Source organism: Castor canadensis, chromosome 12, assembly GCF_047511655.1.
Source record: "Castor canadensis chromosome 12, mCasCan1.hap1v2, whole genome shotgun sequence".
Lineage (NCBI taxonomy): Eukaryota > Metazoa > Chordata > Mammalia > Rodentia > Castoridae > Castor > Castor canadensis.
This window is the reverse complement of record NC_133397.1, coordinates 122,517,717-122,806,074: the sequence shown is the minus strand read 5'-3', so window position 1 is coordinate 122,806,074 and position 288,358 is coordinate 122,517,717. Positions and strand designations below refer to the sequence as shown.

At 38.9% G+C, this 288,358-nt stretch overlaps 3 protein-coding genes across 11 annotated transcripts; 1 reads left to right on the top strand and 2 right to left on the bottom strand.

The window, feature by feature from the left end:
• Window positions 1-78,110: 78,110 nt before the first annotated feature.
• Extl2 (exostosin like glycosyltransferase 2) lies at window positions 78,111-96,232 on the bottom strand. 6 transcript variants are annotated; one of them, XM_074050890.1, is made up of 7 exons: window positions 96,090-96,232; window positions 95,242-95,355; window positions 93,922-93,996; window positions 84,424-84,479; window positions 81,742-82,169; window positions 81,049-81,119; window positions 78,111-80,066 (listed from the first exon to the last, which is right to left on the bottom strand). In XM_074050890.1, the coding sequence occupies exons 5-7, from the start codon at window positions 82,133-82,135 to the stop codon at window positions 79,581-79,583; spliced, it is 951 nt and encodes a 316-aa protein (XP_073906991.1). In that variant the 5' UTR covers window positions 82,136-82,169; window positions 84,424-84,479; window positions 93,922-93,996; window positions 95,242-95,355; window positions 96,090-96,232; the 3' UTR covers window positions 78,111-79,580. The 6 variants fall into 6 exon arrangements, with proteins under 6 accessions (XP_073906991.1, XP_020037630.1, XP_073906990.1 ...); XM_020182041.2 differs by lacking the exon at window positions 84,424-84,479; XM_074050889.1 differs by lacking the exon at window positions 84,424-84,479 and having other exon boundaries at window positions 81,049-81,116.
• Window positions 96,233-96,523: 291 nt separating this feature from the next.
• On the top strand, window positions 96,524-164,862 carry Slc30a7 (solute carrier family 30 member 7). 3 transcript variants are annotated; one of them, XM_020182037.2, is made up of 11 exons: window positions 96,524-96,648; window positions 97,646-97,747; window positions 111,791-111,904; window positions 116,089-116,176; window positions 116,793-116,919; window positions 118,446-118,589; window positions 121,920-121,970; window positions 125,019-125,154; window positions 146,454-146,544; window positions 151,584-151,733; window positions 158,802-164,862. In XM_020182037.2, exons 1-11 carry the CDS (start codon window positions 96,623-96,625, stop codon window positions 158,847-158,849), a joined length of 1,077 nt encoding a protein of 358 aa, XP_020037626.1. In that variant the 5' UTR covers window positions 96,524-96,622; the 3' UTR covers window positions 158,850-164,862. The 3 variants fall into 3 exon arrangements, 2 of the variants coding, with proteins under 2 accessions (XP_020037626.1, XP_020037624.1); XM_020182035.2 differs by lacking the exon at window positions 96,524-96,648 and adding an exon at window positions 97,171-97,445; XR_002213518.2 differs by lacking the exons at window positions 96,524-96,648; window positions 146,454-146,544 and adding an exon at window positions 97,171-97,445.
• Window positions 164,863-171,093: 6,231 nt separating this feature from the next.
• On the bottom strand, window positions 171,094-204,349 carry Dph5 (diphthamide biosynthesis 5). 2 transcript variants are annotated; one of them, XM_074050892.1, is made up of 7 exons: window positions 204,206-204,349; window positions 193,221-193,345; window positions 186,996-187,104; window positions 179,952-180,072; window positions 174,729-174,768; window positions 173,116-173,219; window positions 171,094-171,759 (listed from the first exon to the last, which is right to left on the bottom strand). In XM_074050892.1, exons 1-7 carry the CDS (start codon window positions 204,347-204,349, stop codon window positions 171,554-171,556), a joined length of 849 nt encoding a protein of 282 aa, XP_073906993.1. In that variant the 3' UTR covers window positions 171,094-171,553. The 2 variants fall into 2 exon arrangements, with proteins under 2 accessions (XP_073906993.1, XP_020037620.2); XM_020182031.2 differs by having other exon boundaries at window positions 204,215-204,349.
• Window positions 204,350-288,358: the final 84,009 nt, after the last annotated feature.

Here is a 288,358-nt window from a genome sequence, read left to right as displayed (position 1 = left end):
ATTTGTGGTTTTCTTTACAGAAATTCTTAGAAATTCAGCTAATATTTCTTCCTATGTTTCGTCTGTCCTGTACAATCACCTCCATCCCTCTGGGTCTCCTGTTATACATACATTCTACTGCATGTTACTTCCAACAAACCACTTAGTATTTTCCCTTTTTATTTAAATTCTCTTTTCTTTGTGTGCTCCAGCTTGTATGATTTTTATTGTCCTGTCTTTAAATTCAGTGGTCCTGTCTTCTGTTTTTATCAATTTGTTGTTAATACCATCCAACATTTCTGATATTTGATGTTCTATCTTGCATTTCTAGGATTTCTCTTGTGTTCTTTTTTAAAACAGTCTCTAAATACTTTTTGAAATTCTCCATTCCTTCATTCACTATATACATCTTTTTGTATAGACTAACAGATTATCATGGTTAATTTAAACAGCTTTTTTTAAAACTAATTGCAATGTCTGGTTATTACTATTGAATTATTTCTCTCTCTTCTATTTGCATGTTTATTCATTTTTATTGGGTTTTGGATACTGTGACTAATACAGTGTAAAGACTCTGGCTTCTGTAGTCTTCCTCTGAAGGTAACTCACAGTTACCTTAGCTTATGGAAGAATGTATAATTTGGAGGGGGTGGGGCCTGTTTCTGTTTTTCCTTTAGTCTTAGAGTGAATCCATTTGTTCTAGGATGAAGTTGCTCTTAAGGCATATCCCTTATAGAGTTTCATTGGGGAGCTCAGAATAGTTGCCAAGTCCTAATTTGGTGGAACTTGAACTCCAAATGCTGTACAGAGGAACAATAATGAAAAGCTCCGTTCCACTCTTAGCCTTCATGCCAATACTGAAGTATTGATTATGCACATGCAGTCAGAATTTAGCCAATGGCTTGAGTTGATTGATTAGCAGATGTTAAGGCTACATCCTTTGTATGATAGACACTCTTTTGTCCAGAGTTCCCTGTCTGGTCTGGCAGTACCAAATTCCTACTCTGACTCCTCAAATTAATACAATTGCTTGCATAATTTCTAGCCACCCCAGACTTTATGGATTGGGCAATGGCTCCAAGAAGAAAGCTGTATAAATGTGTACATCACCCAGCATGATTCCTTTTTTAAGGGTCAAATATTCAACTTCTGTCTGCATTTGGTTGCTCTGCAATACCTTCATTCAGTTTTGTTTAATATTTTGTCTACAATGTAGTTTTCACCTGTAAAAAAGTGACCCGATCTAAACTCCTCTGACATTAGCAGAACCAGAATCCCATTTGGAGAGTTGATGTTTTATTCAAATTACTATTTTATTTAGGCTTCATTAACATTGCAAGGGAGTTCCACGTGAAAATTCTATATATGCATTTAGTGTACTTTGAGCAAGTTCATTTCCTCTGTTATCTTCCCTTAAGTCCTCTTCTTCTTTTTAAACACAATGTTTGGTGGGTTTCTTCATGCTATCTCCAAAAAATATGCAGATAACATACCATGGTCCTCTTCACTCTCTGGTACCCTTGAAGAGTTTATGTTCTTCTTGAGTGTTTTATGTTTATGTAGTGGAGGGCCTTAAACAGAAGCAGGTGAGAATATCAGATGAGGGTGTTTCTGAAGTGTGTCTCTGCTGGTTAATAATTCAGGCTCTAAAGGAAGACAATTTGGACTCTTGGTTTTTCCCTTTAGATAGAGAATCTTTATTCTCTATGTGTCATCACCACAACCATCAGCATACACACATGTCCTAGTATTTCAACATTAAATACTAAAAAGCAACATCAAAAACCATATGTATTTTTAAATTACCCTAATGACACTTTCATAGACAGTTATGGCTCCATTTCTCTGCTCTGCTTCATAGCAAAACTACCCCAGGAAGAACTGTCTATTTTGAAATCTCTAGCTTCTCATCTCCCAGATTGAGAAAGAAAATCTACTGCAGTTAGACTTTGCCCCACCACAAGCTGACTTGCTCTCTTTTTGGATGACAGGATCTCCAAATTTCTAAGTACAATGGTTAATTCTCACTTTGCTGGGCCTTTCACTACTCACCTTCCCATAGACGCACTATCTTCAGTTAGATTTCCAGATACTACACTCCTCTGGTTTTCCTCCTGCCTCACTAGAGACTCCCTCTCCATACCTTTGATGGCTCTTCATCATCTATAAAGTCTCTAATTATGGGAATGGCCCAGCATTCAGCCACCAGCTGCCATCTTCTCTAGATACATTTATTACCTAAGCTAAGCAATTCGCTCAATTAGCTGCATGGCTTTACACCCCATCTGTATTATGATGACTTCCAAATTTTCTGGCCACTTTCCCACCTCCCTCTTTCCCTTTTACCCCAAAACCTGTGCCTCTCTCATTGTCCACATCCAGATACACTGCACTGCAAACCTAGGAAGTCATCATTGACTTTCTCCATATCTCAAATGACAAAGCCAGTTCATTCGCACACCCCATTGGCTCTATTCTCAACACAGACCCCAAGTCCCATCACTCTTACCACGTCCATCTCTGTTCCAAGCCACCATCATCTCACTTGAACTACTGCAATAATACCTTTTTAGTGTCACTGTTTCCACCCTTGTTCCTGTAAAATATTTCCTCCGTTTAGTACCACAAGTCAGTGTAAGTCAGATCAGAAAAGTCCTAGTCTCAAAGTTTTCCAGTGGCATCCCAGGGCATTTGGGATGAACCCAAACCAGGCCTTTAGGGCTCCAAATGGCCTTGCTCACTGTCTTTCAGCCTTTCGTACTGTGCCTCAAATGTGCTATGCTTGTTTGCACCTTGGGTCTTTGTCCCTCAACCCTCAATGCTTTGTGTTCTCACTTTCTTATGAACTCTGTTTAAATGGACCTCCCCGAGAGGCCTTTCCAGTCACTCTGTGTAGGTCCTCACACAATGGTGTGTTGTTACTCTAGCCCTGCATCCTGCTCTATTTTTCTTCATAGCACTTATTACTCCCTGAAATTACATTAGGAATTTCTTGTTTGTCTATGTGCTCCTCCTCCCCTTGATAACAGGTGTGTTTTGTTATGTTACTGTTCTATTTCCAGGTCCTGGAATAAATACTCAATAAAGATTTGTTGATTATGTGAGTATATTTCAGTGTAGTTTTCCCATGGCTTGGTTTAATTACCTGATAATCAATTAAAATGACAAAATAGAGTGTAAAAGAGCCTTGAAATGTCTCCATTTTCTTTTTGGTTTTGGTGGTACTGGGGTTTGAGCTCAGGGGCTCCTGCTGGCTTGGCCGGTGCTCTACCATTTGAACCACACCCTCAGTGCTCCTTAGTTCCATGTTTGCCAAATGGAATTGTGCTGTGGTTTATACTCTTATCTACTAACCAGTGCTGGAAAACACCTTGAAGAAAGAATCCACTCAGCTAAGGAATGAATTTGTGAATTCTTTTTGTTTTCTGTAGAGAATGCCAATGTCAAGTGCAGCCTCCAGGAACTTATAATTTGGCTCTTTGCCCCTCAGATGAAGTCTATAGGAAATTCTTTGCTTCTTGGTTCACATTGCACTTCTCATTTGCAGAAAAGCTGAGTTCGCACGGAGCCTGTCCACTAAGCATGGTAGGCTAGCTGCCAGATCAATGGATTTATTAGAGCACATCTAAATTTGATTAAATAAGACTTACAAATTTAATGTCAAAGCTTCACAAGGAATCTCTAATAAACTTGTTTAAATCTTGTTAAATCACATATGGCCCTTCCGTAGGGAACGTGCTTTCTCTCATTTGAATAGTTTTGCATTTATTGTTTAAAAACCCCCTGAAGATGTGAACTGACATTTTTCCATATACTTGTTAGTATACAAAACAATGTAAATTAATATTAGGAAGGTAAATCCTAGATTTTCTTTTTATCATAGTATGACACTGTTTTAAATGTAAGTGCCCAAGTCGTTGTAAGTCTGGGAGTCATGAAGTTTTTTCTGAGTGAATTATAAGGAATCGATGGATACTCTTTTTCTTTCTTCTTTCTTTGTTTTGGAGGTACTAGGATTTGAACTCAGGGCACTTGCCTGATAGGCAAATGCTCCATCGTTTGGGTCACATCCCCAGCCTTTTTCACTTTATTTATTAGATAGCATCTCACTGTTTGTCAGGGTCAGCCTCAGACCACAATCCTCCTGTTGCCTCCCTCCTCATAGCTGGTGTTATAGACGTGAACCACCACACCTGGCTTATTTGCTGATTATTTGCTAATTAACTTTTTGCCCAGGCTGTCCTCAAACTGCAATTCTCCCAATCTCTGTCTTCTAAGTAGTTGGGATTATAGTCACCTTGAAAATTTTGAGGCATTTAGGACTATATTTCCATTTTTCCTAAATAGGTTGCATGTACCGTGTCTGAGAAATGGCATTTTATTTTGAATGTGTATGTGTGCCCATGTGGCTCTTTGCCTTTTTGACCAAATATTTTCAGTGTGAAAACTTCCTATCTGAATCTGTAATCAACTGCTCTAAATCTGATTCATTATCTGATCCCTTATTTGTGGCGATTCATAAGAAAAACAGAAGTCTCTGACTTGCATTGGTGAGGAAGAGGACCACCCACCCCCAGCCCATCTGGCTTGTTATTTAGGATTTTCTATGTCAACAAATGATTGTTTTATTAAGGCTTCAAAGGAAGTGACTATTTTAAAGTCAATTAAACCACTGCATATTTCCAGAAAAGAAAAAAAAATGAGTTTCATAGTGAAGGAGAAGAAGATATTTTAAGAGAGGTAAGATGTTTTTAAGAGAGGTAAGATATGTGTTAGATGTTGTGGCATATGGCTGTAATTCCAGCTCTTGGGAAGTTGAGACAGGAGGGTCATGAGTTCGGGGCCAGCCTAAACAAACAAATGCTAAGGTAAACAATGGAACTAAGGGGTCACATTAGCATATGGCATTCTACGTTCCTGTTAACACCACCACTTCAGTGAAGTCTGCCACCTTTGTCACAGTACTGTGGAGGACAAAGTGATGGATTCATCCATGTTAGCCCCTCTGCCGCTCTGGAGTCCCAGGGGGTCAGCAGTCCTCATGTGCATATGGGCAAAGGAGCACTGGCATTAGATCACTGCAGACCCACTAGCTACGTCTCTAAGAAAGCCTCCTCTTCCCCTCCTGGTGCTCAGTTATCCTTTAGCGGTGAGAATCTGCTGAGATGTGTGGGGCTTGCACGCTGCTGTTTATGTAGAAAAAGCCTTTCCCTGTGCACAGATCTGTTGACAAACTGGCAGTAGCAGCAAGGAGCAGGCTGTGATGGGCAGGAGATGTCACCCTCGTGCTTCCACTGTGTGTGTGTGTGTGTGTGTGTGTGTGTGTGTGTGTGTATATGTCCTCTGTATCCCTCAGAGGTTTTTACAATAAACATACAGAAATGTGGCAGTCTTGAGGTGTGTTGTAAATTAGAACATTTCTCTTAGATTCTTGCCTTGTAGTGTTTGCTTCCCATACACAAAAGTTTTTATTTGGCATTTTCATTTTTCTTTGTTATTTCCCACATCATGATGAAGCTTTTCTTACAGACTAGTCATATTTTTAATGCATATTTAAGGTTGTATGGTCTGCTGTGTGCCCTATGGAGAGTAAACAATGCAAAAAATGAGCGAGATAAGCCAAGCTCAAAATGCCAAACATTGCATGTTCTTGCTCATTGTGGAACTTAGATCTAAAATGATGATGGTGATGATGACGATGATGACAATTATGATAGTGGGACATGAATGAAAAGGTGGGCTGTTTGGGGGATCAATGGGAAGGGGAGAGAGGGAAAAGAAGGGATACTGGGTGTGAAGAGAATCGAAGTATGAGAGCTATCATCTATCTATCATCGATCATCTGTCATCTATTGATCATCCATCAATCATCTATCATCTATCATCTGTATACCACCTATCATCGATCTATCATCTATCAATCATCTATCTATAATCTAGCTATCTATCATCTATCTAATCTATCTAACCATCCATCTGTCTATCTCTATCACCTAATGAAGTCCACCAAGCACTGTTTGAAAAGGAGGAGAGGAGACGGGGAGGAATAGAAATGTATTGGAGGGGCTAAATTTGCTCAAAGTCCACTGCACACATGTACGGAGTTATCAGAATGAAACCACCTTTTATTATTAATGTATGCTATTTCAAAAGGAAATAAAATAAAATAAAATGCAGTAAAATATAATCTGGGGTCTGTCAAGCAATATATTTGAAAGCCAAAGTAGCAACACAGGATAACATGAGACAGATTTTTAAGAGGTTTATCATTAATGGAGTTTGCTTGTACTCCTGTCACCATATGGTCTCAAAGGGCTGTGGGGCCAGGGCCCTCTGAAGAAAGATAGTATTTAGTGAGCAGTAGCAGGAAATTCTTTGTCACATACATCAGGGTCTCTGTTGGGAAAAGTTATCTAACTTGCCAACACCCAAACTACTGGCAACAAGTCCTGGAGTCTCCCACCAACTCACGCCGTATGTTATCTGGAGCAGGAATCAAAGGAAGAGAGGCAGCTTAGACATGAGAAAGACAGCCCTGTCCCAGCTGCACCTTGTGCAGAGCGACCTCCTGTTAGTAACCACACGACTCTTTGCAAAATTTACCAGGCTTCCCAGATCTGTGGCCAAACGATTTCCTGCTACTGTTATGATCTTTCCTTTCCTGCTTCTCTTGCCTTCTGTCTCTTTTTCCTGTAGCTTCCTTGCCACTTTTCTGTTTTTGTTGTTGTTTTAAATTTGGGATTCTTTTTTCTTTTCCTTCCTCCTCCTCCAGCCCCCACACTCCCAAGCTGCTACAAATATTGCTCTTCTTCCCTTTCTGATTTTTCTCTCCTTGTTTTTATTCTGGATTTTACTCCCTGAGTTTTATATAAAGTACCTCCTCTAATATTCAAATTTAGTGTTTGTATTGTTGAGCTACTCCTTGGTTATTGCTGGACTGTAGTTTTGGCTATTTCGGGCATCTTTCAACATCAAATGAAAGTACTTCTAACCATCTGTTCACTATAAAGCCATCTCAGGAGCTGCTCTCATAAGAAAAGCAGAAATTTCTTCTATTCATTATCTGAAAGACCAGATGTTTATGTAGAATTTCTGTGAAAACCTCTGTTTTTGAGAAACAGGCTTAATCATCCTATGGGAACTGACAGCCCTACCAAAGGGTGAGTTTTATTCTGCTTAATAATATGCAAAGTAGAATCATGCTTGATGTTTCTACAATAGACCCAGTTGCTGCCTCAATGCTCATATCAAGACTTTATAAACTAATCAAAATAGTCATTGATCAAAAAAGTAAAGTATAGGTTGGCAGAGGGGCTCAAGGGGTAGAACGCTTGCCTAGCGAGAGTGAGGCCCTGAGTTCAACCCTAGTACTACCAACACAAAAGCAAAAACAAACCAGGAGTTTCAAAAAAGTAAGATTTTGAATGATTTCATCATATGACCAGTTTCCCATGCAAGCTACCCCAGTTTGCATATATACATACACCCAAGTCAAGTCATTTTTTTCCTCTTTGTCTTAGGCACTTCCACAGGTTGTTTCTACTGGATTTCTGCTCATTGACACATGTGTCCCTTTTACCCTAAAGATAGCCATGACAGGCTTTGTAAAGAAGGAGTTTCTTAAGACACAAATTTGTATTTTATCCCTGAAAAACAAATAAAACTATGCCTTCTGTTCCTCTCTTTAAAACCTACCTTGGTTATTAGAATTAATGTAACTATTGGAAGTGGTTAGGAGTTTGGAGACTTAAAAAATGTAGCCACTATTGGTTTCTTATGAACACATGAGAATTGCTGGGTGCAAGGTGACTTGAATACGAGGCTTGTTAAAGATGGAAAATTATTTGGGGCATATTTATACACTGTGGAAGTTAGTTTTACTAGACTTTTTTTAGACATTGTCATTTTGATTATTTTGCAATGATTTATAATACCTATATAAAAAAATCTATATTTGTACCTTGTAAAGAGAAGATCCTATAGAATGTCACTCAAACCCATGCAGTGGCAGGGTTTGTTATTTCACCCTTATTTTCCTCTTTTACTTCCCTCCATCCACTCTGATAACAAGCTCTACACTTCTTAGCAATCTCTTTCCTACTTCCTAAAGCAAATCTCAAACCAAACATCTCAGATCTAAATCAAGCCCACATGTTGGCTCATGTGCACATTTAAAAAATGTGAGCCAATATTTAATAACTTGACACATTTCACATACAAATCTGAATTTCTGACTTCTCTTGACCACACCGGGCTGCCATTTTCACTTGACCACAATCAGCTCAGTAGACAGTGCAGCCTTACATGAGAATCTCACTCTCTGCTTCTCAAACTCCCACTGCCATCTTCTCCTTCACTCACTGTGACTCAACCCAGCTGGTCGACCTTACTCAATCCCTGCCCTAAACCCATCAAAAAGCTATGCTAACTGCCTGAGAGGAGAGAGCTGGACTGGTAGAGTATATGCCTAACAAGCTCAAGGAACTGAGTTCAAACCCTAGTCCACCAGAAAAAGAAGAAGGAGGAAGAGCACCAATTAGGTATCAGGTACACTTTTTGGTGCTAGAGGTAAGAATGAATAAGGCAGAAATTTTCCTGCTTCGTGGAGTTTATAGTCTAATAGAAAGTGGCAAAAAAAATCCCTAAATGTACAAACAATTTCAAGTAGTACTAGCTATATGAAATGCTATTTTCTGTTCAATAATTTTATGAAATACTTAGTTTATGACAGAAACAATGCAGGGAAATGGGGAGGGTGCCGGGATGGGGGTTATTAATGAAGATGAGGTCATAGGTTAAGGGGTGGCACCTAAGTGATGATAAACTAGCAAATTAATATGGCGTCTGAGGTAGCACCAGCTTTGGGAGGAGCTTGGAAAAGAATATTCTACGCAGAAGAAACAGCAAGTACAAGAACTTGACTTCAGCCTGAGTTTGACTTCTTCCAGGAATTGAGGGCTGGAGAGAGTGGGACTTAGAAAGCAAGAAGAGATATATGGGAGAAAAGTTGTGGGGTGATGGGCACCAGATCCTGTAAAACTTTGGAGTCCACAGCAGGGAGTTTGGATCTGATTCTGATGGCATCAGGAAACCACTGGAGACCATGAAGTGAGTGAGGAGCCTAATATTTTCTCTTAAGGAAGAATGTTTTACAGTTTAGTGCTGTTACTGATTTTTAGGCTTTTCAAAATATGGGGAAAATATACGAAACCCATGCAAAGAGTTTAGTATACACATGAAAACGAAGATGGTGTATCCACCACGTAGCCAACCCCCGGACTCCTGCGACCTGTTGTTCCTTCCAGAGTCCAGCCTCTTCCCTCCCCCAGAGCCATCACCATGTGGATATTCATTGTATTCAGTTTTTTTAAAATTTCTTTACAGCTTTACCTCTTGACAATGCATTCCTGTCCAACATAGTTTAGCATTGTCTATTATTAAATTAAATTTTATGTAAATATTATTTGAGGTCTGCTTTGAGACCATCAATAGACATTTCCTCACAGAATTTTTCTTTCTTAATACAGAATTTAAGAAATAGCTTTAAGGAAAACATCTCTTTCACTCACAACAATCAAATAAGGTCATGACCTAATGTAATACATTTATTTCAAAAACTGACAGCCAAGAGAAAAATAAAATTCTTGAACAAAACACAAAAGTCCAGCAAATCTCAGTTTCTGACTTTATTCCCCCCCCCAAAAGACTTTCAGTAAATAGAAAAAGTTCTCAGAATACTTATTAATACTTCTAAATATTTAAAGATACAAACTGAGTGAGCATCTCACATTTTCCTCTTTTGATTGAGAAATGCTAGAAATTGCTGTTGGAGATAAATAGGTGAATTGGAAAATGAGGCAGCTGCCTTAGTCCATTTGGGTTTCTATAACAAAATCCCATAAACTATAAATACAATAGGAATTCATATATCATAGTTCTGGAGGCAGGAAAGTTAAGGTAAGTCATTGGCAGACACAGTGTCTGGGGAGGTCACTTTCTGGTTCATAAATGGAGTCTTCTTCCTGTGCCCTCATGTGGTGGAAGGGGTGAGGTGTCATGCCTTATAAAGCACTAATTTCACTCATGAGGGTGCTGCCATCTTGATCTAAATCACCTCCCAAAGGTCTTACCGCCTAAGACCATCACCTGCGGGTTAGGATTTTAATTTGAGGGGACCAAATTTAAAAAATTAAAAAATCTCTCTCTGAGAGATACAAGCAAAGTAGAAAGGGTGAGGGCTGGACTTGAGGGTGAGCTGGTGGAAATCTGGCATAAATGGAACAAGGAAAAGAGTGGAGTCAAATATGATTTCCAAGTCTGGGTTCATGACTGTGAGGAAGGGTCATTTTCTGAGCTGGAGAATGTCAAAGAAATGGTAGTGTAGGGAACTAAACACAGAAGCCTGATTTTGAATAAGTGACCTTTGAGATGTCCGTTAAATATTTGCATGAGGCCTTTGGGATGCTCAATCATAGCAGAAGATTCCCTTTCGCCAGTGTATCAGTTACCTGTCGTGTTTCTGTGAGAAGATACCTGACATAAACAACTTAAGGGAGGAATGATTTATTTTGACTCATGGTTTCAGAGAATTCAGTCCATGGTTGACTGGCCTGAAGTGCTTAGGCAAAACATCATGGTGGCCAGAGTGTGTGTTACAGGTGCTGGAAGGAAGCAAAGTGAGAGGAAGGGATGGGGGCCAGGCACATCCTTCAAAGGAAGGCCCCCAGAGGCCTAATTCCTTCAATGAGGCCTCATCTCCTAAAGTTTCCACACTTCCCAAACAGCACCACCAGCTGGGAACCAAGTATTCAACCCATGAACTTGTGGGGGACATTTCCTATCAGGCCATAATGGCCAGAGAGAAAGGAAAGAGAAAGGGGAGGATGAGAAGACAAAGAGAGGGAAACAAAAGAGGGAGAGGGGAGAGTCCCAGTGAGAAACCTTTGTTTGTCTCAGGACAAAATGACCCAAGTCCTGATGGCTTGCAGTGACGGGGAAGGTGGCAAACTCTCCTGGAATAAAACAGGTACATATTTATCTTGACAAAATACTCTTATTTTCAGGAAGTGAGGAATGGGATTAGGACAGATCTGAAGGGACTGTACTATAAAAGATGGCAAATTCTCAGCAGTCACTTGAGAGGACAAATGACCTACTACCAGAAGGCTCCTCCTCCCACCCACACTGTAGATGATGGAAGTCCACAGAGTGAGGCTATGGGGTTTAGAGGGAAAGGAGAGCAGGGACTGAGTGAAGTTGTGTGCCACCGCAACTGTACAGAGATTCAGAGACAGAAATTCACTTATATTAGAATTCATCTCCTTTTACCACAAAATAATTAGTGACATAAAAATCCCCTCACAGTGCAGATTAACTTATTTAGTTTAGTTTGACTCATTGGTGGATTTGTTTGGGTAGGACTGTGGTTTGAAATCAGGGCTTCATGCGTGTAATTTAGGGTGTGCATAGTCAGTTCCCTACCACTTGCACTACACTTCCCATTGGTGGAGTTATAACAAGATGGTCTGGAGGGGTTTAGGTTCTGTAAGTATGATCACCTTTGGAATCTCCCCATGGGAGGAAATCCAGGAAAAAACAAGCTTCATTTGTTGTCCAGTCTGAGTCAATGATCCAAACATACACATAGGCACAAGCATGTCCCCGAGACACAAATTTTCTTATTTTGGTGGTAATAGGGATTGAACTCAGGGCCGCACATTTGCTAAGCAGCCAACTGGAGCCACACTGCCAGCCCTTTTGACTTTAGTTTTCAGGTCAGGTCTTGTGCTTTTATGCCCTGACCAATCTCAGACCATGAACCTTCTACCTGTGCACTCACATAGCTGGAATTACAGTGTAAGCCACCATGCCCAGCCTACACAGTTATTCTTCCAAACAACTGTATATGTTAATAAAGTAACACTTTCCCTACAGCCAACAGGATCTGTGCAGACCCCTGCCTCAAAAGGAGAACCTCGTTCAGGAGTAGCAAAGGTGTTTGTTGTGTATCCTTCTGGTCACTTTGTTTATCCTGTGATCTCTAGGGTATGCTCAGGGATAACTTGAAAAATAAGTGGGTACCCATTCCAAATCCATCCACCTATCAAACATCATGCCAAAATTCTGAAATTACCTGTTTTGACTACTTTAGGTCAAATAACATTTCTAAAAAGGGCATAGTCACAGTTTTCTGAAACATGGAGACAGAGAGCAAATGCATTTATGGTTTCTGTACATACAACACCTTCAGAAGTAGGTTAGGGAAGAATTCTGTTCTCAGTTACATGTGTTTCTGTATGTCTTACTAGCTCTCAAAGGGTTCCATGTCAAAGTAACAAGTCACACACAATTTTGTGTTCAATCTCCTCATTTTAAAGTTATGGAATTCCAGAAAAACAAAAATCACAAAATCTCACAAACTAGTTTCCCTGGATCAATAACGTTGACATTCTGACTCTCAATCTTCTAGTCTATTTTTGAAGTAAAAGCCATTTTCAGCAATCATAGCTTTGGTAATCCAAATTATATAGCAAGATCTAATATGCATTTTCATTAGACAACAAAATACATATTTCATCTTTTTCACTATGTAAGGGAGCTCTTAAAAGTGCCAAATCTTGTCTTCCAATTTTAACAGGTATCTCAAGATGCCACAGTGCATCCCAGTGTGAGGCATGTTTTTATAGGTGGAACTGATGAAATGACCTCTGTGGTGTGCCTAAACTGTGAGGTAGGAAGAATGAGTGACAAATCCAAAGTAAACCAAAATAAATAGCTGCTAGGATTGTGATAGTTCTTTGCTCCCAGATATTCTGGTCATGTCTGCAAAAGAATATAATCAGCTGTCTGATTTGAAGGTTTCATTAGCTGAGGAAAGGCAAACTGTTGATTCTGAACTGGCTACAGCAGAATGAGTCAGTCCATATGCTCTCTGTCACTGGGATAGGAGCCAATAAACACACTTGTCTGCAAGGGGAAAACTCACAGATGACTGGGAATGACTACGAACAGTGTGGCAACAGTGGGGGACATTGACATTGGTAAAACTGCACCTGAGCAGCTCAGAGAGGCATCTGCCAGACACACTTTAAATGGGGCCTTTAGCATTTGCACACCTGTGTTTATTACAGCACTATTCACAATAGCCAAGCTATGGAAACAGCCAAGATGCCCCACTACTGACGAATGGATAAAGAGAACGTGGTATTTATACAGAATGGGATTTTACTCAGCCACACAGAAGAATGAAATTTTGTCACTTGCAGGTAAATGGATGGAACTGGAGATCATCTTAAGTGAAATTAGTCAGGCTCAGAAAGTCAAAGGCCGCATGTTTCCTCTCATATGTGGAATACAGACCTAATATAAATAAAAGCAATATTATGAAAAACAGGTCACACTACGGAGAGAGGGAGGGTAAAAGAAGGAATTTAAGAAGGTGAATATGGTTGATGTACTTCCTATACAAGAATGAACATAGAAGTTTTAAACCTGTTGAAATCACCACAGCAAGGGAATTAAGGTACAAAGGAGGAAAATAAAGGGATGAATCAATTTGGGTTATAATATAGATACACATGGAAATGTCACAATGAAAATCCCTATATATCTATCTTAAACAAAAATGTCTTTTTTTTTTTTTACAAAATCAGAGAACAGGAGGACAGAACAAGTTCTGTCTGGGAGGTGGGTACTAGTGGGAGGGGAGGAGGTGGAGAAAGGGTGAAGGAAGGTGAATATGGTAAAACTATTATGCACACAGATATGTAAATGAAAAAAATGAGACCTGTTGGAACTGTTCCAGGAATGGGGGGAGGGCAGGATAAAGAATGATGGAGGGGGTGAATTTAACTATGACATATTTGATATATTGTAAATCTTTTGTAAATGCCACAATGTACCTCCACCCAGCACAACAATAAAAAAAATTTCACTCTTATAAAAAAAATAGGGCATTTATGGATCAGAAAAGGAAGACTAATGGAAGAAAAATTTTAAGGAATGTGTCCAAATAAGTTGTGCATGTTCTTCTCATTCTTACCATTTATTTCTGGTCTTGGGTAGAGACAGATGTGTGTGTGTGTGTGTGTGTGTGTGTGTGTGTTTGATGAATAGCCATGCACCAAGGAAGAAAAGTGTTGTTAATCTGTGGTTCTGCAGCTGATCCATCACAGACCCACACGGGGACTTTGCCATCTGTCTTTATCTGCTCTGCATCAGGATTCCTCACATGGTGCAGCAGGCCTTCTCACAGGGTTGTGGGTGACAGGAAGACAAACAGCAGTGGCAGCTCTTAGAGCTTGCATTCCTAAGTCATCAGTGCCAGCACAGAGCTCCTTCTACAATTGTTCTGGAGACAAGAGGGAGATGACAGAATGCTTAAAATAGCAGAGCTGCTTACCTAACTATTTGTGTTAAAATCCTGGAGAACCGCCTGTCTTGTTTAGTGGAACACTTGTGAGAATTCAGTGCTCAGAGGCACAAAATTATTTTGATAGGAACTCTGTGTCTGTGATTGAGTTATCATTGGAGACTGGCGATTTATATGTTTATAAACTAAGGGGGAAAGTTTCTCCTTTTATTCATCAAGCATTTTTGAGCACTTGCAGTATGCTGAGTTCTGTGCAAGTTACAGGAAACACAAACATGTAAAGATATTCTAGGTCCTGCTCCCAATTTAGTAGAAAAGACAAAATGCACAGATAAGCTATAGCATAATGTTGTAAATAGAAGAAAGTGCTTTCCTGGTCTCTCGGGCTGTCTGATGAACTTTGCCTGGGCTGCTGGCAATGGTGCTGTGGAAGAGCTAACGTTGGAGCTGGTTTTGAAGATGTTTTCTACGTGGGAAAATCAAGGGGGAGGAGGAGGTGGATAGGCTTATAGGACTGTGAACATGCACTTATCTCCAAACCCATCCAGTGTGTGCATTAAACAAAGAAAACTCTTGGTGTACGTGTGGGGGTCCTAGTGATTGAACCCAAGTGCGTGCATGCTAGACTAGCCCTCTACACTGAGCTACATCCCCAGCACACAAGATATTTTATATGCCAAGCAAAAATAGAAATAAAGAGATTTTTTTTTTTTTTTGCTACTAAGGATTAAACCCAGGGCCTCATGCTTGAGTTACATCCCCAGCCCTTTCATTTTTATTTTGTTCTTGAGAAGGATTCTCGCCAATTTTGCCTGGGCTGGCCTCAAATTTGCAATCCTCCTGCCTCTGTCCCCTGGGTAGCCAGGATTACACTTGTGGGCTACCACAGCCACCACAGCCAGCTATACAGTGATTTTTTTTTTTTTTTTTTTTTTTTTTAGTCAAAGAGAAGGAATCTCAGCCATATTCCAAACCATGCAGACCTAAAAGACGATGAGATAGAGTGGGAAGGAAAAGGTATTTTGTGACTAGCCTTCCACACAGAAATGGGAGAAGGAAAGCATCCAGAAATAGAATGTCAGGAAAGGAGGTTCAAGAAGAAAGCTGTAGCTAGAGTGCAAGGCATCTTCTATGCCAGGCTGTGACTCTGGGTTACTCTCCCCTGTGGGTAGCAGGAGTCCAGCAAACATTTATGGAGAAGAAAGAAATGTGATTATAGATTCACGGTTTAGGGTTTAATTTCAGACTGTAATGAAAACTAATGGATTGAGTGGGGAGATACTGCTGACAGGAGATAATGAAGGCTGAAATTTAGCACAGATCAATAACATTGGCATTCTGACTCTCAGAGGAACAGTTTTTCACAAGAGGAAGTTACTGGCTATGTTTACTTATCTTTGCCAGAGTTCTTCTCAGTTTTATATCAGGAAATGTCTGTGCTGTTTAGTCATCTTCCCAGTAGACATTAAATTCCTGGTGATTATAATCCCTGCATGGCACATACCACACCACCAAGCAATTACAGACTTCAAATTAGACCTAGATATGAATCCTGGATCTGACAATAGTGGATGCCTTCAGAAAACTTATTTAAACTCTGAGTCTCAGCTTTTCTGGGCTTGCTGTAAGCAGTGAATAAGTCAATGTATACAAAGGCCCAATCGGAATGTCTTCCAGATGAACCAATAAATAACCAACATCAGCAGCTCATGGAGATCGCAGTGCCTGCCCCACAAAGTTATCAATCCAGGGAAACTAGATTGTGAGATTTTGTGGTTTTTGTTTTTCTGGAATTCCATAGCTTTAAAATGAGGAGATCAAACACAAAATAGTGTGTGACTTGTTACTTTGACATGGAACCCTTTGAGAGCTAGTAAGACATACAGAAACACATGTAACTGAGAACAGAATTCTTCCCTAACCTACTTCTGAAAGTGTTGTATGTACAGAACCCATAAATGCATTTGCTCTCTCTCTCCATGTTTCAGAAAACTGTGACTATGCCCTTTTTAGAAATGTTATTTGACCTAAAGTAGTCAAAACAGGTAATTTCAGAATTTTGGCATGATGTTTGATAGGTGGATGGATTTGGAATGGGCACCCACTTATTTTACAGGTTTTCTCTGAGCGTAGCCTAGAGATCACAGGATAAACAAAGTGACCAGAAGGATATACAACAAACACCTTTGCTGCTCCTGAACGAGGCTCTCCTTTTGGAGGCCTCCAACTGTTTGGAAGAATAACTTGAGCCACACCTCCAGCCCTTTTGACTTTAGTTTTCAGGTCGGATCTTACACTTTTTTGCCCTGACCAGTGTCAGACCATGATCCTCCAGCACCTGTGCTGGAATTACAAGTGTGAGCCAGCCCACACAATTAGAAATACAAGTGGATTTTGTCACCCACAAACTTGAGCTTTTGTATATTAAGGTGACTCACACAATTGTCTTTACCATTGTACTGAGTGTGATGTGTTGAATTAAATTTGAAAACTGCGGAGAGTTCACTTCAAAGTATTGCCATAATGTAGCCACATTATTTTTAGGCCTTTCTATGTTATCTCGTGTGTAGAGCCTCACTGGGAAGCTATCTGAGAAGCTGTTAGTAGTGAAGCACTTAGTGCTGAAGTATGCCATGACTAAAGGAATCTTAGTGGGAATTTGAGCCAAGTGAAGATTGTGACTCATAGGCAAGAAGTCCGACTACGTCTAGGGTCAGCTTTGCTCCGCTCTGTGGTATTTTCCTTCTCCTGTTACACCCAACTTTACCTGTCCAAGAGTGTAGATGTTGGCCAAGGTGGGTTAGAAGCTCAGCTTAAAAGCAGCAAAAGTCTATCCCTTGTTCATGTTTCATACCCGTTTTGTGGCAGTAGGGCCAGTTTATCCAAGTCAGTCAAGGACCCAGGTTCATGGGTGAGCTGTTTTCTTAACCTCATTAGTTACCATGCAACGAGAAAGAAATATCAAGGAAGGTATGGGTAGGTGGGGATTGGAAGAGTCTTACAATGATAATTTAGTGTTTTAGCCCCAAAGGGACACATATTTTACTTGTAACTCATTGGGCAGAACAGGTCACATTGTCCCCTTCCTAACAAAAAGGGGACATAGAAATTGAAGCCTTCCGTGTGCCTACAATGGGGCAGTAACAGAAATGTTTGGTAAATAGCAGTAATGACTGCCACTGACATTGAACCTGAGATAAGGCTGATTGTCTCAGAATGATGAGCTTAAGTTTGACCACTTATGACAATCTGTCTCTTCAACCAGCTTGCCTGATTCTATGTGCTTCATACAAGGATTAAGAAACTGGACGTTGGATGTGAGATAGAGAGAAATGAGGCCCACCTGCGATGACCACACAGCAATTCTTAGCCACTCCACACTAGTGGAAACACATTGTAGAGAGCCAAAAGCATCTGGGAAAGCAACTCTGAAGACAAGCCTGGATATGAATGTTATCTGCAGCAGATTCACTGGTTAGGATCAATTTCTTAAAGTATACACACACACACACACTTACACTAAATATTTCTATTACCACCAAAACCTACTTATCAGGAGTTTCCATATTTTTTCATATTCCTAAATCCTAAACTTATGAAACTAAGACTGTTCTTAGTAGTTTCTCATAGAAGAGCCCTGCACCCACAGTAAAACAAACAGAACACCTGCTGGTACCAGAAATAGGTGAGAATGAGCAGTGCCATACAGGCACTGTGGTATTGCAGATAGGAAGAATGGTTTTTGTAATGCATTGACCAACTACTGGGAAGTGGGGGAATGCTGAGGTTAGATCTTTGGTGTTTTCAGCTCACTGTAGAGACAGTTCCCCATTTCTCTCTCATTGCAGACTAGACACAGAGTATGTGCTTTTGAAATAAGTGCTAGCTATGTTTGTTGAGATTTCTTAGATTCTGGTGGAACAGCATTTCATAGAGAGGATTGATGACTCTAGAGTCACAGTGACCTGCAGTGAATGCCAGAGACTGATTTCCTAAATCTCAGTTCAGTACCAAGGAGGAGGGGCCAACTGACTGCCATGTGTGAAAGCTACCCTTTCACTTACCCATTTTATAGGTTTATACTTACAGATTTTTTTTCCTGAGAAGCACTTTAAACCTTGGATATCATAAAGACCAAATTGCTATGGGTGAAACTTACTTGACTTGTGATAAAATGTTAATTCCTGTGTAAATTAATCTCATCCTTGTAAAAAGGCCTGAATACAAGGATATGCAGCATATGCAGTCCTTGGAAACTAGTATCTTTCCTGAACTGAAAGTACATATATGACAGGTTCAAGGTCCATAAAGTTCAAGTGAACAGGAGAAAGCATATAAAAATAGACCACACAAGAAGATAAAGTGAAAGAAGAGAAATAGAAGGAAGGAAATAGCTCAAAAAAGTAACTACCATTGTGATAGTGACAGCAACTGAATAGAAAAACAAGAAAAATTGACCTATTTAGGTAAAACTGAAGTCATATGCAGTTGTCATAAAGAAGGAACTCTAAGGATCCCGATAGGTTTGGGGTGAGTCAACAGTTGATATTTACTAAACCAACTTTTAAAGAATGAACTGGAATAAATTCTTTAATAATATAGCTTACATAGAAAATGGAGATAAAAACTATATCTTTAGCTAATTTGGTTGGAAGACATTCTGTTTTCAACATGTTGAAAATTGGTTAAGCAAAAAATGAAGATCTGTTAATGTTCATCAGTCAATACCAGTAAACTGAAAAATAAATTTTAAATATGTTTCCATTATGAAGAAAATTTAGAACACAAGAAGAAGTATTTAGACAAATTTTTAGGCTGATTGCAGAGAAAAGTAATTTTGGTTTTTACATCTTTTAGCCATTCCATTAAAATGAGCAACAAAATTCAGATGAAGAAATTAGTACTTTCTGATCTCTACTTGGTTTTCTATTTTGATAGTGCTTTCATTTTATATCATCTTATTAGTTCTTCATAGCACATGTTTCTATGGATGAGATGCAAAAATTGAGTTTTGTTGGGTAGAAGAAAAAAGATAATGATCACTGAACCAAGATTTTGCCATAACTCATGTCCTGCAGTTTCAAAATACTTTTATAGGATTATACTATTCACCTTTGAAACCTACCAGCTGTACTGTGCATGACACCTAGGTTATCAGAGAGGTTTTAAGGGAGAGCACTACAACTCCCAACTTATACTTCTCTCACATCTGATTGGATGCCACCCTACATTCTCTCTCCTACACTCAGAACCCCACCCTTCCCTGGTGTCATTCTATTCAAATGAAGAGTTACCTGAAAGTCTGCCAAGTCATAGTTTATATTCAACAGTGTGAATAAATGTTCATTTTTACAATCACATGCTGCCTTAGTGTGTAGGAGTGAAGTCTGGTGGGCTAGGTCTTGGCTTTTCTAACACTGGTGTGAGATCATTCTGATGCAGCCCTAAATCCTTATCCAGCTCACTGAGTGTCAGCAGTTTTGATCCAAAATTGGTGGCAAAGTTTGTGACACAGATAAATATAGAGCAGGGAGAAGCAAGCCCAGGTTTTAAGGAGACCAAGCATGGTGACTCACATCTGTAATCCTAACTACTCTGGAGATGGAGGATTGTGGATTAAAGCCAGCCTGCACAAAAAGATCATGAGACTCCATTTCAACCAATTAAAAAAAAATCTGGGCATGGTGGTGATGGTGGTGAGTGCTGTCATCCCAGCTCCACGAGAAGCATACATAGGAGGTTGTAGTCTAGGCCTGCCTGGGCATAAACTTGAAAGATCCTATTTTAAAAATAACAAAAGCAAAAAGGACTAGGGGTTGGGTCAAGTGGTAGAGTGCCTGCCTGGCAAGCAAACCCTGAGTTCAAATCCTAATACAGCTGAGAGAGAGAGAGAGAAAGAGAGAGAGAGAGATAAAGAGAGAGAAAGAGAGGAAGAGAGAGAAGCTTAACCCACCAGCACTGCTCCAAGAACACTCTGCTTTTCACCAACAGGAGTGAAGGAGGCACAGAGAACGACAACATACGCCATCAATATTTTTAGATAGTGGTCTGTTTTAGAAACAGAGACATAAATACTAATAAAGGCAGAACAGCTCCTCACCGATCCTATCATCCACATTCTAAGTTAATGAAGTCGTTTACAAAGTTCTCTCTACCAGTCCATAAACTCTGTATCACCAACACAGCCTTATTTTGCACTCCATTCTTCTCTCCTATCTTTCCTTATCTCTTCTCAGCTCTCACTTTCTTTTCTCTGTCCTCTTTCACTCCTTGTTGTGCTCTCCTCCCTCTTCCTCTTTCTCTGAAATGCAAGCTTTTCTCTGTTCAATTTTGACAATCTTACACAGTTTTTACAGGTATGACAAAGCAAACTGTCTGTGAGCCTCACTCAAGTTCCAGCCTCTTTGTGCTGTCCTAGGATGTGGGCTTTTCTTGGCACAGGGGCTGGACCCAGATGTCATCCTCTGTCACAGACCTGTCTCCATCATTTCTGAAGTTTTGCTCCTCAGCTTCTTCAAGCACAACACATACCCTGTCCATGCTTTTGAGATATAGGGGGTGCTTACCAAATCAACAGGATGCATTGGTGATGTGTGCTGGTTCACCTTGATGATCAACTTCATTGGATTGAGAGATGCCTGGGTGATTGATAAAGCATTTCTGGTGCATCTATGAGGGTGTTTCCAGAGACAATCCGGGAAACACCTGCCCCATCCAATAGACTGGGGGGTGGGGTTGTCCAGATGGAATAAAAGGTAAAAGAAAGAGGAAGCAGCCATCATGTGCAAGCTCTACTTTTCTTAAGTGAGTGCATCTATTTCTGGTGCCATTGCCTGTGGATATCAGATGGCAGCTACTTCAGACTTTCAACCCAGACACACATTAGTGACTCTCCAGGGAGATTCCAGTTCTTCAACCTCAGACTGGGACTGCATCATTGGTCTCCTCCCAATGTCCCCTGTGACTTTGAGCCTTGGACTGGGCAGCTACAGGGTTCTGTGACTCTCCAGTGTGCCGATGGACATTGTTAAACTATCCAGTCTCTAATTATGGAAGCCAATCTGATATAGATAGATAGATAAATCTATCTATCTATCTATACTATTGATTCTGTTTTCTGGAGGACCCTGATGAAGACAAAAGATTTATACTCTGCTTAAAAGAATATGCCCTAAATTCTTTCTGCTCTCCCTGCCTTTTCTTCTCCCCTTACTTTCTCTCTGCCTATGATGAGGTCACTTTCTATCAGTTCTCCAAACACATTTGGAATCACTCTGCTCACTTACAGGTTAAACACTGGTTTTTAGTCTTGGTTCAGTCATCCCTGTGTGCTCTTTTAAATCTGTTAGGATGGGGATTAAATGGATTAGTATGTGTAAGCCTGTAAACCACTTAAAACATCTGGCACCCAATAAGCATCTTCTTTGTATATATTCAGAAATGAACGAACTTTAACACCACCACAGAAGCCTATGCCCAGGTAGGGAAGAATTGTGGAAATGTAACTCCACGTAATCTGGACCCAATGGGCAAATCTCCAAGACACAAAGAGAACAGGTACAGCCTCATGTATGTGTGAGGACCCAAGGTTCCAGAGCCAGGGTTAGGGCTGAGGAGTGAATTAGACCTCTCTGTTACAGAACATATGACAAAGGGCATTGAAAGGTAGTGTGGGGAAAATCCAGAATCTGAAACTAAACAGCAAATCTACGTAAAGAATCATTCTGAAAAGAACTGGGGAGAGAAAATTAATCACAAGCAAAAAAAAGATGAAGGTTGGCAAGAAACCAGAGCTTAGAGGACCCTTAGAGGTGTTGCAAGAGATTTCAGCTTCACTCATCGATGAGGAGGTGATTGGCCAGGACCCTAAGTGAGTTCAGACAGAATTGGAGCTCTTCACAGCACTCCAGCTCTAATTCTACTGTGAATGAGCCACAGAACCATAGGCAACACAAGTAACCATTTTATGACTCATTTCCATTTTTGACATGACTTCCAAATGCAACAAAATTAATTCACTCAACAAACATGCATGGAGTGAGTCAAGCACTGAGGCGGCCATTTGAACCACTGCCTCCCCAGAGCTATCGTCCAGTGGGGAAGTCTGTGCTTCACACTAAAGCACAACGGTGCCTCTGATGGGGGAGCACCCTAGCCCAAGGTCAGGGAACGCTCCTGAAGAAATGACATTTAATTGAAGGATACAGAACAGTAAAATGTCTCTAGGTAGAAAGAGCAGCAAATAAAAAAGGCTGCTTGAGTATCAATTTTTTCAGAATTTTAATACATGTCGGCAAAGTATTTTCCAAGCTGTTGATACCCATTCACACTTCCACCTCAAATACTTGAAGAGCACTTACATCAATTCTAACCGAGGAATGATAATTTTGCAAACATAATAGACAAGGGAAAGCTATCCCCATACTTTATGAGCTATTTCTTTAATATCTAGGGTAGTCAAATGGTCAAAATCTTTTTTGACCATTTATATTTATTTTAGTGTAAATCACTTACTTTTATGATCATTTCCTCTGGTGAAATTACCTTTGATTTTCATTTATGCACTCTGAATTTATGCCTCAAAGTGAATGCATCCACACCAGAGTGATCACTTAAGTGGTTAATTTAATGACAATACATTTGATTAAAAAGGATTGAGAGCGTTTTTATCGGGACTTACATACAAAGTAGTTCATGAGTCATATAAGAAAAGAGGAAACTCTTCCTATAAAGCATTATTGTTACCACTAAAAATGTTATTTGTATTTAAAAAATAAAACACTATTCTCACTTAAAAAAAAAAGTCTGCTTGGGATATTCTAAGAACTGAAAGGAAGCCAGCAAAGAGGGAGGCGAGGGGAGGATGAACAACATGGGAAAGAAGTGAAGCAGGAAAGTAGTGGTGTCCCTGAAGCGCCCTTGGCCCTGCAAGCCATGCAGGAATAGAAATACTTTGTCACACAGTGCATGCTCCGCTTAAACGCAGCTTCTAGAGACGTCTCCTGACCTCCCTTTCCAGACCACTGCCCCTAGTAAAACCCTGGAAACACCAGAACTGGTGGGTCTCTGAAGAGTCTATTTCATGAGCAGCCAGGAAAGGGTTTTAAGCAGTGCTGCAATCAGGTTTTTCACTTCAATATCATGGTAGCTGCCCTGGAGAGGATATATGGGAGGGGACATTAGACCAGTAGGCAGTATGGCAGGTCATAGATGATAGTGGTGTAGACAAGATTGCTGGCTAGAAGCTGGAGAGAAGGAGACCCTTAACTGTAGTCAGGAGGTAAAAGGATAACAAATAGGACATTGAAGATGGATGATATGGATGATTGCTATTGTTTTGAAGCTCCCACAAAATAAAGACTCATGAAATTACTCTTTTATATTCATATTAATTCATTCAATGATCATTTTTTGAGTGCTCAATGTGTCTAAGATGTGCTTCAAATTGTTAAACTTAAAAGTAGTAACCACTGACCATTGAGTTCAACCTCAGAAACGTAGGTCACCAGCAAGTAACATTAAGGGGGTCCCATAATTTGGGGTTGGAAGGAGAAGAAAACACAAAAGCATTTTCCACCTACTTTCATATTTGACTAGGAGTTAGAATGGTAAGTAGAGACAAATGGCCTGTCCCAGATGGTTCTCGCTACAGAAATATCCTAAAAATAAAACATGTCTTCCTAAAATAAAATTTTTCAAAAAGGTCACTTTGGTCTCATTAATATCCAGATCTCATCCAAATGAGTTAGTCATATTGATGACTGATTTCATTTTGGAACCATGTCGGTTTTAGTGAGTATGACTCAGCAGCATTTTAACCAAAAATTAATTTTTTTATTTTATCGTTTTTACATTTACCCACATGTGTATACATTATTTGAGCCACCTCCCTCAGCCCCTGCTTCTGGGCAGAACCTGTTCCACCCTCTGTTCTCTGATTTTGTTGAAGAGAAAACATAAAACATAATAAGAAAGACATAGCATTTTTGCTAATTTGAGGTAAAGATAGCTAGCAGAGAGATTCCTAGCATTGAAAATTAATTTTTAACAGGGAATATTAAAATAAATGTCTCCAATATCTGACGATCAAAATGGAAATTTAAATTTCCAAGTATAGACCTAAAGTAATGACTTGGTCATGGATCAGTTCCTAAATGAGACTGTGATCATCTTCCATTTGATCCTAACTTCATTCCAAGTGCCTGATTGGTCTCAGCAAGAAATGGGGCTCCGTCCTTAGCAGGCTGGACATTTGACAGCAGCAGTGAGATCAGCTGAGGTGAATGGGAGCCCATATAATCTCCACCCAGGCTTTATTGCTGGTGACATGACCATTCCATTCATGTGCCCACCATGTTAGCACAGGAGAGGCTGATAACAAAACTGGATGATGTGATGGCCAAGTCATTTTGTCTTCTTGTTTGTTGAGTGCCTCTTCCATAAGAGATGGTATCAATCAGATGTTAATATGTGACACAGAAATCTTTACACTTCCTACCCACTCTTTTATGTCATTCATAAAGACATAAAGACTTCTTCAGATTTTCCTGTCCATGATCCTCAAGTATTTCTCTCTCCAGTCCCCTAAGTATCCACCATTCATGTCAACTCTACATATATTTCATTTCGGACACATCTCCTTCTACACAAAGAAGAATGTGGTCCACAGTGCTCTGCTTATTGGAAGGATGCCCCTTACTGTGAATTTTTTTTTATTCATATGTGCACACAATGTTTGGGTCATTTCTGCCCCCTCCCTTACCCCACCCTTCCTCCCACTCCCCCCAACCCCTCGCTACCTGGCAAAAACTATTCTGCCCTTATCTCTAGTTTTGTTGAAGAGAGAGTGTAAGCAATAATAGGAAGGAACAAGGGTTTTTGCTGGTTGAAATAAGGATAGCTCTACAGGGCATTGACTCACATTGATTTCCTGTGCATGTGTGTTACCTTCTAGGCTAATTCTTCTTGATCTAACCTTTTCTCTAGTTCCTGGTCCCCTTTTTCTATTGGCCTCAGTTGCTTTAAAGTATCTGCTTTAGCTTCTCTGCATTGAGGGCAACAAATGCTAGCTAGTTTTTTGGGTGTCTTACCTATCCTCACCCCTCCCTTGTGTGCTCTCGCTTTTATCATGTGCTCAAAATCCAATCCCATTGTTGTGTTTGCCCTTGATCTAATGTCCACATATGAGGGAGAACATACGATTTTTGGTTTTTTGGGCCAGGCTAACCTCACTCAGAATGATGTTCTCCAATTCCCTCCATTTACCAGCGAATGATAACATTTTGTGCTTCTTCATGGCTGCATAAAATTCCATTGTGTATAGATACCACATTTTCTTAATCCATTCGTCAGTGGTGGGACATCTTGGCTGTTTCCATAACTTGGCTATTGTGAATAGTGCCGCAATAAACGTGGGTGTGCAGGTGCCTCTGGAGTAACCTGTGTCACAGTCTTTTGGGTATATCCCCAAGAGTGGTATTGCTGGATCAAATGGTAGATCAATGTATAGCTCTTTAAGTAGCCTCCAAATTTTTTTCCAGAGTGGTTGTACTAGTTTACATTCCCACCAACAGTGTAAGAGGGTTCCTTTTCCCCGCATCCTCGCCAACACCTGTTGTGAGTGGTGTTGCTAATGATGGCTATTCTAACAGGGGTGAGGTGGAATCTTAGTGTGGTTTTAATTTGCATTTCCTATATGGCTAGAGATGGTGAGCATTTTTTCATGTGTTTTTTGTCCATTTGAATTTCTTCCTTTGAGAAAGTTCTGTTTAGTTCACTTGCCCATTTCTTTATTGCTTCATTAATTTTGGGAGAATATATTTTTTTGAGTTCCCTATGTATTCTGGTTATCAGTCCTATGTCTGATATTTTCTCCCACTCTGTGGGTGTTCTCTTCAGTTTAGAGACCATTTCTTTTGTTGAGCAGAAGCCTTTTAGTTTTATGAAGTCCCATTTATCTATGCTATCTCTTAGTTGCTGTGCTGTTGGGGTTCCATTGAGAAAGTTGTTGCCTATATCTATTAATTCCAGAGTATTTCCCACTCTTTCCTGTATCAACTTTAGAGTTTGGGGTCTGATATTAAGATCCTTGATCCATTTTGAGTTAATATTGGTATGGGGTGATATACATGGATCTAGTTTCAGTTTTTTGCAGACTGCTGACCAGTTTTCCCAGCAGTTTTTGTTGAAGAGGCTGCTATTTCTCCATCATATATTTTTAGCTCCTTTGTCAAAGACAAGTTGGTTATAGTTGTGTGGCTTCATATCTGGGTCCTCTATTCTGTTCCACTGGTCTTCATGTCTGTTTTTGTGCCAGTACCATGCTGTTTTTATTGCTATTGCTTTGTAATATAGTTTGAAGTCAGGTATTGTGATACCTCCTGCATTGTTCTTTTGACTGAGTATTGTCTTGGCTATTCGTGGCCTCTTGTGTTTCCATATAAATTTCACAGTAGATTTTTCAATTTCTTTAATGAATGTCATTGGGATTTTGATGGGAATTGCATTAAACATGTAGATTACTTTTGGGAGTATAGACATTTTTACTATGTTGATTCTACCAATCCATGAGCATGGGAGATCTCTCCACTTTCTGTAGTCTTCCTCAATCTCTTTCTTCAGAAGTGTATAGTTTTCCTTGTAGAGGTCTTTCACATCCTTTGTTAAGTTTACACCTAGGTATTTCATTTTTTTTGAGGCTATTGTAAATGGAATTGTTTTCATATATTCTTTCTCAGTTTGTTCATTATTAGTGTATAGAAATGCTAATGATTTTTCTATGTTGATTTTATATCCTGTTACCTTGCTATAGCTATTGATGATGTCTAGAAGCTTCTGAGTAGAGTTTTTTGGGTCTTTAAGGTATAGGATCATGTCGTCTGCAAATAGGGATATTTTGACAGTTTCTTTACCTATTTGTATTCCTTTTATTCCTTCTTCTTGTCTAATTGCTCTGGCTAGGAATTCCAGTACTATGTTGAATAGGAGTGGAGATAGTGGGCATCCTTGTCTGGTTCCTGATTTTAGAGGGAATGGTTTCCGTTTTTCTCCATTAAGTATAATGCTGGCTGTAGGTTTGTCATATATAGCTTTTATAATGTAGAGGTACTTTCCTTCTATTCCTAGTTCTCTTAGAGCTTTTATCATGAAATGGTGTTGGATCTTATCAAAGGCTTTTTCTGCATCTATTGAGATAATCAAGTGGTTTTTGTCTTTGCTTCTGTTAATGTGGTTTATTACGTTTATTGATTTTCATATGTTGAACCACCCCTGCATCCCGGGATGAAGCCTACTTGGTCATGGTGAATAATCTTTTTGATGTGTTGTTGAATTTGGTTTGCCATTATTTTGTTGAGGATTTTTGCGTCAATGTTCATTAAGGAGATTGGCCTATAGTTCTCCTTTTTGGAGGTGTCTTTGCCTGGTTTTGGGATAAGTGTAATACTGGCTTCATAAAATGTGTTAAGCAGTTTTCCTTCCCTTTGTAGTTCATGGAACAGTTTAAGGAGGGTTGGTATCAGTTCTTCTTTAAAGGTCTGATAGAATTCAGCAGAGAATCCATCAGGTCCTGGACTTTTCTTTTTTGGGGAGACTCTTGATTGCTGCTTCAATTTCATTTTGTGTTATAGATCTATTCAGGTGATTAATTTCCTCTTGGTTCAGTTTTGGGTAATCATAAATATCTAGAAATCTGTCCATTTCTTTAAGATTTTCGAATTTATTTGAATGTAGGTTCTCAAAGTAGTCTCTGATGATTTCCTGGACTTCCATGGTGTTGTTATCTCCTCTTTTGCATTCCTAATTTTACTAATTTGGGTTTTTTTCTCTCTGCATTTTAGTCAGGTTTGCCAGGGGTCTATTGATCTTGTTTATTTTTTCAAAGAACCAACTTTTTGTTTCATTAATTCTTTGTATGGTTTTTTTGGTTTCTATTTCATTGATTTTAGCTCTTATTTTTATTATTTCTCTCCTTCTATTTGTTTTGGGAGTTGCTTGTTCTTGTTTTTCTAGGAGTTTGAGATGTATCATTAGGTCATCGATTTGGGATCTTTCAGTCTTTTTAATATATGCACTCATGGCTATAAACTTTCCTCTCAGGACTGCCTTTGCTGTGTCCCATAGGTTCCAGTAGGTTGTGTTTTCATTTTCATTGACTTCAAGGAACTTTTTAATTTCCTGTTTTATTTCATCAATGACTCATTGTTCATTCATTAAGTAATGAGTTATTTAGTTTCCAGCTGTTTGCATTTTTTTGTCTTCATTTTTGTTGTTGAATTGTAATTTTATTGCATTGTGATCTGATAGAATGCATGGCATAATTTCTATTTTCTTATATTTGCTGAGGCTTGCTTTGTGCCCTAGGATATGATCTATTTTGGAGAAGGTTCCGTGGGCTGCTGAGAAGAATGTATATTGTGTAGAAGTTGGATGAAATGTTCTGTAGACATCAACTAGGTCCATTTGATCTATTGTATATTTTAGATCTAGGATTTCTTTACTGATTTTTTGTTTGGATGACCTATCTATTGATGATAATGGGGTGTTAAAGTCTCCACTGTATTGGAGTTAATATATGCTTTTAGGTCCTTCACAGTATGTTTGATAAAATTGGTTTGTTGACATTGGGTGCATATAGGTTGATAATTGTTATTTCCTTTTGGTCTATTTCCCCTTTTGTTACTATGGAATGTCCTTCTTTATCTCGTTTGATCAATGTAGGTTTGAAGTCTACTTTGTCAGAGATAATTATTGCTACTCCTGCCTGTTTTCAGGGGCCATTGGCTTGGTAAATCTTCTTCTGGCCTTTCATCCTAAGCCTATGCTTATTTCTGTCAGTGAGATGGGTCTCCTGTAAGCAACAAATTGTTGGATCTTCCTTTTAATCCAGTTCATCAAATGGTGCCTTTTGATGGGGGAATTAAGTCCATTAACATTGTGTTAGTACTGATAGGTATGTGGTAATTCCTGTCATTTAGTTGTCTTAGTTGTTTGAAGGTTTGATTTTGTGTGCCTAAGTTGAGGTTATTGTCTACTTTCTTGCTTTTTCTTTTCCTATAGTTTGGTGCTGCCTGTCCTTTCATGGTTATATTGGGTTTTACTTTCTGTGTGCAGAATCCCTTGAAGAATTTTTTGCAGTGGTGGCTTTGTGGTCACATATTGTTCTAGTTTCTGCTTATCATGGAAGACTTTTATCGCTCCATCTATTTTGAATGATGGTTTTGCTGGGTAGAATATCCTAGGGTTGAAGTTATTTTCATTCATTGCCCAGAAGACCTTACCCCAAGCTCTTCTTGTTTTTAATGTTTCTGTTGAGACGTCTGCTGTGATTTTGATGGGTTTACCTTTGTATGTTATTTGTTTTTTCTCTCTTACAGCCTTCAATATTCTTTCTTGGGTCTCTGTACTTGTTTTAATGATAATATGCCATGGGGTAGTTCTATTTTGGTCAGGTCTGTTTGGTGTTCTGGAGGACTCTTGAACCTGTATGTGCATAGATTTCTCTAGATTTGAGAAATTTTCTGTAATTATTTTTTTGAATTTTATTACACATTCCCTTTGCTTGCACCTCTTCTCCTTCTTCGATGCCCATGATTCTCAAGTTGGCCTTTTTATGGAGTCAGTGAGTTCTTGCATTTTCTTTTCACAGGTCTTGAGTTGTTTAATTAATAGTTCTTTGGTTTTTCCTTTAATTACCATTTCATCTTCAAATTCTGAGATTCTGTCTTCTGCCTGTTCTATTCTGCTGGATTGGCCTTCCATTTTGTTTGCATTTCTGTTTCATTCTTTTTTCCGAGGTTTTCCATATTCTGGGTGGTTTCCTCTTTAATATTGTCTATTTTCATCCTGAGTTCATTTATCTTTTTATTAATTGTGTTCTTTGTTTCACTTTGGTGTTTATACAGTGCTTCTATAGTTTCTTTTATTTGTTCTTGTGCTTTCTCAAATTCTCTATTTTTGTTGTCTTGGAGTTTCTTGAGTGTCTCCTGTACATTTTGGTTGACCCTATCCAGTATCATCTCTATAAAATTCTCATTGAGTACCTGTAGTAAGTCTTCTTTTAAATTATTCTTGTGGGCTTCATTGGGTTCTTTGGCATAATTTATCTTCATTTTGTTGGAGTCTGGATCTGAGTATCTGTTTTCTTCATTTCCCTCTGGTTCTTGTACTAATTTATTGCTGAGGGGAAACTGGTTTCCCTCTTTTTTCCATCTTCCCATCATTGCCCTTGGTGTTGTTATTGTCCCTGTACTGTGTGCAATTAAGTATTTTGTAGCTTGTAATAATAACAATGGTGATTCTAGAATGGAAGGGTGAGAGGAGAGGGAAAGCAAAGAAAATAAAGAAAAAGAGAAAAACAAACAAACAAGTAAAAAACAAACAAACAACAACAACAAAAAACCAGTGTCAAAGAAATAAACTGGGAGATAGTGTACTAATCAACAGTAAGCTAAACAGGCATTAGAGAGACAGAGAGAGGATAAAAAAAAATCCCCAAGTTCAAATGCAATAAAGGTTCAGTCTTAATAATTTTGGTGTTAGTCCCTCAACTTCCAATCCTGGAGATGGTGTCTCAGAAGTAGTTCTGTCGTTGTCTCATCAGAGGGAAAAAAAAACAAGAAACAAAACAACAAAACAGAACAAAATATCCCAAGTTCAAATGCAATACAGTTTCAGTAAGTCTCTCAGCATGGATTTGTAGTTCAGTCATTTTCTCATCATAGGAAGAGAAAAAGAAAAAAGAAAAAAAAAAGAATCTGGAGACAGCTTTGTGAATGTCTATCTGAGGCTGCGGCTCACCTGCCCGCTGCTGTCAGCCAGCTGTTGTTGGAGGCTTTATTTATGCAGATCTCAGGAGTGAGCTTAACACTCACCTGGCCCCTCACACTTTGTTTACTTAGAGTTCTCCTGGGCACCACCGCCACTGTTACAAGCTTTCCCCTCTCCATGCACACTGGGGGAGGTGTTGCTGCACTCGCCTTCTCCGGCCGGCTTATTTATTTACAGTTCACGTGGGAAGTGGGTCTTCCCCCTCTCCCGTGGAGTTTTCCTCCCACCGCAGCTTTTACAAGCTTTCCTGCTCCTGGTTGCTGGACGTGTGCCACTGCTCCTGCCTTCTCCAGCCGGCTTGTTTATTTACAGCTCCATGGGGGATTGCTCCTCCCCCACCTTTGGCACTCAGGGCGCCCCGCCCTCTTTGCTACATGTCTTTTTTTTGTTGTTGCCGTTTATTATTCAGTTTGGTTTTTTTCTCTTTTTTCCCTGGGTGGGGGTCAGTCTGTCCAGGGGGCTATGTTGATCTGGCCCAGGGTTGTTTGTGGGAGTACCACATGCCTCTCAGCTCACCTGGTGGTCTGTGTCTCTCAAGCTGGTAGGAGCTGGTGTCTGGTGGTGTGGGAGCCCTCCTGGTTTCTCCGTCTAACGTGGAATGGGAATGCTATGCATGGGCTGGGGGTGTGAAGGAGTTGGAGTTTTGCCTCTTCTTGGTGGTTTTTCCTGTAAGGTGTATCTCCAGCATCTTTCCAAGATTTTACTTTAGGAAGCATGTTTTCTGCTTCCTCCTTCTAGTCGCCATCTTGGAATTTCTCCCTCACTGTGAATTTTAGGGCCACTCTCCAATGAGATCAAAGTGTAGCAACAGCCTTTTGGGGGGCTTGCACCCATGCATTGAGCCAACCTATCTATAAACCAAGCTTGTCTTTTGTCTTTTCCACCATCTTGTCATAAAAGAGCCCTTGTCTTTGTGGCTATCAGGATGTGCTAAGGATGAGAGCCTGTGTAACAGTATTAGATAAATGGTCCTGAGACGTGTTTGTGTAGCACCTGCATCCTCTAACCCATCCTCAGGTTTGCTTCCAGATGTTCTATTTCAATCTTAGAATTGGGCCCACCTAGTCTTATGAATTGGTGGGTCTTACAGAACTCAACTTATGCTTCAAAAAAACTCCTGCCACATGGTGACTTGTTGCCTCACTATAAGAACCCCTGTTTCTACCAGCATACTTGGTAGCATGCCAGGAGCTATCTTTCAAATGGTGTACAATTCTCCCCTGCTAATGGCATGGACTTGCTTTAGATCAGAAGTGGAAAGCTTTTTTATTGGATGGGTAAATCACAGTCTTCATATCTTCCATTTTCTGGGAGCTGTCCTCTTTACAGTTTATAGTATTTCAAAGCTCATATATTTCCAGTTAACATTGAATTTAAGATTCAGTACAAAGTCATTCTACATAGCTGCTTAATATATTCTTCTCTTCCCTGGTGTCCCCTTTCAGATTCCATCCCTACCACCACTGCTATCACCATCTACACACAATAGTTACACATATTGAATGTGGGAAGGGATCTGAATTTATGGTTTTATCCTGATTTATGCTTCATCCCTTGGAAATTGGTTTGTCATTTTTGTATTTAACATAGCAATTGCCATGACAATCCGATGTTACTGGTTAAATGGTGTTCTTTTCTGTCCATGTGTTAAAATATGATGGTTGCTATAACAACAGAATATGGAATAGAAATCATGGCTTCTGAACAGATCATTGACACTTAAGAAAAGGACTTATGGGGCCATCTTTCAGAAGAGTGGTCAATGTTTGAATCATTGGGCATTTGTAGGAATATAGGCTATGACTCTATAGCAGAAGATGTGGGGACTAGTCAGTATATCACTAGGGGTTGAGTCCCTAGTGAATTTATTCTAGTCTTATAATTCCAGAGTTATTTTATGCAATTTGATGGAATCTCAGTGACTAAGCTCTGAGTGACCTTTGTTCAGGTATGGTAGTCAGGAGCTCCCTAGCACTCTTTGGGGATTCTAATAGGATGGAATGAGAAGGCAGATTTAATGTAAGTAGGTGCCCAGAAAAGATGATTCTTCTAGCAAAAAGACATAGAAAAGTGTTTTAAAATCATGGCATAAAAGGAGTCTCTTGTTCTATGATGGTTCCAAAATTCTATTCTGTGCCAATATCCCATGCATGTGTTGGAGTATCTGGTACACAGTATTTACGTGTTTGAAGAAAATCTTCCAGGAAGTAAGTTTTCCCTCAAGGAAATAAATGAGTAGTTGACACAAGAATGCTATCATAATCACAATTTAAAAGGCAGGTCTCTTAGATTCAAGAGGTTAATGTCACTTGACATTGATCATTTCTCCTTTTCTCTTCAATTACTGGCAATAGTTCACTAGATATTATATATTGTGTTAGGTAACTAAATACTTTATTTTCATCAGTAATATCATTAGTTCTAAAATAAATTTATTAGGTGATCAAATTTCTATAGGAAATATTCTAGGGACATTTGAAAAAAAGCTGCCATTGAAGCCCAGCATTATGGCACATGTCTGTAATTCCAGCACTTGGGTGGCTGAGCAGGAGTTCAAGGCCAGCCTGGACTACATCATGAGACCTAGTTTCAAAGAAAAATCTATTATTGACTTTGCATGGAAACCATGACATCTTTATATTCTTTCTTCAACAATGTCTGAAGCACACACAATTTTTTAAGAAGCACAAAATAAAAAAATGCTGAATGACTATAAGTTAGTAAGATTTGATATTATATTGAGATCACTGCTAAAGTTATTGTAGCATCTAACAGCTCTCATTGATGACTGCAGAAGACCAACCTTGTAGACCATTGGTAGATATGAGATAAATTTATTAATAACAAAGAAAAGTTCTTGCATTTTTATATCATATTCTAAGATAAAAATGAAGATAATTGTCTAATACATAGCTGAATACATATCAGATATGATGTCTTTTAGTAAATTAATTTAGCAAGTAATTAGCAATGTTTCAAAGTTTCTTATCTCTTACTTTTTTCTTAGAACTTTCAACATTGGGAACTGTTTCTGTGGAGTCTCTGGAGACCTGTCCAGCAAGGGAATGCCATGTATTTAGACAACACTGGAGTGTTAGGCGGGGAATGGAATAGTGAGATATATGTTTGTGAAGTGATTTCAGAGAATGGATGTGAAGAAGGTGAGGCCAGACACAAAGCAACCATGTAAGAGTTTATTTGGGATGAAAGATGCCCAGGACAAAAGATGTGAATTCTTGGGCTGGAGAAATGACTTACATGGTAGAGTGCCTGCCTAGCTAGTGTGAGACCTTGAGTTCAAACCCCAGTACTTCCAAAAAAAAAAAAAAGGAAAGAAAAGAAATTTTATCGTGAGCAAGGAAGCTTCTCAACAGCAGCTCTGTGGCAGTTTAGGGGCAGTAGTGACATTCTTGGTTGACAGAGGCAGGCCTGTGCACTGTAGGATGTTTAACTTCCATATGCCGCGCTTCCCAGATGTGGAGAGAGAAAGTGTCCCCTGACATCACTAAATGTCCTCAGGGACAAACTCGTTTCTGATTAAGAGCCACTAACCTGGAGAATGAACAATTTTATTGTTCTTTACAAAGGTCTGGTTTGGGTTTTTCTTTCCTACAGCTACTCCTTTTAAACTTCTGTTATCTTTATTTTTTCCCTTTCTTCATTTTGACTCAATGTACTTTTTTGTAACAGCAAAAAATGTGGAAACTTACAATTAATTTTATATCTTTCTAATGTAAGGATTCGATGATACAAAAATTTCCACTAGGCACTAATTTAGCAGTACTCCACAGATTTTGTTTTCATTTGGTTGAAAATATTTTCTGATTTTTCTCATAACTTCTTCTTTGGCCCAAGGGTTATTTAATTTCTAAACATTTGAATATACTATTTATGGGTTCAATCCCCTTAAACTTGAGGTTTCTCTTGTTATCCTGAAATGGTTTATCTTGTTGAATGTTCCCTGTTAACTTGTTCTCTGCTTTGCAGTGAAGCATTCTAAAAAGGTGACTTAGATCAAGTTGGCCAATATTTTTATTCCAGTCTTTTAAATCCTTACTGACTTCCTGTCTGCACGTTTATGAGCTACTAAGAGAAGCATACTGGAATCTGTAACTATAATTGTGGGTTTCTCTATTACTTTGACTCTAAAAATAAACTCTGTTATTAGGTGCATCTCAGGTAATATTTTTATAGTTTCTTAAAGATTTGACTTTATGAGGTAGTCCTTTCACCTTTGGTAATACTCCTGTCTTGATGTCCACTTTGAAATCCCAGAGTCACTACAGGATTCTTATTAGGGTTAGCAATATCATTTTCACATTATTTTAATTTTAATCCATACATAGTTCTGTATTTAAACCGTATTTTTTTTTTTTTTTTTTTTGTGGCAGCACTGGGGCTTGAACTCAGGGTCATACGCTTGCTAGGCAGGCACACTTACTGCTTGAGCCAATCCACCAGGCCAATTTCTCATCCAATCTAATAATTTCTTCCATTTAGTTTGGGGCCTTGAAACCATTTATATCTAAGCAATTATCTATCATCTCTATTAGTGCTGTCTGCTTCTTGTTCTTTCTTCCCACCTGATGTTTTGATTGAGTATCTTTTATGATTCCATTTTGACTACATATTAATTTATCATCTCTACTTCCTCATGTTTTTAGCAATTTCTCAGTGGTTTACAATATGTATCTTTAACTTACACATTCTATGTTCATATATAGTCTCAGAAACAGCAGTCCAGCTCCCTTCTCCCATGTTTTGTAATATTGCTATCATATAGTTTGTTTCTAGATACGCTATAAGCCTCCCAGAAAAGTTATTAGTGCTGCTTCTTTAAGCACTTACCTTACAACAAGATTAAAAATGAGAAAAATATAAGTCCAGCACCAGTGGCTCACACCTGTAATCCTAGCTACTTGGGAGACTGAGACCAGGAGGATGGCAGTTGGAGGCCAACCTGAGCAAATAGTACTAAAGACACCATCTCCAAAATAACCAGAGCAAATGGACTGAAGATATGGCTCCAGCAGTAGAGTGTTTCCTTTGCAGACTTGAAGCCCAAGTCCCACCAAACAAAAAAATGTCTTTGATATTTACCCATCTACTTATCATCTCTGGCATGTATTATTGCTTTATGTAGATCCAAATTTACATTTGGTATCATATTCCTACTGCCTGGAGAACTTCTTTAAATCTATGTGTGTGTATCTTTATATTCAAATGGATTTCTTGTAACCAACATATGGTTGGTTTTGGATCCTTTTGACATCTGTCTTTTCATTGATATATTTAGTCAATTGATGTTTAAAGACAGCTCATGACTCTTAGCTCTCAATTACTCTTTTCTTACTTGTTTAGTGGCTATCCTGGACTTTGTAACATGTGTATCTATAATTAATCTATGTTTAGTTTCAAATAACACTGCACTTCTTCAGGGGTAGTCTGAATATCTTATAATAACAAAATAATGCTAATTTCTCTCCTGTCCCTGTGTCATTACTGTTATTAATTTCAATTATACATGCATACGTACACAAAATATGTTGTATATAAGCAAACAACTGAAAATGTACTATTACTACATCAAACTGTTATGTCAGATCAATTTAAAATGAGAAAATGTTTTTATTTTACTTTTACTTCTTTTTCTGGTTCTCTTTATTTACACAGATCCACATTTCTGGCTGACTTACATAATTTGCCTTTTCTCTGAAGAATTCCTTTTAAGTATGCTTGTAAGTCAGTCTGTTGACCACAAATTTCTTTAGCTTTGTATCTGAGAAAGTCTTTTTTAGTGAAATTTCTCTTTCATTTTTGAAGGATAATTTCACAAGATTATCTTTCTAGGATGGTGGGTTTCTCTCTGTGTCTCTCTCTCTCCCTCCCTCCTTCCCTTTACTTTAAAAATTTCACTCTACTCTTCTTCCTTGCTTGATTTCTGAAGGAGACTTGAGATTTTAATTCTTATTTTTAATTCTCACCAGGTATGATTTTGTTCCCTCTGCTTTCTTTCATTTTTTTATATTTGATTTTCTGCAGTTGCAATATGACATACCTCAATCTAGTCTTTTTCTTGGCATTTGTCCTGTTTCATGTTCTCTGAGTTTCCTGGATCTGTGGTTTTGTCTAACATTCATTTAAGGATATTCTCAGTCATTGAGATATTTCTTCTCTTCTTTTCTCTCTTCATTCTCCTTTGGTAATCCCATTATTCACAAGTAACATCTTTTGTTATGCCTTGGTTCTTGGATATTCTGTTCCATTTTTTATTGTCTTTTTTTTTTCTCTTTGCTTTTCCATTTTGGAAGTTTTTATGGTCATATTTTCAAGCTCAGAGATTCTTTTCTCTGCAGTGTGTGGTCTCCTGTTACAGTGTTTTGATCCCTATCATTTCTTCTTTGTTATTTCTTAGAATTTCTCTCTGCTTACCTTATCATCAGTTCATCTATGCTGTCTACTTTATCCATTATCCTTGGTGTCTTAATCATAGGAGTGTTGAATTCCCACTCTGCTAATTACAACATCATTACTGTATATGAGTCTGGTTCTCATGCTTATTCTGTCTTCAGGATCTGCTTTTTCCTTTTAGTATGCCTTGTAATTTTTTCTTGAAAACCCATATGATGCTCTGGATAAAAGGAACTGTGATAAATAGGTCTTTAGTAAGGTAAGATGGAAGAGAAACTTGCTACAATCCTATGATTAGGCCTCACTCTTTTGTTAAGCCTATGCCTGAGAACTGTAAACTATGAACTGTGAACTTCTTTTGCCTCAGGTGGGATGGGATGGTTAAGTGGATTGGAGTTAGGTACTTCCCTTTCTCATGTGGAAGGCTGGGTGAGGCTGGAGTTGAATATTTCCCTTCCCTCATATCAGATGAGCTCTGAAAAAGACCCAATAGTTAGGCACTCACACAATAGTTACCTTAAGGGCATGACTTAGGAACAGAATGTCCTGGCATATTTCAAATGGTTACATTCCCCTCTCCCTGTCAGAAGCATGAGGGGGGCGGGGTAGTGGTTCCTCAAATATTCATCATAAGAAACTGGTTGAACTCCTTAAGACAAAACTCATGAAAAGTGTGGAGACCTACTCGTGTAGTCACAAGTCCTCCTGAAGTTTTTAACTCTCAGACTTGTCCCCACTGAGCCTCTGGCAATTTATCAATTAGAATTCAGGTTTTCTTACCCCTGCACTACTTTCCACAGCAGTTTCTGTTCATGTGAGTTGTGGTTCACTGTATTTGTCTGTCTTTCTAATTTTGGGGGCAGTAGTTTTTCCCTATGACTTCTCTTCTCTGATGGATCTAAGAAGACAGCTAGATTTTTTAGTTTGTTCAGCTTTTAATTTGTTGTTAGGGTGAGGTGGTGATTCTAAGCAACTTACATACCAGACTGGAAACCCAAGTCTCTCTTTGTGTACTATTATTTTAAAATTTTTTACCAAGTCTATTATTTTGGTAATTACTGTTGCACTGTATTATACCAAAAGCCATAATTCCTGACAGTGGAGTAGATTAGATTGAGAGAATAAAGTCTTACATTTACAGAGCAGCAGAGACCAGAGGTAGAGAGAAGGGGTCTGGGCCCAAGTATTCCTTGAAATGTTTAGTAGTTTGATTATGTGAGCTTCTCCATTTTGGGGGGAGGGAGGGTTAAGCTTTTTTTTTTTTTAGAAAATGGTTTTATTATATTTTTGAATTAGCATGCATTAACAGTATGAGGGGGTTACATTATGGTAATTCCATGTATGTGCAGTGTATTTTGAACAAGGTCATGATCTCCATTGTATTTCCATTCATCCCTTTCTCAAGCAGTGCTTGGTGGGTTTCGTTATGATGTCCTCGCACATATATATGTATCATATTTTGATCCTCTTCACCCCTCGGTATCCTTTCCTTTCCCCCTCTCCCTCACTGAGTCTCCCCACACCATCCACCCCCACACCATCCACCCTTCATAATTATGGCAAGGTATTATCATCACTATCTCAGTCAGCATGATGATCTCCAGTTCCATCCATTTTCTCACATGACATAATTTTATTTTTCTTTATGGCTGTGTATGTGTGTATGTGTGTATATATATACGTGTGTATATATGTTTATGTGAATACATGTATATGTGTACATAAATATATATATAATATTTTCTGTATCTTGGCTGACTCCACAGTTTAACTCTTGTGAATAGATCTGTAATAAAACATGGGTCTGCAGTTATCTGTCTAGTATGTTGATTTACATTCTTTTGGGTAGAGGCCCAAAGTTGGAATGATGAGGTTATAAGGTAAGCTTATTTTTAATTGTCTGAGGAACCTCCATACTGATTTCCACAGTACTTGCACTAGTCTACATTCCCACCAACAGTGTGTGAGGGTTCCTTTTTTTGCATCTTCACCAGCATTTATTGTTGTTTGTTTTCTTAATGGTTGTGGTTAAGCCACTTTCAACCAATAAGTTCTAATAAATTAATATGGTCTCTATGCTAAATAAGCTGATTCTCTAAAGTAAATAATAAAAAAAGTTAAAAATGGAGACAAAGGTAACTGAAAATGGTTTAGTTCAAATACTTGTTAACTGACTTTTTAAGTCTATGTATACCTCTCATTAAAACAATAAGACAATTTTTGCAATGTGTCTGTAATTATTCCCTTCCAGATACCCTAAAGTAAACCCTATCAGACTAGTTCATAGTTCTAAAATGTGCCATAAACATTAGCCATCAAAGCCAGGCACCAGTGGCTCATGCTGAAATCCTAGCTACTTGGGAGGCTAAGATCGTGTGGCTCATGGTTGTAGAGACCCCATCTCAAAGTAACCAGAGCAAAATGGACTTGAGGTGTGGCTCAAATGGTAGAGTGCTGCTTTGTAATCACAAAGCCCTGAGTTCAAATCCTAGTCCTGCAAAAAAAAAAAGAAAACAAAAGTTAATCATTGGTGTTAACATGGGGCTACTGAAATATAGGCAGGCAGTAGTAGTCAAACATTTTCTGACACTGAGACAACACATGAAGAGTAACTAAATTTTAAAATATATCAAGCTGTTTTTTTGGCAGTACTGGGATTTGAACTCAGGGTCTTGGCTTGCCAGGTGCTCTACCATTTGGGCCATGCTTCCAGCCCTTTTTACTTTAGTTATTTCTCCAATTGGGTCTTAGTTTTATGCCTGGGCTATCCGGGACCTCTATCCTCCTATTTATGCTTCCTGAATAGCTGGGATGATAGGTGCATGCCAGCGACAGCACCGTTTTTTGTTGGTTAATCGGTTCTCACTACTTTTTGCCCTGGCTGGCCTGGCATCTGATCTTCACCCACCTAAGAAACTAGGACTACAGGTGTGAACCACTGTGCTTGACTCAAGCTGTTTCTTGAGGCAAAGTCACTGCAAATTGTGATGACTAAAGAATTGTGGACACTCTGTAGGAGACATCTAAGTATTTTCATGGTCTATAATGATTACATATATTGTTTATTGTTGCTTTGGATGATATCTAAGCTCACATCAAAATTTATTACTTTCAATATTCTTGATACAGGTAAGCACTTTTTAAATATCTATGAATAAGACACAAATAATACTGTATTCCCAAGGCTTTGGACTCACAGTCATCAGTCTTTCCCTCACCCTTCATCCTCCTAGCTGATACAGAATTAGTATATATGGAGTCTTTAGCATCAGACAGGTATATCCACCTGCTTAAGTCTCAACTCAACCATTTACTGGCTGTGTGACCTTGTACAACGTAAATGGCTACAATACACCTTGGTTTTATTATGGGTGAGCAATAATGTGGAAGAATAATTGGACCTTCCTAAGACATCGTCATGGAGATTAAGTGAGTTACTGCAAATCACACGCCTGTGGTGAAGGGAATCCCCACAGTTGTGAGCCTTTACATTACGTGGATGATGGCATCCAGCCCCTGATGATTGGGGCTGGTGCCTCTGTACAATGCTTTAGTGATAAAACATCTCTCTGCGTCTGTTTGGTCTTGAGCCCTGATTTCTGGAAAAGAGAAATGTAGGTCCATTCATATTACCAGATTCTTAAAAAAAAAAATTTTTTTTTTTTTAGTGCAGCGCATTCAGTAGGATTGGATTGGCCAATAGAGTCACAGATGGATGCCTGAACCTTGACCCAAAGTTAAAAAGGAAAATGATGTTTAGAGATAAGGGCAAAATAGTTTCTGTCTGGTAGCAAGGGGGTGGGGGAAAGGGGGGAGAAATGACCCAAACATTGTAAGCACATATGAATAAAAGAAAAAAAAATTTAAAAAAAACAAATAAAATTATTTGACATAATACCTTCAAAAACAGAAAAAGAAAAGAAAAAAAAAGAAAACAATGAAGACCTTGTCTTCTACCTTTCCACTGACTCAGGAGAGATGTCCAAAAATAGAGGATGCTAACCTCACTGAGCAAAGGAGATGAGCTTAGGAGACTCCCAGCGCTTGGGAGACTGAGGCAGGAGGATTGCAAGATTGAGGTCGGCCTGAGCTACACGACAAGACCTTCTGTCTCATCCCTCCATAAGTACAGTGATCTGAGTACATGCTAAACTTCAATGGACCAGCTAACCGGTCCCCTGGTCAACCAAACCAATATGTGTAAGTCCAGAAAAAGAAGGTGAAAGCAGGATTTCTAGAGACAGTATCAGCAGAAAAGGAAGAAAAGTCACAACAGTTATTATTCAGGATATGAAGACCTTAATACTAGCGACCTTTTGTACATAAGAGGCAAGCCAAGATTCGATATTTATTTGCTACTTAAGAATTTGGTTTTTCTTTTTGGTGGTGTTGGGGTTTGAGCTCAGGGCCTCACGCTTGCTAGGCAGGTGCTGTACCACTTGAGTCACCAGTCTAGGAATTCTTATAAGAACAGATAGAAGCAATGTATCAAGTACTTACAGAGTGTAACTGTAAAGAAAGCCTTAAAAAAAAGAGTCAGTATTAGTTACTGCCAAGAAAGAGGAGTTTTGAGGAGATGCTCTTTCATATGGATCTGTAGATTCACAATGAGCCTTTGGCAAACGTCATGAGTCTCTCTCTCCTGAAACTGCACACACAGCACACATTACTTCGATTTCCCCCTCAGTGGTTATCTAGAACCCTCAAGACTCTCCTTCTGCTCGTGGACTTGGATTTGAATGTTGGACTCCGAAACCTTCAGGACACAAAGTAATTTAAACTTATTGATTGTCCTCTGTAAGCTCACTGTTTCTCATATAAACATTCTTTAGTTGTTTTCACCTCAAATCTCATGTATGCTAAAGAGATAAGTTTTTCACTGTTTCCCTTGTTGTAATAACAAATCAATGAAAGAATATAAGAACAACCTTCTTTTCCCTATCCTACTGTGGCTGTGTTTCTACTGGTAAATCAGCTAGCAGTATTAATAGCTCAACACACTCACTGTCAGCATTAGCTTTTATCTTAAAACTAATTACCACATTACAAAGGAATAAATGAATATAAGAACAAAGAGAGTAGACGTGCGGAAAGCCATCACACCACGCACAAGAAAGGGGCACGATAAATGAGCAGAGAGACTTGCAGAGGAGAGAGAAATTTAACAATAAGAGGTGGAAAATGTTTTTATCATGTTCGTTAAGTAAGGTAAGAGGCTTAACACTAACTTGTTATGATTTCTCACTAGAAATGTGAGTCATTGTCACTCACATTCTGCATTTGTGCAGACGCTAACTGAACTGACTAAAGTACGACAATAATGCTAACCATGGATATTGGTTATAGCATGACGGACTCAAGAGTTAGGGCTTTCGTCTTGTTGCATTTGTTTGTTTGGCCAGGCCGGTTAGTTATTCAAAGAAATGTACACTCGTTCAGGACTGATAGAAGTAGTTTATGGATGGGGCATCATGGCACCTGGGAAGATTTTTTTACATATAGTCCCCTCCCCCGTTAAACTAGTCTTTGTCAGTGGCCCAGACTGAGAAATTGACAATTTCTCAGGCAATTCTAAGGAACAGCTAGAGTCGAGACCCTGTTGTATACTCTCCATATTGATTTAGAGTTTAAATGCAGTCATTTTGATGGCTTCTCTGACTGGAGTTAGTTGTTTGCCCTTAAGGAAACTAGTGAAAGCTAAATCTAATTCCCCTTGATTTCAAAATAATTTGAAGGTAGAAGTACTCTCTGCTTATAATTTAGCAAACTGGATCGTGTAGGGAGCATATGAAGAAGTCAGTATATTTTCAGATAAAAAATTTCATCTATTTGAGACAGATCTGGAATTTGGCTTTGCATAGGTAAGGTAACCTGAATTGCCTGATATTCCAACAACTCTGTTGGCTTTCTGTAGCACAGTTCATCCTTCTCTTCCCTGGTTCCATTCTATTTACCTTCACCTTAATAAAATCTGACCAGACTGTGTGTTGTCCTGTCATTTTTCATGATGCAAATGCCCATTTAGGTTAAAAAATTATCCTTAATCTCCATTTATTATTTAGTATATGTTTTCTCTAAGTTGCTTTTCTCCTTGTTAGCTTTTCATCTGCCTTCCTTCTCAACTTATGTCAAATGATATTGAGTGCTTAAAAAAATTTCTGCCTCAAAAATATAACAGGAGTCAGAGTTAAACATCTTGTCTTACATATTCAATGTCTATTTAATACGATTATTAGAGACATTATTTTTGCTTGATTTGCGAAGACCAAAAAAAGTCTATTCCTTAGAAATGGCTGACGACTTGCTCAAATGAAAAATAAAGTTGTAAATTACAAATAAACCATCATTTATTTTCCAGAGCAGTGTTCATTATATTAAACAATAGCTTGTAACTTGTGATATGACATTGATAATAGGTACAATTGAAGTATATCTGTCACTAATGAAGGAGGTTGAAAGAACATCAGACTGGGAGTTAGGTGATTTGATTTCAAATTTCAGTTTGTTACTTGCTAGTTGTGTGACATTGGGTGAACTCTTAACCTTTCTGGTGCAATCATTTGCAGGGTTTGGGAGTGGGTTGTTTATTTGTGGCACTGGGAATTGAAACCCAGACCCTCAGGCATGTTAGCAAGTGCTCTACACTGAGCTGTACCCCTACCCCTAACCCTAGGTTCAATCGTGTGAAAGGGTGAATGGAAATAGCCATACAGTTGAAGGCATAAGATCTGAGCTCAAACTGTATGTCTTCTTGCAGGTTTGCAATTTTGATCAAGTTACTTAACCTCTCTGAGCCTGTTAGGCATGATAGCAATCCCAACTGAATGAATTGTAAAACTATCTACATGAAATAATGAACAAAAAAGTAAGACAATTAGGGGTTATTGTCATAAGGAGTAAGTGTACTATGTATATAATAGATTGCATTTCCGGTCATTCATTCTTGGTATGCAGAAATGAATGAAAAGAAATTAAGAGTGTATTTCTCCAGCTTTCCTCCTTACCACTTGCTTCTTCCAGCATCCACACTTTGGGGACAGGGATAGTGATGCTTACCCAGCATGCCATCTGCTCTGTTCCATTCCCTAACCCAGTCATAGTTCAAGACCAGGAGATTTCTGATCATTGAGTTGTAAGCAGAAGCAAGATGCTTCTAGGACAACCTAGTTTTTCCTAACACACCTACCTCCTTGCCTGAAAACTTTCTAGAAGGAATGGGGAATTTCTAGAAGTGCTAATAAGTATATCTAACCACTCACTTCCATTTCCCCACTAGCTCCTTCTCTCAAGGTGCCAAACTATTGGTTGTATTGTGATAAACTCTCTCGCCCCCATTTTGTGTCACACTGAATTAGAGGATTATAAAAGTGATGTTGCTGTGACCAATATGCAACTGAGTTTTTGTGAAAATGGTCTTTTCATATGTGCTTTTCTCTCCCCAAGTTAGGGTCCATGTGCACAGGATAAGTCCAAGTAACACAGTATTATGGAGGGCTGAGAAACCTTGGCTCCGCTCCTCACTCCTGATGACTAAGTCTTTGATACTGGGTATGCACATGATTCCTCTCTGAGCACCTTCATGGAAATAGATTTGCCAAATCCACTCAGACTGCCTACATGGCTTAAGTGGATGTACTTAGCCTCGCTCTGAGCGAGTCCACTCGTGCATGCAGAAAAAGCACCCAGTGGAGCACTAGGAAACAGGAGATCTGTAAATGGGGTCACTGATGGTGGGGACTGTCACCAGCAGCTCACATGGAATTTCCTTTTTCTGTGTTCAAACTTTCTTTTCCTCTGCTTCACTCCTGCTCTATTTTTTGTTTTGATTCATTATTGCAGGAGAGTTTCATTGGCTTTCATCTTTATGAGAAGTAGTGCAGAACTTCCTGGACACTGGGTTGGATTTATTTTTACATCTGATAGAAATAAGGTCAGAGAAGACAGTCTCAGCATGTCTTCCAGCACCACTCACCCATTAGGATCTTATGCTTTGTTCTTCTATAATAGCAATAAGCACAATTGTTAATGAATTTTCGTTCAGTTTTCATCAGATTTAAATCTGTAGACTTTTTGAGTTTTGTGAATCATGGGAATTTCCCAAGGAAAATGGGGACTTTTGATGCCACAAGAATTTTATAAAGGGTTTTGATCTCTGTTTCAAGGTTCTCTTCATGCTGAGTATGTGTTTCCAACTTTTATTTGCTTGATGTTTTGCTATTAAAAGTGAATTGTCTCATTTCCTTTACATAATACTAATGGGATTTTCTTCTGTCATTTTTAAGTGACAAAAATCTAAAGAAAACAGGCCCAAGCACAAGCAGCATTTGGGTGTTACTTGTTCCTTTGTTAAAGAATAAACAATCCCATTCATAAAGTGATATTGAATCAAACTATTAATACCAAAGGAATTTGAAACTCATGAACAATAATAATTAACATGTTATTTTTCCTGGTATTTTCTAGGCTTCTTTACTGAGTGGGGAACTTTATTGGAAGATGAAAGCCTAAATAATAGAATTTTTGAATTAAAAGAAAATTTATTTAACCAAAACATTTAATTTCTTTTGCAGTGCTGGGGATCAAACCAAGGGTCTTGTGCATACTGGGTAAACTATACCCTCACCCTAACCAAACACTTTATCATACGTACATATTACCATGCCAAGGCCTGGGTTTACATTATTTACCTACAGACACTATCTTAGGAAATTTGGAATGCTGTAACAAAAATGTCATAGACAGGGTAGCTTAAACAAGAAGAATTTCTCATGGAGTCTAAGATTCAGATGTCACCAGATTTATATCCAGTGAGGGCTTGCTTCTGCCACCTTCTTTAAAAGAAAAAACAAAAACCAAACTTTATTTTGTGACACGGAAGACACTCTGACTATACTACATGGTGTCTAAGACTGTAAGTAAAAACACCTAGAAGTGCACACGAGGCACATGAATTAAGAGTGGCCGCAAAATGACAAACAGTGATAGAAGGCTTGGGAAGGGTTTTCCTGGGTTCATAATAGTCTTTTCTATGTTTGTACATAGTTGGAAATGGGCCATCACAAAAGACAGAATATGTCAGTTTCTCAGTAACTTCATATGTTTGAGTATGAAGGGACAAAGAGGAGGAAACTTTTGGTTTTAGTGTGTGACTGCATAGCAAACATAAAAATAGACTTTAAGTCAGTTATACCTCAAAATGTTTTAAAAAGAGAATATAAAAACTTCTGGCTTCCTAGTCATTTCACATTTTATTATTGTTTGTGCTTTTGATCTTGTTTGCGGCTACTGTATCAGTAGTCATGGAAACAGAATTTGTTAGCATGCTACTGGAAGCTCTTCCTGAGACAAACTAGAGGGAACCAATCCTTCCTATAGACACTTGGCGGTGGGTACACCTAGCAAGCACTGTTGAGAATATCAATTTCACACTCATTCTGAGGTAGATACTCCTTGATGATTTTCCTTCAAATAACTTGAGCTGTTAAGAACAGCCACTCATCCACTTGTGTGGCAGTCGCCAGATCCCTTCCCATGCCTGGCCACCTCAAGTAGGGAACTGCTGGCCAAGAGGTCCTCTGGCAAACAACTGAACTTCCTCCAAGATGGCCAGCCTGTTTTAAAACCTCCAATACCACTGAGAAACACTGCACCCCAGCCACAAGGATCACAATGACACAAGCCAGGACTCCTGCTCCAGAAGCCTTGCTCCAGTTATAACCACTCCAAGTAACCCTTGGTGGCCTCACATCACTCTAAAATAAACCTGGTGAACCTGGATGGCCCTTCTCACTTAGGTTAAGGGTGGGACACTTACCCTAGCAGCTCAGCAGAAAACTGTGATTGGCACAATGTCAAGCCTGTTATTGATCCTTACAGAAGGCCTGTGATTGGTGGATCTGGAAGATGTGCTGTGATTGGTGGATCTGGAAGATGTGCTGTGATTGGTGCATATTATAATGCTGCATTTGCATGCCACACCCATTTTTCTGGCAATATAACCAGACTATTTTGAGTCAGCTGGAAGACACCCTCATATGCTGCCCCCTGGTGTTGCAATATTAGGCCTAATAAAAGGCTTCTTCCAAACAGTCTTGCCTTTCTATTTATTTATTTTTTAATTGTCAGGTCATTGTTGTACTGAGGGTACATTGTGACATTTACAAAAGACCTTACACTACATCATAGTTAAATTCACCCCCTCCATCGTTCTCCTTTATCCTCCCTGCCCCCCCCTTCCTGGAATAGTTTCAACAGGTCTCATTTTTCCATTTTCATACATGAGTACGTAATATTTCCACCATATTTACCCTACTGTACACTTTCCTTATATTCTTCCCCATTTCATTGGTACCAACCTCCAGACAGGACCTGTCTTACCTTCTTGTCCTCCATTTTTGAAAAAAGACATTTTGTTCCAAATGGTCTTTTCTTGCCTCTTGCATTTTTTGTCATGGAACTACCATCTTCTTAGTGCGTCCTCACATGACAGACACCTCTGGGGTTTCTTTCATAATGGCATAATTCCAAACCACGAGGCCTCTACCCTCTTAGCCTAATTACCTCCCAAAGGCCCCACTCACTAATACTGTCGCTTCAGGTTTAGGATTTCAACAAATGAATCTTGGGTTGGGAGGGTACAAACATTCCATTTGTAGCAAACAAAAAGCTTGTTAATGAAAGATCTGATTCATGGTAGTTTTTATGAGTTCCTATGAAAATAGCTGTTTACAATAAGCATTAATTTATGTCAGAAATATTTATATTTCAGCACAATGAAAGTAAGAATTTTGCTAACATTGCACAATACTGTGAATATGTGCTCCACTTGTTCTACTTTTTGTCACTATTTTGCAGCAGCTGCAGAAATCTCCTGGTAAGGAAAGAAAAGAGAAGCTAAGTGACTTAAGTATTAAAATATGAATTCATGAGAGAAGTACTGTTAAACTTCATCATCCCCCCCAATACACCATATTTTTAGAGACTCCCAAAAGTGCCATATTGTTAATTTTCTGGACTTGTTTCACATTGCCCTAAGAACATTTAAATTTCAACCTCATCTCATGATGCACTTTTTTACAGCCATGAAATCATTGGCCTCCTTGCCAAATATGGACATTCGACTGAAACCTGAAGTAACTCAAGATTAAAATAAGCAACAAACTTCCATAATACAAAGGAAACGTTACAATGACTGTAGCAAATGTGATGACATTTGTCTGAAGACACCATTCTGCAGGGAGAACTGGGAATCTTCCCTTGAATAAGGCACTTCCCTAGCATACTGTAAATATTTATTTTCAAAACACTGTATCAGACACTTACTGGGTACCATTTCAACTCCCTCAGCCTCGCCTCTTCCTTGAGTTACCTTTCTATCTAACATCTGCTTTGGTCAGTTTTGCTCAGGGGCCCCCTGACAGTCTTATCCTCTGTGCTTCTCACTCCCTTCCCTCGCCTGGAAATTCTCTGATACCTTCAGGTATGGGACCTATGGAAACCTGCTCAATACTTGTGTCTATCAGGGTTCAATCAGAAAGGCAGAACCATTGGAAATTCTGATTTTTATATTTTGTTGCAAGAATTTGACCTTATGTAATTGATGCTCATCAGATTGCCAGTGTACAGTGGTTAGTATTGTTTCATTACCAGTTTTTTCCTTATCAGTTCAACAAAGGCAAAGTCTTGATCATGCTTTGGATGTATTCATTAAGGTATCTCCACCATCAAGAAAAGTATCGGGTAAATAAGTATCTGTTAACTAAATACATTAAACTATTTGAGTTGAGAAACTCATTTAAAGATCACAAATTAAGTTTAAAATAAACAGTAACTTAAATGAGTATTAATAGGTTTTCTCTAATGTTAAAAACTGGAGCCACTCTCTTCAGAAACATTCTGAAAAAAGGCAATGAGATTTCCTGTATTGGTCAGTAGACGTTTGGCTTTTCCTAATAAAGAAATGAAAAATCAACAGAAAATAAATAGCATGAGATTTTTAAGGCTGATTTTCAATATGGACATGTGGCAGAATAGTGCAGAAGAAAAAAGCAGCAGTACTGTACAAAGGAAGGTTCACTGGCTATGAATGAGAGCACTCCAAGTTGAAGACAGCTCAAACAAGACATCAGCCTCACACCCTCTTCTTCTGGAAAGGGAAACCAAATGCTAACCATGGTCAGAAGGAAGTTGGAAACTGTGACGTCATTGATAAACTACTTGAATCGCTCTGATTTCTTCCCAGAACAAAGACTTAATCACAGAGGCACAGGCTGCTCTGCACAATTTTCCAGGCCCTGTGGTATTTTTAGCTCTTAAGAGGAATATGGCAAAAAGATAAGTTCTCAGATGAGGTCAGACCTAGTTATTCCAGTCCCTTCCATCTACCTGATGCCTTCTCCCCTCTGGATGATCATGCTTGTGTAATACATCATGTATTTGAAGTAACTTATCCTTGAACTCATGTAGCTTAGAAATACCAGTTTTCTGTTCTTTAGGTGTATGCATAACTGCTAGTTGAAAATATCCTAGATAATGAAGAAGGACGAGAAGGAGATGAAAATTTACATTTACTGAGCTCTTACTAGGTGTCAGGAACTGTGCTAAACATTCTTTATATGAATGACATTACCTATGAAGTGAGTATGTTATTATACTCAGCTTACAGATGAATAGATAAAAGTTTGAAGCTATTGGAGTAAGTCCTACCCTAATCATAATGGGACAGAGATTCAAACACAAGCAGTCTGATTTCAATGTCTTTTCTCCTCAATGTTTATTATGGTTTGAATCTGTAATATCCCAAAGGCTCGTGTGTTGAAGGCTTTGTCCCCAGTGCAGCAATGTGGGGGACATGATCGAAGGCTCTGACCTCAGGTATGGATTAATCCATTGATGTGTTCAGAATTGGATGGGCATCGGGAGGTGATAAAAACTTTGGAGGTGGGACCTAGTTGAAGGGCGTGGGTCCTGGATCTTTCCTCTCTCCCTCTTTGCTTCCTGACTGCCATGAGGTAAGCAGCTTTTCCCTGTCTACTCCCTCTACTAAGAGGATCTGCCTCCCCTCAGGCCCAGAAACAATGGAGCCAAGTGATCAAGGACTGAAACCTCTGAAACTGTGAGCCAAACGGATCTTTTTAAAGTAGTTTATCTCAGGTATTTCATCACAGTTTCGGAAAGCTGACTAACATCACCTTTATTAATATTGAGAGTTTAGAAAATAAAATACGACCTATCCTAACAAACACCCATATGCCAAGCCACCCAAAATGAACAGGTGTTAGTTCACCATGTTTGGGAACTTTAGGCCTGTTTTATCAAATTGTTTTTGTGTTCCCTGGTCTCTCTCCTTCCTTTCTGGGTATCCAATTGTGTGTATGTTATGCCATTCACTATTATCCTACAATTCCACAAACTTTGTCCACTTTCTAAAATGATTTTTATATAATTTCAGATTTATTTATTCAGTTTTTGAGACATGGCCTGGAACTTGCTATGTAGCCCTAGCTGGTGTCATACTCATGATCTTCCAACTTCAAATTCCCAAGTGCTGGGATTATAGCCATGTGCCCGAACATCCAGGAAATTCTCATGGTTTTTATTGACCAACTGTTCTTAACCCCATAATCCTTTTCCTACCCTGACCAACCTGCTGTTAAACATGTCCAGGAAAAATTTTATTTCAAATATTACACTTTCAATTTTAAGAACTCAGGGGTCTCTTTGTGCTCTCGAGTCCACTGTGATTAGTCTAACTAACATCCTTTTTAATGTAATCAGTAGTTAACATGGAGGTCAATTGTGCTGCATTTTGAGATATTTTTGGTTCACTTTTTGGAGTCAGTTTGGCAGGGCATGGGAATGCAATTAGCACAAGAATGAAAAAAGACATTTCTGTCCCCTCAACCCTCCCTGCATTCTCAAGAAAAATTCACAGTGGGGTTAGAGATTTGTTTAGCAATTTGTTTAGCATTTGGGGCTCTTCCAAATAAATGCCTTTCTGTTTCATTCATGTCATTCAAGGCTAAGGCTTACTTGACTTGTCCTTAGTCATGCTGAGTCTGTGAATCTAGGTTGGATTAGCTTTCCTTTGTTCACCTCAGGAGGGAAGCAGCCACAGGTCCCTCAGTAAACTCAAAGAGCTCTTTTCCCTCTAGGATTTTGCTCTTGAAGGCTTCCTTGTGTAGCCTCAGGGGAAAAATAAGATTTTTATTTTGCTTGTGTTTTTTTCCTTCTTGCTACTATAGGAGCAAAGTTCTTTCACTTCCAACTATGTCCTCATGGAAGTGGACACCTCCTCAGAAAGTTTCCTAACACCATTCTCCCAGAAGCTACTATATACTCTAAGGTGAAATGTGAGATTAAACCTATTTGTCATCTCAGATTCCTGTCTGAGAATTGTGACTACAGAGCATTTCAGAGGCACTCTCATCTGAAAACTGCTCAAGTAAAATTTTCAGCTTATGAAATACTTATGTAATATCTGATTATTTATTTCTGTGTACCCAAAATATTTTAAAAACAATATGACATTAACATAATAATAATACCTACCATTTATTGAACTTGGGAATCAGGCATTATACCAGTTTCTTTATATATTTGTAATGTATTTAGTCCTTATAATAATAATCTTATTATAGTCATATTTTACAAATGAGAAAATGATTTAGTAGATTGTAATTACCTTCCTTAAGTTCACACACAGCTCCAAATTTTACTCTAGTCCAGTTAGAACCATGAAGTTGTTCTAACTCCTGAAACTCTGCAGAAGACACAATGGTGTTTTCCCAGGTTGCTTCTCCAGGGTCTACACAGCTATCCTGCATTGAGACAATGTGTGACACTCACAACTCAATCTCTTTCTCTCTCTCTCTCTACCTCGCCTCTCCAGGAGTAGTCAACAGCCTATGACAACCATCTTGTCTTGATTCACTACCTCTCAGAAGGGATGTCGTAGTTCCATAGCTTCTCAAAAGATCAACTGAGGACTAAGTTGCAACCATTCCTGGTCAGTTTCTTTTTGTCAAGTTCTGACCCTTCTCTTCCTTCTGGTACAACTCCCAAGAACTCTGCTCAATAAACTCTCTGCACAGCATCTTTTATGGACCAGATGTGTCTCCCAAAATTCTTATGGTGAAGCGCTATCCACCAGGGTGACAGTACATGGGGAATGACCTTTGATAGGAGTGGTGACCTTATAAGAAGAGACACCAGATGGCTTGGGTTCTCTCTCTCTCTCTCTCTCCTCACCGTGGGAAGATACAGTAAGAAGAAGGTGAAGCCCTCATCAGAACCTGACCATGCTGGTAACTTGATCTCAGAGTGTCAACCTCCAAAACTATAAGAAAGTAAATTTCTGTTGTTTAAGCCCCTTGATCCATGGGATTTTATTTTGGTAGCCTGAGCTGACTGATACAGTATCTGGAAACAGATGCCGTATCTGTTTCCAGATAACCTAGTCTCAAATATATCCAGCTGATGTTATAAATCTATTTTTTCTAAATAGAATTATCTGTTGAATATAGTAAAAGCTATAATATGATTATGACTTATGTGAAATAAGCCAGCAATTTAAGGGAATAATACAAGTCTTTCTTAGCTGATTCAAATTCCATGGGTTAACTAAACCCCTAGCCCCATGCCCTGACCTCTTACTCTTTTTTCACTTTTAAATTTATCCTTTCATTTAAAAAAATGATTCATGACATATTTCATTTCACATGTACAAAAGAAATTATTCAACTTGTAAAGTAAAATAAAAAAGCAAACACACATTAACTCATTACCCAGGCTGGAAACCTTAAAGTCAATATTGACACTACCTGTTTCTTCCAGCTCTCTCGCCCTGTCTCCTCCTACAGTTGTCCACTATCTTGAGACTTGTATTACTTATAGGCTTTGTTTGCTTTCACCCCAAAACCAACAACATATTTTTTGGTTTTGAAACTTCTGTAATGGTATATCATGCAACACGAGTGGGTGTTGGCTTTTCTCCACTCTCATGAGGATTCCAAGCAAGAACTTCTGCCTGTTCTGTTCACTGATATATCTGAAGGGTCTGTAACATGACACTCGTGTTGACTGAATGAATGAAAGTTTAAGTCTTCTAAATAGTTTCACCCTTCTCTTCATGTGTGAAGCTTGGCAGTTTGGCCTCTTTGTCTTGATCAAACAGCGTGATTGCCTGGTGCTATTTTGGTAGCTTACTATCTTATTTAAAATAACTATTTCTCTCTTCCATGGATGAACCATGCAGTTCTAAATAAACCCATTCTAGTAATATATACTTTCTTCCTGCTTATCTCACTGTTTGATTGTAATGTGCCCAAGCCAGAAATCATTGCTCAGAGTAATGCCTTTTGCCGCATCATAGAGGCACAAGGATCAGACAAAAGTGGAGATTTCCTCTTTCTGCAGCTACATCTCAGTTTGTCCCATGTAAAGAGTACTTGTTTAACCAACAGCTCAGTCAGTCATCAATCTGACCAAGTATTAGAATTACTGTTTTCCTGTACATGAAATTCCTATATGCATTTTTTTTCAGTCAAGATCTTGCTCTGTAGCCCAGGCTAGCCTCCGGCTCTTGATCCTTATGTCTTAGCCTACCAATTTCTAGAATTATAGGCATGTTCCACCACACCAGTCTTTATTCATTTTTAATATAACTTCCACCACATCATTTTCTTGAGTCAGATGTTTTAATTACCCTGAGAATGTCTTAAGAGATTAGGTTTATTTATTTTTGTCCATAATGAGGTTCAAATTTAGGGCTTCGCACATGCTAGGCAGGTCCTCTATCACTTGAGCTACACCTCTAGCCCTTTTTGCTCTGATTTTGGATATAGGGTCTTGTTTTTTTTTTTTTTCCCCCAGACTGGCCTGGACTACAATCCTCCTATTTTATGTTTTCTGTCATAGCTGGGATGACAGGCATGTGCTGCCACACCGATAGATAGATAGATGATAGATAGATAGATACATAGATATAGATGATAGATTGATCTACTCTCTTGTTGTCATAGAATCTATTTAATAAAACTTCTAAGATATGAGATGTTTATTAATATTTGCTAAGGTAGTTAATCTTACAGACATTACACACAATGCAGTTTTTTGCTTGTTTTTGGCAGTACTGGGGTTTGAACTCAGGACCTCATGCTTGCTAGGCACTCTGCCAGCCAATGTAAAGCTTTTAATGAGAGAATTGTGCAATGCAGAAGAGGAGGCTGATTGGTTTTGACAACAGTTCTGTAACCGATAGGAAGCCATCTTTGGTGTTTCTCTAATGTTACTTTGGACTTCTATCCATTGACAACACATTCCTGCATTTTCTGCTGTGCAAATCTGGAAATTTTGAGAAATTTCCGAGAAAGCTAAATGCTATATAAAGGAAAAGAAAACTGAAACCAAGGACAACAGGATGTGGGAAAAGAACCTGACACAATGCAACCATGCCACTTTCTGAAGGATAACAGGTTTGAAAGCTGTAACAATGACAGCTCTTAGAGACAGACATGCATATTGTTCGTCTCTGGGGTTGCCTTTCCCTGGTCTATAATCAATGAACACACATCTATTGAATATATAACATTTACTTAGCACTGCTTGTGGTGGTAGGATATCCTACAGAATAAGCTACACAGCCTCTGCCCTTCACAAGCCACACTGAGTAGGAGGAACAAAATCAACACACTTAAACCACAAGGCGAGGCAAAAGGGTACATAATGGCTGTAAGTACTAAATTATAAGGTACAGGTTATCAGTGCTATTATAAATTTGATTGGGAAAGAATATATGGAGACGGGGGTGGGGTCCCAGGGTTTTAATAATATTCTGTTTCCTATTTGAGTGGGATACATGGGTGTTTTTTTCACCCAGTGGTTGAACTGTATACACTAAGTTTTATTCACTTTTGTTTATAATTCAAAATCAAAATCTTAAAGGAAAGAAAGAGTAAATGAATAGCACCTAGAACAATTTGGAGAATAACTTGTGGAAGAAATAGAACTTTAGGTGGGCTTTAGAATTGGTACAGAGAAGAGAGCTATTCAGTGAAAATGCAAATGTAGCAGAGTTGTGAGTAAGTGGGGTGCAAGTAGTTTGCAAGGAGGGTGGGGTTTCTTTTAGAGTTTTTTGGGGGGATAAGGACATACAAGAACTAAATAAAGCTGAACTTTTTGAGAGTGGGGGACTTAGGAGGTTGAAGGACTTGAGATGAGGCAGAGGAGGTTTGGACTGAGGAACTAGGACATCCACACATGAGGAGTTTACATTTGCTTACAGATTGTTGACAGTGGAGTTTAAGGAAAATTAGTATGGTGCTAGTATGTCCTGTGGATGAAAATGGGATGGAAGCTGGTGTGAAAAGAAGCAGAAATTGAATCCCATGGAAAGGGCCTCCTGTCAGTATTACTTCGGAAGAAGAAATGGATGTGAGAGCCGAGATACAGTGGCTCACGCCTCTAATCCTAGCTACTTGGGAGGCTGAGATGGGGAGGATCGAGGTTCAAGACCAGTCTGGGCAAAATAGTTCTTGAGACCTCATCTCAACCATTAGCTGGGCAATAGCTAAAACAGGAGGATTATGGTCCAAGCCAGCCTGAGCAAAAAACTAGGTCCTATCCTATCTCCAAAATAAAACAAAAAGGACTGGAGGCATGGCTCAAGGTGCAAAGCTCTGCGTGAAAATCCAAGTACTCCCAAAAAGAAGAAGAGGAAGAGGAAGAGGAGGAAGAGGAGGAGGAGGAGGGAGGAGGGAGGAAGAGGAGTTAAAATCCGAGTACCACCAAAGAAGAAGAAGAGGAAGAGGAAGACGAAGAGGAAGAGGAGAGAGGAGGAGGAAGAGAGGGAGGAGGAGGAGGGAAGAGAAGGAGGGAAGGAGAAGGGGGAGGGAGGAGGGAAGAAAGGAGGAGGAGGAGGAGGGAGGGAGGGGAAGGCAAAAGGGGAAGGGGAGGAGGAAGAGAAAGAGGAGATGCCCTCTGCTAGGTAGGTGCCAAGATGGGGAGAAGGGCAGGACTGATGAACTCTGTAATTTGCAATGCCTGGGAGAATAATGGTGCTGGCAATAGAGCATTTGGCACAAGTAGTTGGTTTAGAAGAGAAGGTAGTTTTGGTCTTTCAATGTAGAATTGAAGCAGCAATGACAATCTGGCAGTAGCAATTTGTGAACAAAGCAAAGGCACATAGATCATTCTGATGAGCATTTTCAAGTGTGAGTCATCACAACCTGAAATGAATCCCTGAACCACGACATTCGTCACATATCAGAAAGTACCCAAGTAATAATAATAACTCTCATGCGGAATATAAAACTGAAAATCCAGGCTCTTCCCCTCCTTGAGAGCAGTCATCAAACCTGTCAGTATTCTTGTCCCTTTTCTTCCATTTCTGACCAGTCTATAAATATCTGGGTTAAAAAATAACACCAGATTATTTGGGGGGACAAAAACTGACATTCTGACTGATGGTGACATCTATGCAAGACAAGCCATCCTTATCACATTTTCAATCATTTGTATTTAAAAAAAATAAATAACTAGAGAGTTATGTTGTAGAAATGGAAGTTGACAAAAGTCCAAAGGGCACAGAGAATCAATGAGGCAGATTTTGATTCAATAAAAAAAAGCACTTTCTAAAAATGTGAACTATCCATAAATGGAAAAAGCTAAGTATATTCCCTGTTCTGGAAATATTTTAGCAAAAGCCGAGTCTCTCTAGAGATTCTATATATAGAATTCTTACTTTGAGTTGGTGATTGGATCAAAAGATCTCCATAACACTTTTTCTATTAATTCTCTTCCTTTCATGTATCAGGGGTATGTTATGAAAGGTTAGAATTATATCAATGAATTTGTTCATTTATTCCTATAAGTAGGCTTTTTGCTTTCTTATCTGTATTTTAGTTTTTCCTGTGAGTCAGGCCATGGTCTGGGCCTTGATGATGCAATAGTGAATAGACTCTGACCCTGTCCACAATAACCTTGCAGTCTAATAAGGAATGCCGTGAGCAGAGTGCTAAATGCTGTCATACTGAGAACTTGGGAGCTTATAGCTCACTCTTGAAGGGTCAAAGAAGACATTTGAGAGTAGATAACATGTAATCCAAAACATTGACCATTGCACCAAATCAGATTGCTGAAGACAAAAAAGGACACAGAAATTCTGTAGTAAAGTCTGTTTTCAGAAAATAAACTACAGCCTCAGGAATACATTTTGAATTTCCAAAAACCGAAGTTCATTTGAGACTGAAATATTTTCTTAAAAATTCTTATTATATAGGTTGATGTTTTGAAGTATTAACTACTTTCTTTTCATATTACTTTGACTTTTATCTCTTCTACCCAGGCCACTAGGTTGGATAGTTCTGTTCACCCACACAGAATAGAGGAGGAAGAAAAGACAGGGAGAGAGTCAGAGCACAACCAGAAAGCAATAGCATCAAATTCTTGACTTTATTTTTTTACAATAAATGCCAAGTTATACAATACACAAATTAAATCAATTATTTGCTGGTGCATTTTTTTTTCCTCCCAGAATGAGATAGTTTAATTTTTGTTTTTCTGGGCTAAGGGAAGAAAAGTGAAGATAGGAAACAAGATAGTTAAGACAGTGCTGAAAATCTCTAGAAATGGTCCCCAGACCCTACTTCCTTACACTTCTCTCTCAGTAATTAGTTGCAAATGTTTCTTCCCTTTGGAGTTCTACTAATGAGAGAGCAAGGCAATCCTTACATAGAGTTGGGATTTTGAGAGTGAATTGAAATTATCCTGTTGTAAATTGTACTTATGAATGCAGATGTAGCTATCCTAAAAATCAGTAAATCAAAATTCACAATGTATGAAATGATTATGGTACATCATGATCAGGTTGAATTATTTCAAGAAAGGAAGGCTGCCACACCTTTAAAAGATTCCAGAATGTCATTCATCAGAAATAAAGATTAACTGGGAGCATAGCTCAAGTGATAGAGCACTTGGCCAGCAAGCAGGGGCCCTGGGTTCAATCTCCAGCACTGAAAGAAAAAAAAAAAAAAAGAAAGAAAGAAAAGATTAATGGAGGTATGATAGTGTATAACTTCCTCCTTAGAAATTTGATATTGCCTCAAGTAACATTTGGTGAGGAGAGAAAATAATGAATTATTTGAATTTAAGACCAAAATTCCTACATTTGCCTTAAGTTGTATCTAGAGAACAAGTTTTGTTTAAAAATAATTTGAAATCCATCAACCTTTGCTTTAAGGGTGAGTTTTTGTAAATGATCATTGAGAAGCATATAAACCAATGTCTAGCAAATGAAAAGGTATAAAGGTTAACTTAACTTCTAGTGAGTGAAGACAGAGCTAGATAAACAAACAGGTGAAATAGATGGTACTTCAGGTAACAATGAACTAAGCAGAAATGTAATGTAGTGACCAAGGGTGGCCTCACTGATGAGGCAACATGGCTGCCAGCTGGGCAATGAATTATCTGTGGGGAGAAGAGACTCCCTAGCACAGGGAAAAGCCAGGGCTGGGATTTGGAGGCACCTGGCATGCTCAAAGACCATCCCCAGAGCCAGGGTGCCTGACAAAGGTGAGGCACAGAGTAGTAGGTGAGGAGGGAAGGTGAAAGCAGATAATTTAGGGACCTGCAGGTTAACCTAAGGACTTCTGCTCTTACTTTGAATGAGCCAAAAAGCCCTTGAAGTGCTGTGAAAAGAACATGATCTGTCCGTTTTAACTTCTTAAAAGCTTCCTCTGCTGAGGTTATGGAAGGGCAAGCCTGCTACATTTAGTAAGCAATTACTAGGTGTTAAGCTACTTTGGATATATTAATTTACATACTTTTCAACTGTTATATCAGAGAGGTAACAATAATAATAAAAGCAACATTTGGAGTAAGTTACATTTATTGACGAGTTGCAATGAATCCGGCACTGTTTTATGCATTTAATCAAATGATCCTCCAAATCAAAACTAATGAGATAGACAAGTGGAAGAGTACCTCCTCAACATGTGTGATGCCCTGCGTTCAATCCCTAGTACTGAAAAATAAAAAGGGTTTAATTATTGGTAGTAGGTGAAAAAGGCTATGACTGACAGTTGTTTAAAAGAACTCAATAGAGCATTTTGCTTTGGTTGTTCTAAGTAGGACCTGTCTTATTTTGCATTTAATCTGTAATTCTGCAGTTGGGTTTGGGTCTGTATGTTGCCAAGAATGTACAGTGAGTTGAACGTGCAGTAGGCAGCAAATTCCAAAGGGAAAACTTGCATGCCCTTTGGAATGATGTCATTAAGTCTTGGCTAATCTCCTTCCTGACTCCCACTGCTCCATTTCAACTCTTGGTGGGGTAAATGGAATGGTTCCTTGGCAGAAGTAATCTTAGTCTCTTTTGAGAACACAAAACTGTTCCACTGGGGGATTGGATACTGATGGTTAATTATTCTGCTTGTCCCATCTCCATTCACCTTCCCTTAACCCACCAAGGAAAACAGGTAAAACTGGATTTAGGTAAGCCTCCCTGACAAGACTGCAAGAGAAAAGTCACAGAGAAATCAATTGCATGCATTCTGAATGGGCCTCAGGTGGTTTTCAGTAACACTTTTGAGGATATCAGCCTGAAGAGGATGCAAAATTCCAGTTAAGAATGGAACCTCTGTTCTAATGACTGATCCCCAACACTCATTTTGGAAAGCATTACCAATATCTACCTCATTGCTCAGGCCAAGGCTGTGGGAACTCACATGCAACCTGCCAACTGGCTACCTCCAGATACAACTTAAGTCTAACTGCATCTCACCACTTCCGTTATCACCATCATTTCTCCGTAGATCACTAGATGTCAACACTCCCACTTCTCCAGCTGAGAAAGCCAAAAATCTCTCCAGATATTGACAAATATCCCCTGGGAGGTTAGGGGGTGCAAATCCCCTCCCCCCTGCCTAGATTATTGTCAGCAGTCTCTTTACTGGTCTTCGAGCTCCCTCTTGCCCTTCTAAGTTCTACACCCCACAAAGCAGCTGAAGTGATCTTACTAAGGACATAGTGATCATATCTTGTCCCTGAATTAAAACATTGCATTGGCTTCCTGTGCATTGAGTGTGGCATCGTGGTGACATTGTTTCCCTCTTCTCTTACCTCCTCAGTCTCTGCTCTACAGTCACTCTGGCATTCTTGCTGTCCCTCACGCTGGTTAAGTTCATTCCTATCTCAGGATCTCCACCCTTGACGTTCCCTCTGCCAAAATCCTTTCCCACAGACCATGCATGTGGTACCACATCATTCAGGCTACGTTCCAAATGTTTTCTTAAACTTTTCCTGCACTCCCTGGCCAAAGAAGTCCCCAGGGGCTGTCACCATAATCTTACCCAATTGTCTTATCAGCACCAGAAATTATATTATTCATTCCTACCTATTTATTGTCTCCCTGATAAAATGTCAAGTCCAGGAGATGGGGGAGGGGGGTTAACTGGTTTTGTTCACCACTTTGTCCTTAGAGTGCTTGGTCAATGTAGACATACAGAAAATATGAACAAACGTTTAGCTAATGAGTTGGCTGATTAAACACCTGTGTGATTCAGACATTGGGTTTTGGGCTGTGACTAGAAAAATGAATAATAAGATATGGCTGCTGTACCAGGGGGCGTGGACAGGGAGATTTCAGAGAAGTTTTTTTTTTTTAAAGGTAATTACAATAGAAAAGGGCAAATGGTGAACCAGAGGGAAGCAGGACTAGCATCTGAGTCACTTCACAGATCCAGGGCAGCCGGAGAAGACATCCTAGAGAGGGTGACATGAGTTAGTTAGTGAGGTGAGTGGGCATTATAGATGAGTCATGTGGTCCTTTCCCCCAAATTCATATGTTGAAGCTCCTACCATTAACACCTCACAATGTGCTCGTATTTCAGCACAGAGCTTTAATGAGGCAACTGGCTTAAAATAAGGCCTTTGAGTAGGGCTGTAATAAAATCTGACTAGCTTCATTGTAAGAAGAGAAACTTTGCAGACACAGAGAAACACCAGAGATACACGCGCACAAAGGAAGGACCACATGAGACACAGCAAGATGGTGGCCATTGATAACCCAAGGAAAGCAGACTGGAACAGATACTTCTTCATGGCCTGTAGGAGAAGCCAACCTTGCTGACATTTTGATCTCTGTCTTCTCTTCTTTGGAATTATGAAAAAATAGATTTCTGTTCTTTAAGCTACCCAGTCTGTGGCACTTTCTTACAGCAGCTGGAGTAAGCCATGCTTAGGGTCGGTAAGGGAGGTGCAAGGTAGGATACACAGCTCCTGAGTGTGGAGTGAATGCTGGGTGGGAACAAAAGAGAAGGCTGGGGAGGTGATCAGGGACCAGCTCATGAAGGCTAGCTTAGGGATTTGAGTGCAATGATGCAGGTGTTCTGGAACCCTGAAAAATATCACAGGTAGAGTAAGGTGATCAGGTTTGTCCCTGAGAGTTTTAGGGGTATCACGATGGATAGATTTTAGGTCAGGAATGCCACAGATCACGAGGGCCTCAAAAGAGACAGAGCAAGACCCTGGCTTGCCATTTAAATGCCCTGTGACCTTGGATGAGTTCCCGCCCTTCTTTGGCTTCAGTTTCCTCACTTGTAATGATAGGCACAATAATTCTTATCGCATGGGATAATATGAAGATTGAATAAGACAGCATGTGTAAATTACTGGGCATTGACACATTGCAAGCAATGAATGATTGGTAGCTATTAAAATGTCTAAAATAGTAACAGTAGAGCTTGAGACATAAGGCACAACCTTGATAGATCTTAAAGATAAGTATCTTGAAAAGTTAGCAATTAACTTTAGTTTGGGGATAAGGAAGAAGTACTTTAAGAAAAACTAGCTTCCAGACTCCAGACAGGGGCAGCTTTTGGACTGCAGTGTCATTTACCAGGAAAGGGAGCATAAGAAAAGAAGCAGGGAGGGGAAGAGGGTGAGTTTAGTGTTAAAGATGTTGAGTTTCAGCAAGCCTTGATACACTTCAGAAGAGCTGTGTCACAATTGTTGAATATGGGGATCCAGATTCCAGAAAGAAGCTTGGATTAGAGATATAGACTAGATTGGTAAGACTTTTCAGAATAAGTGTGTGGCAAGAACAGGGAAGCAGAACACAGGTAGAACCACCCAGGACACATTCACAGGCAGAAGAAGAGATAGGATAGGAGATGGAAAAGGAAACCTCCAAAGAAGTAAGAGGAAAAGAAAGAATTAAAAAAGGAGGAAAGAAGTTTTAAAAAGAGAATGATTAACAGTGAAAAAGCTGAAGAGAAATCAGACAATGTTAGGACCAAGGCATACCCACTGGAATGTGTTGCCTAGACATCAGGCATGGCCTGGGAAAGGGTGACATCACAGAGTGACAGGAATACATCCCCTATGCAATGGGGCAAAGAGAGGTGAGGAAGTGGATACTGTGAGCTTTTTGAAGAAGAGCCAGTGGGGGAGGATTCTACCTGCAGAAAAAGTCCTGCTGCTTCCTTATCCTTTCTAGCTCCTTGTGTCCACCATCTTATCTTCCCTCCATCCCAAGGGCGAATAACCTAGGGTCTCCAGTGTTCATAAATGGAAATTAAGGAGTCTATTTAAAGAAGAGAAAGAATTGCAACTTTCATTTCTCTAAACTGAAATCTAGCATTTTTACCAATTGTCAATTTAGTCAAAAGTGACAGAAGATTAGCAGTGACTCTGGCTGTCAAAAATATTTTTTCATATCATTTTACAGTTGTCTCAGATTTCTCAAAATATCATTTATACACATCACTTTTATGGAATTATAGTAGTTATTTTAAGCCTGTTGCTAGATCTTATAAATAAATTGTTTAAAACACTTTGATAACTGCATTTAAATGTAATTAGTTTTTTTCTAATCCTATGTATTTTATGTTTTTAAAAAAACTTTATTCAGAAAAATCCACAGACATCCCCAGCGGCCAAATCTCCAGATTTGTCTTTGTCATGAAAGGGTGATGACTTCCTGCTAGCTCATTAAGGAAACCATGTATCTATTTCATTATTTCAGAATTTTTGGTTTCCATGTACTGCTGCCCTCACTTTTTTTGATGTCATAATTGGCTCAAATGTACCTCCACAGAAAATATCCACATGCCTCCATTTTTCTGACACCTTTTACTTTTCACCTGGTTCATAAAGACACCACTTGTTTTAAGATATAAGATTAATCCAACTATTAATTAATTTGTTCACCATCAAAAACATCATTAGTACAAGGTATTAATTATGCTATGTGTTGGGTATGCAGTTACTGGTAGCTTCCAGGAATTTATAATACAAGGGGATGGTCAAGGAGAAGAGAGACTTGTACAAAAGTTACTGGACAATGTGGAAGTTGTTTTGTTTAGAACACGGTTTATGGTTCAACAGGAGGTAACATTGAGAATGAAGATAACACTTAGTAAAGTTATGACTGAGTTCGCCATGATTGGGTATGTGATGTTCATAAAATGCCTCAAAAAATCTATGAAATGTTAAACAGCAGGAGTAAAGATTTTCCTGATCGGTAGGTAGACTTAACATAAATAATTAGAGCTGAGAAAAAGTGGAGGAACAGTTGGGGTAATTAGAACATTTTTCTTCCTCTCAGATTTGTACAGAGAAACAAAGGTGGCAACCACTGCAGACGGAAGCATTTTGATATGGAGAATTGCCAATCTTTTCATAACTGAGTATACGGCACCTACTGGCCAAATTGTATAACCTTCCTCTCCACAGGAATGGAGTGTGAGCATCGTTCTTTTAACCCTACCTCCCTACCGAAGGAATTACATGTAAGAGACAAGTTTTTCTTTCCTGAGCAGCAAGGGAGAGATTTTTTTTGGAATGGTGAACACGGTCCTTACTTTGCTTTGTTTTAGAGCATCAAAGTTCAAGACATTTAAAGAATTTGAATATTTAGTGCAATGTCTTTAACACCGACAGTTGGAGAGAAGTAACACTTCACTCCAGGTCACCCAACAATGGGTTGACCAGCTGATGCTAGGGCACTGGGTTCTTTTGTGCCCTCTCGCAGTCGGCAAGGATCCCGGGCAGTTAACTTCCCTCCCTTGCTGCTTGACTCAGCTATTCCGAAAGGTTTATTACTGGTGAAGTCACAAATATTTTGCATGTGTCTAAGGTCTTTCTTTTAAAAAAAAATGTCTGGTTTATCAAAGTAAACTTCATGTAAGGTAAAAATAAAATACTTAAAGTAAAATTTACATGAAGTAAAAATTACATAATCTTGGGCCACAGTTTTTTATACAGTAACATTCAATAATTATACATGTACAGCTCTATGAAGCTGTGTATGTGTGTGGTACTGGGGTTTGAACTCAGGGCCTCATGCTTCCTAGGCAGGTGCTCTACCACTTGAGCCACTCTCCCAGCCTTTTTTGTGCTGATTATTTTAGGGGTAGGGTCTTGGTTCATGCCCAGGCTGGGACACTTCTATTTGTGCTTCTCCACCCAGCTGGAATGACAGGCGAGGGTCACTGTGCTCAGCCATTGGTTGAGATGGGGTCACATGAACTTTTTGCTGGGGCTGGCCTCCAATGGCGATCTTCCGCTCTCTGCCTCTGGAGCAGCTAGTGTTATAGGCATGAACCGCCATATCTGGCCAACTCTATGAGTTTTGATAAATGTGCACAGTCACATAACCACTACCACAATCAGACCTAGACTATTTCTATCATCCCCCTAAGGGATTCTCTCATACCACTTTGTAGTCAATCCACTCTTCTGCCCTTAGGCCCTGGAATCCACTGATCTGGTTTCTGTCCCTATAGTGTTGCATTTTCCAGAATGTGATATACATGGAATCACTTGGTATATAGCCTTCTGTGTCCATCTATTTTTCATTTACCTTAATACTTCTGAGATTCGACCATGCTGTGCAAGCGTCAGTACGTTGTTTTTGTTCATGGTGAGTAGGATTTATTCTATAAGTTAATCACAATATATTTATCCTTTAACTAGCAGATGGAAATTTGGGCCATTTGTAGAGCTCTCTCTATATATAGATAGAAAAAATATATATGTATGTATAATATATTCATATATATATATATATATATCCAGGTATATATATATATACAAGTTGGTGGCATCTGTATAAACATGTGTGTATGTACACTTATACAATATATATGTAAACATACAAATCAATGACAAGTTGATACATGTACACATACCGTATATATACGTAAGTGTACATATGTGTATATATAAACATACTTTTTAAGGAGGAACATAATAAACAGAGAGGCATGTCAATACATGTGAACAGTGTGTAATGATCAGATCAGGGTAATTGTCATGCCTATCACCTCAGACATTTATCATTTCTTTGTGTTGGGAACATTCGAAATCTTCTCATGGGCCATTTTGAAATATTCAATGACTTGTTCTCAACCACAGTTATCCTACTGTGTCACAGAACACCTCTGGTATCCTACTCTGTCCAACTGCACACCTGTACCAGTTAGCCACCCTCTCTCCAACCCTCCCTTCTCTGTAACTTTCTTAGCCTCTGGTAACCACTCTCTGTGAGACCAACTTTTAGCTTACACATAAAAGTGAGAACATAAGCTATTTGTCTTTCTGTGCCTGATTTATTTCATTTAACATGTCTTCCAGTTCCATCCATGTGACTACAAATAACTGGATTTCACTCTTCTTATGACTCAATAATATTCCATGGCATACACAACCCACGTTTTATTTATTCATTCATCTGTTTATGGACACTTAGAGGATTCCATGTATTGCTGTTCTTGGCAAAATAGTGCCACCATTAACAAGGGAAGGGAAATGTCTCAACACACCGATTTCATTTCCTTTGGATATGTACCCAGTGGTGGTTTAGCTCGATCAAGTGGTAGTTCCAGCTCGGGAGATTTTTGCAAAATGGCTATATTAATTTACATTCCCACTGACAGTATATGAAGCTCCACTTTCTCCACATTCTCACTAATAGTTGCTATTTTTTGTCTTTTTATAATATCCATCATCTAATTATTCTGAGAGCGAGATAATATCTCATTTTGGTTTTGATTTGCATTTCTCTGATCATTAGTGATATTCAGTCTTTTTATACACTTGTTAGTCACTTATATAACTTCTCTTGAAGAATGTCTATTTAGATCATTTGCCCATTTTTAAGATGGATTATTTAGTTTTTATCTGAGTTTCTTATATATTCTGAATAGTATTCTCATCTTAGAACAATAATTTACAAATACTCTCTTCCACTCTGTTGTCTTTTCACTCCATTGATTGCTTTCTTTGTTATGCAGAAGCTTTTCAGTTTAGTAAAATCCCATTTGACAATTTTTGGTTTTGCTACCTGTGCTTTGGGATCATAAAAATATTTATTTGGGTCTCTTTCTTGTTTTCTTAGTCTAGGGAAAAGTGTGTCAATTTTTTATTGATATTTATGTATTTTAGTCTCACTGTCATTTATTTCTACTCTGATCTTGTCTTTCATTTTACTGTTTTTGGATTTGATTTTCTAGTTATTTGAGTTGCATTGCTAGGTTGTTCATCTGAACTCTTTCTACTTTTTTATGTAGGTGTTTAGTGCTATACACTGCTTTAGCTATATCTGATAGGTTTTGGTATGATACATTTCCATTTTCACTTGCTTCAAGAAAAATCTTAATTTCCCTGATTTCTTCTTTGACCTGTTGATTGTTTGTTAGTCCCATGTATTTGTACAATTTTCTCAGTTCCTCTTGCTGTTGGTTTCTAATTGTGTCTTATTTGTCAGAGAAGATACTGATATGACTTCAATTTTTATAAAACTTTATTGTGACTTGTTTTGTGGCCTAACCTATGAGCTATCTTTGAAATGTGCTGATAAAAAGAACACATATTCTACCACCATTGGGTGAAATGTCCTGTAATTTGTGTTAAGTCCATTTAATCTATTATATAATATAACTCAGATTTTTCTTTGTTGATTTATTGTCTGAATGATCTAACCATTGATCAAGTGGGGTGTTGAAGTTCTCAACTTCTTTGTACTATTATTATCATTATTATATGAGTCTATCCCTTTACATCTAATAGTATTTGCTCTGTATATTTGGGTGGTCTTGCATTGGGTATTTATGTAATTATAATTGACATATCCTCTTGCATAACTGATCCTTCTACATCATATAATGACTTTGTTATCTCTTTTTATAGCCTTTGGCTTAAAGTCTTTAAAATTTTATCTGTTGGAAGGATAGCTACTCTTGCTTGCTTTTGGTTTCTGTTTGCATTATCTTTTCTATCTCTTCACTATCAATCTGTATGTGTTTTTCTAGTTGAGGTAAGATACTTTTAGGAAGCATATGGATGGGAATTAGTTTTATTTGGGGAATTTAGTTCATGTACATTCAAGTTTATTGAATAGGTAACCGACTGCTCTCATTTGTTCATTGGTTTCTGGTTGTTTTGTATATTTTGTTCCTTTCTTCTTCTTGTGTTAGTTGTTGTAGTTTGGTAGTTTTCTGTAGTGATAAGTATTTCCTTTGTGCATCTCCTCCACCAGTGAGTATTACACTTTCACATGTTTTGGTTATGATCACCATTTTGCTTGTGGATGTAAGACTCACCTCAACATTTCTCATAAGGCTAGTCTAGTGGTAATGCATTCCCTCAGTTTTTGGAAAAGATTTTATACTTCTTCATTTCTGAAAGATAGCTTTCTTTGGCATTGAATTTTTGGCTATCAGGGTTCTTTCCTTCTAGGACTTTGAATAAACTATCACACACTGTCTCCTAGCTTGAAAAGTCTCTGCTGAGAAATCTATTGTTAGCCTAATAAGGGTTCCCTTGTATGTGGCCTGATGTTCTTCCCTTGCTGCTTATAAAATTCCACTTTGTCTTTGACTTATAACAGATTACCATGTGCTTTGGAGAGGGCCTTTTGTGGTTAATTCTAACTGGGTTTCTATGAGCTTCGCTGATCCTGATGTCTATATCAAGATCATGACTTGGGAAGTTTTGAGCTATTATTCTGTTAAATATGCTTTTCTGTTCTCTTCTTGGTCTCTTTTCCCTTCAAAATGCCCATAATGCAGATATTTGTTTACTTAGTATTGTGTCATAGGTTCCATAGACATTCTTTGAAGTTTTAACTTAAAAGATCTTTGCTCAACTATAGCAACAGAATCAGCATGGCACCTCACACACACAGACATGTGGGCCAGTGGGTTAGAACAGAACAGAATACAACGGGAACTGGAATGGAATGGAAGAAAGATCAGATGTAAACCCACACAGCTACAGCCATCTGAGTTTCAACGAAGTGGCAAAAACATACATTGGAAAAAAAGAACAACCTGTTCAATAAACAGTGCTAAGAAAACTGGACGGCCACGTTCAGAAAACTGAAACCCTGATCCGTTTCTCTCACCCTGAACATAAATGAATTCAAAATGGTCAAAGATCACAGTGTAAGAGCTGAAACTTTGAAGGTACAATAGGAAAGCATAGGAAAAACACAGGACCATATAGGCATAGGTAACAACTTCTGAGTAGACTAATTGCTCAGGAAATAAGAGTAAAAATAGACAAATGTGCTTGTGTAAAAAAGCTTTTCCCTGGTGAATGAAACATTACTAGAATCAAAAATCAACCCCCAGAATTGGGGGAAATCTTTGTGAGTTATTCATTGGATAAAAGTTTACTATCTAGAATATAAAGCGTTCCAAAAATTAAGCACCAAAAGAACTAACAATCCACTTAAAAATGGGCAAATGAATTGATAAGACAGTTCTCAAAAGTACAAATGGCCAATAAATACATGAAGAAATGTTCAATGTTCTTAACCAGAAGGAATTGAAAATTAAAATGACACCATAATTAGAAAGGCAACTATCAAGGAAACAAACCACAAATTCTGGTGAGGATTTGGTGGTGGGAACCCTGGGCACTGTTCATGGGAATGTGAATTAGTGCAGCCACTATGAAGATCAGTAAGGAGGTTCCTCATGAAACTAAAAACAGAACTACGTATGACCCTGGCTCTACCACTTCTGGGCGTACATCTAAAGGAATGTAAGTTCACATACAACAGAGATAACCATGTTTATAGCAGCACTATTCACAATAGACAAACTATAGAATCAGTCTATGTGCTCCTCAACCTATGAGTGGATAAAGAATATTGGGCATGTATGCATAATGGAGCATTTCTCAGCCATAAAGATGAAGAAAATCATGCTGTTTGCAGGAAAATGAATGGAACTGCAGATCACCATGATAAGCAAAATAAGCCAGACTGAGAAAGACAAATATTGTATGTTCTCTATGAGAAATAGACCTAAAAAGAAAATAAATGGCATGAGTATAAAATAGGATCTGTTTGGGAAGGGGGAACCGAGGGAAGATGGAGAGTGAAAGGAGAGAGTGACAAGGGAGTGAATACAGTTGAATTAATTTTTTATGCATGTGTGAAAACAAAACAATGTAATGTGTTAAGATTGTTTAAAAAGAGAGGAGAGGATAAGAAAGTAATAGAGGGAGTGATTTTGATCAAAACACGTTATATACATGTATGGAAATATCACAAGGAAATAAATCCCTTCATATACCCCCCACCCAAAGATCAGTGTTGAAGAAAAGGAATTATTCTGCTTCATATAGTTTGTTGTGGTTCTCAATTATGTCTTTTTTTTCATTCATTGAACATTCAGCTGGAAGATTTCTGTTGGAATGTATTTTATTATACCTATCTCTGAGGGGTTCCTAATTCAGATCGTGAGTTGTTTTGCTGATTTCACTGTAGTACTTGCATCTTGCTTAGCTTCCTTGGGATCAATGTTTTAGACTTCTTGTCATGCATTTTATATATTTCCTTTCCAGATTCGGTAACTGGAGAATTATCACGTTCTCTCTTGGGGGGTATCATGTTTCTTTGCTTTGTCTGTCCCAACATTGATATCTGTGCATTAAGTTGCCTTTTCTAATTTTATGGAGGTTTTGTTTTGTTTTCTATAAAGAAAATTTTTTTCCTGTGGATAGGTGCTAGAGTGTCAGTCACATATGCTGTGTTAGCAATTGTTTTGAGTGAACTCAGTAGTGTGTCTTTATGCATTTTTTTTCTGCTGTGATTCTCACCAGTGGGTGTGACCGTGGCATAGTTTTTCTGGGGGCAAAGGTAGCACCTTGAACCATTTTCAGGTTCTTGGGGTTATTTTGGACAGGCAGCTGTGCTGGGGGTGGGGAAGGGCTGCCAGCTGGCTGGCTTTGGGTCAGGCTATGGTGTCATGTACCAGCAACAGTTGGCTGTGTGCAGGCTTACGAGGATAGAGAACACCACCTGACTGTTCATCATGGCTACCACAACCAGCTGAATGTGCCGGTGCCTGGCTTGCTGTCAGGCTGGGAATAGGCACACAGTCAACCTTTATGCCCCAGTGTCTGTTCCCCGAGGGAAGGGGCACTGCATGGGATTGGAAATCAGGATGTCAAACTTTCTGTTGAGCCCACATTCACATCATCTGGGGGTGTGGTGGTGAAATGCTGGTGAAGTCTCAAGAATGGAGAAAATGCCATGGTGTAGCCCCCACGGCAAGATGCACTCTACTAATGGGTCCACTTTTAAGATGATGCCAAGCTAAAGCTACTTAGGTCCTATAGGGTAGGGATACATATCACTCCATGGTAAGTCACAGAACTCAGGGCAGCTCTCCACACTGTGTGGGGTCTGTGAGGGCTGCAGGAGTCTCCTGTAAGTCATCTGCAGTGGCCATGAGGACCACTGAGTCATCTGCTCACACTTTCACTGTTAGGAGAAGTCTGCTTGGCTTTGAACCAATCTGAGTGGAGCAAAGGCAAGGTGTCTCTCACCTGTCTGTGGTGCCATCTTGGTTTTCATGCTCCATGAGGACTGTGGCACTCCATGCTACTCTGCAGCAGACTTTCAGAGTCACTCCAGCTGGAATATGCTCATTCTTTGTCATGCACCCTTTAGGTGGGGAGATGAGTGACAGGCGGCTCTGGTCTGTCTTGCTGATTTTTTTGTTTTCAGCTCTTGGTAATTATGAATAAAGCTTTGAAAACCTTTGTTTACAGGTCATTGTGTGGATATATATTTTCCTATCTTCTTGGTAAATATTTAGGCAGGGAAATGCTATTCTATGGTAAATGTGTGTTTAACTTTATGAGACAATTCATGCTTTTCAAAAGTAATTTATACATCTTCCTTTACCTTATCTTTCAGTTTTCTCCTGGTTGTGTTCCCTATCATAACGCTTTTACAAAACGTTTGTAGCTTCAACTCCAAGTACAGTAGATAAACAGGGAGACATCTCTTCAATAGAGTGCTATGGAGTAGCATTTTAAAAGAAATGGGGGGTATTGCAACAAGGGAGGAGTTCAGCAGCCTGTCACTTTGGCTTGCTATGGAGCCTTTATCTGGTAAACAAATTACCTCTGTGGACACCATCTATTGTGTCCTCAACCGTGGATGACACAGTGTCTCCAGTGCAGGGCTGTAATGACAATTGTGTGAACAGATGTAAACTGAGTGCTCAGTACTTAATAAGTGCTGCTACCACACAATGAGTGTTTTAGTATTACATCAATGAGTTCCTTTTGCATCCAGTGTCTAAGATGTGTGTTTTAAAATTAATGTGTTATTCTAATACTTTAGTGCACATCAGAATTTTATATTTAATTAAGATCATATCTTTTATATGTTTCTGGGAAATTCTACTGTCACATGAATTACAGTCATAACACGTGTTATAATAAAATATGATTTATCAAGGACAGGACTCATTTCAACTTAGTCACTTTTGGAAGATTGATAGTCTTTGAGAGCTCCGCTTTAGGAAGACATTCTTAATCAAAACTATTGACAGAAAGTTTTTAGTTTTGCTATTTTAAGACTATTTTGTGTGGTAATAGGATTTGAACTCAGGGCTTTGCTCTTGCTAGGCAGGCAATCTTCAGCTCGAGTCACATACCTCCAGTCCTTTTTTGCTCTGGTTGTTTTGAAGATAGGGTTTTGCTTTTTGCCCAGGCACACTTAGACCTTGAATTCCTCTTCTACATTTCCCTCCATCGCTAAAATGACAGGCACACACACACTGCCATGTCCAGCTACTGACTGAGATAGGGTCTTGCAACTTTTTGCCTCAAGTCACAATCCTTCTGATTTCAGCCTCCCAAGCAGCTAGGATTACAGGTGTGAGCCAGTGGTGCCTGACTGACAGGTTTTTAACTTTGCTATTTTAAGACTATTTTTACTCAGTTTATTGTCATTTAAACTGACAAAAATTTGAGTCAATTAGGCTGCACTGACACCTGCTGGTAAGAAAGTAAATCCATAAAGATTGCATTTTGTAAGTATTAAGTGGAATGCTTTAGTTATAAAAACTTGCATTGTTATTCTGGATTTACCAAATCAGTGCCTATAAATGGTCACTTCTGATTCATAGTTTGATTTGATTCAAGTGGCTCGTTACCCTGTGCAACTCTCTTTGGGCTCTCCACAATGGCCAGTGGCAACTGCTAAACAAACTATATTAAGGAATAAAATATCTTTTAAATAATACCTCTGCCACTCCATCATCCTCATGTCTTTTGGTCCTAAAACACTACAATAACAGGGCTAGGGCATGGTTCATGGTTCCTGACTGGCAACATGAGGCCCTGAGTTCAAATTCTAGCACTGCTAAAAATAAATAAATAAAACACTACAACATACAGCCATGTTTATTGAGTGAGAACTCATGTGGAGAGAGTCCTTCTGTGGAGACAGGCTTAGGTGGCAGTGGAGACTGGTAGCTCCAGCAGAGATCCACTCAAGATCAGCATTTTTTTCTTGCTAGGAAGTACAACGTGGCTACTTTAAATCCTACTAATTCAACACTCTAATTTAGGGTCATGGAATTTTACAAATGGAAAGAAATTCACCATTTCATTTGTCCCATTTTTGTTGATGTGGAAATTGAGACCTAGATAAATTTAAGTAACTTTACTATCTAGTTGATACTACAAAATATTCTGATTCTCCTGTTTCAGGATTCTTTCCTATGTATGTTGTCTTTGTTAGCTGTATGTTGCTTGTATTTCTTATTTTTATCAAAAAATACATACATAAATACGGTGAAGAGCTCATACTTTGCTTATTTCAAACGAACTACCCAGCTTTCTATAACAAGAGCCATGCTATTCAAATACGCAGTGTGTTATGTAATACTGTTCTCTGGTGTCTCAGAAATATACATTTATTCATACGTCCTTCCCAGAAAACCAAGCTGCACAGTCTGTTTCTTCAGATATGAAAATAGAAGCATTAGGATATGTGGATCAGAGGAAGAAAATCAGTCAGATGACCCGTCACTGGGAAAATTTCTGGCTTTTTGATCAGGGTGGGTCACAGAATCATGGACCACATGTCTTATTGGGAATATAAACAAATTTCCCCTTGTAATTTTTGGTCCCACTGGGCATTATTGCACAGGCAAAGCTTTAGAAATGCAACTTGAATTGTTAGAAAGTGTGCTGTGTAGATACATTAATAGCCAAGCATGCCTACTAACACCAGGCATGCTTTTTTCTCAGCTTGGGCACTGTTGACATTTTGTGGTGAGGACTGTAGGGTGTTTGGTGGCATCTCACCAGCCTGTCTTCAGCTGTAACAACCAAAACCATGTCCACACATTGACAGCTGTTCCCTGAGGAGCAAAAGCAGCCCAGGCTGAGAACTATTGCTTACTTAAAAATACTCCAAATTTAATTCTTTTAAAAACAAAAGAAATACTGAAATATAAAGAGACTCAAGAGTCAGATGCAGATTAGATAAATTTAATGGATAGTATCTAATATCCAAGGGTTATAATTAAATACATCCCTTCTGTGCTAAAGCTATGGGTTTATTAAATGTTTCTTAGCATTTGCAAAATATCTGTTCTCATTTCTTTTTATGTTCTAAGGTACAGTTTTGATATAGCTACACTTTACGACCAAGTTTTTGTTTTTTAACTCTTAGCTAAGCTATTCTTTCTTTACCTATGATGGCTTTAAAAAATTTTTTTTTGTTTTCCTGACACTACAAAGTTCTTTCCTATACATCGTGTCCTTTGGAAACAAAAGCAACCTGTAAGGTTTCAGGGCAGGTGTTTCCATCCTCATTCTGCAGATAAGAAAATTAAGTGGAGCCAGGATTCTGGGAAAGTGTATTTTTGAAAATATTTGCATTTTATATTGAGGAAGCCTTCCTGAAAGGAGAAAGGGAGGAGGGGAGGGAGGGGGAGAATGGGGAGAGATAAAAGAGGGGCTGAGAAAACAAAGTTGGGAGGACCCTAATAGGACAAGAACTGGCATCGAATAGAGAATGATTGAATCATAACATTTAGATCATTGTTGCAGCCTTTGGGATTCTGCCCCTCCAAATTCCTCACTGGTTCACAACATCACTCTCCATTTCCTCACCCCTCCCCACCTCCACCCCTCCTCCCATTCCCAAGTGCACTTACTAATGCATGCACACTTACAGATTCCCCCCCACATCCACTCCTGACCTTGGGGTCAGAGCCTTAGGCCTTTTAAAAATATTCCTTTAAAATTTTTATTATTGTATTATTGTTGTACTGGGGGTACATTGTGACATCTACAAAAGTGCTTTCAATATATTTTGGTTAAATTCACCTCCTCCATTATTCTCCTTTATCCTCCTTCTCCCCCTTTCTTAGAATAGTTTCAACAGGTCTCATTTTTCCATTTTCATACCTGAGCATGCAATATTTCCACCATATTCACCCTCTTACACCCTTTCCTGATATCCTTAGATCTTTCTTAGGGAAACAAATGTGAGCTTATTTGTTATTGCCAAAGGATTTATTGCTGGGACAAGGTAAGGGTCAGCAATTCATTGTCTACACTGGAAATCTTAAGAGTTTCTAGAAGCACTTCAAAAGCTTCCTTGAATCTTTCATTTGACCATTGCTTGCCTGCATTTTCAGCTTCTCAATACTGACTGCTATGAACGAAAAACCCCTAGAATCCTGCAGCATTCAAGTATTTTGTACAGAGAATAAATAAACGACAGAAAAAAGTGGAATGTCTATGGTTGGGAAGACTGATGGGAAACAGGTGCTCTTAGATTAATAGTGTTGCTATGGCAACACTTCTGGAAGCACTTACCAGGATCAAAACCCCTAAAAATATGAATACCACTAGCTAGATCCAGGTGTTTAACATTGTTGGACTTGATTTTTAAAAAAAATAACTAAAAATATGCTCAAAGATATGTGCTTGAAGCAAGGATGCTTATCTAAATATTGTGTAAGAAATTATCAGCTGAGCACCTGTGGCTCACACTGTAATCCTAGCTACTTGGGGGAGGCTGAGACTGGTTGAATCAAGACTGGCAGAATGGTTCAAGGCCAGCCCAGGCAAATAGTTTGAGAGAGCACCATCTCCAAAATGACCAGAGCAAAATGGACTGGAGGTGCGGTTCAAGCAGTAGCGTGAAGGGGGTGCTATGTCTCGTGCTCCCTCCCTTGCTGGAGCGAGGTTTTCTCTCTTACTCCTTGGTGATTGCTGGACCTAACTGGGCTTAACTGGGGGTGGCTGGAGATTCAGAAAAGACATAGGATAGACAGACATAAATTTGGGGTCAGGTGTATTGTACGCTTGACTGGAGATGTACAACCCTCATTGCTTCTCTTCTCTATCTTGATTCTTTAAGGCCTTACTCCTTGTAGTTCTTTAAAACCTTGCTTAAAACTTCTTTCCTTAGGCTTGCACTGTCCCATGTTTGTTCTTAGCTTATCCTTAGCTTAATGGATCTTAAAGTCCTTTGCCCCCAGGCTTGCACTGCCTCATCTCTCTTTAGCCTCATTGCTCAAACTTGCAAACAGCCGTGCCTACAACCAGCATATGCACAACTCTTAAAGTCTCTGTCCTTAGATTTGCACTGTCCCATGTTCTCTTTGGCTTTTCTTTAGCTTTAGCTTTCCTATGTATGAAGCTCTTTCTCACCTTTGCTTTCTGAAGCCTATGTTAAAGTTCTCAGTGCTGACTTTCTATCAACCCCTCTTTAGCATTTTCCCTTCAACAATTCTTTTCCCTTCCAACAGCTTCCCACACGAAAAAGCCCAAGGTAAAAGCTTCTTCCCAATATTCAAAGGCAAAAAGCCCCTCAAAGCAAAGGGCCAAGGAAAAAAGTCCAAAATCCCAAAAGCCCAAAGTAAAGCCTGAAAAGGCAAAAGCCAAAAGCCCCTCTTCCTCCTCCAGGGGTCTTTTATAGCAGCAAACAGGGTGGAGCCCTGGGAAGGGGCGTGACATTGCAACAGGAGAAACCTGCGTTCCTGCTTCTCTGAACACAATTTAGGAGACATAGCTGTTCTGCCTTTCCCTGTTTGGTGGCCCGCGGCTGTGCATATCTCGGCCTACAGGTAAAAGCAATTAACTGCATCTCGCCTTGCTTGTGTGCAGGCTTTAATCTGCTCCCCACAGTAGAGCACCTGCTTTGCAAGCATGAAGCCCTGAGTTCAAACCCCAGTCCTACCAGAAAAGAAAAAGAAATTATCATTAAGATGGTGATATAATTGATTACATAAATCATAGTTTACTCATACAGTAAATCATGCTATTAAAATATATGCCTAGAAAAGTCTGTGGGAATACGTACCAAAAGGTCACTGTTAATTGGGAGGTGGGCTTTTAATTTATTCCTTGTATCATTCTGAAGATGCCAAAATTGCTAGAATGAGTATGTGCAGCTTGAATGAGAAGAATAGAGGCATTTGGAATGAAGAAAATAATGAAAACAAGAAAACATTCCTATGGTTCCTTGCCTATTGTTAGAGAAAATTCCTGAATTTCCTTTACTTATTTACAGCCCCACCTGTAATCACCATTATTTTACAATTCTCAAGATTATGCAATTTTGAGACTATACAGGCATTTTGTGAGAGAAAAGTTCACATTTTGCAGATGAGGAAACTGAGACTCTGAATGGCAGCTAAGTAAATGTGCTGTCGAGCGAGATTGGAGCCCAAGTACCACTCCACAGCAAAGCCTGCACTCTTCTCCCGGAGCTCCCTCGCCTCATTTGCAGTTTAACCTTGCAAATTTCTTGCCTGGATTTTGCGGAGCAAGAATAAGAGGTGTTTGGTGGAAGACAATGTTAGTATGAGTCTAGCCATGCTGCTTACAAGTCTTTGTGTAATATGTATTGAACTGTGCTTTGGTTTCATATTTGTCTATGATATTTGAAAACGTGACATAACTAACGTCATGCTTAAGACAAGTTTAAAAACACAAAATGTGAAATGAAATATGGAAATATTTTCCCAATGGGGAAGTTTTTCATGGAGAATGTAGTCAGTATTTCTACTTCATTCTCAGCCAAATGTTAGAGTATGTAGAAATTTGTGAAAACACTCACCACAAAAAAAACCTGAGTCCTGGGAATTTAATGTAGTGGAAGAGAGCACTTGCCCAGCAAACGTAAGGCCCTTCATTCAGTCCCCAGCACCAAAAAACCCGTGAGTCTGTTAACATAGAACACCTAGATGGTTAAAGTTTATTTTATTTATCTGATAGTGGAATACCAAAATGCAAAAAAACAAAAACAAAAACACGCACAAAAAAACCTACCAAGTTTGGAGAAAGCAGAAAATAGACATTATTGAAGCTCAAAGTCCTTTTTTAGTCTGATTACATTAAAACACATATACACTCCAATGTAAAGAAACAACACTTAACTGAACTAAGTGCACAATGACCTCATTCTTGGAATTTTAACCATGACTATTTCTACAATTCTCACAGTTTTGCAATTTTGAGAATGCACAGGCATTATTTAAAAAGGAGAAGAAGAAAAAAGAGAGGCCTAATTAAGTGTTCGTTGCCAGGAGGAACAAGAACTAAACGCAGACACTGGGCAGAACGTAGACACTTGTTCTCATGATAAAGTGGGCAGTCACAACCTTGAACCGATGTGGACTTCCTCTGATACCACTCAGTTCTGATTTTCTCCAGTTGAAATTTCAATCATGATGAAAAGTTCCTTGGTTCTTTTTTGAAAAAGAGAAGCAGCCAAGTTCTGAATGCAAGCATTGGTGTGTAATCCACACAGCTGTTCAGTGTCCATGAGATTACCTGTGCTAAACGATAAAGATCTTTTGATACGCAGGGTTTTAACTTCTGCTAGTTTCTACATAGTCATTCTTTAAGATCTTATTTCACTTATGTTTCTTAAACGCTCACTTTATGCAAATACAAGAATTAATGTGCATCCTAAGGTGAGACTCAGTGATGAAATGGTGTACACATTTACTCCTTGTCACGGGAAAGTTACACATAAGAAACACAGGCTGCATTTTTTGTTGACCCATGCAGAAAATGCTCATAAAAATCAAGCAAACAACGAGACATCATTCAGCCACGAAAATTTACCCTCCAGTCATAACAGGCTTACCAACAAAAATATAAGCGCTGACAGCTGCATCAAAACTGTTGGGCAGCGTTAATTCTGGTTAGAAGGGCCGTGAGCAAAGCATTACAGTCATGAGTTTTCCTGGTTTTCACAGGGGATTGAGACTATTCCCTCCTTGAATGGCTTTTCCCTACACCACAAGCTTTCACTGAACAATCAACAGGAAACTGAAAAAGCTGAGAAATGCCTTTCTTGAGTTTCTGATCCTGGAAACAGCTTGCTATACATAGGTCCTTAAGGCAAATGCCAGGAATCAAAGAAATTGTAGAAGAGGCTCAGAATGTAAACACAAAAACTGCTGACCAAGGAGTCGTCCCCTTGGAAGGAAACTCTTCACAAGAAGGCATCTTTGCAAGACCAGCATCTGGGATTTTGAAGTGAATGTGAACTTGATATTCCAGAAGTGCTGCATATATTTATTTTTTCTATCATAGGAACTTCTGGAATAGATAACAGTTCATGACGCTGTTTAAAAACAAAAACAGATAGCATGGAGAAGCACGCAAACACTTAGCAAGTTTTAGGTTTGTGTCTGCTTTACTGTCACATTTTACTTTTGTGGTTGGCATAGGGGAAACCGAACTGGGAGATCATAATGTTGGAGTATTTTAAGGGCATGCCATCATAGATATTAACAAGCTTATTCAGACAGTAAGACCTCTGGAGAAAGTGCTCAGCTCGGTGCCACATCCCAGAGTAGCCGTTGGTTTCTTTTTCCAAACTCAGAACGTTTACAGGTTTCACAAATATCCCCGAAGCCTTTCCAGTGTGCTTGGTGACAATGAAATTCATGGCGATATCGTCACAGTTTTGCGTTTCATCGATCAAAGCGTGGACGGCGGCGGGCTGTCTTTGGAAGAGTTCAAGGTATCTGCTGTTGAAGAACGAGGCTCCGGTCAGTATCATCGAGTACTGGTCACCATTTCCAAAGCCCGGAGTCTGCAGCTCAAAACCTCCGTAATTATAGATGCCCGAAGAAGTAGAGACATGCTTTCTAGGAACAAATCCCACAATCTGGTCAGGGAATTGCTGCAAAGAGGGAAAAAGAACAATGAGGTGAGGCAGCTTCTCAGAGAACATAGTGAGAAAGTCCACTTATGACAGGGAGAATAAAACTGATCTGTCAACTTTATTACCTTATTACCTTAATTTCATCTAACTCTGGCCAGCTTCCCCAATCTTAGGTCACAATACATGTGTACCTGGAAATGTCACAAGGAAACGCCCTATGTAGGTAGCTACCTTAAACAAACAGCAGTGTCTTTTTTTTTTTCAAAAATGGAGAATGGGAAGGTAAAACAGGTCCTGTCCTAGGGGCTGGTTCCAGTGGGAGGAGAGAAGTTACAAGGAAAGGGTGTAGGAGGGCGAATGTGGTAGAAATATAATGCACTCATGTATGAAAACGGAAAAATGACACCTGTTGAAACCATTCCAAGATGGGAGGAGGGAGGATAAAGGAGGATGATGGAGGGCTGAATTCAACTATGATATATTGTAAGAACTTTTGTACATGTCACAGTGTATCCCCAAAACAACAATAATAAAAAATAAATGTTTCCCCAAAACTTTACAGGTCAGATTCTTTACAGGTCAAATCTCTCTGGAAAAAATAAAACAAAACTCTAGCGTCACAAATATTCTAACATTATCTGATCTCAACAAATCCAGTCACCATAAGGTTGTATACAACACTGTCGCAGGGACACATTTCTCACTTGGGACTGTGTCCCGTGGAAAATAGCTCCACATTTCATCTTTGCTGTGCCAATCATGTCTTCATTGGAGCTGTGGAAGGCAATCCCAGTCCTTCTTCCCAGTTCACCAAAATATCCAGCCAACTTTCACGCTGGCTTAATTAAGCTCAGGAAATCTCGATTAAGCCTTTGGTGATTTCATCTATGTTCTAGAAAAATGTTGCCTACACTGTTTTGAGAAAGTTCTGCATTAAAGACCATGTTGCCCTGGGTAAGCACTAGGTAAAATCTTATACAGACGTTTTCATAAACATTACCTGCCAAATTGAGAATGCAAAAACAAGGTCCTGGGCGCTAATGAGTGTGTCATCGTCTACCATTAACACTGCTGAAATGAAATGAAAAACAGTTTTATATTGAGCAGTTTGGAAATGAAAACAAAAGCAGATACAGCTGGGTGTGTACAGATCATTTCAATAAAGTATTTTCTGACTCAGTAAGTAAGAACTGCATTCTGACAGAGATTTGACTAGTAGAAAAAGTCTTTCTGCATTTTAACTGATCTTATAATTGCCCGAGGGGAAAATAATGATGTAATTATCATACATCATCCCAGAAACTAATGAATCTATAAATAAATAAAGCCAAGGTTCTTTCAGGCAAATTATAACCCCATGAAACTTATAAATGCAAGGAAGAGGGTGACAAAAATCTTATGAAGCTACACGTCATTTTACGACTTTTCCTGTACTGCAATCAATTATATGTATTATATCATATAGCCTTCTTTTTTTTAAAAAAAATATTGCTGTTTTGTTGTTGTTCCAAGATGTGATTTCCTCCTTAGGAAACTGCTTCTTGAAATCTTGGAAATTGTTCTTTAAGCTTTTCAAAGTGCTTTCTTATGATTCATTCCCCCATTTCTCTCCAGGCAGTTAAGACAAACAGAAAGCCAGAAATCCACCCACCCTCCCCAGCCCTTGCAGACTCAGAACTCAGCTCCAGCTCACCACTGGTTTCCAGTTCAGGGAAGACCTGGAGGCGATTTCTCATTCTGTTTGCTGTTTGCGGTTTAAAGATCACAGGAACAGGGTGCGGTCCTAGAGAATTCCATAACTCATCTGGTCCCTTCTCTCCGACATTGTTCCACACCACGATCACCTTGTGCAGCTGTGGGACTGCCTGGTAATGATTCAAAAGTCTTAATAAGAGATCCGTTCTGTTGTACGTCTGCATGATGAGAGTAAAAGAATCCAGGGAGGTTTTGCCCTGGGATTTGCTCTCCCTACGCAAAGCCAGCATCTTGTCTTCTTTGGCGTTGGGAAGTAAGTTGGTCAATGCCCCTGCCACCAGTAGTAACACGAGGATGACCACCAAGGAGAAACGGAGCACTGGAATCCCCATCACTCTCCCAGGAAGTTTGCAGATGTGGCAACACCTGGAGTAGACACAGGAGTAAAACACAGAGTGTTAGCATTCTTGCCAGCCCCTGTGGCTTTCGGCTTCTCGCGTGCTCAAGCCTAGTGTAGCTGGTTCAAGTTGAGTGCTCCCTCTCTCTTTGATAAGGTGACTTGTCCTGAGAGATAAAAAGCATGGTCTAATATTCCTTTCCTTTGGCCCTGTATATTTTGTAGTAGTTAGAAGATCTTACATACAGAAATAAAAGGATTAGGTTTTTAAAAATTTTTTCTTATTCTGTCTTAACGATCAGAGATTATTTTAAAAATGGGATTATATTCCCTTTAGTGATACATTTATGGTAAACTTATATTTTGGTAGCGTAATACCTGAGTCAGATGAAAACAGGAGCAGCAGCACAAATCGTGAAGGTGCATTTAGCACTCCTCAGGCCCCAACTATGTGCTTCACCTGCTGTGCTTTGTATTTATCAACAAAATAAGCATATGAGGAGCGCTTACCTTCTGGCAGGCCATGTGCAAAGTCCTGTGGCTACAGCATTGAGTAACAGTGTATCTGCTATTGGTAGCAGAAGTGACAGCAGAGAGGCACCCAAGAAACACATTCAAAACGTAATTTAGGATGGGGATGATGCAGGGAAAGTGTGTATAGGTAAAATGAGGAGGATGGATTTTACTGTTGTGAGATGGAAAACCATGGAGATTGACAGGATCTAATTTATCTTTTATTATTACTGTTATTATCATTATTAAATAGTTTACATGCTTACTGAGATTAACTAACTTTCCCAAAATTATTCAGCAGTTTGAGTAACAGAGCTAGGATTATGTCAGGGTACCCTGCCCCGGCCCCAGGCTGACCATCACTATTGGCCTGTCCTGCACTGCCTGGACTCCCGGCCAGGGCTCTGGAGCTTCCGCTCCTCCCACTACAGATGCATTCTATCTTCCTCCCTATACCTAAAGAATCTTCCAGCTGGGCATGGTAGGGCAGACCTGTATCCCAGCACTCAGGAGGCTGAGGCGTTCTTCAACCTCACAATCTTCTACTGTGTTCGAGGCCAGCCTGGGCTACACAGCCAGCCCCCATCTGAAAAGACTGAAAAACAATCTTCCAGAGATAGTCTTAGAGTAGTAATGAATGAATAACTGGTAAATGTGGACTAGCTATGCATTGGTCAAACATTTTTGTACAATCAAATGTCTCATATATGTAAGAAAAGGCTAAATCTCACAGGTAGTTTTTTGTTTTATTTAGTGGTACTGAAATCTGAACTCAGGGCTTCACACCTGTTAGGCAAGCACTTTACTACTGAGTCACACCCCCGGCACTTTTGGCTTTAGTTTGTTTTTCAAATAGGGTTTCACTTTCACTGGGACCACAGGGCTAAGGATCACGAGCCTCCCTCCTATGCTTCCCAAGTAGCTGGGATTACAGACAAGTACCACCACAACTGGCTTATTTATGAGATGGGGTCTTGCTAACTTTTTGCCTGGGCTGGCCTTGAACCACAATCCTCCTGTCTCCGCCTCCTCAGTAGCTGGGATTATAGGTGTGAGCCACCACAGCTGGTCAATCACAGACAGTTTTACAGAGACCTACAACTGACTTCCTGGCTTCTATACCACTTCAGCTCCATATTTGCTGCCTCCTATGATTATACTTTAATCGTAATAAGTTTCAATTATTTCTGTTTTTTATTCTTTTGCTATTTCTGCTTCTGGCTCCAGACTACTTCTCCAGAAGCCCCATAAGACTTTCAGGTGTGTCATGATTTTGCGTTCTGGCAACTGAGTCTTCATATCCATTTTATCAATGCAGGGATTCAGTGTGACATGACTACAGCCATATCTCTGCCCTCTTAAGTCCTAACCACCATGGTTTCCCCTGAGTAGCCCTCGCTAGGTTTCTCTGCATAGTTTCCCAGTGTATCACGAACAGACAAAACCATCAAAGTCATCAGATTCTGGCTCCAAGGATTTGCCTGACTCTTTGGTATTATCTTAAGATAAACCAAGGTACACTACGGTTAGGATGAAGTCACTGTTGTCATAACCCAAATTTTGGGGATCCAACTAGTCTTGCTGCCACTTTGGACCACACTTCCATCAGTAAGTCCCCCAATAAATTTCACTCTGTGTGATCTTGGATCTATCTGCAGCTCTTTCTTTGGTCGCACAGCACTGGGAGGCCCATGGATCTATCCTACTACTCTAGAGAAGTACGAAACCCAGAAGTGAGGAAAAGGAATTGTTCAAAGAAATTTTACTTACAGAAAGACTAGAACCCCAACTCAACCCGGAGCTTCTAATCAAGATTTAAAAGATACCTTTAAGAAAACAAAATAGATTTCTTAGAATCAGCAAGAATGTGTTATATGAGATATGATGCTTGATGACCTGGAACCTAGCCTATGCCTGCCCAAGCAATTTCTCTTCTTAGACTGCACCGTAAACAGATAACTCTCATTTTCTTCTTCATGTGATCAGTGGTGAGGAAGCTAGACTTCCGACCACTACCCCATGGAAGCACTATGTTAACTTCTCAAAGCCACGGTCACTGCTCTTCTCCTATAGCACTGACTCCATACATCTGTTTCTGGATCTTTCCGCCTTCTTGGAAAACTGCACCATGTGGTATACATACCACCAATTTCTAAGCTCTTGATTTCACATCTTGTGGTTGAAGTCAGACAATTGCAGCTAGACCATCACCCCATGGGAAATCCTAAGACTGGGCTAAATCTTCCTCATGGAGCTTTATATTCCAAAGTAAATCTCACTTCACTTTCCAAGCTTTTGTTTTTCATTGAGGAGACTTGACAGAAGTCCGATTAAAGTAGCCATCAACCATATATACCCATGAGCCTGCTTTATGTCAAGGTGTGTTTTAACCATAGAACGTTTTCTCTCTCCATAGTTCCAGGGCACAGAGAGACTGTAGAGATCTCAGAATTTTTCTTTGCAGTTGATGAGAATGCAGAATTCCAGGAACAAGGCCATAAGCTCCATGATGTCATGGTGTGTTCAGTCCCATGCAAACACAGGAAGGGCTTATTTCATTTTAGTTTTTGGTTTTCTGAGACAAGGGGTCTCCCTCCAACTCACTAGGTAGCCCAGGCTGGCTGTGAACTCACGATCCTCCTGCCTCCACCTCCTGAGTGCTGGGATTACAGTAAGTCCTACCCCATCTGGCCTTGGGAAGAGTTTATTCACAAGGACAAGTCCAGCAGCTCTTACTTTTCAACAGTCCGGGTTTGAAAAGCAAAGTTACCTTTACAGTAAGCTTTTAGAGGCACTTTCAAGGCTATTTTCTCTTAGACTTCTCCTGCAGTTTGTTCTATTAAGAAAAGCAATTTTGTGCTTCCTCTTCTATCATGGTCTCACTCTAAGACATGAATAAAATGAATTATTTTTTAAGTAACCTCAGCTTTACTATGATTATTTTTCAAGGACAGTAATTTAAGTCTTCAGAGTACATTTCATTTCATCATGTACCCTCTTACTAAAACAACGTGTACTGCTAACGTACTCAGCCAAAGGCGAACCACATGAATTAATAATACTGATTCAAAGGCCTTGAAAATCCTTTTAATACCAAATCAAAAGCGGTCTCATAAAATATATTTTCGGTTCTGCATTTTGTTTGTCAGTTACAAACCCTCAGAATAAAGAGCCATCTTGATAAATGCATTTAAGTATACCAGGATTAAGATGTTTATATGCACTTTACAGTTTGCCAAGTAGGAATACTGTAACTCTAAAACCCGTGTAACACGTTACTGCATTTCAACAGCATATACATAGTAATATGGTATTGCCAATTCTTATTACATAACACATCTCTAAAGCAGACCTGATGACTTACTGCTTGGCAATTCGGTGCAAAAAACTCAAGGAGACCAGTTACTATAGCTTACTGTAAATGTACAATGTCACAGAGACTCATGCACAACTGTTCTCGTTTATCCCTACTTTTAAGTATTCACTGTATCCATTTTAGAAATTTTCTCTTTCAAATACCTCCTAATCCCCTACTTTACCTGTTCCAAAAAGGTTTTAGGAGATGTGAATAACTGATGTCTTTAGGATTATATTGTAAACATTTCATCTGGTATTTATTAAGTAATGCAGCCCAATAAAATTATGGAACTGTTTAGCTTGCGTGGAAAAGCAGAGAGGAAGGAGTTGTAGACTCTAGTGCAAGTGGCACACTACTTTGAGAATAGCTGAAGTCTAGAATCCTACTGTTCTAGATCCACCAGAAACATCCGTAACACTGTTTGGAGAGTAATGCTGGCTTTAGGACTGCATGGATTTCACAGCATATAGCTTCCTTTTGTTCTTTTTTAGAGAAAGTGTCACTTAATTCCCAGCTTTGAGCTTTGAAAAAACACATCTGCGAGACCTGTCTTACTTGAAAGGACCAAGAAGTAAATGCAGGCACCTCTCAGTTCTCTTGCCCTCAAATTCCCAAATTTCTTTTAGTTTGGCTACATCCTTTTTAAAATTATGTCTCTATATACTTACTGACACCCTGTCTTATTCCAAAGAGGACCAGATAGCTCTTAGCCTATGTTCTTTCTGCCCTTCGCTCATCCCTAGGAGTAGGGTAGATTAACACGGCTCTGGTAAGTCATTGAAACAAAGACCCTTCCCATTCTCATCATCTGAGAAGTCAAAGCCTACATTAACTCACAGAGAGCACTCCCTTTTAGTTATTTTGATACACTGGATTAAAGCATCTTTCACCCTAGAGGTTTACAACTAGGGATGATTGTGCTCTCTTGGTGACATTTGGCAGACTGGGGACATTTTTGGTTGTCACAACTGGAGGGAGATGCCAATGCTATCTCATGGGTAGATGTCAGGGACATTGCTAAACACCCTACAATGCACAGGGTAGCTTCCCATAGCAAACAATGATCTGGTTAAAACCAGACCCATTAGCAGTCACTTGCCATTTTCAATAAGCCCAAACCCAACCTTCTCCCCAGCCCCAGGAGACCACTAACTTACATTCTGTCTTTGATGGATTTGCTTATTCTATACATTTGCTATGAATGGAACCAAATGATATATGGCCTTTGTATCTGGCTTCTTTCACTTAGCATTGTTTTCAGGCTCATACCTTTACACATACCTCCTTTTTTATTGCCAAATAATATTTCATTGGATGGATATATCATATTGTGTTTATCTGCACATCTTTGCCAGGGGCGGGGGCAGTGTCTTGTATGTCGTAGGGTGTGCCCAGGTGGAGAAACCATGCATTACAAATAAGTTGCCTAATAAGACACACTTGAACATGGCAGGGAGGACAACCAGAAAGGTAGCCTGTGCAAACCCCAGTGCTATTTGTTATACTTAAACAGTAAGGGACAAAGCCATGGCAGTAGCAGTGCCCCAATATTTATATGAGAGCTGGATCAGAACTCAGAGCCTGTCTAAGTCAACTTCCTCTGCTCACAGATAAAGGACTTAGGGTGCAGAGACCAGGAACTTGCTTAAGGCCATGCAGCTGGATTTGGCTACCCAGCAACAGAGCCAAGGCAAAACCTTCCTGATGGCAACAGTCCATGACTCTTTCCATCATAATATAGCAAATTCTGAAAGGATGTGTGAAAAACATTAGCATATACGGCTGTCACTGAGGTACCTGAAAGACAATATAAAAGTTAGTACTTGGCATGCAGGAATTTTTTTTATAGCTTTAATGAGATTTCACATACTATAAATTCACCCATTCAAAGAATACAGCCCAAGCCAGGCGTCGGTGGCTCATGCCTGTAATCCCAGCTACCCAGGAAGTAGAGATCAGGAGAACTGCAGTTCAAAGCCAGCCATGGGCAAATAGTTCATGAGACCCTATCCTGAAAAAACCCTTCACAAAAAAGTGCTGGTGGAGTGACTCAAGGTGTAGGTTTAAACACCAGCACTGCCAAAAAAACAAAAAAGAAAGAAAGAATACAGTTTAACACTTTATAATGTCCTCATAGAGTTTTGCAAACATCACTACAATTTTCTTTTCTAATCTTTGTTGAAGCAAGGATCTTGCTATGTAGCCCAGGCTGGCCTCAAACTCACAATTCCTCCTGCCTCAACCTCTTGAGTGCTGGGATCACAGGAATGCACCACCACATCTCCCCATTTTAAAATATTTTCAACATCCCCAAAAGAAATCCAGACCCACCAGCCTTTACTTTCCATTTTCATTAACCCCAAATCCAAACTTCTCCCAGCCCCAGAAACCACTAATTTACTTTCAGTCTCAATGGATTTGCCTATTCTAGACATATGATATGAATAGAATTATACAATATATGGCTTTTTTACCTGGCTCCTTTCACTTAGCACAAAGTATTTCCAAGGTTCATACATATTGTATCTGTAGGGACCTCTTTCTTTTTTGTTGCCAAGTAACATTCACTGGATGGGTGTATTACTGGAGTTTGAACTCAGAGCCTTATGCTTGCTGGCAGGTGCTCTATACTTGAGTCATGGCCCTAGCTGGATATATCAGTTTTGGTGATCTGTTCAACAGATGTTGGACATTTGGATTGTTTCCACATTTTGGTTAGTGCGGCTATGAACATCTGTGTGCAAATTTTTATGTGAACATATCTTATCATTTCTCTTGGGTATAGGCCTAGGAAGAGAGTCCTTGGGTCATTCTGTCAGGAATATTTAAATAGCTCTGAACTTAACTGATTTTGGGAAGAGCATTATTTGAAATTATGAATTTTCTTAAGTGTGGCCATAAGATAGAGTAAGAAAGTAAATAATACACAATCTATGAAGCAGCAGTCATACATTCTCTCACATATGCCTTCAAGTAAACCAGGCCAGTTGAATTTTCAAAGACCTGCTAATTCAGTTACTTACTACATCACCTATCAAAGTTCCCTAGAAGGAACTCTTTTGAAGAATTCTTTTCTCAGGGCTGGTTCCTTAGACTGGAAGAGCAACAATTACCCAGAAAGAAGAAGCTCTAAGCACATACACCAGAGCAGAGCATGAACAAAAATTACTCATGTCCTCTGGCTCATAAGGTAGAAAGCAATGAGCATCACATGAGATCTGTCATTTTCATCTTGATGTCACAGATGGTGGAAGGATGAAAACTACGCTGCCATTTCGTTATGAGATTTGCCTGTTGCTGCAGATTGTTTCTCCCTAAGATCATCCTCCAGGATATGTACTTAACTAAAAACTGATGTTAATAGAATATGGAGTCACAAAAGGGCCTTTGTCTGCTAAGAGAGAGAAACCATCCCAAGGTGGGGTGGGCACTGTGGCTCACTCCTGGAATCCTAGCTACTTGGGAGGAAGAAATAGGGAGGGTCACAGTTTGAGGTGAACCTGGGCAAACAGTTCATGAGACTCTATCTCAATCAATTCCTGGGCATGTGGTGTGCACCTGTCATGCCAGCAAGGGTGAGAAGCGTAAAATAGGAGAATTGCAGTCCAGGAAAATGAGGGACCTTATCTCCAAAATAACCAGAGCAAAAAAGGCTGGGGGCATGGCTCAAGTGGTAGAGTGCCTGCCTAGCAAGCCTGAAGCCCTGAGTTCAAACCCCAGCACTACCTGTAGATATACACATCTGTCTGTCTATTTATCTATTTATCTATCTCATTCCAAGGTAAAATATAGAGGTCATTTACAACCTGGGTTTTCCTTCTATGGACATGCAAGATGACAGTTGGAAGAGAGAGCTGTGCAACCAATGAGCACTTTCTGTTGGGTTTACTGCATACAGGTAACAGAAACTGCTCAAACTGAGACCAAGGAACTCGTGCCTACATACAGCTTTCTCATCTGTGACTTCCTGTGTTGGCACGTGCTATTTACCTACAAAGCCCTTCCATTCATTCATCAGACAAGTCTCTGAAATAAATATCACCTGTTCTGGGAGATTTTTCTCTTATGGCTTCCCATCTTTGTGATCTTGTGAACTTTGAACACAGTGCTACCAGACCTTGTTTCTAGGTATGACAACTGTGCCTCTAGCTTGTTTCAGTGTGAATGTATCTGGAGGTGGTTTCTGCCAGTCTTTGCAGTCCAGAACAGTGTCTGGCCCATTTTTTTTTGTTAGTGCTCATAATTCTTGGTAGTTGAACAGAGTTGGGAACTTTTGCTGAAATTGTTCTAAACTTCACAATGGATATCTAAAATTGAACAGAATTCACTTAAATTCAATGCAAATGAATGCAACCAAGACAAGACAATCATAAGAGACCTGGGTCTTCACACATCTGGTGACTAGGAGAGCCAGTCATGAAATGACCTCAAGCCTGCACCTCATAGATCACCTGTCTTCTTCACTACTGTGGCCAAGCTACTTGGTAAATAAAAGATGTCTCAGATCTCTGATTTCTTCCACATCTTTCTAATGATACTTTGAAGTATCTTTGAACATCCCTGTTTCTATGGAAGCTCTTGGTGAATGAACCTATTTCCCTTGGGGAGAAATCACCATTTGTTAGACAATATCATCCTTGTGAATTTCCCAAGGAGGCTCAGAAATAACCAGAAACTATATTACCTAGTCAGGAAGGCAGCATATGAGTTTTAAAAAGCCAAAAGTCTTAATGTAGTGGACAAATAAGAATTTATTTTGGGTTCTGAAAGTGGGAAAAACTACAGAGGGTGGGGGAGGGGGCAGGAGGGAGAAATGACGCATTAAATTTTTAAAAATTTAAATTAAAAAAAAAAAACCTAGAGACTGCAGAATGACTGGCTAAGCCAGTTCACCGTGGGCCACAGTGAGCCATTCTGTTAAGTAGCATACACTAGAGTTTACTTCACTGTACATTAAAGAATGCCAGAAATAAAAGGTAGGTTTTTTCCAGGTGCTATACACTACTTTGGAAATCGTTTTTAACTTAAGGATTCTACCCATATTCAGGAAATTCGTTAGCTGAATTCTTCATTCTGATATCTTAGAAATACCACATAGCTCTTCTGATCTACGAACCCTGTCCTCTCTTCCTAAACGACTTCCTCTCACTTTTTTCCCTGAAGATTCCATGCACTCTTACAAGACTCTTCCCAATTCCTGTTACCTTTTTTCACATGTCTAAATATATCAAAATAACTTAGTGTTAATGATACATATAGTAAGAAAGACAGGAAGAGGAACAGACTTGTAACAATAAAAGGGCCCAGGTAGTGAGCTTGCTGTGTTTATGACCAATTGATTATATGGCGATCATATCATCATATAACCACAATGTATGATCGAGATGGGGATCAACTGTGTTATGTACTATTAGGGCTCAAGTGATTCATCTTTTCTACTGCCAGTATAACTCTGTGTGTGTGAGTGTGTGTGTGTGTGTGTGTGTGTGTGTGTGTGTGTGTTAGATACACAGATGGATGGATGGATGGATGGATAGATGGGTGATCACTGATGGCTATTTTAAGCCCTGTCATTTAGAAGGCCTAGTCCTGCCTTTACCATATTTTTGAAACTATAGTTCTGAAATAGAATTTCTAAAACATATTAAGAAACAGATACATTTACCACAGCACCACACTTGAACCCATAGGTGCTGCTGTAACAGACCTTTTCTCACATCAAGCAGCAAGAAAAGCTTTTCTGTACTAATTACAATACCTATCAAGTCCTCCTGCTGGCAGCCAGGGTGAGGGAGCCATTTCTTGATGGCTAAATCAGGTTAGAACAAACAAGGGCAGCATCAAAACAGGGCTATCGGTCACTACTGCTGGTGTCCCCATTTCCCCTCCTGACCCACCCTTTCTATCTGCATCATCCAGCATGTTCAGTTTTTCCTCTTCCCTTTCCCGCTCAAAGCTTCATATCCTTTCTCAATACTGCTTCAGGCAGCCACTGTCAATTAACTAGTTTGCTTTATTATCCTGAGTTAAGGGGAAATAACATAAATATTAGGTATAAAGTGTTTTGAAAGCACACCCAGCCATTTGTCACTGAGGCAGACAATAAAGTTCTCTCCACTTTCGAAGTGCATAGGTGTGAATTATGGGAGATGAAAGTTCTTTCTACTCTTACACCTTTCTATTGCAATTGTCTAGCTGTATTACTGGTGATGATGACGCTGGGATGCGATCAATCCACTGGACATATACTAGAGAGGAGTTAAGAGTGGCTTTATTCCTAAGAGGAACATTGAAGACTTGTAAGGATACAAGGAGTCAATGCAGCCTAAGAAGAAAGCTAGAAATAGAAAAGCATTTTTAGCTCAGTACAGTGCAATGCAAAATTAGTTCCAGAAATGGGTCAAAAGGAAACCAAGTACATCTGCAAATGTATTCTTTTCACCATTCTAGAATACTGGAGCTTTTCATTTGAACCTCTATCTGTTTTAGTCACAGGAAAATGAAGGAGAGCAGGGCAGGATGGGAGGTGGACAGGATTGTTAAGTAACAGATCCTTGGATTGTTGTCTGGAACCCTTTCCCTTTTAGCCAATACTGGTTTTCAGAACCTTCCAAAATCACTTCTCTAAGAGAAACAGCTCTCATACATATGGATTAGGACTTAGAAGTATTTTGAGATATCAAACCAATACATGTAAGCATTACATACACAATCAGGGGAAGTTTAAAATATTCATAGTGGTCCATCAGTCAACAAAGCACTCACAGTACTTACCACGTGTCCAGCATTGTCAGCTACAAACAGCAGGCAGACACAGCACTTATTCCCCAAACCCTGAGCTCAGCAAGAGTAATGAAAGTTGTCAGACCTCTTCCTCCTGTCACATTCTATAATCAAACTGGCAATGTTTCAAGTTTTTATAAAGAAGGAAAAAACATTTCCACTCTGTTTTTGTTGATGGGGCAGCTAAGATAGAATATTACAAGAATTTTCTGAGCCACAGACAGACAGACTGTTGGGTCAGAACCAAACTCCTGACTCTCACACTTGAGCCACTTTGAGTGATCTTTGTCTTCTTCCTGGTCTCTATTTTCAGCTTTATTCTAGTCTACAAGAATATTTCAGATTTATCAGTGTTGAGGTTGGGGATACAGAGCTCAGAGACAGCGTGCCTGCTTACCATATGTGAGGCCATAGGTTTAATCCCAGCACACACAGAAAAAAGGGTATAAGTACTGACTTTTTTATTTTATAATCTGGACTATTACTTCAATGGACTCATCCTAAAAGAGGCTTTTTAGCATTTTTAATAAGCCCTGGCTCAAGTACTTTTGTTTTCATGGAAACATAAACACCTCTACAGAAAATATTTTTCCCAGATAAAAAGACTGGTACTTTACCCATGTTCATGGCAGTATTATTTGCAATAGCTAAAAGGCAGAAGCCACCCAAATGTCCACAGAAGAATGGGTAATCCATTCAGAAAATGAGGTGTATATGTATAATGGACTACTACTCAGCCTTCAAAAGGAAGGGAATTCTGATGCAGACTGCAATCGTCATGAACCCTGAAGACACTATTTTAAGTGGAACAAGCCCAGTAACCCAAAGGAAAAATACTGCATGGTCCCATTTATATGAGATAGCTAGGATATTCAAATTCATAGAAACAGAAAGTCAATTTGTGGTTGCCAGGGCTTGGGGGGGAGGAGGAAATGCCTGTTGTTGTTTGGTGGGCATATATAAGCTTTACTTTTGCAAGATGGAGAAATTCTAAAGATTAGTTACACAGCAATGTAAAAATATTTAACATGGTTGAACTGCACATTTAAAATGGTTAAGATGATCAAATTTATATAATATCTATTTTACCACATTTTTTAAAAAGTCCCCCCAAATCTGCTACTTACCTCATTGTGCTATTAATTTTTTTTTTAAACTTTCCTTATAGCTTCAGTGCTTGATAGGAATGGGCTGTCTTGGCACTATTGAAGAAAATCAAAGAATTTTCTGTGATGTTTTTGTCAATCAGCAGGAAATTAGAACATGCTATCATTGGCATTTTCCATAGGCTTTGAATTATTTAAAAATTATAATTAGCTACTCTAATTATAAAAATTCTCTAAAAATTACTCCTAGGCAATGGGGTATATAACGGCTTTGTGCAACTGCCGTATTTTTGTTTGTAATCTTTTTTTGAGGGTCCGGAAGCAGAATGGACTGATGTCATTCCAACTATCTACTGCTTACCCAGTAGCACATTTGAAACCAGAGCACATGTGCCACAGTGTAGAGCCTCTGAACATGCAAGCAATTTGCATCAGCATTCAATTTCTGGATGTCCATATATCTGTAGTGTTACCCACTACCACGGTCCTTTAGTCACCATTGGAAGCATCTAAAATACCAAGTAGGGCTGCAGATGAATGGCAGGGTAGGCTGCTGAGGACAGATGGCATCGGCCCATTCTTGCTGGCTGGTGCTAAAAGGGAGCTGGAGACCAGCCTGGGGATGAGTTTCTGCCCCTTCATCCTCTCTGCGTTCATTCCTCAGTCCTTAATCACATGTCTGAACAGCTGTTTTTTTTTTTTTAACCCATGAGTAGTTAACCGAATGCAATTGATAATATAAAAATATTTAAAAGTCCACAGTAAAAATACATTAATTTGAAAATGTTCATTACTGTAGTTTGAAATCTTACAAGCCCATTTAACCTTGTAACATAAGAAGGAACTAGGAATTCTGACTGAGATTTCCAAGATTCTTCATTTGATTGGAAACTTGCAAGATAAGGAGCAAGAACTGCTTTTGATTTTTCCAAAATCACGTTCTTTTCATGATAAAAATGATCGGAAAGGATGGATTAGTGTATACAGAAAGACTCATTGAGTGACAGGTGCCCCTTCACTGCTCCAGACCACCTCTTGTGCAAACTTAAACATCACACGGTTCTGAAATACTGGACTGATCTGGCTGTCACTGTCTCCTACTCTTCACGTCATCTTCTCTGCATAAGATTCTTCCAGGGGAAGAACTTTGGCTTATCTGGCCTAACAGCCCCAGTGCCCAGCACAAAGCATGGCACATACTCATTTAAAATGACTTTGAAAGAATAAAAAGAATCCAGCTTTGACATGACAACATATCTAGGCTAACAGGTATGGGACAAGTATTATTTAAAGATAAAGAAGTGAGGCACAGAGGAAATTTTTCTACTCGTAGAACTTTACCTGATTTAAGCAGTGTCCATCTACACGTCAGCGTGCAAATAATAACGTTGTTAGTATTGAATTTGGTCACAATGCTCTCCAGGACTTAAAGATGCAATGTAGCACTGCCGATCTCTGAAAGGAGAAGGTCCTTCTGGAAATACCGATCTTATATCTTTGGGGGTGGGGTGTGCTGGGGAAAATTGGGAGTCTCTGGAAATTGATCGAATTGATATTAACTTTGGTTCGTATTTCAAACTATTCTATGAAGGGCAATGTAGATTTCTCTATAAACAGCTAAGCAATCTCAAATTTGTAGCAGAACAGAATACAAAAACAGACTCAAATTGCACCTGATTTTGATGAGCTGAGAGCATGCTGGAAATCAACTGCTAAAATTTCATTATTTCTATATACCCCCACCAACATCATATTGAAACAAGACAGTTCAGGGAGAAAAATTCAATAGCAATGGAAGTAGTCACCATGAAACTACCTAGTTTGCATCCAATCAAGGGTTCCCCAGCAATGCAGTAAAACTCAAAGTCTATTGCCAATACAAAAGCCTCCTAAAAAAAGTAAATGCTACACATTGAACATATTTCTGTTTAAATTAAGATCATGAAATATACGTTAAGAAAGGCAGACAAAAATGCTCTTCCCAGAACCTGTTTTGTAGCACCTTAGCTGTTTTTAACACAGCAGTTTAAAACATCATATTATGCAGAATAACTACATTAGATTTTCAAAAAGCCAACCACCAAATGACTACGCAAAGTTCGAAGGCCGAGAGCAGAACACATGGATCTGTCCTCACGGCAACGAGAACATTTTAATAATAACGCGAAAGCATTTTGCAGCCTCCTCACCTCGCGTGCAGAAGACTGCGGGGGGCCGGCCGATTTATTTGCTTGCAGCTTGGTTAGCAGAAAACCCAAGGGATGTCTCGCTCGCTCTTTCTTTTAATTTTTATTTATTTATTTTCCCCCTTCATCCAAGCAGCGTGCTTCCACCCAGCCTCTCTCGCTGGATCGACAACCTGGGACACGCTCCGCCCGCAAAGTGAGCGCCTGGAGCAGGGGACAGTCCCGAGTGGCCGGGCCACCCCTCCCGGTCGGTGACGCTCCGCTTCCTGTCGGACTAAAAGGCATTCCCGAGAAGCTCGGTTTTGTAGTTTCCAGCCCACCTCCGACAGCCAGCCCCTCTCCCCGTCCGTAACAACGCTTGATCACGCACGTGACCGCGGCCCGCACGTGTCTGACCCTGGCAGTGAGGTCCTGAGGTCAGCGGCCAAGGCTGCGCCGGGATGACCTGGAAGCGAAAGGGACGTGCACCAGTTTCAGCGTTTAGGGCTTTCTAGAGATTGCAATTGTCGTGAAAGCAATGCCGGAGCCAAATCTCAATGCGACAACCTCGTTGGATGTCTTTGTAAGGGACTTCCTTGAAATACCTTTAAGTCTTTCTTTAGGTTCAATGATCGCCTCCCGCCAAACCACACCTGCGCTTCCCACGCATGGCCGGCCTTACACGTGGCCGCCTGCATTCCTGCAAAGCGATCCACTGCGTGGGGAGATAGTGTCCCGAGGGGGTTAATGGAAAGGGGGCGGGGCTGGGCTCCGGCGCATCCGGGAACACGGGTGATGGGCGGCCCGGTGGGTGTGAGCAGGCTCGGAGCCTCCCGGCCCCCGGTCTGCCTGACTCAGCTGCTACTTCTTTTATTTATTTATTTATTTATTTATTTTATTTATATGTGCATACAAGGTTTGGGCCATTTCTACCCCCTTCTCCCCGCCCCCTCCCTCTCTCCCTCCGTACCCCCTAACTGCTACTTCTTTCCGCTAGCTCAGCCACAGGCCCTACCCGGCCCGCCGCAAGCCCCGCCCACAGCAAGCCCCGTCCACACTCGCTGAGGCCCCGCCCGCGGCCCCGCCTCCTCCTTTCCCGTCCCAGGACGCGTTGCGCGGCCCGGGCCGGAAGTCGGCGAGTTCCCGGGTGTGCGCGTCTCTGTCTGTCTGTCTCGCGGCGCCGCGCGGCTGCGGCCAAGCTCCGGGGGTTCCCGTCTGAGGCGTCACCGCTGTCACTGCCGCCACCCCACCGAGCTAGTGCTAGAGGGGACTAGGCCCGGCCCTCCGCCGGGCGGAGAAGATGTTGCCCCTGTCCATCAAGGATGACGAATACAAACCCCCCAAGTTCAATCTGTTCGGCAAGATCTCGGGCTGGTTTAGGTGCGGGATGCAGGCTTGCTGGGAGGGGGTGTCGGGCACAAGGAGAGGAAGAAAGTCCAGATTTAAAGCTGGCCCGAGGGCAGGAAGGGAGCGCCAGCCCCCACCCCCGGGCCGCGTGTGGACAAAGGGGGGGGGACCCAGCCTCCGGGGTCCCGGCACCCCCTTGAGTCCCGCGTCTCCCCCGCTTGTGTCCTGCCCAGGTCCATCCTGTCCGACAAGACGTCCCGGAACCTGTTTTTCTTCCTGTGCCTGAACCTCTCTTTCGCTTTTGTGGAACTCCTCTACGGCATCTGGAGCAACTGGTAAGTAAAGGGGAAAAGGGTTGGGGCGGAAGCCGGGGCGGGGGACACGGCTGTTTGCCGAGTGCCACGTCGCTCCTCACCCCAGGCTCAGGTCCTACCTGTGGCACCACCTCTGTCTGCCCTGGGCAGGTAGAGTTGCATTTCTGACGATCCAAGGCCTCTCCCGTCAGTGGCCTTCCCGTCCCTCCAGCCCATCAGACAAGACTGACAAGCCCTCTCCTCACCTGGGCAGCTGCAGAGCCCCCCTCAGACTCTGCACGCCTTAGCTTTGCCCCCTTGTCGCTGGGGGAATCCTCAGAATCTTCTGTTCCCTGCCTCTTTGTGGGAGTGGCATTAGGATTTCACCTTTGAAGTTCTGAGAGGCAGTGTCTTAGATGTTCTGTTCAGTTTGTCATTAGGTCTCTGAGTGACCTTTGGAGAAGCCTATGAAGGGACATCGTGGGGGAAATGTTTGTCGTTTTCTTTTTAATTTAATGCTGAAGCTTTCATAATTGTCTCTCGTCTCAATGGCAGTAGAAAAATGCCATACAGTTTTCTAAAACTACCTTTGAGGTTGATGGTTTTTGATATCACCTTTGGTTTCTTTGTTGTTGTTGGTTTTTTTTTTGAAACTGCTTTGGGAAAAAGAGTAAATCCAATGTGACTACAGAAATGAAATTAACTTTTTCAGGTATTTGCTGTTTAACTACTTAAAGTCTTGTGAAATTTTTCTGCTAACAATAGCACTTGTACTAACTCCATTTTCCATCTTATACCCATTAAAAATGGTAGAAGAATGAAAGGGTTGGGCACTGCGGCTCATGTCTGTAATTTCAGCTGCTTGGAAGGCAGAATCAGGAAGATGAAAGTTTGAGACCAGCCTGGGCAAAATGTTAGCAAGCCCTCAGTCTCAGCCAACAATTAAGGTGTGGTGTGCATCTGTAATCCCAGGTACTAAGAGGATCTCAGTCTGAGTCTGGTGAAATTTAAACCCTATGAAGCAAAAAAAGACTGGGGGTGTGGCTCATGTAGTAGAGCATATGAAGCTCTGAGTTCAATCTCAGTACTGCAAACAAAGAAACAAATTTACCAAGCATGAGGCCCTGAATTCAAACCCTAGTACGGTCTCCTCCCCAGTTACCTGATGAAAGGACTGGAGATAGAGCTCTGTGGTAGAGCACTTACACAGGAGGCCTTGGGTTCCTCATCACAAAAAACTAAACAAAAAAACAAAAACCAGTGTAGTGAAAGAGAACGCTCAGAATTTTACATAAAACTTTAGGGTGAAATAGACCTCAGACACCAGATTAAAAGCCTGTGCTATTTATGGTTTTTTTTTTTTTTGTATTAATTAAATAGATTCAGTCTCTGTCCTTTCAGATCCATTTGCAGAAGAAAATAGTGTTTGATCTTTATTTCTATTGAGATTGAACAATGACATTAGATACTGTAATGTAATGACATTAGATACATCTGTACTCTTAAAATGAAAAAGTGGTTTTCAACTGAATTGTCAATTGAGTTGTATCAAAATTATTCAGTAATCAGCAAGCTATTAAAGGTTATTGGTTTTGTCATCATTTAGGTATAAAAGGTATATTGACACAATTAAATCTCAACATATTGCATAACCATTTGGAAATCTGTGGGAATTGTGAGTGTGTGTGTGTGTGACTGGTACCCAATCATACATTGAGGTTTTTTTTTAATCACATGAAATTAACACCCTTCAATGTACTGTAGCTGTTAAAAGTACTGTAGTTTTAACTTGTATTTGAATAATTGTCCTTTAATTATTAACATACAGTATTTATAATTTATTTTACATTTTCTTTGTTTAAAATTATGCCATGATTTTAACATATGAGCTAATTGTATCTTGGCTGTATTGTGGCTCATATATTCACATCTTGCTTCAGTTACTTTATATTGCAATACATGATATTTCACTATGCCCCTTTTATTATCATCAACTTATTGTTGAAGGGCTTCATATAAAGTATCTCAACTACCTCTAGGTTTTGGAGAGTTAAGTGTATAGTAACTCTTTTGATCTATGCAGATCAACTAAGGAAAGTACTTCACCCCTTACTTTCTGTGTTATCTGTCAGTGTACATAATTATATAAGGAAAACAGCAGCAGTAGGTGACTTGTTCTTCTGCCCTTAGGTGACGTGTTCTTCTATACCCTTCCGGCTTATTCTTTCATTGTGTTGTTATGTCTTCCAGATTTGAAATGTACCTCTGCTGTCTGTCATACTATGATCATTTAGCAAGTATTTTTCTTCTTGTGCCTGTGTATGTTAACTTCCATATACACAGTTACTTATTCCCCAGTATTTATTTTATCAGTGGATGTGAGGTTCAAATCAGTTCCCATTGATATTTGGATAGATTTAGAAATTACTCTGGTCTTTCAGTAATGTGGTGTTTTATACTATATGGACACCAGAATTTTTTGTCAATTTTAACAATTCAATAATGTCTTTGTATGGTTGGATTATCTCTGTGTTTATAGGTTCAGTTAGCTTTTAAGTTCCTTGAGTAAATTTCTCAGCAAAACCCACTTTGACTTAGTCATTTCTGTGTTCAGCCTCATTGTATAAGGATAAGTTTTGAGTTGTTAAGAACATGAACTATCAAAAATGTTTTCCTCATAGATTAAAATGTTCTTCACAAATAAGTTTCATAAAAACAATTGCTGTAGTTGCAAAAAATACTAAATCGTTGTGGGTCTTGTTTGGGGTCTTCATGTTAGAGAAGAGCTTAATTATAGTTGATTTACATTTTTGATGGTAAGAAGATGTCTTCAGCAGAGGAATAGATAAGCTCTTTGTGTACTTTTCCCCATTAAATACCCACTTCCTTTCACCTTTTAGCTAGAATGTAAACTGTGTTAAAGCATGGCTCTTTTCCTGTCTTCTTCAGACACCTTAATATATATTACATAATACATATTTGCTGAATGAAAAAATGAGGGAAAATTGACTGTGTAGAATTAATTTATCCATACTAGACATGCTAACTACCTGTTAGAGGAAAGCAAAAAACAAAACGCAAAACATGAAGCTCCTTCCTTCATTCTTAGATGTTAGTAGGAACGTTATATGTGTTTTTTTGTTCTTGAGTGCTTTTACTTCTAGTATTTTATTATCATCAACTTATTTATTGTTGAGCAACTGTAATCTCAAGGTAATGAAAGAATGGTTTTGTACCATCAAGGCTTGTTTTCAAGTTATAGAAGAATTCCAAATAGTTTTTGCTTCAACAAGATAATACTTTATTTCTAATATGGCTAGTAGAGTTCCAGCTGATCCTTGCATCAGAATGTCTGAGTGTAGAGAAACAGGGCATAAAGTGTGCTCATTGTCCTTTAAGGAGGTTTATCTAGATGCAAACATATAACGCTTTCATTACAGCTTCATCACATGTTGCAAATGTGGTCTATTCTGTCAACCATGTAGTCTGCTCATAATCAAAGATTCTTTACTAAGGAAGAAAGGGAATATGCAGGCACCCTAGGTTCAGAAAATGGAGCTGGAGAAAGAGACAACTAATCTATAACATCTTCTACCCAAAGTAGCAGCAGGGCCTGCAGCACCTGTTATCTGTTTTTTTTTTTTCTCTTTCCCCACCATGCTTTAGTTTTTCTCTAGGATCTCAGTATATTTTGGTTTATTTGTTTTTATGTTCTTCTGTTGTATTTTTACTTCACCACCTATTTAAAAATTTAATTTTAGTTGTATTATTTACCAAAACTATTGGAACCATTTTTCCCTTAGACACAGAAGAAACTTGGGTAACTTTCAAGGTTAATGTCTTTGTATTAATAAAGTAAATATTTGTTCAAGAAATAGGACAATAACAGACTTTTATTTGGTTCTACTTTTATGTAATATGTCTTTGCAGAAGTTTGTAAAATGATTCCTTGGTAAACCAAGTTGATTCCATCATCACATATTTTTCTATTAAGTAAAAGTTTTTATATATCTTAGTATTTTATCAACTTTTCCCCTCTGAAAAGGCAGCATTACTTACCAGTAATGGTGGTGTCTTTTGCTTTCCTTTAGTTTTATTTTTTACCTTAAAAATTTACATTAACTATTCCATTTTGCTAAGCTTTTTAAATTAGGGTTTATAAAATGGAGTTGTGAGTTATTTCACTGCAGCTAACTTTATTAATGTTAGGATTCTAAGGATTTTTTAATTTCTTAATAATAATTTTATAGTTAAAATTTCCTCCTTTTTCTACCTTATGGAAACCAGCTTGGTAAGGGTTTATGAATTATCATGGCCTCTTATTTTCAATTGTGAAAAACAATATGAACATACTATTAGTTTGGTTACTACTTAGGTACCAGTAGACCTTTTAAAAGACTTCTGATCATGGAAAATTTTAAGCATATATAAAAATAGAGAGTTTAATGGACTTCATGTATCCGTCACCCAGCTTTAACCTTTATCAACACATAGCCTATTTCATTCCATTGATTATTCCTTTCCCACCATTGGAGTGGTTTAGGCAGATGCAAGATAGAATTTTTTTTTCCCCATAACTACTTTGAAATGGTTCTCTAAAAGCTAAGAGCCACTCCTTTTATTTTTTTATTTGTATTTTTTATTGTGCTGGGTGAGAGTACATTCTGGGATTTAAAAAGTTCTTATAATATATCAAATATATCATAATTGAAGTCACCCTCCATCATTCTTCTCTATCCCTCCCTCCCCCCATTCCTGGAATAGTTTCAGTAGGTATCACTTTGTGTTTTATACATGTGTACACAGTATTTGGATTATATTCACCGTCCTACACCCTTTCCCCACCTCCTCCCCCTCCACTTGTACCCCCCTCACAGGACCTGTTCCACCCTCCTGTTCTGTGATTTTGTAAAAGAAAAATAAAATGACATTTTTTGTTTGTTTAAGATAGCTATACATAGTTTCCTTGTCCTTTTAAACATAGCCCTAAAACCATTATCATCCATAAACACAAATGATTAGTTAGTCTCAGCTGTCCAGTTGAGAAGTGTTCTTACGTCCCTCATCGTCCTATAAATTCTTTTTACATTTGGTTTTATAGATCCGAATCCAAACAAGATTCACACATAGTGTTTGTTTGGTTATCTTAATTCCTAATAATTTATATATTCTCTTTCTCCCTTTCTTTGTTTTTACCTCCTGGAGACCTTAAGTAAAATCCTTTTTGTTTTGTTTGGTGACAGGGTCACTATATAGTTAAGATAGATCTTGAACTCACTATATCAGTCCAGGCTAGTCTTGAACTTGATCCTCCTGCTCAGTCTTCCAAGTGTTGGATTACAGGTGTGTGAAACCACATGCCTACCATTAAATAACATCCTTTTCAAAAGCTTCTTTTGCCATATATTCTGTTCACATTTGTTTTGTTTTGCTTTAATGTGCAGATTTTTCCTTTATTCCACAAGAAGTTTCCCTTATTAAAGTATGATTAGAAGGTAGTCATTTAAAAAAAGTTCTGAAATACATTTTAAAAGAAACTAGTGCTTTAAAGAGGACCCCAAAACAAGTAGGCTGATTGTAGCAGCTAGTTTTCTCTATGTGATTTGCCAAAGTTACATTTGGTATGGAAACTGTATAATCTGAGATGTTCTCTGTGTTACTTTTACTTTTTAAGGAAGTTTATGTCTTGCAGTCCAAATGAGAATTCACAATCAGGGTCATTTGCTAACATAAAGATGAGAGATAAACCACATTCCTCAGAGCAGTGCTTTTACATACAACGGGTGAGCAGAGAACTAACAGTAAACTGGTTTTCTATCAGTTTGTTTGCATTTTTGTAGCTAAGTAATTTTAAAATCATGGTATCAGGCTTAAGGGGAAAGATCCCATTGCATTACTTTCAGAGAACATGGTGTCTTCCTTTCCAGAAGAGGGAGTAGTTTTTCAGGTAGGATTATATTTTATTAAATACTAAAAATAATATTTTAATGAAAATTCAAAATTTCATTTTGATGAGTGTTACAGTTGCCATGGTGGATCTAGATCTCTTCAGAAGGGAACTTGATTGGTGTAGTATACAAAAGGGATTTTATTTTTGTTTTCCCTGACGGCAGTGTTTTATGTCCATTGAATGTATGTTGAAAAAAGTAGTTTGCTAGGGTTACTGCAGCACAACTCCTCAGACGAGGTTGCTTAAAGAACAGAAATTTATTGCCTCACAGTTCTGGTTGCTGGAGATCTGAGCTCTAGGTGCTGGCAGGTGAGTTCACTTGAGGGATCTGAGGAAGAATCTGTTCCTTGACCCTTCCGTGGCTTCAGTGGTTTGCTGGTAATTTTGACATTCCTAGTTAGCCCTCTCTGACTCCCCTTCACATGATACCCTCCTGTGTATGTGTCTTCTCCTAAATCTTTTTTTTTTTTTTTTTAAATAAGGACATCAGTTAGATTAGGATCCACTTTATGACCTAATCTTAACCAGTTATATCCATAGTGAACCTGTTTCTAAGTAAGGTCACATTCTGAGGTGCTGAGGGTCAGGCTTTAACATGAACTTTGTGAGAGGGGTGGACACAATTCAATCCACTAAATATATATACAGACGATAAATATATATATACTTATTTAGACAGTATCCTTTCTAAAGGAGATTTATGATCATTTAAAAAATAAAAGTTATTTACAGAATAAAACACATCACTAAGAAATAAAAACATTAAGCCAGGTGTGCTAATGTGTGCCTGTAATCCCAGCTATTGGGGGCAGAGGCAGAGGGATCTCGAACAAGGCCAGCTCAGACAAAAAAACATAGTGAGACTCTGTCCTAAAAACAAAATAAAAAACAAAAGGGTTGGTGATGGAGCTCAAGTGGTGAGTGCTTGCCTAGCATTGGCAAGTCCCTGGTGAACCCAAGGCCTTTTGCTGTCCTTAGTACAGCAAAAAAGAAAAATGAATGAAAAAACACATTAAAAACCAGACATAGAAAGAAAAATGAAATTATTAAACATGTAGACTAATGTTTCTGAAATTGACTTTTATTAGATCTTCATCAGGCAGCAGAAAACAATCATAAGCAATGTCTTCACTAATGGTTTTATAACACAGTATAGAGAAATTCTCCAAGTGGATCTTTCAGACTTCAAAATATAATAAAGTTAAATCATTGTTCGCAGTGTTAGACACTTCTAAGTATGTAGTTTTGGTGATAAAACCATCCAAGAATAAAACTTACAAAATCAAACCTGATAGAACTGCATGAATGACTTGCCCTTACCTTGTCCTCAGGCTTCAGCATTTTCATTTTCATTCTGCTTTGTAGCAGGTATCAGATGAGATGGCCAAAGTACTATCCACATTTAATCTTTCCAGTGCAGTTGTATTTGAGTTCAGTATATAAAGTTCGTTGTAAAACTTAAGACATTTTCCAGCATCCTTTGTAATGATTTGGGAAAGACATTTATTTATTTGTTGGAGGGACTGGGGTTGAACTCAGTCTTCACACTTGCTAGTCAGAGGCTCTACTGCTTGAGTCACAGTGTCAGCCCTTTATGGTTTCATTATTTTTTGGTGGGACTGGGGCTTGAACTCAGGGCTTCACTTGCAAAGCAGGTGTTCTGTGGCTGAGCCATACCTCCAGTCCATTTTGCCTTTGTTATTTTTTTGGGGGCTAGGGGGGGTCTTTAAACTATTTGCCTAGGCTGGCCTTGAACTGTGATCTTGCCAATTTTAGCCTTGCAAGTAGCTAGGGTCACAGGTGTGAGCTACCGGTGCCCAGCTTGCTTTTATTATTTTTGACATAGGGTCTTGCTTCATGTCCGGGCCACAGGTGAGCCTCCTATTTATGCATTCCTTGTAGTTGGGACGATAGGTGGGTGCCACTGTGCCGGTCTGTTAGTAGAGATGGAGTCTTGTGAATTTTTTGCTTGGCTGGTCTGAAACCTCAAACTTCAATCTCTGCCACCTAAGTAGCTAGGATTAGTGATAGAATTGAGCCTCATGCTTGGCCTGGGAGAGACTTTTAAATTATTATGCTTTTTCTTGTGGGTTAATGATATGTTTGGCATCAAGTTTTCAATTCTGTAATTTTAGTAACTATAGTATTTGAAGAAATTTAAAAAGTTCTACTTGTATGAAGAATGTTTCTGACTTTTAGTTTGTAGCACTTTCAATTGATGAAAGATCTAGCGTGAAGTCAAACTTTAAGAACTGTAGGCTGTGCTTGGGAACGCCAGATACTATAAGGTACTAGTAATAGTAATCAACATAGAAATTTATTAATAACAGGAATAATAGAGATATTTGATGTGGATTTAATATGGCTAGTACTGTGATAAATGTTTCATGTATTTAACTAAATTAATTGTAGCAGTTATGACACTGTGTTATGACACTGTGTTACTGTTTATCCTGTTTGAGTGATGGCTTCACTGGAACATAAAGAAGTTAAGCGAATTGACAGTTAGAGAACTATTGAATGTGGACGAGCTTGACTTGTAAAGGCTGAGGTGACACATGATTGCTTTTAGAATATTGTTAGGTCTGGGAATGTGGCTCAAGTGGCTGAGCGTCTGTCTGCCCAGCAAGTGTATGCCCCTAGGAAGTGCAAACCTGAGCACTGCCAAAAAATCAATATTTTTATCTGCTTCTCTTCAAGTTCACTGATTCCTTTCTCAGCTGTATCTAATGAGTCAGGTGGGAGAATTCTTCATTACTGATTCCTTGTTTTTGTTTCTAATATTTCCATTTGATCTTTTATTTATCCCATTTTTCTCCTAAAATTCCCTATTAGTTCTTGCATTTTGACTACCTTTTCCATAAGATTCTTTAGCTTATCGGTCACATTTATGAGAGTTCCAGTGTATGGGCCAGTGTCTTGGGCAGGTATTGTCGATTGCTTTCTCCACAGTGAGTTCTTTTTGTCTTGAAATTTCGCATCAGTGCTGAGCATTGTGAGCAAAGAGTGGTAGATACTGTGACTAGACATAGGGATGCCCACAGGAATGTCCTGTTAGGTCAGATCTGTGTTCTCAGTGGTCCTTGTACCCTGTACCCCAGAATCTCTCTCCATGCTCCTGCCCCTCCCCAAGCTGTTCACTGCTGTTGCTTGTTAGGCTAGGTTTGTGTGAGAACAGAGGGATACTTGTCACCTTGACCCAACCTGAGTCTTAGGCAGACTCCGTAACTCTGGACCTCAGGGTATACTGTCAACATTTTCACTCCTCCTCCCTAGATAGCCAAACTCTGCCCTGAATATGTGCATGGTCTTAGGTGGGAACAAGGCTCCTTCTGCTTCTGCAGTGGTAGTACAACATCTGCCTTGTGTTATTGCAATTGTTTGTTATGGCTTGTTTCAGTGTATATAATATGAATCTTTAAATGACCACAAATGTCACTTCATGTCTCTTGTAAGAATCTTATAATAACGTGTGGCAATTTCCTTCTTCTGTTCTGTGTATTATTTTCATATGTTTCACTTTTGACATAATGATTGTTATAAACTCCATAATAATGATGTTTCTATGTTTGCTTTATACAAAACTTACATAAACAGCAGATAGTAAATATTTTAGGCTTTAAGGGAAATGGGATGTCACAACTCCTCTACTGTTGTAGGACAGAAGCAGCTGTAGATAATACATAAACTAATAAACAGAAGTGTTTATAGTTTCTAATTAAACTTTTCTTACAAAAGGTAGATAGTGACCTGGATTTGGCCTATCGGCCATCGCTTACAAATTCCTGCTTTAAACAATTATTTAAAAAATAAACAAATTAATAAAATCTTATTGAGATTTAATTAAGATACCATATAAGTTAACCACTTTTAAAAGTGTATAATTCAGTGGCTTTTAACAGTTGTAAAACCATCATAATAATCAATTTTAGGACATTTTGTTAACACCAAAGGAAATCTTATATCCCTGGATGTTGCCCTTTGATTTCCTCATCAGATCCCTCGTCCTTGACTTGCCCCAATTTTAGGCAACCAGTCTACTTTCTAACTATGTATTTGCATATTCCAGATATTTCATATAAATGGAATCATACAGTATATGGTCCTTTTAGACTGGTTTCTTTCATGTAGCCCAATGTTGTCACAGTTCATCGTGTTGTACATACACTATTACTTAATTTTATCATCAAATAGCATTCCTGTAGTGTATGAGGCTTCCAGTTTCTCTACATCCTTTTGAAACTTGTTATCTGTCTTTTTTTTTTTTTATTATTTTACCCATCCTGGTAGGTGTGAAATTATTTTTCACTGTGGTTTTGATTTGTATTTCCTCTCCAATTAGTGATGTTGAATATTTTTTCACGTGCTTACTGGCCATTTGCATGTCTTCTTTGAGAGATGTCTATTTAGAACTTCTGTCCATTTTCAGTATTGGGTGGTTCATCTTCTGTTGAGTTTTAGCAGTTGTTCATATGTTCTACATACAAGCCCCTTGTCAGATGTAGGATTGTCAAATACCTTCTCCCATTTTGTGCATTATCTTTTTACTTAATGGTAGTGTCTTTGAAGCATGTAAATTTTTAAATTTTGATGATATCTATTCTGTGTTCTCCTTTTTCTTCCTTTGTTACTCCTAAGAAACCAACGTCTACTTGGACTTTGTACATATTTGCTCCTATGTTTTCGTCTAAGGGTTTTATGCTTTAGCTCTTATGTTATGGTCTTTGGTCCATTTGGAGTTAATTTTATATATAATACGGTGTAAGGATCCAGAATTGTTTTTTCAGATGTAGAAATTCAGTTGTACAAGCACTATTTTTTTGTGTGTGTGTATGTGGTACTGGGTTTGAACTCAGGGCCTTGTACTTGCTAGGCAGGTGCTCTACCACTTGAGTCACTCAGCCAGCCCACTCCCAGCACTATTTTGCTACAACAGTGTTTGTTTAACACTGTTGTTTCTACCATGTATGTGAGGGTTTGTTTCTGGATCCTAAACTTTATTCCTTTGGTCTATATATGTTTACCCTTATGCTGGTGCCACACTGTTTTGATTACTGTTGCTCTACAGGTTTTAAAATTGGGAAATATGAGTCCTCCAGTGTGGTTCTTTCAGATTTTAAGATCAGCTTGTCAGTTTCTCCAAAGAAGTTAACTGGAATTTTGGTAGAGAACAGTTTGAATCTAGAGATCATTTAAGAAAGTATTGCCATCTTAAAAACAGTGTCTTCTGAGGTTAGGGATGTAGCTCAACAGCAGAGCACATGCTTAGTGTGCACGAGGCCCTTGGTTCAATCCCAAGCGCTCAAAAAAAAAAGAAAAGAAATCTCTTCTGATGCATAAACTTGCAAGTCAAGTCTTCCCATTTGCTTGGGTCATTTTTAATTTCTTCAACAATATTTTATAGTTTTCAGAGCATAAGTTTTGTACTTTTAAATTAAATTTATTCCTAAGAATTTTAATTTTTCTTTACCATCATTTTTTATCCTTCACTGTTATATAGGAGTACAGTTCATGTTGCTATGTTGATTTTTGTATCCTGTAACATTACTGAATGGATTGACTTTAACAGTTTGTTAGTGTTCTCCCTAAGATTTTCTATATATGATCATGTCATCTGCGAACAGATGATTTTACTTCTTCCCTACCAGTCTGGGTGCTGTTGATTTCAGTTCCTGCCCTGGTTAGGCTCTCCCGTAAAATGGTGAGTGAAAGTGGTGAGAAGTGACACTGTTTTCTTGTTCCTGATCTTCAGGGAAAACAGTCTCTCAGCATGAGTGCAGAGGATGTTAGCTAAGGACCATTTTGTAGGTGTTGTATAGCACGGAAGTTCTTTCTATTCCAAATTTGTTGAGTGTTTTTATCTTGAAGGCGTGTTGGATTTTGTTAGATGCTTTTGAAATGATCATCTCGTATTTGTCCTTTATTCTGTTGTTGTGGTGTATTACACTGACTGATTTTCACGTATTAAACCATCTTTACATTGTTGGGTTAAATCTCACTTGTTCAAGATGTACAGTCTTTTCTTATGTATTACTGGGTTTGATTTGCTGGTGTTTTGCCGAAGATGTTCGCATGCACGTTTACAAGAGATATTGGTCCATGGTTTCTCTTGTGATGTTCCATCTGGTTTTGATACTAGGGTAGTTCTGGTCCTGTTCTTGGGAAACATTGTATCACCTGTTTTCAGAAGAGTTTATAAAAATTGGTATTCATTGTTCTTTTCAGTGTTTGATAGAATTTGTTAGTGAAGCCAAAATTAGACATTTTTTTGTGGGAAGTTTTTTCCTTTTTACTTCTTGGTGGTAATGGGAGTTGAACTTGGGGCCTCACACTTGTTTAGGCAGGTGCTGTACTGCTTGAGCCACTCTGTGAGCCCTGTGGGAATCCGTTTTAAAATTACTGATTTCATCGTTTTCCTTGTCATAGGCCTATTCAGATTGTTATTGTGATGTTCCTTAAGAATCTGTGATTTTCTTTCTTACATAAATTTGGATGATTCTTGAATGTTTTCCCTTTAAATACTTTTTCTGCCTCATTCTCTCTTCTCTACTCACTAGACTCCAAATGCATGTTTTTTAGTTTGATACTGTGACAGGTTTTGACCTGTTCTGGTCTTTATTTGTTTGCTTCCACTTCTTTTCCTCTTCCTTGTTGTGTTTCACTTTGCATAATTTCTTTTGACCTAAGTGATTCATTCTATGTCCAGTCTGCTCAGAAGCTATGTATGTTTTATTTCACCTTCTATATTGTAATTTTTTTTTAAAAAATGATCATTTTCACTTGATTTTTTCCTTTTATTGTTTTTACATTTACTTACATGTATATACATCGTTTGAGCCACGTCGCCCTTCTCTCGCTCCCCTTCACTTAATTTTTTTTCTATATAGTTGCTCTCACTCTCTGTAAGTTCCCTATTTGTTCATGAATTTTTTTTTCAGCTTTATACCACGTTCTTTAACATAGTAGTAGTCATATTTGTTTGAAAGTCTCTCATAATTCACCATCTGGGCCATTTCTGGTTCTGATTGTGTTGACTGCTTTAGTTCTTGACAATGACTTTTTTTATTTCCCCTTCGCAGTCTTGCTGTGTATGTCTTATAAATATTTATTGGGTGCTGGATAGTGTATTTAAAAAAAATAATTGAACCTGAGGTTAATAGTGAACATGCCCAGAAACAGGCACACCTATTTTCCTGTCTGACTATTAATGTGTGTTAGGGGTTTGAAAGCTCTCTGGTCAATAGTTGATCTGGGTTTGGGCTTTGGGGTTTATTTTTGCCAGTTAATTTTAATAAGCCACAGACTTCAGATTTTTCCAGTGGTTCTCACTGTGTTGTGCTTAGCCTGTTGTCTGGAGTGCTGGAGGGATTTTTCAGGATTCTTGCTCCACTCAGGCTTTGGAGTCCTGCACCACAAGGGGTACTTTGTACTCTCCGTAGAGATTGATGCTCCTTTGCTGCAGAGGTGGAACTAGGTTCTCCCACAGCAGCCTTGCATTTAGGCAGGCCATGTACACCTCAGTGTCAGGGTAGGTTGTTTTTAATAAAGAATAGAGGTTTATTAAAATCATGGTTTTGGAGGTTGGGAAGTCCAATATTAAGGTGCCGGCCTTGGTGAAAGTCCTTACTGCTTCCTAACAAGGCAGAGACAACAAGTGTCTCAGGACGGGTATTCCTAATGTTCCTGCATCTCCCCCTTTCCTCCTTCCTGTCCCTGTCCTCCACAGCTGGTCTCAAGAGAGAGGACCAGGACACCTAATGATAGCAGACCTTTGCTTTGCATCAGTGTGAGGTCCTGGGCCCAAGCATGTTTCAGCCCCACCCCCAGTAGCAGATGGTGGCTTTTTCCTACCTCTCTCATAGTGGCAGCTGACCTTCGCTAGTGACCAGGGAGTGGATAGATTCCTACCCCTGTCCAGTAGCAGATGGCTTTTGTTTCTGCCCCTCAGCAGCATTTGAGCTTTTCCTTATGTGGAGAGTGGGAGGGTTTCCTGCTTAGATGATACCTTTCCATATATCATAAGTATTTTTTATTAGGTAGTTCCTGATGACTAGAGGCTGAATCCTAGCTCTTTAGAGAAGCATGTCTACCACTTGATTTTTATTCAAATCTGCCAATGTGTCATTCTTTTCCAGCTTAGGCTTGATCTCCGACTCTTTTCACATGTTCTTCGATAGCACTGCCATTTTGGCTGGATTGGCAGCTTCTGTTATTTCAAAATGGAGAGATAACGACGCTTTCTCCTATGGGTAAGACTTTAAAATATCTTTTTCTCAATCTTAAGATATACAGAAAAGTATATCTTAAAAGGTCAGCAAGCTTTTTCAAATTTAACACACTGTGTAAGGAACCCTTGAAATTTCTCAGGGCTCTGCTAGTGCCTACCACTCACTGCCCTAGGGCAACCATTTTCTTCACTTTGTGGGTCAGCTTTGCCTGTTTCAAGAGCGTGTAATTGGGATCTGCAGTATGTAATTGTATTTGCATCCATATTATTTTGCTTGCTGCGTGGGCACTTTAGGTGAGATTGTTGCTGTATGATAGAGGAGGATTTCTCATAATCTTTTTTTTGAAAAAGAAAAAAAAAGGATTCAGTATGAAAATGGCTGTGTTATTTTTCTTTTCTACTGATGGGATACTCTGCTGTTAATTTATTTAAAATTATTTAATAATAAATAGTATGGTTTTATATCACTAATGTTCTTCAGCTCTGCTTTTGTGTGTAATGCTCCTCATACTCTTGCAGATCTGCACAGTTAGCCACACACTGCGAGAGTATTTTTATGCTAAGGGCCTATGTCAGATCAAATTAGAGGCCGAGTTGGCTTTCTGCCACATCTGATTGGGGAAGCAATGCATTTTTCATTATTTGATTTATACTTCCTGTTTTGAGCTCATAGGATGTTTCTCAGTGTAATTATATTTGTATGTAAGCAGAATTCAGAACTAATATCCTCTTTCTCTTTCTCTCCCCCACCCCTTTCTCTTTCTCACACCCCTCTCGTCTACTTACTTGTTGATTCCTTCCCTATCACTTCTCCCTTTCCCCGGGAGTGCTCGTTCACATTCTGTCTTCATTTGTATTTCCTTTCTTCTTTCTCACTCTTCTTCCTCTCTTGGTACCTTCCCTCCCTTCCTTCCTTCCTTCTTCCTTCTAGCACTTACGATTCTCTCTCTGTCTTAACACATGTGTGCGCACACTCTCTCTCTGTTTTCTTTTCCTCTACCCTTTACCACTGTATTTCTCAGGCTGTTCCCAACTCCCTTCACCCTCTAAATCTCTAAACCTGTTCTGCTCAATTTCCTTTCTGTCTTACTTTCACAGTCTTTCCTTCTTTCATCAATTCTCCTTCCTCGAGTCCCCCTTTTTCTGTGCAGTTTCTCTCATTCTTTCCTTCTGCTTACACCCACACTCTTACATATGTTCTCTCTTCTGCTCTTCATCCTTCACTGCCTCTTTCTCATTATCTTGGCTGTGTTTTTCTGCATGCTTGCTCTTTCTTTTGCATGTTCCTGTTCTCGTCAGGTGTTTATTGAGAGTCCACTTTGAGTTGAATACTTTGCTAGGTCTTTTGATACAAAGATGAGTAGGACATGACTCCTGCCCTGGAGGAACTTGTGGTCTGACGGGAAAAGAGTTCTGTAAAGATGCCTAGTGGCTTATGTTGTCACAAGGGCCAAAAGAAGAAATGAAGTTCTCTATCAGTGCTTGCTGATTTTAGTTGTCAATTTATAAAATAAAAAGTGTGACAAGAGTACTGATTATACATTTTTATAATATAGAGCAGGAGATCTTGTATACCCATAGAGCTTGAAAGCTCAGATAAGGACATTTTCTATGGCACCTTGTTGGTGACATTCAGATAATCTTGAGCTGTAGCTACTAAAAATCTTTCAAATGTATTTCAAATCATTAAAGGAAGATTAAATCTAAATCTGTAATTTTAGTAGCAAATTAGTAATTCATATATATTGTAGAGCAAATCTAATTAGAATATCTTTTTGCTTCTGTTGTTTCACTTTAAAATTCATTGTGTCTTGCTAGCAGATGGATTTTAGGAATAGCTTTGAATACCTTCACTACCATAGCAGTTTTAATATTCAGCTAACTGATAGAAAAAAGCAATATTCTTGTCACTTTTTGTTTCTTATTCTGTTCTCTCTTTTCTTCTTTTGGGGAATATTACACTGGAGAAGTTAAAAACTGGTTCAGTATTTGAAACTTTGAATAATAGTAGCAGCAATAGTAAGCTACTGGTATCAGTATATAAAAATGGTACTGAATAGGTTAGGCCTAGGGATGAATCCCTATAAGCCCCTGTTGTTCAAGGTGATCATAAAAGCGGACTGACTATGGAATAGAAGAGACAGCAGGGGAAATCTGAGAGCAAGGCAAGAGTTTTCAGTATTTTATTAATCTTTGTGTCCTGTCACACTCTTCATTTTCAAATGGTAGAGCTAGCATAAAACTGTTATACATCCAGTAGTACATGGGGTTGTCTGTGGTACATGTGGTTGTATATGTGTGCTCATACACTTGGATCCTTTTTTTGCCCTGGCTGAAGAAAGCCATGCTTGGCAGTAGTACTTTCAGCAGTTAAACATTTTAATTCTAAGACTTGCTTTGTTCAAGATTTGTAATAGTTTGTCTAGTTTCACAATTTTTTCATTTTAAACCTGCAACCAAATATAGCAAATATATCAAAGCTAATTAAATCAGAGTCCAATAATTTATCAAAAATTTATGGACTACACGTACTAAGCTAGGAATTAGAATCAAAAGGTGCCTGAAAAACCTTCTCATTCTTGCCTTTGATCTTGAAATCCAGTGGACTCAAGGACAAAAGGCTTTCAATTAAGCATTAGCTATGGGACTAAAAGGGTAGATTAAAAAGAAAAATGTTCCTTAATTTTGAAAGTAATCCTGTTTATTTATTCAATAAATTCTTCCTAAGATAGGTTATGGAAACCTGGCTGCAAATATTTGAACTTAAGAACTTTTCTCTAGGAAAAAAAAAATAGTAACTTAATTTGCTTGTACATGTCAGAAGACAGACATGTGTATTGTTTCTGAACAAAGGAATACATGTTATGTTGGAAAATACTGGATAGGACTTACTCCAGCAGAACTAGAGTACATTTAAGGAGTTTGTTATCCCAGCACTCAAGAGGCTTAGACAGGAGAACAGAGAGTTCGAGGCCAGCCCTGGCTACATAGTGAGTTCTAGGTCAGCCTGGCAGGGTCTCTATGTGAGGAGGCCCTGTCTCACTCAAAAAAATATTTTTAAAGTAAAAATCATACTATTTAGAGGTTGACATAGAAAGCTATCAAAACTGTTTGTCTCTTCCTTCCTTTCTTTCCTTTCTTCTTCTCTCCTCCTCTCATTCCTTTCTTTCCTTCCTTCATCCCCTTTCCTCTTGTCTTCCCTCTCCTCCCCTCCCCTCCACTCTCCTCTTTTCTCCTCCCTCCTTTTCTTTCTTTGCTTACTTGTGAGACAGATTTTCCCTACATATCCCAGGATGGCCTTCTTTGAGTCTTTCTGCCTCAGCCTCCTGAGTTCTGGGATTGCAGGCATATAGCACTATGCCGGGCCTGTAAGAGTAGTTTGGATGCCCGTAATACTGTTCAAGGACCAGAGTGATTAATGATGGCAGCACACTTTAATTGTGAACATGTAAAAATGCTAAGTTAAAGTTGTTTGTCTGACTTTAATTAAGCCAAATAAAATAAAATAAAATTTTTCCTCAGTGCTTCACACCAGTAGGAAACAAAAAGCTTCAGAAGGCCATGGAGAAAAAGAGAGGTATTTTAAGAAAAGTTTAAGTAGAATTATGTGAAGCTAGTGTTGATTCTGAAAATAGATAATTGAAAGTTTATGCTAAATTTATTAATCTTAGAAAAAGAATGATAAAAAATGTGTCTCGTTGTTTCTGGGATAATTTAGGAATAATTTTATTTGAGAACAGCTCACTTTCTGAAGACTTCGGATCTGAAAGGTACAAAGCAGAATATATAAGGAGTTCTTGGAAAAAAAGGAACAAATAAAGTTTAAAAATCCCTCCCCTCTTTTTTTCCCAGACCTTTTCTTCTATTTTTTATCTTTGGAGTCTTCCTTCTTTGCTGACTTGTCTGGTCCTATTCTTTCTCCAGTAACAACTTGAGATTTATATTTCTGTGAAAGGTCTTTCTAAACCTACTTACTCTAGGAAGGTCTTACAGGCTTTGTAGAAATCTGTGTTTTGTAGCATTCTGCTATTGAACATAATTCATAATTTCAGTGTGTATAAAAATGTACTATTCTATACACATTTTTTACTTTGCTGGCACTTATTAGCATATAATATTGCTTAGAATGTCTGAAATATATAAATTTAAGATTTGATTTTAAAAAAACAGCTTAATAATTCAGTTGTTTTCTTTGTTCCTCTTTAGGTATGTTAGAGCAGAAGTTCTGGCTGGCTTTGTCAATGGCCTGTTTTTGATCTTCACTGCTTTTTTTATTTTCTCAGAAGGAGTTGAGGTATAGTAGATAATAACTAAAGTCACTAAGTTGCATTTTTGTCATGAAAATGTTTATTAAAGATATGCAATAGAACTGTTTTCAGCTACTAAGTATTGAAGACAGACTTGGATTAGACACAATATTATGTGTGTTCAGGAGGAGCCTTTGAAGTTGCTGACAGTGGAAAACAATGAAATGATAATGCTTTCCAAACTGTGGATTGTGTCGACACGATGAAAAGTAGAGGTCCATTCTGGGCAGGGAGGTTGGTTGGGAATGGTTCTTAAAGAGTGTAGAACCTGAGGGTTTGCTAGCAAATCTTTAATACTTGGTGTTGTTTTTAAAAACAAAAAAGAAATGTAAAGATTAGTGAATTTATGAAGAATGGTATTTTGGGATCTCAAAGAAAAACAGGTTTAGGCCCAAATAGTTATGCTTATATTATTTAAAAAATAGTAATCGTGACATTTTTGTAGTATGAGCACTGGTTTTGTTTCTTTAAACTGCTTTCACAGATATTTTTGAGTGTTTTTAATTTGAAAATGACTAAAATTTTAACATTGCCTTATGTTTTTGCCAGTTGATTACTCAGAAATTACATCAATGCTACTCGTTTGTATTATGTATTTTCTAGAGAGCACTGGCCCCTCCCGATGTCCATCATGAGAGACTGCTGCTTGTGTCAGTTCTTGGGTTTGTGGTAAACCTGATAGGAATCTTTGTTTTCAAGCACGGAGGTGACGGACATTGTCATGGCTCTGGTACGACGGTTAGAACCCTTTGTCTCTTCACTTTCTTCCCAGCCGCTGTCATAACTGCTTACTTTGAACAGTTGATAACTGTTACAGTTAAAGGGTAGATCGATTTTTAAATAGCAAAAGCAGTGTGTCTTCCTGACCCATCTCTCTGCTTCTGCATTCCCACCCATCCCGTGCCTTCTCAGAAGTATGCCGTTATCAGTTTGATGTGTGTCCTTGCAGGCTTCGGTAGCTCATCATGTTCATGTGATAGCATTCATATAAAAGAAATATCAGACAACCACAGAGCAAATCTAGTTACTAAATTGTGTGTGTGTGTGAGAAATTTATAACCTCTTGTTGAGGTTCTTCCATTGGGTGTGTGACAGTCTGCTTGACTTGTTAACAGCCACATAAAATTCCATGGCATGGTTTAACTAGTGTTTCATGGACAGATTTCAAGTTGTTTCTGTTTTGTCACTAATCCATATAAAGCCTACCCAGTGAACATATGCAAGAGTTTGTCCAGAGATATGTTGGCCTGTATTGTACCTGTTAATCACATGTGGCTATTTAAATTTAAATTTTACTTAATTAAAATTAAATTCACTTCCTGAGTTGTACTAGTGACATTTCAAGTGCTCACTGGCCATATGAGGCTCCTATATTGGACATGCAGAAATCATCTTTAGGAAGTTTACAAGAGGAGAGCCTTAGCTTTTACCTCCTGCTTGCATAGGTCAGTGAGAGATAAATGATGATGTCACCTTTCTTAGGTCTTGCTTAGGCATGTACACAACTTGTGTGTAACCTTTTAGATTTCAGAAATGTGTTTGTGCTTTTCAAAGTTCCTTTGGTTGTTGTCTTCTCTGAGATTTCCTTAAAATTCTGAGTCTGGCCTGCCTTTGCCCAACTGAAATCACAGCCTCCAGAAACTAAGATACTGCCAGAAATGTGCCATTGTTTTGTTAATGCTCTGTCTTCAACCCTCAGCCTCCTTCCTACCACGCTCAGCTGAACTCTGAGTCTCAAATCCACATTTCTGAGACTATGTAGAGATTGTTCTTGGGGTTTGCAAGTTTGGACAAAACATAGATTGTACCAGAAGATGATGCTTTTTAACTCAGGCTGGGAAGGGAGGTAGGATGGAAGTAGCTCAAAGACACTGTTGTTGTCTTAACAAAGTTCAGTAGTTTCTCTTAGATGATTTTCAGGTTTATTATTAGTTTTAAGTAATTGCCAGAGTTCTGAAATGGTTGGTTTGTAGTTGCTTTTCCTGCATTTTTGTTATTTTAGAGGAGAGGTAGTTCACCAAGTTTGCCTTTCCACCATTCTGGAAGGTAATTTCCCACAGGTGTGATCTTTTCATATAATGTACTGGATTTGACTTTCTGGTATTTAGAATTTATTCCTATGGTAGTAGGAACTCAGGATTGTTTGAATGAGTATGTCACACTTTTTACAAATAAGTATTTATTGCGTTGACTCTGGGTTTAAGGCATATCAGTGTAATCACTTATGTACTTTTACCTTTGCGCTTTGCTTTCCAGGCCACGGACACAGTCATTCCCTCTTCAATGGTGCTCTCGATCCAGTGCACGGGCCTGGAGACCATTGCCACCATCAGGAAGAGAAGCACGGCACTGCCCATAGCCATGACCACGCTCACGGACACGGACACTTCCATTCTCACGGTGAGTTCTGCCCAAGCCCTTTCACATGGACATTCTTCCAAGTGGGCAAGAATTGTGAGTTACTTTCTCAGTTGAAATGGTCTATTCAAAGGACACTGCATCTTTCCTACTGAGTCAATCTAAATGGTTCCCAGGGTTAATTCCTTTTTAGTAATTTGGCATAAGGCAGTGCATATAGCTTTTTTAAATTCAGGATTTTATCAGTAAAATGCCACTATTTAAATTGTCAGTGAGTAAAGAATTATAATTGAGCAAATGAAAACCATGATTTTTTAAAAGTATGATAAAGTTCAAAAATATAACTGAAACCTTGTATTCTTTACTGATGCTTCTCCATCTCTGCCTCCCTCCACCCCTGACAACCAGTATCCTACACTTTCTAAGTTTGACTATTTTGGGTTCCTCATATAAAGTGGCATATGTCATTGTGTCTGGATATTGTCTTCCGGGTTCACCCATGTTGTCCCAAGTGGCAGAATTTCCTTAAGACTGAGTAACACTCCGTTTGTATGTCTGCACCACATTTTCTTTACTCATTCATCTGTTGGGGCACATTTAGGTTGCTTCCATGTCTTGGCTGTGATAAATAGTGGTGCATTGAACATGGAAGTACGACCCTCTCTTTGAGATCCTGATTTCAATTCCTTTGGTTCTGGTTCCAGAGTGAGATTGCTGATGAGGCCCTTTTGTTTTTAATTTTTGAGGAACCTCCATATTGTGTTCTGTAGTGGCTATACCAGCTTACATTCCTACCTACAGTGTATAGAGTCCTTTTCTCTGTTTTGTTTTTTTGATAATAACCATCCTGATGGGTGTGAGATGATATCTCACTGAGGTTTTGATTTTAATTTCCCTAATCATTAGTGATGTGGAACACCAGTTCATGTACTTGTTTATATATTTTCTTTGGAGAAATGGGTATTCAGTTCCTTTGGCCATTTTTCAATCAGGTAATTTTTTTCCTTTTGTTGTTTGTTGCATCTGCTGTGTAGCCTTTTAGCTTGCCATAGTAATCCCACTGGTCTGGTTTTGCTCCTGTTTCCTTTGTCAGTCTCTAAAATTTGCTAAGTTTGGTAGCAGTTACACTGGTGTGCTTCAAAGCCTTGCTTTTCTAGCTTTTTGCTCATATGCATCACCCCAAAGACTGCATATCCCTCACACAGTTATAAGATGACTTCTAAAAACACTCTGGTTAGGCATTTGCAAGTGATATAATTTCTGGCACAGGGTAGGTAAGGCTTTAAAATGAAATTGCTGTATGAGTCTGTTGACTGTTTTTAGTGGATTCTACCTTAGCAGTTTGAGACCCACCATTGCCCGTTCTTAAACATATAAGCAATTGCAAATTTTACAGCCTCCTGTTCCTCCTTGAATTCTTATTTCATCTTAACCTCTTTTCCAGAATTTTACAATAATGCAGTCAGTTTGTGTTAAGTTTTCAGTCAAAGTACAAAATCAATCAAAATAGTTCAATCTCAACTTTTAATACATAGTTACTAGCTACAAAGGGCAACATTTTATTTGAGATATACATCTTAGTTGTAGAGAAGGGAGGATGTGGATACATGGTAAAGAAGAATCGACCTAACACTGGGAATTCTCCGGAAGATTAGTTATGAAGCACTTTGCAGTTTTGTGAATCTAGAAACTGAGCCCTTACATGTATTGCTTCTTATTAGTTAACTGGAGTAAAATTACTTGTCCTTTTCTAAACGCCAAACAACTCTTTTACTTGGTGTAATCAGTAATGCAAAAATGTGCAACATGGCATAATTGTATGACTCTGTTAGCCTAAGGAGAGTTTCAACTAATTGTTTATGGGAATCATTACACACAAAATTGAAACTCAAAGGGGAAGGAAGCCATCTATTAATGAAGTTTTTGTAGTTTTTCCCCTTCAGTGGACTATGAATTTAATATTATTGATGTTTATATTATAAGAGTCTAGTGTGGTTTCTGGAATAGAGGGCAGCTCATTAAATATTACTGTGTTTATAAATGTATAATGCTATTTGTAAGTCTTATTTTTATTTGGCGGTACTGGGGTTTGAACTCAGGGCTTTGTGCTTGCTAGCCAGGCACTCTGTCACATGAGCCATGCCCCAGCACTTTTTGCTTCCATTATTTTTCCAATAGGGTGTTGAGTTTTTGCCTGGAACCGTCTGGACTGCAGGTCTTCTGTTCATGCTTCTTGCACAGCTGGGGTGACAGGCACATGCACCATGTCCAGCTTTTGGTTGAGGTGGGGTCCCGCTAACCTTTTGCCCAGGTTTGCCTTGTACCACAGTCCTCCTAATCTCTGCCTCCCAGGTAGCTGGGTGTAAGTCTCACTAAGTTATAGGATAAATTTTCTCCAGATTTCTCTTTCCCATTCCTCATCTCAAAACAAGTAATAGAGGTTGAGTAGCCTTTATCTAGAGCTGCTTCACATGCCAGATGTTTTTGCATTTTGGAGTATTTGCATAGGCTTTACATGGTAGTTGAGCATCCCTAATCTGAAATCTGAAATGTTCCAAAACCTGAAACTTAAGCTGGAGTTTTAAAGTAGTTATACTTTTGACTATCAGTGGACTTTTCGTGGTAGCTGTGTCTTTTCACAGCAGTACCATATCTAGTCAGAAAATATTGTGCAGGCTTATGTTTTGTTACAGTGCATGCCAACCTGTAGTGATAAGGATATGTTGGCTCTTTGGAGCTGTCAGCCAAGAACTAATGACTACAGGCAGCCACACTAGTTGTGGTCAAAGCTTGTCTGTCCTCCTGATGATCCTTTGGACAAATGCCGTTCAAGTTGGTTAACAATCTTCAAAGTATTTAAGGATAGAAATTATAGTATTTTTTCACCTTTTCATCGTACAGCAAATTCTTAATAAAGAATTTTTATCTCTTCTGTATAGAAAGCATGCCATATTCACCTAGAAACTATTGAAAAACTGTTAGCCTGGTTTCTGTCCTGGCTTCATTTCTTGAACCTCTTATAACTTCAAGCAGTACATTTAGTTCCTCCGAATTCTCCATTGTAAAAGTGTTAGCAGATACTTTATTATTAGTAGATTTTCACAGTGTATTGAATTCTGTGTGCTTTTTGCTTTTTAATACACTAATTCCCAAAATACTCTGTACCCCTGATACATTTTAAAATTGCCTCCACTGAATTTACTTCTGTTCATTTATTGTATTAAACTTCAAAAATAATTTTGCAGGTCTGATGTATCTATATAGTCAGCTCCTCCTTCATGATACATTTGAAGGAAAAGTACTCGGAATTGCAAAAATTCGAAACAGGAATTCAAGACATGTTTTAACATAATTTAACTTAATTCTCTACAGATGGATCCTCCTTAAAAGAAACAACAGGACCCAGCAGACAGATTTTACAAGGTATGACCAGCAATTTGTGTGTTTTTCAACTTTATGAAAATAGTTTCATAATATTCATTTGTCAGAAGTGCTCTTTTAAGAACAATACATAGCATAGTACTTACGTTTAAAATGTCAGCCTTCTTAGTGATTATTTTATATGCACTGCTAGGTATTTTAGCAGATGTTCTTTGTCACTTGGCTGCTTCCTCAGATTTAATAAGAAAAAGAAAGTGCAGAAATTGCTGTTTAACTATACATAATACCCTGGATTATGACTGAATTAACACTGTGGTAGTGTGCTTGCCTCCTTTGGATTATTACATAGTTCTTCCAAGAGCAGCATTCAATATGTTCTTACGTTGTAGAAAATATAGAGCCAAAATGAAATGAAGAGTGAGACCGCCGTGGCGTTTGTAGGCATCTAGTGATGCCATGTAAATGGGTGCTTGCATGTCCTGTGAATCGCTGCCCTATGGAGCTTTACAAGCCAGAGAAAAACACCCTTGTCTGAGGTGTGAGTGGATCTTTGGCTCTGATTTCCATTTGGACTTCATTGTCAAGGATTCCTGATTCCCAGCTCTCTGCCTTCTTTCCTTTGTTGATTTTTGGCTTCAACTGACTTTCTGATAGCTGCTGATCCAATCTATATTGTACCTACTTTTCTCCACTGTTTCTTGATCTAATTAATTTTTTTATTGAGAATATGCTCTTACATACTGAAGAATTTATTTTAAGAAAGCTTTGGGGTATCTTCTAGTCTCTGATTTTCCTTTTGCAAAATATATAGAATTATTTTAGTACAGCCTTTGTTGAATTAGATTGTAGTCATACATTTTTGATGCAGCTATCAAGTGGTACAAATTAGCTTTTTAAATTTTTTGTGTAAATTAGGTTTGATACAAAGAATTTATTATTTTTTTTGTTTTGAAAATAATTACAAGTGGTAGGAAAAGAAGTTAGATCTGGCCTCTTGTTACCTTTAATACAAGCTACTATGAAAATGAGTATATTTCCTGAATATCTGTCAGTTTGTGGTGCATGAAGAAGGCCACTAAGTAGCTGGAGATCGAGATAAATGCCTGGTATTGAAACTTTTGTGCAAAACTACCATATGGATACTTACACATGAGTACTAGGAATTAATTGAATTTTTCAGTTCCTTGCTACATCTTGCTTAGGACTCCTGGTTTACTAAGTTTTGGGGGAGTTAGATTCTCAGTACCCTACCAAGGCATGTAAGATTTCAACTTCACATGAGTTAAATATATTGTTTATATGTTTGTATTTAATGATTTTTCTTCCTAAATAGTAACTACAAAGTAGATATAATCTGTTTCAGGTTAGTAAATTACATGTAGCCAGGGACTTTAAAATCTAAGGAAAACCAAGAACCAATGATTCTTTTCCTTTTCCTTTCAGTGTTTAGAGCTATGTTCATTTCTGATTCTCCCAAAGCATTGATTGAAGAATATGAAGCATGGGTCACTTAGACGAGTTTGTTAGGGACCTTAAAAGCATGTATCCCAAATTAGAGTTTGTAGGTTAGGGACTGTCAATCTGTTTTGATTTTTTTTCTGGCTTTATTTTTAAAAGCTAAAGTGGTTCTGACACTTACTAGTCTGTCTTATTCTTTGCTATTTGAACTACTTCAGAGAATTTGATTAAAGTATTCTGTAGGTATTCTCTGATAAAAATTTTTTGTTATAGAAAAATTCCTCTTAGGAGAGCAACTGGCTTTCTGTAGAATGGTTGTAATAAGTGAAAACTATACAAAGGAAAGGCATGTGGAGATAAGGGTGACTTACATTTGGTATAATACTTGATGTAAAACTCCAAAGAAGCAGATGAAATAAAATTTCTTGCCTGCGTTAAGATTTGATTGAACTTAGTAGTAGTCAGTTTTAAATTGTTAAAATGTTTTTGAATTTGAGTTAAGTTTCATTCTACACCTTAAAGTGGTTACAGTATACTTTTTATTGTTCAGGGCATAATAAAAAAGAAAAATAGGTATTTTTTAATTGGGCACATAGTTTTTGCATATTAGCTATTTCTTTTGAGATGGAGTGGCTGCTGGAATTGGAGATTATTGTACTTGCAGTACGGCCTGACTGTGATGCAGAGACAGTGATTTGCTGTCTAGTGAGCTTTACAAAGTTCTAAATGTTGAATAAGTTATTTTCTTAGTCGAATCTTTTTCAGAAGGGATTGTGTATACACCTTCTCTCTTGGCATTTGTAGTGGTTTTCCAGGTAGGTTTCACTCATTAAATATTAGTAATATGTCTGGGTTCTTAAGTTAATCGGTGCCCTACCAAGTTAGTATTTAATTATTGCAAGTTCACATATATTTTATATTCATTTAATAATATTCAAGTCCCTGCTTCTTTGACAATGGATTTGTAACTACTTGAGGTAATAAGTTCTTTAGGATAATTAGTAATTATATCCCATCGGGTCAATAGGAAATTCTAGTCCCAAATGGCAGTAATTTTAGTCACCAGCAGAGGGCTCTCTATGTACATGTATTCATAATTACGATGTTTTCTTGATGAATTTTTTTTAATGTCATTTCTTTTCCAAATTATTATTTAGCTTTTGTACTCTTTTTAAGTCAGAAATGAGTGTTCTCAGTTCTTGAAATCAATTTGTTTCTCTACTTCTTCATTTGTAGTATGCTATTAAGAGCAGGCATAACTGGATGTGCTGGTTCATGCCTATGATCCTAACACTCTGGAGGTTGAGACAGGAGGATGGCAAGGTTGAGGCCAGCTTGGGCTAGATAGCAAGATCTGACTCAAAAAACAAACAAGCAAGAAAAAGGGAAGGAGGAAGGGAAGGAGAGGGAGAGAGAGAAGGAAAGCAAGCAAGTATAACTTAGCAGTTAGATATTTTAACCCCTGTTGAGTTGAAAAAGAAACGATTATTTCAGTCTGTAAATGTACTGTTACAAACCTATTAAGCAGTGAATATACTTGCCTATTGATTTTTCAAATTGATAGTTTTTATATGCAAAATTAAGGTGTGGAATTGAACGGAGAGACGTGATGTCTATTGTGCTTCTCCCTAGGTGTATTTTTGCACATATTGGCAGATACACTGGGGAGTATTGGTGTGATCGTCTCTGCCATCATGATGCAGAGCTTTGGTTTGATGATCGCAGACCCTATCTGCTCCATCCTCATAGCCATGCTCATAGTTGTGAGGTGAGTGATGTCCTGTGCTACTTGTGGCTGTTGACTGAGAGATGAGCGATGCACGCGCTGCTTGAGTTACAGATCTCCATACAACTGTCGTGCTGGTTTCCTTCGGTCTTTGAGAAGTGCCTATGTGAATTCTCCTTTCTCTTTATTTTTTGTGTGTTTCTCATTTCTTTCCTGGAGTTAGACATTTCTTTTTTGTTTTTGACAATTAAGCTTTCAGTCATTCAAATTAGCAATAATTTTCTTAAATCTAGCACGATACCTACAGGGCAAAAAGTAAGAAATGTAGACTATATTAACTACAGTTAGAACCTTACAGTTTGTATCTGTATCTGGATATCCATATGTGCAGCTCTCTCTGCTTTACACTGTCAGATTAAAGAGTGTCAGAGTCTTCTTTGCTAGACTTCTTTTTTATGATAGTGAGGGTTGAACTGAGGGCTTTGTGCTTTCTAAGCAGGTGGTCTACTACTTTGATCCTCACCACTGGTCCTTTTTGCATTGGTTGTTTTAGACATAAGGTCTCGCTTTATGCCCGGGCTATCCTAGACCATGATCTTCTTGTTGGTGCTTCCCCATGTAGCTGGGATGACAGGTACATGCCACAGTGCCCAGTCACTGAGATGGGGTCTCATGAACTTTTTGCTGGGGCTAGCCTCAAACCACAATCCTCCTGATCTCTAGGATTAAAGACTTGAGCACTGTCCTCATCTAAGAACTGTTTTTAATTATAAAGTCATGTTATCACTACAGAAGTCATGAAAATGCTTACTGAAATTAATTTATATCTGTCCTTAAGATATATATTTATATCTTAAGGAAGTCTCTTAGGTCTTTATCTTTTTATTGTCTGCCATAGTGCCAGTGTACATGTAAAGGTATTTTTGTGTGTAGGTGTTTAAATTCTCAATAAATGTTTGCTGAGTTAGAGTTTATGGTTATTTTCATCTAAGTTTCTTTTATCCTGGGATACATTTTATTATTGACCTAATTTTAATCAGAATAATAGGAATGTGTCCCATTATCTTACCATCTTCAGTTATTTAAAATTTGTATAGTATGTGTTGATTAGAGTCTTTATTTTTCCTTATGATTTTACTCAATGAAACTTTTTGTAATGATAATAAAAAACCTACTAGAAGTAAAACTGTGATGATTTTTATAGCTCATAGTTGAGTGCATTTAATAGATTGTGGTGAGATCATGTTACAGTATGCATCAGTGGAGAGTAGGTTCTGCCTACAAAACAAGATCTACATCTGAACATGCAGCTTTACATGTTGATTTCTTTACATTATCTGTACAAGGAAGCACTGCTATAAGGCAGTGAAGCTTAGAGTACCTTTTCCTTATCTTTGGAAAGCTTAAACTTCCTTGAAAGTTCAGCTTAGAACCTCTTTATGAGTACTCTTTATGGGTTCCATCTGAACCTCTTTATGGGTACTTCCTGTATTATTTTACTTTGTTGTATAATTGGTAGTTGTTTCTAATACTTCTAAAGAGTAGGCTCTTATTATTCACTTTTCTTTGTCTCCACTATTATTGCCCTAATTTGCTTGGAAAACAATAACAATCTTCAGACTGACCTCTGTCTCCCTTTAAACTTTTCCCACTGGCTGAGGTGATCTTTCTTTAAAGAGGATTATGTGACATATAGAAATGATCTTCCTTTAAGTTCTTTCACAACTCTTTCCTCAGGATGAAGTCCAGACTCCTTCATGGGGTTCACAGTGTTACTTACCTACATGATGTTGTTTCCTCTTCATGTTTCAGTACTGTGGCTCTCAACCAAAGGAAATTATTTTCCGTTCCCTAAGTATATGAATGAGTTCTTTGGATTCCAGGTTTTGCTCATATTTCCTCTGTCCAAACTCCTCTTACAGTTTGTGCCAGATCCTTTCCCAACACACACGCATGCATGTACCACAGCCTCACATCCTTCAGGTCAGATTTCTTTAGGAAATACTCCTTGATTTTCTCCACCTCCCAGGCTGGGTGAAGTACATCCCTTATACTACTGTTCCCTTTCTTGGCATTTACTTACTATACCTACTCAGTCTCTTTTATTGCCTCTTTGAAGCTCTGTGAAACTATTTTTCCATTGTTTGAAAGTGAGTATGTAATTCTGCCTGACCAAAAATGTTGACACAGTGAATTTGAATCAGAAGAAACTCATGTATTTATCACTTTCTCTAACCACAAATAGGGAATTCTAAGTAACAGAATTATTTACTTCTGTTCTCATTCATTTATTCTAGAAATATAAATAAATAAATGCACACAACAATTTTTTAACTGAAATATTCTTAAGCATTCTTAAAAGAAAAACAAACTGCACAAACCTTTTATCAGCAACTAATGTATTACTAAGCAGGCCTTCTTAACCAGGTAGTGAGAACGACTCAGCATGCCTACAGATTTGATCTTAGCTGGTAATACAGGAAAGAGACAAATAAATTAGTAAATAAACTACTCAAGTACCAAGCAGTTGCTCATATCATACAGAGTTAAGATAGGATTATGTGGCAGTGTCTCAGTTGCCAATTTAAATTGAGTAAGGGAAGACCTGAACAGGGATTATTTAAGCAAGATCTAAATATCTCAAGAGCTCGACAGAGGACATGCTTGCTAGTCCAGGGACCAGGTGGCATAAGAGCCCTGTGGTGAAAACAAATGTGGCACTGGATGGAGACCAGTGTGGCTGTAGGGAGTAAGAGGAGAGGTTTGAGATGAAGTTGGAGAAATAGGCCAGGGAAATTACGTAGGACTTGGGATTTGGATTTTATTTCAAGTGCAATGGAAAGTCATAAAAGAGCAGCAATATTTGTTTACATTTTAAAAAATCATTTTGACTGAGGTGGAGAGTGGATTGTAAAGGGACACAAGTGCATATCGGCATACCAGCTAGAAAGTTATGACAGTGGGCCAGGTGAGAGACCTTCATAGCTTGGGTAAGCTACTAACCTATGAAATAGAGAGACAAGACAAAGTTAGAAAGTGGTTTGGGGGTGGAGCTGACAAGACTTCTCATGGCTATGAATGTGTGGGTCAGGGTTGAGTGAAGAGGAGAGTCAAGGATAATTTGTACAGTTTTTTCTTGGGCTGAATGAAAGTCATTGAAAGTCATTGAGATAGAGAAGACTGGAAGAAGAGTGATTTTTTTTTTTCCTTAGTTTTTGAAAGGTCTCCAGATAGTTCTGTTTCTGTTGTTGCAAGTTTGAGATTCTCATGAGACATTGATGTGGATATTTCACTCACTACTGAATGAGTGTCTACTTAACATATGGCCAAAAATAGTCCACATATAAAGTGTCGGAGTAGTATTCATCTAGCCCAAGTGCCACTGTTCTCACTTCTTCCATTTCCTGGGAAGTGTCCCTTAGTGTGCTACTCCTTCCTGCCGAAACTGACTTAGCTTCAGGGTGCCTTTAAAATGTAGTGCTTCAAGCAGCCACAGCCAGCCAACTACACTTGGCTTCTAAGGTAAAACCTACTTGTCATCTTTGTCTAGGTTATACAGACCAATTTGTAAAAGTATTTGTAGTTTGTATATGTACATAGTTTCAGGTCATATAATTAGACTTTTCACTGCCTTTAAGCTTTAACATTTTTATTATTTGCTCCTTATATCTAATAACCAAAGTAACACATGCTGATTGTAAAAAATTCATTATTGAAATGTATGATTTAGCTATTAAAAGGTTTCACAATCCTACCTTTTGGAGATGACAGATAACTTTAATGTGTCTTAAAATCATTCAACAAATGCTATAGTGCCCGCTCTGTGCCCGGCAGCTAACAACTTTGGCAAATACCTCACCCTGATGGAGCTTACATTTTAATGGGGGAGATTGTCAGTAAAGTGAAGGAGTATGCAAATAGGTAATGGAATGTCACTTGGTGACAAATGCTATGAAGAGGGCAAGGAGATGGTATTTAGAAGGGCCTCAGATGTCCACTGCATGTGATGACATTTGAGCAGAGACCCATGGTGAAGGAGCAAGAGCAGCATGGTACTGTTGAGAGGACGAGCACTGCTGCCAGAGGGAACTTGGCTTCAGACATGCTGGGGCAGGGGGTGTAGTTGGGGTGGAATGAGCAGAGGATGGTGGATATGTATCTGGAGTTCAGGACACAGGTTGGGGTGGAAGATAGAAATTTGGGTGTCATTAGTTCATATGTGGTGTTTAAAGCCATGAGATGGGATATGCTTTCCCAGAGAATGGGTAGAAAGAAGAGGTGTGGGGACTGAGCCCTGAGGAGGTAAGGAGCAGGAGGCAGGGCAGTGGGAGGAAAGACTTTTACACACATTGTTTAGAGGCCTCCCGTGGAAAGTGTTTCAACAGGAAGGAATGATCAACCCTATGAGTACCTTTGGGAATGACGGTTGGTTACTTATGCTGGACATTCAGAAGTGTGGTAAGAAGCAAAGGCTGAGAGTAGCTTTAGGAGAACAAGGGAGGAAATGGAAACACAACCACAGGCAACTTCAGAGCCCTTTGCTATGAGGGAAGCGGCCCAGTGCCTGGCAGCACTGAGGGCCCACTTTGAGGTTTGTGGTCATGAATTTAAAGTGAAAACAACTTGCACAGGTGTATGCTTTTCTCCTGCCTTCTTCAGCTACTTGGTAAAAGTTAAGGAGTAGAGAATTGGATTTAATTGGTGTGGGGTTTTGTCAAGAGAGTACTAACAATGAGAAGAGGGAGGCAGAAATTATAATGCTGGGAAATTAGGATGTAAAGGTAATGATACAGATTTTTTAAAAAGTAATAGGCTTGGTGGATTAGAGGTTCCTTTGGAGGAGCCATGTTACAAGAGAGGTGTTAAGGAAAGTGATCCAGAAATAGGTTATTGAGGTTGTACAGTGCTTCAAATTGGGATCTTAAGGTCTAAAGTGTCATCTCAGGTGTAGGACCAAATGATGATGACATGGAGGTCAAAGGCTGATGGACTGTGCAACATAGAAATTTAGAGCAATGAAAGGACAGATGAGCCCAGTGCTTAGTTCTCAGTGACTGAAGGAGAACAACAGGAACTATAACTCTAGTGTTCAAGGTGGGTAGAGTAAAGTCAGCAGATGGACATGAGGCTTGAGGCCATGGTGTTGGGTAGAAGGATGTGGAGGTGATCTGAAAGTAGTAACAAGCAAGTTGGACGTGTCTGACTGCAAGCCCCAGTCATGCTTGAAGTAGAGTGGAGAAAAGAACATTTCTTAACAGTGCTTTGGGAAGACTGCTTTCTGTGATAGCCAGTTTTCAAGTATAGTCTTTTCTGTATTCAGAGACTGAATGAAAAGCAGGTTTTAAAAAAAAAAATTACAGAAATAATTAGGTTGACAAAGAAACTTGGTAAGATATAGAAAAAGATAAGGAAAAAGATTACCTGTAGTTCCACCAGCAAAGATACCCATGTTAATGGTTGTGTGAGCTTGCTTTTATATTCTCTCTTTCATTCTCAGCTTCTTTTGTCTTATTTTGTTTTTCATAGTGTTTTTATCTGTGTTGTCTCTATGAAATTATATTCTTAGAATTTTTTAGCCTTTTCTGATCAGAAAAGTAACAGATAGTCATTATAGAAAATATTGAAAAGCATTAAGAGGTAAATGTATGCCGAAATTATAACACTCAGGCCACATGGCCACTGCTGATGTTATTGCTTCACAATTATATTAAGGCATATTTATTAAAAATTGTGGAGCTTCTGCAATACACCCTGATTGCTAAGCTTGGTCACCATCACAATATTCACAGGTTCCAGATGAAAGACAATAGTGTAGCCATTATTTTAAATACAGTTTGGAGGTGATTGATTAGGCAGCAAAGACTTAATTCTGTAACAATAAATGACAAAGGTACAGAACAATACATAAGAATGGTTAATTCTTGTAAAAAGTCCCTATCTAAAAAGGTATGTGTCTCTTTACATACATGAGGGGCAGAATACAGTGTGCTCATGGGTGTGAATTCCTGCACACTAATGTAGCCTCTCTGGATACATTTTAAATTTTGCTTCCTTCCTCATTTCTTTAAGGTAAACCAGTGTTTCTGAATATGCCTTCATAAGCATTTTTTAAGTGGAAAGCAATTTAAAAAAAAAGCAAAATAAATTCTGCTGTTTGGTCTATTTTTTCTGTGAAGAGAGCAAATTTAATTTACTTATGTGTCTGCACCATAATGAAATATTTACAAAGAAATCACTCTTGCATGCTTTTCAGATTGGTTAAGATTTTGATTAGCCAAAGCTAATTTTAGGAAATACATGAGACTCTTAAAAGACTCAACAAAGTAGAATTTAAGGAAGTAATTTTCAAACAGGGAGTGGTGGCATGGTACACTTCTGTAATCCCAGCACTCAGAAGGCTGAGGCAGGAGGATCTCGAGTTCGAGACCAACCTAAACAACATAGTGAGACCCTGTCTCAAACAAAAAGGAATTGTCTCTGCTCTTAAAAGAGCAATACTAGCACTATATTGTCTGGTCTGATGTTGTTCTGTTCAGCATTAATATTGCTTCCTGCCCTGGAAGTCTGTGTTCCTGTCTTCTAGGCCGCCACTGTGACATTCTCTCCACATGAATGAAAGCAATGTCCTCACGTCAGTTCTTCTCTCAGCATTTTTTAACGCAGGCAGAGGGTGATAAAAATTTCTAGGTAAAACTGGATTGCACTGTGACAAATTTTGTTGGTGAAAAGCAGCAGATCGGGTATAACAGTAAGGGTATAATTTTTCATTTTCTGAGAATATTCCTTCTATTAGAAATTTCAGAATGATTTGCTCCTTAATTTCCCATTAGCAAGGTGAATTAGATTTGAAAGTGAATTCATAGCTTAGAATGCAGAAATCTGGCTTTAAATCTCATTGCAATTTAAAAACAATGCCATTTGCATACATCTGTAGCTTAATATTTTTATTCTCTTAAAAGGGGTTCCTATGCATGATGGACAAAATGCATCCAGGACACAGAAATAAGCTTTGTGACTGCTGTGGTATTTCTAAAGCACTACTGGATTTTTGTTTTGTTTTTTGTCATCAGTTTTCTGCATTTCACCAGTTACCATCTTGTATTGTTTTTGTACTTTAAAAAAAAAACCCATAATCATTTGAATATACAAAGAAAAGCTTTGAAACCAAAAGAAAATCTCTTTGCTTGTTCTGAAAGGTTTTTAAATAATATATTTATTTCTTACCACACTAAAGCAAACAATACCCTCTTTGTAGAGGCAAACTACACAGGCTTCAGAAGTAGAGGCAAGAAATAGAAAGAATATACAGTAACAAGAACAAAATTATGAACTTGACATTCTAAATTATAAGTGTTCATAAATATAAGATTGGAAAAGATGCCAATTTTGATAAATCTTTATTAATTCCTAATTATTTGTGGCCCATATTAAATAAAAAGTGAATTTTTTAACATGCAGGAAAACCATATCTTCAAATAGTCACATGAGAAATTGTAGGTATTTTATTTTTTTCAAAAATGTTTTTGGGTGTTGCCTGACAATTTCCGTTGTGGTTTGCCTTTCAAGTGGTTAAATTTACAAACTATACTTTTGGGCACTAAGATTAAGGTAAACAGTCTGCCAGAATTTTAACTTACTGCTTGTAATACATATTCACATTGTAAAACTGAACATTGGTAGAACACTATTGCATGATAGTTCTATTTTTAAATCATACACAAAGCCATCGCAGTGAGAACATTTATAAATACTGATTAGCCTTTCTCAACTAGCATTCTGGGAGAGAAAGCCCTAGTACCATAGGCATCTATTTGTTTGTAATTATCTTCTTGCCTGAGCATCTAGAAGAGCATGGGTTATGCATTTTCCTTGGGGGAGTTAAAAGTCCCCCAAATCTTTTGTGTACTTGATGATTTCAGATGAGGAAGTCTAGTTAAGAACGGCTGGCAGAGAAGCTCTTAGGAACATTGGAACAACAGAGTAAGGACACTGATGCTGCTAAAAACCTTGAACTTGAGCCGAATTATGTAAGAATATCATTTAGCAAACACATAGTAGTTTTTATTGAACCTCCTGCTTTATCCCATTATTTTCTGACGTTCTGAGGATATAATTATGCATACCATGCATTAATTCAATTGTCACCATCATCAATAAACCCCAGTAAATATATTTGAATATTTCCGACTTAAGCAAAATCTTTGTTCATTTCCTCCCTTTACCATTACTACACACACACACACACACACACACACACACACAGAGAGTTCATTTTTGTTAATGTATTTAGGGTCATAACTGCTGATTTTATGACTTGGCTGTGTCAGAGTTAGGGTTACTTCCTGTCCAGCAAGGAAGGAGCAAGTGTTGTGGTCACAGGATGACAGTACTGGAGTGGGTTGTTTTTTCCACATTTTTCATTTGAAACTTGCAGAACTTTTTTCTTTAAAAAAAATGTTACTAGCTCAGTTATTGTACATTAATATCAAAGTTTAGCACTTTATTCTCACTGAAATATCCACTGTAGTACCTAACTACTTTTTGCATTGTTTCCTCTCAGGAAAGTGATGATTTTCAAGCAGGTAACTTAAAAATACCTTAAAACACAACCAGTTTGTAGTCAGAGTGTTTATTCATTACTGAGGGAAGCACTGTGTCAACAAGCCAGAGTCGTAATTTGTTTGCAGACTGAAAAGAGCCTTCTGAGGTACCATCTTCCAGTCTGAGTTACTCAGGAATCCCTCCCCATGCTAAAGTTAAAAACCTACAAAATATCAAATGAGCAAATACTTATTATTCAATAAATATTCTAATAAAAAATATACAGCTTCAGACTTTATATGCTATTTGTTTAAAGTAAAATCAGTAACTACATTAGAATAAATTACTAATTTTTGCTTACTTATTTTGTTGAAATGAAACTATAAATAAGCATACAGAGTGTAGTATTTCTGCTCTTAGTGTTACCGTACAATTTTTTGTTGCTGGTATGTTTGAACTGTAGCTTTCCTAAGGAAATACTGTATATTTCATCATTGACTTTATTGAAGTATAAAAGGTAAAATGAAGGAAGAAATTCATCATGAGAAAATTACTCTTTTATTTGCAAAAGTTTACAGTCTAAGCCCAATAAAATTGTTTAATATAGCTGTTTTTGTTGTTCGCAAGTTTCTATTTCTGTTGTAAAGAAGGACAGTAAGAAATAAATGAACCTAGACCTGTGTCAGTAGTGACTTAAAGGTAGGTGTGCTGTGTAGCTGTGTATTGAAAATCAAACCCAAACCGTCTCCTTTTTCTCCACCTTTTGCTATGCCTGGCCATCTTGGAGTTTGAAATGACTGGCTTGCATAGTTTATTTCCTCTTCCTCTCTTTTGCTCTCTGACTGTCCATGAAGGGAGCATTTTGCTCTGCCTTACACTCTCCACCTCACCACAGGCCCAAGAGCAGTGGGTCTGCCTGACTCTGGACTGAAACTCCAAAACCGTGAGCCAAAACAAATCTTTTTCTCTCTAGAAGTTGATTTTCTTGGAGTGTTGATTATAGTGACAGAGAGCTGACTAACCCAACAGGGCACAGAGTAGGTGTGAATGGAATTTGACGGAGGTACCCTCTTCTAAAACGCGAGTACTCTTCCTTCTGTTGCTTCCACAGCAGAGTGCTTATGAGCAAAGTGCTCTATGACCTGCACCGACCTGCCTTTCAGACTGTCGCTGTTTGCCATGGTGCTTCCTGTGTAGCATGACATTTTTATTTTACTTGTATTTATGGGGATGCCCCATTCTTTGCTGCCTTTGTCCTTTGCTCCTGGAACTCTGATCTGGAATGCCAATCTTCCTCACCTGTTTCCCATCACAGCCCTGAAAGTTCTTTAAGTCTCAACTCTAAAGCTCATTCTTTCCTGAATCTTTTTCTTCTGTTTTGAAACTATTTGTACCTCTAAATATATCGAGTTATTGTTTTCTAAAACAATGGCACTATATATAGTAGTGTGACTGTTATGAACATATACCTATCAGTGCGTTGGAGCAGGACTGTCTTGTTAAGCTTTGTGCGCAGTAACATTTGTTGAATTCTGGTGACCTACACTGGGCATCAGGAGACTGGAGTTACGGTGCTGGCTCTGTGACACTCAACTTTCTAAACCTGCATTTCGCCGAGTGAGGCTTTTTAAACTCCTTTCAAATTTTCGTGATTGTGTGATTAAGAACTCTTCATAGAGATTTTACACATGATATTTTTAGCATGTTAAAAGCCAAGGTAGCCAATGTGGTAGTGGTGGTATCCCAGCACTCTAGAGGCAAGAGGATTGTGAGTTCAAGTCCAGTCTGGACTACCTAGCAAGTTTGAGGCCAGTCTGAGCTACGTAATGAGACCCTGTCTTAGGGGGAAAAAAGTCAAGGCTACTAATGGAAAATAGGAATTCACAGAATATAGACTAATTCAAGGATGTAAAGCGTTGTCAGGACTGGAGAGCAAAGATTACTAGGAAGTTGGCATTTATTAGACATTGCAGTTTTAAATAGAGGCGATCAGGAGAGCCATGTAGGTTATGCAGTGTAAGAACAGAGGAGCCTTGGCTTTGCTCTGCCCTATAAACTAGTCTAAAAACTTAGATGCTTTCATGCTGTAGTAAAAGATACGAAAGTTAGAGTTCACATCTTGTTGAAGTGTTGAGTTAAAACATTTTCCTGACAAATTATTCATTCTATCTCATTGTGTACATGGAAGAAGCAGGGCTCGTCCAATGGGGATGCAATAGATTCTGTATACCATATGAATAGCTTTTCCTTGGTGTTGGTGTTGAACATTTTACATGTTCATGTGATTTATCAGCCTTCCCAGTATTGCTGGGGAGAAACTAATCAATGCTGAAGTCTATTACTTTATTACTACTATCTACAAAACCTAACCATATACTCATGTTTGAAGCTACTCAATTGCAAATTTATTCTTACAATTTAGAACATTGGATGCTGAAATTTTTGTTTGTTGCTCGTAATTGATATATATTTTAATCAGAACCTTCATAGTACAGACTTAGTTCATTTGATTTATGGAACTGTCCTGTATACAACTTAATTGTTAAAGCTAGTCTTCATTATCAACCCAGTTGGTCAAATCATACTGTCAGAGAAAGTACTTTGTTTGAGAGAAAGTCTATTTCACTTTTTAATTAAGCAAAAATGTTAGTATTCATCTCCATGACAACCATCTTACTTTCAACTTCATCAAAACCTAGAATGCTCACATATGAATTTTATAGGCATGAATTTTAATAACTTTTTAAAATAATGGCATTTGCCATTTTAGACAAGTCAGCTTAAGTCTCAGAAACCAAAGCTAGTTCTTTGGATGGGTTTGTTCTGCTTTTAAACAAAATAGTGTTTCCAAATTAAAACAGGATGTAAAAATCGGATATAAGCAATAAGAGAACCTTTATACCATGCCAAGTCACTGCAGGTTTCCAGTGTTTCCTAAATCATGGAATAATATATCCAGAGTTCTGAAAATCTTGTCACAGGTATATTCATAGCAAGGTTTTGTGTGCTGCAGTTATGGTGATGAATGCCCTTTTTTGTTGTTGGTGTAAAAGCATATAAAATAATTTATTAGAAATGATTGTAAACATGTCCAGATTAATCAATTTTATTTTACCTGCCTTGATTTTTGGCACAATCTGGTGAAATGTGTCTTCTGTCACTTTATATATTTTATGATCAAGAGTGGCATCTGAATAGAGAAATAATTGAATTGCAGTGAGACATTTGGTATCTAGGACTCTTTTTTTTTTGCTATCACATGTATATAGGAGATTATATCAAATATGATTTCCTTACTGTCGCAGTGAGCAGCAGTACTTAATACGAAATTTTTAAAGCCAAATTTGATGAGAGCTGGAAATTCTTCAAGGTGTTTACTTTTTTAACTTAATTCTTCCAGTCTTCTTCTTTAAAAAGAAACTAAGAGCTGTTTTTAAACATCTGTACATCATAAAAGCTAATGACACTGCAAGTGATACAGGTTGGTGGTGTAGCTCAGTGATAGAGCACTTGCTTAGCATGCACAAAGCCCTGGGTTAATCCCTAGGACTGCAAGGAAAAAAATAAGATAGAAGGACTAACAAACTGATAGAAAAATAGGCAGAAGCATGCATGCATTTTGTTCATAGGAAAGGAAGTATTATAAATGAGTTTTAAACATATAAAAGTAGTTCAGGCCCATTCATAAAGACAAATGCAAATTAAGACTGCATTGAGGCATCACTTCTCACTGATTTGGTGGAGAAATATCCCAAAGCTTACATGATCTTTTCGCAAGGCTAGGGGCAAAGTAGGCACTCATACTTTGCTAATGGGAGTGAGAATGGTGTTGTCACTGAAGATACATTTGGCAAAATTACAATTAAATGTGCATTTACCCTTTATCAAGCAATTCTGCATCTAGGAATATATCTCAAAGATAAATTGGCAAAAACATCAAAGGATATGTTTATAAGATTATTTTTTGTGATTTTATTTGTAATAGAAAAAGATTGGAAAGAACACAAATGTCCTTCAGTAGAGGAGTTCTGTGCAACCTTAGAAAAAGAAAGATGGCCTCTATTTGATAATATGGTATGATTTCGAAGATATGTTATTAAGAAAAGATAGCACTTGACAAATGTAGCATATTATATAATGGTGTGTAGCGTAAGTTATGTAAAGAGAAGAGATGGATGTATAATCTGCATATTTTAATACAATTTAAAAAAGAAACACTGGAAGAAAAAAAACCAAAAGGAAGTAAATATATTTATCTCTGGGCAGAGTGGAGAGAACAGATTAAAAGTGAGACTTTGAATATATTTCAAAATCAACAGTTCTAGCCTTTCAAAAAGTAAGTCAGGCTGATGCAGTGGCTTAAGGGATAGAGCACCTGCCTAGCAAGAGTGAAGCCCTGAGTTTACATCCCAATACCACATAGAGTAACAAAAGTCAAAAAAGTAGAAAGCCTAAGATTTTTCAACCTTTCATTTACTTGCTGCAAAAAGAAAAACAAAGTATCAGCCTCTGTTCTTCACTTCTAATGTTCACTGTTAATATCTGTGTAATTAATTTCAAATTATCCACTATTTATTAGATACACCTTATATTTAAGGTTATTCTGTTCTTTACTTAATCCTTTGAAAATGTGGATTTTACTTGTACCTCAGGAACTAAATATCTTACTGTAATCCTCATCCAGTGCAATGCAGCAATTAGAAACCTACTCCTTTCTCTGTGTCCCTGTCTACCTTCCCCCTACCATACACACATATACTCTCAGTGATTTTTTTAAAAAATTTGCTTTGGGTAAACTATTTCAGAAAATTTCTTTTCCTTTGCTTTTTATTTCACATGCACGTTAGGTTTGCTCCAGCAAACATGCAGCATCAGAAGTGAGCACTGAGTTTGGGTCCACAGTGGAAATGAGGTGTGAGGGATTTATTTCTCGTTGTTTTGACCATCCAGTCAGCTTTCTGATGTGGAAGACTCACATTGGTACAGCTATCCATGTCGGCGCCAGGGTTCTCTTGGGTCACTTTTACTGTTCCTGTTTTCTGAGCCTTTTCCTGTCTTTGTGGTCCGGGCTTCTGTGCACTGTGAAGATCAGCTGCTCCTATAGTCAGCTCTCTCCTATAGGCAAATGTGCGATGGGGAGCCAGCAAAGCCACTTTGATTACTTCATCAGTAGCACAGACTGGTTAAGAGCACTCACTGGGGAGTCAAACTGCTGAGTTTCTCAAGTCCTGCTTTTACCATTTGGGCTTAGGGCCTTGTACAAGTCATTTAGCCTCTCCATGCCTCCATTTTCCATCTTTAAAGCAGGGATAACAACATGTACCTGATGATTTGTTGTGTGGAAAATAAATGGGTTTATGGGTATAAAGTCTTCAACAGCACTTGCCACTTAGAAAGTAAAGTGATAGTTGCTTGCTTGCCCATCTGCCTTCCCAAAAAACTGCTGCTGGGAAACACACCATCCAATGTACTTGAATTTACTTATTATCACACACACGCACACACACACACACACAGAGGAGCCACTGCTTTCCTTTGGTTACAGAGGTAATGGGGAGGTTCTCAGGGTCTCATGTTTTTAATACAAATGTTACCATATTTAATACACTTACCAGGAATTTATTCCTGTGTCTTCATTTTATGAAGTTATGTATATTTTATATATATATATATATAGTGGAATTTTTTCCCTCTTACTTCATTGAGTCCATTAAGAAGTTTTTTTTTTTTTTTAACAGATATTGCTGGTGTAGTTATTAGTTATTCATGAAAAAGAGGGAGGGAGCTTTTAGTAAGACAGTAAATAGCACGTCAAGATTTGAGAATGTAGGTTGCTCCTGCCTAAGTCTAACTCTTTCTCAGCTAGATGTGAATACAGGATGAGTGCTCTGCCTACCATTCACTAGAGATTCTTTTTTAGGAGGAAAACAGTTGGGGGCTCTTGACTGTTTTTGCTGTTGAGCTATTACTTTGAAAAGTCAGGTAAATGAGGGGTCTTCTATATTCCAGTAATTTTCCATTAGCATTTGAACATTTTAAATAGATACTGTATTCAGCAGGCGTGTGTTAAGTGCTTATGTTCCAAACGCTGCGCTGGGCACTGGCAGTAAAGTGGGTACAGCACGACCTCAGCCCTTGCTGACTAAACGGTGATGCAGGACTGCAGTGTGTGAGGAGTTTTCGCCTTGACTCACCAATCTGCTTCTTACCGGTACATCAGAGACCAAGTTGTCTTGACCTTGCTGAGGCCGTTTCTCATCGGTAACATGAGAGGGTTGATCTAAATGATCTCTTATGATCCTGCCTCCATCAGACATGATTCCAATGTTTTCTTAAGGTTACTTGAGGCCGTTGTGAGAATCAAATTAGAAAAATTTTAGGGAATCACTTTAAAAGCTATTAAGTGCTATCTAAACAAAAACGTTACTGTTTACTCGTTCGACATTGTAAACTGATAGTTTTGTTCCAAAGACCAGATGCATTAGGTGTTATAACTATGTTCCAGAAGCTTTAGGGAAGGGCACCTTTTAATGACTTTAGTTTGAGGTTTGAGGAGTGCTTTAGGGAAGCCTATGGTCCTCATTATTGAGTAAAGTAGATATTTTGTAAGTATACATTGATTTTGACCATAAGTGAACCACATTCCTAGTTGCTACGATTTTGGATTATCTGTTCTTTACCAGGCTTATGCAGTTCTAGGATTTGTCCATCACTGTGGACAAACTGTATTTGTGCCAGTGTAACTGTACATTTAAGTTAAATGTAGATTGTAGCACAATTAGAAAGCAGTTTTCTTTGGGTTTTTTTTTTGTGCACTAGAAGGCTTTGAGTATATGTCATATACTAGACCTTGAAATTTATGTTATTTCAGCAAGCACGGTTTTTTTACTTCTATATTTGTAGATTATAAGAACCTTGTATAATGTGCAGGAGGCCTTAACTCATAAGCCATTTACAAAGTTGAATTAGTAATCATGTTTTAATTATTATAGCTGGATATTTAGTCTCAGATCTTAGTAATAGTTTTAACTGGAATTTTTTATTTAAGCATAATTATCACTAGTTAAACTCACAAATTTTCATAATGTATATGCCTTTCTTTTGTTTGCCTTATTTATAATTACTGCTAGATATTTTTTATTGCTGTTGAAATATGGTGAGGATCTTTGTCTTAAAGCTACTTCTAAAGAAAGTTTGTAACATACTTTCTTCATTTGCAAAGTTACTATCAGTAAAGAGCAATAACTGTTATTTTGTCTCTTATAGTTTAAGGTTAAAGTTTTCAGAGTAACTATTATTCTATGATTATAAATTTAATTTGCATTTACCTTTTGAAAAATAAATTCATTGCCTTGTTTTATTAATAAACTCATATCTAATGACTCATCTGTTTTCATATATATGATAGGAAAATAGTGTTTCATTGTGAGAGTTAGAATGGAGTTAGCCAACCAGAAGTGAACCTCTCTAATTGTTTCCAAATGCTTTTTGTATTTGGATGCTGCTCTAAATCTTAGCTCAGTCAGGAATTTGCTAAGCTTGTCTTTTTCTACATATCCTTTCATTATGGCTAAATAGATCTATGCTAAAATCTGTTTTATAATTTCCCATTGCAATAGTTAATCAGAAAAATATGGACACAAGCTCCTGAGCTAAACACACTTTTAAAAGGCAAAGCTAGAGTTTCGGTACATTTTTGTGATCTTTGCAATTATTATAGAAGTTGATCTTAGCTCTAGCTTACGCATCATACTATGACTGAGCAAGCACCTCTCTCTACCACAGTTTCATTACCTGTGTAGCTCTTAGAGCCGACGTTCTTACATATTTTAAAGTGGCTGTTGGAGAAGATTAGTGTGACATGGCCATCCACTTTGGTGAAGGGCTTGCTGATGTTGAATGTGAACATTTTATTTCAATTTTACCTAAGGACGCATCCATTCCATATTTCACAAGATAGCCAATTCAATAGAGATAAGAATTTACCCTTAAATTTAAAAAAATGCAGTATTCAAGTATTTTATGAATAGTGAAAGAAGACTGAAGATTGTTACCATGTTTGGAAAGAAAAATAAAGTTGTAGGCCTTTCCCTAGACAGTTGAGGTCCAGGATAGTTAAGGATCCAGTTACATTTGACAGAAGGTTGTTCGTTTAGCCACTTAAAACAAAACTGTGCATCTGTAGAATGAGCCAGTCATGTACTATTGAGACAAGCAGACTTTTCTGAGACTTCAGCATGACTCCAGATGACCTGCCTTCCCCTGGTCTTCAGTACCACATGTAATATCTATTAGCATATTTCCAGTGCCTACTGTATAGTTCTTGAATTGAGTATTATTCATGAGTGGTCTCTAAATCTTCATTTAACTTTGATGAGATGTTATCCGTAATCACATAGCATCTCTGCTAATTCTAGAATCCTCAAACTATGAGCCTTGTTGAAAGTAAAGTTTAGGAGAAAAGGTGAAGTACTAGATTCTTTTCTACCAGGGTGGTAGCAAGGAGAGTAACGTTGGCAGACAGTACTCATGGTATATATGCATTAAAGTCTGAGATAAAATTTGAATACATTGTGATGGCTGCTCTGAGTGACTTAGTAAGAGACTGTAACACTTTCTCAGGAAATGCTCTTAATATTTGCAGGCTGATCTCAAGGAGTATTACAGATTTGACTTGGTACCCCTTATTATATTTTAGGGTGTTGGGGGGGATTTAAGATTAAACTCGAATATTCTAAACAATGACTATTTTAAAAGTTGTTTGCAAAAAGCTATTTCACATGAATTGCTTAAGTAATCTCCCTGTCCTTCTCCTGTAGTTGAGTGCATGTCTTCTTCTGTTCCTTTTTTCCCCCTTTATTTTTTTTTTTGAAGTTTTAACAAGGATTTATTTGAGTATAACAGGGTAGAGTAGGGCAAAGTGGAGAAAGATAAAAGGGAAAAAACATTGCCTGCTTGCTGCACAGGAAATGGGAGTAAAGACTCTCCCTTTTCTTATTTTTCAAGGAACATGTAAAAGTATGCTATCAATATACCAATAAAGAAAACTTTCACCAAAAGTTCATGTAAAGTGAAAATGGATAAGTTATGATCTACAGTTGTTTTGAGTCCATCCATGCTTCTAAATGAAGGGTCCTAACTCAGTGTCTGTGGTCTGATTTCCAGTGTCCTCTTGCTAGACATTTTTTTAAGTTATAAATTCTTTGAAGCAGTGTTGGATATTTTTATCTTTTTATTTCCTGTTCTAGCACACGATTGACACATGGCAGGCATGTAATGAACACTGTTGACTTAAACTTCTAAAACTGAACTTGAGTTAGAAGATCTGTTGTTATAGCTTTCTCGATCACTAGCTGAGACTGAAGAGAGGAAGGTAGACTTATTGACGGACGTGTGGTCCTGAGTGGCAGCAAGACCAGTTGGATCCCTGTAATTTGGGTTAGAAAGGGGCATATTTATGGGTTAGGAAAAAAGTGATTTTATTACTGGCTGGAATGTACCTGGTTTATCTGAAGATAATATTGAAGAGTTGAGAGCATCCCTGGAGCCAGTGTTCAACTGAAAAGTCCCACATGTGACTAATGATTTTATCTACTTACTGTTTTCTGGGAAACTATATAGGGAAACCCAGCCAGGACCACTCAGGGGCACTACTTGTGCTTATGAGTCTAGATGGCTACAGTCATATCAAGCTGCAGCTACCCAACTCTAGAGTAAGCTTCTGTCTAGTTCTAGAAACTTTGGTGCCAAGCCTATGGTAGGTGCTTAATAATTGCTTGCTTTGTACTGATTGCTTAATAAATTTCATTTGCTAGATTACCTAATTAGTGATGGAGTAAATTGGTTTGCTGAGTATACCTTATTGTCTCATTTGGTGAGATTGCTTTTTTCCTTAGAGATAATTTATATATTTTTTAATTTCTGAATATATTCTTTCTTTCAGTATTCCTTATAATTTGACCACTTTTTCACACTGAATGAGAAATTTATTAAAATGAGAGAAATTGTCGGGATACTTACACCTCATTTCATAGATAAGGAAAATGATGGTATGGAAGGTTATATGACTTGCCCAAAGCTATTAGTGAATAATGCCAGTTATCTCCTGGCAGAGTTAGAACCCATGTCAGGATTGCAGGTGAGTGTGATTTATACTTCAGATGTCTATGAATGATTAGCAGTTCCCTGGGATAAGATTGGGGGGAATTATCAAAGCACCTAAGTTTTCAAGGCACATAGAAGAAAAGCTTTTTCTTAATCTCAAATAGTAATTTAAGGAAAACCATTCTTGTGCCTCATTTTCTGAGAAGTACAGTAAGGAACAAAGGCAAATAAAAAAGTTCGGTATGTAAAAGCATTCTGTGACTTTTCTTTTCCTGAGAAATGAGGATGGAGAGAAGAAAGGAAAAAAAATGTCATAATGGGTGAATTGGACCTTATGTTTTTCTTTGCTTTTTTTTTTTTTGCCCAGGAGTTTTCACCTTATTTAATAATAGTACAATACATAGAAACAGATAGCACTTTTCATTTCAGATGGATGAGTAATGAGTGGCCAGTTCTTCACTGTCAAAAGCCATAACTCCACTTCTGACTGCTTTTCTCTCATCTTTTTTCTCTAACCTTCTCCAACCAGGCTTTAGTCCTCCTGAAATCATACTGTGGAAGGCCTCAAGCAGTATTTTGTCATTTAATCTAGCAGCCTTTTTCTGTTGGCATTTCTCATCCTTGATTGTGGCAGTATTTTCTGGTAGAAATGCCTTTCCTGTTTTTCCAGATACTTTACTTATTCTGCCCTTACTGTCTTTGCTTTTCCTAACATTTTCTAGCTGCTAATAATTCCGTTTATTCTATAAGGTATAATATTGACCCTTTGCCTTATATGTACCTTTAAAATCTATGAATTAAATGTTTAATGGAATCAGCTATGAATTCTGTGCCATACACATTTATATGCTGTACTAGCTGAGATGCTGGGGACACATAAACACACACAGAAGATATAATGCATACCTTAAGGTGGTTTTCAGTGTAGAGGGAGAAGGAAACTTTGTTTTTGAGACAGGGTCTTGCTGTGTAGCACAGGCTGGCCTCACACTGATTCTCCTGCCTCAGCCTCCTTAGTGCTAAGATTACAGTGTGCACCAACATGGCCAGCAGCTGGCATCATTTTTTTTTTTTTAATAGGAGCACAGAAAGGGCAGATCTTAGAGTCTGGAGGGCAGTTTGGGATCAGGAAATATGCACTTGAGATTTTAAAGAAATAATAGCGGCCAGACTGAATGGCTGTTAGGGAAACTCTAGGCAGAGATTTGCAACATTATGCAAATATGAAAATAAGAAACAGCAGGAGGTGAAGCACAAGTACGTTTGTGTTTGGATGGCTTCAAATGTGAAGCAGGGTTGATGGGAGCAGGGAGGACAGACAGAACAAATACACTAGTTAGAGGACTTAGGCTTACTCCATTAGGAAGTGGGGAGCTCTGACACAGTTTTAGTGGGAGGCATTGGGTAGGTGCTTGTTTTATATTGATTATTCATATAGTTCTGTAATGAATGGTTGTTTAGTTGTCTATGGTTACATAACAAATGACACAAAACCTACACTTCAGATATGGAAACAAACTCCTCTTTCCTTTTCCTTTCTTTAATCCAGATTCTAAAATACATGATATTTGTGTATCTCTCATTCATTCAACTGACAATGACCACGGACCTACTCTGTGAGCAGCACTTTCCTAGGCCTCCTGTGAAGATGATAATGTGCAGGACGAGCATTGTCTCTGTTCCTTTTGGTCATTGGTATTTCCTCTTTCCTTCTCATCTGTCAGAAATACCACTCATCCTTAAGGTGCAGTTCAACTTCTCTTCCCTGAAAAGACAGACGTTCCTGCATGCTCTACCTCCTACAGCTGTCATCAAGAGAGGATTGTTTTGGACATTTTTAGATTGTAGAGGCTTAAAAGGGAGCACTGGCTTAAGCTATCCAGGGTGGTAAAACTATTTCTGTGTCACCCATTCCCCCTTCCCTACCCTGGCAGTGTAGTGTAAGCAGTAGAGCAGCTTTACCAGTGCGATTCATTGGAATTACCCAGAGAACTTTGATATATACACAGGGGCCTGGACTTTCCCTTAAAGATTCCCATTCAACATGTCAGAAATGAAAACAAGATTCTAAGGTGAATTCAGTGTAGGACAGAAAGTCATTGCATTAGAGTCATCCTCACCATTAAGCCATAATCCAAATAGCCTAAAGCAGTGGTTTCAAGTACTGGTTGAAAACCAAATACATCAACACAGACTTTTGGGCCCCATCCTTCATGTTGCTGAGTGTACTACATCTGTAGGTATAACCAGCCTTCTGTATTTTTTTAAATGATAAAATATGGCTGCTAAATAACCAGGTTTGAGAAATACTGGACTAACGAGCTGATATGTGAAGTTTTTGTATTTTCTTATTAAATTATTCAGATAAATACATGTAAAAATTTGATAAATATTAATGGCCAGTGGGCCTGATAGGCTATGATTGCCAAAGAAGGTTGAACTCATACTGTGCTTAGATACTTAGATGACTCAGTCAGTACTCAGTTTTATGCTTAGTCTTTCATACATCTATATATTTTCCCTAGCTCTTTTACTTTTGATAATAAGTTATTGATCACATGAGAAACTTGGAAAAATGACTGGCAGATTACTCTGATAAATCCTGGTCTTTCTGTTGTAGGGAAGTACATTACTACTGTTTTGTAGAATGGGGCTGTCATAATGTGGCTTTAATAAGTGTGTTATCTTTTCTTTAGTGTTATTCCTCTTTTAAGAGAGTCTGTTGGAATACTAATGCAGAGGACGCCTCCTGTGTTGGAAAACACTCTGCCTCAGTGCTATCAGAGGGTGAGTTCCAGAGCGTCCCAACCGTTGGATTTCATGTTGTTTCCAAGCTGTTAGGGTTTTCAGCTTTAGTATATGTGTAATGTGTGTGTATAATTTAGTCTTTCTTCCAAGATTGAATGCTGACCATGAATTCCATTTATGTAAACCAGAAGAAAATCTTTGGAAAATATTGAGCTTCACTAAAGAAAATGTAGCAAAGACTGTCATGATTGAGAAATACAGAATATGAGTGGCAGATGAGATAGTTATGTATTCAGTATCTTTTTATCTCCCAGAATGTACCAGATACTTTTATAAGATACTGGGGATGTAGTGTAAACAAGGCAGACACTGATTGTTTCTGTGGCACTTAGAGTCTAGTGGGCAAGCATAAATACTAAATAGTGAGTTGATAAGTAAGAAAATATTAGTGATAATTCCTGTAGAAGAAATAAAATGAGGTGATGTGGTAAGCATGGATGGCCACATAGACTCATTAAGGAAGTTATATTCAAGAAATCTGAAATTGATGACAAAAAGGAGCCAGCCATATACACATCCTGGAGAACAATGTTCCAGGCAAAGAAAAACCACTAATGGGAAAGTGCTATGGTTGGAACTAATTTAGTGTGCTTGAGGAATAGCAGAAAGGACCAGTGTGGCTGAAGCATAATACATAAAGGGAAAAGTGGCTTGAATGGCCAGAGAGAATGCAGGGGATGCATCATATAGGAGTTTGGTGAGACCCAGAGGCTCAAACTTGGCTCCAATTCAGTGGGAAGCTTTTGAGCCCTGGGAGGGTCATCAGTCTTAGGTTTTCTAAAAGACTGTTCTCTCTATGCAGAGAAAAAATTCTAGGGAGAATGAAAGCAATGAAAAGCAGTTATGAAGTATTGTCATCTTAAGGAGAACAATGGTGGCTTAGTTTAAGTCATAGCAATGAAGGTGGCAATCACTGTACATTTGGGATGCATTTTTGGAGGTGGATTGTCTTCATGAAGGGAAAAAGATATTGACTTACAGATTGGTTAATGGTAATACTGCTTGTTGAGTGACAATAGGTTGGTACATGTTTGAGGATGGAAAATTCTTCCAAATCAAGAGCTGTATTTGGGATATGTTAAAACTGGACTGCCTATTATTCTTCTAGGGGAAATGTTAATTAAGTTGCAAATCTGGAGTTTGGGGGACAGAATAGGACTAGAAAGTTTAAGTTATCAGTGTATGAATAGTATCTACAGAACCAAGATTGCTGAGATTACTCTAGGAAAGGATAGAATTCTGTTCTATTCTGCTTTCACTTCCTGGCCTGGAGTACACAGGTGGAAGAGCTAGGAAACAGAGCAGTCAGTAAGGGAGCTGGATAATCACAAGAGTGTAGTGTCACAGAGCTGAAGGAGAAAGTAGTCAACTGTGCTGGGTGTTTTGTGAGATAGGAACAGAGAAGCGATTCTTACCTGGCCTGGACATCATTACTCATCTCCATAAAGAACAGTTTCATTGCTTTGTTGGAGGAGAGCGTGACTGAGAGGAGTAAGGAGAAAATGAATTGGGGAAGTGGAGACAGTGGCTATAGACAAGCCTTTAAGTAGTTTTAAAGGGAAGAATGAGTCTAGGTAAGGACACAGTGTCAGGATCTCAGAATTGAAAAGGATCTGCTATTCATTTGGTCCAGACTTCTTCCTGCCTGTTGGAGAATTTCCACTATAATGTCTAGTTGGTGGTACAATTTTGTGACATTTCCCAGAGATAGGTAGTCAATTCTTCACAGAGTAGTCATTTCTTCTTCTTTTTTTTTCCTTCTTTCTTTCCTTTTTTTTTTAGGGGGTTGGTGGTGCTAAGGATGGAACCCAGGGCCAAGTTCATGCTGAGTGTGTGCTTTACAGTGAAGCTACATCCCTGCCTTTTCTTTTTAAACTGTTGCACCAACTCAGCTGCCATAAAGGTCTTTCACACTGAGCTTTGCTTTCACCTTCTGACCTCCGCCCTTAGTTTACCTCCTGAATCTCACAAAGACGCCGCCCTGTTCATCTTTTCCCTGATCTTTAAGGGACTTCTCTTCAAGTTTTAGCCTAAATATTTTGTACATTTTTGGTAGATGACCTCTATAAAAGAAGTATCCTGCTAATTGTTTTCTTTTCCTGAATCAAAAATAGTTTTTGAACTTTTACTACTATAATTCTAATATTTATTGATTTGATTGTGTGATTTTTTTTCTACTTCATTAATTGAAGAACAGCATTAGTAGCTTGTGATGTTAAACCATTTTTTCCCTTGAGATAAACTCATGTTAGTCATGGTATGTTATTTTTTTAACACATTGTTGGATTTAGCTTTTTCATTCATAAGAGAAATTAGCTTGTGATTTATTTTCTGTTGGGTTTGGGGATCAAGGTTCCTTCTTTCTAATACAAGGTAGCAGCTCTCTTCTGTTTTCTGGAAAAACTAAGTGACTGTCTCCTTGAAAATTTTTTCTCTGGGTCTAGGACTTTTTTGAAAGAGAGCTGTGCTACTAATTCAACTTTAATGATGGTAACACTTTTATATTTTTTTCTTACATTTACTGAATTTATAGAGTTTTTTCCATTGTGTGTAGGTTTTCAAGTTGTGTTTTTATTTGTGTATGTGTATGAGTGTTTACTGGGGACTTACTTGGGCCAGATGATGTTTTGGTACTGAAAATGCAATACAAAAACAAGCCCTGGACCTTATTGAGCTTAGGTTCTGCTGGAGGAGGAAGGCAGTAAACTCCTGCAGAGAACAGTACAAATACAATCTGAGATCTGAAGGGCTGGCGCAGTGGCTTAAGTGGTAGAGTGCCCATCTAACAAGTGTGAGGTCCTGAATTCAAACCCCATTACTACAAAAAAAAAAGTGCAAGTAGTCTGAAGATCCTTTATCTAGAATGCTTAGGAAGAGAAGTGTTTTGGATTTCATATTTTTTTAATTTTATAATATTTGCATGTATATAATAAGATGACTTGGGAATGGAATCACAGTTTAACCATGAAATTCATTGTATAACTGTACACATGTCCTGAAAGGTGATTTATACTACCTATTTTTAAAAAAATTTTTTGAAACAAAGTCTAATTAAGTAGCCTAGGCTGGCCTCAAACTCATTCCTCCTGCCTCTCCCTCTCAAGAGCTGGGATTACAGGTGTGTACCACCACACTCAGAATATTTTATAAAATGTTTTAGTACACCTGAGTTTTGAATGTGACACATCAACTTTGGATTTTTGAATTAGGAATGCTCAGACTGGAATATAAATGAGTGAATAAATGCTGTATATTATTATGCTAAACCACAAGAGAAGGGTTTATGACCCAAAGCAGATCTCATAATCTAGGAAGTTGCTCTTCAGACAGAGGGAATAGCAAGTACTCTGAGACAGGGGGCGAGACTTTAGAAAGAAACAATGGAGAAAGTTCTGGAGAAGCTGATGAAAAGGAAGGGAGAAAAAGATGAGGAGGAGAAAGAAATGAGGTGAACAGAGTGACATGGCCCACGGAAGTCTCAGAGGAATGTGGGAAGCCATTGGAGGATTTTGAACAGAAGAGTGTGGCAGTTTGAGCTAGAGTAATGGAATCTTGCTTGGGCTGTTTGATAGCAGATGGAAGAGGCGCTAGGCTAGAATTAGAGAGACCAGTAAGAAGCTATTGTGGCAATCGAGGCTCGAGAGAAACTGGACTAGGTTTGGACTAGGTCGATAGCACCTGAGGTCTTGTTGAGAGCTGTTTTCGTTCTGTGTGTGATGGTTTGTGTGTTCCTGTGGTGATGTATTCAGTACTCAGGGCCATAGCACTTGTGGGGTTCCCACTTAGGTTTTTTGATTGGTTTTGTTTGTAGGTTTTTCCCTGTTTCAGATTTTGTTTAATTACTATATTGTCTTCTATTATATCTTTATCCAAAGTCTTTGTGGCCAGTGGCTGTAGGGCTGTGTCCCCCAGGGTGCATGGGAGACATCCCTAACCCAGAGCTCTCCTTTGTGTTGTCATGATGGGGGCCTGAGTGTCGGTGATGGCCCCTGAAGCCTAGGACGCCAAGGACCTGTGGTTTTCTGCAGTTGCACACAGTAAAGAGCTGTCCTGTCCAGCATGTACCCATTAAGAAATATTTGTGTAAAACTTATTAAAATTGTTCTAAAAATGACACAAAAGAGGGATGAATTTGACCAAAGTACGTTATATGCTTGCGTGCAAATATCACAATGAAACCCCTTTGTATAATTAATACATACTAAGAAAAAAAGAAAAATAAAATATTCATCTAGCTTATTAATCTTATCAGAGAATGATTTTTGTTTCTTTTTTTTCTTCAAAAGAAACATTGTATTATGAATTCTATTATTTTCTAAATCTCTATGTCATTGATCTCTGCCCTTCCTCCCTTATTTCCTTGGGCTTGGTGTGTGTGTGTGTGTGTGAGCTCATTATTTCACCTTTATTTGTACTTGTTCTTTGATCCATGTATTTTATTTTATTGGCAGTACTGAAGTTTGAACTCACGGCTTGTGCTTGCTAGCCAGGTGCTCTACCACTTGAGCCACACCCAGCATTTTTGTGTTTTAGTTATTTTTCGAATAGGGTCTCACATTCATGCCTGGGCCAGCCTGGTCCACAGTGTGATTTATAACTCTCTAAGAACTGGGATGACAAGCACCACCACACCCAGCTTTTATTGCTTGAGATGGAGTCTTGTTAACTTTTTCCTCAGCTAGCCTCAAACTGTGATCTGCCCTTCTCTACCTTCCAAGGAGCTGGGATTACAGTTGTGAACCACCATGCTCAGTCATCTGATCAATATATTTGAAACTATAAATACCCCTCTAGGTACTCTCAGTTGTACCTGATAGATTTCGATATGTGTTCATTTTATTTCTGAAACACCTGTTATGGTTTCACATGACACACCGTGTATACTCCTTGGGTATTTGTCATTCCTCCCTTTTTAAAACAAAGGGTAGGGTCCATACTTACTGATATGCTCATATAATCTCAGTGTGGATGTGGGGGATTTCATTTGTTTCCAATGTTAACACCGCCTTGTCTTTCAGGTGCAGCAGTTACAAGGAGTCTACAGTTTGCAGGAGCAGCACTTCTGGACCTTATGCTCTGACGTTTATGTTGGGACCTTGAAAGTACTAGTAGCACCTGATGCCGATGCCCGGTGGATTTTAAGCCAGACACACAACATTTTTACTCAGGTCTGAGTTTGCTACTAACCTCTTTTAAGGGTCTTAAAATCGATCGTATTTACTAGTTTTAAAAATATTTAACTCTGTTACCTTATAATAAGGATTCGATGCAATCACGATTTACTACACAGCAGTATGCTGGCAGCACTTACTTAGTCTAGAATTTTCACAGGTATGTCTCTTTCTTAATAGACTGTAGGTAAGTCTGCATCATTGTGACTTTCACATGAATCAAACAAGACCTGCACAGTATGTCTGGATCCTTGTCGTGATTCCATGTTTCAGGGGCAAAAGAAGAACGAGGCAAGCAGGAAGCTGTCCATTCGCTGCCCTTCCAAATCTTGCTTTTCTCAACCTTGAATTCTCTTCTGCTTAGAGTATGCATGTCCATCCTCACAGCGTGAGCTTCCCTAGACACAGTTTCCCCTCTGAAAATAGTTAAGAAGCATGCAAGCAGCAGCTGCCTGTGTTCAGAACTGCTGAAGCTGTAACCGAAGTAGGTAAAGGGACAGGGTCTTCTGGTAACTGTAGAAATTGTGGCTTTTAAAAATGGCTGAGCTGGAAAGTTTACTCAGCTGCTTCTTTGGTTTTGGAAACTGCTTTTGGACTTTGAATATTTTGAGCCCTGAAAAACATTTTAAGCCTTTTTATCAGCTAAGGTCATGACAATTTTATTTCATTCCTTGAAGATACCAGGGTCTTTTTGAAGCTTGCAATGAATATAGTTCAACTCATTTTTTCCCCTGGGGAGAGAAGGGGACCTCCGCCACTAATATTCTGTATTTAATATAGTTAATGATACTAAAGTTATTTTATGACTGCTTTTTTACTTCTCACATATTCAAAACTGAAAATTTTAAATTTATTTTCCTTTTCTGCATATATCCTAGTAACACATGTCTTTATAATATCAGGGCTTGCCATACATAGCCTTTTCATTTAATTTCATGAAAGTTAAAGATCTTCAAAATTACATTTTTTTAAGTACATCTTATTATTCATACATTTTACTTATCAAAAGTGACACAAAGTGATCTTTTTTGTTTGTTTGTGTTTTTGTGGTGATAGGGATTGAAAACCTAAAGCTTGGTGCATGCTAGGCAAGTGCACTTGAGCGACACCCCCAGCCCTCTTGCTTGTATTCTTTTTGAGATAGGGTCTCTCATATTTTGCCTGGACTGACCTTGAACTCAAGATCCTTCTGCAGCCTCTGCCTCTGGAGTACTGGGATTATAGGCATGCACCACCACATCTGGCTTAGATACATTTCCTTTAGAACAATTTGAAAGTCTTAGTTTCAAAAGAAAGATTTTTTGCACTAACAACTTATACCTTTATGTTTATTACATGTATATATATCTTTCTTAAAACTAATAATCATAATTTAAGCTATAGTATGTAGTTAAAATATTCTTGTTAAAACTTAGATGAGGATAACTTTAAGCTAAAAAGACTAATATAAAAGACTATATAAAAGTCTAGCTTTGTGATAATTTGGGAGCAGTGTATATTAGGTATTGTCTTTTTAAATCTAGCTGAAAAATTCACCTTGTTGTGGCTGAACATAGAGCAAGGTAGTGAACTGCCAGAAGTCACTTCAGCACTTGGATCCCTTTGACATCATTAGTTAAATGACAGTCCAGTTTAAACTGTAAGGTGTTCTTTTCATATAGAAAAACATACTCTTCTCTCCTATTCATTTAGACTAATTTTTTTTTAAAAAGTTATCAGTTGGGAATTGGTAAAATGGAAAGATTATCTTTTGTGTTAAAAGAAAGTGGGATAGTGGATTAGAAGGCAATTTAACATTTTATGTTTTTGTTTTAATCTGGTCAATATCCTTTTATCAGTTTTTAATGACATACTTCACAACTGTAAGTAAAATCTTGACATTTTCATATACTTTTTATTGGAAATGTTTGTTGAGAAGACTCTTTATCCTCCTCAGTTCCATACAGCACAGAGGGTAGCCAAGCCTCAGCCATCCTTCCTCCTTGAGAACTTCCCACCTCTCCTCCAACCCTCTAGAGGCCTTTCTCACTAGGCCTGTTAAGTCACGTTAAGTCACCACCCCTGCTCCTGCTGTAGCTTCCTGAGCTCTGTTCCCTGTCCTCAAAATAGAAGTTAACACTGATGCCCAGGAAGGAGCCCAAATGAGAGCTCCTGAAATTCCAGACTCTCCACCTCCACCGCCTCCTGTGCTAATAATCCCTTCCGCTTTCTGTCTAGTGGCCTTGCCGCCCTGCTCTCTGCTTGAGGGTGCACCGGGAGCAGATGGTGTCTCCCCTTTTCCAGGTGGATTGCTGTGTTTTCATAAGGGGCCTTAGTCAGGCTTTAGTAAATGGTGGTTTCTCTTGCCTGCCCTGCAAACTTTCCTTTAGTCATCCTCTCAGTCTTTGTATTTGAACTCCACCAGAACTCAGCCACCTCAGGGCTGGAGTAAACAGCCACAGATGTGAGGTCACTGTGTTCCTAGGTTGGTTGTGTTTAATTAATCCATGTGTTTTAAATGCTCATTAGTGAGTTAATAATAGAGGAGATAGCAACAACAATAAGACCAGTGGCAGCAACAGCTCCATCTATTAAGAGCCGCCTAGCACTAATCTGTCCTCACAAGAAAGCCACATCCATGTTATTTTTATTTATTTATTTATTTGTTTTTATGGTGCTAAGAATTGAAACCAGGGTCTTGTACATGCTAAGCAAGCACCATTGACCTATGCCCCCACCCCTTGGTGTTTTTTAGACAAGGTCTTGCCGTGTAGTCCAAGCTGGCTAGAATTCACTATCCTACAGCCTCCACCTCCCAAGTGCTGGGATTACAGTTGTGTACCACCGCACTTTGCTGTATTATTGTTTTGATTTATACTTTAGTCACATTCACTAACTCTTTTTCTAACTATAATGTTTTACTCATATGGAAGAGTAAGGGAGTTTTTCAAGGCTCCATTTTAAAGGCATAAAGATTAATATTATATATATGTTGAGTCAAAAACTAAAGTGAAAAGTTTCTGTGGCTTTTTGAGTGGCAGAGAATACAAATAAAACAATAATTTTCTACAGTCATATTCCTGTTTATTTTTCTCACTTTTAAACTTCTTTTTTGTTCTTTATTCAACAATGAGTATCTGTTGAAAATACTCTAAGTGTCTGCATCCAGGTCAACATTTAGGAATGTAAAAATGTTCAAAGTAACTAATTGCCTTTCGCATTTAAAAAGTGTAGACTGCTAGAATGTTTCAGGTCTTTGTGGCGTGCATAAGGTACCTAAAACCTAGTTTGCATTCGGGTGGAGGTGACTTTGGAAATTCTACTTTTGTCTCTACTTTGAAGGAAATTGAAAGAGCTTCCCGTTTGGGAAGCTCAGAACTGAAGCGGTCTCGTTGGGGCAGACTGATGAAGCAAAGATGATTTTTTTCAATTTTACTGAGCTTTTGTGGAAGGCTGTAGCCCCTCAGGGGACTGATATCAGCTTGAGTAATTAACTCATAATTATGCAAAGATCATTTATCTGGCCTCTTTGTTTTTCTTCTTTCTTTTTATTGCCTTGGGCTACTTACTTCTTATTAGCAGCTTCAAGGAGTTAAGGCTTGGAGTAAGGAAAATGGGAGGGGTGAAAAAAGGAGCACAACTTACTTTACCCATTTTACTTTCACCAAGAATTTTGTCAGAAGAGAAGATATTAAGCAATTTATTTTGGTAGTAGTTGTTTTAAAATTACACATGTAAGACTTTTTCAAAATAGTTCCTAAGTACATTTACTTCAGGAGCCATCTAGATTAAGTCACACAATTATAATATTCACAATGATTTATAGTAGCTTTTATACTATACAAAACCCTTTCATGTGTTCACACATGACCCTTACAGTGGTAATTGATACGTAGCAAGGATTCATTACATATCTGTCAAATATTGGCTGAATATATGCTACTTATTGACACTTTTAAAACTAGAAAACAGATTTGGTTTTAATTTGTAGTTAAAGATCATACAAATGCTAAGTTTTGTCCTTTTTTTCTACCAAGAAGTTACTAGCAATGTATTTTCTTCAGTTTGATTAACAAAATTTTGAAATAATTGCCTCAGGAAGGATTTTTTTCCTTAACGTTTTCTGTGCTGGCAGGCCTCTAGGCCTCTGTCCAGCTTTTTTTATTCCATTAGAGCAGATCCTGACTACTCGGACCGCCATTAGTGTTGTGTGGAGCCCCGCTACCCGAATGCCACAGTAAAAGCAATGCTAGAAAGCAGCATTTTGAGGAGCCCAGAAATTACTGTAAAGAGGTAGTGGTTAAGAGATTTTCACCTTGCTCTGTACCTTTCAGAAATTCTAAGGTACTGCCAAGAAAGCTTATTTCTGACTGATTTGATTTTGATTGGTGGAAAGTGATTAAGAGAAATTTAGTTCGTTCAACAACTATTTGTTGGTCACTTGCTGTGGCAGGTGCTATTAAGGCTCTGGGAGGTAGGAATGAAAAAAGAAGGAATTCTTTCTCTTGGAGAGATTGTGTTATAGTGGGAGAACGATGATAGCCAGTTTTATATGCCACCAGGTGGCACATGTCTTGGGTAAGGAGAGTAAGACAAACTTGGGGGTGGGGGTTACTTAACTCCTCTTGCTCCAAGCTTGCTTTGTTCTCCATAGCATTGTCATCTGATGTTCTGTATTTCCTCATCTCCCTTCCCTCTCCAGACCCCAGGAGAATATAAACTCTGGGAGGGCAAGGATTAGTGAAGTAAAGGCATTTTGTATAGGATGGTCAGGATTGGCCTCACTGGCCTGGATGTGATGAGAGTATGTCTTGTAGATATCTTGATGAACAGAGTTCCAAGCAGAAGGGCCAGTGTGCCAAGGCAGAGTGGACAAAGAGAGGAGGATTAAACAGTAAGATCACACAGGAAATTGGGCCAGATTATTTAGGGCTTTGGAGGCCATCATAAGGACTCTGAGCCTGTAAGGAAGAAGGAAGTGTAAGCAGTTGGAGGGTTTGAGTGGTGGAGTGGCATCATTCTAGTTGCTCAGCTGGGAATAGACCAATGGAAGGCAAAGACAGAATTATGCAAACCAGGCAAGTGGCCATTAACAAAAGCTAGGAAAGAGATGATAGTGACTAGAGCCAAGGTGATAGCAATGGGGAACAATGTAAGGTGGCCAGATTCTGGGTTTGCATTATTTTGGAAGTGAGGCCAGTAGGTTTTGCAAATGGCTTGCATGCTGAGTGTGAGGAAAAGAAAACCGTTTAAGTGGAGCAGTACTGAAGGTGGAACTGATCTGTAGAAGCCCACAGGGTCAACAGGTTTGAGGGGAAGAAAGTTCAGTTGGTGATGTTATGATGCTGTTAGATAACCAAGTAGAGCTGTCAAGTAGGTCAAAGTCCAGTCTCGAAACATAAAGTTAGGACATAGGAGCACATGTATAGATTATACTTAAAAGTCTGGATATGAGAGGGGATCATTTAGGGAACAAGTGCAGAAGAATGGTTCTGAGGGATGAGCCTTAGGGATTTCAGTGTTTAATGTTTACTGATAGAGGGAAGGACCAGCAAAGCAGACTGAGAAAGACTGGCAAGTGAGGTAAAGGGGCAACCAGTGTCTATTCTCTGGAGGCCACCAGAGTAAAAAGTATAGTCGGAGGTTAGTGATCATCTGTATTATTGCTGACAGGTTAAGATGAGGACGAGAATTAAATGCTGGCATTAAACTTGGAGGTGACCTTGACAGTTCTAGGGAAGTTGTGGGAAGAGAACAGGAATCATAGCATATATGACAGCATCTTTTGCAGAAATTTCATATCCAGAAAAGTAGAGGTTGGGACTACACCAGGGATGTATTTAATAAGGATTTTTTTTTAAGGTGGAAGAAATTACAGTGTGTTGTATGCTAATAGAAACGATCTAGTTGAGAGGGGGAATGGATAACGTAGGAGAAACAAGGGCAAGGTGGAGCAAGCACTATTCTTTTTACTTGCCATAGCTGTGAGACCCTCTGCTAATTGAGCCCCAGCCCAAGAGCAAGTCTTTTTATCAGTGTATAAATACAACAGTTCTACAGGGAGCTTTACATATGTGCTTACAATGTATCTTAGATTCATCCCCTCTAGTTCTCCCTCATCTTCTCTCCACCTTCTTAGAACTGTTTCAACAGGTTTCATTCTTCAGTTTTCATATATGGGTACAAAATACATCCACCATTTTCACCCTCATTCACCCTCTCCTTATGCCCTCCCCCCTCCCAGTGGCACTCACCTCTGGAAAAAACCTGCTTTACCTTCCTGTCCTTCATTTTTTTAAAGTATATATTGATAGTCCAAGGGAGTATCACCTTGGCATTTCAGACCTGCATACATCATGCTTTAACCAGACTCACCCACCCCCATTAGTCACTCTTTATCACTGTGGTCCCCTATTCAACAGCTTATAAGGCATTACATTATATTACCTTCATATTATAGACTCACTGTTTCAGTACATTTCATTCTCTTAACCTTCTCTTTCCCTCTCTCACCTCCCATAGTCTCCTCAGGCAGACCTACTAATAAATCTTGTTCTCTTTTACATATATATAGAGACATATATGATCATATATGTACTTATGTGTACATTTAATTTATAGGTCTAGCTTCTACATGAGGGAAAATGTGATCTTTAACCTTTTGAGCCTGCCTGACTTCACTTAACATGATGCTCTCTAGATCCATTTTCCTGTGAACAGCATAATTTCATTCTTCTTTATGGCTGCATAATACTGCATTATGTATGTATACTCATTTTCTTAGTCCATTCATCAGTTGCAAGGCATCTGGGCTGTTGCCAAAGCTTGGCTCTTGTGAACAGGGCTGCAGTAAGCATGGGAGTGCACATGGCTCTATCATATCCTGGAGCAAGAGCAGTCTTCTTGACTAGCAAATTCGTATCTGAAATTGAAGATGTGGCTGAGGAAGCAGTTGGTAGTCACGCTTATTAGACGTGCATGTTGATTATTTATCATGGACGGGTTCGGTAGGGATGATTTCCTCTAGTTTTCTGAAATGTGCACTATGTTACACACTAATTTTCTAATTTTTTTCTAACTTTTCAGGCTGGAGTGAGACAGCTGTATGTACAGATCGACTTTGCGGCCATGTAGTGAATACAAAGAAGTCATTACTTTTTGGACCAAATTTTTCTGGTACTGTACAATCTGAAACATTGTACTCAGCTCTTTGAAACAGAGAACTCACTGCTACAACTCCCCAGCACCAAGTACACAGGTAGAGCCAGCCATGTGCTCTGCCAAGAGCTCCTGGCTGAGGGAGGGTCACGGCTAAGCCATCTCCTGCACCCTCAGTCTTGCTTTTTTCCCCTCTGAGCCATTCTGATTTCTGAGGTCTCTGGTTTTGTTCTAGGGTGTTGGTTTGTCCTTTCTTTTTTTTTGGTGGAGGAGGAGGTTCATGTGGAATGCCTCACCGTCTCCCCTCATCCCACCCAGCCAGTGAGATTGAGACTGTGGGCCTCCAGCCATCTGGAATGTCTTCAGTGAAGCTGCTGGAAACTCCTGCTTTAGTCCCACAAAACCAGTGTTATTAAAAAAAAAAAAAAAAAAGGAAATCTGTTTTATACGTAATGTCACAGTTGTTGGCATTCTTCAGTATAATCATATGTTTGTAAAGTTGTTTGTACCTTGCAAACTTATGAACCAAACCATATTGGGTTTTCAAAGTGCCTTTGTATCAGAACATGTACCTGCCAGCATAGAAATGTACCATCCAAGGTCATGGATGTTTTTCAGTGGACATTCTGTAATCTGTGCAAACTAAGACTCATGCTGCACGTGCACAGATCATCGTCCTGTGTGCTTCCAGCATAGGCTTCCATATGTGAAGTTTCTTTTTATTGTTTTAGCTCATCAAAAAAGGGGTTATTTTGATTTTTAAGAAAATAATACAGTAATCACATTAAATTACTGTGTGGACTGTGTTTTCAAAACTTTGCAAGTCCCATGCATTACAGAGAAAGTGGTTTTGACCTGGAACATCTTCTAAATCCTAACTTTCCATAGAAGCTCTGTGGTAGAATTTCTTTCAGCTCTCTTGGCATTTTTATGGGTGTTATTACTGACTGGAAAAGGCAATGCAGACTGAAGGCAGAAATGGCTGGGTCAGTGCTACTTTTACTCATCCTTTCTTCAAATGCAAGTGATAGTTTTTCTCCTCTGTAACCTTTGCGTAAGTGCAGTTGCTTTCATGAATGCTACAGCATTTGAGTGAGTCTGAACTACTGAAGGGATGGCGCAAATGGGTTAATATAGAGCTTTTTATAACACAGGTATCGTAGAAGTAAGTTGATTTTCCAGGTTCTTGTGTATTTGAAAAATAAAAATGCAATTTGAGATGACAAGTGCTCAAACACTCAAGTATTCTGTGCTTTACGAAGAGCTGTTGGACATTTTCCCGTTCTTTTTTTTTTTAAATCACAACATATATTCTTCCCTTTAACTGAAAATAAAAAGGGGGGAGGGGGTGGAATCCTTACCAGGTAAACATGGTTGTTGGGATTCTCAGGAGTATGGCTCAGTAATCAGCGCTTTTCAGTAAGGTGGTAGAAATTATAGACGCTGTGTGGGTTTTACAGTATCTTCCCCCTACTTCTGACCTAGAGTTTGTGAACTTACTTCGTGTTTTCTAAACTGCCATAGAGTGCCATGAACTGTCTATGGTCTCCTTTTTGCAAAAACAGTATTTTGAAACATGTCTGCTTATTGCCAGGCAGTTCTAAAGCTAAGAATTCCTGTAGTAAATCGTGTTTAATGGAAATAATTGAGTGTTTTAGGAGGGAAGTATAAAAGGAAATGTCCCAGTACTCACATTTGTTTTCGTTACAGTTGTAGCCAGTCATTTGGAAGTCTAACCATTACCACGTCCAGTGGAACTCTGGGATATTCTGTGGGCTTGGCATATTACCGAAAATGACAGGTCTGGATGAAGGCAGAGATTTTGGATGTGTGCCTTTATAAACTAATTATGTGTGACTACACTGATGGTTCACATATGGAGATAACTGCATGGGTTTACAAAATGTGCCAGTGTGTTTGAAGATCTAAATCTGCTTTTCACTGAGCCCTCCATTCTGAGTGGGTTTTGTTAAAATGTGTATCATTTTATTCAACTGTACACTCAGTGCACAAATCTATGAATGTTTTTCCCCATGATAAGGCATAGAGTATATGAAGTGTTTGAAGAGAAACTACTTTTGCACTTTTTAAAAGAGATCGCCAGCTCATAACATTTAGCAGGTTGGCATTATCATTTATGCTTTAATGTCATTGTATCTGTGTGCACAGCAGGAAAAAACAGTGGTAAAGCCGCTGTGTCTTTGACACAGAGCTATCACTAAAGTAGGTAATTTCACTGAAAAATGCTGCCTGGTTATGGTTACAAAGGAAACTTAGATGCCCTAACACTGAACTAACACAGAAACAGAACAATCTGTATATGAGTATAATTTTGCCAGTATTTTCAAAAACAAAGTTTTCTATGGGAGAACAAATTTGTATCACTCGGGAAGTTTACCTTTCCAGGTTTTTAAAATCTGTTGTATTACTCAGTGAAAAGCTTACCACACGCACAACTTCCTGGATTTGCTAACAGTTCCCCTGCACTGGTGAGGGGCGGTGCCTAGTTCATGTCCAAGCTAGGGTGCCTCACGCTGTCATCTGTACCCATCTCCTGCAGTGGAGGAGTAAAGTGGTAACGGGTGTCACTGGCATTGTGACTTCCCTTGGATCTGGACTGTTGCAGCATTCTTCAAAGCCTAAACATACACCCATAACAAAATACTGTGACTTTTGTGCACCTCGGTAAAGCAAATCATGAACTCAAATTGGAGTTGATCAGAATCTTGTTTTTACCTGCTGTGGACTCAGCAGTGTTTAAATGTTAATCTGGTAACACCCTGGTGTGTGATGATGGGGTTTATAAATAACAGCATTACACTAACATAGAATTTCACATCTAGTGGAGACTGCATTCTAGTTCTACCTCTCATTTCATAGAGGAGAAAACTGAAGCCCAGAAAAGCTGACATTTCCTCAGTTACAGGGATAATCAGTGGCAAAGCTGAGACCAAAATTCACATCTTCTGACTCCAAGTCAAGATTCTTTTTACTGTGTTGTGCTGCCTCTCCAGTGTAATATTTGCCTTTCTATAAATGTGATTAAATATTATTTGTTTGTAAGTAAAGGTCACATGACCTCCATTTTGGTACATTAAGGCACTTTATAAATGGAATTCTGCCTTGTTTTTCATATCTAATTATGAAATTTAGATTATATTTCCACAGTATTCTTTGTGGAAGACACTATAATGAATGTTTCTTTACTTTTTTTATTATGAATCCAGTTCCTGACTTTTAAAAAGCAATGATACTTGCACAGTGCACACTTACTTGTGAGAATACTTTGGTAACGGGCCAAGGCTCAGTCCAGTGTAAGCATTGCTAAGTTTCCTTATTTTATGTTCTGTACACTGGTACTTTTTAGAAACCCAGGACAGTTCATTCACAGGTCATATCATTTCAGCCTTGCCACTTCGCTGTTTCAGTCACTGGAGAGCTTTTTCATTTTACAAACTCTCAGAGCTGTGCAAAATTAGACATTGGATGTTGTATAGAGTAAATATTTTAATTCAGTAGAGTGAAGTTCTGAAATCTTTTTGGAATTCCAAATGCTAAACCACGATTCCTGATTCTTCATAAAGGCATTTCCTTGACAGTTTTTTTTTTTTCTTACAAAAGTCACCATTTTTCAAGCAAATTATTTTCAAATTTATGAGAATCTTGGGAAAAAATGCAGTGACTTCTTCTCTAAAGAATATTCATTTAAGGTTTTATTTAGTGGAACATTGTTTCAAGACATGATCCCCTTAGGATTAAGACAGACTCAAAGAAAGAGAAGAATGTTTGCAGAAGAGAAGCAGAGAAGGACAGTTCTGCTTAGAGGCCAGATTGAGGCACAGGCCTTTCATGAGGTCATCTTCGGTTTGTTTAAGCATTTCCTAACTGCACATTGTACAGAGTGAGGGGAATAACTTACCACTGAGTGTTCATGTGCCAGGCACTTATGGGCCTTTCTTACGCTACCACATTCACCCCTCACATTTCTATAAAGAATCTTGCATGATTTTATAACTGACAACATTTTCAAAGATATTTTCTGGTTCTCATAACAACGTGAATGAGGAATTCTTAACCCTTGTTAGATCAGGAAACTGTCAAGGGAATTTAAATGACTTGCTCTTCTTTGCCTGGGGAAGAGCCAATGGTATAGCACTGACTCAAAGGCCAGTACTTTGCTGACATCACTCTGTTTTAAGAATGTCATTCCACATTGTTTTCACGATCCAAGAATTGTATCAGATCTAAACAGGCTCTCCAGAAAATCAGTGAAAAATTACCATGACAAAATTTTTATGGGCGAACAGTTATCAACTATTCAAACTGGCTCTTTCTGTGCACTCTTATGTTTATTTTCTACCTTTGCCATTATCTAAAACTGCAGACCAAGATGAGTAACCAGAACTCAAGCACTTTTAAGGCCATTAAGAAATAGAAAGTCCTGCTTTTACTTAGAGTAAGCTCAAGTGATTCAAATGATATAGCACCCTCTCTGTCAACAGGAGGAACTGAACTCCACCCTACAGAATTGCCTTCCAAGAAGAACAAATAATTTTGTATTGCAGGAGAAAAAGAAGTAGGATTTGATTTAAAACATTACATTTTATACGTATCTTCACAAAATGAAGAAAAAAAATCTTAATTCATAAATGTCTATTCCTTTCACCACAGCTTTGAAAACTTAGTATTTGTAATTTTGGTCATGTTGGAAAACTTGTTTTAAAAAAAAGTCTTCCTGTGTCTTGTATATCCTTTTGTCCCCAGACTTAGATGGATTTACACTTCATGCTCACGAAATGCTTGGTTAAATAACGAGTAACTATTGTAGATAGTAGTAGATACAATAATAAGGGTTAATGGCAGATAAACCTGTAATTTACTTATTACAGAAAACATCTCAGCATTTCTTTGGCATTTTTGCACAAATAAGTGACTTAATATTCCCTTTGTCCATTATTTTTTCAAGTAGCCCTGTGAGCTATCACTCTTTGTAATATGGAAACAGTGAAGGTATACAGTTTTATTTTCCAGTTTGGATATTGCTGAAAAGGAATTTGGCAGGGCTAGGACTGTGCAACCTGGGTCACTTGAATTTCTGGATTGTGTGTAGCCAAACTAGGAACTGCACTGTCTCCTTTGATTTTATGGAAAGTTGCCATATTCGTATTAATTTAAAGACCTATGTTTGCCTTCTGTTTTATTCCCAGAGATGTCATCATCCAAAACTCTTTCAGAGGTATTTCTTGAAGGTGCTTCTATAAAAACAACACTACATATATTCATTAAGTGGTTTAAATGTTCCTAGAATACTTTTTTGCCTTTTTGGTCTTACTCTCCAAATACTAAATTTTAGTAGGCCATCCCTTTGTTTCTTCATTTTTTTTCCTTTTCATTGTTGCAGTCACTTTATGGAAGGTGAAAAAAAGCTTTATTTTATATTTTAGTATCTTGAGTTTCATTTGTGTGTCACATGATGTGTGCATCGCCCTCAATGAAAATTCTGGAACTAAATGTTAACAGCCTGTCAAGTACTTCCATTGCTTTCCCAAATAGCAAACGCAGTGGAATTTTATTCCTACCTGTGCCATTATCCCCAGACTTCTCTCAGTTTCACAGAATGGGTGTTACAGACTGAACACACTGTGAATGAAAAGTTGCCAAACCTCTTACTAGTACACTTAACCTCCCTGCCTTCAATGGTTTTAAGCATATTGGCCAAGTTTGGATTTGGGTTCGATTCCTTTGGTATGGAAACATTTCTGTAAATGTGCGAGGCTAGGTAGGAATGTCACACTCCACACTTTGTGATGTGGCTGGAAAGTGCTTAAGTTATGATTTGCCCAAGTGCAATACAACAAGTGCATAATGTATATTTCACTTTTCTACTTGCACACATTCACGTATATATTTTGTTTAATCTCAGATGTATTTTAAAAGAATCATGAACTGTACCAAAATTCTTTTCAATAAAATTTCTGTTTAAATCTTATACCTGAGTCGTGTCTTACCAGCTTGATGAACTGCAAAAACACTTTTGCAGTGGAACACATTAGGAGAGAAGATATCTAAAAAGGTTGGGTGTCCATCTTACATTGCATGGAGCATTGCTGAGGTTTTCTCTCATCTCTTTCCTCATAAACACATTAACTGCAGATATTTCCATTAACACCAAATTGTTCTTTTATGTCAATCTCTGTAGATGGCCTTATCTTATGAAATTAACACCAAAGCGTCTGACAAGAACCTCTTTTGTCCTTCCAAGGTCTTCCTTCTAATTGGAAGCAATTCTTTTTTTTTTTTTGCAGCACTGGGGATTGACCTCAGGGCTTTACACTTGTTAGGTAGGCATTCTACCACTTCAAGCCACACCTCCAGCCTGCAATTCCTTTTTAAAATAACTTCATCACAAAAATCCCAGGCCCTACTCATCCCACCTTCTCAAAGGTATTATCAGATCAGCCTCTTTACCATCAAGCTTGCTACACTAAGGACTTTATCATTTGTGGCACATGTGCTTCTTCCTGTTCATGTCCAACCATCTGAACATGACCAGCCAGTGGTGCTCTGGCTTCACTTCTCATTATCTAAAGGCCATCGGTGGTACGCCAGAACTACTAGCATCACAAACTCAAAGAGGAAAAAATGTCATCTTTTCTATCCACATCTCAACTACCAGTTTATGTTAGAATTCCTACAGAATTCTTAGAAATCTAAATATTGCCTTTGCTGCCTTGATTTCCTAAATCCCCTTTCACAAGTCCTTCCTTCCCTTCCTTCCTTCTTCTGAAATCTCTAACTCATCTTTCCCATTCCTACTGCCTGTTCCAGGAGCTACTGATGACTGCAAGCAGCACCACTTTGGACCTGTCTGGCTTCCCAACTGTTCCATGCCCAGCTTTGAGGTACATCCATCTCACCCCTCACCAACACAGAAAAACAATTCTAACCTTGGCAGAGTCTAACTTTTTCCTGGGCATTTTGAATCAGCTGCTCTACCCTGGCTTCCTGGGTACTTTGTGGGGACCGTGCTGCATACTGCACTTTGACTTGCTAGGTCTCAACACCTACCAGGGGCTCCCTGCTTTTCCTGTGTTCTCTGGAGTTAGTCTGCCTAACCGAAGGCTATGGTGGTCTATGGATACCTTTAGAGGAGCCTGCTGTATACACAGACTTAGGCAAGCTGTTTACTACAGTACATCACGAATCTTTCTTTAAAAGAAGTTTGCTTCCTTCCCCCAGAAGCTTTGCTGTGTCACACTGGCAGACTAAATAAGCTTTCCAATTTGTATTTCAGTCCTCTGCTTAGGATCTTGAGTGGCTCCCTAATGCTTATCAAGTCCTCCAAGCTCTTAATACTTTCTTTCCCTCCTTATTTAATCACAGTACCTGGAGTACAGCAAGGAACAAACTTTCATTAGCCTTAGGTCAGAGAAAACAAACACAGGGAGAAGCAAACGTGTTCAAGAGATGTAAACAGAAAGACAGCATTTTACTACTTTCCCTTCTATACAAGGGAGAAACAGGAAAACAGTACTTTAATAAGATTCTAGTTCATTCAAACTGTCAGCTCTTCCAGTCCTCCTTCAAGTTATGAAATCTGAAGCTCAGTGCATGTTAGCAACATTCAAATGTACAATTTCAGTTTCATCTGCTGAATTCCTAAGACCTGTTTTAAGGTCTTCATTGTTTATGAACCCTAAAAATCACCCTCCAATCATCAATGCTTAGATGTGATTCTACTTTGTACACCAAAAAACCTAACTAAATAATCCAATTTCCCAAGTTCCATGCTGAGCGAAACAAACCTGAAATAGAGCCAGAGACCTACAGTCTTTGGAAACTGAACAGCCCACAGAAGGCAGATTGGTAATTGCATTCTGCATTTAACAAGACTAACTTCTCCACAGAATTTAAACAACACTCAGAATCTCTTATGTAATACTCAAAATGTCCCAAGTTACAACCCAAACTTGGCTGCCAAGGTACTGCAAAAATTTCAACTTGCAATAAAAATCAATAGACACCAAGGCTGAGATAACATCAGTGTTGGAATTGGCTTAAAGTAACTATTACAAAAATAATCAAGCAATCATAAATAATTGTGCAATGAATATTGACATAAAAAAGCAGAAAACTAAGTGGAAATTTTAGAATAACCAAAATTTTAAAAAGAGGAACCAAGAGTCAATAAACTTGAAGATAGGTCAAGAAGAATTATCCATTCTGAGTAGCAGAGAAAAGTTTAAAAACGAAACACCTCAGGCCTGTGGGACAGCAGAAACTGTCGACTGTCTCTCTTACTAGCGTTTGAACAGTCTTGATGAAGTTTGCGGTGCTAAGAACACACTTGAAGAAAGAATGCCTATAAACTACCCAAGTTTGGTTACATAAACCTACAGATTTAAGAAGCCAAGCAAACCCCAAAATATCCATATCACGTCAAACATTTACAATCAAAATCTTGTAAGCTCTTTTGTATACGTCAACAAGGTCGTCTGAACATTTAAATGGCAAGGCAAAGGAACCAGAACTAAAACAATTTTGATACAGTAAGTTAAAGGAATCGCACTATTTTTAAAGATTTGCTACAAAGCTAAAGTAATCAAGACAATGTGGTGCTGTAGAAGGGGAGCCGTGTGGATTAACAGCAGCAAGAAGATTGTGGAGATAGACCAACACGGTTCAATGGAGAAAGAAAAGCCTTATCAAGTTGTACTGAGGCAACTGAACATCTACAACAGGAGCAAAACAGAAAAAACCTACACTTCATGCAAAAAATGCAAAATGTAAAACTATAAAACTTCTAGATGAACACATAGAAGAAAAATCTATGTATTCTTAAATTTGGTGATGGATCTTTAGATATGGTAAAAAAAACATGATCCACATAAGAAAATAAAAGGATAAAGCAAATTTTTTCAGAATTAAAAACTTTCACTCTCACCAAAAGTATAATTAAGGGCCATAGGAGAAAACATTTGCAAATAACATCTGACAAAGAATTTGTATCCAGAAAATGTTCAAAAAGAACACTCAAAACTTATCCCCAAGAAGATAATCCAATTTAAGAGGGCAAAAGACATAGACTGTACCAATGACAAGCCCATGAAAAGGTGTTACCATAAGCCATTAAGGAAACAAAACCCTGATAAGGCACCAGTACACCTATCACAAGAGCCAAAACAAAAGACAGCAGAAGTACTGGCAAAGATTCAGAGTGACGGGAACCCCTGTGGGAATTGGTAGGAATGTGAAATGTACAGCCGCTTTTGGAAATCATTTTGGCAGTTTCTCATGGAGTTAAATGTACACTTGCTATGTGACCCACCAATCCCATTCTCGGGTATCTTCTTTAGAGAAATAACTTACAACCACACAAAAACCTGTATGTGACCATGTGTACAACTCTATTCATAATTACTAAGAAGCAGAAATAACCCAAATAGCTCTCAAATAATGAACAGATGAAAACAGTACTGCATCCATACAAGAGCACACAGGTTAGCACTAAAAAGGAGTAAAATTCTGCTACGTGCAACAACTTGGATGAATCTCAAAGGCATTTATGCTTATAGAAGCCAGTGTCGATTACATGACACTGTCAAAAAGACACTCTCATCTGTTCTCTAGAGAGAGAACAGATGAGAGGTTGCAAGGGACTATGGGTAGGTAGAGGGAAAAATAGGGGTCATGGAAGGGAATCCTGGGTTATGAAACTTACATGTTAAGATAATGGGGAAGTTTCACTGTAGAATAAAATAACATTAAAAATAGTGGGTGGTGTAGCTCAGTGGAAAAGTACTTGCCTGCCATGTGTGAGGCACTAGGTTTGACCGCCCTGCCCCTCCTCCCACAGATTTCCAGACAGTCAACTGAAAGCAATACTGTTCATCTTTCTCCTGGTGAGTAACGCAGATTTCATTTTATAGCTTCACTTACATCACTGAGAACAGGATTGCCAGACTTAGCAAAAAATAAAGGTGCCTAACTTTTCATTTCAAATAAAACTTGAGCTCCCCACTACCATGCTGGATGGCTTGGGCAATTTCTCTTACCTTGGTTTTCATGAATTTAAGTGGTGTGTTAGGTACGGTTTTCTCTGTATTTATTCTGTCTGGGATGCACTGAGCTCATTGGGTCTGTGTTGAGAGATCTAATTTTGACTTTTATTTATTCACATTTTTTCTGCCCAACTCTTTCTCTTCTCTTCTTGGAAATCCAGTTACATACGTGTTAAACTGTTTGATATCGTCTCCACATGACACCAAGTCTCTGCTGATAAATTCAGTCTTCCCTTCCGCCTTTCTCACCTGTACATGGCTGCTCTGCCCAACAATTTGGTTCTTTTTTCCTTTTGTTTTTAAGTTTCCATTTCTTGGCTGAGGCTCATTTCGTCCACGAGCAGAGTCCTAATGGCTGCTCTACTGTGTCAGCATCAAGGTTACCTGAGGGTGTGTAGTGCCCACTGTCTTCTTTTTAACCACAAAGCCGTGCTTCATGTTTCCCCGTCTCTGGTCATTCTTGATGTCATCAGACTCTGAAGCACCCCACGCTTTGTTCCAGCCAGCATTTAACTCACTGCTAGTCACCTTGATGTTATGGAGGCTTGGGTTTTATATTGTGTTGAAGGCTTGGCCTTAGCTTTAATACAGATCCTTAGTCTTGGGCCCAGTCTTTACTAATTCAAGGCCAGTCTGGGGTTTTGATGGGAAGCCCAGTGTTTACCAAGCCCTGTGACTTGCTGAAGTTCAAACCTACAGTTCTTCTCTTGCAGCAGAGAAGAACCTGTTAGCTTTCCCAGCCTCCGGCTATGGCTTCCCACCAGCTCCTAGGAGTCTTCCTGCACATGCACCGTCCAGGAGTCAGTCAAGGATTTAGGAGACAGATCCAGATTTCACAACTCCTCCTTTGGCATCTTCAATTTCCAGCTCTCCAGCAGCTCCCAATTCCTCCTCTAGGACCCCAGGCCAGGAAGACTGCAGCTTTCCCTAGTTCTAGCCACTGCTCCCCAGAAGGACTGGGAATGCCCCATGGGAAAAGAGTTAGCACAGGGCTCAGCCTACTTCTGTGACTCCTAGTGTCTTAGACAATTGCTTATGATGCCGTGTCCAGAGTTTATAACTACAGCTTTTCCACTATCATCAAAACTAGAAGTCTTTCATTTGATTATTTTTCTTTTGGCAGTACTGGGGTTTGAACTCAGGGCCTCACACTTGCTAAGCAGGTGCTCTACCATTTGAGTTGTATCCCCAGACATTTTTTGCTTTATTTTTCTGGATAGGGTCTCGCATTTTTGTCTGGGGCTGTCCTTAGACAGACAGCAATCATCCTACTTACGCTTCTAATGTATCTGGGATTATAGACACAAGCCACCATATTTAGCTTGTTGATTGAGATGGGGTCTCACTAACTTTTACCCTGGCTATGCCTCCCCAGTAACATTTTGTAATTCTTAAAATTCTGAGGTTTAATACCTCAGAAGAAAATAATACAGAACTGACTCGAAAACACTTGGCTCTCTCCCTTTTTGTGCCCAATAAATTGAAACTGAGATGTTCTGTACATAGTAAAATCTTTTATCCCAAACAAAATATTAAAAAAAATTTCTAGCTAATTTTGATAATAACAGAAAGAAGGAATTTTTTTGTTCATATCTCTATGAAAATTCTCAGAGATCAAATTGATTAGACCATGGAAGTACTCAGAATTGGGCTAACTGAACTATCTCTATTCTGAACTAATAAAAAACATAGAACGTTATGGTAACAAGAGTGTGATTACCCACATATATATAGATATGATGGCATATTAACTGAATTCAGTGATATGATGAATCTTGACCAATCTATTGTTGCTTTCAAACCTATATTTTTAAAATTTCCATTTTGCAGTGAGCAAGTTTTTGGTTTATCTGCTTAGCTACAAAAAATGCTGTTTTCAACCAAACAGCAACTATCCATGGCTGGCCGAGTATTTCGAACTAAACAATTACATAACCTCCAAAATGTAGTAGAGTTAGTCACACCATTAGAATGTCAGAAGGGTGTCATTCTGTGGTGCGTGCTCCCCTGAGCCTTGAGCCAAGGAGTGCTGCTGGGTGGGGGTTTCTCTTCTCACTTCTGCTTTGAAGTCCACACTCCAGCTGCTGTCAGGGTAGCTTATGGTACAGTGGTGAAAGATGACTTTTGTAACAGAAGAAAAGCATATAAAAAACAATCCGTGAGCAGTTAGTAATCATTTATTTTATTTTCTTGCCACTACTGAATTTCTTTCCATTTAAAACTAGGATCAAGGGGCTGGCTCAAGTGATAGAGCACCTGTGGCAAACTTCCCCTACAAAACTAACATAAAAGGATTTGAATTCCAGTTACCTCTTAGTTATCCTCTGACCAAACACCTTGCATTTACTGGTCTCCTAAATAAAAACTGCTTTGAAATGATTCTATCTGATGTCTAATCACAAGTATTCCAAAATGGCATATGAGATACCACAGGGGAGAACCATGGCTACAGGAAGTCAGGATTGTTGAACTAAATGATTTCCTTTTGGTCACTTATTTTACACTTAATAGGCAAACCAAAACACCTCCTTAATCTGTTCCACAAAGATGTACACATCCACATCTAACTGGAACTACCACAGGGCAAGAAGAAACGTCCGTGTTCAGAGTCCATGGATGCTAGGGCCCTAGGCCACTTCCTGGGAGGGAGAACAGACTGAGCATCTCCATCTCCAGGGGGTGCACACTGCCTCCTGTGATAACCAAGGAGTGCAACGGCTCCCCCAAGTCCACGGTACACATCTGCTGTAGAGTGCCTGCTGCGATTTTCTGGTCCTCAGCTCCAACCCTGGCTAAGCCAACACAGAGTGTCTCCTCGGTGATTGCTATGGAAAAAAAAAAAAAAGAAAAAGAAAAAGCTACTGACGTTCAGTTCTGCAAATGTATCATCTCATTCAACACTCAAAAATATTAGCTCCACAAGTACATTCAAAGAAGCCTGAAGAAGCTCAGGCTCAGTGGGTAACCACTCACTACAGACCAGTCACTTCACTCTTTGAGAACATCAAAGGCTTAGAAGAACTTATGTTTTTAAGGATGGTAAATATTTAGCTGTATCCATACTCCTTGTAATTCCAGAGCATTTGTCTTAAAATAGATTCAATGAATTTGTTTATGATATACTTGTATTTTGAAAAAATTCCTGATATGTTCATACTGATCAAGAGATACCAGAAAAACCTGACATTATCAGATAAAAACAGATTTCTAAGTTTCTGCTTGGCTACCTAATTTTACGTGAGAAGCTTCAGTTCTCTCATTTTTTAGAATGGAGTACTATCAAATGGCAGTGGTAGGGCAAGACACTAAAGTAAGCTATAAAGCCCTGAACAAGGAGCAAGCTTTGGGAGCACTGCTTATGCTTTAAGTTCAGAGTAACAACCTCAGTGACCTCACAGGGTCACTTTGCTGGTGGAGCTGCAGGGCTCACTGGTTTCACTGTTGCATTGGGAAAGTTGTCCTGACTGAACAGTGACCAACATGGGCCAATGATTTAACAAGGAGGAGCAGGATGAGAGGAACTTGGTACCAAGTTATGAACACAGTGCATCCTGCAAACTGTTTCACAATGTAGTAAGAGCACCTAATGAGAACACAATGCACAATTTCACTCTGCAATCTCTTAACGTATCTCTTCTATCACAGGATGGGGCTTATAGGCAGGCTTCTAAGAACATGACAGGGACACTAAGGACATCTCAGTAGACATTTACTGACAAAACACATTTTACTATATACCGCACGCTGTCTAGCTATTAGGAATAGAAGCATAAACTCTCATCTTTACACTGAAGAAAACAATTCCTGGTCTCAGAGTGGAGAAGAGAAAGTAGAATAAATGTATCTTCGCAGGACAAACCTCACTAGTGATTAAGGTTAAAATGGAAAGTATTTTATCAAAAATACTTACACATTAAGATATTTATATCAAATCTCATTATATATAATTGGTGAAAAAATCCTTACTTCCTGGAATTATGTTAATTTTACCATATTTTTCTTTCAGTACAAGTTGCAGCCTATGGAACTTAAGTTAAAGTTGGAAAAAATGACAAGAAATACAGTACAGTGCAGACACTAACTCTCCAGGAGCAGTGTACACGTATGTCAAGTATTAAATCATACTGCTCTCTATGGAGTGGTAGAGGAATAACAGGACAGCCCTTAGAAGGTCCAAGTACCTGGTTCTTCTCCTCGTAGCCTCTGATTTTGAACAATTTCCAGAAGCTGCTGGGCTGCCTGGTTTACACTCATGTACCGTGGAGGTTCATAGATCTTCCGTCCCCTGAAAGAACAGAAGCCGGTGCCGCTCTTCTTTGCCATCAAGTGACAGAACACAGAACACACTATTAATGCAATCCCTGTATGCTCACGTGGCACAGCCTACGTGAAGCTGAAGTTTTCTTTAAATGTACACCAAAGACAGCATTGCCAGTCACTGCTCCAGCTTCTGAAGCTTTCCACAAGTTCTACTTCAACTGAAATGATGCTAGAACAAAAATGTCAAGACAGTTTCGGGATCAAGGCTGTCTTTATTTCAAATCATGCCTTAGGCACAAACATCATTCAACCTAGTTTTGGCTTCATTTACACCCAGTTTATGAGCTCTAGAGCGCTCTTCTATTATTTTACGTTTATTTTTGCAGTGTTGGCATTGAACTTTTTTTACTAACCTGTTTAAACTACAGACTCCTGTTTTTCACTTCTTCCTCTAAGAAAACTAAAGAAATAAAGATCCAAAAATCTTCTACAGTGTTATACATTTACTTCTGTATGCCTCAAGGTCTACCAGGTTTATCCCATGATCATAATAAAAGTGTAAGCTTTTGAAAACTTACAAAATAATTCACAGTGATTATTTTACTGACTTGCAAAACAATTCTCTAGGTCAACGCTATCCAATAGAAATATGTCGGCCACAATATAATCTCAATTTCTTAGTAGACACATTAACAAGTTTTAAATGACAAGATTAATTTTAATAACACATTTTGGTTAATCCAATATATGTCAAATGTAATATTTTAATATTTATTCACATAAAAATTAAGGCGACTTATACAAAGTCTTTGAAATCTGGTGTGTACTTATAGCACATCTTAATTTGTACGTTAAACTTTTTATTGAAAATATGGATTTATATTTAAATTTCATAAAATTTGTGGCCATAAAAATAGATTTTATATATTCCAATCTACTTAAAAGTCTTGCAACAGGCATCAGTTTTAAATCAATTAAAATTCAATAAAAAAGTTGGTCACACTGGCCTGGTTTCAAGTGCTCATTAGTCACGTGTGGTGGTGGTCACTATAGTGTGTAGTGCCTCTCTATGCGGAGAAGGAAGCTGAGCATCTTCATACACATGAAGAAATTAAATGCCAGACGGGGAAGTGAAGTGCCAAGAGCACACAACGAGAGGCAGACCTGGGACTCAAGTGTTAAGTGTTTGACTCCACACGGATTTACCAAGTGCCTAGTGACAGACACTGCTCTCAGTGTTAAGTCTATAAACTCTGCAACTCCACTCTTTCTTTCTAGTTACAAGATTAAAATGTTTACTGTGTACCTGGTGATGAAAGCTCATTTTTCAACAATTTTTAGAACTCATATCATTTAAGTAGAACTTATTATGAAGGATTTAAAATGGATGTGAGCACTCTCAGAATAAGAACTTACGTGAAGGCTGCTGTGGGGAGGGGGTGTGTGGCCCCGTGGCAATGCGCCTGCCCAGGATGCACAAGGCCCTGGCCTCAACTGCCCACAGAGCTAGGGAGAGGTGCAAGAGTGCACGTACCTAATTAGGTTTTCCACAGACTGCTCCTTTACTTTGATATCTGTAGGAAATGAAGAATCATTTTTTAATTTAATTAAGAACTTTACATGAAACCGTTAAACTGCAATTAGGAGTCAGCTAAGTTTTAGGGAAACATTTTTCCAAGTCTCCAAAATGCCTGTGTGCGAGTTGTTGAGTCTCTGCTCATTCCTGGGCCTCGCCGTGGAAATGAGAGAAGGAAGTCTGTGGTTACAGGCCATCAGTCAGAGAACAAACACGAGTTTGGCTGAGGCCATCCGGCAGAGATCTAGTTTTCTGAGGGAGAAGAAGACAACAGGTAAACGGCGCATAGACTACCTAACAGCTTACTGAAATCTGCTTCATTTCTACCAGCTGAAACTTGCACAGACGAGTGAACAGTCTGCTAATGTTTCTATACTATTCTATTTATTTATTTATTTATTTTTGTGGTACTGGTTTGAACTCGGGGACTACACCTTGAACCACTCTACCAGCCCTTTTTTTTGTGATGCTTTTTTTTCAAGATAGGTCTCACAAACTAATTGCCTGGGTAGTTTTGAACCACAATCCTCAGATCTCTGCCCCCTGAGTAGCTAGAATTACTGGCGTGAACCACTGGTGCCTGGCTCTATTTTTTTTTGTTTTTCAGGCCCCGGGATGTAAAAGCTTCAATGTATGTAACATGAGTAGAAAAAAGTCTTGTCACGTTCTGAAACGAAGCTGTTGCTGTCTTATGAATAGTAGGACATGCTTTAATTACAAATAAATACTTGCACACCAAGTCCTCATTCTTACCAGGCCTTCGGAGCACTGGCTGTGTGTCAGACACTGTGCAGGTAAGGGCACCATAGCAGCCTGCTCAGACATCACGTGATCTCTGCCCTCATGAAACCTGACAATCCACTCACTGCAAATACTTGATCCGCTATATCTTTAATCACTGATGCTTGCTCAACCATTTGGTAAAAGGTAAAAAGCAGACCCACTCTAGGTCCTGACAGGAACTCTGTGCACAACAGCAGGAGCAGCAGCTGCTTCCTGTTTTACATGCCAAGGTCTGTGTCCGCACAATAAATATGGTGTGACTAAGGCGTCTCTGATAGACACTACAACTTTCATAAGCAACTCAACAAGTTTTTCTTATCAAGTATTCTAGAGTTTGCTTACAATGATAGCAGAGATGAACAGGACATTATGATACAACAGGAACCAGTGGTTAAGATTTTTATAAGTTCAACACATTTGTTAATTCATTCACCTTGAACCTGTGAAGTATTAACTTTTTTTTTTTTAATTTAAAGACATGGTCTTACTATGTAGCCCAGACTGTCTTCAAGCCTGTGATTCTCCTACCTCTACCTCCTGAGTGCTGGAATTACAGGAGTATACCACCATTCCTAGCTTTAAATTGTTATTTTTGATAACAAAATCTTTCATATTTTAAAAACAAAAAAAAAGCTGGGGAGAATTTTTACAGGCAAATGCTTTTTAGTTGAATGAGTATCACTTTTAGTGACTGAGTCTCAATTCAGATTGGTTTTTCCTTGTCTTCCCACAGTCCATCATTTTTCCTCTTTAATTCTCCTTGGTAGAATGTAAATTTCTCCTTCTCATCTTAGTACCAGGGCCTAGCATGATTGGAAGCACCCAGCAGATACTCTGAACATCTACTGCCACCAACTCACCAGCCCATCTCAGTCTACTACTAAGCAACATAAGTTCCATTCCTTCACAAAGTCTCTGTTGGCTTCTCACGTAATGCTCTTTGTTCTGGAAATCTGATATGATTAATGCTGCCCTTTATTAACCTCTAGTTATGTCACAGATATTGTTCTTGTTTCTTGAAGTAAATTTTAAATGCTGTGGTTTCTTACCATGGTTTTTTTTCTCACTAATCCCTGTGGGTTTGGCCCAGTGCAGGCATTTAAAAACTACCAGCTCACATAATGGAAATGCCAGATGAGTGAGTGATGAGATCGACGGCTTGAGAATTTGGAATCTTGACATCCTCTACTTCACACTCCTTCCTGCTTTTGTTAACAGAGCAGGGAAGACATATTGTTTAACCTTGTTTGTCTTTTCCCAGGAAAGCTAAGAAAAGAGACAGCTCTTAGAAAGAGAACTTGAGAGCCAAAGTTCTAGTTTACCCTTCCTGTCTCTCCAGACAATAGAATTTGACTGTTCCTTAAAGTTTCATGTGCATAACATTTTAGTTCCAAACTAGATTTCACAACTCTAAGGGCAGGACCCATGTCTAGTACTTCCTTAGTTTTCAAAATGAACCAAACTCCACAGTGGGCAGAGGGTAACAATAAACACCTGTACACTGGTTTTTCCACCGCCTTTCCAAAGTTCTCTGAGCAATAAGCACTGCTTGCCATCCTTGCCCTCACTTCTGGCAGACTGACTAGATGACAAGAGGCTTCCAGGTAGCCTCTCCTTAAGACTCTTCTCTGTTCTACTTTAAAAACTTTCAGTCCTCTTGTAAAACACATATGCACTGTAGTGTCCTGAGCTCCGACAAGTCCCCACTTTTCATCCCTCAATACATTTAACTAGTTTGTCCTTTGACAAAAGTCCTTTTAAAAGGTGTCCTTTCCCCATCATTCTACTTTGTGCTTCACTATTGGCCTTAATTGATCTAAACTAAACTTCCACTAACAGAATGGATGTATCTAGTGGTAGAGGCCACCCCAATTAATAAATGTTAGTAAGGACTACAAAAAAATAAGACAAGTCCCCACGTGGAAATCCAAGGACAAATCTATAATGCTAATTAACTGCTATCAAAGCACTAAATCCCAATGGCAATAAACTAAAGTAAGAAACATATTAAACAAGCTAACTATGGGAGACAGATACAAGTCAGAAAAAGGAAATGTTAGAGAAAGTTTTACGGCTTGAACCATATATACGTTCATTACGTATCAATGTGAGTAGAATAAAAGGAATATATTCTGGCTGGAATTGAATAAACAAACAAGGGTTAAGATTTTCTGTGCCATAAGACCAAGTCCGAGAAAATAATAATATTTTCCTTAAATATTTATATGGCAGCTATACCATGCCAGACTTCTAGATATCTGGAAAACAAAAATGAACAAGCAAAGTCTTTGCTGTTATGAAGTAGGAAGAAAGAAGCCAAGTTAATGCGAAAGCAGATGATTGCGAGGTAGGGGAAAGAGTCAGTGAGATTCCATAAAGTATCACTGATCAGGATACTTGATCAGGAGTTGGCAAACTTCTGTAAAGGGGTAGATAATACATATTTCAGGTTTTGAGCACCATAAAGTCTGTTACAAGTCTTACCACTGCCTCTTCAGCACAAAACTTACCATACACGATACAAAAATGAACGTGGGTGGCCATGTTTCAATATGATCTTCTTGACCAAACAAGCAGCAGGCCAGAAATGATATCTGGGCACTGGTTTGCCAACCCCTGCTCTGGATATTGATTTCTAATTTCACCCTATATGACATGCCAACCATTAATAACAATAAGTTGTACTAGCTAGTTCATCTTTCCTATCAAAATATACTGATTAGGTTTCATATTGACAAGGTTGCATAAAATTATATATTATCAAATAACACAGAAGTGGCTATGTTATGCAAGTAATTTTAAAAGTCTGTGCCAAATAGAAATGTTTTCTACTATTCTAAATATCTGTATTATTATAAAGGCCAAAATCATGTGTTCATCTCCTGTCCTCATTCCGTGCTATGTAGCAGACATTCTGCTGGGTAACTTCACACACAGTATCACTAAAACAGTACACTTCAAATTATGTTTTGAGGACTGATGCCATTATGTGAGCTTTTGCTACCAGTAACTGATATTGTAACTACATATGTGAGAGTAAGTACTATAAACATTTACAGTAATCTAACACTGAGAAAAAAGAATAAGAAATTTCTTCTGGACACCAGTGGCTCATGCCCACAATCCTAGCAACTTAGTAGGCTGAGATGGGGAGGATAGAAGTTTGAGGCTAGCCCAGGCAAGCGTGGGACTCCATGGATAGAGTCAGTGAGACTCCATCTCAACCAACAGCTGGGTTGCAGTGGCGCATGCCTGTCATCCCCAGCTATAGAGGAAAGCCTAAAATAGGAAGATAATGGTCCATGCTGGCCTGGTCAAAAAGTGAAACCCTACTTCTAAAAATAACCAGAGCAAAAAGGGCTGAATGTATGCTCAATTGGTAGAGCACCTGCCTAGCAAGCTCAAAGCCCTGACTTTTTTTTTTTTTTAAATCCCAACTCTGGTCCTTTAACCACAAAGAGTTTGAGAGTCACTGATCTAAATAAATAACCCCATGAGGCAGGAATGCTTATTCCTATTTGACAAATAGAAAGACAAAGGTTACTCTCTAGCTAGTAAGCAGAAACACTGGAATTTTATCTTCTGATTCAACTCTAAGTATCATTTCAGAGTTATCAAAGACACCGCTGAGCTGGGGTCTCTTCAGCAGTTAAATGGTAAAACTCTAACTCCCGTATTTCTTTCTACATACGTGGTATTAGAATAGAGATTGACTAACAAACGTGAATCAGTACAGTTGCAGGGCCTCTGGTAGAATACAAAGCCTACTTCCTTCTGAAACTCCGTACCATTATCTTGCTATACAAAGACAGCAATCCTAGCTTTTTCCACACCAGTAGGAAATAAAATTTGGGCAGGACAGGAGAGTAAAAGGAGCAATGAATAATAGGTTTTCTGAATTCTACCAGTTCTTCCACTGGGGAAGCTACTCAATGAGCTTCAACTTCATCTGTAAAGCATGTTTCACTAAGATGCTTCCAGGGTCTCTTTGAGATGTAATCGTTCTGTGACACTGAGAGCACTGATATCACAGTATTTAGAGAATACCCTAGGAAGATGCAGACTGGCTCAGAGTGAGAATAAAAGCTTGGTGCAAGTCTCCTAAGTTGTAGTAAATTGACAAGAAGAAGCCCTTGGACAGCTGGGTAAAATACGGACCACTGGAGAAGATCTGAGGTCATGAGGGGGACAGCATGAACTCATCATGTACATGGGAATACCCACGTGGCATTGGAGCCGCCAGGCTGGGAGCTCTCTACTAGGCGTAGAGAACGTCTAGACTGTGTCGTTCTTACCTCTAGCTAGTTACCCATGAAACAGTCTTCACCTTAACACAAAATCAAAATAACCACCTGACAACTCCATATTGTGACATTAAGGAAACTCCCAAACTCTCACCTAGTAAGCACAATGTGTGCATGCCATTTTGTCTGTTTTTCTTCACTTTGTCAAAGAAGCTTTCTGGTTTCCACGTGTCCGTCCAAAAAACAATAGAAACTGTCTCTCCAAATTTATACAACTAGAAAGAATAAAAACATGAATTAATCATGGGGCAATTCACTACTATTTCTTTGATAGAGAATTTAATCCCTTTATAGCCAAAATAAAATCTGAGAACCAGACTTAAGATGACTCAGGGATGAAATCCATCTCTCTCTTGCTCTCTCTCTTTCACACACACACACACACACACACACACACACACACACACACACACACACATAAAGGTGACAGAAGTTCTCTTTGGTTCACAGTAGCCAATGTCTTTCTCATGCCTCTTTCAAAAGTAAGCCTGTAGAGGTTCTGCATTCAGTGCAGCTACATGGAAGCAATTCATAATTTAGCTCTGTAGCCACTAAAAATACAGAGAATTCAGAAGGAAAAAAAAAAAGACCTTTCAGCACCCTTATAGATGAGACCACCAAGACTCAGAAAGAGCAACTGACCTGGCTAAGGTCACATAGCTGGTCAGTAATGAAGAAGAAATACTCAGACTTAGGTCTGTAGGAATGTTCCTTCCCAACATATTATCTCAATAAAATTCACAAACCACATTCTCACTCCAGTCACTGCTCAAAACCCACACCCCCTTACTTAGCAAGACTCTACTTGTTCCCTCCCTTCAAGGCCAGGGATGAGGGCCTTTCCATTGCCTCCTCCTTGCGCCCAAGTACCCCACCCACCTCACCATGGCGCACACAACATGCTTGCTTCCCTGACCCAGCATGGCTGCACCAGTCTACTTGAGGGAATCCAGTTCCAGATCTTATGCTTAGGAAATCTACTTTTGATTCAAGCTCTGCAACTTGAGAACTGTGTCACATCACTCTCAGTCTCTATCTCTGATGAAGGAACACTGATAAACCCCCAGGGCTATGAGGGTCAGTTAGCATTAAAAATTTATTCAAATGGCAAACTGATATGCTAACATCAGTTTTTGTCTAGGCAGCGTACAAAGATTTATTTTCAAATACAGTGTATGAAGTTGTTATGTAAAGATTTAGTTCTTCAACCCTTCAACTGAAACAGTGTCTGAGACAATTTATAACAGATCTGCAAAGCACTAGACACTGAAAATCACATCTAGTCCTCTGTTACAAATTTAACTGTGTGCCCGAAATAGCTGGTGACTTCAGGAAGACACTTAACTTTTCTAAGCCTTCAAAGCAGGGATTGGTGACCTTCTTCTCCCCATAGTCTAAGGCTTCTGAGATCAGCTTCAGAGACTGCTTCAAGAAGGGCCAGGGAAGCAGATAGGAAGGAAACAGGAGAAGGGGTAACTCAGGGTCCTCCATCCCTACTTCTCCATAGCAGTTCAACACTTCTCACATTTTATGTCTTGGGGTCTTAAAAAGTATACCCAATACTCATAATGGTGGCTCTGAGCTCTAAATGGAAATTTCATTGTGCTCTTCGCAGGCTGTAGCCTCCAACTTCCCTATTAAAGGCTTTATTCCCAACACCCAAGTGAAAACTGTCTAAACAAGGCATTCTCTCTGGGAAGCCAGGCCAGCCAATAGCAGTCCTATCAGTGAGCAGTGTACAGCACCCCCAACCCATGTAACTCCAGTGTTCAATCATGTATCTTCCCACCCTGTGTAACAACATTTCTCTATGAAAAAAATATTTTGAGTTTTGATACAAGATTCACCACCCTAGCTCTACTGAGGAATGGTTACTCTTATTATCCTAGGAGAGGCAAATTTACCCAAAATTATTTGATATAGATCACCTACTATGTGGCAGGCATCATGCTAGACATAGGCTTAATGGGCAAGCAAAACAGATGTCAGGGCCTCATGGAACATGCAGGTTCCTCATGCAGCAGGACGGCTGGGCAAGTGTGGCCCTGGCTCTTTCTGTCGGGCCCCTGATCCTGAGGAGATAGTAACTTAACTCTAAAGAAGCCAGGGTATGCTGAGGGCCTAGTAGTGCCTTGCACATTGCAAGGGCTCCGTAAACGATGAGGGATTTGGTGATGCGACAGTGACACTTCACTGCTGCCAGGAAGATGTTCTGAGATGCTATGCCCGGATGGGATTCAACTGCTTCCCTTTTTGGAATGAGCTCAAAAATCACCAAATTATTTGAATCTACACTTATGATTTAATTCTGACAAGTTCAACTATAATACATCCTAAAACAGTTTTCAATTCTCTGATCAAATTTTTGAAATATTAATATTTCATAAAAAATTTTGTAGGAAAACTATTAGAGAAAATTATATATGCAATTATAACAAATATTTTGAGCAGGTTTAAAATATTTTAAGAGACATAGAAACATAATTAGAAGCAAATAATTAAGTTCTTCATTCAAAAAGAAAGTAACAAGCCCTTTAAAGGAGAATTGAGATGCTGGTCACATAGAAACACTAAATGAAGCATTCTGTGTAAAAGCGTCTTTGAAAAAGAAAACCTCACATAAGCACTGCCTTCTAGAACCCAGATTTATAAACAGCAACCACTCCTGTGGCTCCAGTGCAAACTTCTTCACTGAATCCTGGAACGTTATGCAAACAGTCTCACCATTTAGATGTCAGTACCTCAAAGAACAGAAGGACCAGTACTCTGTGTGTCACAACCAAAGGACTTACCAGTAAGCTATAAAAAGAAAGTGCAGCGAAATCACATAGTGACGAGAACTGAGGTTGCAGAAGCCTAAATACAAGCTGTCTTATAATGCGAGCTTTTCTACTGTGACTTTTTTCCCCAAAGCATTATTGTGTTAAATCTAAATTTAAAGACTACAAAATCAGCTGTTTTCCAAGAAACAATTTTTAACTTTAACCTGGAGTAATACAGAGAAAGCAGCTTATCTAACTTGACATTGGATTATGTTATCTGTTAAGAAAAAAGAAAACAAAAACACTAAAACAAAAAAGCCCTCAACTCCAAACCAAATCATGTGTCTGGTACTATCTCGTTAGAGTGAGAAGATGCACAGGAAGTATTAGGCAGAAAGCAATAATTATCAAATATTATGAGAGTTCAGCACCACCCCCACTGATAGCTGGTAGCAACTTCTGAAGAGACAGGATAGGAGACGGACCTGGAAGGACACAGGAGACATTGAGCATGCGAGAGAACGAGAGTGTGAGCTCAGTAACGGGAGGTCACCAAGCAATCACACCCAACCTGCCTCCAGGTTTCTAATTCCTGACAAATCACCAAGAGCCAGGTCCTGTTGGTTCCAGCTGCCTAGCTTACTACCCATTTCTTTCCCAATCTTGCTTTGGGCCCTTGATAACACTTTCCTGAACGACCGTGCCAGTCTAACTCATCTTACTGCCACCAATATCTCCTTCCTTTCAGAAGTACAGATGCTTTGTAAAACTCACTTTATAATTAGTCTTCAATGCTTCGTTTATTTTGTATTTTACTAACAAACACATTTTCTGTGGTTTTTCATTTAAAAATATGTTAAGAAATCTGTTACGTATTTGAAAAAATTAAAAATTTGAACTTGCTAAAAGAAATCTATTAGGCTCCACGTGTATCTCATAAGTATAGACATCTTAAGTCAGTGAAATCTGTGAAGACTGCAGGAGAGGAGAGTCAGCAGAATTGTCAAGATGTACACCACAAAACCACACAATCAAGAGTGACTAGTTTTCTCTTTTACACAGAATGCCAATCTTGGAGTTGTTTTGTTGTTGCTTTTCTCCCCACATGAACTTGGCTTAACACCAGTGTCACAGTGACTTTTGCTGACTACCAATGAGGTATGTCAACTTTGACTGTGACTATGCAAACAGAAAAACCATAGGGTTTATATTCTCACATATGAATGAGGAGCCATTTATTACTTAAATGAAAAAAATCACAATTTAAAGAATTCCAAAGACTAGACCTGATGGGGGGAATAAATAATCCATTTAACTTAGGAAATATTTGTTGCAAACGGGCTCTATGGCACTGTGATGAAATGAATTGAGTAAATGAAAGAATTTATAATATGGTAAAAACACATACACATACACGAAGCTGAATATTCTGTCCAGGATGCATTTTTACCAGAACTGTGTGAGTAGAGAATGGTACCATCAGAGATGTAATTTAACGACAAAATTATGAAGTGGAAAAGAATGGTGATAAGGTGCTGTTGAAATAATGATTACAGATGGGCTGGTGGCATACAGGTATAATCCCAGCACTTGGGAGACTAAGGAAAAATGATCATGAGTACAAGGACAGCCTGAGCTAGAAAGCAAAGACCCTGTTTCAGAAAATCAGAATGAATAAACTATAATTAGAAACAGTAATAAGTGGAAATGGAAAGGAAAGGGGAAAAATTTAATATCAGTGATTTAGCAAGTACTCAAAAATAATTACTATATAACTCAAAGAAAAGAGCTTAGAAGAGTTCTTCTAGGTTACAGAGCCACGTAGCATTCTGACAGCCTTACTGTTGAATTGAGTGTACTCTGTGCTAGGACAGATTTCATCATTTCTACATTAGCCCCTGTCAACAATGAAACCAAATAATGCTTTTGAAAACAAACAGGAATGGCTGACTATCACAATGAATGTTGAGGTATAAAAAGAAAAACGAAGGAAATTAGTTGTTACTTTTTAAAAGTAATATACATTTTTTTCCAGAGCAGATGTGTATTTCATAAATGAAGGAACATGTGGCAATCCTCAAGGTCACTCTTGCAGTAGCAGGAGAAAGCGGAAGCATTCTGCAATGATGAGAAAAGTCTACAATCCTCTGCCAGAGGCAGCTATAACTGACAACACAGTTTTTATCCAGAAATCACTGCTATGTGTTTTCATTAAGTTGATTCATTGATTCATCCTCTAAAATGTCTCAAAAGTACCTTAGCACTAAATCTGCAACAGAATTAGTACATTCCATCACACAAAGGTGACAGAGGCTTGTGTGTAGCTTAGTGGAAAAGAGCATGCTTAGTTAGGATGCACAAGGCCCTGGGTTCAGTCCTTAGCACCACCCACCCACCCCCAAGAAAGAAAGAAAATGAAGATAGGTAAATGCACCTCAAAGAAGTAATTCAGAATTTGCAATGCTTATCTTTGTTTAGCCTATAGGGCCAAGTAGTTCACATATAAAACTTTGATGAAAAAGACGGAAAGAAAATACACCAAAACAGTAAGTGTAGATACTTTCTACTTTCTTCTTCACAATTAAGGTATTTTCCTAATTTTCTGTGAGTACGCAAGCTATTCACTATTGAGAATTATTATGTTTTCATGGTTCTAATATGAAATGGAAATAATTCCAATTCTGCATGACTAAGCTGCTAAATGTTTCTGCAGACATTTAAACTTGAAGTGGTTGAGCAGGGCTGGCGGGGATGTGGCTCAGGAGTAGAGCGCTTGCTTAGGATATGTGAGGTCCTGGATCTAGATTCAACCCCCAACACTGCAAAAGGGGGGGAGAAAAGAATTCAAACACAGTCACCTTGCCACTGTCCTAGTTTTGGACAAATAAACGGACTTTTCTTTCATTAGAAAAATGTACAAAACACTGTCACTTAGGACTCTGAAGCCACATGATTTTGAAGTATATGCGTTTAAGCTGACGTATGTGCTCAGCATGCATGACTGCGGCCATCTTGAGTGGTAGCCACCATGACGACCTGTGAGGAACCGGGCTGGTTTCCCTGCATCGTTTCCCACCATGTTATAAACAGACAAGACCATTAGAGGATGGTATGGGGGAGTTATGAGCAGACTCTGGCACCAAGAATGTGCTTGACTCTGTAAGATTAACCTGAGACAAACAAGGTACATTCTAGCATGGATAAAGTCACTTTTTGACTACCTCATAAGTCCATTTTCTTACCCAAATTGAAGGGATCCACTGGCTCTTAATGGGCACCCACACCCACACTTCATCACTAAGTCCCCCAATAAACTGCACTCTAGGCCCTGGATCTGGCTGCCTCTGTTGTGTGGTCTCATTGCACTTGCAGAGTGTTCTAATACACTGGGACCAGATTGTTCCAGAACAACTAATATTTTAATTGTGAAAAATCCTAAAATTGACTCAATGAAAAATTTGAATGGCTAACATAATCTTGGTCACGGTGATTTTTGCCAAAAGTTAGAAAACACAGCAGTTTTTCCGCTTCCCAGTCTAGGACGTGCTCCCATGATTCGCTCCTTTAACTGTATCTTTCTCTGCTGCAGTGTCTTATCCTCTTGCCCATCTAGCAAACTTCTTTAATTCACTTTTTAACCATTATATTGCATTGTAATTTAGCGATCATAACGTTCACCCACTTCAAATATACAATTCAGTAATTTTTAGTAAGTTTACTGAGCTGTCGCCAGCCAACACCATACCTAGTCTTGGACCATTATCATCACGTGCTAAGACCCTGGGACGTCTATGTTCAGTTGATCTCTGCACAGCCCAGCCGGCAGCCACTGCACACTTCCTGTCTCTGCCTTTGAGGGACATTTCAAGTGAACAGAATCGTATGAAATGTGATCCCGTGTCTGGCTTCTTTCACTTTAACATACATATACTGAACTTCTATGTCAGGACTAGTAACTCTTCATGAGAAAATATGAGATTTTAGGGGAGCATTCACTTACTCAAGAATCTAGGAAAGGGTGGGTGAGGTGGCTCATACCTACAATCTTAACTGCTCAGGAGGCAGAGATCTGGAGGATCTCATAGTTAGAGGTCAGCCCAGGAAAAAAGTTCAAAGAACTGCATCTCAACCAATAAAAGTTAGGTGTGGTGGTGTGCCAGTCATTCCAGCAGAGATCAGGAAGATCGCAGTTCGAAGCCAGCCTGGGCGAATAATTTGAGAGACCCTATCTCAAAAATAACCTAACACAAAAAGAGCTGGAGGAATGGCTCAAAGTGAAGGTCCTGAGTTCAAGCCCCAGTACTGCAAATAAATAAATAAATAAATAAATAAATAAATAAATAAATAAATAAAAACAATGTGCTTTGTAGCATTACCTGTAATCCACAGCAGCCTACAGCATTCATTATGGAAGCATTGTGAATAACTCGGTAAGGGACTCCCAGTTTTGTTGCTCTCAGTATAAGATCACTGTGTGTTGTAGCCCTGTAGTGAGAAATCAGGTTGAATTAAAGAACACTGAATTTCTCAAAAGGAAAGCCAGTCCATTAACTCATTTTAGGAGTTCAAGTCAATCAAAGAGTCAACTGCTTTTCCTCAAATTCTGCTTTTATCTGGACTTTTTAGCAACAGAGTAACCTTGCCTGAGTCCTTCACAAGGTGGAATTGCAACTACAAACACCTGCAGCTACTGAAAAAAGACAAGTTTATTGGTCCTTGTCCTGTTAATATCTGCAGAAGACATTGGTGGTATATAATAACCTCAGCGATTTGGCTCTTGAGCAGCAATTCTTAAAACCCTTCAGTCTCAGGACCTCCTTAAACTCATTTTTAAAAGTTTTATTTGTATCTACTATGGAATATAATGTAGCCTTTTAATATGTGCATATCATGTATAATGATCAGATTAGGTAAGTGGTCTATTTTTGACCTTATTTCTTTGCTCTTTGTGTTGAGAACATTCAAAGTCCTCTCTACTAGCTGTTTTGAACTATTGAGTTGATTGTGGTCAACCACAGTTATCTCACTGTGCTGGAGAACATCAGAAGGAGCTCCTGCTATCCTACCGCACCCCATGCCCATTTAGCATCCACCCTCCATTCTCTCCACCCTCTTCTTTCACACCTTTCCCAGGCTCTGGAAACAACTACTCTAACCTCTACTTCTCTGAGACCAACTTTTTACCTTCCACGAATGAGTGGTATCCTTTAAATTCTTAAAAATAATGCTTCAGAGTTTCAAATCATGACACAAGTAGGCCCAATTCATTATTTCTGCTCTACTTGGAAGGTTCTGTTTCTGCATTTTGAGCCACAGGTAGAACAGAACATTTTCATGGCCTGCCAGTCTTTCAGTCTTTGTATTCGAATTCTGTCTGAAAGAATTCTGCTCAGAGTTTACAGCTGTCTGTCAGACACTCTATTTGCAACTGTTGTGAGCCTGGTTACTGTGTATAATTAGTATATGTATATGGGTAAGTATATGTATATGTATATGCATGTATTCATGCTCTGCCTGCTCCCTTTCCTTCTGTGAGATAAATCTCAGGACTGTAATTGGGTAGGTTGGGGTAGAGAGAGAATATATGTAAATATAAATTGAACACTGTGAAAAGTAGCCCCACATCAATTTAGAACAGTATTACTGAGAGCTTTTTTCTGTCTTGACAAATATGCCAAGCCCTACTGGGGAAAGCAACATTAGCATGTTTGAGAAGCTACTTACAAACAAGCAGAGCCTGTCAACTGGTCAATGCATACCAAGCAGGAAGATCAAGAGCTTATACCCCAAGAGGCAGTCAGACACAGATTAGCAAATACCCACCAGGGAAGCCTATTGTTAATCACACAGAAGAAATAAAAAACTAGTTTGAAAATAATCATTAATTTGATTTAGAGTAAGCTTTTCAAATTAACATGAATGGCAGTTGTAAAGAATGTTTTTAACATTAACTTGAACAGAATCTCACTATTTAACATTAAGAACAAGGAAAAGTGAATTTGTTATTTGGTTAAGATTTTTCTTTTTAATTTAAACAGTTTTACTGGAGTGTTATTTAAATAGATGAAAAGAAACACTGGTTAAAAATTACATCTCTATCACAAATTCATTTGAAATGATGAGACCTACACACACAAATCAAGCATTTCTGGATATGTACATTGAGCCACATGCTCAGAAACAGTGAAGAAAATTTGTCTTAATAATGTGTTTTGAATTGTTTTGAAGGTAATTTCAAAAGAAAAGAGCCAAAAATGGTTTAATGAATTAAATCACTTTTTAAAAAGTATCAAAAGGGGACAAGTTAAATGTACTCGACTTGGGAGTTAGTTTTAGAATTTGTAACATTAGTTGCAGATACAGAACCAACATTTGACAGAGATGTGCCTGCTGTCTGCAAATTTACTAAGGTTTCCAATAACATGGTGAAAATTATGTTCTCATGAACTACTGCAAGGAATATAAATCGGTAATATTCTTTTGAAAAATAATTTGACAACAGGTTTTATGTGCTTGAAAATGTCTGTGGCCACAATTTTTTATCTTTTGATCTTGCAAACCTATTGGGAGAATTATTATTGTATGACTCTTGTATGACAAGAGTCATACAAGTTTATGAACTCAGTCTTCTGCTACCTAGGCAAGTGCTATACCACGTGAGCCGTGTGCCGCCCCCCCTCCCCACCCAGTCCTTTTGCATTTAGTTTATTTTTCAGATAGGTTCTCCTGCTAACTTTGCCTGGGCTGGCCTTGATCTGTCTCTGTCTTCTGAGTAGCTAGGACTGTAGACATACACCACCAATGCCTGGCCCTCCAGAACCAATTCTTATTTCCCTCAATTCTCTACCATTTTTCATCATTTCAACAAGTGTCACCATCAACCAATTACTCGGTTATAACACTATTGTCCTTTCCTTTTCCTCTCCTACCACATGCATGCTGGCACTCTTCCTTCTAAATATTTTCTATACTATCATTTCCTGTCTTCTCCCAGACACTCTTGCCTCCCTAAAATCCATCCATCACAATCATTTAAAGTGATGCTTAATCACATATATCAGACTGTGACTTTTTTTCTTGCTTAAAATCCTCCAAAGGTTTACCACGTCATTTCAAATTCCAAGCCCCTCTCAGGCCTACGTGACCTGGCTCCTGCCTACCTGTGTGACACTTTCTCATGCTCCTTTTTCCTTTACTCACTATGCTCCAGCCATGCTGGCCTTTCTGTCCACTGAACACAGCCATCCTGTTTCCTCAGTTTAGAATATTCTAACCTCCTCCTTTTCCTCTTCATCCTTCTGACACTTGCTTAAATATCACCTCCATAGAAGGGCTTTTCCATGAGTGTATATGAGGAAGGCTCCTTCTACTATTCTTTTTCTCCTTTACAGGCCTACCAAAACTCAACACCTATTTCTTTTTCTTTGATTACTGTTAGCCCTGCCACACACATGCAAACAGTAAGCCGAAGTCTTATCATCCACGATGCAGGACTTCCTGTCACAGATATTTGTACAAAAAGTATTTGGTTGAATGGATAAATGTCAGTTTGAGATATGCCTGGTCTTTCTTTCTTTGTTGGCCCTACACAAAATACCCCCAACGTCAGCCAGACACCAGTGACTTATGCTGTAATCCCAGCTACTTAGAAGACAGAGATCAGTAGGATCAGGGTTCAAGGCCAGCCTAAGGAAAAAGCAAGCAAAACCCCATCTCAATCAAGCCTGTCATCCCAGCTGCACAGGAAGTGTAAACAGGAGGATCATGGACCAGGCAAAAATAAGAGGCACTGGGAGTGTGGCTCCACTGGTAGAGCGTCTATTGGGTGAGCATGAGGTCCTGAGTTCAACCTCCAGGACCACCAAATTAAAAAAAAAAATTTTAAGAACCTAAATATTTAATTAGTAATTAATTAGTACCAACTATATATCAAGTATTGGAAGGAAGGTAAGGAGATAAGAATGTGAAGGATAGCCTAAAAATCTACAGGATTAGTAAATATAGAGAGTTATTTAGAAATGTTGGGAAGTGCTATATGAAAACTAGTATTATTGTATGTATGTCCTCAGCTGTTGGTACTATTTCAGGAAGTTCTGAAAATGTAAGATGGGACCTCGCTGGAGGAATTAGGTTATCAGAGCTGGGCCTTGAGAGTAACCTGTTCCTGGGGGTTTCCTCTCCTTTCTCCTGTCCTCCTCTCCTCTGTATTCCTCTCCTTTCCCTTCCTTCGGTTGTTCTCTTAGGTATTTTGGTCACAGTTATGCAAAAGTAACTAATACACCATGTGTGGTTGTTCACACCTATAATCCCAACACCTAGGAGACTGAGATGGGAAGATTACAAGTTCCAGGCCAGCCTGTGCTACACAGGCAGTTCCAGGCTAGTTGAGCTATATAGCAAGACCCTGTTTCAAAAAAAGAAGAAAAAAGTAACTAATACAAGAATAAATGATACATGTCACAGCTTAAATGTGTAATTTCAGGTTGGAGAAATAAGGGAATATAGTATGGAGAGCCGTATTTTCGACTTGAGCAGGCCCCTGACAGAGAAAGGTCATAGGACATTAGAGGTGAAGGAAGCACCTGGCACTAAGGTGTGAAGGTGAGGAAGCATGATGACATGAGTGGGTTGGAATGAGTGCAGCCTTTGATACAATACAATACAATACAATTCTCATTTGTGAGCCCAGATGAGGTTACCAAACTGTGGTTTTACAAAGATGAATTTTGCCACAGTATGGGTCAAAGTCAAGAGTTTGTATGGACTAGGCAAAGGTACAGAGTGTATGAGGCTAGATTAGGCAGAATAGTGGCAGCCAGAGTGAAAGGAATAAAGGATATGGAAAGCTTTGGAAGATGAAAGCCAATAGCAGTGCTTCTCAAACAATAGCACTGCAATACCGTTTTTAGGTTCCAAATTGTCACAGAACAATAGTTTTGTAAAATGCAACAAAAATAAACTATTAGAAAAATAAAATATGAGATGAAATAATAGAAAGAATAAGTCCCAATTTTTATTATTGGGTTTAACTGCTGTAAAAATTACTTTTTTAAATGGCTACAAAGTCTCTAAAATGTGTGCTGTTGATACACATTTACCTCATCATGGACCAGTAAGCTTGAGGGCTGGCACCAGTGAGCAAGCCTCTCTTTGAGTAGCATCCCTATTGTGTGACAGACACTGTCAGTGACTGGACCCCAAGAAAGTCAGAGATGACTCTGAAACTGCTCAGCTGGGTGACTGTAAGGATTTTAGAACCATCAAGTTGGGAGGTTTGGTGGGGGAAACCCTGTAGAAACAGGTTTCATGCAGAAGTCAGTGTGATGAGAAAAATCCTACAAGTTAGAATATACTTTCTAACTAGGATTTTTCATTTACTTTATTTTATTTTACTATCCTATTACTAAAAAAAAGGTCGGGGAGGGCTGGAGGTGTGGCTGTGGCTCAAGCAGTAAAGCAAATACAAGGCCCTGAGTTCAACCCTAGTACAACCAAAACATTAAAGACAAAAAGAAAACAACAACAACAAAAAAGATAGGTAATACTAATTTTAAGGAATTCTTAAGTTTACAGAAAACAATGTCAGAGGCTGAACCACATTAAATGTTTTAAAATGTGTGATATCATCTAGTTACCTGCAATTAAGTTTAATAATGATACAGGCTCTCTGGCTCTTCATATTGACATAAATTACTTTCTTTGTGACAGACACATGCACACATAACTCTATTGTTTTGAGAAACATCCTTGATGGTGGGCTCATCTTGATTTAATTGTCCTTATGTTCTTTAAATCTGTGACATAAATCTTGGGTGATCAGCTGCAAACAAAGAACTCTGCTGTGTGGCTGACACTAGAGATTGATGATGCTTGGCTAGACAAGGAGAAGCCCATTTTCTTCATAATGAAAAAGAACAGAGCTCCCAATGGATATAAGAAATTGAAATCAGAGGCCTGATAAATGATAAGTTCAAGGCAAGTGAAGTGACAGCAGCATTGCCAAATCTTAGATGATTAAAAAAGGAAAAAAGCCTAGAACAAAGGAAGTCAAGGATGCTTGCAATTATCTGTAGCAAATGGCAGATGCTATTTAATAACGATACAATAGTTAGAGCATCGATGTCTGACATGATCTTCCAAAAAGAACTGACAGAATCAAAGAAATAGACTCTAGAACTGACACTAGGTAATGTAGTGATACTTATGATATCTTTAGGAAAGAGATTTTCTTCATCAAAGACAATGAAACTTTAAACTATGAAATCTTTATTTACTTGTTTTTCTCATTTTGAGACAGGGTCCCACTTATGCAGCCCATGATGGTTTTGAATTCACTATTATGTAGCCCAGACTGGCCGTGAACTTTTGATTCTCCTCCCTCACTCTCCTGAGTGGTGGGATTACAGGTGTGTGTCATCTCACCTGACATAAACTATGAAATTTTAGATAGAGTTTAGGTAGACAGAGTAACTTATCAGGACCTGGAAGGGAAGTTTTAAATGTAACAGAATAATTATTATTGATATATATAACTAACTAAAATAAATTTAGCTATAACTAAATAAATACATAACTAACACAAAATGTCTTCTTTGACTTACCCAAATGGGTCGCCAACCACAAGGAATGCAACGTCACTGATATCAGCATCCTTTAAAATATTATCTGCTTCTTGTTCCACTTCTTCTCTATCAGCAAGAATTAATTTTCTTCCATAAAACTCTTCCTACAGATTCAAGTTCAATATCAAAATAAGAGACAGCAGGTGACCATTTACACACTCACACCCACATCAAAAAACAATCTTTGTTTGGAGCTGTTGCAAATCTTGGCAATCATTCAAACACAGATCATTGAATACAACTCATCAGCGAGCCAGCACTCTATATCATGTTGCAATTAAACTCTGTCTTTGGGGCTATCTTAATATCCCAAGAGGAGGCCCACCTCTTAACATCTGATACCTCTAAATTTGGCTCTAACAGACAAGGCAGAACATTATAGGATGAACAGAAAATATGCATGTATGAGCTCTACTTCAGAAGCATGATTAATACAGAATATATTAAACAATAGTGATTAACATACATGGTAGTTCAGGTTTCCTTAAATTTCCTATGGGAAAATCCATGGTACCTTGGCTAAAATAAAAAGCAACATCAATAAGAAATAACAGAAAAGTGTGATTTAGTTGTTTTTAAAACCAGTGAGCATTCCTACATAATACAAACTTAAGTTGTATTCCCTTGTTCCAGCTAAGAAGGCAGAATTCTAAATTCTAAATATACAGGAAGTTTCCAACAAACTGCTTTGTGAATAAGTCTTCTGGAGCTCAACTCTAGAGAACCAACACTGGAGAGCGAGCTGGTGAGCTAGTGTTCATGTGGCACCAGTTAAGGCCATTGTGCAAGAACATTAATCCGATTCAAATGAGGTGAAAGTGCATGCACAGATAAATAACACTGCTTCTTACATATGGAGAAGTTTGAGTTCTTAAAATTTGTAAGGACTTTTGTAGTGGGAGAACATCCAGCACCCAGTAACATTTGTCAAACAAATGAGCAAATGAACAAATGATTAAACATCCAAAGATAAATGCGATAGTTCTAACTCTGATCATTATTTACTAATACTTAACTAAAATCTATTTCTCAAATGTAAAAAAGAGGTCAGGTGTGTTGGCTCATGCCTATAACCCCAATACTCAGGAAGGAGGTAGACTGAGAAACACAGTTTGAGACCAGCTCAAGCAAAAAGTTAGCAAGATCGTATCTCAATCAATAAGCCAGGCATTGTGGTGCTTGCCTGTCATCCCAGCTACTTGGGAGGCAGAGGTAGAGAGGCCACTTCATCTCTGAATGGCCCCAGCTACTAAGGCAGTGAAGACCAGGAACATGGTTTGAGGCCACTCAGGCAAAAAGCAAACAAAACCCCATTTCAATCAATGAGCCAGGCATGACAGCTCACACCTGTGATCCCAGCTACAATGGAGGCAGTATGTGGAAAGATTGTGGTCTGAGGTTGGACCCCAGGCAAAATCATTAAGGTCCTACCTGAAAAAAAACTAAAGCAAAAATAGCTAGGGAGTGGCTCAAGTGATAGAACACTTGCTCACCAAGCTTGAGGCCCTGGGTTCAACCTCCAGAACCACCAAAAGTGAAAAAAAATTAATTTGGATTATGTATTTTCCAGGGACTGAGAACCAATTTTTGTACAATATGAGCCTTAATCATCTGCATTCATGAAAATGAAGGTAAAAGTCAAAATTTGGTCTTGCTTTAAATAGGCAGTAATTATTTAGGACAGGGTATTTCTGGAAGGATATGTAATAAATTACTAGTGATTGCCTCCAAGAAGAGGAAATAAAACAGAAATCTTTTGATGTATTCATGTATCAATACTTTTTGAATTTCAAACCATGTAATGGATTACCTAATCAACAACTAGAACAGAGGCTCAAAGTAGTAGGTAGAAGTAAATAAGAGAACAAAATCTTTTAAAAATAGCAACATTTAAAGAACAGAAATAAGGATCTTTCAAAGGGGACTGAGGAAAATGGAAACACAGGAGTAAAACTAAGAAAGACATAGAAGGGTGGTCAACTGCATTGAGAGGTAACCCAGGTAAGAATTCATAACTAGCCTCCAGAGTCTCAGCTCAGAAAGAAGTGTTCAAAAATAGAAAAGTATTTCTCAAAAATGGAAGTTGGCCCATAGGTAAGAGACACGAATGGAAGTAAAGATAATGCAGGTGTACTTTTTCATCTAAGCTTTGGATTAGATAAATAATAAGAATGGAGAAAAGAGGTTTAAAAGGAGACTTTTAAGAATGCTGAATGCTCAGGAAGAGAGAAGGATGAACAAAAGGATACTTGATGCAAGGTTTATAAAAACACATCTAGATGGAGTAACACTGAATAGGAAAAGGGCCTCTTCTTCCAAGTCACTTTCTAAGATTGTAGGGAAGACAGACTCAGATTTAAGGGCATATGTAAAGCAACAATAATTCAGGACCTCATTTTTCTAAATGTGAAGTTCTTTCCTGTCCTTTCTCCTGTTTTCTGGGTCTTAATCCAAAGCAGTTGGTCAGGAAGACAACAAGGTAATAAGGGAGCTGGTATTCAGATGATGTAAGTCAGGAAGAGAAGACAGGGAACAGATATAAAAGTTGTTTCAGTAAAGCACAACAACAAATAAAGCAAATGTTGTGCTTTCCTCCTCCATGCTTTTGCTCACGAATAGCTTTCCTTCAGGGGAGAAAGCTCTTTCTCTTCCCTTTAACAAGTCTTATCTATAATAACAATATTTGTACTAATATACTTACACTAAGAATCCTGATTAGGAGCTGCTTTAAAAACTGCATCTGGATTCATTTAATCTTTACCTCAGTCGGAGCTGGGCACCATTTTAATTCCCATTGTACAGACAAGAAACAGAGCACAGGAACGAACTGGCTGCTCAAGGTCACAGGCACAGTGCTGGTTGGAGAAACCTATATTTGTTATGAATGGGGTATAACTAGGAGAAGGTTAGTGACTATGTTGCTTGCAAGTGGGGCTCCAGTTAGTCTCCTCTGGCTGTGAGAAACTTCCTCCATCTACCCTGCAGTGGCAAACAATATTAACATTTCTTTTCTTCTCTCTTTTTTTTTTTTTTTTTTGGCAGTACTGGGGTTTGAACTCCTTGAGCCACTCCACAAGCCCAATTTTGTGATGGGTATTTTCAAGGCGAGTTAGGGTCTCACGAACTATTTACCCAGGCTGGCCTTGAACCACAATCCTCCTGATCTCTGCCTCCTGAGTGGCTAGGATTACAGGTGTGAGCCACTGGTGCCCAGTTAACCATTTAATTTCTACTTAAGAGAGCCCAAAAAGTTTGGCACTCACTGTTTTATTTTTATTTTTTCAAAGTTGGAGTCTCAGACATGCTAGACGAGCACACAGTCACTGAGCCTGGGTCTCACTACTTTAAAGTGCTCAGGTTCTACCTGACCATTGCATCTCCTGATCACCACATCCTGATGAGATCTTCTCTCACACATGTACTTCAATAGTTATAACTAGTCATTATTTCACAGAGGACAGCTTCTACCACTTGGTTGGTGAAAGCAAGAGTATCAGTTTAGATAAGAACATCTCAATTCTTTTATATGTTTATAACCTGACAATTTATTCCTTCAACTACTGTTATGGATTGTTACTTAAATTTTCCATTATTATTTAAGTTTTCCTGGGAATAATGCAGATGAAGCATGAGCCACTTGTGAACAAACACCATCCCTTATGCATCTCTGCATAATGCACACAGATGCATTCTACCAAACAGGCATACAAGATCATGATTTACCACAGAAAGTACCCAAAGAAATTCATGTTGCATATATCAAAACTAGACTACATACTTAGATTTACTCTCTCTAGATTAATTACATTTTAGTACAGAATATATAAGTAATACTGCTTGCTTGGCAATTTGAAAACAACAACTTTCAATGTAGAAGCAGACAAATTTCAGATTTCTTTAGCAAAATCCACATGTGCCTTACATATTGTTTGACTATTGACAAACAAAAGCACACGTTCATTGCAGAAAATTGAATTTTCCATTTTTTCACTGTGAAACAGCTATGTATAGTGAGGCCAGATCTCATATAGGAATGTAAGCATGTGTCAATAATTTCTAATATTTGTTTTAATAAGAAACCAGGAATGAAGAGAAGGAAGAAGGCAGTTGAAGAGAAAGGGACTCTGAAATTTTACTGGGCAATATAAAGCATGAATTTATTCATACCTTACTTTAGCCCAGAAATGATTCACTTAAGGCAAGGGATGTGATTCAGCAAGGTGCTCATGAAAGAAGAAAAGACTGATCTCAGTAGAAGAGCAGACAGACATGAGAATTAGGGAAGAAGCAAACATTATTAAATTCATAAACAGCAAACCTCTAAAATGGAGAAGGGATAAACTAGTACATACTTCTCCATAATCACCCTAAATGTAAACAGTTTTAACATTTCAATGCTGTTGCATGAAACTGACCTCACGGGCAAAGACACACACAGACAGAAAAATGAAAGGATGGAAGACAATATACTCATAGCTGACAAAGCCAACCTCAAGCCAAAATTAGTCAGAAAGGATAAAAGAAGGTCAAAGGGAACACTCCATCAAGACGATAGAACAAATCATAAATACATATGTACCAGGGCTGCCAGAGTGGCTCAAGCTGTAACAGTGCCTGCCTAGCAAGCATAAGGCCCTGAGTTCAAATCCCAGTGCCTCAAAATAAGTAAGTATGTACCAAACACTGGTGTGTCAAATTTCATAAAACAAACACTTCTGGACATAAAGGGACTGAAAGGTTCAGATACTATACTAGTGAGTGGCTTCAAAACCCTACATCCTCACATCAATAGATAATTCAGACAAAAAAATCAATAAGGGACCTTTACAGCAGAACAAACGGACTTAACAGACAACATTCTATAAAACAGCTGCTGAATTTACATGCTTCTCAACAGTCCATGGAACTTTTATCAAAATAGATTACATTTTAGGACATAAAGCAAGTCTTTTAAAAAAAAAATTTATGTGGTGCTTATGCTTGTCAGGCTGGCACTCTACCAGTTCAGCCATGCCTCCAGACCAAAAGTCTTAATAAATCCAAAAATACCTGAAATAATTTCTTACATTTTATCAGATCATAATGTAGAAAAAACAGAAATACATAGCAAGAGAAACTGCATAATCAATACAAAACACATGGAGATTAAACAACACATGTTTGAATAATCAGTGGATCATTAAAGAAATTGAGGGAATTTTTTTTTAAATTCTAGAATCAAATGAAAATGAAAAAGTTTACCAGAACCTTTGGTACATGACAAAGGCAGTAAGTACAAAGACAGAAGTTTATAGATACAGGTGGCTACATTAAAAATTCACAGGGCTCTTTAAAAAATGATGATGGCTCTCCAGGTCTTAGAAAAACAAGAAAAAAACAAACTCAAAATTAACAGGCAGAACTAAGTAGTAGAAATCATAGTAGAAATTAACGAAATGGAGATAAAAAGAAGAATGTGAGGATCAATAAAACAAAGAGTTGGTTCTTTGAAAAGAAAAAGATTGACAAACTCTTAGCTAAACTAACCAAAAGAGATAGAAGACCCAAATTATAAAATGAGCAACAAGAAAAGGGACATCACAACAGACACCTCTGAAATCCAGGGATCATTTGGAAACATTTTAAAAACTTAATTCCAATAAACTGGAAAATCCAGCAGAAATGTATAAATTCCTGGATACATATGACATAACAAAATTGAACCTAGAGGATTTAAACAACCCATACCCACCTATAATGAATATATTAAAGGACTAATAAAGAATCTCCAACAAAGAAAAGCCCACATCCAGACATATCAGTGCCAAGTTCTACCAACATTTTCAATAGGAACTAATACCAATGCTCCTCAAATTATTCCATGAAATAGAAAGGGATGGAACAGGTCTAAACTCATTCTATGAAGTCAGTATTAGCCTAATATCAAAACCAGGTAAGAACACAACAAAAGACAACCACAGACCAATTTCCTAATAAACATGGAGGCAAAAACCCTCAATAAAATACTTGCAAACTGAGTTCAACATCACGCTAAAAAGATTTAACACCATGACCAAATGGCTTCACTGCAGGAATGCAAAGATGGTTCAGCATATATAAATCAATAAACCTAATATAGCACGTAAGTACAATAATGAAAAAAATCACGATAATTTCAATAGATGCAGAAAAGACCTTTGACAAAACAACATCCCTTCATGATAAAATCCCTGAAGAAACTAACAAGAGAAAATCATACTTTACAGCTATATATGACAAACCTATAGCCAACATTATACCAACTGGGACAAAACTGAAAGTATTTCCTGCAAAATCAGGAATGAGATACGTCAAGGAATGACATAAGGCAAGAGGAAAAACAATAAAAGGGACACAATAGGAAAAAAAGAAGTCGAATTACCCTATTTGCAGATGATATGATCCTTTACATAAAAAGTCCCTAAATAAGCTACCAGAAAACTCATAGGTCTGATAAATACTTTCCAGCAAAGTACAATACCAACACACAAAATTCAGTAGATTTTCTAATACCAGTGAGGAACATGCTGAGAGAGAAATCAGAAAAACCCACTGACAATAGCCTCAAAAATATGATGCCTAGGAATAAACTTAACTAAGGAGGTAAACAGTCTCTACAACAAAAACTATAAAACACTGAAGAAAGAAATTGAAAAAGACACTAGAAGATGGAAAGATTTCCCCTGTTAATGATCAGTAGAAAACTGTAAAAATGGCTATATTATTGACAGCAAAGTACAGTTGCAATCCCAACCAAAATTCCAATGACATTCTCCACATAATTAGAAAAAAATAATCCTAAAAAATCTATATGGAAGCACAAAAGATCCAGAATAGCCAAAGCAATCCTGACCAAAAAAAGCAATGCTGTAAGTATCATAATACCTTGATTTCAAATTATGCTAGAGCCACAGTAACAAAACCAGCATGGTACTGGCCCAAAAACAACACACAGACCAATGGAATAGAACAGAATATCCAGAAATAGACACACACAACTATAACCATTTGATTTTCAACATTGGGGTCAAAAGATACGTTGGAAAAAGGCAGCCTCTTTAACAAATGGTGCTGGGAAAACTGGATACCCATGTGTACATTAGATTCCTATGCCTCACCCTGTACAAAAACGGATCAAGACCTTAACATAAGACCTGAATCTTTGAAAACAGGGAAAACACTTCACGATACAGGAATGGGTTGTGACTTTCTAAACAGGACTCCATTGCTCAGGAAATAATAGCAAGAATGTGACAAACTGAATTGCATCAACTACAAAGCTTCTGCACAACAAAAGAAACAATTACCATAGGGAAAAGACAGATTACAGAATGAGAGTCAATGTTTGCCAACTGTTTATCAGACAAGGGATAAAATACGCAGAATATATAAAGAACTCAAAAAAATTAACCATCAAGAGAATAAAATATTCTAATCAATAACTGAGCAAATGCACCAAGCACTGGTGGCTCATGCCTATAATCCTAGCTACTTGGGAGGATTGAGTTCCAGGCCAGCTGGGCAAATAGTTCATGAGACCCCCCATCTCCATTATAACCAGAGGAAAAGGGACTACAGAAGTGGCTCAGTACAGCACCTGATTTGCAAGCACAAAGCCCTGAGTTCAAACCCCAGTCCCAACAAAATCAATCAATCAATCAATCAATAGATAAATAGGCAAATGCACTGAATGGATAGTTTTCAAAAAGAAGTGCAAATGGCCAATAACATGAAAAAGTGTTCAACACTTGTGGTTATCAGAGAAACAGATATCAAAATGACATTAAGTGGGAGGTATAGGCAGGAGGATCCCAAGCTCCAGGTTAGTCCAGGTAAAGTTAGCAAGACTTTATCTCAAAAACAAAACAAAGCAAACTGACAATTAATAACAAAAAAAGGGATGGGGGATGTAGTTAACATGAGGTCCCAGGTTCAATCCCCAGCCTCCCATAACCTCCCCCCCCAAAAAAACACTACATTTCCACATTACCCCAGTCAGAATGGCTATCATTTAAAAAAAAAAAAAGCAACAAATGCTGGTGAGGATGTGGGGAATAAGGAACACTTATACACTGTTGGTGGGAATGTAAATTAGTGCAACCACTCTGGAAATCATTAAGGAGGTTCATCAAAAACTAAAAATGGAACTACCAAATGATCCAACAATACCAATCTTGGGTATATACCTGAAAAATCAAAGTCAGCATACGACAGAGTTGCCTGCATACTCATTTTTATTGCAAAGCACTAGTCACAACAGCCATGATTGAATTAGCCTAGGTGTCCATCAATGGGTAAACACAATGATTTTTTTTTTTATAAAACAATCATGTCCTTTGCAGGAAAACACACAGAACTGGAGAACATCACGTTAAAGCGAAGTAAGCCAGACTCAGAAAGACAAAATTTCACGTTTTCTCACATATGTAGAATCCAGATTTGTGTGTATGTGTGTGTATGTGTGGTACTGGAGTGAACTCAGGGTCTACACCTTGAGCCATTCCTCCAGGCCTTTATTGTGATAGTTTTTTTCCGAGTTAGGATCTCACGAACTATTTGCCCAGACTGGCTTCAAACCACGATCCTCCTGATCTCTGCCTCCTGAGTAGCTGGGATTATAGATGTTAACCACCAGCGCCTGCCCTGGAATCTAGATTTTTTAAAAAGGACATGAAAGTGAAAGGAGGACTATTTGGGAAGAGGAAGGGGACCAGTGGGGTGGGGGAGGGCGGGGGGGGGAGAAGACAATAAAAGATAATGGGGGAGGTGAGTGTGATCAAACTACATTATACACATGTATGAAAATATAATGAACTCATTATTTTCTAACATATGCCAAAAAATTTTTTAAATTTACAAGGCACATTCACATCTTAAAAGAACTCCACGTAACCCTCCATTTGGTTATTTCCGTTTAACAAATGAAGAAACTGACCTTCAGAAGTTGGAAATGCCCATTGGTGACAAACATTTCCTAATGCTTTTGTGCCAGGCACTAAGCCAAGAACCCATAAGGGAGATTTTACACAGTAAAAAACTAAAAGGAACTGTCCAAGGACACATAACAGGGCAAAACACCAACTATGCCCTAACTTTCCTCTGTGCCCTGCTCTAACTCCTTATTCTATTAAACTGCTGACTTGTTATCTGTCTCTACTCCATCAGATGGTTTTAAATTCACTTGTTTTCCTTAATTACTGACTAGAGACAAATATTTCCACCATCTTGAGGTTAGACATTTTGATCTCATCTTAAGACTGAAAACCCAAGAAATGGGGTCTACAAATCAAAGCTGCTCATCAAACACAACTTTTATTCCATGGCATGATGAATTCAAGAAACAGTCCTTAATTATTTCAAGATTTCAGAGTAACTCTGAGACCTTCAGAACTCTGTGGTTGTGAATCTCAGAGGACAGAGACCAGAAATTCTGTAGATCTCCTTTTTTGTGTGGAAGACTTGACAAAGACAATTCTAGAAACCTATTCCCTTCTCTCATAATAAGTCCAGGTGTCTTGTGATTTTAATCTGTATTCCATTTGGAGTTTGACAATGAACCTGAAATTGACTCTTCCCCTCTACAATTTACTGAGACATTTCTGAAGGCCAGCTAAGTGAAAAAACACTAACAAATCCTCTGGTTTCTTATTCCCAGGCTCATTCTACATATACATGTGGGAATATAAGCCCTACTAGGAGAGTTCTCTCTGGACATGTTGCATACAGAAAGGTGACCACTACTCCCTATGGGAATACTTCAAAGGGGGCAGCTTTCAGCTTGGTTTCTGAATATGTAAGAGGTACCCAGGGCTGTTGGAGTAGCTCAAGTGGTAAGAGTGCCTGCCTAGCAAGCATGAGGCCCTGAGTTCAAATCCCAGTGCAACCAAAAAAAAAAAAAAAAAGAAGCACTTAAACAACTTTTGCTGAAAAGCACTGACTCCTTACTTAAGCCCATGAATTAACTAAAAACAGAAAAAAAAAAAAAAACCTTGGCATCTGTGACTCCATTTCATATCTGTTTTTGCTTTGCTCTGAGCCATTCTCTCCTGCAGCCACCATGGAATCAAGAAAGGACAGGAATAAGTGATAACATCTGTATGAGGAAGGACTGAAACTACCCCTAAGGAACAGCAGAGACTTGCAGGACAGACCACCCTCCAAATGAGGGTAATTACCTATATCAATAGGCTGCACCCTGGAGCAGGAGAAATTATTTCTTGGAAACTAGACTGCCCCTCTCAAGTGATGACAACGATAACTTCCCCAGAACCCTCAAGGAACAAGGACTGAGATAATGGTCAACCAAGTCACACCTGATCAATCTGACCACCAGAACACACCTGTGACCGGAACTGTTTATGCATACTTTTGTTCCCTGTCCTATTTTTTTAAAGCTAACGCTCATGTCTATAACTTGAATGTGGCTCTGAAGATAGGCTGAAACAGTTACTTTGCCTTGTCCCACAGTGTGTGTAATTAATCTTCTTTCTCTGCCCTTCACCATGCCTCCTCATTTGGCATATAGGGGCGAGTGGCTGGACCTGTTAAGTGGAATCCCAGGAGTTTGGCTTTTGGAACCAAAACTCCAATTTCAAATACATAACGAACTCCTTTATGCTGTGTTCACTCATTACCACTCAACTCAGAAAGGAATTCTTAGCTATCTCATGAAATCAGAGATTTTGATAACAATCCCCAGGGAGTGTAAAATAACTTAAGCTTTTTTATATACTGAAGAAAGTCACCTTAGACTTATAAAATAGGATAAGCCACTTCACTTCCCAAGTAACTTGTCTGGTGTAGGATTTCCTCTTTTGTACTCCTCAGCTCCTTAATGGACTGAGATATGCTTTGAAGGGTTTGAACAAAAATTCTGTTCGGCTTTATTGCCTGGAAATCAGATGATGGACAGTTTTCTTCCCAAGAGGCTGGGGAACCTTGCTCACCTCACCTACCAGGGCTTCCTTCCCTACAGTCAGGACTGACGTGTAGGCTTCCAGGTACACTCGACTGCAGCGTCTAACAACTTCCAGGCCCTTGACGGTGATGTCCTCGGCATCTCCCAGACCTAAGCCGATGAGGTAAAGCATTTCCAACTTCAGGGGGACAGAGGCTGCAGGACCAATTGAACAAGAAAAGCAACGTCAGCCACAGTGGTGATGAAGCGAGACATGGCAAGAGTGACGCTGGAGAACCCTAAATCACGCTTCTTGAGTAGGGACTGGCGTGAGCGTTTTAAACAACCCCACCACTTTGGCCCAGTCACCCGCCGAAAGGACCGTAGAGAAGCCTACCCTCCAGAGGCAAATCCGCGCTGAGCCGGGGCCCACGCCGCCGGCGTCGCCCACGGTGCCGCAAAGCGCGGCGCTTTCACCGCACTTTACGACTAGCTGCGGGAGCGGAAGAGCGAGCCGCTTTCCCGGCGCGGGCGGGGGAGTGTCTCCAAGGCCGTCCTCTCTGGCTGTGGCGGAGAACCGGGGATGCCCACGCTCCCCGTAAGCCATGGCTCGGGCACCCCCTTCCCGGTCCCGGGTAAGTGTGACCCTCGAGCTCGCCGGCCCTGTGCGCTGTGGTCCCCACGCGCGCCAGGGGGGCGGGGGGAGGGACGTCCCTGATTTGCCCCGGGGTTCGCGAGGGCGCAGATTATTCCTCCGTCGTTTAACCAGCTGCTCGCTGGTGAGGTGAGGAGTCCGTGTGGCTCACTGGGTCCTCGGGTTGGTCCCAAGACCTCATCCCGGAATGCCCCCGAGGTCTGCCTTGGCCATCCGTGTTGGGAACCCCAGACCTTCCGGTACCCACGGAAACGAAGTTCGCTGGTGACCTCGTCCAAGTTCGCAGTTCAGCTTTCATTGTTTATCTTGGTACACAGTGTGGATTATTCATATTTTTCTGGTGCCGTCTGTCTTCTTGCATAACACTTCTCCTAAACCTCGGCTTTTTTTTTTTTTTTTCCTTTTCTTTAAGGGTTCTGTCTACCCTTCGCACTTCTCATTTCGTACACTTCAGGCACCATTTTTTTTTTTTTTCTTTTTCTCTTTGGCCGTACTGGGGTTTGAACTCAGGGCTTGTACTTCCTTGCCAGGTGCTCTACCCCATGAGCCATACCCCCAGCTTTTTTGCTCTGGTTATTTTGGAAATAGGGTCTTGCCTTTTTAAGTGGAGGCCGGCCTGGACCGCCATCCTCCTGTTTTAAGCTGCCCTGCATAGCTGGGGTGACAGGTGTGTGTCACCAGGCCTGGCTTTTTATCACTGGGGTGGGATCCCGCAAACATTTTTGCCCAGGCTGGCCTGGAACCCAGATTGTCTTGATTTCAGCCCCTGGAGTAGCTTGGGATAACAGGCACCTGCCACTGCACCCAGCTATTAGCCGAGATGGGGCCTCTAGAACTTTTTGCCCAAACTGGGAAAATCTCCTAATCTCAGCCTCCCAAGTAGCTAGGATCACAGGCATAAGCTACTGGCACCCAGCTGCCTCTTCACTAATGTATTCCCAAACCGTGTGAAACAGAAAATCAAAACGTACCATTGATGTAAATAGAAAAACCTAAAATACTATACCAGATAAAACGGAAAAAACTGTGACCTTATTTAGTCACAGACTTCTTAAATATGATGTTAAAAGTGTGATTCAGAAAAGAAAAAAATAGTAAGTTGGACTTACAATAAAAACTTGTGCTCTTCAAGATTTTCTCCCACACATTGGGAGAAAATATTTGCAACGCAGATATGTATTTGCAAAGGACGTGTATAAAGAACACTTAAAATGCAACAATAAGAAAACAACTCAAAAAATGGGCAAAAGATTTGAACCAACACCATAGAAAATATGCTAGTAGCAGATAGGCATTTTAAAGATGCTAGCCATCATTAGACGTAAGGGAAATAAAGCTTTAAACCACAGTGAGATATCAGTACATACCTATTAGAGTGGCTTTAAAAAAACAGAATGCTGGCTGTCCACTCCTAATATCAGGCATCTAGTATTTTGCTAACTCAAATTTCAACCTCTTCAGGCCTCTTCCCTTGGCCTTATGCTTAATTTTTGGCAGAAAATCCCCACTTAGATAATCTAGAAGAATATCAAATATAACATTCAAAGCTGAAGCCATCGTCTTCCCTTTTAGCTACTTTGGTTGAAGTGGGGGTGAGGATTGTAATCCATAAATCCACTCAAGCCAGATACTTGGGAGTTGGTCACCCCCCCCCCCAGGCATTCATGTCTGCTTGTCTTGTTTTTCTCAATAAAAACTAGCTACTGTCACTGTCTTGATTCAGGTCCTCATTCTTTCTTTGCTTTAGCTGGTCATCATGTTCTCTTCACATTCATCCTTCTTTAGGGGCCAAGGAGTTGTAAAGATACAATCTGAAAACGTCACTCCCTTTCTAAAAGACTTGGGAGGTGAAGAGAAAGTCTCCCACAAGGTCACGTGTGGTGTGATCGCTGCCTGCCTCTCCAGCCTCTTTTCACTCCATACCAGGAGCTTTTCTTCAGCAATGATGAGTGGCATGTAGTTCTGTGCCACAACGTGTGTTTTGTGCCTCTCTGCTGCCACCTCATTCTGAAATATGTCCTTTCTCTCCTGCTGAGGTGACCACTATTCGGCCTTTAACACTAAGCTCAGAAGTCTTCCCAGAGATCTCCAGCCCCCTAAAGCTAAGTCCCATGTCTCTGTTAGAGTAATATTGTAGCTTTCTATATAACAGATACATTGTCTTTATTTTTGTATTAAACCATCAGTTTCATGAAGCCAGGGTCTATTGTCTTTTTCATATTCTCTTCCCTAAGGCTTAGCACTGTGCTTGGTACATAATAGATATTGAGTAAATATTTGTATAGTTTTTTATCCACTAGTTCTTCCAGTACAATGTATTTTCTGTCCTATAAAGTGGGGTGGCTAGGTTCTAAGTGACTACCAAAAAGTCACTGATGAAGTATCAAACGTAAACATGCTTTGCTCATACCACTTTAGGATGCTGTTTGTATAGAAAGATATGACACCTACAGATACTTCATATGCACACTATGGGCTACATCAGTAAATTTTCCATTGTGCTGGTCATTTGTGTGTGTGTGTGTTCACTTTTGCTTCATTTGTTTTTCTAGATTTTCTCTGAATAATTTCAGGTAAATATACAGTAAAAGAACATTGCTAGGAAGAATAGATACAGTTTCTTTCAAGAAGTCTATATTGATAAAAGGCATTTTTGTTTGTTTAAAATAGCTATACAGGAGCTGGGCGCCTGTGGCTCACGCCTGTAATACTAGCTACTCAGGAGGCAGAGATCAGGAGGATTGCTATTCAAAGCCACCCTGGCAAATACTTTGCGAGACCCTATCTTGGAAAAAAAAAAATCACAAAAAAAGACTGGTGGAATGGCTCAAGGTGTAGGCCCTGAGTTCAAACCCCAGAAAAAAATAAAAATTAAACAGAAGAAGATAGCTATACAAGCAGTCAGGGAGTTTCACTGTGACATTTCCATGTATATATGTATTATAACCCGAATTGGTTCATGTCCTTTATATTTCTATCATAGTTCCCCTCTTGTGGTGATTTCAACAGGTTTAAAAATTCTATATTTATTCTTGCATAGGAAGTACATCAACCTTATTCACCTTCTTAATTTCCTTCTTTTAACCTCCCTCTCCCATTAGTGACCTCTCCTTAGTGTGACCTGTTATTCATAATATTGCTTGTATTTGTTTTGGGCTTATATTCCACATATGAGAGAAAACTTGTGGCCTTTGGCTTTCTCATCCTGGCTAAAAAATGGAGAACAGGAAGGTAAAACGGATCCTGTCTGGGGCTTGGCACCAGTGGGAAGAGGGAGGATACAAGGAAAAGGGGTCAGAGGTAAATGTTGTGGAAATACTTTGTGCTCATGAATGAAAATGGAAACAGACCTGTTGAAACTATTCCAGGAATGGGGTAGGGGGCATAAAGGAGAAAGATGGCAGAGTGAATTCAACTATGATATATTTTAAGAACTTTTGTAAATGTCACAATGTTCCTCCAGCACAACAACAATAATAAAAAATGTATCCTAAAAATGAATTTATCCTGTGTAGGCAAAAAAAAAAAATTGAGACCATGTGTTTTTAGGTACAGAAGAAATTTTAGTTTTTATTCTTTTCAAAATACAGCCAGAACTTACTTTTGCTATAGAATTCTTAACAAATCTACCTTTCTGCCTGCCTTTGTTCCTCAACAGTTTATACTTCTTGGGATTTTTCCAGAGGTAGATAGATTAAAACAATAATAGCAATCTTTTTCCTCCTCAAGCCAACAAATACATCTAGCAAAGTTGTCATTTTTGCATAACTATCCTATGGGGTTTTGAATATCTTCCCTTGCCGTTCAAAACAAATTTCAAATATGATTGTGTTTTCCCTAACAATTTTTCAGGAAAACTTACAAACATAAAGTTGAAGCAGTTTTACAGTTAGCATCTGCGTAGCCACCTCCTGGGTTCTTCAGCTGTTGATGGTTTGTTATGTTTGCTTTGTCACATATTTATTTATCCACCATACATGAACCCTTATTTTTTGATGTAGCTCGTAGGGATTTACAGACATTGGCCCATGTGGGATTGCATTTTATTTGAAAGATAAACTACTTTCTAGGTTACAAATTAGCAAAACAGGTTAGCCAAGCATATAGTTTATTAAATTATATCATTTCTTCACCTAACTTATTCTGAGCTTTGAAATTTTTCCTTAAAACAGTTTCTAGTTCTTAACACACATTGTAGCATTATTTTAATGATAGTGAAAGCAGAGTACAGGCTTCCTTGTACTATTATAGCAAATTTCAAGTCTTATGTGTGGCAGAAGAGAGGGATGATACAGAGAACAGTGATTTCAGGACCAAAAAAAGGAAGATGAAATGAAAGCCCTTGTTTTAAAGGACAGCAAGGATGAATTGGGCCTGAAGAGTTTTCTGCTTTATATTCCTACTTTCAGGTAGTAGGATTTTCACCCCAAGGATGAACATTCCTGCAGTTTTTGAAAGCTCTTGAAGATATTTTTATAACCCTTGTCAAACATTTTTAGCACCCTCACTATCAGAAATTCTTCCTTATATCTGAGAACTTCAGGCAGTAGTCATAAAATGTGAGATGCACATAGTCATAGGAAGTTAATACCAGTGGCTTTTCCAGTCCAGTGTCATAAGTACATCATATACCACTTTCATTCTAAAGTAATAACATAGCTGAGATGCTGCATTGCATTGTGGATGGATTGTAATTACCTCACATCTGAAAGAAGTCATCCTTCAATTTTCCTACTTGAGCCTGTTTGACTGTTGAAAAGAAGCCATCGGGGAACTGAGTAAACTCCCTCTGACCTTATTGTGAATAGAGAATATTATTTTACTCTGAAGCTGGCCTTTTAACCTACATGTTCCCAGAGATTGCCTTTGTTAGAGGAAGTCTCGATTAATATTCATAGAGTCTAGAGACCTTGAATTGATTGAGAGTCGTTATTTTCTTAACAGTTCACAAATAAGTGCTAATGAAAGATACCACTGCTTTGGAGAAGGAGCTATATTTACTAAGGTTAAGAAAAGACTTCATTAGTTTATTATGTCTGATTTACATAGGAAAAAAGTCATGCTTTCTTTACTGAGTGATTTTGTTTATTCATCTCCACATTTCACATAATGTGATGATGTGAAGCAGATACAGAATGAAGAAACAAATGCAGATTTATTTTCTATGGAAAATATGAGGAATTTTATTGTTGCCATGAACCCTGCCTTAATAGATTGAGAGTATCTCTGTGGAAGGAACTCACCTGTATTTTTAAGTGCCTCCCCAGGATGTTCCCTTATGTGCCTGTGTGTGTTAACTAGTTTTTGTTTTTGTTGTTGGTTGTTTATTTCTGAGCTATTTTATACTTGGCAGTTCCTTCAAAGTCTATTACTAAAAAAGTAATCAGGGTTACACAGTTTTACTTTTCTGCACTAAACAACTATGTAGTGTCCCTATAAGTTTTACTTAGTAAAACATTTAAATTAGCCAAGATTTGGTAGGAAAAGGGGAATGGTTTCCCTTTCATCCAAAATCCATAGTTCTCTGTTTTTTTGAGACAGGGACTCGCTGTATAGCCCACGTTGGCTGAAATTTGTGAACCTCCTGCCTCAGCCTCCCAACTCCTAGGATTACAGGATGTGCCACCTTAGGCAGCAGGCTCCACAGTTCTTAGAAGTGGTCCCCCAGGCCCTACAGCAGCCTCATGGCCTCCCCCTCTTACTACCCTACACCCCTCCTCTGACTTCATCTCCTTTATTCTCCCCCTGTCCCAACACCTACAGACGTCTTTGTGGCTCTGGCTCTATTTTTTGAATCTTTGCCCAAGGTTAGCCTCCTCAGTGAGGCCTGTCCTATGTAAAGCAACATCCAACATTTCCATCACGTTTTCTGCTCATTTCCCTCCATAGGACTAACATAACTGCGTAATTCACTTATTTACTACATTTGTTTTCCTTGTCCATATTCTGTTAGAATGTAAACACCACAAGCAGGACATTTTTTGTCCATCTTATTTATTAACAACCACCTAGCATTTGTTGGCACATGTGCTCAACAAGTACGTATTGAATGAATGAGTAAACATCTATGTGTAGTAATAAAGTATAAATTCCTTGGAAGCCAGTAGGCCTGGGCAAGTTTGCAGACGTAGATTTTGGTGTCACTCAGACCTTGGGCTAGTCCAGGCTTTTCTACTGGGTAGCACCTTCCCTGCATTCCCTTCTAAAGCTCAGTTGCTTGTGTTAGAAGTAAGATTTATGAGACTGAACTAAAGAATACATAGAAAGGGTATAGCACAGTGCCAAACAATTGGTAAAGAACCAGTGGATGACAGCAGCTACTGATAAAGAGTTCGAATTAACTTTGTAGTTATCTATGGTGTTCATCTGATTATGAGAGTCAGCTCAGGCATCTACTCCAACTCACAAAAGTTCCATGGAATCATTTCCATGGTTCGGTAATTATAGACCAGTCCCCTGCTTATCCTGTATGGTTCACAAAGAAAAGTCATTTTGAGTGAACATACTTTTGAGGTGATATTCCTCGTCATTCTGTCATTAAATCCCATACTGTAGACCTGATTCGTACTAAAGAAATACTCCCTGACAACTTGTTAAGACTGAAAGTTGAAAATCAGTGAACAAAATTTGCCTTCAAGCAGAGAGAATGTTCTTTTTGGACCTATCGGTCAAATTAATTCTTTTTTAAGACTTAGATGCCCAAGAACAATTGAAAGGGCTGTTTAATGGTAAATTCATATGATGCTCTTCAGCAATGAAAAGGAGTGAACACTGCTACATGAAACAAAATAGATGGATTTCACAGAAGTGATGGGGTATAGCCACGTGTAGCAAAGTCCACCACATCTGAAGTATACCTGCCCTCCAAATCAAGATTCAGAACATTTCCAGTGCCCAAGAAGACTCCCTTTTTCTCCTCTTAGTAAGTGCCCCCCCAAAGTAACCATTACTTGACCTCTAGCACTGTAACTTGGTTTTGCGTGTTTCTTATACATGTAATCATGTAATGTGTACTCTTTCATGCCTGGCTTCTTTGGCCAGAAACTCATTCATATTGTTTTTGTGTAGCAGTGTTTTTTTCTTTTTCCCACTAAAAAGTATTCCTGCTATGAATATATCATGATTTATTTTTATCTTTTTGGTGGACATCTGAATAACTTAAGTTTTTTGAGTAACATGAATAAACCTGTTGGAACATTCTTGTCTTCTGTTTGACATAGACACTCACTTCTGATGAGTTTAAGCTGAGGAGTGAGAATTGTTGGGTATAGAGTATGTGCGTTTTTACTTTGGTAGACTGTACCAAACAGTTTTCCAAAGTGTAAGTTCACATTCCCTCGGCTGTCAGTTGCAGTTGCTCCATATTATTGTGGACACTTGGTATTGTGAGTTCTTTTCATTTTAGTAGGTATGTGGAGATACCTCATTAAGATTTTAAGTTGTTGCTCCCTGATAATTAGCAGTGTTAATCACCTTATGTACAATAAGGTGATTTTGAGTTATTCATTAATTTTTTATTCTTTACTTTTAGTAAAAGAGTGTCACTTTTTTTTCTTTTTTGGTGGGACTGGACTTTGAACTCAAGGCTTCACACCTGTAAAGCGCTGCTCTGCCACTTTAGCAAGTCCATTTTACTCTGGTTATTTTGGAGATGGGATCTCCTGAATTGTTTGCCCTGGCTGACCTTGAACTACCATCCTCTTGATCTCAGCCTTGTAAGTAGCTAGTATTATAGGTGTGAGCCATCAGCCCCCAGCCAGTATCACTTTTTCTGTTGGAAGGAAGTGTTCTTAAGCCAGTATTAACTGAATCCTCTTATAAATAAATTCATTTATTTTTTAAAGCAACAGTGCTTATTTTTCCTACCACAATATTATTTAGATATAGAATCTGTACTTAAAACTGAATAAATCTATTTGCAAATAAAGTAGTTTCTTTAAAAGGGTCTTAATATATGCCAAAAGAATATAGGTATGTCCTTGCTCTGCTGCCAGTAACTATCTGACTTGGACCATTTTACTGTTAGTAAAATGAATACTTTTAACTGGATGACTATTTTTTGAAGGTTTAACTTCTAAGTCACCTTGAGGCTTCAATAACTTCTTTCTGTGGAAGAAGTGGATTAGAAGAGAAAAAACACTAAAACTAGGAGTCAGCCAAGGTAAGCTCTTTGCCCTCCTGGACTTACTTCAACGAGAAGCCTCCCTCCTGCCTTTCCTCATTCAATGGATTTTCATACAAAACAGCAATACAGTTATTCCTATGGCTCAAAATTCACATAAGCAGAATATAAGTTTTTAAAACAATCTATGTAAATTATTCTTGTTAATTTTTGTACTAATAAATTGGATAGATTGTGAGCTGTTCTTCAGATGTAGTAATATTGTCTCATGATACTTAGTGTTTTCTTTATGATAAATCTAGAAACTTTTCAACCACAGTGAAATCCCTGCCTATTATCAAGTTGCAGAATTTTCACAAACCTAATTTTGTTGGAATGGATTTGGTTTGCATTGCTAAATCCTAGTAGACACAGGATATGATTCATCCTAACCTTATTCTCTTGCATTTTATTTTATTTTATGGTAGTATTTCCTCTTGTAAACCTTGAATAGCATCAGTTCCTTTCAGTATTTATTTGTGTGTGTGTGTGTGTGTGTGTGTGTGTGTGATGTTACTAGAGTTTGAACTTGGGAACTCACACTTGCTAAGCAGGCACTCTACCACTTAAGCCACTCTGCCAGCCCCTCCTTTCAACAACTTTTAATATCTCACTATTGTTACCTGTTAAATTTTCTGAAAATAAGAGCTTATTGGGATTGGATTCAAAATCTGTTTTAATCATGTCTTTGCTTCCAGCTGTTCCTTCTCTTCTTATATTCATTAAATAATCCCTGATGAAATTTCATCAGTAGTGCTTTTGACACGCTTGCATGGAGTAAGCATGCATAGCAACAGAAGCAGTAAAGCAGTGATTAAGAGCCTAGGTTTTGATGTCATGGGCTTTGGACTCAGAATCTAAGACTTGAGTTCTGGCTCCTCTTACTTGCAATGTGACATTAGGAAAGTTCCTGAGCCCTTACTCATGTAACCTATAAAATGCTAGTAATAAATGTATTTATCTCAAGGGACAGTTATGAGGAGTAAGTGAGATAATTGAGTGCTTTCAACAGTTTTTATTGTTTTGTTTTTCATTGCTGTAAGAAAATTGCTGAGGCTGGACAATGCATAAAGAAAAGAGGTTAGCTCACAGTTCTGGAGGTTCAAGTACATGGTGCCAGCATCTGCTCAACTGTGGTGAGGGCCTACTTGGCTGGGTCACAGCATGGCAGATGGCATCATGGCAGCAGCACACAGAAGAGGCTCACATAGCGAGACAAAAAGCCAGAAGGGTTTGTGAGGTCAAGCTCACCCTGTAAGCAGCATACTCTCAAGAACTAACTGAGGTCCCATAAGAACTGCCTTAATCCTTTCTAAGTGTAGTGTGGTGCCCCAGTGGCCCAAGGACCTCCCACTAGGCTTCATTTTTTAAAGGTTCCACAAACTTCTCATCACACTGGGAGCTCTGAACCCTTGGAGGACAAACCACATGCAGACGAGAGCAGTGAGCTTTCCATAAATTTTAGCCGTCACTATAAATGTTACTGCCTTCAGCGGTTTTATGAGGATTAAACATGGCAATGGAAGTGTGTATTGAAAGGTCTGCAGAGGAGTACACAGTGAACATTAGCTAGTATTATTGCCAGACCTCCTCTGGCCAGTCTGACAGTTTCTGTATGTACTTGAGAACCACGCCCTAGCATCCACCATAAGAAAGTAAATTTGCAATTACTGTACTTCCAGGCTAAAGCTCAAAGCTTTAAAAATTATAATGTATCTGAAATTTTATCTGCAATGAGAATAGCAGGAAGTGGTAGTAGTAACTGTTAGTTTCGTCAGTGTGACAAATACCCAAGAGAGACGATTTGAAAGAAGGAAAGGTTTATTTTAGGTCACGGTTGCAGAGGTTTCAGTTCATGACTGACTGTTTCCACTGTTTCTGGGTCATTGTGAAACATCATGGTGGGGAACAAATGGGGCAGAGCTGCTCCTGTCATAACAGCCAGAAAGGAAGGGGAGCAAGAGAGAGACAGGAAGGGGCTGGGACAAGGTACAGTCCCCAACGACATGCCCCCCAGTGGCCTGCTCCTCCCTCTGGGCCTCAGCTCCTAAAGTTTCCTCCACCTCCCAAAATAGCGCCACCAGCTGAGGACCAAGCCTTTAGCACGCATTCCTATTCAAGCCGTAACAGAAACGTAAGAAACATGAAGATTTAAACCTTTTCCCTTAAATAGTGGTGTGAGGACATATTTTAGTGACTAAGAATTTTGTTGTGTGACTAATTAATCCCCATCAGTAGGCTGGGGATGCTTGGGGCATAGTAGCGTAAGGCTCTGCAATTAATCTTTTCTTAGGCAGAAAAGCTGTAAGAAATCCTATGGAGAAATTACCTGGCATCATGAGCTGAGCGTGGTGGTTCAAGCCTGTAATCACATTTCCTCAGAAGGCAGAAATCTGGAAGGATTGCAGTATACGACCCATCTCTGGATACAGTAGTGTGTGCCTGTCATCCCAGCTACACGGGAAACACAAATAGGAGAGCCACAGTCTAGGTTGACTTAGGCATAAAGTGAGACCCTATCTACGTCAGCCAAAATGAAAAGGGCTGGCAGAGTAGCTAAGTGGTAGAACTCCTGCCTCACAAGCACAAGGCCTTTGAGTTCAACCTCAGTAATGCCAAAAAAAACCAAACAGAAAGAAATTACCCCGATCACGTTAACCTGGATATGTGCAACCCTCAAACATTATTCACTTTCCTGTTAACCTGTGCTTCTGACTGCCCCTCCCTGTATTCTCAGATTACTGAGATTTACTTGCCTTGTACCTCCTCATCAGGACCTAGGTCTCTGCCTTATTTCAAGAGATTGAACCTTGTACAGACGGTGGCAGTCTTCTGAGAGGCTTGAGTTCTTGCTTTTAGCCCATCTCCCCATGAATGACTTCCCTTTTACCACCTCAGAGGTAGGCACTCACTTGTCTGGGTGACATTCAAAAAAGGGCATTGAGCCCCTTTGGATAGGTTGGGTACAGCTTTGAGAGATGCATTCACATAGACTCCATGGAGCCCATTCAACTGACAGGTGCTCTTGAACTCTGCTGAAGCCTGCTGTGCGCTTGCTTGGTGGTCTTTACTGGGAGGCATCTACTGCATTCTTGCCTTGGTGTTTATAGTCTTCAGGTTTTTTTCAATTATGTGATCTCATCAGCTTTGTATCTCACTCCTGGTTAATTTGTCTCAATTTTCATTGCCACCCATCGCTCAGTGTTACTGCTTATACCTGGAATACTCCTTCCCCACTTTTTTTTATAGGAATCTTATCCTGTAAATACTAGTTCAGAAGCCCTTCACCCTTGGTGTTTTCCCCCCTCACCTGAGCTGAAATTTCTTTCTTTCTTGACTTTTAATTTCTTTCAGTAATTTATTGATTTATTTAACTTGACTTGGTTGCTGTTACATGTTCATTCTTACCAGACTATATCTTTTAAGGGCAAGGGCAGAGTTTTTATGTTCTCTAACACCTGCACAGTGCTCTGCTTATCTTAAATGTTGAATGAGTATCTGTAGACTGTCTTGGTGAAAGTACTACCACACAGGAGGTGGCAAGGAAAGATATGCTAATGAACCACAAGGGCAGAGCTGGAAACAGGAAAGTGATTTGATAAGCTATTGTGGTGATCTGAACATGAGACCCCAGTCAATCTTGAGTGTGCTCAATGACAAAATATGTTGAGATGTTTTGATTATGTAAATCAGTGTGGGTGACATAAACATAATTGAATTAGGGAAAAAAGGGTAGGGATTGATTAAAACCTGATGGTCATCCAAACTCGAACTTACTTCTCACTCCTAGAAGTTTATGTCAGATGTCAAGAAAATAAAAATAAATTCAGATCCAAATTAACAGTACCCTACATCCAATTTGACAGTATTTAAAACTTCTGGAAGTAAATTAAAACGCTCTTAGGTCTGCCATAATGTTTGATTACTGTAAATAAAAATGTCTTGGTGAAATTTCAAGAATTGGAATGAGCTATGGAATTTTTCCTCCCTCATCTAGGCAGAGAGTGTTGGGATTATTACTCGTTTCTGCAAATCATTTGAAATGCTCTACACTCCCTTGCATAGAAGCCTTCTGAGAGTTAGAGTTGTTTTTGGTGGGTCAGATTTTTTGACAGATTCTTGTACATGCATGCCATCACATGGAGAGGTCTAGCTGCGTTCCTTCCATGACCTGTGTGTGCAGTAATGCATGCTATAATAGAGCTGTTTGCAGGAAAGAGGAGAGCTGAGGTGGAGGCAGTAATTGAACTGAATGCTGCTCTATTAGCTTGGTCTAATTGTATTCTCTTTATAATATCTAGGTGCCACACGGGAGCTCTTTCTAGATGCTTGGTGGTTTAGAAGACTGGTCACCAGATAACCTGACCTGTTTTGTGTCATGGTCAGGGTGGACTGTACTGTTACTGAGGGGACAGAATTGCAGATGGCCTTCATCCTCACCCGCTCGTTAACTGGGTAGATCAGGATATCCTGGATACCAGTTTCTTAGCAATACACCAAAACTCTTGTTTACCTGTTTCTGGAATACAACAATCTGACTTGCCATTTTGTCTGCTTCTATTGGGGTTTAGGGAGAAGTGAGTAAGTAATATATATATTCCTAATTAGGACAGCCTTTCATTCAGATGCCAATTTGAACATTATTTGATGAGCATAAAATCCAAGTAAGTAAGTAGAGATAGTATAAGGAAATAGTGCTCTTTCACATGGCATAGTAGTTAATGGAATTCTTTTGAGCCTCATATCCCTAGGTGTCTTTTGTAAACCCTGTCTTTTGGGTTGGCTTTTTCTACAGTACAGTTGGTATTCCTGAGATCCTGGAAGAAGTGTTCAGCCTTATCATGTGTGTGGCTTCATTCGGTCTTCTTTATCCTCCTAGGCTCATCCCTCAATTGCAATCTAGATTTAAAATTTTGACTCTTGGACTGGAAGTGTGGTTCAGTTGCTGCTTTTCAAGCACAGAGCCCTGAGTTCAAACCCCAGTCCCACTAAAACAAAAAAATAAGTGCTGATATATAAAATATTGATGCTTATACAAAAGGTCTCATTCTTTTCTGATACTGCTGATATCCACAGTTTTACTAATAAGGCAAAAGTTTCCAGCTTCTGCATGGGCCCCATTCAAGAAACTTGTGTCAAGTTAGTTTGTTGGCTGGAACTACAGCAGTACTGATTTAATAATAGATTCTCCCTCAGTGACGTCCATTTCGGTAATCATGCAAGAAGTCTCTGAGCATGCCCCACTAGTGCTACATCTTAAGTCATTCTTGAAGCTTTCTAGTAATCTTGCTGTCTGCATTCAGGGTTTAATACTGGCTTTTACCATTTCTCATCTGCAGTATGAAGTAGCCTCCTAATGGGTCTCCTTAGTCAAATGTGGCCCTAAGCCATCTTTTACACAGCAGTAGTGATAGTGTTTTCTCTAAAAAGAAATTGATTGTCTAATCACCTTAAAAATTTTCTGTCCTTCTACAATAACATAAAAAATTTAATTTCCTTAGAATAGCATGTAAGATTCTTAGATTTTGCCTCTTTCCACTTCTTTCTCCCTTCTGTTGTACACCTTTTACACCACCCATGCTAAGCTTGTGCTCCAAGAGTCAGGTTTCCTTGCCATGCTGTTCCGTACAGGCTTTTCCTACTCTATAGAAAATCCCTGCAACCACCTGCCAGAGATGATAATCCTGTTTATTTTCAAGATGTAGCTTAAGTGTTCTTTGCTGCAGGAAACATCTTACATTCTTAGATATACAGTCATGCCATTTCTATGTTCCCACTCCTATGTACAGGAGCACATGTTCTCCTACAGTATTAATTATTTGTAGTTTTACCAGTGGAGCTTGTACAGCTAGGAGACAGAGGCATAGCTCATTTTTGCAACTGGCACACTGTTTAGGACATAGTTAGAACATTTCTTTTGAATGAATGAAATAGAGTAGACAGTGTTTTGCACTTAATTTCCCAGTTTTCAGGCAACCTGAAAGGTCCATAAGATGTGGTAATTTGTAATTTGCCGAGGCATAGATCTGAATCAGGAAAAGCGAACATGCAGGAATGAGTCACTCACTTTGTGAGGCTTCTAGACATCTACTTATCATCATTATTTCAGCATGGCCAGGGTTCCCTTGAAAACTTTTAGTTGTACGATGAATTCATTCAGCTTTTGTGGGCTGTTTTTAGGAAACTGGTTTTGTATAAAAATTAACAGTAATTGCTGTTTAAAGTATAAATACACCTCAGTAGCCCATATACTCACCTTAATCATTAATGCAAAAGGAATCACGATATGAAGATATTTCTTGCTGTCTGATCCTGAAATTTATACATGTTATTCCTCTGTAAAGAATGTGCATAAACTGTTGCTTGTTTTAAATTATTTTCTAAGATTACTAGGCTCAATAGCATTCCCCATAAGTAGTTTAAGTGGTAACTTTGATTTTTTTCCTGTGGCTCTCTCCTCCACCATTGTTTTGCTTGTTTTCACTCAGAATCCAATATTCCTCATTGTGTTGAACACAGATTCCTCTGCCCCCTCTGAATTTCTTCTCTGACTGTTTTCTACTTTCCCAGAACCTTGCTTCATCTATTGCCCTCTCTTCCCACTGCTTTACCATATTAGAAAGAGAGCAATCTTCTAATTTAATCATTGCCTCCTTCCACTTATTCTCCAATATTTTCTTTCTTTTCACACACAAATGTTAATTTAAAAATGTTCACTAATACCACATTCTTCATTCCTGCTACTTTCTTAATTCAGTTTTTCTGGTTTCTGTCACACAACATGAAGCTATTCTTGCTGTGGTGTATTGCTCTGTGTGTATTTAAAGCAGGGGATGTTCTACCAGAAGACCTCTTTCTGCAACTTTTGACTCTTGGCCAGGCCTCTTGTGGTTTGTATTTTCACTTGAGATTCTTTCCTAAGCTGCCATGCTATAGGTCATCTGTGTGCGTGCTATATGTGGATAGTCTGAAACACTTCAATATGTGCAGAACAGCTCTCCTTTTCCTGTTGGATGTGCTTTTTCCTCCTGAATGCCCGTTAGTGCAGAGAAGCACCATTTATGGCAGTAATACCTCCCAGGTCCTGACATTTTCAAGTTCACTGGAATGCAATCCAATTTTATCTTCTTAGTATCTCTTTAATTCTAATTCCTTCTTTCTGTCCTAATTCCAAGGTATTATTGGTGTTTTTTTTTCCCCCAGAATTGCCTCATCATTTCCCAAGACAAATTCCAGTCTCATCTTACTTTTAATCTCTTCATCACTGCTTCCAAAATGTTTATTTTCTGAAACACATCTTCGTTTTAGTCCCCGTTTAAAATCCTTCAGCACTTCACCACTGTATTAGAGATAAACAGTATATAAATTTATGACACTGTACAATGTCATTTTCTGATCTGGCCCCCACATTCCTGTGTAACCACAGCTCTTGTGTCTCCCATCTGCTGGTCAACTTTGGATCAAGTTTTAGGGAGCGCTCCATTTTCTCCTTTCCATGCTACTCTTCCTCCTCATTTTACCCTGCTCAAATCTCATATTTTAATCCTGATGTCACTACTTCACACCTGCTTCTCTTCCCCATCCACTCCCTGCAGTGGTTTGTCCCAGTCTTTTCTGGATATAAGCTCCCTGACAACAAGAATTGTGTTTTATCTTTGTATCCTGACAACTAGGATGTACCTATGGAACATAATAAAAGTTTGTTGTATGAAAAATATGCCTGATATTTTATTTACTTTAGAAGTAATCACAGTATCTACAATTACAATGCTTTTTTTCCCATTATATAATGCAAAGTAGGTTTGTCCTTTAAAAATTCTTGCAGCTTCTAGATAAACTTAGAGGTAATGAAAGTAGCACAAGGTACAAGTAATAATAAACCTTTACAATATAGTTCTGATACTACCTAGAGTTAGGTGATATAATAGATTAAGGACATAATTTGTAAGACTATCCCCACTTCAGATTCTAGCTTCAAACTTAAGAGTTTTCCAGAGTTATGGCCACTTCAGACGTGCTACTAACAAATGTAGAGGATCCCTACAATTCTCTGTGTTTCAATAATTAAATAGAACAACTCACAAAATTTAGGAATGCTCTATGGTTGTGATTACAACCATAATAGAAAGCAGTCAAGAGTTATGGGAAGGGCCTTAATGTGAAGTTTCTATGTCCTCTCCATGTGAGTGCATCTGAACTTTGGTGTTCAGAGTTTTCATAGGGTTATATTACATACATATAATTGAATCATTGGCCATGCAGTTCAACTCAGTCTCTATGTATTATCCCTTCCCTGGTGGTTAGGCTGATATCACATCTCTTAAAGTCCCAGCCCTCTATCAGATGATTGGTTTTTCTGAAATGTCTAGTCCCCATCCTGAAGCATCACATTAGTTTTAACTGCCTTTAGGAAAAGTCCAGTATGCAGAAGACTTCATTGTTCAGTTTTACCAAACTTAACAAAAAACTAATACCAGTTCTTAAACTATTTCAAAGAACTTAAATGGAGGGAATCCTTTCAGACTTACTCTTTAAGGCCACCGTTAACCCTGTTACCAAAACCAGATAAGGACACAACAAAAAAGAAGGAAGGAAAAGTGGAAGAACAAGAAAAGAAAGAAAAAAACTACCTGATGAGCATAGATGCAAAAATTCTCAACAAAATGGCTAGCAAATCAAATTCAACAGCTCATTAGAAAGATTATTATTGAGCTTAGGGCATGACTCAAGTGGTAGAGGGCACTTGCCTAGCAAGCATGAGGCCCTGAGATCAGTCCCTAGGCCCTAGTACCAAAAAATGTAATGAAGATGACAAATCATATGATCATCTCATTTAATAAAAGTCAACATCCCTTCATCATAAAAGACCTGAACAAATTAAGGAACCATTGGACATTGATGTAATAAAGGCTAATGTAACAAAACCAAAGCTAATGCCATACAAAATGGGGGAAGCTGAAAGCATTTCCTCTAAGATTAGGAATTAGGCAAGGGGTCCACTCTCACCACTCTTATCCTAAATTGTACTAAGCATTTTAGAGCAGTTAGGCAAGAGAGAAAAGGCATACAAAGAGGAAGTCACGTGATCTACTTGCAGATGATATTGTATACAGAAAGAAAATCCTGAGGAGTCCACCAAGACTATTAGAACTAATGAATTTAGTAAAGTAGCAGGATACAAAGTCAACATACAAACTCAGTAGTTTATAACAATAATGAATTTGAGAAAACAATCACAAAAACAATTGCATTCACAATAGCTTATAAATGCCTCAGAATGAACTTAAAGTGAAAGACCTCTACAATGAAAATTACAAAATACTAATGAAGAAATTGAGAAAGGCCCCCCCACACACAAGACATCCCAAGTTCATGGATTGAAAATATTGTTAAAACATCTGTGTTACTCAAAACAATCTACAGATTCAATATAATCCCTATGAAAATACCAATGAAATTCTTTGCAAAACTAGGGGGAAAAAAAGTTTTAAAATCCATATGGAAACACAAAAGACCATTAATAGTCAAAGAATCCCGAACAAAAAGCAAGCCAGGCCCTGGGGTGGCTTACACCTATAATCCTAGCTACTTGTGAGGCTGAGGTAGGGAGGATTGAGGTTTGAGACCAGCCTTGGCAAATAGTTCTAGAGACCCCCATCTCCAAAATAACCAAAGAAAAATGGACTGGAGGTGTTGCTCAAGTGGTAGAGTGCCTACTTTGCAAGTGCAAAGCCCTGAGTTCAAACCCCAGTACTACAAAAAAAAAAAGACATCACAATATCTGTTTTCAAGACATACTATAGAGCCATAGTTACCAGAACTGTGTGTGGTATTGGCATAGAATACACATAAACTAAAGAAGAAGTTAGAGAACAAACAAATGAAAAAAATTAAGAGATTCATAAATAAGCCCTCTGTCTAACCAACTGATTCTCAACCAGTTCTCAATGTGTTCTTGTTTCTCCAAGAACACATTGGAGAAAGAACAGCCTCTTAGACAAATGGTGCTAGGAAAACTGGATATTCACATGTAGAAAACAAACTCGAACCCTACTCTCGCGCTGTACAAGATCAACTCAAGATGGATCCAAGACCTGAAACTTAGAAACTACTGTAAGAAAACAGGAAACACTTCTTGATAATGGTATGGGCAGTGATTTTCTGGAGAGAAACCCAAAAGCATAGGAAACAGCAAAAATTGACAAATGGTCTTATATCAAACTTAAAAGCTTCTGCACAGCAAAAGAAACAGTGAAGAGACAATAGAATGGGAGAAAATATTTGCAAACCATACATTTGATAATGGGCTAAAATAAAATGTGAAAGCCTAAATTAAGTTGATAGTGAAGAAAGTTTGTTAGTGTGTTTTAATTGTATTATCATCAAGAAAGTACCAAAGAGTTTGGAATTTGTCTACAGATTACAACCAAATGACACTTAAAATCAAGTTGACAGCATTAAGTTTCTATTTGGAAAAGTTGTGCTTATAAGAAAAACTTACCAGAATCAGGAACTTTTTTTTTTTTTTTTTTTTTTGGTGGTACTGGGGTTTGAAGTCAGAGCTTCACACATGCAAGGCAGATTCTCTACCACTTGAGCCACTCCACCAATCCTCAGGAACTATTTCTAAGATCACACCCACATCATTTAGAGAGTTTCAGAAATTGTGCTAATGTGAAAAGTTAAGAGCATATAAGCAGAATAAAACTTGAGTGATCCTTCTTAAAGACCAGGGATGGCCTATTAAGTCTTAACCACATCAAACTAGATTGAATAGATGTAGTAATCTTCAGTCATTTCAAATGTTATTTCCTCTTATTTGGTATTTCTTACTGATTTAATAAATTTTAAATCTTTTATCATTTTTTAAGAAACAGATAAATACGTCTAGGTTCTGTTTATAATTAAACAGTAATTAAGCCTTGATAGACGTTTCTGTTTTCATTTACAGGTATTTCAAGTGGTCAAACAGCATTGAGTCAATCTTACCAATATTGACAATATTACTGGTGGTAGGGGAGGAGCTGGCAGAGTGGCTCAGGTAGTTCAGCACCTGCCTAGCAAGCGTGAGGCCCTGAGTTCAAACTCAGTATCACCAAAAAAAAAAAAAAAAAAGCTTACATAACAGTTTTTGAGGTAACATACAACTTCTAGAAGTGGATCAAAAAGTCTAGGACTGCCAGGTGCTGGTGGCTCATGCCTGTAATCCTACCTACTTAGGAGGCAGAGATCAAGAAGATAATGGTTTGAAGCCAGCCTAGACAATAGTTCTTAAGACCCTATCTTGAAAAAACCCGCCACACACAAAGAAAGGGCTGGTGGAGTGACTCAAGGTGTAGGCCCTGAGTTCAAGTCCCAGTACCACACCAAAAAACAGTCAGACTTTCATCTCCAAATTTTTGAAAAAATTGTAAGATAAAGAGGGTGAGGAACACAGTGCTTTTAAGTACTGTGAATACAACTCGCTTGCACTTAGTGGATCTGTTTCTAGCAAAATGCCAAATGCCCTAATAAGCTAAAAATCCTCCTTCAAACAGCACCAGATGCTGAATAAGGTGTAAAATTGAGCTGATAAGAAATTTAAGAAATCCAAAGACCAAAAGCAAAGCAAATACAAAAACTCAGAGTAGACAAGATAATTTTTGTCCTTGGGGTTTGGGCAAAAATCTCTTTGCCCTGAGCTCAGTGTACAGTCCCAGCTGCCGCACACAGGAGACAAAGTCTAGAGCCTAGCACCCAAATGGCTGCTCCAGCAGTGTGGAGGGGAGCCAGAAATAAAGAGGGGGCAGCAATGAGCACTGGCAAAAACTGAGCTTGCCCTGGGCTGTGGGGTCAGAAATCCGAGACCAAATCTGCATGCTGCCTGTTTTTGTGCATCCATGAGCTAAGAATGACTTTTACACAGTTCAATGGCTGGAAACATCAAAACAGTATCTCAGTGTCTGTAATAAAAATTTGTTGGGATTCATTCATTCCCACTTGTTCATGCATTGCCGGTGGCTGCCTTCACACTGACAGCTGAGCTGAGTAAGTTACAATAGACAATAATGACTGCAAAGGCTGAAACACTTCCTATCAGAAGAAAGATTGGTCCTTTACAGAGAAAGATCACCAACCTTTGGTTTAGGATTTGTAATGTTAACAAATGAAGGTTTGCTCAGGTGCAGGTCATATCTCTAACCCATTTGACACTGCATAGTCCTTTGTTTAAATAAGAGATTCAATGTAAGCTACAGTACAGTCATGATAAAGGCAAAGAGCAGAGCTGGTTACTTCGGTTATACTATCCTGTGTGGCCACTCTGAGCTTATATTTGTGTGTAAAATTTTAAAATAGTGTAAACTTTAAGGTATAATGTATTTGCTTCTTGAATGTAAAATGTATGCCTGAAACAGTTTGCTGAATTTTAATATCTGTATGCTTGAAATACATTCTTATTCCTTACCTGATCAATTTTAAAAAACTAAAGAACAAATTGAAAAATTTTTACAGGGGCTGGACCATGGCTCAAGTGCTAGAACACCTGCCCAGCAAGTGTGAAGCCACAAGTTCAAATGTGAGTACTAAAAAAAAAGAAAACTTCTTACAGAAGGCACAAAAAAAGCATTAACTCATTAACCTTAAATGAAAAACCGATAAATTTGACTTCATCAAAATTAAAAATTATTGAATAAAACGATGTTCAGAAAATGAAAAGTAAAACCACAGATGAGAGAAAATATTCAAAAACATATCTATTAAAGGACTTGTATCCAAATAAATAAATCCTACTACTTAAAATAAGACACTCCAATTTTAAAAACACTTGAATGACACTTTAGAGATTTATCCATGGCTAGTAAGCATAGGAAAATGTACTCAACATCATTAGTCGTTAGAAAAATGCAAATTAATGTGACAATGAGATTCTTAACACCCATGAGAGTGGCTAAAATTGAAAATATTGACACCACTAAGTGTTGGAAAGGACAGGGACACCTGGAACTCTCACACAACACTGTAGTGGTATAAAATAAGTAGTAAAAGGACTTTGAAGACCTGTTTGGGAGCTAAATATGAATACACCTACCACCTAAACCATATGGCTCCTGACTATTTATCCAGAATGAATACCTATGCTTGCAAATAGACATGCAGAAGAGTTTAACAGTTTTACTCATTAGAGCCCCAGTGGAAACCGTCTAAATGTCAGAGGACAAAATTATGACATGTGTTTATTTTAGAATCAGGCTACTCCTCATTAAAATAGAGTAAATGTCTCAATGAGTTCAGTAGAAGAGGTTGGCTTTATAGCGATAAAAGGGCTAAAGAAAAGAGAAATGAAGCAAAAAGAAATTAGTTATTTCAAAATTAGTTTCCATGTAAGGCAGGGACACACAAGGCAACAATAGACAAAATAACTGGTTAACTTCAGGCTAACTTCTTGGTAAAGATTAAAGCAGAGGGAACATCACTCTCCTGCTAGCTGAAACAGGACTATTTGGAAAATTTGGTTGCTATGCCTTTCTCCTGAATTCTCGGGTCAGATAACAACATAGCTTGCGTTTGGGGTACTTTAGCATGGACAACTCCATTTCAAATTTTAGTATGGTCTGTTGGAGTAGGACCTTAGTCCAAAACAGTGGCCTCTTATGAGTTTTATTTAAGACCATCCAAAGGACAGGCTTTAAAAATTCATCTACTGTGCATGTAGTCGCACAGTAGAATACTATACTATAAGCAATCAAAAGTAAACTACTGATGCACACTGAATGCTGGGTGAATCACAGAAACATATTGATCAACAAAAGCCAGACACAAAGGAAGAAATATTGGTTAAAGTAATTTGTGTGCATTTAAAAACAGGCAGAGTAGGTAGCTGCCTGTGAGGCTGAGGCTTGACTGGAAGGGCTCTGTAGGGAACTATCTAAAGTGATAATCTTGACTGGTTGCTGGATACGTGGGTATATGTGGTTGTCAAAATCTATCCAGTTTTACACTTAAGATCTGTAAATTTCACGGTTAAATTTAACAAACAAAACTCAGTGTATACCAAACATACACTCAAAACATTCCTAACACTTAGAACAAATCTCTTGTTAACACTTCAATTACCAGTACCTCTGTATTCCATTATGTAATTGCATTTTCCCAAAATGGCATGCTATGATCTAAAATCATTTTCAAATGGAAGGTTACTTGTTTAAAATAATAACGCAGAGCCAGGCAATGATAGCTCCCACCTGTGATCCTAGCCACTCAAGAGGCAGAAATCAGAAGCATTGTGGTTTGAAGCCAGCCCAGGCAAATAGTTCATGAGACCCTATCTCAAAAAATACAATCACAAAAAAGGGCTGGTGGAGTGGCTCAAGGTGTAGGCCCTGAGTTCAAGCCCCAGCACAGCAAAATAATAAAAGTAATAATGAAATAATAAGTCATTAGCTCTAATTTGCCTCATCATTAATTAAATGTCTACCATTAATTGAATTAGTGAAGGTAAAGAACACCTGTCAAGTCAAAATCAGGATCACAGGAGAAATCTTGCTTAGAGCATGCTGTAAGTTAGGTATCTTTTAGTTATCCCTTACCATAGTCACAATCTTGGTAGGTTGTGACATTTTACAGGTCAGTATATTGAAATTAGGGAAGGTTAAAGTAACTAACCAAAGACAAAAAGCTAGTAAATGATGAAGCCCAGTTATTTTTTTACTCCAAAATTTAAGCTTTTCCCATAATATCTTCTGTTTCAGAGATCAGTAGAGATGAATGTGAAAGCATCTTAAGATTTATAGGGTAGAATACAATGTCTGATGAATTTTTCACTCCAGTGAATAGCCAAAGATTTGACTACTTGGAGTGTACTTGCAGCAGCCTCTTCCACTGCTAGAGCCAGGCCACCAAGTAATCCCTCTGCTTCATTTGTTTCCTTTGAGTACTATGAAAGTCAGGGTTGGCCCACTGATCAAGTGCAGTTACAGTGTATCAGTGTGATCCCTCAATACTGGAAAATAGAGATGAGCCAAGAAGGAATTAAGTCAATGCTACATTCTTCAAAAGCAGGGAGAACTGTGTCCCTGTATTATAGAAAAGAAAAAAAAGGAGAAAGTAAAAGGCAATTAAGGGTATTCTGAAGCAGGTGTATTTAGTTGGCTTTTTTTTAAGACAGTATATTCTAGTGAAAAGCAAAGAATAATAGTTGCTGCTAAGACAGACTAACGACATTATTTTCAGGTCTTAAAAGGAAATAGAGAAAATTGTAGCTTTTTTTTATTATTCTAGTAAAAATAGTGTCAACTGACTAAACTTTTTGAAAATTTAAGACTATTGTGAAGAACATGAAAAATACATTAGCACATGTTCTGGAAATATTTAGAAGCCTGGTTCTCCCAGTTAAAGCATTCTGAGTTTTGATTCCTAACCTGCATACTCATCAGCCTGAGACATTCTTTTGGAGTCTCAGTGTTACTTATTAAATAAGTTTAGATGAAATGTTGTAATAATAAGTCACTTCCTTTAATTGATTATCTTCCATATACTAAAAACCATACTAGATACTTTAAATTTTCTCATCTCATTGGTTCAATACCTTAGGAGATACATAGCTTATCTAATTAAAGAGAAAACTAAAATTCAGAGTGTTTAGATGTGAGCTTGACCCTGGGTGACCCCATTTGACTCCAGGCTTTTAACCTCTGAGTTGTCCTGCCTACCTATGGGTGCAACCAACCAACAAGCATACAGTTAAATATAAATCCTTGGATGTCAGAGGACATGATTAGTAGCTCATGTTTCTCTTTATCTCCAGTGCCAAGCAAATGTTAGGACTGATTGCCAATTCAAGTGAAAGGAACAACGTCAGTTAACACTAATCTTTGGAGAACTGTATTTTATCATTGGACTCTGGTGGTCACCTCTCACTCTGTCCTCTTTTCACCAGTCTTAGCTTGGCCTTTTACACAAGATGCACACTCAGTACATTTTGGCTGCTACAGGTTTCGTCGAGGCTCAAAAATGATCAGTTCTGCTTGACATTATGAGAATAATTCTCATAATGCTTGGCATCTAAACAGCCATTACTGCACCTGTTGCAGGGCTGCCCCTTCCGGAAGTGGTGTGACCCTCGGGGAAAGCCCAAATAATTTGATAATGGGGAAGCCCCAATAGAAGGAAGGGAAAAACTTTTTCATTTGGAACTTTTCCATTACTGTTTCTCATACTGCAATCATGCTTTTACTTCCTCATCTCACTTTTTTTACTTCCTCATCATTTCACTTTTCAACCACTGCAACCTAGTCCCTTTCCCTACATCCCACTGAGACAGATAGTGGCAGGTCACAATTAATTACTAAATGCCAAAATTCATGAGCAGATTTAGACCTGTTTATCATTGGAATGGCCTCTGCATTTTTGGTTCCTATGAACTCTTTTTCAGGTGCTCTACTTCTCTGACTGCTTGGCAATATTTACAAACTTTATTTTCCCATTGAGGGTTGGGTTTTTTCTTCAGTCTGGAGATAGTTTTATGTGTCACTGGCTAAGCTATAGTACCCAGTTGCTTAGTCACATCCTTATTTGGTGTGAGTGGGGAAAGTATTTTGCAGATAAGGTTAACATAAAAATCAGTTTACTTTGAAGAAGGTGATGGGGTGGGCTCATGTAATGAGTTGGAAAGGTTTAAAGCCAGAACTGAAGTCCCCTGGAGAAGAAATTGCATCTCAGTGCTGCAGCATGACCTCTGCTGCACTGTGGATCAGGCCTTCAATGCAAGAATCCTTGGAGGAAATTCCAGATCCAAACTATAACACCTGACTCCCACCGTATATGCAACATGTCCAAACAGACTGTTTCTTCTGCCTTGTCTCAGTGGCGTCTCTACACCTACGAACCCTACCTTGAAATCCCCAAGCTGCTCTTCATCCCCTTCCATCTCCATCTAATCAGCCCCTAAACGTGGGCAGTTGTTTTCCACTTTGATGACCTTTGACCACTGGCAATTCCACTCTTAGGTTAGAATCTCACTAGCCATACCTTAAATGGATTTTTGTTTACCTGACTATAATCGGGGTTTTAAATCTGATTTCTTTGCTCATTTCCATCTTTTTCTTTTCTGTTATTCCCCACAAATCCACAAAGGTTACAATTTTTGTCATTATTGCATTGTTCAATAATCATTTGTTTACATGTTGTCTGGATTTGGAGTCATTCAGTGCATTTGTGTTCTGCTCATAAATGGATGTTCACCATTTATGATAAGATTCACTTACTTTTCTGAAAGCAGAAATTATGTTCCCTAAAGAATTACCTTGCTCAATAAAATTAGACTATTAAATACAGCTTTTTTTCTTTTGACTAGTGTTTTTGTAATGATTCAGGTCTTTCCAATATAGGTGTATTTTTCCCAAGGTAGATATTTTTTAACTTTTGTTATTATTATTATTATTATTATTATTATACTGGGGATACATTGTGACATGTACAAAAGTTCTTACAATATATCATAGTTGAATTCACTCCTTCCATCATTCTCCATCCAATATAGGTCTTCTTAACCTGGAATCTGAAGTGTACGTCTAGGAGATTTGTGAATACTCTAAAAGTTTATGGTAAGCTTTTTTTCTGTTTTTCTGTGAAGAATGACCAAATTCTCAAAGAGACATTTAAGACCCACTGTGTTGGGTTTGTACCTAGCGCTGCCACTTACTGACCCGGGGACACTGGACAGATTATTTAGCCACCCAGACTTCACATAGCTTCCTCATTTTAAACTAGGGGATAATAGCAGTAACGGTCTCATAAGGTTTTGTGAATAGTTAATAAGTTAATATATGTAAAGTGCTTACATTAGCATATACAAGTTGCTATGTGGCTCTTGCTGGAAAAATGCCTCTAAAATTAAAAATAAAGGGCTGGTGGAGTGGCTTAAATGGTAGACTGTATGTCTAGCAAGCACAAGGCCCTGAGTTCAAGCCCCAGAATAGTAAATAAATAAATATTTAAAAATTTGTGTTTAAAAATTATAGCTACTGATACTGTAAGAGTTAATGCTACAAGACAGGCCACAGTTGAAGATTTAGGTTGAGAGTTTACAGAGAAGCAGTGACTGAAATCACAAGAGTGGGAGTGGTCCCTGTGGGAGAAAGGTAAGGATGGGGCAGAGGGCTTTGGATGAAGCCCACAGTAAGGAGCTCAAGAAGAAGTTACTGGAGACTTAAATTCCAATGTAGAATTTTCTTACAAAAGGGAAAACTGACCCAACTGACCCTTCCTTTTTTTTTTTTTTTTTTTAATGTCTTGACCCTTACACCAAGGAAAGTGAAGAATATAAAGGGATGGATTTTGTGAGTAGGAGAATATGCTGGTTTCCCAGTAACAAAGTACCACAGACAGTGTTCCTTTAAACAATAGACACTCTTCCATGGTTCTGGAGGACACAGGGCTGAAACCAGTTGTCAGCAGGCCCTTGGGAATAGTCCTTTCTTGTCTCTTCTGCTTTCTGCAAACACATGCAGTTCTAGTCAGTCTTTGTTATTCTGTGACTTACACTGCATCACTCCACTTTCTGCCTCTTTTACTTACCCCCAGTACTGGGGCTTGAACTCAGGGCCTCACCCCTAGGCAGGTGCTCTACCTCCTGAGCCACACCTCCAGCCCTCTGCCTCCTTCACGTGGTATATGTGCCTGTGACTTTATGTCTGAATTTTCCTCTTCTTATAAGGATACTGGTCATTGGATTTAGGGCCCACTCTAATCCAGTGTGGTGTCATCTTAACTTGATTTCATCTGCAAAGACCTTGTTTCCAAATAAGGTCACATTCACAGGTTCTGGAGAGACAAGAATTTTTGGAGGACCCTCTTCCATCCAATACAAAATTACTTAGGCACGGTGGAGAGTGAGAAGCTAAACTACAAGGCACTAAGGAATGAGTTAGTGAGCACTTGAAGTAAATATGTCTTTTTTCTGGATATTTGTTAGAAAAAGAAAAATAGGACTGTAGTTGATGTGGAAAAAGCCATGTCAAGAAAGACAGATCTGGTGATAAATTATATATAGATAGATACAGACTCAGACCTAGAGATAGAGATGTGTATTGATATAGCTATAAAGCCTCAGCATATTTTTAGGCAGATATTGGGTGGCAGAGGGGAAGGTTATCAAGTACAGTGACAGAGGGTCACTTGGAAAGGAGCTAGGACAACTGTCCCTCTGAGATAAGAAGACAGACTGTTTTGCAATTCCGATAACAGTTCAAGGAGCAAGTGATTGTTATTAATCAGACATTCTCTAAAATAGCATCTGCCTTAGTTTTTTCTGTGGTTTTATATTATAGCCGTCAGTTACATATTTCTCAAAGAGATTATTTTTTCTCAAAGCCAAGCCTAAAAGAATTGATTGCAATTAAAAACTGACTGTAACCAGCATGTTGGAATCCAAATTGAGCTTTATAATTTTCTTACAGCAAATAATCATTTTAGACACACCAGGGAACTTAGAGTAGTTGGAAACTATAATTTCATATTGCTTAAGTATAAGCATACTAAAAAATAATTCTTTTAACAAGAATCCTTAAGTAGTTGGATCCTAGCCAACAGCAAAATGTGTATGTCTGTGATGATGTGTGTATTTAAAAGCTTTGACAATGTTGACATGCAGTTTCATGTTTGTCCTTCAACATGGTTAGATTCAGAGTGTCATCATCCTTGTGGGAATCTGCATGACAGGGAGAACTTAAGTAAAGTTTTCTGATTGCAACATGGCTTTGTTTCTACAGGTCTTGATTTACTTTTATTCCTTTACAAATAATCGATACAAATAATGAATGAATATACATCCATGGAGACCAAATATATTTAGATTTTTCATTTATATGTAAATTTTTCCTTTCTAGCTTTTTAGCTTACAAATTTTATTGACTTTTTTAAAATAACTAGAATGTAATAAAATGCTACTTTCTCAGCCACAGAGAATGGACTGTTTTCATAGTTAGGTTTTGTTAAATAATAGATTTAATCAAATAAGATAGATTTATTGTGATAATATGTGGTCTATGTTTTATAAAGGACCACTGAGGTCTTCGATTTGTATCCTTTTTCAGATTGTGAAGTGATTGTTCAAAACACTTCAGCAGGTTACCAAGAGCCAAGAAAAGGAGCTGTCTAGTACATTTCATATCTCAGACTCTGTTCTAAACATCTTATGTGCACTCCTTAATTCTCAAAGTCATAATTTACAGACAAGAAAACACACAGAGATTAAGTTGCCCAAGAACACACATCTAGTATATGAAAGCACCGATGGCCTTCGGTTGTCTTCCTTAAGAGTCAGTTTTCTTACTCTGCTCCCGTTTCTTCCAAGTTGTGTTGAGACCCATGAACTATTTCATCCTTAAAACAAAAGTTCTTTCATTTCCAAATTCCAATGAAAATGAGCAGAGAGGGGGAAAAAAAGAAGCTCTGTAGTATATGGTATGGGCTAGAATCATTTTAGGCATTTGCTCTAAATGTGAGCTAAAGAAAGACACTTGTATTTTTCAACAAGATGCTTAATTTGTCACCTTCTTGTAGGGGGACCATAGGAATCCTTTGTACCGTTATTTCTTTGAGTAAATATATATTTGTATAAATGAAGATCTGCTTAATACTTGTGACTCGTTAGTAGGTGACAGTATGTACATTTTACTAGCAGTATTTGTCAGAAAACTGTATTGACCTAAGTTATAATCAATAAATACAGCCAGGTGTTGGTGGTTCACACCTGTAATCCTTGCTACTTGGGAGGTTGGGATTGAGAGGATCATGGTTTGAGGTCAACTCGAGCAAATACTTTGAGAAGACCCCCATCTTTAACCAGAGCAAAATGGACTGAAGACATGGCTCAAGTGGCAAAGTGCCTGCTTTGCAAGCATAAAGCCCTGAATTCAAACCCCAGTCCCACCACATATTACATATATATACATATACATATACATATATATGTGAAAAGCAAAGAGATGTGACTCGACAGTTATTAATCATCTACTTGATTTATGTAAAGTGCTCTGCTGATGCAAAGGTCTTTTGATGAAAATGGCATGAGTTAGAAGAAAGGAGCACCTTGGGTGACTAGCACACAGTACACTTTTTTTAAGTTCACAGATCCACAGATCAGTGGTTCTTAAATTTCAGCAAGCATCAGAATCACCAAGGATTGTTAAACACAGGTTGCTGGATCACACCCACGGAGTCTGATTCCATGTGTCTGTAGTGGTGCCTGTGAAATTTCATTTTAACAGCTTCCTAGGGGATGCCAGTGCCACGTACTATATTGTGAGAACAAATACTATAGGCAGTAGGAAAGTATTGGAAGTAAAGACTTGTGAGGAACATTAGGTCTACAGTGTGAAGGCATTTCAGTAATCAACTAAGAATTTGAACTTTGTCCTATAGACAGTGAGAAGCTATGGAAGAGTTCCAAGCCCATGGATTAGAATAATTAAAAGTATAGTAAAAGGATGATAGTATGTAAATATCTGTATTTGACTGCTATTAGATAACACCCTATGAATATCCAAAGGTATAGGGTTTTGCATCGCTGTGACCAAAACCTGAGCAAAGCCACTTAAGGAAGGAAGATTTATTTGGCTCATGATTTCAGAATTTGGTCCATGGTTGCTGGGCCCCATGTACCTGGGCAGAGCATCACTGCAGTGGAAGTGTGCGTTGGAGGCTTTTCTTCAGTTAGTGGACAAGAAGGTACCAGGAATAATATACCCCAAGGACCCACCCCAGTGACCTGCTTCCTCCATTCTGTTCTACCTTCTGAAGTTTCTATGACCTCCCAAAATAGTGCCACTGACTGGGGACCAAGTGTTCAACATATTAGCCTGTGGCAGACATTTCAAATTCAACCCATTACAGTACCTCAGTGTCACATGCTCAAACTGGAGTCTTTGACATCGTTTATCTTTTATATTCATTTCTGGGGTTAACAGATCCACTGTGTTCCCATTTGGCCAAGCTAGAGACCTGGAAGTCATCCTTGACTTCTTTTACTCCCCCTGACATCAGCAGCACTTGGTTGCTAAGCTCTGCTACTTTGAATATTCTGATTAACTCTGTCTCTTCTTCATTCCTGCTGCCTGTGTCATCTTCGATCATGGACCCTCATGGAAAGTGCTCAACTTGCCTCACTTTCTCTTCATCTTTTTCCATCTTTAGTTTCCTTCCATATTCATCAACTTTTCTCTTTTAAAGTACACATTTGATTATGTCAGTGCTCCTACTTAATGTTTTTTTTCTTGTTGCTTGTTTGTTTGTTTTGGTGGTACTGGGGTTTGAACTCAGGATCGTGTGCTTGATAGGCAGGTGCTCTACCACTTGAGAAGAACCCCAGCCCTACTGCTTAATGTTGTTAATGCCTTTCCGTTACTTATAGAGCTAAGTTTGAACTCTTAGTCATAGCATACAAGTTCTTTATATTCTGCTTCTTGCTACCTCTCTACCCTCACATTCTGCCACAGACTTCTACAAACCCTACACTCCAGCATACCATACTCAATAGTCACTATCCTTTAAGTATGATCTCAGAGCTTTTATATGCACATGACTTTGTCTATGTTATTCCCTTTGCCTGAGAACTGCTCATTCTTTAAGATGCAGTTTAAATATCATGATATATCTTGCTTATCCTATCTTTGAGACAGTTACTTCTTCTGTTTGTCTTACTAAGCTATATGTATGCATGTATAAGTATCCTGATTATATTGAATTATACTTAGTTATGTAAATACTAGTTTCTTGAGACTGAGATTTTAATAGCAGGAACCATGTCAGATTTATCACTGTACCCTTAACAAAGAGTTCTTTATTTGGTACATAGTAAATGCTATATAAATAACTTAATTTGTGCATGGGAGATCTTAAGAAGGAAACTCTAGAAATAAGGAGACAAGATTGATGGGGACTGATCCCTCCTTTGGAGGTGACACAATACAAAATTCAAGTAGTGAAGTGACTTTGATAAGAGAAAATAACTGAAAAGGTGAGAAAAACATAACATGGCAATTGGTTTCTGTGAGGCTTAGAGAAATCAGAATCATTATATGTCATAGAAGACCCAGAGTGACTGGGTTAATGACACAGAAATCTGGAACATATCCGTAGAGCGTGAAGTTACATCTCCTCCTTCCTTTCTAAGGCTGGTCATTCAAGCCTGTTTTATTAAACCCTGAGTCCAGTCCATTTTCAGATTTACTATTTGATTGATCTTTTCAAAGCCTTTCCTTTATAATTTTGCTTTGCTGATTTTTATAGTTTGTTCATTTTTAATTTCATTGATTTATATCATTTTTAATTTTTATTTAATCTTTTTGTTTATTTTGGATTTCATTTCTTCTTTTTTCTTTTATTTCTTCAGGTGTATGCTTAGCCCATTATTTTAGAGCTTTCTTCTGTTTTTAATGTAACCATTAAATGCTACAAATTTCCCTCTAAGCACTACCTTAGCTATACCCACTGAACTTTTAATACTTCCATTTTATTTGGCTCAAATGATTTTCCAGGTTTTTCATGATTTCTTCCATAATTGATTATTTAGAAGTATTTTAATTGATTCCCAAACAGGGATTTTTTTTTTCTCATATCTTTCTGTTATTAATTTCTAGTTTAATGCTCTTTGGGTTAGAGAACTACTCTACTTGATTTAACCATTTAACATTAATTGAGACTTGTTTCCATTGGCCCATAGTTTGCTTTTAATTTGTGACTTTTCTATTGCCACTTGAAAACAGTGGATATTCTTCTACTGTTGGGCCATTCTTTCTGTGTAATTAGATCAAATTGGTTGATAGTATTGTTTAGGTTTTTACATGCTCAGTGATTTTTTTCATCTATTAGGGAGGAGTGTTCTAATGCCCAGTCATGACACTGGATTTGTATATTTTTCTCTCAGTTCTATTAGTTTTAGCTTCATGCATTTTGAAGCTGTATTATTAGATGCATGCACACTAAGACTGTAATATCTTCTTGATTAGTTCAATTCTCTACCATTGTGAAATATCCCTCATTATGACTAACATATCCAGCTCTGAAGTCTACTTAACTGATATTAACATACCTCTCCCATCTTTCTTTTGAGATGTATTTACAAGATATACATTTTCCTATCCCTTTTACCAATTTCCATTTAAAAAGGGTATCTTGTAAACAGCATGTAGTCAGTTCCTGCTTTTTAAAAATTCAATCCAACAACTTTTTAAATTATGGCTTTTAAGCCATTTACATTAATGTAATTATTAATACTATTTGATTTATGTCTGCCATCTCACCATTTGTTTGCATTTATACAATCTGATACTTCCTTCTTTTTCTCTCTTTAAAGAGTTCATTAAGTGGGTACTTAATTTATACTATTGACTGATTTTTTTCTAGTTGTTGTTTTCAGTATGTGTCTTTTACTTATTATATTTTACATTCAAATAACATTATAATAATACCTGTGCTTTTACTGTCATTTATATTAATTCTATATATTTTGTAAACCTCACAATACATTATTATTTGCCTTAAACAGTTACTTAATTGTCTTTTAAAGGATTTAAAATGAGAAAAATTTGTCCTCTATACATGTCTACACATTTATTATTTCTGGTGCTCATCGTTTTGTAGTTCCACACTTCACTTTCCTTTGGAACTAGCTCACTGGACTACCCTAAAAGATCAGGCTCCTGTCATTTCACTTTCCTTCACCCATGAGAAGACCAACTGTCTCCTTTTGCCCAGGACCCAAAGAATTCCTGAGCCATAAGTATTTCAATGCTCAAACTGGAAAATTCCCAAGCGAAGCAAAAGAAGTGGGTCATTTACCTCTAGCCTGGCCCTCTCTCTTGAATAGTAAGCCCACCTTATTTGTGGATTTATTACACACAATTTTGACCAAGTGCTGTTAAAAAAAAAAAAGTAAATCCATCAAAAGAAATTTCATAAATGAAAACTCTGCACATGCATTCTGCAGCTCAGTTGACGTGGAGAAGCTCTCAGTCAGTTGTTTAAATTGTTGAGTGATTTGCTATTTCCTTGCCCATGATTTTGTGAAAATATGCCTCCCCAAAAGCAAATGGTGCCCAAAAGCCAGGTAAAAGGGAATGCCTTAATGAAAGTGATAAAGTAAAAATTTGTGGTTTGTCAATAAGCGACATGTCTTTTGCAGAAGTTGGGCAGTGTTATAGGAAAACCGAATCAAAGCATCTGCAGTGCAGCACAGAACTCCCTGCATCCTGAACACTCTGTCCCTCAGTGGTGGTCTCCTGGAAACCACAGGCCCCCAATACCTTTAGCCTTTGTTGCTGATCTCAATGTATGTGCAGCTTCAGTTAATCCAAGATTAGCAGTCTTCACCAGGCTTCAAGGGTTAAAAGATACAATACACATGAGAACTGGGTTTCTGAAATGTGTTAGTAAGCACTGAGCGAGAATACCAAGCCAGCTTGAAATTAAAAGCAGTTACCAGGTTGCAAATTTAAACACCCTGCTGGTTAAGATCAGGCAAGGAAGCCAGATGGCTGACGTGTTAGTCACTTTTCCTTTCTGTGACAAAACAGCTGAGATGACAACTTAAAAGGAGGAAAGATTTATTTTGGCTCACAGTCTCAGAGTTTTCAGTCCATCATCAACTTGCACCATTGCTTTTAGGGCTGTGCATCATGGTGGAAGGGCATGGCAGAGGGAAGCTGCTCACCTGTGGCAGCCAGGGAGCAGAGGAGAAGGGGGAGAGAAGGGGGAGACACATATCCAAACCATAAGAGAGGTGTGAAAGGTTCATATGATGTCATAGGAAAAACTAGAAAGTAAGTTTTCAACAAGACCTTTTTGTTCATGGCTGTGTGCATATGTAAGTGTGTGTTTGTATGTGACAGGGTTAAATGCTGTGGGTAAATTTTGGAAAAATCAGTAAAATTAAAGTAACAACTGGATATAACAGCCTAGCAGGAAAATTATCAGCACATTCTCAATTTTATATTTAGTTATAAACTTCAAATTTGCCCTTAGTTTTTTTAAATTACTTCTGTATGAGAACTGAATATGAGATAATATCTAATACAAACTCAAAGCAGACAATTGGTTGTTTCTAACTTAACATATCTGTATTTCACAGGAAATTTTGAGCCATATTGGATGATTATCAGAAATGAGGAGAGTAGGTGATCAGATATTTTTGCTTAGAACATTTTGGGAAATTGATATTTGTAAATGAATCTTAAACATCTTAGAAATTTTTGATGTTCTTTTTTCTTGTCGGCCTTATGGCAATTGGTCTTTTCTCGCATGGGATGATTTTGACTAAACAGTTTACAACCATTGATTTATTTTTTTTCTCTTTTTTATTATTGTATATTAACCATTTATTTTTTATAAATAGGTTCATAAAATGAAATGGTCCCTTAATAGTCAATGAAATGTTTCCTGTTTTAAAGGATTTCTTTTCCTCCCACTCAGAGCTAATTAGCCATGCTTGAGACATTATCAGAAGAATTTCTCTATAGAGGAAATGGTACTTTCTCTTCGAGGTTCTCCTCCCAGAATAAAGCTGTCTGGTGGGAGAGATCACTTCCTCCTTCCATCACATTTCATATGCACTGCTAAATGCTTAGAAATCTGTGTTCATAGCCCTGCCTTTTCTAGTGCAGTGATTTGGAGGCACAATGATTTGGGGTGACAAAAACAATGCAGAAGTACAATTTTACTAGTTTGGGCTGCTGAATCAGTAATACATATTCAAAAGAATAAGTTCTAAATGCACAAATTGAGGGGTTTTATATAACTGTATTTATAGCCCACCGTTATCACAATATAATATAGAGCTAATAAAAGAGTGATATGCAATTGTTGCTGGGTTGATCAAATCCATTCATTCAACAAATAGTGATGGAGTAGCTTCTATGTATAAAGCACACCTCTAACTGCTAGGGAGATTGCCACAATGCTAGCACTATAGACTTTTCAAGATACTAGCTTGTAGAACTTACAAAGTACCTAGCATTCTATAGTTTAGATTCTAGTAGAGAAGCCAGCTTCCCCTCTCCTACACACACACACACACACACACACACACACACACACACAAAGTGGAGGCACAGTACATCAGATGGTGGTAAGTGTTATGAAGAAATTACAGCAGGCTAAGTCAAGTTAGAGAGTAATCCAGAGTGTAGGGGACAAGTCTGCTATCTGATGTATGGTGAACAACATTGACCTCACTGAACAATTCCAGCAGAGGCCTGAAAGATGAGGGAGGGAGCCTCGAAGGTATCCAAAGAAGAGTTGCTGAGGGGGCAGCAAGTGCCAAGGTTCTGAGGCAGAATTGTTGGACATATTTGAGGAATAGCAAGAATACTACTATGGCAAGAGCTGAAGGGTAAGGGGAGAGTGGCAAGAGATGAAGTAAAAATAAAGGTGGCAGATGCTGTGGGCCTTACACTTGCAGTAGAGATTTGGGCCATTTGTCCCCTGAGAGATGCCTTTGGAAGCAGAGTGGGTTTTTGAAATTCAAGCCAAATTGACAGAATACCTATCTTAGCCAAGGATATCCATTTCCATGTTGAATTATTTTTTGAACTTAGATGGATCATTCTGTAAGATTAGTAACAACTCAGTCTTGGGAAATATGGCTGGGACTGTGGTTGCCAAACTTTTTAGAACAGCTTGGCCATCTCTCATCTTTACAAGTCTGAAATCTTGGTTTGGCAGATAGCTTTGCCTAAGGAGTGCCGATGTTTTTGTAAACCTATACCATAGTGCTGATAGTTTCAAATAGCAGAAAGTCTGTTCTGTCTGCTAGGATAGTTCAGTTTACTTCAATCATTTATTCAACAATTCAATTCAATTTATTCGCTTTGTGCCTACTGTATATATTCCAGGGATCATGCGAGGTTTATAAATACTTATCCAAAAAGTTCACAGTCAAATGAGGGAATCAGATTTGCACTAAGTAATTGCAAGATGATATGACAAGTACCTCCTAAGTAGTAGATGCTCACTAGATGCTTGTTCAATGGATGAGTGGTCATAGAATGAAGCGATGGTCTCTGTCTGAGGAAGTTAAGATAGAAGGATGGACTCACTCTGACCATCAGCTCCATGAGAAAGGGGCACTGCCTGTATTACCCACTCCGGCATCTAGCACAAACACAGCATATAATTGATGCTCAGTAAAAATTTGTTGCATGAATGAGTGAATGAGGAGATGGTTGAGTAGAGTCTGAAGAGAAATAAGAAGCATTTGGGAGGCAGGTGCACATGGTGAGCAAAAAAAAAAAGTGCAGAAGGTATGGGGAGTGGGATTGGCTGGTTCCATCCAGTAATAAGTTTAGATTTCCATTCAAAGTGCTCTGTCAGGCACTTGGGACATAATTATTGGCACATATGCTTCTTTTTGGTGCATTTCATACGAATCTGTGTACAGCTGGAGCCTTCCTACAACATTACTAGTACGTGTTTGTATATGTGACCAGTTGAAATACCTACATTTTTAACACAGAAACCTTTTTGTTGTCCCAGCTCCTTCTACATGGTATATTTGCAAGCAAGAGTAACTCTGAAATCAGGATGAATAGCATTGTCCTCACAATGCAAAGACTCATGCACTTGGAGCACTCTAGGTGAGAGAAAAAAATCACAGATTTTGCCATGCGATAAAATGCATCATCTTCTCCATTTCTTCATCAAGGTACAACAACCTCTGGAAATGATTTCAAGTAAGTAAGAAAAGAAATGGGATAAAATTCCTTTAAAACCGGTTCACACCAGCTCTCCTGCATGTACTAGTATCTGTGAAGATCAGGTCACAAAACATTATTTTGAGGAGAAAGGGTTTAGTGAACCCTAGAAACTGGGTTTGATTTATGCCAGAAAATCTGCCTTTTCACTGCTTGAGATTTCTATGGAAGCAAGCCATGGTCTTTTACCAAAGGTTTCCAAGGAAACCCCATATAGTCCAGCATCTGAAAACAATTTGCTTGTTAATGAGAAATGGTTCTCACGGTGGGAAAGTGTTGCCTGAAAGAAAGGCTTCTGGATTTGGTAGCCAGTCTGTAAAAAGTGTTTACTGTTCTGCAGTTACATTTATGAAATTTCTACACAGAGTAAACATTTTTAGGTCCTATTTCACAGTCATTCTTACTTGTGAGGTTTTTTTTTTTTTTTTCCTTTTTTTTTAAGAGGCTAGGGCAATAGAAGAGTGTTTGTTCTAAAAAATGTAAGTACTTGAACTTGCAAATATATTCAAACAACTTGCATTCCAGAATCTGTCCAGTCCATTGAGTTTTTCAATCTGTTTTGGAATTCCAACATTCTAAAATTCATATTAAGTTATAAGTAAACTAAATTATATTGCATGCAATAACTCTAAAAATCCCACAACAAAGTATGTTTTGTAAGTCTGTTTTTAAAATGTGTTCTGAAATGTCTCATAAATTGTATTTATTTTACTTCTTTCAAGTTCTTCCCTAAAACAAAGTAATTAATTGCAATGTTTTAATTTATAATCCTTTTATAATAATTTCAAGATCAGTTTTAATATATAATGAAACACTTAAGCCTATGGTTAAAACATAAAGTTAGGTACACCCTAATTCCTCTAAATGTACCTTTTGAAGTCAAATTCCAAAATAACCATATCTATATTTTCTCGATAACCTTTAAGAATTTCAAAGGAAATTCTTTCAATAATTTAAATAGACTTTCATCTCTAGTGTTATTTAGAAGCATGAATGAGTATATGACAGGGGCAGAAAGAGTGACCATTAGAAATTCAGAGGACAATATTTAAAAACACTTCTTGCCCTGGGGGTGTTATGTATAATACTCTGTTTTTCGGCCACTTGGAGGCCTGATGGGCCTCACTTTGCCCATCGTTGCCATCCGTCCATCTCTCCCGGCTGTTTTCTGCTTTAAACTTTTGTACACAGCATTCTTGCCAAGAATCTTCTTGTTGTCCTCAGTTGTTTCCTCATTTCACCCCCACCTCCTCTCTTTCTTCTCTGGTCTTTGAACAGCCTCTTTGGACAGCTGCTTTCGTTTGCAGCTCTGCTTTAGGCAGGGAAAAAATTCTGCCAATGCAAAAAGAAGAAGAAAACTAGGATATGAGAACAAGAAGGGCTGCCTGTGTCTCAACGCTCCATGTCCACCTCGGGGGGGCCCCTCATCCTTCGGTAGGAGACCGAGAAGAGATCTCTCTTGGAGGCTGACCCTAAGGGATCAGAGACTATCTAAGAGACTTTTTGTTTGCTCATTTCAGAACCAACAAATTCTGACACATTTGTGTCGAGAGAACTGAGAAGGTGATAATTGATGTTAACCCGCCATTTATTTGGTTTGCTCAGATCTATGCTATCGTCAGTGTTGTCTGGTCAAAGGAATATTTATAGAATATTTTCGATTATAACATTTGAAAGGGAGAGAGTATGACCTTTTCCCTCATTCCTTACAATAGGACACCAGAGGGCAGAAACCTCTATTTAACTTTTTCAGAGTGGCATATATGTGTACACATGAGACTAGCTCGTAAAGTTTAGTTCATGAAGAGAATATTTGGGATTTGGTTTTGGCTTTGGCTTTGTTTTGAGGTACTGGGGTTTGAATAGGGTCCTCATGCTTGCTGGGCAGGTGCTCTTCCACCTGTGCCATGCTCCCAGCCCTCCTTGCTTTGCTTAGCCAACAAAGGCCAGACTGGACTACCATACTCCTGTTTATGCCTCCTGCATAACCGGCTTGATGGGCACACCAGTATGCCTCGCTTTTTTTTCTTTATTCATTTATTCATATGTGCATACATTGGGCCATTTCTCCCCTCTCCTCCCCCCACCCGCCTCGCTTCCAGGCAGAACCTGTTCTTTCCTCTTCTCCAATTTTGTTGAAGAGAAGACATAAGCAGTAATAAGAAAGACATAGTGTTTTTGCAACTTGAGATAAGGATAGCTATGCAGAGAGATTCCTAGCATTACTTCCATGTACAAGTGTATTACAACCCAAATTGATTTATCTCTGCCTGACCTCTTGACTACTTCCTGGTCACCTTCCCATATGACCTCTGTCGTTTTAAGGTTACTGTATTAGCTCCTCTGCAGTGGACACATCTCACACTTTCAAGTTTTGGGTTCCCTACCTTTCCCTGTTTCTCCTGTAAGTGTCCTCCCTTAGCATGTGACCCAAGTCTAATAATATTACTGTATTTGTTTTGGGTCTAACAAAACAAATTGTTTTGTATGGGAGAACATACAATTTCTGGCTTTCTGAGCCTGGATAACTTTACTTAAGATGATGTTTTCCAGTTCCATCCATTTACTTGCAAATGATAAAATTTCATTCTTCTTCATGCTAAGTAAAATTCCATTATGTATAAATACCACATTTTCTTTTTTTGTTGTTGTTGTTCATTTATTCACATGTGCATACATTGTTTAGGTCACTTCTCCACCCTGCCCCCCTCCCCCACCCTTCCCCCCCTCCCCTCCTCAGTTCCAGGCAGGTCCTGTTCTGCCCTTATCACTGATTTGTTGAAGAAAAAACACAAGCATAATAAGGAAGACAAAGCGTTTTTGCTAGTTGAGTTAAGGATAGCTATACAGAAATATTCCTACTATTGCTATCATGTACAAATGTGTTACAACCCATGCTGATTCAATTCTAACTGATTTTTACATTGGTTCCTGATCCCCTGCTCATGATGACCTGTCATTTTAAGGTTTCTGTATTAGTTCCTCTGGAGTGGGGACATCAAATGCTTTCATGTTTTGGGTTTTCTACCTATTCCTATATCTCCCATATGTGCTCTCCCCTTGTCATGTGGTCCCAGTCCAACCACACTGCTGCATTTGCCCTAGATCTAAAGTTTGCATATGAAGGAGAACATACGATTTTTGGTCTTCTGAGCTTGGCTGACCTCGCTCAGAATGATGTTCTCCATTTCCATCCATTTACCTGCAAATGATAAGATTTCATTTTTCTTCATGGCTGAGTAAAATTCCATTGTGTACAAGTACCGCATTTTCATGATCCATTCATCAGTAGTGGGGCATCTTGGCTGTTTCCATAACTTGGCTATTGTGAATAGTGCCGCAGTAAACATGGGTGTGCAGGTGCCTCTGGAGTAACCTGTGATGCATTCCTTTGGGTATATCCCCAAGAGTGGGATTGCTGGATCATACGGCAGGTCTATGTTTAGATTTTTAAAAAGCCTCCAAATTTTTTTCCAGAGTGGTTGCACCAGCTTGCATTCCCACCAGCAGTGGATTATGGTTCCTTTTTTCCCACATCCTCACCAGCACTTGTTGGTGGTGTTTTGGATGATGACTATTCTAACAGGGGTGAGGTGGAATCTTAGTGTGGTTTTGATTTGCATTTCCTTTATGGCCAGAGATGGTGAGCATTTTTTTCATGTGTTTTTTGGCCATTTGAATTTCTTCTTTTGAAGGAGTTTGGTTTAGTTCAGTTGCCCATTTCTTAATTGGTTCATTGATTTTAGGAGAGTTTAGCTTCTTAAATTCCCTGTATATTCTGGTTATCAGTCCCTTGTCTGATGTATAGCTGGCAAATATTTTCTCCCACTCTGTGGGTGGTCTCTTCAGTTTAGAGAAATTTTGTTGTGCAGAAGCTTTTTAATTTTATGAAGTCCCATTTATTCATCCTTTCTTTTAGTTGCTGGGCTGCTGGGGTTCTATTGAGGAAGTCTTTGCCTATACCTATTTGTTCCAAAGCGTTTCCTGCTCCTTCCTGTAGTAACTTCAGAGTTTCAGGTCTGATATTTAGGTCCTTGATCCATTTTGAGTTGATGCTAGTACAGGGTGATAGACATGGATCTAGTTTCAGTTTCTTGTAGATGAGTAACCACTTTTCCCAGCAACATTTGTTGAAGAGGCTGTCTATTCTCCATCGTATATTTTGGGCACCTTTGTCAAAAATAAGGTGGGTATAGTTGTGTGGATTCATATCTGGGTCCTCTATTCTGTTCCACTGGTCTTCATGTCTGTTTTTGTGCCAGTACCATGCTGGTTTTATTGCTATTGCTTTGTAATATAGTTTGAAGTCAGGTACTGTGATACCTCCAGCATTGTTCTTTTTGCTGAGTATTGCCTTGGCTATTCGTGGTCTCTTGTGTTTCCAAATGAACTTTAGGGTAGATTTTTCAATCTCTGTGGTGAAAGTCATTGGATTTTGATGGGAATTGCATTAAACATGTAGATTGCTTTCAGTAGTATAGCCATTTTCACTATGTTGATTCTACCAATCCATGAGCATGGGAGATCTTTCCATCTTCTGTAGTCTTCCTCAGTCTCTTTCTTCAGGAGTTTGTAATTCTCCTTGTAGAGACCATTCACTTCCTTTGTTAAATTTACTCCTAGGTATTTGATTTTTTTTTGAGGCTATTGTGAATGGAATTGTTTCCATTTATTCCTTCTCAATTTGTTCATTGTTGGTGTATAGAAAAGCTAATGATTTTTGTAGATTGATTTTGTATCCTGCCACCTTACTGTAGCTGTTTATGGTATCTAAGAGTTTTTGGGTAGAGTTTTTTGGGTCTTTAAGGTATAGGATTCATGTTGTCTGCAAATAAGGATATTTTAACAGTTTCTTTACCTATTTGTATTCCTATTCCTTTTATTTCTTCTTCTTGCCTAATTGCTCTGGCTAGAAATTCCAGTACTATGTTGAATAGGAGTGGGGATAGTGGGCACCCTTGCCTCGTTCCTGACTTTAGGGGGAATGGTTTCAGTTTTTCACCACTAAGTATGATGTTGGCTGTAGGTTTGTCATATATAGCTTTTATAATGTTGAGGTACATTCCTTCAATTCCTAGTTTTCTTAGAGCTTTTATCATGACGAAATACCACATTTTCTTAATCCATTCGTCAGTAGTGGAGCATCTTGGCTGTTTCCATAACTTGGCTATTGTGAATAGTGCTGGAATAAACATGGGTGTGCGCGTGCCTCTGGAGTAACCTGAGTCGCATTCCTTTGGGTATATCCCCAGGAGTGGGATTGCTGGATCGTATGGCAAGTCTATGTTTAATTTTTTAAGAAACCTCCATATTGTTTTCCAGAGTGGTTGCACTAGCTTACATTCCCACCAGCAGTGTATGAGGGTTCCTTTTTGCCCTCATCCTCACCAACATTTGTTGTAGGTAGTGTTTTTGATGATAGCTATTCTGACAGGAGTGAGGTGGAATCTTAGTGTGGTTTTGATTTGCATTTCTTTTATGTATTCCTCTCTTTTTATTGGTTGAGATGGAGTCTCATGAACTCTTTGCCTAGGCTGGCCTCAAACTGCAGTCCTCTCAATCTCTTCTTCCTAAGTACCCAGGACTACAGGTATAGACAGGTCAGGAAACATCTTTTCTAAATGAAACAACACCAAGAAAATACTTTGTAGTTGGTGTTATGCCAATTCACTTGAGTTTTGAGGTTTAGTGAGATCTTTTCTGAGTGGCCAAAAAAGAAGAGCCATGAAATTCTCGTCTTTATGGCTGAAACATCAGGAGAGTGATTGGTGGCAGTATCTGAGTGATATGCCTACAACAGAAATGTGGTTTCCTTCTCAGCATATTTGCCTTGTTTCTACTTCTTTTCTTCTTTCTTTTCCCGCAGTCTACACTACAGCACCATAGACGGCTCCCTGGATAAGACACCAATCTAGTAGGGAGAACACAGATCTCAGTGTTGGACCTAGAAAGGAATCTTGTCTTTACTACGTAGCCTGCTCTGCATCTCACACTGACGCTGGTGTACCTGAGTGAAGGTACTGCCTAGATGAAATGCTTCCTCTCTTTGACCTTGTCTGAATGCTATTAATTTCCATATCAGAGCTGAACAGTTAAGAGGCAGGAACCATACAAAGCTCTCAACATGTATATATGAGAAGAAAAAAAAAAAGAGCGACTGCTGAGTTGAGATCCACAAACAGGAAATGATCACATTTCCTCATCTTGGACAAACTTTTAAAAATAATTACAGTTTCAAGATAAGGTGAATTCAAAATATTCTAATTAAGAAACTATTTGCTGGGTTGGGGATGTGGTTCAAGTGGTAGAGTGCCTCCATAGCAGTCATAAGGCCCTGAGTTCAAACCTCAGTGCCATCAAAAAAAGAAAGAATGCCATGTGCAGGACTCCTCAGTAGCAACATGAACACAAGATTACTGAACCATCTTGCTCAAGCAAGGACTAGTGACAACTTCTCTTCTCAGAATTTGGAGGGTTTTAAATAGTTACCCTACATCTGTGGCCACTGCTACCTTTTTCACTTAACACCCCTCTAATAAATGCCCTATTTGGTGATAAAGTGACAAGTTTTGATGATGACTAAGACAAGAGACCTTACCCTCCAGAAGGACCCAGGCTAGTGGAGGAGAGGAATATGTAAAAGAGAAATCATAGCACAGTCTTACAGAAATGTGAAAATAATATTTCTTCCAGAACATTTAGTTTCTGAAATCGATAAATCTTGCCAGTTAAGTGAGAACACTTGGAAGATGTTTAGTGTGTACCAGATTTTCCTGACAGATTGGGGGGAAGAGAGAATAATCTGGCCTAGTTGACCTCTTTCTACCCAAAGTCAGTTTGTATTTTAGTGAAATGGACTCCTATGTGCTAGCACCCCAACATCGCTTTTGTTCTTCCCTAGCTCCTAAACATTGCCTGTGGTGTAAATGCAAGGGAAGAAGCCATCTGCCAGTGGAGGGAGCATGCAGGGCATTCCATTCTACTTCCTACTTCCATTTCAGCAGCTTTTTGTTTTTGGAAGATGAGTATCAAAGTGAATCTTTCTTTTGCTTCTGAATCTTAATGAAATATGTTTTATTTTATTTATTTAATTATTTATTTATTTATTTTTGGCAGCACCAGAGTCAGAACTCAGGGCTGCATGCTTGCAGGCGCTGTACAACTGGACCCACTCTACCAGCCGAAACTTCTTTTATTTAGACAAGGTATGATTTAGTGAGTTCTGCTCGGGATGACTGTATGGTATCATAGTGAATAGTCAATTAGATTTTAATTTTTTGGCAGTACTGGGGTTTGAACTCAGGGTCTCACACTTGCTAGGCAGCTGTTCTATCACTTGAGCCACACACCCAGCCCTTTTTTGCTTTATATAGTTTTCAGATAAGTTCTCAGGTTTTTTGCCGGGGCCAGCCTCAGACCATGATCTTCCTACCTATGGCTTCCTGTGTATCTGGGATTACAAGCAGTGATCAACACACCTGGCTTGTTGATTAAAATGGGGTCTCACTAACTTTTTGCCCAGACTGGCCTCAAACCGCAATCTTCCCAAGTAGCTGGAATTACAGCATGCACCACTATACCCAACCCTCAATTAACTTTTAGATGAGGGTTTGTCAACCTCATCACAATTGTCATTTGGGACTGGGTAGCTTTTTATTGTGAGGTGGCTGTCATATGTGTTATAGGATGCTTGGCTGCATCCTTGGTCTCAACCCACTAGCAGACAGCACTGCCACAGTTGTGACAATCAAAAATGTCTCCAGCCATTGCCAGGTACCCACTGGTGGATAAAATTGCCCCTAACTACCATTGATTCTAAGCTGATGAGCCTGCAGTGTGACACGGGTTTGCCCTTTCTCCTGGTAGCTGTAGGCCTTCCGTCTGCCGCACTCTTTCATACATTCAGTGCACAATTGGTGCAGGGTGCCGCCAGAAGCATAATGAGCCTTTGATGTAACTTGTAGCCTGGTAATTCACAAATCGAGTGGATCCCTCAGGTTCGTGGAATGTATGGTGATTCTCTGGAGCAGCGCCTTGGGCTCCCTAGCCAGCTGTGATGATCGTTCCAGATCAGGTATTACCACGAGGCGTCAAATACCTCCAGGCAGTGGGAGTCCTGCATGACTCTCATTGAAGAGTCGGTTCTTGGGCAAATAGGTTGGAATTGGTTTCTTTGTTTGACTTTTTGGGACATTTCCTTTTTTTTTTTTTTTTTTTTTTTACTGTTCAAGTCTTTTTTCTCCAAATCTGTTGTAAACCGACACTTGTGTATGGATTTAGGGGATTGTCACAACACCTGTCTTGACACACAGTTCTTGCTGATGGGACAGCTGTCCACTCTGGACATTTGTACAAGCACGTTCAGTCTTAGAAGAATAATACTGTGATAAAATAAATCTTTTAATTGTGTAATTGAAACTAACCTGAATGTCCAGCTTATTACTATAGAGTAACCTTTAAAAATTAATGAGGAACGATTCCAAATCCTATAACTAAGCATTATGATTCATTTAAAGTCAAGAAATAATACAATATGACATTTGAATTGAGAAAGTACTGAGATGACTTGCTTAAGCATGAATAAAGTAATTTCCAGAAGTAGATTGTTTCCCTGGCATCCAGCTAGTCCTTTGAACATGCCCAAGTGATTCAGGAAGTTATATTGAGAGTAGAATTATTTTGATTTTCTGAGTTGCTGGTAAAGAACCTTTAAGGAGATGTAGGCTGTGTGTGTGAGTGTGTGTGTGTGTGTGTGTGTGTGTGTGTGTGTGTTAGTGGGGATTGAACTCAGTATCTTGTGCTTGTAAGGCAAGTGCTCTGCCACTTGAGCCTTGCCCCCAGTCTGATATATGCCTGTTTTTATTTTTAGTATTTCATTTATCACTGATGTCTGCTCTGTGATGATTTTTATTTTACAACTCTAACATTGTGTGTCTATTATTTTATTTTATTTTTAGCTACTATATATTAAGTGCTTACTAAATGCCAGGAACACTGTACATACATAATCCATTTAGTGTGAGAACCTCTTCAAGAGATTCATAGTGAGTTCCAGAACCTGGCTGGGAACCCAGGCTCGCTTTGTACCATTTTAATGCCTAATACACTTCATTGTGTAGTGTATTAGGCATTGTAGAGCACCAAAAGAATTTTGTGTTCCCTATCTAAGCTATCTGTTGCTCTAAGATACAACTTAGTTTTTGCCTGCCAAAAACAGTAGGGGAGATTTGATTTTTTTTTTTTTTTGGCAGTAGTAGGGCTCAAACTCATGGCCTCATGCTTGCTAGGCATGTGCTTTAGGCAGGCACTCTACCACTTGAGCCACTCCACCAGCAAGAGATTTGACTTGTTTGAAATAAACTCCAAGGATCTATCTGAGTCTATTATGATGACAAGAAGAGATGGAAATTTCTGGTTTCCAGGTTTACCGAAGAGACTGCTCTATTGCCTCAGTCTGTCTTCTACCTCTACACTGGATAGAAAGACAGATATGTGTGCACATATATCTGGCATAAGTGATAATCATATCATGATTCTGAAGTAGCCAAGCTTTAAATGGTTCAAGACTGTTGGTTTCAGTTTGTTATTATAACTTACATAAGCCATATGGATAAGTCAGATTTAGTAGAAAATGTGAAAGGAGAGCTATTTTAAAGCAACATATTTTTATAATGAAAACTAACCTGATATATTTTCCTATTCATTTTGCACTAATGATTACTGGTTGCTCCTTCACAAGATATCATTTAACTTAATTATATTGCTGGACTTATATCACAAACCATTCATTGTTAGAGCTAATGTAGGTATCATTTACATGTGGATGTGAGAAAGTGTGGGAGCAGTGAGAGAAATCATACTCTATGAAAAGTTTGATCTATAGTATTCAAACTTAAAAGCTAGGTAGTAAGGTCATTAAATTGACAAGCTTAGGGGGATGGGGAACTAATAATGATAGCATTATTATTCTCATTCCGTTTTACAGATGAGGAGTATGAAGCAGAGTTTAAATAACACTCCCAAGATTGTGTGGCTACAAAGTGACAGAGATCGGTTCTGAACTCTATTGCCAGCCCTGTGAGTCACTATTCGTATCTCTCTCTCTCTGGTGCATATGTCTTAGTTTGGAAAAAAGAGATAGTTCCCCCATGAAATTTTACTTGCAGGAAAAAGCTTCAGATGGCTAGAGAACTCAGGATATAACCACTTCAGATAGATCTGAGAACATAAGATGACCTGTAAATGTAAGATGGCCTTTCCATACCACATTTTTGTTGCAGGCAGCCCAGTACATGTCTCTGTTGCTGGGCTGTTGCAGAATGAATGAGTATAAAAGCTTCCTCATAGAACATGTCCCTAACATTAGGCTAAAAGTAAAAAGTGCAATTTTCCTTAAAAATTTTATAAATGACTTTTCTAAAAGTCATTTTATAAATGACTTTTCTAAAACAGCCATTTCACCAAATACTCTAAAAGCCATGTGTGGCTTGCTCAAGAAGTCAGTACATTTTCAAAAGTAAACCATTTCCTTTCACATTACTGGCCAGAACAGATCTCCTACTGTCATATGATGTCCCTAGTATAGAGGTAGTCCCTAGAAGCAGATATGAATTGTTGAGACCTGTGTCTTGGTTCCCTTAGGAACCCTGTTACCTGAGAACGGGGAGTGAAGTAAGGATCACCGCCTTCAGAGTCAGACCGGACTGAGGCTGAATTGCAGCTTGGAGGTATATTAGCTGTGTGAACACAGCCATCCACTGTGTTCCTCAGTTAGCTGATCTGAAAATGAGAATAATTATACCCACCCAGAGGATTGTTTTATGGGTTAAAGGAAAACTGCACCTACTGGGTAACATCAAACAAAGCATGTTATTTTCTTTTCATTTATGCTTGTAACTGAGTACTCATTTGTAGGCACAAAAGAGAAGGAAGGAAGGAAGGGAGAGAGGGAGGGAGGAAGGGAAGTATGAAGGAAGGAAAGAAATGAGAAAGGAGAAAGGAAGGAAATGAATGAGGGGGAGAGAGACGGAAAGAAAACTGGCTAAATTTTTAAAAAGCAATTAACTCTTATTACTAAAAAATTAAGGGCTCAAACAACATTCCTAGTACCTGATTTCTGCATTTCTCTGGCCTTCTTTTCTAGGTAGTTGCTTGATTTTCAAAGAGTTCTTTCTAATGGTGACCCCCTAACAACTATAAATTTATATCTGACCAGTTTACAATCTAGCATTAAAAAAAGCTGCTTTCCTCAGAAATACCTACAAAAGTATTGGCTTACTTTGATGAGAGCAACTTTTTGCATGTTTCCATCCCTAAAACAATCCAGGGTGATTCAATATTTTAACTGTCTAAACCTAGATCACAAACTGGTTTCAGGTCCATCCAAAGTATAAAGCCAGAAGGTACAAGGAGCATGGTTCCCCAAAGGAAATGTACATAGTGTTACACCAAAGAGCATGTTAGACTGTAAAATCAGAAAAATACTCACTACATTGTCACTTACCTCAGTGACACTTGTTATCATTATTTTTACTATATATGTTTTCTGCCCATTCACAAAAATCCTATTAAACCCACTATCTTAAACATTCACTCTATTTAACAACTTTACTCGGAAAATATACTTGGATTTCCAATTTGGTGTATTGCAATATATCTCCTTCCCTTGCTTTAAGCTTGGCAAAATGAGAAGGAAATCTTTATCATATCTATGTGGAGCTATCATTTAACTGTTATGAGCCTCAGTTTTCTTCCACCTTCTAGGAAGTTACCCAACCAATTTTCTTTGTTTTTGACCAAAATATCTCTGCTTCCTACAGAAAATAGCAGATTGTTGTCTGATAACTTTTCTCCTTTTCCAGAAGCAAGGAAGACCAGCTCAGAACTGGGATTGGAGAACAGAGAGACACTTATCGGTGACAGAACTTTTGCCACTCTCTACCTTAACTTAGACCTGTACTTAACTGAGGTTAAAAGCGATAAAGCAGCCAGGTATGGTGGCTCAAACCTATAATCCCAGCTACTCCAGATAACAGAGATCTGGAAGACCAAGGTTTGAGGCCAACCTGGGTAAAAAATATCAGGGAGACCCCACCCCAATGAAAAGTGAGGAGTGGCGGTGTATTCCTGTCATCCCAGCTACCCAGAAAGCATAAATAGAAGGATCACTGTCCAGGATGGCCCAGGCATGAAGGGAAACCCCACCTGAAAAATAACTAAACTAAAAATGCTGGAGACTTGGCTCAAATGGTAGAGCACCAGCCTAGCAAGCATGAGGCCTGGAGTTCAACCCCAGTACCACCAAAAAAAGGCAATCAAGCAATATCTCCCAGGTTCCTCCAAGTTTGGGGAGTCATTAACCATTTGTACACTACTCTAGACCTCAAAGAGCCATTACTCCTGAAAAAGGTTCCTTCTCACCTTCATGTCTTACAATAGGACATTTGAGTCTGTTCAGATCAACTTGTCTGACTAATCCTATAACCCACATTAATTGCTCTCTCCTGTGTTCTTATTTCATGTTACGATAACAGTTAATTACACGTGTACATGTATTCTTCCCTAGACTGGAAATCACTTGGAAGCAACATTTTACTCTTAACCCATCTAAATAACCCTGAACGCATAGTTGCATTTTTCAAATGCCTACTGACTTAAATTGAATTTAATTAAATGGGTTTCTTATATCCTAAGACACAGTATATATGGACACGAGACTCATTCTTTTCTTATAACCATTTCCCCATTATAGATATGTTACATTTACTATTCTTGACATCTCCCACAGATTAATTTGTCTTGCACAAGCCCCTATTTGACCTTAGCTGACTAACATCTCCAAAGGGAATTTGGCCGCTTAGGGTCTTTTTGTTGCAAGAAGCATGTAAGTGTTTGGCAACACAGGCCTTCTTTACACAAGAGAATAACCAGAGTAGCTTGCAGAATTGAAGGTACCACCGGGCAAACAAGCTTCAGTGCGGTCAGGACAGGATAGTCCTGAGGACTCGAGCATTGAGAACTCAGGAGCCCTTGGACCTAGAACACCTCCGGCACCCCACTCGAGACACCTCAATGCACCCCGCTCAAGACACCTCCAGGCACCCCACTTGAGACTCAGAGTGCTAAGAATCAACTTAAGTCAGGTTGATTCAAGAGGCCAGCCCTGTGGTGGGAAACAGGTTCTTTTTCTTCTTCTTTAATCAGACATTGGAGTCATGAGGCTGCAGGAAAGATGAGATAGTGGACACTAAAGTAAGTGTCACCATAATGAATCTGAGGGTAAGCTACGCCACCAAGATTCTCTCTCAAAGAATGTGAATTTAGCATCCAAAACCAAACTAACAAACGATATGGGTGAATTTTGGTTTAGAAGTCACAGAGACTCAGACTGGGACCACAGTGGGGAAGCAGAGGAAACAGCGTTGACAGACAAAAGCCAACATGAGATATAAGAATGGTCATGCATCCACTCAGAGATACACATGGTGACTTTATTTCTTAGTGGTTTCTCCTCCTTTTCTTGAGCATAACAACGTGTGATTAACAGTTGTGCTTAACAGGAAGAATGGAGTCACTGTTCTGTGAGATGCATCCTTACATGATTTTGTGTGGACATTGTAGACTGTGCTTACACTAACCTAGATATACAGGTTCATCATTCAACTTGGCCTCTTGATACAATCAGGAGACAACGGCAAACATGAGATGCAGGAGGCTGCTCTCAGAGTACAGAATGAATTGTTTTTGCAAGTAGGTATACACTCTAAATGATAAAAAGTATAGTAGATACGTTAGCCAGGACGTGGTCATTGATTATCTTCACTAAGTGCATAATTGTGTGTGCTGTGTTTCACATGACTGGCAGTGCAGTGGGGTTGTTATGCCAGCATTATTCTCACAGGAGAGTGATGCCATAGCAATGCGGAGTTACAATGTCTGTGGTGTCACTAAGTGATCAACAAATTCTTCAGCACCATGATCATGTCGTGCATCCACCATCATAGTTGCCATCTGTTGTTGACTAAAGCATTTGGTGGATAACTGTATTTTCCCTGCAGTCATTGTGTTCTAGGATATCCCTTCAATTTATCACTGGGAAGTATAGCATGGCCTCATGTTTTGGAATATTCAGTCACAGAATATGGAATTAAAATGACCTTAAACCACCAAAGAGTACAGAAAATCAGATAATCTTATGCAATGCAAAAAAAATGCCATCACCAGTCTGCTACTTGGTAACGACCATGACCACAGTGATTTAAGATGTTTAATAGTTACTAAACATCATCCCCTGTTTTTAAGCATTTATATATACGGTCTCATTTAATCCTTACCAAACTACAACAGATGGGTCAAGTTATGAATTCCATTTTACACACAGGAGAAGTAAGCTATAGAGGGAATAAGCCATGGAGCAAGGCTTCAAATTCCCTAGTTTAACACCAAACTCAAAATTTTTGAAAGTGCAATTCTGCTCACAAACTTCAGGAATTAAACAACTTATAAGAAATCTGAGTTCTTGGTTTTTGTTGTTTTGTTTTGTTTTTGTGTTGTTTTGTTTGAACTCAGGACCTTGCATTTGCTAGACAAGCGCTCTACCACTTGAGCCACAGTCCCAGTCCTTTTGCTCTTAGTTTGCTCTTCATATAAGCTCTCCCACTTTTGCTACTTTTGTCCAGGTACCCTCCAACTAAGATCCTCCTGCCTCTGTGTTCTGAGTAGCTGGGATTATAGGCATGCACCACCAAAGAAATCTGAGTTTTAAGGTGCTTCAAAAACCTTATAAATTCCTTTGAACCAACAATTTCTCTTTTCTCCCAGGTGCTACTCAAATTGTAGAGTTACTCTGGTATTTCCATTAAGAGGAGTTTTTAATCTGGACGAAGAAGTAAAAGTTTACACCAATTGCTTCCAGAACAGGAATAATAAGAGCCCCATTTCCCAAGTGATTTCAAGGCACCAGAATTGTGTTTTATGAGCACTGTATGTTTTATCTCACAAGCCACTTTGGGAGATACTCTCCCGAACCTGATGAGGTAGGTGCTGCTGTTGTCCCTATTGTCGCTGTACCTTGTGATATGTCAAAATGCCTGGAATATGTACACAGTCATTCTAAGTGCTCACGTAAGTAAAACACAGCTAGAGTTTCACTGGAAACTCAGTAAATGTTTGCTTAATGAAAACACGAAGGGCTTGTTTAGCAGTTGTGTGTCTTGGGCTGTAGCCTTTGAGAAGCATGTGGAAAAAAAGAAGCACTGCCATCCCTCTTAGCAGAACATCGGAGATGGTATCACGTGACTAGACAGCTGCTGTTTTCCCCATCGTGATTCAGGCTCAGAATTGTTCTTTAATCCTTAATTTCACCATTAAAGAGAGTTTCTATCAAGTGCTTCAGAAGTACACAGTGTGAAGGGTCATTAATGGTCCCCTGCTGGTGACTGAGTGAGTGGGAGGACCCATGTTCCTGGCCGTCATGGGCACTGCATTCAGTGTGGGCAGAAATACAGGCTGGAGGGTGAGGGGTGCCAAGGACCTGTTTTCCTCCCACTTCCTTACTCTTGTCAGTGGGTCACTGTGTCTCCTTTGTAGTCCAACCAGTCACTCCTGGGCCAATCTAAGAATATATTCATTCTTTTGCTAAGGTGGGGGAAAAATTGCATTCAAGGTTCAAGTAATTTGAAGTTCCCTTCCTTTTATATCGAAGTCTTGCACCCATGTTGTTATAAAGTTAAAGCACTGGATTAAGTTTGTTCCTTTGTTACTTTTTTCCAGCTATTATGCACTTGGCTCCCTAGAAGGCTATTCTATGGTTTAAAAAAAAAAGTTGTAAGTTGACAAAATGATAATTCTAACCAAAAAATAGGAACTCCAATTTAATAGTGTATTGTTGACAGTTACTCAATTTTTCAATCCAGTCATAATGAGACAAGACTCTGCATAAACCAACGACCACACAGATTATCAGTGGTAAGTATCAACAGGGTGTGGAGGAAATGGGTTATGATTTCTTCTTCTCCCAACTGCTGTAATGTTTTGCCTTTCAGAAATCAGTTGTTAAGAGTACGTTAAGCCCTGGCATACCAAGGTATAACTGTCCCAACAACACAAAGGTAGGGTGAGTGGCACAGGCACGACTTTTTCACCTTTGTTCTCGCAGGGACTCTCTCCACCAAGCTCTCTTTCTCTCTTTGTTCTCAAGTGTTACTATGTCATGTCATTGTGTCAATTCAGTCTATTGGAAGTTCCTGTGTCCTCTGTAATTTAGGCTTTATACAACATATGATTTACTCTGTTATTTGAAAAAAAAAAAAAAAAAGTCTAGCTGTTTTCCCTGACTGGAAGACTGGCATCCTTAATCTTCTATAGAAATCGTGATGAAGGAACAGATAAACCTAAGTAAATCCAGCTCCTTTAAATGTGTCAACCAGTTAAAAACTAAAAGTTGATTTTGTCCTGAACGTCCTTCCTTGCTGGGTACATTATGCAGAAAAAGGGGCCCCAGCCCATTTGCAGGGCTCTGAATGAGCTCCATTCATTCTGTCCTTGGAAGTGTCTCTTGAGCCACAAAGAGAAACAATAGTGTTACAACCTAATTTCTTTGGCACAGATATGGGTAGAGGAAAAGCCAAGAGACCATTATGAAAACTCTAATACTTTCTCTTGGTGGTTATATAATTTTGTATTCATTGGTGGTATTTGTATATTTAAGAAGTATGTTTTCTAAAAGCTTATAAAGTGGTTCTGTCATACTGTCATATCACATTTCATGCACAGGGCAACATTTTTAAAATGGAGTGTTTGAAAGTAATTTGTTTCTTATGGTTACTAAAGTTTAAAAAATACACTAACATGTACCCTGAGGCTTTAAGAGAGAATCTTTGTGTTTTTCCTTATTGTGTTTTTAAATCTGATAAGAATTTAAAACCACAATTTTGTGAGCTAAAATCCATTAATCAGGTTCCACGTTTACCTGTAGAAGTCAGTGATGGGCGTAGAGGTGTCATGTTTATATGATTTCCAAGCCTCTGGAGTAAGCTGGTCTCAGTGCAGCTCTGATGTGAGCATATTACTCCACCACGACTTCCCACAGTGCTTAAGGGTAGGCCAGTCTTCCATGCACATTAGAAAGTTCCCTTTCTGGCTTCTGATTTTTGCAACTCTGCCCTTTTAGCCTCATCTCCTGCCTCTTCCCTTGCTGAACTTTCTTCAGCTGGCCTGGCTCTTTCTCTTCTGGATTTCTGCTTATTCCTGCCAAGAAGTTTCCACCATCCCCCCCCCCATCCTCATCTCCATCCTCCCATTTAATCTGATGGGCCTTCACTCACCTTTAAGACAGCCTGAAGGTACTTTTTCAGGAAGACTTTTAGTTGTATTAACTGACCAGTTAATAGTTCTATGTATTTGCAGCTGAGATTACGTGGGGATTACAAGCAGGAGATGAAGGACTTTCTAAACTGCACTTGCAAGGTTTGGAGTGGCAAATCCTCCTCTGTTTGAAAACTTTGCAGGATCCACTGATCTAGAAGGAGTCAATGGGCAGTGGACGAGGAAACACTGCAGTCATCTCTTTGCTCTATGTGATGAGCCCTGGGAAAAATTGCTTGCTTCCATTGGATGTTTGGAATCCCTGCTAATTCATCCTTGAGACCTGTCAGCTGCCAGTGTTTGACCCCTGTTGTCATGTACTGGTGAGCCATGCTGAATGTAATTGTAACTAAAATCCACAGAACATTAAGTTAGTGAATAGTGTGTAAAGCATACTAGTTCAGAGTTCAGGGTCTGGAAGGATCACACAACTTACTGGTTGTGTGAATGGGACAGGCTATTTAGAAAACCCACTTAGCAAACGGAACTGGAACTGAAGGTTGAGGTTAGGGTGAGGAAAGTACACCCTAAGCCAATTTCCCAAGCATGACATTATGTTAAATTTGAGAGTGTTATCTAAAATCCATGTGAGGCTGGGTGTGGTGGTCCATACCTGTAATCCCAGCTACTTAGGAGGCAGAGGTAAGGGAGTATTTCAGTTTGAGGTCAGCCCAGGCAAAAAGTTAGCAAGACTCTATCTTGAAAATACCCATCATAAAAAAGGGCTGGTGGAATGGCTCAGGGTGTGGGTTCTGAGTTCAAACCCCAGTACCACAAAAAAAAGCGGGGTGCTGGAGTTAAAGTGATGGAGGACCTGCCAGCCAAGCATAAGCCTTGAGTTCAAACTCCAATACCACCAAAAAATCCATGTGAATTGTGCCTTTTCTCTCCTGATACATTTCTGTTTGTTTCAACATAAACATAGTTTAAAGTTGGAGGAGGCTGAGTTGGTTGGTGCTTATTATCTCAAAATTTCTATATAGCTATTTCTCCAAGATGACACTTGTTTATCCTATGGCTAGAAGCACTTTTTTTTTTTTTACATATTTTTTAGCATAAAAGCATGTAAACAGATTAAGGGAATTACCAGAAATGTAAATAAGATCTCCTCGAAGTTGGAGCTCTGCATTATTCTTCAGCCACTATTTTGGGTTTTTTTTTTTTTCCCTGTATCCATCTTACTTTTGCCAATGCTGAATGTCACAGGGTGCAGACACTTTAGCAAGCATGAAAAAAGGCACCAAACCAAAAGAGCAAATTACTTGCTGCAAAGCAAGTTTTTAAATTAATAAACAAAGCTGTTTTCTGGAGTCCTCTCTCTTTAGAAATGTCATAAGCATTAATGTGTCTAGATCTGTTCACAGGATTGGAAGGAGGAGAGAAGCAGACAATCAGGTCAGGATTCAGTAGATGAAATTTCCAGCTTTTTAGGAACTTTAATGTTGAGTGCAGTTGTCAAACTTCTCTTCTTCCCTCTACTCAGAATTTCTTTTCATTCTAGTAGGATTTTGCCTTACTTAGAAGAGTGATATGTACAATGACCATCTATGTCTATGATAATCACTAAGATTATTAGAACCTAACAAGTGACATTAGGGGCTCTGCCTTGCAGCAACTCTTTTAAATACACCTTTCTTTATTGAATCTGATGTGCACTTATTTGTCTTAGAAGATAGAGGCAAGCTGTCCCACTTTTTTCAACTAGATAATTTGACTTATACTGATTTTCAAACTCATTTTAAAAAATTAATTACATGACAAAGTCATCTACATGGTATAAGAGTCCCAGAATTTTTATTGTGGGGTTTTTGGTTGGTTGGTTGGTGAGGTGTTTTGTTTTGTGTGTGTGTGTGTGTGTGTGTGTGTGTGTGTGTGTGTCTTTTGCAATCCTGAGGTTTGAGCTCTACCTCTTAGGCCATACCTTCTAGTCCTAAGACACAATATTAATGGGAAATGATACGAAAAGTGTGACCCTTATAAAACGTAAGTGACCATCAGCTTCCATCTTTTGTTCTCCCAGGCACCTCCTCTGGGTGGTGAGCCTATGTACTGAGAGAACGTGGTACACTTCACACTAGTGCATTCAAAAGCTCTCTTGGTAGAAGCCATCGGGATCATGAAACATGAGTACTCTGGATCACCATGAAATGTGGCTCAGTGATGTGGCATTACAAACTTGACACAGTCCTGTTGGTGACCTGTAGAAGGCTTGGAATGGAGTACACAGATAGACATCTGCAGTAGCTATTATCTTTTGGAGACTCAAGATTGATTTTTGTATTTCAGAATTAAATAATTTTTCAATGTGATATTGCATGGCAGGTGGTAGCAAAAACTTTGTTACGTATTTTTAAAGACAAAAAATTATTTCATAATGCCTTTTAACTGATTTTCTTATAAAACTCCCACCAACTTATTACCAAGTCATCTGTCTCAGATGTAACTTCTCAGTCCAAGCTAATCTTTCTGTGAATTTGTTTGTTACTTCACAGTTGTGGTTCATGTCTGTCCAAAGTTGTCCATTTGTTCTTCTGTCCCCATATTATGAAAAGTCGATCTAGAGCTCTCTGTACTCTACAGCATGAAAGGCAATCCATTTTTCAAATTTCTACAGCAGGTGAAGGGAAGCACTTCACAGCACTGGCTGAAGCTCAGCTCATCTGTTGTTCCTAATCGCACAGCCATCTGAGTCTCATGGCCTGCCCCTTGCAGAGGTGACCCCAGTGGGGGTCTCGTCCTCTGTGGTGCCACTTAAGAAAGCCAGTGCAGGGTGGATGTAGTGGAAATATTATGTAGTTGTGCATGAAAATGTTAAAGTGAGACCTGCTGAACCTACTCCAGGAATTGGTTAATGGGGGACAAAGGAGAATGAGGGAGGGGGTGAATTCAACTCTGATATATTGTAAAAACTTCTGTAAAATAAACAAAAAAGAAAGTCAGTGGACCCACTACCTACATCTTGTTTCTTATCCAAAATGTTGAGGGTCTATACATTGTAACTTAACCATTTCGAATGTAATATGGCATTATACCAAAGAGGATTTGTCATAGTAATATATGAAACGTAGTTCATAGAAGTATAGCAAAGAGATTTCCAAGACCTCATTGAGTTCAGTGGATAGGAAGGACAGGTTAGAAATAAGGAGGCCTGACATTCTTTCCTCAGGTCTGCTTATTACACATGCGTATTGGAGGCCAACTGTTTAAATTCTGTATGTTTGACCAAGAAAGGGAAAGAAGTTGAAGGAATACCCATTCCTTTTAAGAGTAAGATCCAGAATTTACACACATCAATTCTGCTCACATACCTTGGCCAGAGCTTAGTTGGTTGGTCACAAGAAAAAGGAGGCTATTGGTAAGGATCTCAGACTATTGGACAGCAATGAGTGGCTCTCCTTGTTGTCCCCTTTCGTCAGGAAAGCAAATGTCTTTCAGAAGTCTTCCCTGCCCACCACAGCAAATTTCTGCCTGGTCACATTTCTGGATAGGTTCCGTGGTTAGCCCCAGCCACAAGGAAGCTGGAGTTGCAGGAGGCAGAACGGACTGGATTGGCTTTGACCAAAGTTTCCCAAGCTGTTCTGTGTTCAAGCTTCCTTGGAGTCTCAGTGATTTTTTTTTTTTAGTAGTGCTTATGGAGATTCATACATGCTTAATTTATAGCTTAATAGCCATTTGAAAAAAACCATGTAAAGTAAAAGTAATACCTTTTTCTTTCTTAAGTAACCGCAGTTACGAATGAGATAAGTATCTCTACAAGTTCTTGAACGTTGGAATCACGCGGAACCATGCTGCCTTCATTTCTCGCATCCTTGCTTTTTTATCACAGAAACCAATGAAAACCCAACTTTGCAATGACCTGACCCCTAACGGAATGTAACGTAGCACGTTTTACTGCGGAAGGTGTGGATTACCTCAGGCTGGGAGTTTATTGCCATCAAATGTCATCCTGTTTCCCTTGAAAAGTTGAAATGTGCCCTCACCGCTACTCAGTGAGTTTACTTTGGCACCCTTGGGGAATGGATGTACAGTTCGGGAAGCATGGGCTCAGACCAATCATGAGTCATTTCCTAGGGCTGGACATATTACTCCCCAGATAAGAATTAGACTTTGTTGGGTCTCAGGAAATGAAACCCAAAATATACTACGGTGGCATGCTGACTATTTTGAACTAAAGGAGATTAGATTTTAGAAATAAAATCTCTGGCCTTCTCCTACTCTCCTGTCTCTCGCCCCTTTTTCTCCCCTGAAGCAAGACATAGAAACTAGAATTCTTCCCCAAAGTGAGTCACGGAAACCACAATCCCTCACTTCAGAGGGTCCTGTCCCTTACCCCGAGGGAGGAATGCTATGCTAAGAAGAGCAAGAAGAATCTGAACAAACAGGCCTTGCTGGGTTTTCCTTCCATGTGTTACCTTTAGGTCAGAAGCTTTTGTTCAAGCACACATCTACACAGCCAGCCATTCTTCCCTGAGCCTAAGCATACAGGTAGACAGTGTTTCCTGGGACTTTTCTTCAGTTCTAATGTCTCCCATGTCACATAAAACTCAGATTAAATAAATGTGTGATCTTTTTCTCTTGTTAATCTGTCTTTTGTTCCAGGAGATTCAATTGTAATCCTTATGGGTTTGGAAAGGAATGACACCTTTCTGTACCTCCACCTTCTTTTAGACAGAAGAGAGAATGAAAATTATTTAGGAAACTAACAATTTCTGCCTCAGTCTACCCCAACTAGACCACATGCTCTGAGAGCAGTGTTCATACACTGGTTTATGTGTCTCTTTACTCTTGGTACTTACATGGAGCACAGTACATATTTACTAAATGAATGAAGAAACAAAGACAATTTAGCTGACAAAGTGATTAATCTATTGGTCATAGAATGATAAATTATGGGAAATTAGTTGCCTATACAAGTTTTTGTGTGAATTCAAGGCTTAGACAACGCATGCCTTCCTCATTTCTTAAAAGTGCCCAGTCATTGTTTGGCTGAAAGGAGGATATCGAAAAAGGTTGGTTGGATGAATGAGCAGATGTCTTGGTTAGAGCTATTCTGTGTCCAAATACCATTACAAGAGTTCAATTAACTGATAATGAAAATTCTTACTCGTGAGTTCTCAATGCAAGTATCTGTGCTGATTGCCAAGACAGAAAAATAACCACTCCCTCTCATTGTTAAGGATGTAAAGCTGTCTCTTGCTACCTGTAAAGTCACCATTAGAAAAACTGACACAAAAGGACAAGCAAATGAGTTTGAGATTTCAAAAAGCACATTTTCCACATTATCAGAAGCCAAACTATTTAATAATTGAAGATCATTTCACAAAGTCCAGAAAGATGATTGCATACTTATTTTTAAAAGCACCACCAAATTTTATCATTATAATAGACATTTCAACAAAATTTATCTTTCTCCTTTTTCTTGTTCCCTAGCCCAAATGTACTTTTCTGAATTTTCATAGTTTTGCAACATGGGAACCCATTCAAGTTATTTGGTTTCCCTGATTGTGAAGTGACAGAGACTCTGTGCACTGTGACACTCCAGAAAAGACTGTGTGCATACGTTTGTATGCTGCCATGTTAGGTTGTGTCTACATCTAAAAATTGCATGGCCATTTGATTTTCCAAGTAATACATTTAGGAAGTTATTCATATGCCTGTCTCTATCACTAAGTCAAAAACATTTTGAAGACAGGGATATGTCCTTTCATTTTTGAACCCCTGGATTTAGGGCCTGGTGCAGAAGAATAGATATCCAATACAGATTTGTTGAGTTAGGAGCTATTTCTTTTTTTAATGATTTATTAGCATATATTAGTTGTACAGAGAGTTTCACTGTGACATTTTCATATATGCTTACAATGCCCTTGGTTAGACTCACCCTCCTCCATCATTCTCCCTCCCCTGCCCCAACCAGTAACTATTTCTTATCAAGGTTTTGCCATAGGCTTTAATCACAGTACTTTGTTTGGAATAAATACTCAATCTGTGTATTTTTGTTCTGTTAGGGCCCAAATAATTTTTACTTTAACTTCAGTATTTCTGAAAACATGAAAATCAGGACTTACTCTTCCTTTTTATGCAAATGGAAAAATATAATTATCTTTAATGATGGGTACCAAATCTTAAATTTGTACTATGAGAAATGAATGATTTAGGTGAAATGTCTTTGAGACATTCTTGTTTCAATTGGTTAGGTTTTATTCTGCTGTTATTAGTATATTTTCCACCAGTTTAATAAAACCTTGCACTGAGCTCTTGTAGGTGTGGACCAACATCTGGGGGGAGAGTCATGTTCCCGTTTTATGTGTCTACATTTTATTTTTAAAATACATTTTAATTTGTTTTTTCTGAGCATAAAAGGAACAAGCTCATTGCAAAAAGTTAAGTCATTATGACATTTATTTAATAGAAAGACCAGAGATAACTTCCTTCAATTTTTTCTATGGATTTATTCACATAAAATATTGTCATAATTGAAGTGAAATTGAATCATACTGCACCTATTATTTTATAATTTCATTTTTTCACTTAATAGTCTACCTAAACTTTTAAGTGTAAAAGATTTTTCAAGACTAGCAAATATATTCCAAAGAAAATGAAGTCAGTGTGTTGAAGAAACATTTGCATGTTTACTGTGGCAGCATTCACAATAGGAAGAAAGGAAATTAGCCTCAGTGTCCATGGACAGAAGAACAGACAAAGAACAGGTGGTATAGATACACAATGAGATCTTATCCAGACATTAAAAAAAATGAAATCTTGTCATTTGCAGAAACTTCAGTGGAACTGGAGGACATTATGGTAAGTAAAATAGGCTGGGCACAGGATGAATCTCATGTGCTCTTAAATATGGTGTATGTTGAAATACATATATACATACACATTGCATATACTTTAGCCGATATATATTGTCCGTACAAATATATACACACGTTATAGAAATATATACATGCATGTACATATATATATATATGTATCAGCTACAAAGTTGATCTCGTAGAAGCAGAAAATAGAATAGTGTCTACTGGAGCCTATGGTAGAGTGGGGAGGGAGTGGTGAGGAAGGATGGGTACAGTTGAATAGGAGGAATAACTCCTATTCTACAGAGTACGAGTTTAACTATTGTTGACTTCAATTAATTGAACATTTAAAATAGCTAGTAGAAGTAGTCAGGAACCAGTGTAAAGATCAGTTAGAGATGAATCAGCTTGGGTTGTAACACATTTGTGCATGGAAGCAATGCTAGGAATCTCTCTGTACAGCTGTCCTTAACTCAACTACCAAAATTGCTTTGTCTTCCTTAGTATGCTTAAGTCTTTTCTTCAACAAAATTAGAGAAAAGGGCAGAACAGGTTCTGCCTGGAAGTGAGAGGGGGAGGGGGGAGAGAGGGTGGGGGGGAGGGGGCAGGGTGGAGAAATGACCTAAACAATGTATGCACATGTGAATAAATGAATAAAAAAGAAAAGAAAAGCAAGGAATGATATAAAGGTGGCAGATATGCCACTTGCCCTTATTATCTGATCGTTACACATTGCATATTGCAATCCATAAATCTGTACAATTGCTGTCATTAAAAAGAATACAAAGACTAGCAACTATAAGGCCACCTTGTTATTTTTAATTGCTAAATATTACTTTAAGATATTCATAGAACCCTAAACTTCTTTGACTCAATGATCACACTTGCAAATTAAATGATCATTTGTGCAATTGTAGGTTTCCTGCTTGTGTCCATAAGGAGACGGCAGATCCCATGCCTCACTCACACTGCCTGGAACATGCACACTGACTGCAGATCCTATGAATGAATGAGTGAAGGAGTAAATGGGCCTTCATTCCAGGACTTTCTTCACAAAACCTGGGCTCTTTCCACAATTTCATGCCTCCCCTTAGTGGCCCCTTAACACTCTATGGGAAATGTCACGGTCTTGCTATTTATGCTTATATTATCTTTAGTTTTATTTAGCATGCTTAGGCCAATATGACGACAGAGAAGGAAGTAATGTAGATATGCAGAAGTATAGGAATAATAATTACACAATGAAGCCCACGTATGGTGGTACATACCTGTAATTCAGCACTTGGAGGCAGAAGCAGGAGGATGCAAATTCGAGGTCCCAAAGAACTAAAGGCTGGAGATGTAGGTTAGTGGGGGAGCGCTTGCCTCACTTGCCCACACCCTGGGTTTCACCCACCAGCTCTGCTCTACATTTGTGTAAATAATCATGATTTCAAGTCTAAGTTACTGGAGCTTATTACGTTTTCTTCTATTCCTAGCTTTGTTCATTTGGGCAGCTATAGACTTAGCTGACTTGTAAATAGAACTTTTTTCCAACAGTTCTGGTAAGCCCAAGGTCAAGAAGCCAGCAGATTTGGTATTTGGTGACAGCCTTCTCCCTGGTTCACAAGGAGCCGTCGTCTCACTGCGTCCTGGCATGGCAGAAGGGATGCGGGAGATCTCTTGGGTCTTTCATGAAGGCACCAATCCCACTCATGAGGACTCCACCCTAGTGACCTAATCACCTCTGGGAAGTCCCTCATGCAAATACCACCACATTGGGGGGTGTGCTTCAACATACAAATTCTAAAGGAACAAAAATATTCAGTCTGTTCTGTTCCTGGCACCCCTAAATTCATGTCTTTCTCACATGCAGAATACATTCATTCCATTACAATAGCTCCCCAAATCTTAACTCATCCCAACATTAAAGTCTAAAGTAAAATGTTCATCTAAATATCACTAAATCGGGTATAGGTGAGGACTTTTAAGTACAATTCATCCTGAGGTAAATTTCCATGTTATGTGTTTGCATCATACAATAACAGGACAGGCATTCCCATTCCAAAAGGCTCAAAAAGGAAAAAAGAAGAAAAAGAGGAGTTTTCAGTAAGCCATAATCTAATGGGGCAAATGACATTAAATATTCAGGCTCAAGAATAATCTTTAAGATGGGCATCACTGGCTCACATCTGTAATCCCAGCTACTAGGGAGGCAGAGATAGGGAAGATGGCAGTTCAATGCCAGCATCAACAAAAACTTTCAAAGACCCCATCTTAGCTAAACATGGCGGCCCATGCCTGTCATCCCAGCTATGAAGGAAGCTTAACTAGGAAGATGGCAGTCAAAGCCAGAGTGGGTGTAAATATGAGACCCTATTGGAAGATAATCATAGCAAAAAGGTCTGGGGGCATGACTCAAGTGGTAGAGTGCCTGCCTGGCAAAAGCAAGGCCCTAAGTTCAGATCTCAGCACCACCAAAAATGCTTTGCATTTCAGAACCACTGCTGTTGGGTCCCCAGTCCACAATTCTCATAGGTCCCATGCCTGCGGCCCCCTCAGGAGTTTTACAGTGATTTGGCCCCTACTGCTTCCCTAGCTCTTTAGGTTGTACCTTCCTCAGGTTAAAATCACATAATGGTCTAGACTTTACAACTGTCCTTGGCTGGGGACCTATGCTCACAGCTACACTGGGACATCCCATCTTTGAAATTTTGGTGGAGGCAGAATGGCTTTGCCATTCCCAAGCCGTGAGGAACCAAGCAGGGGCATCCTTGCCCTCCGCTACTTCCCCCCACCTCACCCCACCCCACTACAGAGATGAGGGGGCCAGGAAATTCTTTGGGGTCTCCTTTGTAAGAACAGTAGACCTGCTGATGGTAGCGCCACCCTCATGACCTGATTTCCCTCCCATCACACTAGAATTAAATGTCAACACAGGAATTCTAAGGGGGACACAAGCATTCAATTTCTAGCAGTCTCTTTCTCTCTTCTGGCATTTCCACTATGTGGAAGTCACTTCTTTGTGACTGTCCCACAGTCTTGTGTATTCTGCTCACTTCCCTTTCCCCTGCCCCAGTCTTTGTTCCCCTTGATCTTTAGTTTGGGGGATTTCTATGAATATATTCTCCAGCTCAGAGATTCTTACCTCAGCCACGTCCAGAGTACTAATAAGTCCATCAAAAACATTTATTTTATGGTATTTCTTTATGACTCCATCTCAGAATTTCTCTCTTCTCTCTCTCTCTCTCTCTCTCTCTCTCTCTCTCTCTCTCTCTCTCTCTCTCTCTCTCTCTCTCTCTCTCCCCACTTACCTTCATTGGTCATCACTCTCACCTGTGTAATTTATTTAGCTATGATGAAGTTCTAAGTTCCTTATCTAGTAATCCCAACATCTCTGGTAAGTCTGCTTCTGACATTGCTTTGTCTCTTCAGACTTTGATTTGCCTTTTAGTATGCCCTGTGGAGCCATGCTCCCCAGGGACCCCGGGGATTTGGGAGGTGGTGGAACCTTAAAGAGATGGGGCCTGGTGAGAGGTCCTTAGGCCATTGGGGGACCTCCCCCTGGAAGGGAATACTGCTCTCATGGAAGCAAGTTATAAAAGCATGAGCCTGGTGCCTCTCAGTCTCTCTGACTTCCTATTAGGGGACGTGATTGCTTGCTTCCACATGTGGTGGTGCCATTGCTATCCGCCATGATGTAATGTAGCTGAGCGAGGCCCCACCAGAGCTGTGAACAGGTGCTATGTCCTTAAACATCCAGAACTGGGAGCTATATGAAACTTTTTCTCTGAAAGTAGCCTGCCTCAGGTACTTTGTTACGGTAACAAAATGCTAACCAATGTAGGATGACTTGTTAGGCTTTCTTTGGAAACTGAACACGATGTACTAGGTAAAAAGAAGTACTGGAATGAGCCTTTAGGAGTCTGGTAGCAAGGAGTGGGAGAAGGAAAGCATTCTAGGGTCCTGTGATCAGATCTGTCTTTTAGTGAGTCTGTGCCTCTCAACTGAGCTGGAGGTGTGGCTCAAATGGTAGTGTGCCTGCTTTGCAAGCATGAAGCCCTGAGTTCAAACCCCGGTTCGATCAAAAAAAAATATTAAAGATATTCCTCTCAACTATGAATATCACAAGTGTTTCTCATCCCCGCCCCTCCCCAGGTGGGATAAGATGACCAGAGTAGGCAAACCCCAAACAGTTAGGTTCTAATGAAACCCAATCATGCTAGGCTCTGGTTAGACAGCTTCTTCTGAGGTTAGCTCTTACTAAGAATAGAGTTTCTTTCTCCCATGACTTCCCAGAAGCATGAATGGATTTTTCTTCAGTCTTTGGTCTGATAATCTGGTCAAGTCCTTGATGGTAAAACCCACAAAAGCATGGGGTACCCCTAATACCTAGATTCCCCAGAGTTTTTAATTCTCAGATTTGTCCATACACGTCACCTCCAGCAAGTCATCAATTACAATTTAGGTTTTTCTACCCCCAGCTCTGGTTCCCATGGATGTATCTGCTCTGGAATGTTGTGATTCTCTGTTTCTGCATGTCTGTTTCTCAAATCTTGTGGGTAGCAGTTTGCCCTATGACCTTGCTTCTCTTATATACCCAGGAAGAGTGGTTGATTTTTCACTTTGGTTAGCTTGTTACTTGTTAGAACTGAGTGGTTACTTCTAAGCTCCTTTCATGTGAAATTGGAAACTGGAAGTCTTGGATTTGCTAATTTTCTTTTTCTTTTTGTAATTTTATACTGTATTCTAATTCTACAAAGGGGTTTCATTGTGATCTTTCTTTACATGCATATGGGTTGTGGGTGTGACTCAACTGGTAGAACTCTTTCCTAGCAAGCACAAGGCCCTGAGTTCAAATTCCTCTATGTGTGTGTGTGTGTGTGTGTGTGTGTGTGTGTGTGCAGGGATATAATGTACTTTGATATTCTCCTCCTTTATTACTTTTTCTTCTCCCCTACCTTTTAAAAATAATTTAATGGGTTTCATTATTCTATTTGCATACACACATATGAAGTGCTTCAATCATATGCAGCCCCCTTCTCTCTCTCCTTTTGCCTCCTCCATCCCGCTGGTTAGATAAGGCTTGCCCCGCATGTGCAAGTTTCTAGATTCCATCTCCAGCACAGCCAAAAAAAACAGTGATAAACGCTTACTAAGCAGAATCATTTCACTTTTCTGACATAGCCCTCAGCCCATTCTTTCTGCACCCATTCAAGAAGAAAACCTTTCCAAGTTTGAAATAATTGTCAAGTGGCAGAAGCTGCTAGTTACCCCCTGGAGCTCTTGCCCTGGTGGCAGGCCTCAGATTCATGGCCGTGTATAATAGACATGTCCACTTCTATGACAGCGGTCATTTCCAGCTTGAAGGCAGGCATAGCATGTGAGTGGAAAAGTCTTGTGGCAGCTTTCATGAATTTCCTTCAGGAGACCCTGAGGTATGTTCTCCTTCCTTTTCCCTGCTTTGCTTCTCTAGAGAATGATGTTGGAGGCTCAGAGGACAGGTGGTTAAGATGAATGGAGCCTGGAATCCAGAGGACACAGACGCCATGCCAGCTATGAACCACTTCCTCAGCATTTCTAGGAGACAAAAAGAAACTCACACTTTCTTTAAGCTCTTGTGTTGGAGGGCTTTCTGTTCTCTTAGCTAATGCAGATCTGGAGTCAGAAATTCTTTAAAAAGCTGTCACATGGCACAAATAACTAGCCCCTACCACACGAGCCAGGTGTGGAATCACCCCTATGTGGAGACCATGAGAACACGGGCTGGAGAAGTTTCAACTCGGATTCCATGTCCAGTGCTCTTTGTAATGGGGAAAGGGGAATGGACACACTGGTAAGCAAGAGGGTGGAACTCAGAGTCAAGGGGAGCTTGATTTTGTGCACGTTCTACATTTCCTCAAGATAGCAATCTCCTCCTTTTGAGAATTGTCTGTTCGTTTTCCCATTTATCGATTGGATTATTTGTTCTTTTAGTGTTTGATTTTTTGAGCTCTGTATATAGTTTGGATATTAATCCCTTGTTAGGTGAATAGCTGGCAAAGATTCTTCTGCCATTGTGAAGACTGTCTGCTCAGGGAAGGGGGACAAGAGAAGGTGGCGGAGGGTGAATATGACCGAAGTACATTGTATACATCTAGGGAAGTGTCATAATGAAACCTGTTATTTTGTAAAATAAATAAATAAAAAAGGATTAACCTCATATGGTTCCTCACAACCATTCTTTTAAAAAAAAATTTTATTAGCATATATCAGCTGTACAGGCAGGTTTCATTTTGCTATTATCATATCTGCTTGCAATGTACCTAGGTTAAATTCACCCCCACCACCATTCTCTTCTACCCCCTCCCTCTACTTAAAATGATTTCAACACGTTTTATGGTTCTATTTCCACGCATTGGCCATAGTCACCCTCCTTCACCTCTCCATCCACCCTCCCCCATCCCACCAGCGCCCGCCCACTGACAGGACCTGTTTTAGGTCATTGGCTTTCATTTTTTTAAGTGCATACTCATTGTTCAAAGGGGTTTTTTTCCACCATGGTATTTCACCCGTGAATACATTGCATTTTAATCAGTGTAACCCCCTCTACTGCTCTCCCTTACCCTTTCGTCCTTCCCCCATTATTCACCAGCTTCCAGTGCATTTCGTTATGCCATCTTCCCACCCAGATGAAACGCATTTCAGTATTATTCACTGTCACTCCCCCCCCAGTGCCCTCAAACAGTTCCACTATTACAAACATGTTCTATATATATTCATAACCCCTCTTAAAGTAGGCTCACCAAGGACAAAACTGAGGGCCAGGTGTCACATACATGAGGTGACAAAACTAAACAGTGGACTGGCTTTCCGTTTTCTAATTGTTTATGCCCACAGGATATTCTTAAGCTCATGACGGTGTTTAAAAACAAAGTTCTCTAACCAATCTTCACCAAAAGTCTCATCACTGACTACATCATTTGATATTTTATTTACTAAGCAGATAAATAACTTCATTCCCACTTGTGGATGCCAGGACGTCATTTTCACTCCTACACACGCACACTTGGGAGAAGAACATGAACTTGAAGAAGATTTTATGGTTTATTAAGCAGGGTAAAGTTTAATTGTGCCTATGAGGAGATTGTGGCAGGAAGGGTAGAATATTGCTTTAAAATGCTCTCTAGTTCAAGGCTACGGTTGCATTGCTTCCTAGACTGTTGACATGGTGGATGAATAACAATATGTAATTTCCAAGCTTTAAATAATCTAGAAGCCCATTCACTGACCGAAGTCATAAAAGCTTGATTGAGAAAGCCACATGCAGAAAACTCCCGGGGCTGACTTGGGCGTCCTTGCTGGTTCAGGCTGAAACTTTCAGCTGCACTTTGCATTTGGGTTCACACCCCACTGCACTCAAATTTCACTATTATTCAGTTTCCTGAGGAACCCAAATATGAACAAACCTAATAAACAATATTTCTTCCACTTCCGCCATGAATATTGTGGGCTGCTGCTCAATATTGCTTTTGCTGTAGCTTTTTATCAGGAGAAAGGTACTCCCTACTTAAAGGAACTGGCCTTGACCTCTTCTCCAACTACGCAGTTTTAAAAAGAAACTTGGTTTGGGCCTCTGATAGTTTGTCTGTGAATTTATCGGCTTTTGTTCCTGTGTGTTTTATTCCTTTTTGCTGTGCAGCAAATGTAATGAATGTTGATGACTGGAAGTTTGGATTTCTTCCAGGCATTGTATTTGGGGACAAGTTCTCTCTTGGCGTCAGTTCCTGCCTCTACCCTACTCTGCTTTTCCCCACCTCTGTCTCCCAGGTAGTGGGCAAGGCACGAGTTCTTTTAAGGGTCTCTGAAAATGTAAGCATTTATAGGGAGTTTCTGGCTAGACATAGATAAGGTCCAGAGAGTTTACTACGGATAATAAACTAGTCGCTGCACTATTTTTTGAAATGAAGTATTCTTAAACTACTTCCTTGTCATTTCATCATTAAACTTGCCTCCTTTGCAACTTCCCTTAATAGTCAATTCTTGTGTCCCCTTTGACAGCATAAGGTATTCTTTATAAATGAGTTTTGGGGTACATTGTGACATTTACAAAAGTCCTTACAATGTATAAACACATCATACTTGAATTCACCGCCCCCCATTCCTGGAATAGTTTCCACAGGTATCATTTTTCCATTTACATACATGAAAGACTTAAAAACACTTAAATTTCCTGTTCTTTTTGAACTCAGGGCCTACACCTTGAGCCACTCCACCAGCCCCTTTTTTGTGAAGGGTTTTTTTTGAGATAAGGGCTCATGAACTTATCTTGGACTGGCTTCGAACTGATCTCTGCCCCCAGAGGAGCTAGGATTACAAGCGTGAGCCACTTGTGCCAGGTTGAAACACTTACATTTTAAGGAACGGAGTTGTGTCTTCCTATAGTCCCTGCTTCTTTCTACAACCCCTATCCATTAGCGCTCTAACCTCCATAGTTCCATCCCATAATAACCTGAGATAATGAAGCTTTGATATGCAAAATAGATGTCTCAAATGTTCTAGGTGACACTTGACCCGTCAGTGACTTCTTCACTTCTTAATTAAACTCTAAATTATCGTAATTGTAAATCAACTGACTCATACATTTGCTTGGACTAGTGTAAAGTCAGTGAAACAGTGTTGGGTAACTGATGCCTTGAAAGAGTTACAAAAATAAAAAACGAATTTCACAGGAAGTGATGGTCACGTTTGATTGGATAGGATCAGAACAAGTTCTTTTTTTCAGACACTATTATTGACTTGAAGACTTTCCTTCTGAGTAGTGTAAGATATTTTCTTCAAAAATAATAGTGACTTTCCAGCCGTCCTGAGCGTATACCATAATTACATTTGTTTTGTTCATAAAAACTGAACAAACTTGACTCCTTGATTCTTTTCCTCCCTTGTAGGTCCAGTGTGGCATAAAAACCTCAGCAATCACTTCAGATTCCAACAGTTTCTCTCTTCTCTGGACTGTCATCTGACCTCTCTGACCTCTCTTATAGACATGTGACAGTCATTTGATGTTATTGTTGTCTAGAATCTTTTGAATAATTTCCATTCTCCAAACTGAATGTTTATTTGCTGGCAAAACCCAAAAAACCCCTAGTGTCAATTTACTCTCCAGATCTCTTCTACTAATACAGAGTATGTCTTAACTTATTCACAGCGTAATTTGCTCCGTGGCTCTCTGCTTGGGAATGTGTAAATGCAACTGAAGGGTCGATGCATATTTATCTCTATAAGTAAACAAGGAGCAGTTGGTTTAATGCGCTTCTCCAGTGTACCGATTTCCTTCGAGAAAGAACGTAACAACCCTCCGTTTCATTCACCACAGTATCGAAGCAAAGAGTGGGTTATGGGAAGGGAGGCAGGAACGTCAGTTTTGCAATCAAAGTGTGTTATGTTTTACAATGTTCTACGTTTTTCAGAACTGCTTTAGAAGGCAGAAACAAAACTAATGCCACAGCATCACGCAACAGTGAACATTACAATTCATTTGGAAGTCTCTGAAAGACAACCCGGGATGATGAAAATATCAGAATCAGCGCGTCTGGGTTTGAATCCTGGCCCCTCACTTATAAGCTGTGTGACCTTTGTCAAATTACTTAACCTGCCCGTGTCTACTTTTCCTCCTCTGTAAAATAAGGACGTGATAGTAGTTGGTTATGGTAGATTAATTAGTACACACAGAGTACTTAGAATTGTGTCTCTGAGTTAATTAACACTGATTTTTTTGTTTGTTTTGTGAGGTAAGGCAGGCTCTCACTACGGAACCCAGGCTGGCCTTGAACTCACGATCTTCATGGCTCAGTCTTCTCAGTGTCGGGATTACGGGTGTACGCCACACATCCAGCCACTGGTGTTTTTTTTTTTTTTTAGGTTAGAACTATTTAGGAAAAAATTCGATGTCTTCTATCTAGACGAATTCAGACATTTTTACCTCAAATTTTGTATGACAACGGGTAAGATATAAATGAAAAAGCAGTTTGATTTCTGTGATTACAATGCAAGAGACACAGGTATAACCACAGCGTCTCAAACTTCTCTGTACTCTCACCGCGTGTGTGGGACCAGTCGTTATGGTGTGCTAAATAAACACCTGCCCACTTTGGGTTAGCTGTGCAATGTACTTCTACCGCTGAATAACACTCATTAGAACGGTTCAAATTTTGGTCTCTTTTTGTGGTTGTTTTAGATTTTTCTCTTGTACTTTTTTTCATTTTTATTAGCATACGTTAACTGTGCAAGGACAATTCATTGTGACATTTCTGAATAGCCTTACATTGAGTATTTGTTAGGCTTGTTTCATCATTGCTCCCTCTCAACGCCCCTCCCAAAATTTTGGTCTCATGTCTTTAAATTTGTTTTGCTTGCTCAAGTGTCAGGGGCAAGCTTTCGTTTTGTTTTTTGGTCCATTGAAAAACACACCCAGCCAGCTGTCATGGCACAAGCCTATAATCCTAGAACTCAGGAGGCAGAGGCAAGAGGGTTTCGAGTTCAAGACCAGCCTGAACTACATAGTGAGACCATCTCAAAAGCAAACAACACACAAACAAAAAAGGGCAAAGAAAAAAAACCACGCAAGGGGAAATATATATGTATATATTTATTTATACATATATATATATATATATATATATACACATTTTTAGGGTTGGCAGAGTGGCTTAAGTGATGGAACTCAAGCCTAGTAAGCATGAAGCCCTGCGTTCAAATCCCAGTACTGCCAAAATAAATAAACAAATACATTTAAAAATAAATACATAAATAAAAACACATTTTGCGAAGTTGTAAAATCGCTTCAGCGCCACTCCTTTCTTCCTGCAAGCATCCTTATCATCCTATCCTGCAGAGGCCTGCTGCAGGACAAGTGCTTTTGTGTGTTGTACGAACATGGCTACATCTCCATGGGTGAGCATACACAGGCTCCCATAGGCCATGCACAATGTCATCTGTTGTATTTTTCTCTTAAAATACCATGTACATCTTTCTCTCTTTCTTTCTTTTTTGTGTACTGGGGTTTGAACTTAGGGCCTTCACCTTGAACCACTCCACCAGCCTTACTTTTTTTTTTCTTTTTTTTGTGAAGTTTTTTTTTTTTGAGACCTTGTCTTGCGAAATTTTTGCTCGGTCTGGCTTTGAACCTTGATCCTCCTGATCAACTGCTGCCTGCTCCATATACATTTCTTGACTGATAAGTGTAGATTTGGTCTTTTTCTATCACTTTCATTTTTTTGTGAGAATTCAGAAGCTTGTGAAAACTTCTGTGGTTATACAGTGACTATTCATTCACTGTATAGCTATACAGTGACTATTCATTTGCACTTCTCAAATGAAGACTATTGATATGACCTTGAAAAGCCTGTCCATGTTAACACTCCAAATAGTGTTAGAATTTACAGCTATGACTTCATTCACTTATCAGCAGATATTTAAATATGGCTTTTTTTTTTTGCTATTACTAATAACATTATAATGAGTGTCCTCTATTTTACTTCACAGTCTCAGGTACCTATGTTTGTAGGATGGATTCTTACGAGTGCAATTGCCAGGCTTTAGAAATGTGTACTTCCAGTTTTTAACAGAATTTAAACACGTTTATAATTCCACCACCACTGTGATAGTTCATTACCCCACAGCTGGCACCTATCCACCAGCTGTCTTACCAACATTTTTAATTTCTCAAATCTGATTCAAAATATATGTATGTTAATTTGTAGTTTTAGTTGGTGGAATTTGGCATTAGCAATGTTTAATATGTGTTTGTACTTTGTCAAATAACCCATTCATACACCAAACTCATTATTCTATTGATTTGTTTGTGCTTCCTATAAATTAATAACTTGTAGGAATTCTATATATGATAGGTAGATAAGTCCTTTGTTAAGAGGCATAGGACTTTTTCTTGGGTGTGATTTTAAGGTTTTTGCTGGGTCATTGTCTGCATGCAGGTACTGGTGCCTCAAAGTTCAAGGATGAATATTTGATAAACCATTTTTTGCTCTCTCATTTAACCTCTCACAGCAAAGATTATTTAAATCACATAGAAGACAGAATTTAAAATTGTATTTTTCATTTTGGTTCCACTTCTGCACCTGCACATACACAGTAAGCCTTCTGCACCTAATTCTTGTCGTTCTCCTGAACAGAGGGTGTTCAATCCCCAACGCCCCTGCAGTCCTTGAAGACTGTTTTAGAGTTGGGTATCTACTTTTCCAAAGAGGCAACTTATTATAATATTAAATGAATCATTTTGTAGAAGCACCTGTTCCTCTGAACAAGTGCAATTGCATTAGTTTAGGGTGAAATACATTTTCAAGATTTGGAATCCTGAAAGATTCTTACATGTGCTTCTAATGTGTCTTGGCTTCGTATGTTTCTAGAATTTTTTTGATTACGAAAGAAACTTTAGATGTGATCAAAAGGTGATAAAAATTCTATAGAACAGATAATTTATTAAATAATAGATTTCACACTCTATATATTGCTACTATAAATGAGTAACTACTTGCAGAAAGGAAGCTGCACATAAATATTCCTCTTTTTTTGGTGGGATGGAGGCTTGAATTCAGGACCTCATGCTTGCCAGGTAGGTATTCTACTCCTTGAGCCATGCCCCCTGCTCTATACTTAATTATTATTACCAAAAAAAAAAAAAAGACACACACCCTTGCAAAAGGTGCTAAGTTAAAACACAGTCAATTACTTTTTTAACTTTTAAATTTATGCCTTATTTATCTCTAAGAAGTGAAGAATGCATCCTGTTCATAGCCTGTAAATAAGATATCCTACACTTGAATTTTTAATTTAACATTTTTAAACTTCAGTTCAATTTCTTTGTTTAGTATCTATAGGACAAAAAGAAAGAATAGCGTGTTTTGAGAAATAGGAAAATCTCATCTGTCCTATCTCAAGACTATTACATGCTTCACAGCAACTTTTTTTTGAGACAGAATCTTGCTCTGTTGCCTAAGTTTCACAGGCCAGCTTCAACTCACACTCTTCCTACCTTTGAAAATATGTTTTAATAAGCTTAATGCATTTCAATATGCTTAGCATGTTAGAAAATAAATGTATCATCTGTTTTTCCCATTCTCTGCTAATTGTTTACTGTTTGTGCCTTTGTTCATATGCAGGAAGTTAGTGAAAAAGCAAGAGCTTTGAGCTGGGCTCAACTTCTGGTAAGCCAGAAGATTTTGAAAGAAGATGGACATTGGTTTGCTTCCAAAATGTTGACTCTGGATTCAGCAGCTACTAAGTAATAATAGACTACCCACTGCCTGAAAGGTCAGCCTCACAGACTGATTAGAACATCGTGATTATGTGGAGAGAGAAACGTTGGGTCAGTGGTGCCAAGTTGGAACTGGGATGTGTTCAGTGACCTACTTTCCTTAGATTGGTTTGGTTTCTGTGGACAGAAAATGAACCAATATTCTGTGGAGACTATGAATAGTCATCAGTTAAAGTGTAAGTTCTTTAAAAAGTGATTCCAACTTTACCTGCAATACTATTAATAATACAGTTAATTTGTCGAAATTAGATGTCTTGGTCTATTTTCTGTTGATATAACAAAGTGCCTGATCTCAGGTAGTTTGCAGAGAATAGAAGTTTATTTACCTCATGCTTCTGGAGGCTGAGAACTCCAAGACAGCTGTGTGAGCATCTTCTTGCTGCATTAGAACATGGTGAAGGGCATCACACGGTGAGACAGAGCAGGTGTGCTAGCTCAGGTGTCTCTCTTCTGATGCCATCATGGGGCCTCATCCTCATGAACTCATCTAATCAAAATTGCCTCCAATGGACCCCATCACCCATCACCAAATACCACTAGCATGAGTTAGGGAATTCAATTTCCAACACATGAACCTTTGAGGGGCCCATCCACATCACAGCTCTATAGAATGTAAAGGGCACTACAATGTGCAAAACCCACGGCAAGAAGTATTTCCTGAGGGACTTGATGTACACAGTTTTTTGGTGTGTGGTACTGGGGATTAAACCCAGGGCCTCGTGCATGCTAGGCAGGTGCCTACCACTTAAGCCACTCCCTCTGCCCTAGACAATTGTTGTACACTTCACTGTCACCTATACAGATTGTACATCTCATGTCATTTACATGTAGGTTACATGTTAGATATCATATAATAGCTTTATTGAAATAATTCACATATATATGATTCATCTTTTAGCTGTAACAATTTAGTGGTTTTTCATATATTCACAGAGTTGTATTAACATCACCACTATTTAATTTTTAAACATTTTCATCACTTCAAAAAGAAGCCACACACCATTAAAAGTCAGTCCTCGGTTCTTTGGAATAACTGATAAACTAAAGATCCTCTGGCTAGACTGACCAAAAAAAAAAAAAAGACAAAAATGAATCTGGACTTAAAAAAGAGATCATAAGAGAATATTATATTATTATAAACAAATTTGTCAATAAATTGGAAAATTTAGGTGGAGCAAATTCCTAAATTTAATAAAGGTAAAGAAAGAGGAAAAAATGATAATTTTATACATATTACCGAAAATGAATCTGTGCCTAACATGTACAGAGCTCTGGGTTTTATCCCTAGCACTGACCAAAACAAAATCTAAAAAGGAGCCAACACGCTGACTCATGGCTGTAATTCCAGCACTTGGGAGACTGAGGCAGAAGGACTGTGACTTTGAGGCCAGCCTTGGCTACACAGTGAGACTCCTGTCTTTAAAAAGAAAGAAAAGAAAATGAAGCCATATTCAAAATCTTTTAAACAAAACAACTTCCAGGCCCTGATAACTTTACCGTTGAATGTTATAAAAAATTTAAGGAAGATACTTTTCTTCTCACAAATCTATCTCCCTTCCATCCTAGTGTCCCCATTTCTGTCACTAGCAATACCTCTTACCTAGTTGCCCAAGCTAGAAATAAGGGTGGGTCTGCTTCTAGAGTATGCCCTGCCTTTGTACAAACTACCCCTCATCTGCATGAGGATGGAACCATGCCAGCAGGCATGATTTGGCGAGCCAGGCATGAGCTGGATTTCAGCTCTGATTTGCCCTTGTCAGTTTGACACTCCTATGCAATGAACATCTTACACAAATGCATATGGAAGCCCTGATTTCATCTTCCCTCTTCCCCTCCTTTCCCCAAACTCAATTCCCAAATTCGGCTGAACATATCTCTAGAAAACATCTTGAACCAGTCTCTTCTCTTCTCCAATATGTGAATCTTGGTCCAAGCCACCATGGTGTCTTGCCTTGCAAACTGTACACATCCTCTTAGCTGCTCCCTCCACTTCCTCTCTTGCTCCCTACAGTCCGTTTGCCCCATAGCAGATGAAGTGACCACTGAAACACAAACCCGAGGGCATTGATCTCCTGCTTAAACTCTTCAATAGTTTTCCATTGCACTTAGGGAAAAAAAAAATTTTAAACCCTCTTTATTGTGAACTCCGGGCCTGTGTGATCCAACCCTGTGTTTCCAGTCTCATCTTGTACAGTTTATCTCTGCCCACTCTACTGTTGGCACACTAATCCTATTTCAGTTTAATTAATATGCTAAAGAGCTTTCCTGCCTCAGGCTCTCACACATGCTGGTTCCTCTCAGGGGATAATGAGAGTGACATTACAATGACAGCTCATATTTATTCTGCTCCTACTGTGTGCCATGCACTGTTCCCAGTTCCCTGCAAACACTAACACCTGCAGGCCATGCAGCAGTTGTAGAGTTAGGTAACATTGCTCTCCACAGTTCACAGTTCAGGAAACAAAGGCTCAGAGAGGTCAATCCAGCTGCCCAAAGTCTCACTGCTTGGAACTGGTGAAATTAGGAAGAGCTTTCCCCTTTCTTCATATAGCCACATACAAGAGCCTCAGCAGATTCTGCCTATCTTTGGGCAGGTCTCTCCTACCTGTGGGGTCTCACTGTTGGTTTATTTCGGCTCCCAGTCTGTATCCTATAATACAGCTTACTGTTACTACTTTTATCTTCTTCCCTGTCTCTTCCACACTAAAATGGAAGCTTCATGAAGGCAGAAACTTAGTGTATTAGCATCAATGTGATAAATATTTCCAAGCAAAATATGATGAAGCGAACACCTCCTCAACATCCAGCACACTGTCTTGCACATGATAACCACTCAATAAAGGTTTGCTGAATTTATGTAAGTAATATCCTTTTCTTATTAAAACACTCATGTACATAAAAACAAGTCTTCATAATTTAAAACAAATTTAAGGTGGGTGTGGTAGCATGCATCTGTAATCCCAGCACTTGGGAGGCCAAAGCAGGATGATTGCAAGTTCAATGCCTGCCACTGCCAGGGCTACATAGCAAGACCCTCTCTTAAACCCTCAAGCCAAACGAAGAAGGAGGAGGATGAGAAAGAGGAGGAAATAACAAAGTTAAGAAATTACTGAAACTACTTCTCAATCAACTTCATCGGTTTCACTAGAAGCATCTTACCTGTACATCACTCGCTGTGAGGAGTTCAAACCAGACAGATGGAAAGGGATGCGTCTCGCTGCGGGTTAAAGATAAGCTAATACGGTTCTTTTTGAAAGAAGTCATGGTTGAAGTCTTTTCACCTCCATCCAATGGATGTTCTGCCAGGTTTCTTATCAAAACAGGCAGAAACCAGTTGCCTAATTGAAGTACAGGAAATTTAGTGCAAGTGTATCAAGCTCATAGAACCTACAGGAGTCTGAGGGAGAGGGAAGGTTGGAATCAGGCACCAGTCAAAAGGTCACTAGAGCCAAAAAGCAAGAAGGCTCATCTCTGGATGGCCCAATGAGGGTGCCAGCCCCCCATTACCACTGACCCCCTTGTCCTTATATTAGTCATCAAATACAAAGTCCCACAAGAAAGCATCTATTAACCAACTTATGTCCTGGGCTTCCCAAGTCTCAATTGTCACACGAAGATACACACAATTAACTCCCCCAAAGGACATAGGGTAGGGAGATGTTGGGAAGCCAGGAGCAAGCATGCTGTTTGCCTAGCGAAGTACAGAAATACAAGTTGTCATCTTTTCTTACTTTTGAATTTTGTCAATGGCATAGATTTTCCCCAAGCACAGAGCTCAGAACATCAGAAGGACTTTACTCTTTCTGTGCACCAACACTCTTATTTTGACTTTGACATTAAGTAGCAATAAGAGTGTGCTTTGTCATTGAACAGTGAAGAACTGATGAACACTTATGAATAAGTTGTGTGTGAAATGGCCTCAGCAGACCTGAAAGGCAAGAGGACACTCTGCAGCCAGTGAGAACCAAGGGCATTTCAGAGACCTGTTCAAATTGTTCCAGGAATAGTCGGGCGGGGGATTCAAGTATGATATATTTGATATATTGTAAGACATTTTGTAAATGCCATAATGTACCCCCACTCAGCACAATGATAAAAAATAAAAAAAGAAAAGAAAAAAGTTGATAAAATATAGTTCTTATAATTTCTAGGAGAATTATACATATTCTGGTGACAGAAATAAAGATAGCATTTTTTTTCCCTAAGAAACACAGACCTGGGGGCCCCACCCTTAGAACTTCTTCTGTACTTTACATGAATTGGTATGAGGTGACTTATTTAAGGTGATTCTTATGTCTAGCCATAACTGAAAACTACTAACCTAGTTTGTCATTTCCTTGCTGCTTAACTATGCTATGTAAAGTTGTCTTACAATAATAAAACTTGTGTTAAATCTGATTGCAGAGAGAGAGAGAGGAGAGAGAGAGAGAGAGAAGACATTTCATTCAGACCAACACCCAACCATATTGTCACCTGCCCATGGGCCTCTTCATACCCGTGAGTTTAACTATGCACATACTGAGTTTGAGCTTGTCTTAGTTAATTTGGTGTAGCTATCACAAATATCCAGGACTGGCTAACTATAAAGAGTTGTATTTGGGGCTGATGGAGTGGCTCAAGCAGTAAGAGTGCTGGCCTAGCAAGCCTGAAGGCCTGAGTTCAAGTACCAGTGCAATCAAAAAACAGCAAAAAACTAGCCAGTAAGGGTTTTATTTGGCTCTTGATTCTAGTGACTGGAGAGTTCAAATGCATGGTGCTGGCACCTGGAGAAGGCCCCCCTGGCTGCGTGGCAACATGGCGGACAAGTGGAAAGGGAAATGGCTGACTATGAGGAAGAACCCGGAGGAGGTGCCAGTTCACCTATGACAGGCCATTCTGTCAGGAACTAATCCAGTCCCACAAGACCTGACCCACTCCCACAAGCCGGCCTTAATCCAATCTTGAGGGTAGAGTTCCCATGATGCACTTGCCTTTCTCTCTCTTGAAAGTTCCACCACCTCCCCACTGCACCACTGGAGACCAAGCCTACAGCACACCCAAGCCAACATCGAGCTCAGCATTTCCAACCCTGAGCTCAGCTTTTCAACGCTTGCTACCTTTTCTATTTTCCCAGTATCTTGATAAATGCACCACTCTCCATTGATAAATGCACGAGAAACTCAGGACTCCATGACTACTCTACATTTCACCCTATGCATATACTCACATCCCAGACTCTCTCCTTTTCATTTCCAAGGTCTTCCTCCATTTTTATTTATAAGTCTGTGCCTTTCTCTCCATTCCTCTTTCCCAAAGTCTTGATTCAAACTCTTGACATCTATATTTCTCACTACCAAACTTATTTTCTGGTTTTGCTTACCTTTAGTTGGTCCCAGAGAGAGACTACCAAGTTTAGGCCGTTGGCTGCAATTCTAGCTATACATCCCACCACTTCTTGTCCTCTTACCTCAACAATCTGAATTCTGAATGCATTCTGCTTTTTCCTGTAATTCAGATATTGTGTTGTTTTTTAATTGGCTGACTTTCTACCTGCTTTGGTCACCATCCTCCTTGTTTGCTTGCTAAGCTGAACTACTTCTACATTGTTCAGTCTTGTTTTCTTGAATTCCCATCTCAACCACCACCAGCCCAAGTAGAGTCAGACATTTCCACTGAGTACCCATGTGCTTACACATAGGTTGCTTCCACCCGTGTCTCCTTTTCCTTTTCAACTGGGACTTCCTAAGTACCTGCTACACCATAAGCAATGAAACAGGCTTTGGTTTCTTTTAGGAAAAAGAAAATATTTATTAGGACTCTGTTAAAAGGGGGAGAAACCGGTGGGTGGCTAGGCAAAGGAGCATAGAAGGCCCAGACAGGGTTCTGAATAATTTTATACCTCCAGTCAGGCCTCCTTTGATTGGCTGTCTCCCTATTTTGTGGACCTTTCTGAGTGGTTGTCTCTTCCTTGGATCATGCCTTGAATTTAGTGCATACAGGAACATCTCTGCAAGCTTGACTTACTTTCATGATCCATCTGCCCCCACCACCACCCAGTGGGCCCATCCACCCCTTACTTTCCATCTATTCACTGGTATTCCTTTGCCTGCCATATCTCCTTATAATGAAGGCCTCCTTTACATTCCCCCCAACAGAACAACAAAATCAATCCTGGTTTTACTGGGGCCAATGTCTCATTTTCTTGTTACTGATCGATCTGGGGTCAAGTCATAGAGATATCTCCTATGTGTCTGTTGTTGTTTAACAAAAATGAAGCAAACTAGGTGTGGTGATGCATTCCTGTAATCCCAGCACTCTGGAGGCTGAAGCAGGAGGATGGTGAGTTTGAGGTTAGCCTGGGCTACCTAGTGAGACCCTGTCTGAAAAGAGTCTGACCAAACAAACAACAACAAGCAGGAAAAAGAATGAATGAAGCAGGTAGCATTGAATAGAGCACATAGATGAAGATAAGTCAGTAGGAACTCCAGACACCAAGCTGAGAGAGTGCTGAAGTGCTCCTGATGTGCCTTTTACCCAAGTTGCCTCCAAAGCAGAGACTCTGGGATGCAACCCTCCCCATGGCCCAAGTTCTGGACGCTCTTCTTTCTGGCTCTCCGCAATGTGTGTTTCATGCTGCATTTCCCAGGGACACAAATGCTGTCTGCTCCCATTTGAAACCAGAATGGGCCTCAAAGACCTTGCAGTGGATTTGATGGGTTCAGTTGTGAGCCTCGGCATTCCTCTTTACAGAGTTTATTCTGTCTTCGCCTGCTGTTCTCCAAGATGACATGTGGCAATGTTGGCCCTTGTGGTCCCCTTTGCTTTGAGGATCAGGCCTGGAGGTAGGGAAAGATATGTTAGGCAGTGCCAGAGTGAATATTAGCCCAATTTCAAGGAAAAGAAAGGGGGGAAAAAAAAAGAAGGGAAGGGAAGAGTTGGTTTATGGGAAAGAGTCCAGAAAGAGTATAATCCTGCCATTTTATCTGGAGACATCCCTGTGTTGTAAAACTACTTCTCACAGCCTCAAGCACACAGAACACGTGCACGCAGGAATTCTCTCATTCATGTATTCCTTCTGGCATTTCCTGAACTTTTCCTGATTAACAATCACTATGTTCACCTCTGGAATAAAAGATTTTAGGACAGACATGTTTCCCGTGCTCTTCAGTTTGCTCAGCATCTGGGAAGGAGAGCGTTCCATTGGTGACAAATCTACAATGGTAAAGATAAACGTGTTAATGGAAACCTGCACAGGTGCAATGACAGAAAAGAATTACCTCATGCTCACCAAGTCACCAAGTCCAGCAATGAGAACTGTTTCATCCAAGGCGTTCTGTCTCTGCCTTTACCCTGTCTTTGGCACCCTTGTTTCTTCATCTTATTACACTCTCAAAACTCCAGGATAGGGTGCTGGTGATTCACGCCTATAATCCTAGCTACTCAGGAGGTAGAGATCAGGAGGATCGAGGTTCGAAGCCAGGCTGAGCAAATAGTTTGCAAGACCCTATCTCCAAAACACCCATCACAGAAAAGGGCTGGTGGAGTGGCTCAAGGTGTAGGCCCTGAGTTCAAACCCCAGTACTGCAAAAATAAAAAATTAAAAAATAAATAAAACCTCCAGGCTATCATAAAGGATAAGATGGCCCTCAGGAAATTCAGACAGTGTTTACCTTCAGGAGACATTTTCTTATACTTCAAAAAATACCAAAAAGACCTATGGTGACAGCTTGTACTTCCTCTCTAAAATCTTATTATTCATGACACAAAGTAAGTTTGATTTATTTTGTGGTGGAACTTTGCTAGAATAACTTTGTGCTAAACATAGTCAATCTTCTACCAGCATTTTATCTGTAGTCTGCAATGACAGTCTAAATTTAGTTTTACAGATAATCTGAAACCATGTATAGATTGGATGGATGTCATGCTCTCCTGCTCTACCACCTCTTCTAGATGGTTCATTCTATAGATTTTCTCTCTTTCAGGCTAATGTCATTAAGCATGCATTTCTTAGCCATGTGCTTACATAAATAGCTTCTGATGGATGATGAGGAAGGAAACTGTGCAAAGACTAAAATTTATCTTGAAGTCTCCCCAAAAGAATAACCATATATATTTTTTAAATGTTTAAATGGCATGTTTTTCTTTCACAGATGTACCAAGAATTTGCAGAAAAAGTATTGTAACTCTTGTACTGAAAAGGTGCATGACACAATTAATTGTAGTGTGTTAGAAACCACCTTTGGGTGGAGTTCTATTACTGCCAACGGATTTAGTTGTGGTTTATTCTAACACTTAGTGCCACTTTGAACTTATCAAAGCTGTTTGATCCAATGTTAGAAGACTGAATTTTATGAGAATCAAGACAACATCTATACAGCTGTTGGGGCCAGCAATGTGCGTCACACCAGACAGCTACTGCTGTTCTGGTTCCTGTTTTTGTCTGAAAAAAAAAAAAATGGCAAAGTTGGGAATCAAAAATTAGTTGTAAAAGCCCCCAGCGATGAGTCTTCATAATTGAGAGACGTATGCATGGGCAACGCATACTCGGTTTGAAACCAGTTTTAAAAGTGTCTACAGTATTAATTGGTTTAAAAGAGAAATTTAAATCTGACAAAAACAGTCACACCCTTTCCTCCTGTGTTTTCAACTTTTATGGGGTGCTGGCACTCCAGTTCCTTCTGCCTTGGTAATTGCCACCATGCCTGATGTCTCTATGTCCTCATTGTCATCTCATGCTTCAGCAAGTCCAGTCTGCCCCTGCTCTCCAGAAACTGCTTAGTCAAAGCCCCATTGTCCAGACCAGTGGCCACCTGCAGGACATCATTCTTTTCTTTTAAGTCTTCAACACCAACAGTCTCTTGATGGGTGTAAACTGTCGGATGCCAGTTTCTTTCTCACCTCTCTGACTTAAATTATATTTGTCCTTAGAGCATTCTTAGGTGCATGATCTTTGGTCCCCTTCTTTCCTCTCTGCTCTCACATGAGAATCATTTCCTTCCACTGATTACTTTTTTTTCTTTACCCTAAAAAGGACAAAAGGAATGAGTATTCATTATAATAAAGAATAAAGTGGATTGTCAGGTAAAAGATCAGGTCGTCCCTTCTTTCCGTTTACACATATACACATGTAGACAAGCATTAGTATGTACACAAATATAAATAGCATACTTGTGTGTGTTTATACACATATTTTATTACAAAAGTTAGATTACACATAGTAAATAT

Coding starts and splice junctions, on each gene's coding strand:
- Extl2 (XM_020182041.2), bottom strand. Junction 81,120..81,741: donor CCCTGAACTGGAAACCAGTG/GTGAGCTGGAGC, acceptor ATTTCATTTCAG/CAGTGTTAATGGTAGACGAT. Junction 80,067..81,048: donor TTGCATTCTCAATTTGGCAG/GTAATGTTTATG, acceptor CCCTCTTTGCAG/CAATTCCCTGACCAGATTGT.
- Slc30a7 (XM_020182035.2), top strand. CDS start 97,366: ATGTTGCCCCTGTCCATCAAGGATGACGAATACAAACCCCCCAAGTTC. Junction 97,748..111,790: donor TACGGCATCTGGAGCAACTG/GTAAGTAAAGGG, acceptor ATTCTTTTCCAG/CTTAGGCTTGATCTCCGACT. Junction 146,545..151,583: donor TGCCTCAGTGCTATCAGAGG/GTGAGTTCCAGA, acceptor CTTGTCTTTCAG/GTGCAGCAGTTACAAGGAGT.
- Dph5 (XM_074050892.1), bottom strand. CDS start 204,349: ATGCTTTACCTCATCGGCTTAGGTCTGGGAGATGCCGAGGACATCACC. Junction 187,105..193,220: donor GTGGTTGGCGACCCATTTGG/GTAAGTCAAAGA, acceptor TTCTCACTACAG/GGCTACAACACACAGTGATC. Junction 173,220..174,728: donor TCTGTGGAAAACCTAATTAG/GTACGTGCACTC, acceptor CTGTTCTTTCAG/GGGACGGAAGATCTATGAAC.